The sequence below is a fragment of the Hyla sarda genome, chromosome 6, assembly GCF_029499605.1.
Source record: "Hyla sarda isolate aHylSar1 chromosome 6, aHylSar1.hap1, whole genome shotgun sequence".
NCBI classification, from domain to species: Eukaryota; Metazoa; Chordata; class Amphibia; order Anura; family Hylidae; genus Hyla; species Hyla sarda.
This window is the reverse complement of record NC_079194.1, coordinates 239,514,289-239,731,194: the sequence shown is the minus strand read 5'-3', so window position 1 is coordinate 239,731,194 and position 216,906 is coordinate 239,514,289. Positions and strand designations below refer to the sequence as shown.

Genomic DNA, 216,906 nt, shown 5'->3' with positions numbered 1-216,906 from the left:
ATTTACTACTATTTGGTGACTACGGTCTTTATTGTCCTAGCACCTCCGCTGCCAGGGTGGATTTCCAGACTAGCGGGACGCCGTCTCCATCTCGTGGTCTTAGGAGGCTTAAGGTATCGGTGCCACTGTTGTTTCTTTTTTACTTTTAGATTTGCAAATTACTTTTAGGGGCTTTTTAGGGGCTGTATACTACAGAGGAAATTATTTTCTTTTTGGATTTCTCTGATGTCACTACATTTTAGGAACTGTCCAGAGCAGGAGAAAATCCCAATAGCAAACATATGCTGCTCTGGACAGTTCCTAAAATGGACAGCAGAGGTCAGCAGAGAGCACTGTGGTCATGACATCAGAGAAATCCAAAAAGAAAATAATTTCCTCTGTAGTATACAGCCCCTAAAAAATACTGGAAGGATTAAGATTTTTTAATAGAAGTAATTTGCAAATCTGTTTAACTTTATGGCACCAGTTGATTTGAAAAAAAAAAATAAAATAAATTCTCACGAGAGTACCCCTTTATGGACTCAGCGTTTTTCAGTTTTTGCATTTTCGTTTTTTCCTCCTTACCTTTTTAAAAATCATAACCCTTTCAATTTGGCACCTAAAAATCCATATGTGGCTTATTTTTTGCGCCACCAATTCTACTTTGTAATGACATCAGTCATTTTACCCAAAAATCTACGGCGAAACGGGAAAAAAATAATTGTGCAACAAAATTGTAGAAAAAACATTTTGTAAATATTGGGGGCTTCCGTTTCTACACAGTACATTATTCGTTAAAAATGACACCTTCTCTTTATTCTGTAGGTCCATACGATTAAAATGATACCCTACTTATAAAGGTTTCATTTTGTTGGACTTCTGGAAAAAATCATAACTACATGCAGGAAAATGTATACATTTAAATCATCTTCTGACCCTTATAACTTTTTTTTTTTCCGCATATGGGGCGGTATGAGGGATAATTTTATGCGCCGTGATCTAAAGGTTTTTATCTGTACCATTTTTGTTTTAATCAGACTTTTGATCGCTTTTTATTTATTTTTTAATGTTATAAAAAGTTACCAAAAAATAAGCTATTTTGGACTTTGGAATTTTTTTGCACGTACGCCATTGACCGTGCGTACCAGTCAGCACACATGCATAACCACTATTTCTTTCATTCTCTATGGGACTTCCCAACATTGCTGAGCACTGGACAAGACAGTAAATGAAGTATCTGCAGGATTCCCAACTATACCCCTATCGATCACAGCAAGTAAAGGGATAAGTGGAAGGAAGGAAGATTACAGGATTCGCTTGAGGTCATAGGCACACACACAGGCCTAGGGCTTGTAGACAATAAGAATTCCTTCATGTAGATTGGGGCTTGTTCACACTGCCCTTGTGCTCCATCGGCATCAAATTGACTCTTTGCATGCTGGATACTGGCAGTTTCTATTAACTTCAATGGGGTCCATCGGGTGTCTGGAATTGAGGATTCGACATGTACTGTGTGTGTTTATTTTCTGCTTAAGGGTCGATTTACACAGCAGAATTTCCGCTTGCAGAATTCCGCCTCAAATTTAAAGCCCATAGATTTCTAGGGGATGCTGCACTACCATTAACACTTGTGAATGGTAGGGTGGAATCCTGTAGAAGTCTATGGGCTTTAATTTGAGGCAAAATTCTGCCGTGTGAATAGACCCGAACTCTTCTCCTTTTCAACGGATTATATATATACACACATATACAGTGGTCCCTCAAGTTACAATATTAATTGGTTCCAGGATGACCATTGTATGTTGAAACCATTGTATGTTGAGACCATAACTCTATGGAAACCTGGTAATTGGTTCTGAAGCCCCAAAATGTCATCCAAAAATAGGAAAAAGTGAGTAGTAAAGAAAAATAAATAGATAACTAATACAGATAAAGCAAATCCTTACATATAAAAGTAAAAAAGATCTGCTGGGAGCTGTAAATCACTGACTACGTAGAGGACAGGAGCTTCTTCAGGGTCCTGTACAGTACATGCAATGTCCTAAAAAAAAAAAAAGTTAAATGGAGCTGTCCCCACCTGGAGCAGCTATCCCTGGCACAGGTAAAGAGGAGTACAGAACATGTAATACCTGCATATACTGTAGGGGGCGCTACCAGACAGCAAGTCAGTGCATGCACTTCAGTAATACAGGGGTTTTACCAGTAAATGCCCATTCTGATTGGTCAGTTCTTCCTGCCTTTGACATGTTTTTCAGATCTGGACTGTCCGTAGCATTGTATGTTGAGTCTGGTTTCAAGTTACAATGATCCAGAAAAGACCATTGTATGTTGAGGCCATTGTAAGTTGAGGGATCACTGTATATATATATATATCTCAATGTGTTGTATGTATGTTCCACAATCACATCCAAACGGCTAAAGATATTAACATGAAACTTGGCACACATGTTACTTATATGTCAACAACAAGAAAGGTAATTAAACAAAAAAAAACAACCCTGGCAAATAAGGGTGTGTAATGGTTAAGAGTCCCATACAAGTCTATGGGAAATATATGTTACTGCATAACTTTCAAACAGCTGGAGATATTTTGATAATACTTGGTCACATGTTACTTATATGTCCACTTAAAATATAGCATAGGGGGGCGCATGCGCGCAGCTCACGCGAGAGGACGCATGTAGTGTGAGCTCCGTGCTGACCGCGACTATACAGCCTCTCTAAGCGCCCGTATCGGGCTCCTTTGAGTCAGAGCTTTCCCTGCCGGTTGGGGGAATATGCCGCGATCCCAGAAGGGCACAAAAAGGCAGACTTCACAGCGACTCTCGCATTCTATACCTGATATCTTCAGGACAAGCCGACGTTCCAAGATGGCAGAGTCTCGCTGCAGCTCTCCAGCAGAGCACTCGGGAGGAGCCGCAAGGCCCTGCAGACCTGTCGCCTACCTCGATGTTCCGGAACATAGAGCACCTCTTTCAAACTGAATTGTCTAAGGCGGTGGCAGACCTGTCCTCCCGGTTGAAAGACTTGGGGCAGAGAGTAGCTGACTCTGAAGCGCGGATTGACGACCTCGCAGACGCCATTGATACTGATCGCCGTGACCTGGAGGATCACACTGCGCAGCTACAGGCCCTCGAGCTGAAACTCAAGGACCTAGAGAACCGGTCCCGCCGCGCAAACCTACGGATCCGAGGTCTCCCGGAGGAGGTGACTGACTTCTCTAAGGCGATCTCACTCTTCTACGAATTGGCCCCGCAGCTGGAACCGGAACTATTGCGTTTCGACCGCATACATAGAGCCCTGACCAGACCCAAGAACCCCGACGATCCGAGGGACATAATACTTAAACTACATTATCCTGAGGTGAAAGATACGATCCTGCAGGCGGCCAGAAACATGCCAGCATTACCTTCACACCTTCTCTCACATGCCCGCATCACTTTGGTGTATAGTCCCCCACTGCCTCAAAGACCTGGACGGGTGCACCGAGAATGGTCTACTGTAGGGAGAGAGAAGCGTAGACCCCCTGCACCTCTGCGAGAAGACCAGCCGGCTTGATTGTCATGGGTGCCCCGTTTCTTATACAGTTGTTTGCTTAATGGACGCTATGCTGCTGCCTCTCTACGGGTTGTGAGCCGAGACTTTTGTTCTCCTTCTGCGTCCCCCATCCCTGCTGTTATTGACTTCTACTATTTTTTTATGGCGAGGCTGGATCGTGGTTCAGACTACTGCACCCAATCATCCCTCCGTGGGACATAGGAAGAATGCTGGGCGACTTGATAAGGCCGCCCGCCTTTCCTGTGATTTGGACGTTTTTTTTTGTTTTCCTTTTCTTTTTTTTCTTTTATGTTTGTTTTTTGTTTTATGTTCCTATAGGTACGATGCACTTCTGTTTTTTGGCTGCAAGCAGCCGCAATTGGTGCCGATGGCTGGTCTCCCTATCCTTCCCTGGGTATTGTTTATTGGGTTCGGTATGTATGATGGCATGTCTCCTCTGGTTTGATGTTATGGCTAAGGTTCTCTCACATAACGTGCGGGGCTTCAATGCCCCAGGTAAACGTAGTAAGGCCTTTACTGATTACGTTAAATTACATCCTGACATATTGTGTATCCAGGAAACCCATTTTACGCTCACCTCTAAACCATCACACCTACACAGATTGTATTCTAGACATCATTGTTCGTCTTTCACGACTAAATGCAGAGGAGTCATGACCTTGTTTCATAACTCTTTCCCCATCACGGTACAGCGGAAGTTGGTGGATGGTGAGGGGAGATACCTGATATTGCTGGGTACATTGTATGACAAATCCTTATGTATTGTTAACTCTTACGCTCCAACGGACTCCCCTCTAATGTTTTTTCCCCCTTTATGTTCACTTCTTGAGACACTGACATACGATATGCTGATTTGGGCCGGAGATTTTAACATGATAGTTAATGGCAAACTGGATAGATCTAATTCAGCCCCTTTTCGTAGGTCAGGGTCTCAACACCGCCTTCTACAACAATTGTTTATATTCCATGATTTAGCTGATAGTTGGAGAGAGCATAACTGGGTCTCTAGGGGTTACTCATATTACTCACCTGCGCATGGTCACTATACCAGGATAGACTGGATATTGGTTCTTACCCGTATGCTCCCCCAGATGTTGTATGCCCGTCATATGCCCTCGGTGTGGTCAGATCATGATATGGTGTTAGCTGCTTTTAACTTGATGCCCTCCTTTACATATCCGTTTAGATGGCGCTTGAATGAAGCATTGCTGACCATGCCGAGGGTATACCAACAACTAGATACTGACCTGAAGCATTTTTTTGATACCAACATGATCCCAGAGTCTTCCCCGGTATGGGTGTGGTTAGCTCATAAGTCATACATGAGAGGCCGTATCGTATCCCTAGCTAGTGAACTGAAACGAGACCGCACCGAGACTTGCAGCTGGATGCACTTTTATCCACCAGGGTTGAGAAAGCTGTCCGTTAGTCGAACAAACGGCCGCGTATTTCCAGGCAAATCATGCACTATAATAGGAAGTCGGGTGGCTTGTCGGTACCCGATTTTCTTAAGTACTATTATGCTGCACGATTGGCACAACTAGCGTTGGTGAATGCTCCGGATAGAGCACCTCGCTGGACGAGACTGGAGGATTCCTTAATGTCCCCTTATTCCTATGCATCCTTGATGTGGACCTCATGCCCTATAGCTACGCTGGTCCCTACGTCGGCACAGATTGCCCTCTACTCGTTGTCTCTCTGGCGTCTGGTTCGCTTCAAATTCTGCTTGCAATCCTCAGCTTCTCCTCTGACTTCTTTTCTTTGCAACCCTCTTTTTTTGCCTGGACTTACTCCTTCCCTTTTCCACTGGTGCATTGATAACAAACTATTACGACTCTATCACTTTTTTGACCACCGCTTGATGCATACATTAACGTCTCTTAAACGAAGATATCACATGCCTGACGGTGAATCCTTTAGAGCCTGCCATATATTTTCCTATTATCGTACTGTTCTAGGTAGCACGGCTACACTACACCCTACTATGTATGAAGCTTTCATTCTCTATAGACCCATGGATGTCGGGCTTCTCTCCTTAGTGTATGCTCATATTAATGGTCCCCCTACTGATCAGAAACTGCCCTTCATGTTAGCGTGGGAAGCGGACTTACATCAAACCTTGTCTCTGCCTCAATGGAGGGAGGGCTGTATGGTTTTGGGGAAGGGGAGTTGGCAAGTGACATTGATGGAGACAGCGTTGAAGGTTCTGCACCGTGTATACATGGTTCCCTCGCGACTTCACTCGATTTACCCCGAAGTTTCCCCTCTATGTTTCCGTGGGTGTGGTCAAAGGGGAACCATGTATCATATATGGTGGGGTTGTCCGGTGGTGGTGGGCCTTTGGACGACTGTATTAGATCTTTTAGGCTCCCTTTTGGGTACTTATGTGTCACGTACCCCGGCTTTTTGCTTGCTTGGTACTAAGCCACAGAGAATGACCTTTAGTCATTTTCCTCTTGCTCAATTTATCTTGATGGCTACTAGAATCTATATAGCATCGCAATGGAAGAAACCCTCCTTAGATTTTGAAAGGGTGGTGGACAGAGTTAACCTCATTATGCTCAATGAAAAGTTATCTGCTATTAGAGATGATGCTGTGTCCTCCTTTGATCGTTTGTGGGAACCGTGGTTATCTTCCGCCCATTGTCCTAACATCCGTTGCAGTTTATCGCTTTATTGATCTCCGTGTTGAGGGGAGGGAGGGACTCTATTGTGCACTGTCGGGGATGACCAGCCGTCAAACACTGTATACCTTTTTTCTGCCACTATGATTTTGTGCCAATTATTAATGTGTTGTTAATACCAATTAATGTGTTGTTAATTGTACCAATTGTTACTTTGGTTATGGCCTAGTTGGGCCGTTGGTTCCTTTTCATTATTTCAATGCTTTTTCTTGCATGTAATCTGTAAGCCTATCAATAAAGCATCTTTTTTTGACTCTTAAAATATAGGATAGTTAATTTAACCCTTAACTACCCCCATTTGTGATGGTCTGGGTTCTTGTTTAAAGTCCCATGAAAATCTATGGGAAATGTATGGAAATGACGGGATATGGCGTCGGGCTAGGAGGTGGAGATATGAGGACCGGATATCAGGTGGGGATATGGGGTCGGGGTATGATGTTGATTTTCCTCCCCAACAAGGATTAGGAAGGAAAAAACAGACAACGCCGGGTACTCAGCTAGTGTGTATGTGTATATATATATATATATATATATATATATATATATATATATATAAACATTTCTAGCTTCTGCAAACTGGTGAACATGCACAGAATTCACAAGACCTCCTGCTGTACGATTTTCTGTCTCTATGCTATACAGACTTAGGTCCAAGGTCTTCTCTCAGACTCTATGCGGCACACGATGTAGACTGCCAAGGATGATGTGACTAAGGCTTTTTTACCACTACTGTCATGTTCCTGCATTTTGACAGACGTTTTTCTGCTGTAAGAGGTCATGGAAAAAATCGACAAAATAACTCAATATAACTCCTGATAATGGCCAATGTCTATTATTTTAATGGGCATTCTGTCAAAATGGGGAAAAGAGTGATATCCAGCTCCCGTAGGAAAAAATAGGTAAAACTTAACATTTAATGGAACATCTTAAAAACTAGAAGCTACGTGAGTGGCAAGTGACATGTCACTAAAAACAAGTAGAACGCGTTCCACTTGTTTTAAGTGACATGTCACTTGCCACGCACGTGGTTTCTAGTTTTTAGGATGTTCCATTAAACGTTAAGTTTTACCTATTTTTTCCTACAGGAGCTGGATATCACTCTTTTCCCTGTTTTCTACTACTACAAGAAGAAGCGGCTCCTTCGTTCCGTGCTTCCGGACCTATGGAGTGGTGTCCTTCATAAGAACATTGTGGTGAGCTGATCCGCATTTTCCCTTGTACCTACATTCTGTCAAAATAACGAACATGTTCCATCCGTTATCACCCGTTATTTAATCTGTCATGCACCGTTATAGTCTGTTCTTTTATGTCCATTTTAACCCCTTCTGGTTGTGTACATGCTCAGTAGATATAATGGATCATAATGGAAGGTGAAAAGAACGGGCTCTGACGGATGTTCTTTGTGATAACATCCGTTTTTCCACCTTTATTTTTAACGGGACAAAAGTTAGTGCATGCACCATCAAAAATAATGGACTTTAGTCATAACTGATTAAAATACAGCAATTAGAGATGAGCGAATTTACAGTAAATTCGATTCGTCACGAACTTCTCGGCTCGGCAGTTGATGGCTTTTCCTGCATAAATTAGTTCAGCTTACAGGTGCTCCGGTGGGCTGGAAAAGGTGGATACAGTCCTAGGAGACTCTTTCCTAGGTCTGTATCCACCTTTTCCAGCCCACGGGAGCACCTGAAAGCTGAACTAATTTACGCAGGATAAGTCCTTAACTGCCGAGCCGAGAAGTTCGTGACGAATCGAATTTACTGTAAGTTCACTCATCTCTAGTCCCAATATGTGTGTTTATTTTGTTTTATGTAGAAAAGGGTAATGTAAATGGGGAATTTACATATCATTTAAACGTTTTTTTTTTTTTTCTTCTAACTTTTTACTCGTCAAACAAGGGGACTTTGATAGCGACCTCTAAATAGCTGGTATAATATACTACACTAGTGCAGTGTATTGTTCCTGTATGAAGCCAAAAACGGAACAAAGTCGGCACTGCTATAAATCAGGGTGTGATTGATGCCCTATGACGATAGACAAAAGCTATGTCTGAACTAAAGCAAACACAATGGAGGATATGAACGGGGGTGCGTTGCCATGAGCTACAGCAATATGTAAAGTTCCACACAAAGAGATGGGTAGGATCGCACTCACCCGGGTCAGATGCCTCTTCTAGGAGATCCTCATGGACGCGGGTCGCTGAGACCAGATCCTGGCCTGGGAGAGCAGCGAAATGTGGGAGAGTTATCAGACGCCGGACACAGACCGTTTCACACCTTCCGGTGCTTCGTCAGGCCGCTAGCGGCCTGACGAAGCACCGGAAGGTGTGAAACGGTCCATGGCCGGCGTCTGATAACTCTCCCACACGCCGCTGCTCTCCCAGGCCAGGATCCGGTGTCAGCCTGCGTCCATGAGGATCTCCTAGAAGAGGCATCTGACCCGGGTGAGTGCGATCCTACCCATCTCTTTGTGTGGAACTTTACATATTGTTCCTGTGTGCGTTACGTTATCAGGCAATGTACTGGGGTACAGACCATGTAATCTCACTGACAGGCTGTGATGTCACTGGAAAGCCAATGAGGTAAACAGCACACAGAGACCCCTTACATGGAATGGTAGAAATTTGAGTGCCACATGTCGAGGGTTAATATACCATAAGCGGGTTACGCCCTATTCACCTTATTCTAGCATCACTGTTTTTGAGAATAATTTCCCTTAATAGCTGCTGTAAAAAGGCCTATCAGCGGTCATTGAGAGGTTAAATATACACGTGTAAACGTGTGTGGCGTTTTTTACACATTCTTCAATAGAAATTCTTACCTCCTGATCAAAAACTCACCTTGCTTATGAGAAAAAGGCATAAATGTATTACACACACTAAAACACAGTTTTGGAAAAAAAAAATGCTATAAAAACTGCATTCTAAAAAGAGAAAAAAACACAAGGGGAGATTTATCAAAAACCTGTCCAGAGGAAACGTTGCTGAGTTGCCCATAGCAACCAATCAGATCGCTTCTTTCATTTCTGAAAAGGCCTCTGAAAAATGAAAGCAATCTGATTGGTTGTTATGGGCAACTCAGCAACGTTTCCTCTGGACAGGTTTTTGATAACTCTCCCCCAAGAAGCTTAAAGGGGTACTCCGGTGAAAACCTTTTTTCTTTTAAATCAACTGGTGGCAGAAAGTTAAACAGATTTGTAAATTACTTCTATTAAAAAATCTTAATCCTTCCTGCACTTATTAGCTGCTGATTACTACAGAGGAAATTCTTTTCTCTTTGGAATTCTCTCTGATAACATCACGACCACAGTTCTCTCTGCTGACGTTATTATAATAATAACAACGCTTTATTTATTGTTGTCCTTAATGGGATTTGAACCCAAGTCCCCAGCACTGCAAGACAGCAGTGCTAACCACTAAGCCACCATGCTGCCCTTAGCATACATCTGCTATGCATGGTTGCTAAAATGGACAGAGATGTCAGCAGAGAGCACTGTGCTCGTGATGTCATCAGTGCTCCAAAAAGAAAGGAATTTCCTCTGTAGCATTCAGCAGCTAATTAATACTGGAAGGATTAAGCTTTTTGAATAGAAGTAATTTACAAACATGTTTAACTTTCTGCCACCAGTTGATTTAAAAGAAAAAAGGTTTTCACCGGAGTACCCCTTTAATTGTATGGTATTTTGTCAAACTATAAGCAATGCTATTAAAAGGATAGTAAGGAGACCTAACTACACTGTTCAAAAAAATAAAGGCTAGGTTCACACAGCAGAATTTCTGCCAGAGACCCAGCCGGGGGTGCTAGGACCGAGCAGACTGCATTGCTGATCCCATAGACTGTGAAGAAATAGGTAGGATCTCCGATCCGAAAAAAGTAGGTGCTTTGGAGCGCTCCTTTCCAGCAGGATGAGTGGGGAATTAGTAGCCACACAATCGGAAGGTAGGTAGAAAGTAAAGATTTATTCCAGTATAGTACAAACATAGGATAACGCGTTTCGAGGGGTGGGACCCCCTCTTCGTCAGATCCTGATCCCATAGACTGCAATGCATTTCTGGGTGAATCTTTTTGGAGATCTACTCAGAAATGCATTGCCATCTATGGGGACGGCAATGTAGTCCGCGTGGTCCTAGTGCCGCCGACTCGATCTCCGGCAGAAATTCTGCCCAGAAATTCCACAGTGTGAACCCAGCCTTACACAACACAATGTAACTCCAAGTCAATCACACTTCTGTGAAATCACACTGTCCACTCAGGAAGTAACACTGATTGACAATCAATTTCACATGCTGTTGTGCAAATGGAACAGACAACAGGTGGAAATAATAGGCAATTAGCAAGACACCCCCAATAAAGGAGTGGTTCTGCAGGTGGTGACCACAGACCACTTCTCAATTCTTATGTCTTCTTTCTGTAGTGTGATTTTCCACTTTGATTTTGAGTGTGACCCCCATATCCAGACCTCCATGGGTTGATAAATGTGATTTCCATTGATAATTTTTGTGTGATTTTGTTGTCAGCACATTCAACTATGTAAAGACGAAAATATTTCATACGATTAGTTCATTTATTCAGATCTAGGATGTGTTATCTTAGTGTTACCTTTATTTTTTTGAGCAGTGTAATTTTGTAGTGAAGTGGAAATTATTATAAGGGGTATTCTCATGATCAAAATGTATCCAAAAGGGGATAACTGGCTAAGGGTGCATGCACACCACGTTTTTGTTATAAAGTTCCCGTATACGGTTTCAAGTTAAAAACCGCACGGAACTGTATAGAAAACTGTATGCTTTGACTTCACATTGTAAACCGTATGTCAGACGCATCATTCGGTTTAGGCTGCATTCACACCTCGTTTTGTACATACGGGTGCCAGATCCGGCTGGGGGACGGGAAAAACCGGGCGCTCCCGTACCCCAGCCGGATCAGCCTGTGACTCCATTTACTTTAATGAGCCGACCGGATTCAAACGGTGGCTCCGGTCGGCTCAGTTTTGATCGGTATGCGGTTTTGGACAGGACCTAAAACTGTAATATACTACGGTTTTAGGTCCGGTCAGGAAACCGCATACGGGTCAAAACTGAGCCGACCGGAGTCACCGTTTGACTCCGGTCGGCTCATTAAAGTAAATGGAGTCACGGGCTGATCCGGCTGGGGTATGGGAGCGCCCGGTTTTCCCCATCCCCTAGCTGGATCTGGCACCCGTATGTACAAAACGAGGTGTGAATGCAGCCTTAGTCCGTTTTGCATCTCATACGGTTTTGTCCAGTTTTTACCCGTACCCAAAACCGTAGTCTACCACATTTTTTGGTCCGGCTGAAAAACTGTATTAAACCGTATACGTTTTTTTTTTTAACATGGGAGTCAATGGGAACTGTACAGAACTGTATGTGCATACGATTCCATCAGGTTTGCACCATACGGCTTTTGACTTTGCACAGTTTTTTTTCTTGGAATTTCAAGCAAACAAGTGAAACTTTTTTCAAAATGGAGTGAAAAGTTAAAATGTTTACTTTTTTTTCCTTAAAAAACGGATGTAACCGGACATCATTTTTCAAACCGTATACGGTTTTCAACCGTATATGGGTTAAAATTTGTACACACTTTTTGATTCAGTTTTTAGTCAGGTTTTGAGGAATCCGTTTTTCATCAAAAACCTGATACAGGAACTGTATTGCAAAAAACGTGGTGTGCATGCAGCCTAATTGTGGTGGTCCAGCTGCTGGGACCCCTACCAATCACAAGAAATGCAGGTCAAATGACTGCTGAGTGAATGGAGTGGGGGTGTACATGCTCAGCGGCTGCTCCATTCATTCTCTATGTGGCTTGAGAACATTGCCTAGGACTGGGCTTAGCAATTTTTGAAAGACTCATAGACAGTAAACTGGTGACTGAGCATGTACGTTGCTGCTCCAGTCATTTGGAGGACATTTGTTCTTGTGATCCGTGGGAGTCCTAGTAGCGGAACTGCCACCGATCTTATAATAATCCCTTATTCTGTGGTCAGGGGATAACTTGATCATGAGAAATAGAATTCCCATTCAGGGTACATTCACACTTACAGGATATGCTGCATATTTTACTACATATTGACTTCAATAGGTAGCAAAATCAGCTGCAGAAAATATGCAGCAGATCCTGTACATCGGCTCTATATCCTGCTCAGAGATTGTGTACAGCTAAGTTTCCACTTGTTTTTTTTTTTCTGGCAGTTTTTGGGCCAAAGCCAGAAGTTTATTCAAAAGGAATAGGACATATAAAAAAAAGGACTTACACTTCTCCCTTTTGGATCCACTTCCGACTTTGGCTCCAAAACTGCAGTGGCAGATATCCAAAAACTGCCAGAAAAAAAACAAGTGGAAACTTAGCCTTAAAGGGGTACTCTGCCCCTAGACATCTTATCCCCTATCGAAAGGATAGGGGATAAGATGTCAGATCGCGGGGGTCCCGCCACTGGGGACCCCGGGATCTCTGCTGCAGCACCCATCTGTTGCGGCTTCCGGCAGCGCTGGAGGCTCTCATCCTAACGCCTCACGACCATGGTGATGTGAGATCGTGATGTCATGACTCCGCCCTCGTGTGATGTCACGCCCCACCCCCTCAATGCAAGTCTATGGGAGGGGGGTGTGACGGCTGTCACACCCCCTCCCATAGACTTGCATTGAGGGGCGGGGCGGGACGTCGTGATCTCACGTCACTGTGGTCGGGAGCCGAAGCCTCTAGTGTTTCCAGAAGCTGCAACAGGTGGGTGCTGCAGCCGAGATCCCGGGGTCCCTAGCGGCTGGACCCCCGCAATCTGACATCTTATCCCCTATCCTTTGGTTAGGGGATAAGATGTCTAGGGGTGGAGTACCCCTTTAAGGAGGTGATGCAAAGCTGCAGCATGCATAGCGCCTCTCTCCCCCCCACCCTGCATGATTGATGTTCAGGACTGTTTCCAGCACTGAGCCCTGTATGTCACTCAGTCAAGGCAGGGAGCGAGAAGTCATGCGACACCTTTTTAACACTTGAGTGTGATATAGAGGCACAGAATGAACAGTGTAATACAGTTGTAAGCTGATATAAATGCTCATAAGTATTGTATTTCCTCATTCTACAAAGATCCAGTCTCCCTCTGCCCATGCAATGTTACCATGTTCTGTTTAAACATGCTGTATCCAAATAATACACCCTTAAGGAACCTGCCATCATTTTCATGCTGACCGAACCACTAATCATTGGGGTGGGCCCCGGCGGCTTCACCCCATCCCACCCTCCAGCCGTGATTAAAGAGGTACTTAACTGGCCAGCGTTTGGAAGTAAATGTTACGAACGCTGTTTTTGCGCTGCAGGGGTCACGTAGACATGCATTGAGGGGGTGTGGCTGTGATGTAGCGCTGGTCAGTCACACCCCTCATGACATCACAGCCACACCCCCTCAATTCAAGTCATCACGCCCCTTCTCAGACTTGTGTGGAGGGGGCGTGGCCGACCCCCGCACGACAAAAACAGCGTTCAAAACATTTACTTCCAAATGCTGGCCAGTGGAGTACCTCTTTTTTGTTTGGGTATAAAGAGAGAACTATCGATCACAAACAGAGGGGCAGGGAGACGCTGCTAGGAACTGACCCGATATCTTGCCATTTAGGCTGCATTAAAGGGATGACAGGTCCCTGTATAACACATGAATATGTCCCTTGTATTAATACAGTTTCTTCCCACATAATATTGCCTAGTCTGCCAGGTCTTATCCAGGCCTTGAAGTTCTATAGTAGCTGGTCCATATTTATTCCCCATTTATCATCCCAAATATTAAACAATGAGGAAAACAGGCTTCATATACTTTAAGTAGATGACCTTATAGAAGGAGATTTATCAAGCTCTATAGTAGATGTACTTGCGCACATGCGACTTTTCTATACATGCTGCGACTTTTAGATTTTTGCTTATTCCAAAGCACATTTCTGAAATCTGCTCACGTAGTAATTTTTTTTATTTTTTACTTTGCAGTGGTCATGTATTTATCAAATGCGATAGTCGCTATTTATGAAGAAAAAAAGTTGCATCTCCATTTAAGTCGCATATGTATTCCAGGTCCAACCTGGCTTACAGAAAGTGCATATGTCCGCAGAAAAGGACATTAACACCCACTTTAACCACTGTTCTTGTTCTGCATCATGAAACAAAGCTACTACATTAATGTTAATTATAAAAAATAAACGTCCCCCCCCCTCCCCCCCCCCCCTTCACTCTCTAGCAACGCTACTGGTAATAAAGGATAGATAAGGAACTTTGGCTATTAACATAAGGGAAAACTTTTCTGCTTTAAAAAATGCTTTTGTAAGCGAGTTTCCCGGTTTTTGCTTATGTGTAATTTATTTATCAAGGTCGTGCGACTATTTGATAAATAGGTCACATGTAAGCAAAAGTAAGTTAAAAAGTCATATAAAAGCCATACGTTTGAAAAGAATGATAAATCTTCATAGTTTCTATTCAGTGGGGAATTTTTTTAACCAAAAACAGTACTTTTCCTAAATGTGCAGTCTACTTTATGGACAGCAGGTGGCAGCAGCAGCTGCTTATCTTTTGCTCTGTTACTTAGAAACAGATTTGTTGTCAGCAGGTAACAAGTGTGAACTGTGCCCAGTCAGCATGAAGCGTGCCACCAAAAAAGTCACAGCGCACAAGAAAGTAAAGGAAGAACCGAAATGCACCAAACAAGAAGAGAGTCCACCGGAGGACCCAGGTGAGAGCGAGAGATAAGCAATATCTCTGAATGTGAATGGTAGAAATAAGAAAAGCCTGGCACAGATGCCCGAAGTCAGCACAAGCAAGCGTTATTAAAGGGGGGCAAACTTTAACCCTTTAAATACACAGCCAATTTTGTCTCTTTGCCTTTAAATTTATTTTTATTTTTGCATAGCTATAACGTTTTAGATTTTTATGATGATGTAGTTGCATGTGATATTGTATGAGTTAAAGTTTTTTTACACTGTATGCGGGTTACAAATAAGTTAGGATTTCACTAATAGAAATAAACAGGGAAGCGCACAAGAGCAACACTTCGAATCTCAAAGTTGTTTTTTTTTTTTCACTTAGATTGTTTTTATTCTGTTATTAGGATTCCCTGGCAATATCACAGAGGGTGGAATTAATTCATTTTAATCATATTGTCACACGATTTATGAGGAGTTTGTCACATATTTCTTTGCATTTCTTTGCCTTGTACATTGTGTGCTGTGCGACCCATTGAGTGGAGTGAGATTGCGCAAAAAAGTTTGCAACATCTAAAAAAGTCGCAAATAATAAAATCTTAAAATTAACTACACTTAAAGAGAACCTCTCATGATCTCATTAAATGTTATAATCCTCTCAGTTCACTGCCCCCATCATGATAAACCACCTCCCACCTTTATTTGTACTATTTGTTAGATTTCTACCTTGATATTGTTCTGTATTTTCTGCTCAGTCTCAGTCAGATTCACAGACTGGGAAGGGGCGTTACCCAGCAGGTGTGACATTATCTGAAGTCATACAGGGGAGAACTTTCTCCATCACTCTGCTACACACAGCCCAGAGCAGTTCAATGTGAGATGAGCTATGATTGGCTAAGGATGCACACACTCCTTCACACTCCAGACTGCATTTCCTGTTTTTGGACTTCTGCCAGGTCAGCAGGAGTCCAAAGTCTGTGCAAAAGATAGGAGGAAATGTGATCTGGACAAGTAGGGAGACACCTAGTGGCAGCTTTTTAAACACAAATAAAATATAGAAAACTTCATTTTTTTTTTTTAAACAAAGTATATTAGAAAGATTCTTTATTTACCATAAGGAGTGAAATAACAAAAGTTAGTTTTAATGACAGTGTCCATTTAGACTGAAAGCAAGAAAATAAAGAGCAAAGCAAAAAGTCTGCAAATTTATCGGAAAAGCAAAGGCCAGAAAAAAAATGAAGAGAAATGCACCAAAAACTGATCTGAACCCAACAGCAATCATTACGCAGTTCTCATTGAAATCAATGATCCGTCTGTGTCGTGAACAGATGGCCCAGCTCCTTTGTCTATTAGATGAAGGTCCTCAGGGTGAAGCCACACGAATCGCCACATTTGCTGGTATACTTGTGCTACATACAGCTGACGGATCATGTAGTTTACATTAAACAGAGATCCCTTTTCTTAATGGGGTATTCCAAGAAAGAACATTTGTTTTTCATATCAACTTGTTCCAGAAAGCTAAACAGACATGTAAAATACTTCTATTAAAAAAATGTAATCCTTCCAGTACTCATCAGCTCCTGAAGTTGAGTTGTTCTTTTCTGTCTGACCACAGTACTCTCTGCTGACACCTCTGTCTGTCTCAGGAACTGTCCAAAGTAGCATCAAATTACCATAGCAAACCTCTCCTGTTCTGGACAGTTCCTGGGACAGACAGAGGTGTCAGTAGAGAGCACTGTTGTCAGAAAGAAAAGAACAACCCAACTTCAGCAGCTGATAAGTACTGGTAGGATTAAGATTTTTTTTATAGAAGTAATTTACAAATCTGTTTAACTTTCTGGAGCCAGTTGATATGAAACATTTTTTTTCATGGTATACCCCTTTAACTCAGAACTCTTAGTGTTTAAAGTGGGATTTCTGAAGCAGACAACTTTTTTCGGAAGGTAGGGCTTGGTTCACAGTTACCGCATTTTTTGTCACAGTTACTATGCAGCGTATCCCACTTATCAGATCGTCATCTCATCTGCAGTATATTGATACTTTTTCTTTTTTTTTAGTGGATGAGCCCCCTGGCGAAGTGAAAAGCATGGTAAAAAGATGACAAACTATGTACAAAGAATAGACCCAACCGGCAGATTCTGCCCATTCTGACCTCTCCCATTGTCTTCTAGGACCCGGCATTGTTTGAGGGTCTGTGTGATGGCGTGTTGTCAGCGTTGTGTCTTCTCCAGACCAGTGTATCTGAGGTGAGCATGCTCTGGGAAGATGGGCAGGAGATTCATTGTAGAGGTTATTAGTAATGGTAGACGCCTTGTATGCTTTCCATCCCTAGGTTATGGACGTGAAGGACGAGATGATTCAGGAGAATGTGCCAAGTTGTGTCCAAGCTCAGCTCTCCCTCTCTACATCCAGGCTCTTTAGAAGGTGAATGGACTGGAGGTAGAAGGTTCATGAGGAAAAACAAATGGGGGAGATTTATCAGAACCTGTGCAGAGGAAAAGTTACCCAGTTACCCATAGCAACCAATCAGCTCGCTTCTTTCATTTTTAACAAGGTCTTTGAAAAATGAAAGAAGCGATCTGATTGGTTGCTATGGGCAACTGGGCAACTTTTCCTCTGGACAGGTTTTGATAAACCTCCCTCCTTGTGTTTCTACTGAAACAGTAATTTGCCCATATTTTGGGTGTCTGAATGCAGTGTTAGGGTGCGTTCACACGCTAGTAGCTAGCAGCGAGTTTCCCACTGCAGGAAACCTGCTGCGACTTACGCTACCATTGATTTAAATGGGTCCGTGGACAGTCCGACAGTCTGCGGACTGTCAGTGGACTCATTCAAATCAATGGTAGCGTAACTCGCAGCGGGCAACCCGCTGCTAGTAATAGCGTGTGAACGCACCCTTAGGGTGCGTTCACACGCTATTACTAGCAGCGGGTTGCCCGCTGCGGGAATCCTGCTGCGAGTTACGCTACCATTTATTTAAATCGGTCCACAGACAGACCAAATGAATGGTAGCGTAACTCGCAGTGGGTTTCCCGCTGCTAGTTACAAGCGTGTGAATGCACCCTTAGGGTGGTATTACATGGGCAGACCTGTGTCTGATTCCAATACCAATCAGGTACTCGCTGCATCATTGTCAGCCATACATCCCCTATTACGCGGGGAGATATTTGGGCTGACGAACAATGGTTTTTATACCTCCTTAAAATATGTGATCAGCCAATGAACAAGTATTTGTTGGTTCATTGGCTGATCTCTGGGCCTAATACACAGGTAGGGTTGCCACCTGGACGGTATTTTACCGGTACAGCCGGTATTTTGGCCACCCTGCCCATATTATTATATTAAAAATACCGGTAATGCAATGGCCCGTATTTATCCAACCAATCCTTTCACTCCCGCAATGTTACACCATATCCTATACCAGTGTTTCCCAACCAGAGCACCTCCAGCTGTTGTAAAACTACAACTCCCAGCATGCCCGCACAACCGTTGACTTTCCGGGAATGTTGGGAGTTGTAGTTTTGCAATAGCTGGAGGCACCCTTGATTGGGAAACACTAACTTATACTTGATGGACTTTGGTCTTTTTTCAACCTTATGAACTATGTTACTATATACTACTAAATAGTCCAACATGCTGGGAGTTGTAGTTTTCATTTGGGGCAGCTGCTGAGCCACAGGCTATATCAGGACATGCTGGGAATTGTAGTTAGTAACTAACTGCAACTCAGGTATTTAATTAAAAAAAGCAATCAAAAAGTAATATCAAAACAAAAATGCAACCGTTAAAAACTACAGATCGGGGCGCAAAAAAACAAACGAGCCTCATACATTCCGGTATAAGGAGAAATCAAAAAGTTATAGGGGTCAGAATAGGACAAAATTTTCCCTGCATTTGTGTATCCTGTGATGTCACGCATATATAATTAATTATCCAAATTAGCATGGCCGGTATTTTTTTGCAAGAAAGGTGGCAACCCTATACACAGGGCAATATCCCAACCCCGTATAGTAGGGCTCAACTTGTTACATATAGTCAAATCAGATCTCTTAGTGTAAACAAATCTCCGCTCCCAGCCTGGGGTGGTGAAAAGCATGCTGGGGGTGGTAGTTACATTGTCCTACAATTATACTGTATAATCATTATCTTTGCATCTTTCAGCTTGACAGATTTATATGTTCCTGCCACAGAGCTTGTCCGCTTGGTTCGGGTATTTGGGCCACAGTGGGAACAAAAACGTGTTATTCTGGAACAGCTGCAAGGGGAGCATGAAAGGTAATGTAACTGGAGGCATGGAGGGGCGAAATGCTAGTATTATACATTGACATTACAATCCATAGTGAACTGCAGGCTGACCGTGCATCCCCAATGGGCAGATTATTCAGGACATGAATATTTTAGTTTCACATTGCTCATCTGGAACACAATGGATTGGACTGCAAGATGTTTAAACATATTTAAAGAATACCTATCATAAACAAATCTGTCCCTAAATCCCTTCTGCATCTATCCCTGACTGATCCTAACACTAATCCTGCCTTTTATTCGTTAAAAAAAAAAGAAAAAAAAAATTTTTACAAGCTCCTCAGCCTGCTCAGTCATTGATGTTCCAGTGAGGGAGAAAGTGGGCGTGGTCCGGCTGGCGCAACGCCATCTAATGCCTGCCAGGGCCAGCTTCCGCCCTTCTTCCTGACTGTGCAGATTATATGGTCCTCTCTCTCTTCTCACCACGCCCGCTTGTGCTGCACTGGGGTTGGGCACAGTGGGATGAATAATACAGGAGGAGAACGGGGAGATGCATGGGGCAGGCATATGTATATTAGGTGCGCGCCGTGCGTGCATGAGCACTGCACTTGCTCTCTGCCTGTTTCATATACAGGCAGAGAGCAAGCTGCATGGATGAGACTTCCTGCAGTGGGACCACTTCCCTGGCAAGCAGTGGTCCAAACGTGTATTGCGTAAAGGGGGGAAATGCCATCCTGGACCATGTAGGGTGACCCTTAGGCTAGGTTCAGACTACGGAATTTCCGCCTGCAATTTTGCTTTGAAATTGCAGGCGGAAATTCCACTTTCTAAAATGTATAGTGTAGTGAATGATTTTCCATTCACAAATTCACACTTCGGAATTTGTGAAGTGGAATTTGTGAACGGACAATCCGCTTGGAAATTTCCGCCTGCAAAGGCGGTGCTCTTTCTTCAGGCGGAAATCCGCGCGGAACACATTGCAGTCTATTGGAGACTGCAGTGTCCGCGCGGTCTCTGATTCAGCCGGCGCTGGCCGCACTCGGAAATTTTCTGCCTGGAGATTTCATAGTCTGAACTTAGCCTTAGTGGCCAAGATTTTAAAGGACAAAAAATATGGTAAAAGTAAAAAAAATTTTTAAAGAAATATATTAGAAAGATTTTTTTTTTTTTAAAGATCTATATTATATAAAAAGTTTACTTTAATGAGAGTGCCCATTTAAGTCTCAAGAAAGAAAAGGTGTTCAGCACAGACTCTCAGCTTTATTGTAAACCATTGGACATGATAGAATGGACAGGTACAGGTGATGTGTTTTGGTTGCAGTGCCCAACATTAGTCATACAACAATAGTACATACAAGGATCCTTTATATAGAGGAGAGAGGGAAGAATCTCCTAAACTGCTAGCACCCGCAGATCAGAGATTAACCCCCTCTCCTCCACGTTCACAACTAGCACAGGGTTAACAGACTATTCATAGTATAAAAAGTGAATGAAACATCTACAAACATATATTTGGCATAAGCAAATGGAAGCTAGTTAATGGAGTAGGTGCCCATAGCAACCACTGAAGCGTAGAGAAGAGTGGAGCAGTTGTCCATAGTAACCCATTAGATCGCTTTCTTTATTTCAAAAGGAAAACTCTCGCCAAGTTCACCCACACTAAAGCCAATACACTGGGTTATAGTTTGGTGAACAGGAGTCCATACACTGGTTACTTACTTTTTTATGTTTTCTTGCCGCTGAGTTGTCGTCCACTAAAGTTCCGTAATTTTGGCCTTCACTTGCACTCTGAAGGCGGGTCCCCTGCCAGCAGCCTTGCTTTGGGTCCTTGAAGAAGAGGTCTTAGCCCTCCCCCCTTGTTCGCATATTAATTTCCCCCCTGAGTGCAGCGCTCTGTCTGCTGTAGGAGAGCGCTCTGTGCAGTGTAACTGCGCATGTGCCGGTCCCTCGCTACACCCGGAAGTACCTTTTTCCGAAGTCTCACTCCTCCTGACTTCCGGGTGTAGCGAGGGACTGGCACATGCGCAGTTACACTGCACAGAGCGCTCTCCCGACGCGCTGCGCTCAGGGGGAAAATGAATATGCGAACAAGGGGGGCAGGCTAAGGCCCCATCCTTTGGGACCCAAAGCAAGGCTGCCAATGGGGGACCCACCATCAGAGTGCATGTGAAGGGCAAAATTACGGAACTTTAGCGACAGCAAGAAAACTTAAAAAAAAAGTAAGTGACCCATGTATGGACTCCTGTTCACCCACCCTATAATCCAGTGTATTGGGTTTAGTGTGGGTGAATTTGGTGACAGTTTTCCTTGGAAAAAAAAAAAAAAAAAAAGGCCTCTAAAAATGAAAGAAGCAATCTGATTGGTTGCTATGGGCAGCTGTACCACTCTTCATCTACACAGGTTTTGATAAATTTCCCCTCTGTGCCCAATGGATAATGCCATCATTACAGATTTCAGGCTAGATATAAAATTATTTCACTTTGCACCAGTTACTATATATTATTGTCTATGGGAGAGATTTATCAAAGTTGTCTATGTCCCGCATCAATATAGACCAAACTACAGAGGGTTAGGCTGGTCTATTGTGCGCCTAATTTATCAAAAGTCGCACGGCTCTTGATAAATTCTGTGCACAGACTTCGGGATCTATGGTTTAGACTGTATTTAAACATTCTCCAGCATGGTCTGACATTTCAGTGTACTTTCAGCCGATGCGACTTGTCGCTGAAAAGTCTCTTTTGATAAATTCAGCACCAATGTATTTTTCTGTCTACAATAGACTAGAATGCATCATGTTCTAAAAATCCTCTAAAGCAAAAGTCGCAGAAAAGTTGCACACATTTAGACTGTGACTTTCTGTGCGACAAATTTAGACAGGAAAAAACTGTCTAAATCCTTTGATAAATCTCCCCCTATATGTTGTATTCACATGTGATTCCTCCCCAGGCTCCAGCGGCTTTTGGCTTTGACTCTCCAGCGGGTGCAACATTTAGAGTCTCAGGTAAATATGTCTATAAATCTATGGACACATCCTCCTGTATGAAGATTGTCTCAGATAAAGTCACGGCAACCCACAGCAACCAGAGTCCAGTTTATAATACACTACCTATATTGTCAGCCATAGGGCGGAAGGGCGGAATCCCATAGACTTCTATGGGATTCCGCACTCCCATTCACACTGCTGAATTTCCGCTTGCAGAATTCTGCAACTGGAAATTCAGAAGTTTGCATGGGAGTGCGGAATCCCATAGAAGTCTATGGGCTTTAACTAGAATTCCACAAGCGGCAATTCAGAATTGTGAGTGGGAGTGCAGAATCCCATAGAAGTCTATGGGCTTTAAAGGGGTACTCCGGTGCTTACACATCTTATCCCCTATCCAAAGGATAGGGGATAAGATGCCTGATCGCGGGAGTCCCGCAGCTGGGGACCCCCGGGATCATGCACGCGGCACCCAGTTTGTAATCAGTCCCCGGAGCGTGTTCGCTCCAGGACTGATAACGGTCGACCGCAGGGCCGGCGGCTTGTGACGTCACGCCCCCGTGTGATGTCACGCTCCGCCCCTCAATGCAAGCCTACGGGAGGGGGCGTGATAGCTATCACGCCCCCTCCCGTAGGCTTGCATTGAGGGGCGGAGCATGACGTCACACGGGGGCGGGGCGTGACGTCACACGCCACTGGCCCTGCGGTCAACCGTAATCAGTCTCGGAGCGAACACGCTCCGGGACTGATTACAAACTGGGTGCCGCGTGCATGATCCCGGGGGTCCCCAGCTGCGGGACTCCCGCGATCAGGCATCTTATCCCCTATCCTTTGGATAGGGGATAAGATGTGTAAGCACCGGAGTACCCCTTTAATTTGAGGCAGAATTCCGCAAGAGGAAATTCTGCTGTGTGAATAGACCCTCACATTGCGAGGTGTGTGGTTACATCCACTCCTTTTACACACACCTGTATATATTGTGTTCTTAGCACTTAGAGCGCCTTTCCATTGTTCCTTTTTTTGTTTCCTATCCACTGAGCTAATGTCTAATGTTATGTTTCCCCAGACCTCTAGGGATGCATAGATTCATTCTCTTTCATGTAAAATAGTGCACCCGTCTCTTTTGTAGTCCACCAAATGTGCAGACATTAACCCAATTTTTATTAAGTGAGGCAGATGTTAACACAACCAGTTCACCTGCACTAAACCCAATACACAGCTTATTAGCATATTAGCAATGCTAACTAATAACATGAATTCTCCCTAGAACCGGACCACAGATCCAGGTAAATTATACCTCATTTTAATCCGGTTCACCTGCCCTATAACCCTATGTATTGGGTTTAATATGGGAGAACCTCATGTCAGTTTGGTTTTAATTCCACCATTGCCCTAGACCACCAGGGATGCAGATATACAATTTTTAAAGGCCCCAAATTAATTAAAATAACAAACTATTACTTACCTCCACCTCTTTTTCTGCACTGATCCCCTGGTCTGCTTTTGTCGGTGCGCCGGTCTTGATTTAGGAGTGGAGTTAACTTAGGCTGGAACTCCACTGAGGTTTTTTTTTTGCAAAAACGCCAATTTTCCCGCACAGCGTTTTTTCACTGAAAAAACGCTGCGTCCAGATGTTAGCTGCAAGTAACTGGTAAACTGCAAAATGCCAGATTCACTTGGCGTTTTTCAGTTTGGCGTTTTTTTTTAATCCTCTTGGCGTTTTTCAGCAATTTCGGGCTCAGAGGCTGGATTTTCAAAATGCCCTGCAAAAACCTAGTTTGGCGTTTTTTGCCCTGAAATCGTGGCGTTTTCATCCCATAGAAGTCTATGGGAGAGCAAAAACCCCAAGAAAAACGCCATGTTGGTTTAAAATTTTGCGTTTTTGCAGGCGGTTTTTATTCTTTTTTGGACTTTAGCGATCCAAAAAAATTATGGAGATACCTTTTTTATTAAAATTTCGTAGGGTACCATAAAAAAAATTATAGTAGTGATGGAAAAAATTGTACCTAACGAAATGTATATTTTTTATTACGAAATGTTTATTCATTTTTAAACAGGGATCAATTTATGTGAGTGGGTAAAGCACTAAAAATGTAGCCGACAATAATAAAAATGTAGTGTTTGCGTGTTTTTCACTTTTTTTTAAAAACATTTTTTAGGTAGTACTACTACTCCCAGCATGGAACACACTGTTCCATGATGGGAGTAGTAGTTACCTGTACTTATTGACAGATTGCCCGTTGCGATCCTCTTGTATAATGTATAGATGCGGCGGCAGCTCTTCTATGGTCCCCTGCACTCACGTATTTTTACACATATTCATATTTCCCGCAGAGCTGTGATTGGTCAGATGGTTCCAGCCAATCACAGCTCTCTGTGAGAAATCGGAATGTGTATATATACGGCAGTGCAGGGGACCATAGGAGAGCGGCCGCCGCATCCATACATTATACAGGAGGATCACAGCGGGTGTCAAGAGTGATACCCGCAGTGATCTTTCCTTAACTACAAGTACTACTACTCCCAACATGGAGTACACTCTGCCCCATGCTGGGAGCTGTAGTACCTGCATTAATAGACAGATCGCAGCAGGTGTCAGAAGTTACACTCGCTGCGATCTGTCTATTAATGCAGGTAATACAACTCCCAGCATGGAGCAGAGTGGGCTCCATGTTGGGAGTAGTAGTGCCTGCTAAAGGACACATCACAGCGGTTGTCACTACTGACACCGGCTGTGACCGTCCTGTCTATAGCAGAGATGCAGAGCGGCTGTATACATCGCTCACATCTCTGCTCTGCACTGTACTCCGGGCCGCTCATTCATTCATCTTTTCCTCAGAGCTGTGATTGGCTGCAACCATCTGGCCAATCACAGCTCTGGGCGGAAAATATGAATAGAACATCACTCAGAGTACAGAGCAGAGATGTGAGCGCTGTATAGAGCCGCTCCGCTTCTCTGCTCTATAATGGACGATCGCATTGGGTGTCAGACAGACACCCGGGGCGATTTGTCTGTAGTACAGGTACTACTACTCCCAGCCTGGAACAGTGTGTTCCATGCTGGGAGTAGTAGTACTACATAAAAAATTTGAAAAAAAAGAGAAAAAAAAGTTAAACACACACACAGTTTACAAAAAATTTATTAAAACTTTGTTATAAAAAAAATAAACATTTAGTTAAATACATTTTTATATCCCTACTGCATCCTTTTTTTTTTTTTTTTTTTTTGGTACCCAACTATTTTGTAAAAAAAAACTCAAAAGGGGCCAAAAAAGGCAAATTCCACACAAAGGTAAAAACGCCAAAACGCAGGGAAAAACTGTGGCAGTTTATATGGCGTTTTTATGCCACAAAAATCGCAGGGCAAAAATCTCAGTGGAGTCCTAGCCTTAAACAACACAATGTAACTCCAGGTCAATGACACTTCTGTGAAATCACACTGTCCACTCAGGAAGCAACACTGATTGACAATCAATTTCACATGCTGTTGTGCAAATGGAACAGACAACAGGTGGAAATTATAGGCAATTAGCAAGACATCCCCAATAAAGGAGTGGTTCTGCAGGTGGTGACCACAGACCACTTCTCAATTCCTATGCTTCCTGGCTGATGTTTTGGTCACTTTTGAATGCTGGCAGTGCTTTCACTTTAGTGGTAGCATGAGACAGAGTCTACAACCCTCACAAGTGGCTCAGGTAGTGCAGCTCATCCAGGATAACACATGAATGCGAGCTGTGGCAAGAAGGTTTGCTGTGTCTGTCAGCGTAGTGTCCAGAGCATGGAGGCGCTACCAAACAAGCCAGTACATCAGGAGACGTGGAGGAGGCCGTAGTAGGGCAACAACCCAGCAGCAGGACTCTGCGGGCATTACTCTGCGGCCATGGTCCGGATCTGGACCGCGGTCTGCCAGTTGATTACCCATGGCCTAGGGCTTACTTTCGGGGTATGGTTTATTTTCGGGGAAACACGGTACCTCCGCCTTTGTGCAAGGAGGAGCACTGCCAGAGCCATCCAGAATGACCTCCAGCAGGCCACAAATGTGCATGTCTCCACTCAAACAGTCAGAAACAGACACCATGAGGGTGGTATGAGGGCCCGATGTCCACACGTGGGGGTTGTGCTTACAGCCCAACACCATGCAGGATGTTTGGCATTTGCCAGAGAACACCAAGATTGGCAAATTCGCCACTGGCGCCCTGTGCACTTCACAGATGAAAGCAGGTTCACACTGATCACATGTGACAGAGTCTGGAGATGCCGTGGAGAACGTTCTGCTGCCTGCAATATCCTCCAGCATGACCGGTTTGGCAGTGGGTCAGTAATGGTGTGGGGTGGCATTTCTTTGGGAGGGGCCGCACAGCCCTCCATGTGCTTGCCAGATGTAGCCTGACTGCCATTAGGTACCGAGATGAGATCCTCAGACCCCTTGTGAGACCATATGCTGGTGCGGTTGGCCCTGGGTTCCTCCTAATGCAAGACAATGCTAGACCTCATGTGGCTGGAGTGTGTCAGCAGTTTCTGCAAGAGGAAGGCATTGATGCTATGGAATGGCCGCCCGTTCCCCAGTCCTGAATCCGATTGAGCACATCTGGGACATCATGTCTCGCTCCATCCACCAATGCCACGTTGCACCACAGACTATCCAGGAGTTGGTGGATGCTTTAGTCCAGGTCTGGGAGGACATCCCTCAGGAGACCATCCACCACCTCATCAGGAGCATGCCCAGGCGTTGTAGGGAGGTCATATGGGCACATGGAGGCCACACACACTACTGAGCCTCATTGTGACTTGTTTTAAGGACATTACATAAAGTTGGATCAGCCTTTAATGTGGTTTTCCACTTTGATTTTGAGTGTGACTCCATATCCAGACCTCTATGGGTTGATAAATTTAATTTCCATTGATAATTTTTGTGTGATTTTGTTGTCAGCACATTCATCTATGTAAAGACGAAAGTATTTCATACGATTAGTTCATTCATTCAGATTTAGGATGTGTTATCTTAGTGTTCCCTTTATTTTTTTTGAGCAGTGTATATGAAGAAGAAAAAGATGGGAGGAGAGTACAAACAGATGTAGACAACTATTCAGACACACACTGGGGGACATTCATCATTGTAGGTGTAAATGAAGCATTTTTCTACACCTTTTTTTGCGTGCTGGTAATGTGGAGGAGCACCACATTTATTAAATGGTCGGTACACATTTTGTGCAGGTCCACATTTACAGAAATTTCACTCTTCATATACATCATAAAGCTAAGCTTAGTTTGGGCTGGTGTAGTTTTGAGACTTTTCAGTTCTTAAAACCCATCCATGTCATGCGTATTGCAAAAAACTGTGGATTACAACTCAAAACAGCAGAAATGTGTAAACCAAAAGGCGCAAAAAAAGGACACGTGTCAAAATAGCGCCAAATATAGACAGAAAAAAAGGGTAAACACAATGATAAATGCCAGCCTCTGTAGTATTAGAACACTATGGGTGCTCCATTCAACAGACAATATAAAATGCCTGCATCAATCAATAAGCTGGGGATGGCGAGGACAGATGTAACCAGGGCCTCTGAGCGCCCTGGTTACATCTGTCCTCGCTAGAGAGGAGCGAAGTTACAGTGATTTGATTTGTCACGAACTTCTCAGCTTGGCGTTTGCTGACTTTAGGGTGCTTTCACACGCTAGTAACTAGCAGCGGATTTTTCGCTGCGGGAAACCCGCTGCGACTTACGCTACCATTCATTTGAATGGGTCCACGGACAGTCCCCAAATCCAACACTATTGTGGACTTTCTGTGGACCCATCTAAATCAATGGCGTAGCTCACAGTGGAAAATCCACTGCTAGTTACTAGTGTGTGAACGCACCCTTAGCCTGCATAAATGAGTTCAGCTTTCAGGTGCTCCGGAGGGCTGGAAAAGGTGGATACAGTCCTAGGAAGGAGTCTCCAGCCACCGGAGCACCTGAAAGCTGAACTAATTTATGAAGGCTAAAGTCAGCAACCGCCGAGCAGCGAGGTTTGTGACAAATCGAATCACTGTAACTTTGCTCATCTCTAGTCCTCGCCATCCCACAGCTCCGGATTTGGGAGTGAAGAAATAGACATTTACTATGGTTAGTGCCTTTCTTTCCATGTTTGTATTAGTTTTTTCTGTTATATTTTATGGCATAATATAGTCATATTATAGCTAAAAATACATCTATTTTGCCCATTGCATTACATTGGAATCAATAGCAAAACGCTGCAAAGTTCATGTACTTATATTTGACCAAATATACATTTATGGGGGTAAAAAAATGCTCATAAAAAGTGCATGAAATGGTCATACAACCATACTATGTCCAAAATAAGTAGGTCACTTTTTCATAGCCATAATTATTGACATAAAAAAATGACTTGTGAACTGTGCTTGTTTCCCAATAAATTAAATAGGAGAAATATTAGACAAATAGGTTTATTATTAGGTCTAACAGCCATTTTATGTCTCAAAATCTACCTAAAAAACTGTGTGTGAACATAGCATAACTCACTACACTGCGAACATACACTTCTTCACTACCCTAAACCACTAGTGATATTGACCCTCCTTAATACACAAGACCACCAGGGAAGTCAATGTTAAGGCCATAAATTATATAAATGAACTATACCTTGGTGCTATGTGGCAGTGTGTATCCACCTGCTGTACGGTAATTTCACTATATGGCAATATTTATTTGATGCTTCACCTAATGTGGGGGAATTGTACTGCACCTAATGTGGGGGAATTGTACTGCACCTAATGTGGGGGAATTGTACTGCATCTAATGTGGGGGAACTATACTGCACCTAATGTGAGGGAACTATACTGCCAACCTAATGTGGGGGAACTATACTGCACCTAATGTGAGGGAACTATACTGCCAACCTAATGTGGGGGAACTATACTGCACCTAATGTGAGGGAACTATACTGCACCTAATGTGAGGGAACTATACTGAACCTAATGTGGGGGAATTGTACTACACCTAATGTGGGGGAATTGTACTGCACCTAATGTTGGGGGAACTATACTGCACCTAATGTGAGGGAACTATACTGCCAACCTAATGTGGGGGAACTATACTGCACCTAATGTGAGGGAACTATACTGCACCTAATGTGAGGGAACTATACTGCACCTAATGTGGGGGAATTGTACTGCACCCAATGTGGGGGAACTGTACTGCCTACCCTAATGTGTGGGAACTACAACCTAATGTGGGGGGATCTATACTGCCAACCTAATGTGGGGGGGGGGGGGAACTGTGCTGCATACTTAAAGTGGTAGTCCACTAATAAGATATATAAGTGTGCATAGGAATTTGTTCATGTTTTGTTATCTATAGTCCGGCCCTCCAACGGTCTGAGGGACCGTGAACTGGCCCCCCCGTTTAAAAAGTTTGAGGACCCCTGCTTTTGTATAAGATCTGTCCATATCACTAACCAACCAGGATTACAGGAAACATTGGTTACAGAGATTTCACTTTCCCAGCGTTGTGTGAAGCAGCCAGAAAGGTTACAGAACACAAGGAAGTAACACTGAAGATTTATAATTTCGCAGGTACACAGGGATCCTCAGTCACAACACAACAAGAACTGGGAGAAGTTTTTCGTCAGACTAATGGTGAGTGAGATTTTGGTCTCTTGTAGATTCTGGATTCTGTATTGTGAATCATTAATAGGGATAACAGGAATTCTGGACCACTGGGGGCGGCAATTGTCTGGTCTTGTAACAGGATGTGTGACCATGGGCTATCGGTATTGCCTGATTATTAACAATGTGTTTTTATTTTACACAGGCCCATGGAAACATATGAATCGTCTAATAAAATACAGGTGAAACATTTACTTCTACAAAGTTTATCTTTTAAGGCTAAATGTCGGGAATTTAGTATGATCAGCATATTATATTATGTAAGATTTCCCGATCAGCAGCGCCAGACATCTGCCCCCATTATAGTGAAGCTCCACCCACATCTTAAAAAGTGGAAGTTTCAGCATAAAGGGGCAGAAAAGTCACAATTATTTGATGCCAAAAACTGGCATAAACTCCATAGTAAATCTTCCCCTATATCTATAAAGCCTCTGTGGCACTAGTTTCTGTGTTGGAGTTTGTGTGACTTTATTCCAGGGAGAAAACATTTTTTTATAAATCAACTGGCTCCAGAAACTTAAACAGATGTGCAAATTACTTCTATTAAAAAAAATCTTAATCCTTCCAATAATTATCAGCTGCTGAAGTTGTGTTGTTCTTTTCTGTCTGGCAACAGTGCTCTCTGCTGACATCTCTGTTTGTCTCGGGAACTGCACAGAGTAGGAGAGGTTTGCTATGGGGATTTGCTTCTACTCTGGACAGTTCCCGAGACAAGTGTCATCAGAGAGCACTTAGACAGAAAAGAACAACTCAACTTCAGCAGCTCCATAAGTACCGAAAGGATTAAGATTTTTTAATAGAAGTAATTTACAAATCTGTTTAACTTTCTGGAGCCAGTTGATTTATAAATAAAAAAAAGTTTTTTCCTTGTTAACCCCTTTAAGCTTTTCTGCCCTGATACTGTTTAAAGGAGTCGTCCAGGGACATAACATTTTTTCATACATGGCTTTACAACACTTTCTTCATAAGTCCTTATAAAACATTTTGTTTACATTTACTTCTACCGCCTCTATGTGCAGGATGAGCTCTAATTTCTTTCTATACTTGTAAACAGCCTATTGGATTCACCATCTCCAGCCTATATTAGCTCTCCTCCAAGGTATCTTTCCCTGTCTACTATTTGAGTTGGTGTGTAACCCTCTCCCCTTCTGGCTATCTCTTACAGAGAGAGAGCAGAAAGTCTGTCTGACGGACTTACCTTTTTCTAAGCAGTAGCTAAATGGTAAAAAATGTGTCTCCTGGTTTGCCCTTACCGGCAAGACCCTCCATGATTGATGTAAATCTGTTAATAAGGGTCTGGGTTAAGTGAATGGGAGCTAAGCTGCGGTAACGCAGTAAGGCAGTGTTTCCCAACCAGGGTGCCTCCAGCTGTTGCAAAATTACAACTCCCAGCATGCCCGGACAGCCTTTGGCTGTCCGAGCATGCTGGGAATTGTAATTTTGCAACAGCTGGAGGCACCCTGGTTGGCAATCACCACTGTATGGACACTACACAATGTACAGAGCTGTCTACTTATGTCTTATTTGACTGTGGAGGCAGATGATGTGGCTCTGATAAACAGAGGATCAATGAGGCTGCTGAACCAGATATTGATGCTTATCCTGAGGATAGGCCATTAAAGGGGTTCTCCGGTAATTACACATCTTTTCCCCTATCCAAAGGATAGGGGATAAGATGCCTGATCGCGGGAGTCCCGCCGCTGGGGACCCCCGGGATCATGCACGCGGCACCCAGTTTGTAACCAGTCCCCGGAGCGTGTTCGCCTGTAATCAGTCCCGCTCCAGGGACTGATTACAAACGGGGTGCCGTGTGCATGATCCCGGGGGTCCCCAGCGGCGGTACTTCCGCGATCAGGCATCTTATCCCCTATCCTTTGGATAGGGGAAAAGATGTGTAAGCATCGGAGAACCCTTTTAGAGGGTTACTCCACTGGAAAACATTTTATTTTTAATTTTTTTAAATCAACTGGTGCCAGATGTGTAAATGACTTCTATATAAAAATCTTAATCCTTTCAGTACTTATTAGCTGCTGTATGTTCCAGGGGAAGTTCTTTTCTTTTTGAATTTCCTTTTTGTCTGAATCCCCATAGCAAACCTATCCTGATATGGACAGAGGTGTCAGCAGAGAGCACTGTGGTCAGACAAAAAGGAAATTCAAAAAGATAAGAACTTCCTCTGGAACATACAGCAGCTGATAAGTACTGAACGGATTAAGATTTTTGAATAGAAGTAATTTACTAATCTGTTAAACTTTCTGGCACCAGTTGATTTTAAAAAAATCATTCTTTAATCACTCCCGGAAAACAGTGCAATGCTTGTTTATTCTATAAACCTCTTTTCCCTTTCACAGGTTGTTCTTTATTCTACAAGAATAAGAAGCTCATAAAACATGAAAGAAATATGAAAAAAGGAACAATAACCCCCTGCTGCACAACAAGACAACATAAAGGATGACTGATGTGGCCCAGGAAGCTAAGGATACTTTTATAGACTTGCATCAAGTTACACGCTGTGGGAAATCATCTGCAAGTTTTGTTACCATTCACTTTAAAGGGGTACTCTTGTGGAAAACTGGTGCCAGAAAGTTAAACAGATTTGTAAATCACTTCTATTAAAAAAATCTTAATCCTTCCAGTACTTTTTAGGGGCTGTATACTAAAGAGAAATCCAAAAAAGAAATGCATTTCCTCTGATGTCATGACCACAGTGCTCTCTGCTGACATCTCTGTCCATTTTAGGAACTGTCCAGAGCAGCATATGATTGCTATGGGGATTTTTTCCTGTCCTGGGCAGTTCCTAAAATAGACAGCAGAGGTTAATAGAGAGCACCGTGGTCATGACATCAGAGGAAATGCATTCCTTTTTTGGATTTCTCTTTAGTATACAGCCCCTAAAAAGTACTGGAAGAATTAAGATTTTTTAATAGAAGTGATTTACAAATCTGTTTAACTTTCTGGCACCAGTTGATTTAAAAAAAAAAAAAAAAAAAAAAAAGAAGTTTTCCATGGGAGTACCCCTTTAATGGATCTATGGAAAATCAGCTATGTATGCAGATTTGCAGATTGACAGCGCACTCATTGAAGTGAATGGTAGTTAAACTTGCAGCAGATCTCCTGTAGCAGGAAACCCGCTGCCAGTTATAAACATGTGAACATACCCTAAGGGTGCGTTCACAGGCTAGTAACTAGAAGCAGGTTTCCTGCTACAGGAATCCCGCTGTGAGTTACGCTACCATTCATTTGAACGGGTCCGCGGACAGTCCGCAAATCTGACACTATTGTGGGCCGTCTGTGGACCCATTTAAATCAATTGTAGCGTAACTCACAGCGGGATTCCCGCAGCGGACAACCTGCTGCTAGTAATAGCGTGTGAACGCACCCTAAGGCTGGAAACAATCATGCAGTTTTTTTTTTATTATCTAAAAGCAAAAGTGGATCAAGCTGGAATAAAATTTATCAGTCCTTTATGATACTTCTTATTCCTTTTGTCTCCACTCCTGGTCTTGACTTAAAGGGGTACTCCGGTGGAAAACTTTTTTTTTTTTTTTTAAAGGAACTGGTGCCAGAAAGTTAAAAAACAGATTTGTAAATTACTTCTAATTTAAAAATCTTAATCCTTCCAGTACTTATTGGCAGCTGTATGCTACAGAGAAAATTATTTTCTTTTTTTGTCTTGTCCACAGTGCTCTCTGCTGACACCTCTGTCCGTGTCAGGAACGGTCCAGAGCGGCATAGGTTTGCTATGGGGATTTTCTCCTGCTCTGGACACTTCCTGATAAGGGGCATCAGGTGTCAGCAGAGAGCACTGTGGACAAGACAAAAAAGAACTCCAAAAAGAAAAAATTTCCTCTGTAGCATACAGCTGCTAATAAGTACTGGAAGGACAAATATTTTTTAGTAGAAATAATTTACAAATCTGTTTAACTTTCTGGCACCAGTTGATTTAAAAAAAGGTTTTCCACCGGAGTACCCCTTTAAAAGATGCATCAAAAACTGCATATATGAGTCCAGCTTAAAGCAAATTTTTGCCCATAGTTCTCCATTTTAAGTAATGACCGTGTAACGCATCCGTTGTCTAACATATTTGCTGACAAAACCACCTGACTGTTGTTCTGATACTTATAGGAACCCAGATAAATTATGAATGCAGATGTAACCCAGCCATATATGTATTTTTATTTTCAGCACTCAGTATGACTTCCGTGTTATGAAGCCAAGTGTGTACTAAATGCCCATTAGAGATGAGCGAACTTACAGTAAATTCGATTCTTCACGAACTTCTCGGCTTGGCAGTTGATGAATTTTCCTGCATAAATTAGTTCAGCTTTCCGGTGCTCCGGTGGGCTGGAAAAGGTGGATACAGTCCTAGGAGACTCTTTCCTAGGAATGTATCCACCTTTTCAAGCCCACCGGAGCACCTGAAAGCTGAACTAATTTATGCAGGAAAAGTCAGCAACCGCCGAGCCGAGAAGTTCGTGACGAATCGAATTTACTGTAAGTTCGCTCATCTCTAATGCCCATACTAAGCCCCTAGGGTAGTGTTTCCCAACCAGGGTGCCTCCAGCTGTTGCAAAACTACAACTCCCAGCATGCCCAGACAGCCTTCGGCTGTCTGGGCATGCTGGGAGATGTAGTTTTGCAACAGCTGGAGGCACCCTGGTTGGGAAACACTACCCTAGGGACAGGCATAGGCAACCTTCCGCACTGCAGATGTTTTGGACTACATTTCCCATGATACTTTGGCAGTATTTTGGCTGTAAGAGCATCATGGGAGATGTAGTCCAAAACCCTCAGCAGTGCTAAAGGTTGCCTACGCCTGCCCTAGGATTTTCTTTATCACTCTGTATAATGTAAAATAAACACGATTAAAAAAAAAAAACTACTTTTTATTTTATTTTGTGGAGTCACAAAATTGAATAAAACACTAACACACACCCACACACAACAACCCCATCCCCCTAATACACATGAACCAAGGCTGCTATTCAGTGATGCTACCAAGTCTTTTCCAGCAGTCAGGAGTCACTTTACTGCACTGAATAGGAGCCTGGATAGAAGCTCACAGCTCCTGCGATTTGCACAGCAAACAGATGGGACATTCAGGAATCCAGAAGAGTCATCCTGGAATGGGGATAGGACCCTCAGTAACTTGGTTCTCTGTAAAAAGACAACATTGTAAGTGTATTATGTATGATGCTGTTTTAGATATGCTTTCTACTAGCCATAAGGTACGATTCCTTTGCACACATTTCTCAAGAAGAATCAAGACCTGGGCAGAGTTAGGCTGCATTCACACTAGGGACTGACCGATTATCGGTTTGGCCGATAATCACGATTTTGGACATTATGCCGATAATACCCCGCCCCCCCCCGGCCAGAGACGACAGTCGCCGCCGCTGCCCCATTGCCTCCCCCCATCCTCTGCCCACATACCGCCGCCCCATCGCCTCCCCCCCATCGCCGGTGTTATAATTACCTATTCCTGGGGTCCGCGATCCTTCTGGCTCCTGCGCTGTTGCTGTGCGCTGCGTAATGACAAGTGACGTCCCCAACACAACGTCACCATCAGTGCGCACAGTGACAGCGCAGGACGTCGACGGGGCCAGAAGGATCGCGGACCCCAGGAACAAGTAATTATAACACCGGGGATGGGGGGAGGCAATGGGGCGGCGGCGTTATGTGGGCAGAGGATGGGGGGGGCAGCGGCGGTATGTGTGCAGAGGATGGGGGGGGGGGTGGCGGCGGTATGTGGGCCAAGGATGGAGGGGGGGGGGGGGCAGCGGCAATATGTGGGTCAAGGATGGGGGGGGGGGGGGAGAGCGATGGGCAACTGTGGTGGTTAGACTCAGGACCCCAGGACAGGCAGGGGGAGAGAAGCGGGCGTAGGCGGTGGTCTCTGGCCCAGCAAAAGCCGCTGCAGTTTATTGATTCAAAGCGCCCGCTTTAAATCATTGGTCTACAACGGCTTCTGCCCCGCCGGGGGGGTTGAAATAGCCGATAACTTATGCCGGAATATTGGTATAAGTTATCGGCTATCGGCCTGAAAGGTGACAGATTATCAGTGAGAGGGAAAGGAAGTTCCGGCTCCCAAAGGGTGGGTAAGCTGATATACCTCCTTTTTCTATTGACAGATTATCAGTATCGGCCCTAAAAAAAAATAATCGATATTGGTCGATCCCTAATTCACACAACGTTTTTGCTATACAGTTCCCGTATACGGTTTCAAGTTAAAAACCGTATTGAACCGTATAGAAAACTGTATGCATTGACTTAACATTGTAAACCGTTTGTCAAACGCATCATCTGGTTTAGTCCGTTTTGTGTCTTTGTCCAGTTTTTTTTTTACCCGTACCCAAAACTGTAGTCTACCACGTTTTTTGGTCCGGGTGAAAAACCTTATACGTTTTTTTTTAACATGGGAGTCAATTGGAACCGTACAGAACCGAATGTGCGTACGGTTCCATTCGGTTTTCAACATACAGCCTTTGACTTTGCACAGTTTTTTTTTCTTGGAATTTCAATCAAACAAGTGAGAGTTTTTATTCAAATTGGAGTGAAAAGTTAAAAACTTATACTTTTTTTTATGTTAAAAAACAGATGCAACCGGACATATACAGGTTGAAATTTGTACATGCATTTTGATACAGTTTAGTCAGGTTTTGAGGAATCCGTTTTTCATCAAAAACCTGATACGGGAACTGTATTGCAAAAACGTGGTGTGAATGCAGCCTAACGCACTATGGCCCAGATTTATCAAACTGTGTGAGAGAAATAGTGGAGAGATTTTTCCACAGCGACCAATCACAGCTCAGCTAATGAACTCTGGTAAAGTGAAAGCTGAGCTGTGATTGGTTGTTGTGAAAAAATCCCTCTATTTTTCTCTCACAGTTTGATAAATCTGGGCCTATGAGTGTGTGAAGCCCAAATAACATAAAGCCATGTTTATATAGGAGGTTCTGTATCATGGATTGATTGGCCCAGATTTATCAAACTGTGTGGGAGAAAAAAATAGTAATTTTCCCCCAGCAACCAATCACAGCTCAGCTTTCACTTTACCAGAGCTTGTTAGCTGAGCTGTGATTGGTCACTGTGGAAAAATCCCTCCACTTTTCCTCTCACACAGTTTGATAAATCTGGGCCATTGTGTTCAGTAGATATATGATGTGTGTCTTTCCTAACTTTCAACTGCAAGGGTAAAGGCATGTGTGGAGTCTTATGGGCTCATTCACACTACGGAATCTTCGCCTAGAGATATTTCAAGAGGAAATTCTGTGTGGAGTGAGGGTCGGCAAAACAAGCTGGCGCTAAAACCGCTTGGAAATGCGCTCTCTCTATAGACAGCAATGAATTTCAGAGCGGACTGCACTGAATACATTAACATGTTCAGGGGTCAGGAATTTCTGTGGCAGAACGTCAGCCGTGAAAATTTCAGAAGAATGGCTGCTGCACTGTTTTTACTGAGCGGAATTTTGCTAAGAAAATCTGTGGTGTGAGTGGGCATGCAATGCATGCTCCACAGAAGAACATTACAATGCACAGAACACAGATTCTCTAATCGGCTTAATCCTACCCGGTATTTTGCTCAGCACTAGCACTCACAGTTAGCAGCAGCCCAAACTAGAGTGTACATAAAATCCCATGGAGTGACAGGTCTACAGAGGACTCAGAGCTGCAGTGTAGCAGGCTTTACACTGGGTAGATAGATGCAGGGCTACCATCCATAGCTTAAGGCCTGGGCCTCCCAGGTAGTAATCAGTAGCCCCCTTAGGTACTAATAGCCAGCACCCCCCTGAGGTAGTATTAGCAGTAGCCCCCTCGAGTAGTAATTATTAGCCCCTATAGGTAGTAATCAGTAGCCCCCTACGGTAGTAATCAGTAGCCCCCATAGGTAGTAATCAATCAGTAGCCCCCTACGGTAGCAATCAGTAGCCCACATAGATGGTAATCAGTAGCCCCCTTAGGTAGTAATAGCCAGCACCCCTCTGAGGTAGTATTAGCAGTAGCCCCCTCAGATAGTAATCAGTAGCCCCCTCAGGTAGAAATCATTAGCCCCCATAGGTAGTAATCAGTAGCCCCCTTAGGTAGCAATAGCCAGCACCTCTCTGAGGTAGTATTAGCAGTAGCCCCCTCAGGTAGTAATCTGTAGCCAAAATAAAATAGAAAAATAGCCAGCACAACTACCTAATACACGGGTGCACACTGCTGTGGCAAATACAGTGTATACAAAAAAGAAGGTTGCATCAGCACTCAGTCAAAAAATGGAGGCTCTTAGCACACTTTTTGATCAAAACATGTCCCCAATCCACCATGCGGAGGTGGCCTCCTTTCGGATGGGACCCTAACACTCATTTCACTCACCTCTGCTGGGCATATGGCCTCTAAATGGGTGACATGCAGAGCGCAGAGGACGCACGCCTGGGCCTCTTGTCGGCGCCTGCATATTGTGGATGGGCCACAAGAGTGATTAACAGGGCGAGGAGCCAATGGCTCTTCGCTCTGTCAATCAGCCGAGCCTGAGCGCTGCATTGAACTATAGGTGTGTCTGTAAGATGCGTCCTGGACCGACCGGCCATGGAAGCAGGAGACCGCTGTGTAAACAGCTGTGCTACTGACTCAGCTGACTGCTGTGCTACGGCGGCACGGGAGGGGGGCCCGGGCTCCTAACTGGAGTACTGGCTGTGCCCCCTGAACTGGCCCTGAATAGATGTGTAGTGCGTGCTCCGGCCTCACGGGAGGGGGTGGGTCACTGCTGGGAACCAGGGCTGTTACCTGCTGCTGTGTCAGTAATGAAGCAATGAATTGGTTTATTTCAGTGAACGACTTGAAATGAACTGATTCACCTTACATTTTACTGGGAAAAACCCAGCAAAGCAGCCCTTCTCCAGAAGAAAGGAAGCTCACTCTCTGCTGCCACCTACTGGAGGGTAGAATCTCAATGCTTGACTCTGTAAAACGCCTAGAAACATAGCTGGGGGAACACTGCCAAGCCAAAATCACTCCCAAAAGAAAAGAGTTACCATCTCTACATGCTTGGTAGGCTGGGCCAACTATCACATTTCTGGCATATCTTGTTGATGCACCATAAATGTCTAAGATTAGAATACCCCTTTAGGTGAAAGTACCCAAAATGCGTGGATTTAAGGTCCTATAATTGTAAAGGTTTTATAATAAAAATACATTGTTTTGGAGGAATCTTTTTTTTCAGCTGATCAGAGTTATGTTTCCAAGTTTGTGATTTAACATCTCTGTGCATTAAAGGGGTACTACCGTGCTGACAACTTATCCCCTATCTAAAGGATAGGGGATAAGTTGCCTGATCTCGCGGGGTCCCGTCCGCGATCTCGCACGCAGCACCCCGCTCTCATCAGGCCCCGGAGCGTTCGCTCCGGGGCCTGATGAGAGCGGGGTGCTGCGTGCGAGATCGCGGCGGGACCCTGCGAGATCAGGCAACTTATCCCCTATCCTTTAGATAGGGGATAAGTTGCCAGCACGATAGTACCCCTTTAATGGGAAATGTATTCACAAGAAAATATATCTGTTACATCTGATGCAACATTTCACATATGACCAGAATAACAAGGACAACTGATCCCAGAAGTGAATGCGATTACCTGCAGAATGTGATGAGAGCAGCACAACTCAGAATGGCCTCTAAACCATAGAAGAACAGTAAGATACAGCTCAGTACGGTCTCCAGCCTCAACGCATAAGTCTGAAGGAATAGGAAGTATAATGCAAGCAACCCAGTTGGAATGGTGAGACCAACACTGACCACTAGGGGCAGCTTTCGCTCACACTGGTTACCCTGACATCCTAAGGAAAAAATATATATATACAGTTGATTAAATACAAAAGTATGACAATGCATATAAAGCACCTACTCAACATAGACAATGCTATATTGTGGACTGAATCATGAAAACACACGCCCTGCAGTTACCCCGCATATACTCACATTTATACACCTGTGATAGGGCTGTAAATCCTGGTCAGATTTAATGATTTGAACTAACAGCATCTATTATACTGTTTGTTTACTGGGGACAGTGTAAACATAAGAAACATGCTTACTCATATCCCCTGGTCCCCCACAGCTGCTACATAAAAGGGGTACTCCGGTGGAAAAACAATTATTTTTTTTCTTTTTTAAAGCAACTGGTGGCAGAAAGTTAAACATATTTGTAAATGACTTCTATTAAAAAATCTTAATCCTTCCTGTATTTATTAGCTGCTGAATACTACAGAGGAAATTCTTTTCTTTTTGGAATGCTCTCTGATGACATCACGAACCCACTGCTCTCTGCTGACATTATAATAATAATAAGTCTTTATTTATTGTTGTCCTTAGTTGGATTTGAACCAGAGGCAGCAGTGCTAACCACTGAGCCACCATGCTGCCCTTAGCATACATCTGCTATGTGCGGTTGCTAAAATGGACAGAGATGTCAGCAGAGAGCACTATGGTTGTGATGTCATCAGTGTTCCAAAAAGAAAGGAATTTCCTCTAGCATTCAGCAGCTAATAAGTACTGGAAGGATTAAGATTTTTTAATAGAAGTAATTTACAAATATGTTTAACTTTCTGGCACCAGTTTATTTAAAAAAGAAAAAAAAATTGTTTTTCCACCGGAGTACCCCTTTAATGTCCTAGTCCTTCGGTTGGTATCCACTTCTTGAGTTCTTTGTCTCCCCGACCCCGCAGGACCTGCTCTCTTTGGCAGTCAATGACTAAGGCAGGGCAAAACTGCTGCCACTAGCTGAGCAAGCAGGTCCTGAGGAGTTGGGATGACAGAGAACTTTAAAGAAGGGAAGACCAGTGGGTAACCAGGAACATCAGCACAGCAACTGCAGGGGACAAAAAGTGGTAAGTATACCCGGTTTATTATTTTTACATCAGCCCCAGAGCACCCCTTTAATTATAAATGATTAAAGGGGTTATCCAGGAAAAAAACTTTTTTTTTTATATATCAACTGGCTCCAGAAAATTAAACAGATTTGTAAATTACTTCTATTAAAAAAATCTTAATCCTTTCAGTACTTATGAGCTTCTAAAGTTTAGGTTGTTCTTTTCTGTCTAAGTAATCTGATGACACGTGTCTCGGGAAACGCCCAGTTTAGAAGAGGTTTGCTATGGGAAGTTGCTTCTAAACTGGGCGGTTCCCGAGACACGTGTCATCAGAGAGCACTTAGACAGAAAAGAACAACCTTAACTTCAGAAGCTCATAAGTACTGAAAGGATTAATATTTTTTAATAGAAGTAATTTACAAATCTGTTTAACTTTCTGGAGCCAGTTGATATATATATATATAAAAGTTTTTTCCTGGAATACCCCTTTAACTATCTCTTAATAGGATCAGGCTACATAATCAATGCAAGATAGTGTATACAATAATGACCTCCGATATAAGTCAGTAATTTATGTATGCAACAGTGTCCTAGGATGTATATAAAACTAAATACATTCTGCCTCCCATGACATGTTTCTACATTACTGGTTACCTCAGGGGGTGAGTCTCATCATCCCACTGCTGTACTGCAGGAATCCTGGTGCACCAAATGTTGTTTCATGAAGACTTCCCACTGTCTTCGTCACCTCTTCACTGTTATTACCCTTTACTATTAACCCCATACTAACCACAGTATTTCAGTCCTAAATAATCAGGTACCTTTTTATATATTTTTTATTCATAAGGCAGGCGCAAACACAATTTTTGTTTTTGTTTTACTGGAGGTAAAGTTTAAAGTAGTAAAACTATTTTTTTTGGTATGGACAGTGCATTATTTTCCCTTTATTTAAATTTTCTTTATTAAATTTTTTTTTAACTTGTGTTTGTAGATTTTTGTTACATAATACGTTCTCCAATAGGTTAAAAAAAGACCTCTGGGGGGCTTGTAGAATTTCTAATTTTTTTCAGTTTTTCCAATGCAATTGGGGCAGCTAGAGATGCCTCAGTTACAGGGGAAGATAGTTTCCCATTTCTGACAGCCGGAAACCTGACCCATCCCGGTTAGATTACAGCAGCAAGTGAGAAGACGTCACGTCAGACTCGGGACCAACATTGCCTGCCTTCTAAAGGCAGTGAGTTGTTGTAAAGGGGTTAAAAGTGTTTCCCACCTATAGCATTTATCTTATAGCACATATCTAGCTTCGCTGCACTATATAGAAATCAATGTAAAGTGCCACATCTTGAGATCCGAATGCTTGGAACCAGAGAACCTTAGCTCCACTCAGCCTCCTTTCCATTGCACACTTCTAATATCCTTCTGAAATGGCTTGTAATGAATGCATATTGATTTACAGTCCCTCCATACATCCTCACTACTCACCAAGATACAGGCGGGTGACTTCAATGCCAAGATATAGGAAAAGCATCACCACCTCCAGTACCAGGTTGGACGTTGGGTAGGGTAAAATCAAACCTGCAGTCAATAAGAAAAGAAAAGTGTGTAGAAAAATACAGCATCTTAGAGGGCAATAAAGTATTATGGTGTCAGTATAGTCTATGGATATACTTCTACTCAGTCTGGAATTTACAAAAACACCTGTCCTCAGGTTATGTGCTATATTACAGCTCAGTCCCATTAAAGGGGTACTCCACTGCCCCAGTGTTCTGAACATTTTGTTCTGAGCGCTGGGTCGTGATGTCAGGCCCCCTCCCATAGACTTGCATTGAGGGGGCGTGGCGTGACGTCACAACCTCTGCAGCCCGCACAAAATGTTCTGAACGCTGGGGCAGTGAAAGCGAATGGAGCCAAGTTGTAAATCCACACACACACACACGCACGCACGCACGCACACGCACACACACACACACACACACAATCTGAGGACAGGGATGGTGCTTTTTTTGAGGAAATTAGCTCTGGTTTCCCATTTCTGGATTACACCTTTAAAGGGGTACTCCACTGGAAAACATTATTATTTTTTTAATCAACTGATGACAGAAAGTAAATTACTTCTATTTAAAAAAAAAAATGTAATCCTTCCAGTACTTTTCAGCTGCTGTGTGCTCCAGAGGAAGTTATTTTCTTCTTGAATTCTTTTCTATCTGACCACAGTGCTCTCTGCTGACACCTCTGTCCGTGTCAGCAACTATCCAAAGCAGCAGAGGTTTGCTATGGGGATTTGCTCCTATTCTGGACAGTTCCTGACATGGACAGAGGTGTCAGCAGAGAGCACTGTGGTCAGATAGAAAAGAATTCAAGAAGAAAATAACTTCCTCTGGAGCATACAGCACCTGATAAGTACTGGAAGGATTAAGATTTTTTAATAGAATTAATTTACAAATCTGTTTAACTTTCTGGCACCAGTTGGTTGAAAAACAAAAAAAAATAATTTCCAGCGGAGTACCCCTTTAAGGAGCTGAAACGTCACAAGTGTTCGTAGTATATTTGAGGGGGACCAACAGAGAGGATAGCTGTGATGAGATGTGGATAGAAAGATTTGCTACATTTTCTTACATTCAATTACTATAATTATGTATTATGGCATTTGCTCCTATCCTACAGGTTGGTGTCACATGACCAAGTATCCTGAGTCTGCGGCCCGCAAGTAACCGTGGGCCCTGCAACTACAATGCTTATTTACCATCACCCAGGGCATCAGTTCTCCCAAAACTCACCTTTATATATAAATATGAGAGCTTCAATGAGGAAGTAAGAGGCACAGTACCAGCCATTGAGGAACAAGAGAACTTCTAGAGGGGTGGAAGAAAGCTGCAGCAGTCAAGGAAAACCCTTAAAATGTACATAATCTAGAATCATATTAATGGGCACTACCACATTCAAAAACTTTATATATGTTGTACATCTTGGCAAAACATTAAACTTTTTAATATACTTAAAAAAAAAAAAAAAAAAATATATATATATATATATATTTATAATTTTTTTTTTTTTAGAAGTTTTGGCTTATAAAAAAGATCATAACATCCAGCTAAAGCACAAGCCTAGACAAAGTCCAGTAAGAGAGGGTGGGACTAGCCCTCTTCTGCCCTCACTCCTTTCCTGTCTGAAAACAGAGAGGAGGGGGTTACAGAGCAGCCTGCAGTGATTGGATGAAGAGACCGAGCACAGCAGACTCAGGGAGGAAGTGAATGCATGGTGAGTGAGGACGGGCTCAGTGCTTGCCTTGGACACCTTCTGTCCTGCTGCTCACTCATTGTGACTGTCCAAGAAGGGGTTTCTTGTGAGTGAGCAGCAGGACAGAAGGATTTTTGAGCCAAATACAGAAGCTAGACACATAAGACATGTAAAGACTCTGCATGATCTAGTGAGTAACATATAAGCATAGTTTTTCCTGTGATATGACAGGAACGTTTTAATAAAGATCACCCTGATATCTCTCAGGGCTCCCTATGGCATCACAACACGTGGAATGCAAAATGCCACCATTGAGCCCTGGCTTTTATATAGGAATATAAAAGCTGTACATAGTACATAGTAGCATACATTCAGTGTTTCCCACTCACACCCCTCCTCACCTTGCCTTCTATCTGTAAGAGTCACACAAGGCTCTGCCTGGGTTCTTTACTCTTTTCCATGTACAGTCATGACCGTAAATGTTGGCACCCCATAAATTTTTCAAGAAAATGAAGTATTTCTCACAGAAAAGGATTGCAGTAACACATGTTTTGCTATACATATGTTTATTCCCATTGTGTGTATTGGAACTAAGCCAAACAAGGGAAGAAAAAAAGCAAATTGGACATAATGTCACCAAACTCCAAAAACGGGCTGGACAAAATTATTGGCACCCTTAACTTAATATTTGGTTGAACACCCTTAGGAAAATACCTGAAATCAGTGGCTTCCTATAACCATCAATAAGCTTCTTACACCTCTCAGCCAGAATGTTGGACCACTCTTCCTTTGCAAACTGCTCCAGGTCTCTCTTATTGGAAGGGCGCCTTTTCCCAACAGCAATTTTAAGATCTCTCCACAGGTGTTCAATGAGATTTAGATCTGGACTCATTGCTGCCACTTCAGAACTGTCCAGCGCTTTGTTGCCATCCATTTCTGGGAGCTTTTTGACATATGTTTGGGGTCATTGTCCTGCTGGAAGACCCAAGATCTCGGTAGCAAACCCAGCTTTCTGACACTGGGCTGTACAGTGTGACCCAAAATCCATTGGTAATCCTCAGATTTCATGATATCTTGCACACATTCAAGGCACCCAGTGCCAGAGGCAGCAAAGCAACCCCAAAACATCATTGAACCTCCACCATATTTCACTGTAGGTACTGTGTTCTTTTCTTTGTAGGCCTCATTTTGTTTTCGGTAAACAGTAGAATGATGTGCTTTACCAAAAAGCTCTATCTTGGTCTTATCTGTCCACAAGACGTTTTCCCAGAAGGATTTTGGCTTAGTCAAGTTCATTTGGGCAAAATGTAGTCTTGCTTTTTTATGTCTCTGTGTCAGCAGTGGGGTCCTCCTTGGTCTCCTGCCATAGCGTTTCATTCCATTTAAATGTTGACGGATAGTTCGCACTGACACTGATGCTCCCTGAGCCTGCAGGACAGCTTGAATATCTTTGGAACTTGTTTGGGGCTGCTTATCCACCATCCGGACTATTGACACCTTTCATTGATTTTTCTCTTCCGTCCATGCCCAGGGAGATTAGCTACATTGCCATGGGTTGCAAACTTCTTGATAATGTTGCGCACTGTGGACAAAGGCAATTCTAGATCTCTAGACATGGACTTGAGAACCAACATTTCAGAAAAATATCAACAATCTCAAGGTTACAAGTCCTCAGTTCTTTTCTCCTCTTTCTGTTGTACATGCTTAGTGTGGCACACACAATGAAAAGACCAAGTGAACTTCTCTCCTTTTTACCTGTTTTCAGGTGTGATTTTTATATTGCCCACACCTGTTACTTTTCCCAGGTGAGTTTAAAGGAGCATCACATGCTTGAAACAATCTTATTTTTCCACAATTTTGAAAGGGTGCCAATAATTTTGTCCAGCCCATTTTTGGAGTTTGGTGTGAGATTATGTCCAATTAGCTTATTTTTCTCCCTTTTTTGGTTTAGTTCCAATACACACAAAGGGAATAAACATGTGTATAACAAAACATGTGTTACTGCAATCCTTTTCTGTGAGAAATACTAAATTTTCTTGAAAAATTTCTGGGGTGCCAACATTTACGGCCATGACTGTATACTTTTGGCCTAAGATGTAGAATCCCATGGATTTAAAGGGAATTTGTCAGCTGCAATTCACACTCTAAACTGCTGACACTGTTCACACTCTTGAAAAAGCCAGTTCCTACTGGCGAAACGTTGAGTCAGGATAATAGATTTTAGCTCAATCCCTGTTTCTGAATATGGATGGACCACGGAGATGCGTGATGCTAAGTCTGTAGACGGCATCAGAGCAGAGGACTGCAAACACATCTCCGCGGTCATCTACATCCATGCATAGGATGCCATAGAACTGAAATATAACAAATAAGGGATTGTAATTTTAATCACACACTGCCACCTGGTGGAAATTGAGCACCCTTAATTATTAGTTGAAAAAATAATAAAAGTTAAGTTTTAGACCGGAGATCCCATTAGTCTTTATTCAGGGTTTCCCTGAGGGGACTCACATCCCCAAGGTTGTTTATATTGCTCTAGTAGCCCATAGATCCCCCCCAGGGGGTATTTCCGTTAGTAAGGGTGGGTTCACACTACGTTTTCTCCCATACGGGAGCGCATACGGCAGGGGGGAGCTAAAACCTCGCGCTCCCGTATGCCTTCGTATGCGCTCCCGTATCTCATTCATTTCAATGAGCCGGCCGGAGTGAAACGTTCGGTCCGGTCGGCTCATTTTTGCGCCGTATGCGCTTTTACAACCGGACCTAAAACTGTGGTCAACCACGGTTTGAGGTCCGGTTGTAAAAGCGCATATGGCGCAAAAATGAGCCGACCGGACCGAACGTTTCACTCCGGCCGGCTTATTGAAATGAATGACATACGGGAGCGCATACGAAGGCATACGGGAGCGCAAGGTTTTAGCTCCCCCCTGCCATATGCACTACCGTATGGGAGAAAACGTAGTGTGAACCCACCCTTAATGAGGTTTTGTCCTTTTCCTCATTTATATAGTTATAATAATGAGATATATTCTTTTGTGCATGCTATGAATATACCGTGTCTGAATATATTTTACCATGTTTTATTACAGTAGTGATATCTTTTGGTAGGATGAGATCACACATTTCCTATCGAATATATCCACTCAGGGTAACTCTGCAGTGTCAAGAACTGGCCAATTATATTGACACAAAAATTGTGTCACTAAAATGTATTATGAGAATATTATGTCTCATCCTTACCCTATACATGTGCTGCTATTATTATATTATTTATTTAGCAATACATTAATGATGTCCCCTTTATTTGTTTATTTAGTGGATCTGCAGGAGCTTGGTCTATTCATATGTGGAAATATATGTTTACTTAATCTTATTGTGATGCTGACAGATATGCCTTTTTAGCCTATGTATAGAATTGTTATAAAACATCCACATATTCAGTGTTCACCTTATTATTGTTGGACGCTGGCTTGCCAGGGCTTTGCAGGGTCAATCCCATCCCTGCAGCTATACTTGACAGGGCTATGCGGGGTTAATCTTATCCCTGCAGTTAAACCTAAAAAGGCGGTACTCCCTCCTTTATTCACCTCGGCTATAGCGTGTTGGTATCTAAAACAACACACGCCAGGCCGATACGTCATCAGGTCATGTGATCCGAGTTCTCGGATCACGTGAACGGAGGTACGCCATGGAGACGCGTCCTCCACCATGGTAACGCTATACCAGCGGTGTCATGTGATTGATCGCGCCTCCGGATATTACATACCGGAAGTACGCATACTAGGGATCGACCGATTATCGGTATGGCCGATATTATCGGCCGATAATCACGATAAGCCGATAATGCCCCGCCCCCCGCACCGCGACCGCCACCCCCCCGACCCGCCGCACCGCATCCCCGACCCACCGCACCCCCACCGTGATGCTGGGCAGTATACCGGTATGGATTTTTGCCCATACCGCTATACCGGTCTGGCCCCTCCCCCACCCTCCGAGTCAATAAAAAAATGAAACTTACCCGTAATGGGGGTGGTCCGGGCCATTCATCCTTCCTGTAGTGTCCGGGGGCGTTCCGGGTGAAGAGTGAACCGGTCCGGGCTGTCCTTCTCCGGCGGTCATCTTCTCCACTCCGGGCAGGCTCCGGCCTAGTACGCTGCATAGACGCCGCTACGCCGTGACGTCAGGTGCGTCGCTGCGCCGCTGCGCACGGGCGTCACTGCGCAGTGGCATCTATGCAGTGTACTAGGCTGGAGCCTGCCCGGAGTGGAGAAGATGACCGCCGGAGAAGAAGGACAGCCCGGAAACGCGTTGGGACCGTGCACCAGAGTTATCCATCAATCAGAGTTTGATAAGTATATGGGTTTAGCATTCTGTACTATGTATCAGACCCATTGTTATTTATCAGTTGAGGTCTTTTGTAGCATAAGGTCTCAGCATCCTATATTATGTTTTTTACACATGTAGTCCTTTGTATATAAAAGACGGATTTGTGTTTGTTGATTCACATTTGACATGGGCATATTAATAGTCTAGATGTGATTATTGGGATACCTATTGATTTCACCTGATTATGGCAGGTAGAGATGAGCGAACTTACAGTAAATTTGATTCGTCACGAACTTCCCGGCTCGGCAGTTGATGACTTTTCCTGAATAAATTAGTTCAGCTTTCAGGTGCTCCGGTGGACTGGAAAAGGTGGATACAGTCCTAGGAAAGAGTCTCCTAGGACTGTATCCACCTTTTCCAGCCCACCGGAGCACCTGAAAGCTGAACTAATTTATGCAGGAAAAGTCATCAACTGCCGAGCCGAGAAGTTCGTGACGAATCAAATTTACTGTAAGTTCGCTCATCTCTAATGGCAGGTGGTTGGCCATATTGACAGGTTGATATCTATAATTGATTTTTGAATATCAACATTCATTTTTTCTTTTTCATTAATTTTGTGAACTTGTATTTACACACATTTATAATCAATCCTGTCTAAAATTCACTACCAAAATCTGTGTAATTTATCTATTTTCCATGCGGTGTATTAGGGTACAGGATGCACCCATATTGCAAGAGAAACTAAGTAGTAACCCTCCATATCCTTGATTTACTTATTGTTCACTTTCCCACTGGTACATGAATAGGTTTAGGGTATCCAATCCCTATCCCAAAGCCAGACAGGGTTCCCCAGTGAGTCCTTTTCCCACTTTGTCCTAGGTTAGGAAATTCTAAGGACAGAATAGACCTAGGTTCCGGAGCGGGACCGCCCTTATAAGGGCGTCAACTCCACCTAGCGGCAGGAGTAGATTTAGGGTGACAATAGGGTGAGTGTTAGGTAGTGGCATTATTCACATCCCCCTTAGCACCCTACCTTATTCTTTCCCTACCTGTACCCCACCTTTAGGTAGGTTTCTGTATACATACTCTGAGCATTACTCTGTGCGCATTTTTATTTTTACCGGGATTGTATGCAGCAAAATACCTTTTTTTCATTTTTTTTGTATTTGTTCACTTGTGTGTTGGCCATTGGATCTACAATGGATCCTTTTTAATTGGATATTTATTAAAGGTTAATTTTTAGTGTTTTTTTCTGTGATTTTGATTACACTAAAAATCTACGATATACGGTGATTTCCTGAGGTGTTAATGTGGCGAGCTTGTGAATCCAAAAGGATTCACGCTTTATTAATCTTTGATAATTGATTCCAATATGATTAGATTTAATTATTCCACATTCTTATAGTTAACAATATTAACCCCTTAACAATCAAGGACTCCCGACTCGAGTCTGCGCCATACTGGCTGATTCTTGTAGCTAAGGGCTGGCGTTAATAGCAGACATGCGGCGATCTCCGCGGGCGGCTATTAACCTTTAAGATTGGAGACAAACACTGTGATACAGCAGCTATCAACAAATGGTGTGAACAGCTAAATAACAGGGGAAAGAGGTACAGGGGAGACACACTAGCTAAAAACCACCGACCAACCCCATTGCACCATGCTATCCCCTGTGATGAAAGAAAAAAAAGAACAATAGCTTGTCACTCCAATGTGCAGATCTGCTGTTGTACTCACATGTATATGGTCACGCACTTCCCCATACGCCATTTTGCTACTCACTTCATCGGGGAGTCTCCCTGATGAAGCGAGTAGTGAAACGGCGTAGGCGTAGTGCGTGACCATATACATGTGAGTACAACAGCAGATCTACACATTGGAGTGACAAGCTATTGTTCTTTTTTTTCTTTCATCACAGGGGATAGCATGGTGCAATCAGGTTGCTCCGAGCAGACACACTGCGATGTGCGAGTTGCCACGCATGCGCAGCATACTCGCACACATCGCGGCCACTCCCCCTGCTCCATGAGCTAGACTGAGAGCTGCAGCGATGTGTGAGTATACCGTGCATGCGCGCTGCAACTCGAACATCACAGTGTGTCTGCTCGTAGTGGCGTATTGCTGCTGCGAGAAGGCACATGTAAAGCCCCCTTGCAGGGGTCGCTCAGTGGTGGATCAGCAGCGTAAAATACGCTATGGGTCTGCTCGTGTGAACGTACCCTAAGGGTATCAGGGATGTGGAAATCATATTGCCTGACGCCCGGGACATGTAGTTCCGGGTGCCGGGCAGGTGAATTTTTCGTACATTTAGCCCTGTATCGGGCAAGCAGGGACAGACCGACTTCCCCCTTATTTTTCTTTAATGCCGGTGAGAAGCGCAGGAGCGGATGCAAGTCTACACCTCACACCAGCGCTCAGGGTGTATCTACAGAGGACTTCAGCGAGGACATTGTATCTACAGAGGACTTCATAGCACAGCACTGCTATAGTGGGAGATTACCCAGGCTCCACAGCACTGCTATAGTGGGTGACTACCTGGGCTCCACAGCACTGCTATAGTGGGTGACTACCTGGGCTCCACAGCACTGCTATAGTGGGAGATTACCTGGGCTCCACAGCACTGCTATAGTGGGAGATTACCCGGGCTCCACAGCACTGCTATAGTGGGTGACTATCCGGGCTCCACAGCACTGCTATAGTGGGAGATTACCTGGGCTCCACAGCACTGCTATAGTGGGAGATTACCCGGGCTCCACAGCACTGCTATAGTGGGTGACTACCTGGGCTCCACAGCACTGCTATAGTGGGAGATTACCCAGGCTCCACAGCACTGCTATAGTGGGTGACTACCTGGGCTCCACAGCACTGCTATAGTGGGTGACTACCTGGGCTCCACAGCACTACTATAGTGGGAGATTACCTGGGCTCCACAGCACTGCTATAGTGGGAGATTACCTGGGCTCCACAGCACTGCTATAGTGGGAGATTACCTGGGCTCCACAGCACTACTATAGTGGGAGATTACCTGGGCTCCACAGCACTGCTATAGTGGGTGACTACCTGGGCTCCACAGCACTGCTATAGTGGGAGATTACCCGGGCTCCACAGCACTGCTATAGTGGGAGATTACCCAGGCTCCACAGCACTGCTATAGTGGGTGACTACCTGGGCTCCACAGCACTGCTATAGTGGGTGACTACCTGGGCTCCACAGCACTACTATAGTGGGAGATTACCTGGGCTCCACAGCACTGCTATAGTGGGAGATTACCCGGGCTCCACAGCACTGCTACAGTGGGTGACTACCTGGGCTCCACAGCACTACTATAGTGGGAGATTACCTGGGCTCCACAGCACTGCTATAGTGGGAGATTACCCAGGCTCCACAGCACTGCTATAGTGGGTGACTTCCTGGGCTCCACAGCACTGCTATAGTGGGTGACTACCTGGGCTCCACAGCACTGCTATAGTGGGAGATTACCCAGGCTCCACAGCACTGCTATAGTGGGTGACTACCTGGGCTCCACAGCACTGCTATAGTGGGAGATTACCCGGGCTCCACAGCACTGCTATAGTGGGAGATTACCCGGGCTCCACAGCACTGCTATAGTGGGTGACTACCTGGGCTCCACAGCACTGCTATAGTGGGTGACTACCTGGGCTCCACAGCACTGCTATAGTGGGGACTACCCAGGCTCCACAGCACTGCTATAGTGGGTGACTACCAGGGCTCCACAGCACTGCTATAGTGGGGACTACCCGGGCTCCACAGCACTGCTATAGTGGGAGATTACCTGGGCTCCACAGCACTGCTATAGTGGGAGATTACCCGGGCTCCACAGCACTGCTATAGTGGGTGACTACCTGGGCTCCACAGCACTACTATAGTGGGAGATTACCTGGGCTCCACAGCACTGCTATAGTGGGAGATTACCCAGGCTCCACAGCACTGCTATAGTGGGTGACTACCTGGGCTCCACAGCACTGCTATAGTGGGTGACTACCTGGGCTCCACAGCACTGCTATAGTGGGAGATTACCCGGGCTCCACAGCACTGCTATAGTGGGTGACTACCTGGGCTCCACAGCACTGCTATAGTGGGAGATTACCCGGGCTCCACAGCACTGCTATAGTGGGAGATTACCCGGGCTCCACAGCACTGCTATAGTGGGTGACTACCTGGGCTCCACAGCACTGCTATAGTGGGTGACTACCTGGGCTCCACAGCACTGCTATAGTGGGGACTACCCAGGCTCCACAGCACTGCTATAGTGGGTGACTACCAGGGCTCCACAGCACTGCTATAGTGGGGACTACCCGGGCTCCACAGCACTGCTATAGTGGGTGACTACCTGGGCTCCACAGCACTGCTATAGTGGGAGATTACCCGGGCTCCACAGCACTGCTATAGTGGGTGACTACCCGGGCTCCACAGCACTGCTATAGTGGGAGATTACCTGGGCTCCACAGCACTGCTATAGTGGGAGATTACCCGGGCTCCACAGCACTGCTATAGTGGGTGACTACCTGGGCTCCACAGCACTGCTATAGTGGGAGATTACCCAGGCTCCACAGCACTGCTATAGTGGGTGACTACCTGGGCTCCACAGCACTGCTATAGTGGGTGACTACCTGGGCTCCACAGCACTGCTATAGTGGGAGATTACCTGGGCTCCACAGCACTGCTATAGTGGGAGATTACCCGGGCTCCACAGCACTGCTATAGTGGGTGACTACCCGGGCTCCACAGCACTGCTATAGTGGGAGATTACCCAGGCTCCACAGCACTGCTATAGTGGGTGACTACCTGGGCTCCACAGCACTGCTATAGTGGGTGACTACCTGGGCTCCACAGCACTACTATAGTGGGAGATTACCTGGGCTCCACAGCACTGCTATAGTGGGAGATTACCTGGGCTCCACAGCACTACTATAGTGGGAGATTACCTGGGCTCCACAGCACTACTATAGTGGGAGATTACCTGGGCTCCACAGCACTGCTATAGTGGGTGACTACCTGGGCTCCACAGCACTGCTATAGTGGGAGATTACCCGGGCTCCACAGCACTGCTATAGTGGGAGATTACCCAGGCTCCACAGCACTGCTATAGTGGGTGACTACCTGGGCTCCACAGCACTGCTATAGTGGGTGACTACCTGGGCTCCACAGCACTACTATAGTGGGAGATTACCTGGGCTCCACAGCACTGCTATAGTGGGAGATTACCCGGGCTCCACAGCACTGCTACAGTGGGTGACTACCTGGGCTCCACAGCACTACTATAGTGGGAGATTACCTGGGCTCCACAGCACTGCTATAGTGGGAGATTACCCAGGCTCCACAGCACTGCTATAGTGGGTGACTACCTGGGCTCCACAGCACTGCTATAGTGGGTGACTACCTGGGCTCCACAGCACTGCTATAGTGGGAGATTACCCGGGCTCCACAGCACTGCTATAGTGGGTGACTACCTGGGCTCCACAGCACTGCTATAGTGGGAGATTACCCGGGCTCCACAGCACTGCTATAGTGGGAGATTACCCGGGCTCCACAGCACTGCTATAGTGGGTGACTACCTGGGCTCCACAGCACTGCTATAGTGGGTGACTACCTGGGCTCCACAGCACTGCTATAGTGGGGACTACCCAGGCTCCACAGCACTGCTATAGTGGGTGACTACCAGGGCTCCACAGCACTGCTATAGTGGGGACTACCCGGGCTCCACAGCACTGCTATAGTGGGTGACTACCTGGGCTCCACAGCACTGCTATAGTGGGAGATTACCCGGGCTCCACAGCACTGCTATAGTGGGAGATTACCTGGGCTCCACAGAACTGCTATAGTGCGTGACTACCTGGGCTCCACAGCACTGCTATAGTGGGAGATTACCCGGGCTCCACAGCACTGCTATAGTGGGAGATTACCTGGGCTCCACAGAACTGCTATAGTGCGTGACTACCTGGGCTCCACAGCACTACTATAGTGGGAGATTACCCGGGCTCCACAGCACTGCTATAGTGGGAGATTAACCGGGCTCCACAGCACTGCTATAGTGGGTGACTACCTGGGCTCCACAGCACTGCTATAGTGGGTGACTACCTGGGCTCCACAGCACTGCTATAGTGGGAAATTACCTGGGCTCCACAGCACTACTATAGTGGGAGATTACCTGGGCTCCACAGCACTGCTATAGTGGGAGATTACCCGGGCTCCACAGCACTGCTACAGTAGGTGACTACCCGGGCTCCACAGCACTGCTACAGTGGGTGACTACCCGGGCTCCACAGTACTGCTACAGTGGGGGACTACCTGGGCTCCACAGCACTGCTATAGTGGGGACTACCCGGGCTCCACAGCACTGCTACAGTGGGTGACTACCAGGGCTCCACAGTACTGCTATAAAGGACGACTACCCCGGCTCCACAGCACTGCTATAGTGGGGGACTACCTGGGCTCCACAGTACTGCTACAGTGGGGGACTACCTGGGCTCCACAGTACTGCTATAAAGGACGACTACCCCGGCTCCACAGCACTGCTATAAAGGACGACTACCCCAGCTCCACAGCACTGCTATAAAGGACGACTACCCCGGCTCCACAGCACTGCTATAAAGGACGACTACCCCAGCTCCACAGCACTGCTATAAAGGACGACTACCCCGGCTCCACAGCACTGCTATAGTGGGTGACTACCCAGGCTCCACAGCACTGCTATAAGGACGACTACCCCGGCTCCACAGCACTGCTATAGTGGGTGACTACCCGGGCTCCACAGCACTGCTATAAGGACGACTACCCCGGCTCCACAGCACTGCTATAAAGGACGACTACCCCGGCTCCACAGCACTGCTATAAGGACGACTACCCCGGCTCCACAGCACTGCTATAAAGGACGACTACCCCGGCTCCACAGCACTGCTATAAGGACGACTACCCCGGCTCCACAGCACTGCTATAAAGGACGACTACCCCGGCTCCACAGCACTGCTATAGTGGGTGACTACCCAGGCTCCACAGCACTGCTATAAGGACGACTACCCCGGCTCCACAGCACTGCTATAAAGGACGACTACCTGGGCTCCACAGCACTGCTATAAAGGACGACTACCCCGGCTCCACAGCACTGCTATAAAGGACGACTACCCCGGCTCCACAGCACTGCAGACATCTACACTGCTGACCACTGACTGCGCTGCTTGTTGCCTAGCAACAGCCTGAACTGAGGTAAAGGATACGACTCCACGTCTTCTCCCTGGTGAAGAGAAAAGCATTACTCACTATTAGAATCATCTACCATGAACACATATCTATATCAAGAGTATACAGCGGTTGTGGAACTACAGACCCCAGCATGCCCTGAAAGCCAGGTTGGGGGTAGTAGTTTCACAAGCTGGAGAGCCACAGGTTGCAGATCACAGATGTCGGACGGGACATCGATAGGGATCGCTATAGAGCAGATCCTGCGCCTCTCAGCGATGTGAGGGGAGGAGAAGATCCGGTCCCCCGGGATGGATCAGACGTTATTCATTAGCCTCTCAGTCTTATTTCTCACCTTTGGACGCCATCTTGTTGCTCCAGGGACGCGGGTGACGTCACTTCCTGGATACCGGCAATCTGTCCGGTGATCGGCCGCGGTGTGGACGTGCTGTACGCGGTAATGTGGCCGTCCATACATCATAAGGCAGAGCCGACATGTGGCACTGGGATGGCCGACAATGTCACAGCGTCTCAGCTGCGCGACATATTGAGCTGTCCACATCACCCATAGCCCCCACATACCGCTCCTCGGGGGTCCCTGTTGTATTGGTCCGCCTTCCTTACCGGCACGGCAGGTGGCATGCATTATCATGCTGGGGACATGTGGAGCTGTCCACATCACCCACAGCCCCCACATACCGCTCCTCGGGGGTCCCTGTTGTATTGGTCCGCCTTCCTTACCGGCACGGCAGGTAGCATGCATTATCATGCTGGGGACTTTGTTGTCAGCTAATGTTTAGTTTTCGTCAATGAAATCCAGTGCGTGACGAAAATATTTTGTGGAAAAAAAAAAATTAACCCCTTAGGCTGTTTTTCACTTGTTTTTTTTTTGTGTGTGAAAAAACCGCCAGTACAACGTCCTGCTTTTGGCGTTTTTCATTTGTGTGGAAATTGCATTTTTGGCACCTTGGCAGTTTTTCCAGACCCTTTTTTTCACAGGTAAAATAAAACCCCAAATGCAAACCTTACATGGCGTTTTTTCACTCCTATAGACTTCTGTGGGAGAAATACGCCCAGATTTTGACTAAAAACACCATAGGCTCAACATTGCGATTTTGCAAAACTGCCAAGAAGCTGAAGAATGCCAAAATAGAGTGAAAAAACGCCAAAAGGATTAAAAACACCAAACTGAAAAACACAGTGGAAAAAGAATATTGCGATTTCTCATTGATTTACAGCTATCATCTGGCCACAGCTTTTTTTGATCAAAAAAACGCCATGCGACGCATCCCCCCTCCCCCGCTTGATTGATGGGCCACATCATCTGTCAGCGTAGTGTCCAGAGCATGGAGGCGCTACCAGGAGACAGGCCAGTACATCAGGAGACGTGGAGGAGGCCGTAGGAGGGCAACAACCCAGGGCAACTATTTGCCAGAGAACATAAAGATTGGTAAATTCCCCACTGGCACCCTGTGCTCTTCACAGATGACAATAGGTTCACACTGATCATGTGACAGACGTGTCTAGATACTGCCCCCTGTACAGATGGGATCTGTTCTATGTTGAAACGACACCTACATCATGAGGATGGTATACCACAGTTTTAGGTCCGGTCAGAAATCGTATACGGGGCAAAAATGAGACAATCCGAGTCAGCGTTTGACTCCGGTCGGCTCATTGAAATGAATGGGGTTCGGATCGGATACGGGATCGGCCGGTTTTCACCCCTCCCAACCGGATCCAGCGCTTGTACACTACAAACGTAGTGTGAACCCACCCTAAGGGTTATTATTTACCATTTGTTGATTCCCAATACTCCGGAGTGCTGTCCCATATCGTGGGATTTCACAAACAGCATTTTGGGGAGGGAAAATGCCATAGCAGTATTGTCAGCCAAAGCAAGTAGATCCAGCAAAAGTATTCAACAGCTTTCCTTTATATTCCCCATTTGAATGTTCTCCTGGTATCGCCGTGAGTGCTAGTGCTTGCTGGTGTCAGCCTTTGTACCATTACCACAAACATTTTGTCCTTTGCTTTATTTTATCTAGTATCTTCCTGCACCAGCTCATTTGGAAGACTGTGATGTAAAGGAGCATGAGGCTTAGATGCTGCTCAGTCTAGAGATTGGTGGGGACCCCTGCTGATGCTATTTTCACACATTTCTGATAAAAAGACAGCAAAAAAGAGCACATGTACAGGTTTAATATTTGTATAAATGTGACTGTATTATGTTTATTTCGACTTATACAGTGAAGCAAAGGCTGTTACAAGAGAATAATGTAGAGCAGTGGTTCTTAACCTGGGTTCGGTGAGTCAGTAACGCGGGTTCGGCGGAGGTCAAGACACACACCCGACTCCAGGCCCGTCACAACAGGACAGGCAAACCAAGCAATTGCTTGGGGCCCAGAGCAGAGCCGGTGTCTGCTCATCCTGTAGCAATGGGGCAATTCCCCCCCATCATTATTAACCCCTTAAGGACGCAGGACGTAAATGTACGTCCTGGTGAGGTGCTACTTAACGCACCAGGACGTACATTTACGTCCTGTGCATAACCGCGGGCATCGGAGCGATGCCCGTGTCATGCGCGGCTGATCGCAGCCAGGGACCCGCCGGCAATGGCCGACGCCCGCAATCTCGCGGGCGTCCGCCATTAACCCCTCAGGTGCCGGGATCAATACAGATCCCGGCATCTGCAGCAGTTCGCGATTTAAATGAACGATCGGATCGCCCGCAGCGCTGCTGCGGGGATCCGATCATTCAGAACGCCGGACGGAGGTCCCCTCTCCTTCCTCCGTCCGGCTCCCGGCGTCTCCTGCTCTGGTCTGTGATCGAACAGACCAGAGCAGGAGATGACCGATAATACTGATCTGTTCTATGTCCTATACATAGAACAGATCAGTATTAGCAATCATGGTATTGCTATGAATAGTCCCCTATGGGGACTATTCAAGTGTAAAAAAAAATGTAAAAGTAAAAGTAAAAAAAAAGTGAAAAATCCCCTCTCCCAATAAAAAAGTAAAACGTCAGTTTTTTCCTATTTTACCCCCAAAAAGCGTAAAAAACATTTTTTATAGACATATTTGGTATCGCCGCGTGCGTAAATGTCCGAACTATTAAAATAAAATGTTAATGATCCCGTACGGTGAACGGCGTGAACGAAAAAAAAAAAAAAAATTCCTACTTTTTTAATACATTTTATTAAAAAAAAAATTATAAAAAATGTATTAAAAGTTTTTTATATGCAAATGTGGTATCAAAAAAAAAGTACAGATCATGGCGCAGAAAATGAGCCCCCATAACGCCACTTATACGGAAAAATAAAAAAGTTAGAGGTCATCAAAATAAAGGGATTATAAACGTACTAATTTGGTTAAAAAGTTTGTGATTTTTTTTTAAGCGCAACAATAATATAAAAATATATAATAATGGGTATCATTTTAATCGTATTGACCCTCAGAATAAAGAACACATGTAATTTTTACCATAAATTGTACGGCGTGAAAACAAAACCTTCCAAAATTAGCAAAATTGCGTTTTTCGTTTTAATTTCCCCACAAAAATAGTGTTTTTTGGTTGCGCCATACATTTTATGATATAATAAGTTATGTCATTACAAAGGACAACTGGTCGCGCAAAAAACAAGCCCTCATACTAGTCTGTGGATGAAAATTTTTAGAAGGCGAGGAGGAAAAAATGAAAACGTAAAAATTAAATTGTCTGAGTCCTTAAGGCCAAAATGGGCTGAGTCCTTAAGGGGTTAAAGGACATCTGCAACAAGATTAACACTTATCCCCTATCCACAGGAGATAGAGAACGCCGGGACGTCACTGTGCACCCATAGAAACAAAGGCGCCGAAGACCGGAGGATGGAGAAGGAGGAAGACGCGCGCTGGCCAGCATGGTAAGTGACCAGCGGCACGTCATCTTCGGTGCTCCGACTACCGGTCCCGGGACCTACTGCTATAGCCGGAGTGGTGGTCGGAGCACTGAAGTGGGGCAGTATACAGGCATACAGCCTCCAGCCATACATTGTATATGGCTGAAGGCTGTATGTCTGTGGGGGAACACTGCCTGCCTAATGTGGGGAGAACTACACTGCCAACCTAATGTGGGGGAACACTGCCTGCCTAATGTGGGGGAAACTATACTGCCAACCTAATGTGGGGGAACACTGCCTGCCAACCTAATGTGGGGGAACACTGCCTGCCTAATGTGGGGGGAACTATACTGCCTGCCTAATGTGGGGGAACACTGCCAGTCTAATGTGGGGGAACACTGCCTGCCTAATGTGGGGGGAACTACACTGCCAACCTAATGTGGGGGAACACTGCCTGCGCCTAATGTGGGGGGAACTACACTGCCAACCTAATGTGGGGAACACTGCCTGCCTAATGTGGGGGAAACTATACTGCCAACCTAATGTGGGGGAACACTGCCTGCCAACCTAATGTGGGGGAACACTGCCTGCCTAATGTGGGGGGAACTATACTGCCAACCTAATGTGGGGGAACACTGCCTGCGCCTAATGTGGGGGAACACTGCCTGCGCCTAATGTGGGGGAACACTGTCTGCCTAATGTGGGGGAACACTGCCTGCCTAATGTGGGGGAACACTGCCTGCGCCTAATGTGGGGGAACACTGCCTGCGCCTAATGTGTCTTAATGGTTTTGTTCATTTTGTGCACCTATGTATCAATATATACTTAAATATATACCTCCTATGTTTTGAATTAGAAAAAATCATATTTTATTTTTCCAATTAAGAGGGGTTCGGTGAATGTGCATATGAAACTGGTGGGTTCAGTACCTCCAACAAGGTTAAGAACCACTCATGTAGAGGTTCTTGTGCATGTCTTGTGCTTACCTGTTTTAGCGGATGTGGCAGACATGCCTTTGCAGCAATTAGTGATTCTTAATGAAATGATTTTCTACTGCTGCCTACATTTTCAATTAATCCTCTGGCTTTGCAGACAGGAAGTCTCATCACTGCACCTTGTGATCTAATTACCTGGCAAGTCACCACCAGCTGAGATTTATAAGTGGTTTGGGGTCAGTTTCACATTTTTTAACACACCTTAGGAGTTTTATTTGAAGCCTTCAGACTATGTTCACATGTCACTTTTTACATGTTTTCTACAGTTTTCGCTGTGATTTTCTAAAATTGCGGTAAGAATAAAGCATTTTTTACATTGATTTGTGCAGTCGCAGTGATTAATGCTAAATTCCTACAATTTCAGGAAAATCACAGCAAAAAGGAAACGTGTGAACACAATATAACTACTATTTATCTTAATCCCATAGAGATAGCAGCAGCAGTATACAGATAGAGCTGGGTGGGATGAGGTTTGTGAGCAGCCAGAAGAGATCTTACAGGTGATGTCATTCTGTAGTTTACAGCTGACCCAGGACCCCTTCCTCTGACACATTGACCACATTTTCTGTAGGTCAGCCTGGTGATCACATGACTCAGTTACAATAATAAAACACATGGATTCAGCTGTGCTGGAATAAAACAGATAGCACTGTAGAGATAGTGATTGGTGAGTGTACATGATGTGGGGGGAAACAAAACAGGAGAGCTTCTTTAACCCTTTGCCTTCTTAACACAGAGACATTTGTGTACAATATTTATTAAAGTAATAAAGCTACAAAACATCTATGATAACAAACGAATATCAAAAACTAGAAAAAGGATTTTTTTTACATATGTGCACACATTTCACTTATTGAAAATACAAGTGACTTTCTAATAATATCATCAAGAAAATGAATAATATTATGGATAATTTACAGAAGTGTCCTCTGGGCTGAAAGATGTTATGGTAAGGCAAGAACTGCTGCTGGACAATCCTCCCACAGTGCAACATGAAGACTGACTGTTCTGTTTCTATGGGGTACTAGAGGGTGTACAGACTCACCTCTATTCCCCACCAAAAAAAAACACTTAGTGCTTGTGCTTGGTCCCCCAAATGATCATTGATGCATTAACCCCGTACTTGAGCAAACTCATTGCGCAACCATAGAGAGTCATGGTAGTAGCGGGAGTCTCCCAGACTTAAAGCAGTCCTCTTGTAGAAGTAAAAATACAGCACGGCCACTGTGATTGGAAAAAACAAAAGAACATTGTTAGGTAGAATGACCAGGCGGCAGCATCAACATTGACTGGAAACTCTCAACTTTGTACTAGCCAGTAAAAAGGTCTTTAAAGTGGTACTCCCCCCCTGGACATCTTATCCCCTATCCAAAGGGGCGGCACCCTGGCATCCTGAACATTTTTGTTCAGAACGCTGGGTTTGAGTGGTTGTGACGTCATGTCACGCCGCCTTCATTCATGTCTATAGGAGGGGGTGTGGCAGCTGTAGTTGCTTGTCACACCCCCTCCCATAGACATGAATGGAGGGGTGTGGTGTGACATCACGATCACAGCTGCCAGAACCCAGGGTTCAGACATCTTATCCCCTATCCTTTTGATAGGGGATAAGATGTCCAGGGGCAGAGTACTGCTTAAAAAGGGTTTTACGGGGAAAAATATTTTTATATGCTTACCTGGGCACTCAAAATAAAAAATCCGGATACCACTTCTACCACTGTCAGGTCTTCTGGTCCCTGCTGTGCTCCACTTCTTCCTCCATCTGATGTTGTTTCGTGCCAGCAGAGTGGGCAGTTCATGCCAGCCCAAAACATTATCAGAAAAAGGGACAAGAGGATCACACCAGAAGACGTGACAGTGCCAGCAGCCAGGGAGCGGTGGAGGTGAGTATGCAGGCTAATTTAAGTGTACAGGGAGGCATATAGCATAAATGTATTTCTTCCCAGAAATTCTCTTTAATGGTCTATTCACACGTACAGCATTCTGTGCAGATTAGATGCGCTGGATTTTCTGCTGCAGATTTCAATGTAAACGATTTCAATGTAAACGGACGTCACGCCCCCTCCCATAGACTTGCTTTGAGGGGACGGGGCATGACGTCACACGGGGGTGGAGTCGTGATGTCACGGACTTCCGTTCTGGTGGTCGGGACCCAGACCCTCCAGCGCTTCCGGAGAAGAAACAGGTGGGTGCCGCATGCTATATTGCGGGGGTCCCCAGCGGCGGGACCCCCGCGATCAGACATCTTATCCCCTATCCTTTGGATAGGGGAGAAGATGTCTAGGGGTGGAGTACTCCTTTAAGGGAGGTAACAAAAAATCCCATTTCTTGTTACCTCACTTTCTACAAAAACACTCACTGGGGAAAGGCAGCCATATTTATCACTGGGCACTAAAGGCATTAGTGTGTCGCACATTTTTGTAAAAATTAAGTTTGTGCAAAAATGTGTTCCTTTACGGTTCACTCCCCAATTTCTAAAAAAGCTGGTGGGGCTTAGCTGGAAGGACATGGGCTCTGGTGGTCCAGTGAATTTACACTAGAAACTGGTGTAAATTACACCAGAAGCCTACTCCAGCGCAGTTCTCATAAGGACCGGTGAATAAAATAGTTTGGTGGCTTGAGCTCTATGTCATAGCTGCCACAAGCAAAAAGACTCACCAACTCTCTGCAGAACAAACAACGCCTGCAATCCATCCGACCACACAAAGATATTTTCAGTTTTCCACCGTAGATTCTGGAATGAAAAATGGAAAAGAATATGGGGGGACATGTATCATTATTTGTGTATGGTAGAAGCATTTTACCCCTTTTCCCGAACTCTAAATTATGTGCAGAAGCGCTAAATTTATCAATCAAGCGCAATGAGCTTCATAAATTGTGGATAAATATAGTGATCTTCTCAATCCACTCTTTGTAAAATAGAATCGATGATTTAGAGCATCTTGCTACGTTAAGTCCAAGATGGTTTATATTTGCGCAAAAAAAACAGCTCTTGCGGCAAAATTTTTGGTGTAAAAAAAAAAAAGAACGCAGGTAATAAATCCATGTGTACTATAGATGTCCCTCCAAGGTACCCCGATTCAGCCACATCTGGAGGACATGCTCTACCAAAACGTGCGCAAAAAAATGGGCTTGCACAAAATTTTGCGCAAAAAAATACACACAAAACAGGGGTAAAATCTTTGATACATGTCCCCCATGGAGTATAGATATAAGGGTTCATACCACACTTGTGTTATTGGGAAACACTTACATTTTTAACTGTTAAAGAGGATAAAAAAAATGATATGTTTATAGTTGCTAAAAACGGATGCTGCTGTATGCAATGTATGGTAAAAACTGATGCTGCTGACCCCTTTAACCCCTTAAGGACCAGGCTATTTTACACCTTAGGACTCGGCTATTTTTTGCACATCTGACCACTGTCACTTTAAACATTAATAACTCTGGAATGCTTTTAGTTATCATTCTGATTCCGAGATTGTTTTTTCGGGACATATTCTAATTTAACTTAGTGGTAAAATGTTGTGGTAACTTTCATCCTTTCTTGGTGAAGAATCCCAAAATTTGATGAAAAATTTGAAAATTTAGCATTTTTCTAACTTTGAAGCTCTCTGCTTGTAAGGAAAATGGATATTCAAAATTTTTTTTTTTTGGATTCACATATACAATATGTCTACTTTATGTTTGCATCATAAAATTAACGTGTTTTTACTTTTGGAAGACACCAGAGGGCTTCAAAGTTCAGCAGCAATTTTCCAATTTTTTACAAAATTTCCAAACTCACTATTTTTCAGGGACCAGTTCAGGTTTGAAGTGGATTTGAAGGGTCTTCATATTAGAAATACCCCATAAATGACCCCATTAACCCCTTAAGGACCAAGGGCGTACAGGTACGCCTTTGCTCCCTGGTACTTAAGGACCAAGGGCGTACCTGTACGCCCGTGGGAATTTCGGTCCCCGCCGCGCGTCGGGCGGGGATCGCGCCGGGGTGACTGCTGATATCTATCAGCAGGCACCCCGCGCAAATGCCCAGGGGGGTCATTAGACCCCCCCCATGTCGGCGATCGGCGCAAATCGCAAGTGAATTCACACTTGCGATTTGCGCCGATTCCGGGTCATACGGGTCTATGGTGACCCGATGACCCGGAATAGAAGGGGGATCGCGGGTGTCCTAGACACCCACGATCCCCCTGTAGCGATAGGAGTGAGGTGGCAGGGTTGCCACCCCTCCTATCTCTGCTATTGGTGGTCTAGACGTGGTTTACTTTCGGTTTCCCCGTCCTGCCCACCCACAATAGGCGGGGCAGGATGGGGAAACCGACAGGGACCGGCGCCGAAGATCCACTTACCCATCGGCGACGGCAGCGGGCGACGATCAGCGGCGGCAGCAGGCGGCGATCGGCGGAAGAAGAGGACGGCGACGCAGCTTCCTGGATCCGACGGAAGCCGGTGAGTTACTTAGCAACATCTGGAGGGCTACAGTCTGAGACCACTATAGTGGTCTCTAAACTGTAACCCTCCAGATGTTGCAAAACTACAACTCCCAGCATGCCCAGAGAGCTGTTTAGGCTTGCTGGGAGTTGCAGTTTTGCAACAGCTGGAGGTCTACAGTTTGAGACCACTGCAAAGTGATCTCTATACTGTACACTTCCAGATCTTGCAAAACTACAACTCCCAGCATGCCCAGACAGCAGTTTGCTGTCTGGGCATGCTGGGAGTTGTAGTTTTGCAACATCTGGAGGTCCACAGTTTGGAGACCACTGTGCAGTGGTCTCTAAACTATAGCTCTCCAGATGTTGCAGAACTGCAATTCTCAGCAAGCCTAAACAGCAAACAGCTGTCTCTGCATGATGGGAGTTGTAGTTGCGATCCCTCCAGCTGTTGCATAACTACATCTCCAAGCATGCCTCTCGGCGATCAGTACATGCTGGGAGTTGAAGTTTTGCAACAGCTGAAGGCACACTGGTTGGAAAATACTGAGTTAGGTAACCTAACTGAAGGTTTTCCAACCAGTGTGTCTCCAGCTGTTGCAAAAGTACAACTCCCAGTATGCACGGTCTGTCAGTACATGCTGGGAGTTGTAGTTTTGAAACAGCTGGAGGTTTGCCCCCCCCCCATGTGAACGTACAGGGTACATTCACACGGGCGGGTTTACAGTAAGTTTTCTGCTTCAAGTTTGGGCTGTGGCAAATTTTTCACCGCAGCGCAAACTCCTAGCGGTAAATTCACTGTAAACCCGCCAGTGTGAACGTACCCTAAAAACACTACACTACACTTACACATAATAAAGAGTAAAACACTACATATACACCCCCTTACACTGTCCCCCTAATAAAAAATAAAAAACGTATTGTACGGCAGTGTTTCCAAAACAGAGCCTCCAGCTGTTGCAAAACAACAACTCCCAGCATTTCCGAACAGCCACTAACTGTCCAGACATGCTGGGAGTTTAGCAACAGCTGGAGGCACCCTGTTTGGGAATCACTGGCATAGAATACCCCTATGTCCACCCCTGTGCAATCCCTAATTTAGTCCTCAAATGCGCATGGCGCTCTCTCACTTCAGAGCCCTGTCGTATTTCAAGGAAACAGTTTAGTGCCACATATGGGGTATCTCCGTACTCGGGAGAAATTACACTACAAATTTTGGGGGCTTTTTTTCCTTTTACCCCTTATGAAAAAGAAAAGTTGGGGTCTACACCAGCATGTTAGTGTAAAAAATTTTTTTTTTTACACTAACATGCTGGTGTTGTCCTTTACTTTTTATTTTCACGGGAGGTAAAAGAAAAAAAAAGACCCCCAAAATTTGTAACGCAATTTCTCCTGAGTACGGAGATACCCCAGATGTGGGCGTAAAATGCTCTGCGGACGCACAACAAGGCTCAGGAGTGAGAGCGCACCATGTACATTTGAGGCCTAAATTGGTGATTTGCACAGGGGTGGCTGATTTTACAGCGGTTCTGACATAAACACAAAACAATAAATACCCACATGTGACCCCATTTTGGAAACGACACCCCTCACGGAACGTAACAAGGGGTATAGTGAGCCTGAACACCCCACAGGTGTTTGACAAATTTTCATTAAAGTTGGATGGGAAAATGAAAAAAAAAAATTTTTTTCACTAAAATGCTGGTGTCACCCTAAATTTTTCATTTTCACAAGGGAAAATAAAAAAAAGCCTCCCAAAATTTGTAACCCAATTTCTTCTGAGTAAGAGCATACCCCATATGTGGATGTAAAGTGCTCTATGGGTGCACTACAATGCTCAGAAGAGAAGGAGCGCCATTGGGATTTTGAAGAGAAAATTTGTCCGGAATTGAAGGCCACTTGTGTTTACAAAGCCCCCATGGTACCAGAACAATGGACCCCCCCCATATGTGACCCCATTTTGGAAACTACACCCCTCATGTAATGTAATAAGGGGTACAGTGAGCATTTACACCCCACAGGTGTCTGACAGATTTTTGGAACAGTGATCCGTGAAAATGAAAAATTAAATTTTCCATTTGCACAGCCCACTGTTCCAAAGATCTGTCAAACGCCAGTGGGGTGTAAATGCTCACTGCACCACTTATTAAATTCTGTGAGGGGTGTAGTTTCCAAAATGGGGTCACATGTGGGGGGGTCCACTGTTCTGGCACCACGGGGGGCTTTGTAAATGCACATGGCCCCTGACTACCATTCCAAACGAATTCTCTTTCCAAAAGCTCAATGGTGCTCCTCCTCTTCTGAGCATTGTAGTTCGCCCGTAATGCACTTCAGGTCCACTTGTGGGGTACCTCCATACTCAGAAGAGATGGGGTTACAAATTTTGGGGGGTATTTTCTGCTATTAACCCTTGCAAAAATGTGAAATTTGGGGGGAAAACACACATTTTAGTGAAAAAAAAATATATATTTTTTTACATATGCAAAAGTCGTGAAACCCATGTGGGGTATTAAGGCTCACTTTATTCCTTGTTACATTCCTCAAGGGGTCTCGTTTCCAAAATGGTATGCCATGTGTTTTTTTTTTTTTTTTTTGCTGTTCTGGCACCATAGGGGCTTCCTAAATGCGACATGCCCCCCGAGCAAAATTTGCTCTCAAAAAGTCAAATATCACTCCTTCTCTTCGGAGCATTGTAGTTCGCCCGTAATGCACTTCATGCCAACTTATGGGGTGCCTCCATACTCAGAAGAGATGGGGTTACAAATTTTGGGGAGTATTTTCTGCTATTAACCCTTGCAAAAATGTGAAATTTGGGGGGAAACACACATTTTAGTGAAAAAAAGTCGTGAAACACCTGTGGGGTATTAAGGCTCACTTTATTCCTTGTTACGTTCCCCAAGGGGTCTAGTTTCCAAAATGGTATGCCATGTGGGTTATTTTTGCTGTTCTGGCACCATAGGGGCTTCCTAAATGCAACATGCCCCCCAAAAACCATTTCTGAAAAACGTACTCTCCAAAATCCCCTTGTCGCTCCTTCGCTTCTGAGCCCTCTACTGCGCCCGCCAAACACTTTACATAGACATATGAGGTATGTGCTTACTCGAGAGAAATCAGGCTACAAATATAAGTATACATTTTCTCCTTTTACCCCTTGTAAAAATTCAAAAATTGGGTTTACAAGAACATGCGAGTGTAAAAAATGAAGATTGTGAATTTTCTCCTTCACTTTGCTGCTATTCCTGTGAAACACCTAAAGGGTTAAAACGCTGACTGAATGTCATTTTGAATACTTTGGGGGTTGTAGTTTTTATAATGGGGTAATTTGTGGGGTATTTCTAATGGGAAGACCCTTCAAATCCACTTCAAACCTGAACTGGTCTCTGAAAAAAAGCGAGGTTAAAAATTTTGTGAAAAATTGGAAAATTGATGCTGAACTTTGAAGCCCTCTGATGTCTTCCAAAAGTAAAAACACGTCAATTTTATGATGCAGACATCATCAATTTTTCATAAAATTTTGGGATTTTTCACCAAGAAAGGATGCAAGTTACCACAAAATTTTACCACTAAGTTAAAGTAGAATATGTCACGAAAAAACAATCTCGGAATCAGATTGATAACTAAAAGCATTCCAGAGTTATTAATGTTTAAAGTGACAGTGGTCAGAATTGCAAAAAATGCTCTGGTCCTAAGGTGTAAAATGGCCTGGTCCTTAAGGGGTAAAAAAAAACTGCACCCCCCAAAGTATTCAAAATGACATTCAGTCAGCGTTTTAACCCTTTAGGTGTTTCACAGGAATAGCAGCAAAGTGAAGGAGAAAATTCACAATCTTCATTTTTTACACTTGCATGTTCTTGTAGACCCAATTTTTGAATTTTTGCAAGGGGTAAAAGGAGAAAATGTATACTTATGTTTGTAGCCCAATTTCTCTCGAGTAACCACATACCTCATATGTCTATGTAAAGTGTTCAGCGGGCGCAGTAGAGGGCTCAGAAGCGAAGGAGCGACAAGGGGATTTTGGAGAGTACGTTTTTCTGAAATGGTTTTTGGGGGGCATGTTGCATTTAGGAAGCCCCTATGGTGCCAGAACAGCAAAAAAAAAAAAATAAATGGCATACCATTTTGGAAACTAGACCCCTTGAGGAACGTAACAAGGAATAAAGTGAGCTTTAATACCCCACAGGTGTTTCACAACTTTTGCATATGTAAAAAAATAAAATAAAGATTCACTAAAATGTGTGTTTCCCCCCCAAATTTCACATTTTTGCAAGGGTTAATAGCAGAAAATACCCCCCAAAATTTGTAACCCCATCTCTTCTGAGTATGGAGGTACCCCATAAGTTGACCTGAAGTGCACTACGGGCGAACTACAATGCTCAGAAGAGAAGGAGTAATATTTGGCTTTTGAGAGCAAATTTTGCTCGGGGGCATGTCGCATTTAGGAATCCCCTATGGTGCCAGGACAGCAAAAAAAAAAAAAAAACACACGGCATACTATTTTGGAAACTAGACCCCTTGAGGAACGTAACAAGGGGTACAATGAGCATTTACCCCCCACTGGTGTCTGCCAGATTTTTGGAACAGTGGGCTGTACAAAATTTTTAATTTGCACAGCCCACTGTTCCAAAGATCTGTCAGACACCAGTGGGGTGTAAATTCTCACTGCACCCCTCATTACATTCCGTGAGGGGTGTAGTTTCCGAAATGGGGTCACATGTGGGGATTTGTTTTTTTTGCGTTTGTCAAAACCGCTGTAACAATCAGCCACCCCTGTGCAAATCACCTCAAATGTACATGGTGCACTCTCCCTTCTGGGCCTTGTTGTGCTCCCCCAGAGCACTTTGCGCCCACATATGGGGTATCTCCATACTCGGGAGAAATTGCATTACAAATTTTGGGGGGCCTTTTTTCCCTTTTACCTCTTGTCAAAATGAAAAGTATAGGGCAACACCAGCATGTTAGTGTAGAAAATTTAGTTTTTTTTTACACTAACATGCTGGTGTAGACCCCAACTTTACCTTTTCATATGGGCTGAAAGGAGAAAAAGCCCCCCAAAATTTGTAAGGCAATTTCTCCCGAGTACGGCGATACCCCATATGTGACCCTAAACTGTTGCCTTGAAATACGACAGGGCTCCGAAGTGAGAGCGCCATGCGCATTTGAGGCCTGAATTAGGGATTTGCATAGGGGTGGACATAGGGGTATTCTACGCCAGTGATTCCAAAACAGGTTGCCTCCAGCTGTTGCAAAACTCCCAGCATGCCTAGACAGTCAACGGCTGTCCAGCAATACTGGGAGTTGTTTTGCAACAGCTGGAGGCTCCATTTTGGAAACAGTGGCTTACCAGACGTTTTTCATTTTTATTGGGGAGAGGGGCTGTGTAGGGGTATGTGTATATGTAGTGTTTTTTACTTTTTATTTTATTTTGTGTTAGTGTAGTGTAGTGTTTTTAGGGTACAGTCACACGGGCAGGGGGGATTACAGCGAGTTACCTGCTGCGAGTTTGAGCTGCCGTGCAAATTTTGCTGCATCGCAAACTTGCAGCCTGATACTCACTGTAAGCCCCCTGCCCATGTGAATGTACCCTGTACATTCACAGGGGGGGGGGGACGGGACCTCCAGCTGTTGCAAAACTACAACTCCCAGCATGCACAGTCTATCAGTGCATGCTGGTAGTTATAGTTTTGCAAAAGCTGGAGGCACACGGGTTGGGAAACACTGAGTTAGAAAACAGACAATGTTTCCCAACCAGTGTGCCTCCAGCTGTTGCAAAACCACAACTCCCAAACATTCTCAGGCATGCTGGGAGTAGTAGTTTTGCAACATTTGGAGGACTACAGTTTGCAGACCACTAATACAGTGGTTCCCAATCTGTGCCCTTCCAGATGTTGCAAAACTACAACTCCCAGTATGCCAAAACTGTCCAGGCATGCTGCCGAGTTGTAGTTCTGCAACATCTGAAGGGCTAGATGTTACAGAACTACAACTTCCAGCATGCCTGGACAGTAAGGGCATGCTGAGGATGTGTAGTTTTGCAACATCTGGAAGGGCACAGTGGCGATTTCCCTCGCGATTTGCGACGATTGCCGACATGCAGGCATCCGCTTCCGATCTCTGCCCGGCGCGCGGCAGGGACCAGAAAACGCCAGGGCGTACTCATACGTCATGGGTCCTTAAAGCCCAGGGTGCCGAGACGTATGCATACGTCATGGGTCCTTAAGGGGTTAAAGGAGATGTCCGGTGCTCACTTTTCTTATTTTATCCGTTCCGGGCTGAAAAATAAAAGAAAACAAATTTTCTCTTACCTGCCTAGGCTCCCCCAGTGCTTCATTACAGGTGTTCGGTCCCCGGGCTGTATTCTTCTTACTTCCTGTTAGCCCGGCACGTCACGTCACAGGGAGCTTCAACCTATCACCGGCCGCAGCGATGTCCTGCCTCGACCAGTGATAGGCTGAAGCTCCGTGTGACGTGCCGGGCTAACAGGAAGTAAGAAGAATACAGCCCGGGGACCGAACACCTTTACCGGAGCACCGGGGGAGCCTAGGCAGGTAAGAGAAAGCTTATTTTCTTTTTTCTTGCAGCCCGGAACGGATACAATAAGAAAAGTGACCACCGGACATCTACTTTAAGGCTCACTGTACCCCTTGTTACGTGCCATGAGGGGTGTAGTTTCCAAAATGGTATGCCATGTTTTTTTTTTGCTGTTCTGGCCCCATAGGGGCTTCCTAAATGCAACATGCCCTCTAAAAACCATTTCAGCAATTCTCCAAAATCCCATTGTCGCTCCTTCCCTTCTGAGCCCTTTACTGCGCCCACAAAGCACTTTACATCCACATATGAGGTATGAGGGTTACACATTTTGGGGGGCTTTTTCTGCTTTTACCCCTTGTAAAAATTCAAAAACTGGGTCTACAAGAACATGCGAGTGTAAAAAATGATTTTTAATTTTCTCCTTCACTTTGCTGCTATTCCTGTGAAACACCTAAAGGGTTAACACACTTATGAATGTCATTTTGAATACTTTGGGGGGTGCAGTTTTTATAATGGGGTCATTTATGTGGTATTTCTAATATGAAGGCCCCTCAAATCCACCTATAACCTTTTCATTTTTCTGTGTGAGGGCTCATTTTTTTGTGTCATGATCTGTAGTTTTTTTTAGTACAACATTTGTGTATAAGTGACAATTTGAACACTTTTTATAATTTTTTTGTGAATGTGATGTGACCAAAAGGCAGCAATTTTGGATTTTAGATTAGATTAAATTGCCAATACTGTTCAGTGCTATGCATAGACATAACACTAATCAGTATTATCGGCGATCTTTTGCTCTGGTCTGGAGAAGACCCCGGGAGAGCGGCAGAGGCAGGTGATCTCCGGCCGCCATCTTAGCTGATCTGATCTCTACAGCCATGCCGCAGGCGATAAGATTAGTGATGAGCGGCAAGGGCCATATTTGAATTTGTGATATTTTGCAAATATATTGACAATTATTCGTCCTATGTTCACAAAATTCTCATATATTCGGTATGTTCGTTCATTTAAAAAAAAAATTTGCATGTGAAAAAAAAAAAATAAAAAAAGAATATTCGTCGTTACGACTAGAGATGAGCGAACTTACAGTAAATTCGATTCATCACGAACTTCTCGGCTCGGCAGTTGCTGACTTATCCTGCATACATTAGTTCAGCTTTCCTGTGCTCCGGTGGGCTGGAAAAGGTGGATACAGTCCTAGGAAAGAGTCTCCTAGGAATGTATCCACCTTTTCCAGCCCACGGGAGCACCGGAAAGCTGAACTAATTTATGCAGGAAAAGTCATCAACTGCCGAGCCGAGAAGTTCGTGACGAATCGAATTTACTGTAAGTTCGCTCATCTCTAATTACGAATTTATAGCACTATATTCTAAATATTCTCAAAATCGCGAAGTGCCGAAATTCGCAATAAAAATTTGCATTACGAATATTCGAATATTCAGCGATCGCTGATTTGCATTACGAATACTCGAATATTCAGCGATCGCTGATGTCCGCCATTACCGACGGGTCCCCGGCTGCTGGTAGCAGCCTGGGACCTGCCGTGCATAAATGTACGTCCTGGTGTGCTAAGTACCAGTGGACCAGGACGTACATTTACAGCCATTGTCGTTAAAGGGGTTATGCAGGAAAACCTTTTTTTTTATATATCAACTGGCTCCAGAAAGTTAAACAGATTTGTAAATGACTTCTATTAAAAAATCTTAATCCTTTCAATACTTATGAGCAGCTGAAGTTGAGTTGTTCTTTTCTGTCTAAGTGCTCTCTGATGACACCTGTATCGGGAACTGTCCAGAGTAGAAGCAAATCCCCATAGCAAACCTCTTCTACCATAGCAGTTCCCGAGACAAGCAGAGATGTCAGCAGAGAGCACTGTTTCCAGACAGAAAACAACAACTGAACTTCAGCAGCTGATAATTATTGGAAGGATTAACATTTTTTAATAGAAGTCATTTACAAATCTGTTTTACTTTCTGGAGCCAGTTGATATTTATAAAAAAAAATAAAAAAATTCCTGGAATACCCCTTGAGGGTCTATTCACACGTACAGTATTCTGCAGGATTTCAAGCTGTGTTCAGTTTACATTGAAATCTGTAGCAGAAAATCCTGCACATTAAATCTGCACGGAATACTGTACGTGTGAATAGACCATTAACCCCTTAAGGACCGATGGTTTTTCTGTTTTTAAAAAAATCATAACCCTTTCAATTTTGCACCTAAAAATACATATGAGGGCTTATTTTTTGCGCCACCAATTCTACTTTGTAATGACGTCAGCCATTTTGCCCAAAAATCTACGGCGAAACGGGAAAAAAAAATCATTGTGAGACAAATTTTTTTTTTTTAAACGCAGTTTTGTAACTTTTGGGGGCTTCCGTTTCTACGTACTGCATTTTTCAGTAAAAATGACACCTTATCATTATTCTGTAGGTCCATACGATTAAAATGATACCCTACTAATATAGGTTTGATATTGTCGTACTTCTGGAAAAATCATAACTACATGCAGGAGAATTAATACCTATAAAAATGGTCATCTTCTGACCCCTATAACTTTTTTATTTTTCCGCGTATGGGGTGGTATGAGGGCTCATTTTTTGCGCCGTGATCTGAAGTTTTTAGTGGTACCATTTTTCAATTGATCGGACTTATTGATCGCTTTTTATTCATTTTTTCATGATATAAAAAGTGACCAAAAATGCACTATTTTGGACTGTGGAATTTTTTTGCGCATACGCCATCGACCGTGCGGGTTAATTAACCCTTTCCCGACCTATGACATACCTGTACGTCATGAGTGGCAAGGTGTTCCCGACCCATGACATACAGGTACGTCATGAACATTTTTGCCGCTACTCGCGGCATCCTGCAGCGCCCGGTAAGATGGTGGCTATCACTGATAGCCAGCCATCTTACCATGCGACCACGGGGGGTTTCATTATCCCCCCCCCCCCCCCCCGCTCTACTAAGTGTCCCTGACCCGTCCCCGACATCACTTACCCGTCCATGCGGTGTCCCGAGCGGTCCCGGCGCGAGCGACATCTTCCAGGCCGTTCCGGCAGCGCTGCGTCCCAGCGGTGAGTTTCCGGCAGCAGTGCAGCATCTTCATTGGCAGCAGTGTGATTGCCGTAAAGCGATCTCACTGCTGCCTCTGGGAGTTTCAAAACTGCAACTCCCAGCATGCCCAGACAGCCTTTGGCTTTCTGTGCATGCTGGGAGTTGTAGTTTTGCAACATCTGGAGGTCCACAGTTTGGAGACCACTGTATAATGGTCTCCAATCTGTGCTCTTCCAGATGTTGCAAAACTACAAATCTCAGCATGCTCAGTCTGTCCAGGCATGCTGGGAGTTGTAGTTCTCTAACATCTGGAAGAGCACAGATTGGAGACCATTATACAGTGGTCTCCAAACTGTGGACCTCCAGATGTTGCAAAACTACAACTCCCAGCATGCCCAGACTGCCCAAGCATGCTGGAAGTTGTAGTTCGGCAACATCTGATCCTTCAGATATTGCCGAACTACAACTTCCAGCATGCCTGGGCAGTCTGGGCATGCTGGGAGTTGTAGTTTTGCAACAACTGGAGGCACACTAGTTGGGAAACATTGTCCGTTTCCTACCTCAGTGCCTCCAGCTGTTGCAATTGTTGCAAAACTATAACTCCCAGCATGCACTGACAGACCATGCATGCTGGGAGTTGTAGTTTTGCAACAGCTGGAGGCACACTGGTTTGGAAACACTAAGTTTGGTTGCAAAACACTTGAAAGTTTATTACTTAACTTAGTGTTTCCAAACCAGTGTGCCTCCAGCTGTTGCAAAACTACAACTCCCAGCATGCACGGACAGCCAAAGGCCATGCTCGGAGTTTGCAACAGCTGGATGTTTGCCCCCTCCCCCCAATGTGAATGTACAGGGTACACTCACATGGGCGGAGGTTTACAGTGAGTGCTGCAAGTTTGAGATGGCGCAAATTTTGCGCTGCAGCTCAAACTTCCAGCGGCAAACTTGCTGTGAACCTCTGCCCATGTGACTGTACCCTAAAAACACTACACTACACTAACCTAAAATAAAAAGTAAAAAACACTACATATACACATACCCCCCTCCCCCAAAAAAATGAAAAACGTCTGGTACGCTACTGTTTCCAAAACGGAGCCTCCAGCTGTTGCAAAATAACAACTCCCAGTATTGCCGGACAGCCATTGACTGTCCAGGCATGCTGGGAGTTTTGCAACAGCTGGAGGCACGCTGTTTGGGAATCACTGGCGTAGAATACCCCTATACCCACCCCTATGCAAATCCCTAATTCAGGCCTGAAATGCGCATGGCGCTCTCACACTTTGGAGCCCTGTCGTATTTCAGGGCAACAGTTTTGGGACACATATGTGGTATCGCCGTACTCAGGAGAAATTGCCTTACAAATTTTGGGGGCTTTTTCTTCTTTAACCCCTTATGAAAAGGTGAAGTTGGGGTCTACACCAGCATGTTAGTGTAAAAAAATAATTTTTTTACACTAACATGCTGGTGTTGCCCTATACTTTTCATTTTCACAAGAGGTAAAAGGGAAAAAATACCCTCTAAATTTGTAATGCAATTTCTCCCAACTACGGAGATACCCCATATGTGGGCACAAAGTGCTCTGGGGGCGCACAACAAGGCCCAGAAGGGAGAGTGCGCCATGTACATTTGAGGTGATTTGCACAGGGGTGGCTGATTGTTACAGCAGTTCTGACAAACGCAAAACAATAAATATCCACATGTGACCCCATTTTGGAAACTACACCCCTCACGGAATGTAATAAGGGGTGCAGTGAGTATTTACACCCCACTGGTGTATGACAGATTTTTGGAACAGTGGTCTGTGAAAATGAAAAATAAAATTTTTAATTTGCACAGTCCGCTGTTTCAAATATCTGTCAAACGCCAGTGGGGTGTAAATACTCACTGCACCCCTTATTACATTCCATGAGGGGTATAGTTTCCAAAATGGGGTCACATGTGGGGGGGGGGTCCACTGTTCTGGCACCATAGGGGCTTCCTAAATGGGACATGCCCCCCAAAAACCCTTTCAGAAAAACTCACTCTCCAAAATCCCATTGTCGCTCCTTCCCTTCTGAGCCCTCTACTGCGCCCGCCGAACACATGACATTCACATATGAGGTATTTCCTTACTCGAGAGAAATTGGGTTACAAATTTTAGGGTGATTTCTCTCCTTTTACCCCTTGTAAAAATTCAAAAATTGGGTCTACAAGAACATGCGAGTGTGAAAAACGAAGATTTAGAATTTTCTCCTTCACTTGCTGCTATTCCTGTGAAACACCTAAAGGGTAAAAACACTTACTGAATGTCATTTTGAATACTTTGAGGGGTGCAGTTTTTATAATGGGATCATTTATGGGGTATTTCTAATATGAAGACCCTTAAAATCCACTTCCAACCTGAACTGGTCCCTGAAAAAGTACGATTTTGAAAATCTTGAGAAAAATTGGAAAATTGCTGCGGAACTGTGAAGCCCTCTGGTGCCCTCCAAAAGTAAAAACACGTAAATTTTTTTATGCAAACATAAAGTAGACATAATATATATGTGAATCAATATGTAATTTATTTGGAATATCCATTTTCCTTTCAAGCAGAGACTTTCAAAGTTATATAAATGCAAAATTTTCATGACATTTTTAGATTTTTTACCAAGAAATGATGCAAATATCAGTGACATTTTACCAATAACATAAAGTAGAATATGTCACGAAAAAACAATCTCGGAATCAGAATGATAAGTAAAAGCATTCCAGAGTTATTAATGTTTAAAGTGACAGTGGTCAGATTTTCAAAAAATGCCCAGGTCCTGAAGGTGAAAATGGGCTCGGTCATGAAGGGGTTAACGATATATTTTTTATAATTTGGACATTTCCGCACGCGGCGATACCATATATGTTTATTTTTAATTTTATTTACACTGTGTTTTTTTTTTATGGGAAAAGGGGGGTGATTCAAACTTTTAATAGGGAAGGGGTTAAATGATCTTTATTCACTTTTTTTTTGCAGTGTTGTAGCTCCCATAGGGACCTATAACACTGCACACACTGATCTTCATCATTGATCACTGGTTTCTCATAAGAAACCAGTGATCGATGATTCTGCCGCTTGACTGCTCATGCCTGGATCTCAGGCACTGAGCAGTCATTCGGCGATCGGACAGCGAGGAGGCAGGTAGGGGCCCTCCTGCTGTCCTGTTCGGGATGCCGCGATTTCGCCACGGCGATCCCGAACAGCTCCCTGAGCTAACCGGCATGCTTTCACTTTAGACGCGGCGTTCAACTTTGAACGCCGTGTCTAAAGGGTTAATAGCGCGCGGCACCGTGATCACTGCCGCGCGCTATTAGCCACGGGTCCCGGCCATTGTTAGATGCCAGGCCCGACCCACTATGACGTGGCCCTGCGTTATAGATCGGGAGCGGACACATGACGTTCCGGTACATCATGTGTCCTTAAGGGGTTAAGGGTTAAAGCTTATACTGAACAATATATCTTTTTGTAGGATACCTCGGCAAACTGTGCTGTCCCATACAAAAAAAAAGGATATATATACAGTACAGACCAAAAGTTTGGACACACCTTCTCATTAAGAGTTTTCTTTATTTTCATGACTATGAAAATTGTAGATTCACATTGAAGGCATCAAAACTATGAATTAACACATGTGGAATTATAGACATAACAAAAAAGTGTGAAACAACTGAAAATATGTCATATTCTAGGTTCTTCAAAGTAGCCACCTTTTGCTTTGATTACTGCTTTGCACACTCTTGGCATTCTCTTGTTGAGATTCAAGAGGTAGTCACCTGAAATGGTTTTCACTTCACAGGTGTGCTGGTGTGGAGGAGGAGGTGTAATGGTGTGGGGGTGGGTGCTTTGCTGGTTGGGGATTTATTCAAAATTGAAGGCATACTGAACCAGCATGTCTACCACAGCATCTTGCAGCGGCTGCTATTCCATCTGGTTTGCGTTTAGTTGGACCATCATTTATTTTTCAACAGGACAATGACCCCAAACACCTCCAGACTGTGTAAGGGCTATTTGGCCAAGAAGGAGAGTGATGGGGTGCTGCGCCAGATGACCTGGCCTCCACAGTCACCGGACCTGAACCCAATCGAGATGGTTTGGGGTGAGCTGGACCACAGAGTGAAGGCAAAAAGGGCCAACAAGTGCTAAGCATCTCTGGGAACTCCTTCAAGACTGTTGGAAGACCATTTCAGGTGACTACCTCTTGAAGCTCATCAAGAGAATGCCAAGAGTGTGCAAAGCAAAAGGTGTCTAGAACCTAGAATATGACATATTTTCACACTTTTTTGTTATGTATATAATTCAACATGTGTTAATTCATAGTTTTGATGCCTTCAGTGTGAATCTACAAGTTTCATAGTCATGAAAATAAAGAAAACTCTGAATGAGAAGGTGTGTCCAAACTTTTGGTCTGTACTGTGTATATATATATATATATGTTCCATTTACCTCTGCTGCATAAATGGAACTCTATGTATATATCTGACTCATAGGACTGGTTCTTTTCCAGCATATCCATCCAATAGACACCAGCAACGTGAAAGCAGCCAAACACTTATAAGCAAAGTAATGTGTGTAGACTTACCATGAGCCATACGTGTAGTGACACACTTAGGGTTAAATGCAGAGCACATAGCAAAACTGTGACTTGAAAGCGCTGGCACAGTAATCCCAGGAGCCCAGCTTGGAACACGAACGTGTTAAACAGCATAAGGAACAAGACAATGGCTGCAAATAAAGTGCCGACATCCTGCAATCTGTAATAGAAGAGGGTCGGCAAAATGTCTCTGCCTTACTGTACGACAATACAGAACTGAAGAATAAAGGCTAATGCTTATAGCCCATCACAAAGAATGAGGGTCACTTACATGAAAAGCACCAGCTGGATAACCGGGGCCGATCGCAGGAGCTCCGAGAAGGAGTTAACAAACAAATCATAGACCAGGAGCAGGAACTGGAGGGTCAGGACTAGGCTGTAATTCCCGGGCTGCAGCATCCTCTCCGTACACTCACCTGAAGACAGGAAAAACAGTGGTTAGACAGAGACTAAAACAGTGTGCCTCCAGCTGTTGCAAAACTACAACTCCCAGCATGCCCGGACAGCCGTTGGCTGTCCGGGCATGCTGGGAGTTGTAGTTTTGCAATAGCTGGAGACACTCTGTTTGAAAACACTAGACTAAGGCTAAGTTCACAGTGGAGTCGGGCCCAGCTAAAGGGAGCTGCATGCGCTATTTTTTATCCCAGCTAAATTTTGGTAAACTACCAGAATTCCCAAGTCAAAGGGATCTGTTGGGACCCGTTTTGGGGGGCAAAAGATGAACCCAGAACAGGAACGGAGCACAATGGCAATGTAGACAGCCTTAAAGGGTACCTTGCATCAAAAAAAAAAAAACTTTTGATATATTATAGATTAACCCCTTAAGGACTCAGCCCATTTGGGCTTAAAGGGGCACTCCGCCCCTAGACATCTTATCCCCTATTCAAAGGATAGGGGATAAGATGTCAGATCGCCGGGGTCCCGCTGCTGGGGACCCCCCGGATCGCCGCTGCGGCACCCCGCTGTCATTACTGCACAGAGCGAGTTCGCTCTGTGCGTAATGACGGGCGATACAGGGGACAGAGCAGCGTGACGTCATGGCTCCGCCCCTCGGGACATCACGGTCCGCTCCTTAATGCAAGTCTATGGCAGGGGCGTGACGACCGCCACGCCCCTCCCATAGACTTGTATTGAGGGGGCGGGCCGTGACATCACGAGGGGCGGAGCCATGACGTAACGATGCTCCGGCCCCTGTATCGCCCGTCATTACGCAAAGAGCGAACTCGCTCTGTGCAGTAATGATAGCGCGGTGTGGCAGCGGCGATCCCCAGCAGTGGGACCCCGGCGATCTGACATCTTATCCCCTATCCTTTGGATAGGGGATAAGATGTCTAGGGGCGGAGTACCCCTTTAAGGACTCAGACAATTTTATTTTTACGTTTTAGTTTTTTCCTCCTCGCCTTCAAAAAAATCATAACTCTTATATATTTTCATCCACAGATTAGTATGAGGGCTTGTTTTTTTCGAGCGACCAGTTGTCCTTTGTAATGCCATCACTCACTTTACCATAAAATGTATGGTGCAACCAAAAAAATACTATTTGTGTGGGGAAATTAAAAACCACAATTTTGCTCATTTTGGAAGGTTTCGTTTTCACGCCGTACAATTTATGGTAAAAATGACGTGTGTTATTTATTCTGAGGGTCAATACGATTAAAATATTACCCATGATAATATACTTTTCTATTACTGTTGCGCTTAAAAAAAATCGCAAACTTTTTAACCAAATTACTACGTTTAAAATCCCCCTATTTTGAAGGCCTATAACTTTTTCATTTTTCTGTATAAGCGTCAGTGTGTGTGCTCATTTTTTGCGCCATGATCTGTACTTTTTATCGATACCATATTTGCTTATATAAAACTTTTAATACATTTTTTATAAAAAAAAATTTGGGGAATAAAAAAAAAAAGCAGCTATTTTGGACTTTTTTTTTCACGTTCACGCCGTTCACCGTACGATATCATTAACATTTTATTTTAATAGTTCGGATATTTACGCACGTGGCGATACCAAATATGTATATAAAATATTTATTGCACACTTTTTGGGGCTGAAATAGGGAAAATGGGACAATTTACGTTTTTATTGGGGGAGGGGGTTTTTCACATTTTTTTAAAAACTTTTTTTACTTTTATTTTTACACTAGTCCCATAGAGGACTATTTATAGCAATCATTCGATTGCTAATACTGTTCAGTGCTATGTATAGGACTCGATCGCAGATCAGAGCAGAAGACTCCCGGAAGGCAGCGGAGCCAGGTGAGGGGACCTCCTTCTGCCGTTCTGGATGATCGGATCGTTGCAGCAGTGCTGCGGGCGATCCGATCATCCATTTAAGTGACCGCGATGCTGCAGATGCAGTGATCTGTATTGATCACGGCATCTGAAAGGTTAATGGCGGATAGCGGCCATTACCGGCGGGTTCCTGGCTGCTATCAGCAGCCGGGACCTGCCGTGCATGACCTGAGCATCGCTCCGATGCTCGCGGTTATGCATAGGACGTAAATGTACCAGCTCACCAGGATGTACATTTACGTCGGCGTCGTTAAGGGGTTAATGTATGCAGAATAACTTTCCAACAGCATGTTATAAAAAAATATGCTTCCTTCTATTTAATTTTCCACTTTGAAAAAAATGACCACTAGAGGTCTCCCTACCAGTCCTGTCCGCAAGCCTTTTTTTTACATTTTTTATATAGATTTCAGACTCATGCTGGAGTCCTAAATCTCAGACTGCAGCCGGGACACAGACAAGCTCAGCACTGCTCCCTGCCTGTCAATCAGACAGGCAGGAGCCAGCACTGTGCTCATAGCAAAGCAGGGCATACTCCTGACTCTGCCTTACTGCATGCCCTCATTCATTTTACTATCTGAGCTCTGATCTTTCTTCTCTCTGCAAATGCAGTTGTAAACAGAGAGGAGAAGATTCAGAGCTGCCGGCTGAGCTTGTCTGTGTCCTGGCAGCAGCATGAGTCTGAAATTTATATAAAAAAAAAAAAAAAAAAAAAAAGGGCTTGTGGCCAGGACTGGTAGGGAGACCTCTAGTGGTCATTTTTTCAAAGTGGAAAAATAGAAAGAAGCATATTTTTTAATATCATGCTTTCGGAAAGTTATTCTGCATACATGAATCTATAATATATCAAACATTTTTGATGAAAGGTACCCATTAAGGTATGTTCACACTATGTAATTAGCGTGGGATTCGGTGCGCTGAATTGCTCGTCGGAATTCTGCGGTGTAAACTTCCGCAGACCCGTACACACTGCAGAAATTCAGTGGCGGATATCGATCCCCGCAGGGAGAGAACTTGTTCAGTCTTTGCACGAAGTATTGCGGCGGCCGCCGGATGGAATCTCCATTCGTGGAATTCAGCGAGCGGAGATTCAGTTCACATTGCGCAATGTCAACATACCCTTAGACACTATTAGCCTTTAAAACATCCGTTTATCTCTGTTAATGTCCGTTATATTTTTCACCAGTTCATTTTATTTCATTTTTTCCCTCTGAGCATGCTCAGTAGTTATAACAGATATAAAAATAAGGGAAATAAACTGCAACTGATATGTTACTCCATGAAGTCAATAAATCTCCCCAAAGTGCCCCGATACCATGGGGGAGATTTATCAAAACCTGTCCAGAGGAAAAGTTGCTGAGTTGCCCATAGCAACCAATCAGATCGCTTCTTTCATTTTTAACAAGGCCTCTGCAAAATGAAAGAAGTGATCTGATTGGTTGCTATGGGCAACTCAGCAACTTTTCCCCTGGACGGGTTTTGATAAATCTCCCCCATATAAAAGATAAAAAGCCAAAAGGTTAAGAAAAATAAAAAGAACCGAAGGAGGTGCTACATGTGGGCACAACACCGATATACCGTACAGATTGAAATATATATTAGGCCGGCGCCGCCTCCCCCCCCCCCTTACTGAACATATAAGTGTGTCAGAGGAAAAATCAGTCTAAGGGTGGGTTCACACTACGTTTTCTCCCATACGGCAGGGGGGAGCTAAAACCTCGCGCTCCCGTATGCCTTCGTATGCGCTCCCGTATGTCATTCATTTCAATGAGCCGGCCGGAGTGAAACGTTCGGTCCGGTCGGCTCATTTTTGCGCCGTATGCGCTTTTACAACCGGACCTAAAACTGTGGTCAACCAGCCCAGCCTAAGGCTGCATTCACACCACGTTTTTTCAATACAGTTCCCGTATACGTTTTCAAATGTGAAAACCGTACGGAACCGCATGGAAAACCATATGCCAAACGATTCATCTGGTTGCGTTCGGTTTTGTACGGTTTTGCCATTTTTTTCCCCGTACTCAAAACCGTAGTCTACCACGCTTTTTGGTCTTGGCGAAAAACCGTATTAAACCGTCTACGTTTTTTTTTTTTTTAACATTGGAGTCAATGGGAACCGTACAGAACCGTATGTGCGTACGGTTCCATCTGGTTTTCACCATATGGTTTTTGACTTTGCACAGTTTTTTTTATTGGAATTTCAATCAAACAAGTGAAACTTTACTCATAATTAAAGTTAAACGTATACGGTTTTTCAAACCATATACGGGTTAAAATTTGTACACACGTTTTGATCGGGTTTAGTCAGGTTTTGAGGAATCCGTTTTTCATCAAAAACCTGATACGGGACTGTATTGCAAAAATGCGGTGTGAACCCAGCCTTAGGCTGCATTCACATCTCGTTTTTGCAATACGGTTCCCGTTTTAGGTTTTTTGTAAAAAGACGTGTGTCTAAAAACCGGACCGAACCGTGTACAACCGTATATACCTCTGTACGGTTTTAAACCGTATTATGGTTTGAAAACGGATGTCCGGTTGCATATGGTTTGAAAAAAAAAAACGGATACGGTTTTATGTTTGTTCTTAATTAAATAAAGTTCTTCTTGTTCTATTTGTGGGAAGAACTTTCGGCTTGCACTGCGCATGTAAAAACTGCAAAACCGTATTGTGCAAACCGGATGGAACCTTACGCACATACGGTTCAGTACGGTTCCCATTGACCACCATTTAAAAAAAAGAAAAAAACATATACGGGTTGTATCTGTTTTTTTCACCCAGACATAAAACCGTAGTAGACTACGGTTTTGTGTACGGGAAAAAAAACAGATAAAACTGATGCAAAACATACACAATCGGATGCTACGGTTGGCATACGGTTTTCTATGAAATGTCTATACATACGGTTTGCAATACGGTTCCATACGTTTTTTTCACTGAAATCGGATACGGGAACCGTATTGCAAAAACGAGATGTGAATGCAGCCTAAGGTTGCGTTTACACGCTCTTTGTTTTTGCGGGTTTTCCGCTGCGTATTTGAAAGGGGCGGGCTCTTCTTTGCTGTCCATAGCAGATTGTCCGCGGCGGAATTTACGCTGCGGAAAATCCGCCGCAGTCCCTACTGACTTCAATGGGGCTTGCGGCGAATTTTCCGCAGTGTAAATTCCTCCATGGAAAATCTGCTGCGGACAGTCGAGTAGAGCCCGCACCCTTTCAAATACGCAGCGGAAAACCCGCAAAAAAAAAAAAGAGCGTGTGAACGCACCCTAAGGCCGGGTTCACGCTGCGTTTTTGTCTCCATTTCACTGTTTGCACTACAGTCTGTTTATTTTTTCTGTATTCTGCTATACACTATGGGGGAGATTTATCAAAACCTGTCCAGAGGAAAAGTTGCTGAGTTGCCCATAGCAACCAATCAGATTACTACTTTCATTTTGCAGAGGCCTTGGTAAAAATGAAAGAAGCGATCTGATTGGTTGCTATGGGCAACTGGTCAAATTTTCCTCTGCACAGGTTTTGATAAATAATAATAATAATAATAATTTGTATGCAAAAAAAAACAAAAACAAAAAAACTAATAAAAATTGATACATTACGGTCCATTTTTTTAAAATTTTATTATGTAAGTCAATGGGAAAGATGATGCTGTGCGGCATCTGATAACGTATGTTTTTTCCCCTATAGAACATATATGTCAATCGGACGACAATAAAGTGTAAACACACCCTGACCCCCTGATTTCTGCAGACTATTCGCAGCGGCCTCAATCCCCAATCCGCAGCTTTTCTGCGCAGGAGCTGAACTAGATGGAATGTGCTTATTCTCTTCGCCATGATTTTCTTTGGCGCAGATTTTTTTCTGCTGCATGTGAACAGGACACAGAACTCCCATTCACTGGATACAAAATATCTGCGGATTCCTCTAGGACTGTGGTCTCCAAACTGTAGACCTCTTGATGTTGCAAAACTACAACTCCCAGCATGCCCGGACAGCCGTTGGCTGTCCGGGCATGCTGGGAGTTGTAGTTTTGCAACATCTGGAGGTCCATTGTTTGTAGACCACTACACTAGTATATAGGAGCACAACCTTTGACACTACAAGTCTCAGCATGCTGCCACTGGCTGTCCGGGCATGCTGGGAGTTGTAGTTTTGCAATATCTGGAGGTCCATTGTTTGTAGACCACTACACTAATATATAGGAGCACAACCTGTGGCACTACAAGTCTCAGCATGCTGCCACTGGCTGTCCGGGCATGCTGGGAGTTGTAGTTTTGCAATATCTGGAGGTCCATTGTTTGTAGACCACTACACTAATATATAGGAGCACAACCTGTGGCACTACAAGTCTCAGCATGCTGCCACTGGCTGTCCGGGCATGCTGGGAATTGTAGTTTTGCAACATCTGGAGGTCCATTGTTTGTAGACCACTACACTAATATATAGGAGCACAACCTGTGGCACTACAAGTCTCAGCATGCTGTCTGGGGCTGCCGTCTATTATACAGGGATGTTAGAGGGTTAATACAAATAAGAGAAAGGTGAAGGAATGGGGACAGAAGATACAGAGGGGTGGGGAGCGGCACCATAATGGGGGGGACAGACAGGAAGTACCTTATGCACGTCCAATGGTCTCTATCTATAGCACCGCCGCCATGATCCTAGAGTGCCCGCTGCCATGACAACCATTATCCGAAAGCACGGGCTGTGCGCTCGACCCACGTGACCATTCATCCCCCAATAGGCAACGAGTACGTTGTGACGGCCATTTTTGGTAAGGGCGCTGCTGCCACTAAGGATATTTTTTTTAAAATTTACTTAAATATCATTTCTATTTATTTCAAGGCCTTAAACATGGATTGATTAAACCATTTCAGATGTATCTGTATCTAGAAGAGCTGGATAGCAACTAATATGGCCGCCATTACAGTTTTCCCAGGACTCTGAAAAACAAATATAGTAGTTTATGCAGATTGGTTTTTGAAGAGTCTGGGGCACTTGGGTGAACTCCTCCTATAAGGCTCCATTTACTTCATATTTATGGGCTCTAAGTTGGAATACCATAAAAAAAGCTATTGCAAAACTATAACTCCCAGCATGCCCAGACAGACAAAGGCTGTCCGGACATGCTGGGAGTTGTAGTTTTGCAACAGCTGAAGGCACCCTGGTGTATACTATACTCAGGCCATTGAAATTAATGGGGTCAGTGCCTGTCCCAGCACAGACACACCGGCATGTCATTTTGACAGATTCCCAACGTATCCATGCAAAAATCGTGGCGTGAACCAAGCCTAACCCTTACTTTTGGCAGGATACCCATGTCTACCCCTGATATCAGGCCAATGAAAATTTTACTTTATTCCTTTTCTCATCTTTTTTTCCAACCTGAAAAATCATCACCCTTCATCGACCACCCCCTTACCGGAGGGCGCGAGAATCATAAAAGCCTACAAAAAGATATGGAAGATGGTTTATAGGCCATCTATTTTTTGGTTCCCAAGTCCACCACTATGTAAGGGTAGGGTCACATGTGCTGTATTTTGCTGCGTATTTGCTGCTGCGTATTTACCTACCTATTAAAGACAATAGGTAGCAAAATCAGCTGCAAAAAATCCGCAGCAAAATATGGCAGGTGTGACCCTACCCTAAGGGTGCAGTTCACAGGTTGATTACCTGCAGAATTTCCGCAGCGTATTTTGCTACCATTGACTTAATGGGTCAGCAGAAAATCTGCAATAAAGATTTTACTACGGACCCATTGAAGTCAATGGTAGCAAAATCCGTTATGGATTTTCCACAGCAAATACACAGCGGAAATTTCAAAGGTAATCCGCCCTTGTGAACGTACCATTATTGTGTATAATTATTACTGATAATGAAGCAGCGCACTGGCACGAACAGTACAATATGTTGCACTTAAATCTTGTCAGCTTGGTGATCCTAGTGGTGCTTGTACAGGGAAATATAAGTCTATATATATATCTGCAGGAACGCGTATACTCATACTACACTCCCCCATCTCTGGATTGGTTTGATTTTTATTATTCTTCTGTATTTGACACTTATACCTTTACCCAGGCCCGTCGCTACAGGACAGGCAAACCAAGCAATTGCCAGAGGCCCTGAGCAGAGCCGGTGCTTGCCCATCCTGTAGCAATGGGACAATTCCCCCCATCACTATTAAGGACATCCCTGTGTCCCAAAAGATGTTTTCGGGACACAGGGATGCCCCCGTTAACTCTCTGCAGCCCCGCATTAAGTTTAAAAATGCAGGGGCCGCCGGGAGATCACTGACGTCCCGTGCGTGCGCCCATAGCACCGGAGGCGCAGAAGACCAGAGCATCGAGGAGGAGGAAGACGTGCTCTGGCCAGCTTGGTAAGTGACCAGCGGCACGTCATCTTCGGTGTTCCGACCACCGCTTCTCCGGTCCCGGAACTAATGCTATGGCCAAACCGATGGAGTGGTGGTCGGAACACTGAAATGGGCAGTACACAGACATACAGCCTCCAGCTATACACTGTATATGGCTGGAGGCTGTATGTCTGTGGGGAACACTGCCAGCCTAATGTGGGGGAACACTGCCAGTCTAATGTGGGGGAACACTGCCAGCCTAATGTGGGGGAACACTGCCAGCCTAATGTGGGGGAACACTGCCAGCCTAATGTGGGGGAACACTGCCAGTCTAATGTGGGGGAACACTTCTTGCCTAATGTGGGGAGAACTATGCTGCACCTAATGTGGGGGAAACACTGCTAGCCTAATGTGGGGGAAAAACTGCCAGCCTAATGTGGGGGAACACTGCCTGCCTAATGTGGGGAGAACTATGCAGCACCAAATGTGGGGGGAACACTGCCAACCTAATGTGGGGAGAACTATGCTGCACCTAATGTGGGGGGAACACTGCCAGCCTAATGTGGGGAGAACTATGCTGCACCTAATGTGGGGGAACACTGCCTGCCTAATGTGGGGGAACACTGCCAGTCTAATGTGGGGGAACACTTCCTGCCTAATGTGGGGAGAACTATGCTGCACCTAATGTGGGGAAAACACTGCCAGCCTAATGTGGGGGAACACTGCCTGCCTAATGTGGGGGAACACTGCCTGCCTAATGTGGGGAGAACTATGCAGCACCAAATGTGGGGGGAACACTGCCAACCTAATGTGGGGAGAACTATGCTGCACCTAATGTGGGGGGAACACTGCCAGCCTCCCATAGAAGAAAAACGCCATGTGGGTTTTAAATTTAGCTTTTTTTTTATAACAACATTTTTATAAATTTTTAAACAGGGATCAATTTATTTGTGCGGGCCGGGCACTAAAAATGTAGCCGACAACAATAAAAATGTAGTGTGTGTGTGTGTTTTTCACTTTTTTTCTTTATTTTTTAGGTAGTACTACTACTCCCAGCATGGAACACACTGTTCCATGATGGGAGTAGTAGTACCTATACTAATTGACAGATTGCCCCGGGTCCATTGCAATCCTTCTGTATAATTTATGCTGTGATTGGCTGGAACCATCTGGCCAATCACAGCTCTCTGCGGGAAATATGAATAGGTTTATATATACGTCAATGCAGGGGACCATAGAAGAGTGGCAGTCCGCATCTATACTTTATACAGGAGGATCACAGCGGGTGTCAGGAGTGACATCCGCTGTGATCTTTCTTTAACTGCAGGTACTACTACTCCCAATATGGAGCACACTCTGCTCCATGCTGGGAGCTGTAGTACCTGCATTAATAGACACAGCGCAACAGGTGTCAGAAGTAACACTCGCTGTGATCTGTCTATTAATGCAGGTACTACAGCTCCCAGCATGGAGCAGAGTGTGCTCCATGTTGGGAATAGCAGTACCTGCAGTTAAGGACAGATCACAGCAGGTGTAACTCCTGGCACCTGATGCGATTGTCCTATCTATGGCAGAGATGCGGAGCGGCTCTATACAGCGCTCGCATTACTGCACTATACTCCGGGCCGGCCAGTGATATGAATAGAACATCACTCATTCATATTTCCCTCTGAGCTGAGATTGGCTGCAACCATCCGGCCAATCCCCACTCTGGGCGGAAAATATGAATGAGTGATGTGAATTTCTATTCACATCACTGGCCGGAGTACAGTGTAGAGATGCGAGTGCTGTATAGAGCCGCTCCACATCTCTGCTATATTATGGACAATCGCATCGGTTGTCAAGACTGACACCCGGGCGATCTGTCTATTAGTACAGGAACTACTACTCCCATCATGGAACAGTCTGTAGAAGTAGTAGTACTACCTAAAAAAATTTTAAAAAAATAGACAAAAAAAAAGTGAAACACACACACTTTATTAAAAATTTCACTAAAAATCTATTAAAATGTATTTATAAAAAATAAAAATCCAAAACAATTAGAATGAATGTCCGCAGCACACGAATCTTGCTCCAAGGTAGTTTTATTCACAGGAGAATACAGCGCATGGGCTTTTGTTAAATTAATAATTTTTTTCATTCCTACTGCATCCTTTTTTTTTTGGGGTACCCAACATATTTTGAAAAAAACGCCAAAGGAGCCAAAAATTGCAATTTCCACTCAATTGCAAAAACGCTAGAAAAAAATGCCAGAAAAAACCTGTGTAGCCTCACTGTTATTTCATGCATACATCCTGAAGGTGACCAGTACTTGGTCCCCTAGTGCTGTAGTGTGGCTCTTTTGAGCCTTTTTATAGTTTTTTTTTATCTTCTGTGTCTTTTCACTGAGCTTTTGCCCTTTTGATTGTTTCATAATTGCTCACTATTTTGTGTGTGCATCATTTTAGTTTGTTGTCTTTGTTCTTGTTTTATATTGCTATGTATAGACACTTGATAGCCTCCATGTATCACGTCGCTTGGCCCCCCTCTTTTTCTTTGCATTTACAGAAAGAAAAGCCAGCTCACCGAAAGTCAAAAAGAATTGTAAAAAACCCAGAATTTGCCTCTAGTTGTTCTAAATCTTGTCTTTTTTCTTAAGTTAAGTAATTATCTTAACATATCGCTGGGCTATGCTGTCATTTCATGAAAGGTGGGGGGGGTTCAACCCCTGGGAACCCATCAACTGTGAGAATAAAAAAGAGACATATTGGTGGTGTTGTTTTGCGTCATGCTACTCCTGGTTACTGGGCTATGTGGAGAACTACAGCCAGTCCAGTTAAGGCTGGGTTCACATCACATTTTTAACAATATGGGAGCGCATACGGCTGGGTGGAGCTAAAACCTTGCGCTCCCGTATCCCTGCCATATGCTGCCCGTATGTAATTCATTTCAATGAGCCGGCCGGAGTGAAATGCTGACTCCTGTCGGCTCATTTTCGCCCCGGATGCAATTTTCCACCGGACCTCAAACTGTGGTCGACTACAGTTTTAGGTGCGGTGGGAAAACCGCATATGGGGCAAAAATCAGCCGACCGGAGTCAGCGTTTCACTCCGGTCGGCTCATTGAAATGAATAACATACGGGATACGGCAGGGATACGGGAGCGCAAGGTTTTAGATCCCCCTCAGCCGTATGCGGTCCCGTATTGGTAAAAACGTGATGTTATCCCAGCCTATCTCGAATGAGGCTACAGGTCCCTGCACACCTGAGTGGTAAGGAGCTGCTGACTGTGATCATTTGCATAATTTTTTGTTTCGAATAAACGTGATATATATCAAAATGTTGTGGTTTTTGTCATTTTGATGGTGCAAATGGAGCTGCATGGGGCACCGGTCTTGCTGTCAAAACTAAAAGAACTGCCGAGGATTCCATTTAAGCCACCAAAAAATGGAAGCGTAGCCTATCAGCTAACCTAACAGAGATGAAACCTAGAACAGGGCAGACCATCCCCTCCAATAACTCCGTGTACTAAAGCAAGCATCCTATGTAGCTCATATAGGATGACACGGAAGTTGGATGACATACAGAAGAAATTTTGCTTCAAGTCTTTGATTTATTTGTTTATTGTTTATTTCAGGAATGTAACAATGAAATGATTTAAAAGATATTTGCAGTAGATATGCAATAGTTATTTTGTGATAAAGGGGTACCCCACTGGAAAACATTATTTTTTAAATCAACTGGTGCCAGAAAGGTACAGATTTGTAATTTACTTCTATAAAAAAAATCGTAATCCTTCCAGTACTTATCAGCTGCTGTATGCTCCACAGGAAGTTCTTTTCTTTTTGAAATTTCCTTTCTGTCTGACCACAGTGCTCTCTGCTGACACCTCTGTCCATTTTAGGAACTGTCCAGAGCAGGAGCAAATCCCTATAGCAAACCTATCATGCTCTGGGCAGTTCCTAAAATAGACAGAGGTGTCAGCAGAGAGCACTGTGGTCAGACAGAAAGAAAATTCAAAAAGAAAAGAACTTCCTTAAAGGGGTACTCCGCTGCTCAGTTTTTTGGAACAAACTGTTCCGGACGCTGGAGCCGGGAGCTTGTGATGTCATAGTCTGCCCCCTCATGACGTCACGCCCCGCCCCCTCAATGCAAGTCTATAGGAGGGGGCGTGGTGGATGTCACGCCCCCTCCCATAGACTTGCATTGAGGGGGCAGGGCATGACATGAGGGGGTGGGTCTATGATGTCACAAGCTCCCGGCGCCGGCTCCAGCGTCCGGAACAGTTTGTTTCAAACGCTGAGCAGCGGAGTACCCCTTTAAGATTTTTAAATAGAAGTAATTTACAAATCTGTTTAACTTTCTGGCACCAGTTGATTAAAATATTTTTTTCCAGTGGAGTACCCCTTTAAATTGTAATGCAGGTTCTGTGAGGGTGGATCCGGATACTGGTAGCCACTTATCAGGTAACTAAATCAGTCAGAAGAGTATGATTGATAACTCACTAGGTATGCACTTCAGCTTCAGTACAGGTTTATACAAGCTCATCTGAATGGTGCAAAAGTAAGAAAAGACACTAGGGAGGTGAAGAAGCGAAGCATACCTACTAGTAGAATATCAAAAAACAAAGAGGTATAAATGAAGGTTAGATACATTGCATTACTGAGCTCTTAGGAGAAAGACAAAATGACATATTCTACTTCTGATCTAATGGGAAAGATATCAGTATAACAAGCAGCTTCTATGTCAGTAACCGTCCTTCAGACCATCCCATATTGCTTGTAAGATAGCAGCTGCAGCTTTGGCTCCTGGATCTGGGCGACTTAGAGTGGATGAACCTATGTAACTGGCCCGGCCCGCTCCAGCTGTCATGTGTTTTGTCTCTTCTGCAGCATCAGAAGCACTCTGCATAAGAGAGACACAGGATCAGATGACCAGGCAATGTACTCAGTCACCCTAAACGTATACATGTGATGAAATCTTACCTTTACTGCGCGGCCAAGAATCTCCATTGCATTAGAGTTTGGGGTGCGCAGAGACTGCAGGACAACATTGGCAGAAAACAGGGAGTCCAACTAGAAAAAGATGGCAGGCACGTTACATGATGACTCAAGGGAAGGAAAAGGTTAACCTGAATGGTACTTACCATTGTCCGGTCACCAGGCTCTGCTCCTCCATATCTTAAAGAGACAAACAGACATGTAAGTGAGAATTACACTGCGCCAAGCTTTATGGAAGTATTGAACTTCATTGTTCAGTGTTATGTGTTTACTGTTATTCAATTAACATCAAGACACTTCCGAAGGAAAAAAAATAGGAAAGTGTAAAAGAAATATGAGTGATGCCAAACGTTTATGAGACTTCGGTGGAAATTTTTTTTTTTTTAAATCAACTGGTGCCAGAAAGTTATACAGAATTGTAAATTACTTCTATTTCAAAATTGTAATCCTTCCATTACTTATCAGCTGCTGTATACTACAGAGAAAATTGAGCAGTTCTTTCCAGTCTGACAACAGTCCTCTCTGCTGACACCTCTGTCCATGTAAAGAACTGTCCAGAGGAAGAGAGGTTTTCTATGGGGGTTTGCTTCTACTCTGGACAGTTCCTGACATGGACAGAGGTGTCAGCAGACAGAACTGTTGTCAGACTGGAAAGAACTGCACAATTTTCTCTGGAGCATACAGCAGCTGAGAAGAACTGGAAGGGTAAAGATTTTGAAATAGAAGTAATTTACAAATCTGTTTTAACTTTCTGGCACCAGTTGATTTAAAAACATTTGTTTTCCACTTGTTTCCACTGGAGTTCCCCTTTAACCTATATAGCACAACATATTATACACTCTTATACATGCATTAGAGCGGATCTGTTGCCTAAATATACAGCTGCATGTAAGGGTAATAGTGTGGGGACAGGTCTTCTATTTTAATAACCAAAATGGAAGAAAAAATATTTTGCCATTAGGCAAATAGACATGATGAAATAAAAGAGACTCATAGCTATTAGTCCACTGTATGCATGAGGGGACCACCACCCCGCCTCTACCCTTTTCCCCTATACACAGTGATTGACGGTCTGCGGAGTCAGCAGTTCTTTTTCATTTCTCTTTACCTCTTCATAGCCTCTATCCCAGCCTCCATTGCTGCTGCCCATGCCTGGGGTCCAGATTGATCATGCAAAGGTTGTGCGGCGGCCATTAAGAAGAGACTATACAGCTAAAGTAAAGAATACAATAGAGTGACATAAGTACATTGCTGCCTGTAACAAACAACAAACACACAAAATTGCATCTGGGACGCTAAATTGCTTCTGCAAAAATTCTATTGCTTCCCACTTATGTGATCTGTCCAATGTATCTCTTGGCCATAGACTGAGGTTTATTAATGATCAATCCAAACCATCATCAAGGATCGGAACCAGTGTAAACTCATAGTAAGCACTATAAGACTTCATTCATAGTTGGAGGTACAGTACACAATTGCCTATTCCCTCACCGCTCCTGAAGTGCCCCCCATCTTCTCCAGTAGTATGTTTGACAATGCTGCAAGAAACCGCGATGGGTGAGAGGGAATCTGTCCGCTGCTTATCCAGTCATTGATGGCTGCAGAGATTCAAGACTTAGAAACCAATGTTCAGCAGGCTTTATAGATCACAATGTTATAACGCAGAACTCACCATTGGCTGCTCTTGCATGTGTGCTTCCACAATCCCCATCCCCAGCGGCCCGGTCCAGGTCATTTAACTCCTCCTCCAGCGAGAGAAGGGAGCTGGACACGTATCTTAGTACGCGGCTGTACACCTGCACGCTCTTAACTAACACAAGGATGGGCATGTTATAACACACTTAAAAATGTAACAGATCAGGTAGTGTAATATGCCATTTACAGTATACATGTAGTTCTTAGATATAATATTCATATTTTTTTTAGCCAATTTTAATTTTTAACTCTGTTGTTGGTAACAAGTGCAATGGTCACAATGGGGGAGATTTATCAAAACCTGTGCAGAGGAAGAGTGGTGCAGTTGCCCATAGCAACCAATCAGATTGCTTCTTTCATTTTCCACAGGCCTCTAAAGAGGCCTGTGGAAAATGAAAGAAGCAATCTGATTGGTTGCTATGGGCAACTGCACCACTCTTCCTCTGCACAGGTTTTGATAAATCTCCCCCGATATTCCTACCACACTTCTTTTTAATCCTAGGAAAATACATGGAGCACCCATGGCAGGTGAATTGTTGTCTTACATGGCAACCATTCAAAAAAATTGGTGTCCATAAAGCTGCAGTGGGGTCCTGAGCAGGGAACCCCTAGAAAACATGTATGTGCTAAAAGGGATATGGAGAGGTGTTGTTTAGGGGTGATGTCTTCTGAGACTTTTATACTGAAAGGTTACTAATATCAGATTAATGGGGTCTGGCTCCTGGCATCAGCTGCTGTATGTTCCAGAGGAAGTTCTTTTCTTTTTGAAATTCCTTTCTCTCTGACCACAGTGCTCTCTGCTGACACCTCTGTCCATTTCAGGAACTGTCCAGAGTAGGATCAAATCCCCATAGCAAACCTATCCTGCTCTGGACAGTTCCTGACATGAACAGAGGTGTCAGCAGAGAGCACTGTGGTCAGACCGAAAGGAAATTCAAAAAGAAAAGAACTTCCTGTGCAGGATATAACAGCTGATGAGTACTAGATGGATTAAAATGTTTAAATAGAAGTCATTTACAGATCTGTTTAACTTTCTGGCACCAGTTGATTTAAAAAGAAAAAAAAAAAAAAGTTTTCCAGGGGAGTACCCCTTTAAGTCCAAGCTGCAGACAGCTGCAATTCTAGACACAACCACTACAAAATGTATGGCGATATGCCTGATTAACAATGAAGTGGCTACTAAAAAGCCACAGTACATTCATCAAGCTTATAAGTGAAGATGTCAGGAGTTAGATCCCACTCATCTGATATTGATGGCCTATCCTAACAATTGGGGATTGTCTAGAATTTTCTGTGCATGGGTCTAAAAAAAAAAAAAAAAGTTGTACTTACTAGGGATCGACCGATATAGATTTTTTAGAGCCGATACCAATACCGATAACCTGTGAACTTTCAGGTCGATAGCCAATAACTTATACCGATATTCCGTGCATTTTAATTCCCCCCCAAATAACCTTTGTAAAATGATAAACTGTTTCTGGCCCCGCAGAAGCCGCTGCAGATCAATGATTTAAAGCAGGTGCACTTCACCGGCTTTTGCGGGGCCAGAGACCGCCGCCGCCCGCTTCTTTCCCCCTGCCTGTCCTGGGGTCCTGATTCCAACCGCTGCCCGATTGCCTCCCCCATCCCCGGTTTTATAACTACCTGTTCCCGGGGTCTGCGCTACTTCTGGCTCTGGCGGCATCCTGAGCTGTCACTGTGCACCGGGCCACTGACTGTGACATCGTGTTGAGGACGTCACTCGTCATTGCGCAGCGCACAGCAACAGCGCAGGACGCCGCAGGAGCCAGAAGTAGCGCGGACCCCGGGAACAGGTAATTATAAAACCGGGGATGGGGGAGGCAATTGGGCAGGGGCGGCGTTCTCTGGCCAGAGGATAGGCAGGGGGAGGCAATCAGGCAGCGGCGGTGGTTGGACTCAGGACAGGCAGGGGGAGAGAAGCGGGCGGCGATCTCTGGTCCCGCAAAAGCCGCTGCAGTTCATTGATTTAAAGCACCCACATTATCGGAATTATTGGCAAGCTAATTGCAGATACCAATAACTTAGAAAATCGTGAACATCGGCCAATAATATTGGCCAAACCGATAATCGGTCGATCCCTAGTACTTACCTGCCCTAATCCTCTGCTGTAACCGTCTCAATGGTGTCTTGTCCCTAGTTAGCAATACTTGCTGCTTTTATCTCCCAGGAAGTGCTGCTCAGCCAAATACTGACTTATATTCCAAATACTGAACATATATTTTCTGCAGGTTGAGAGAAAAGAAGGGAGCCCTGCTCAGCTGCAGCCAGGCACAGTTGAAACAGTCACAGTAGGAGATCAGGGCAGGTGAGTACAACTGTTTTTTTATGCAAACCAGAGCTAGTACGCAAAACTGTTGTGGTGTTGCAAACCTCTTTAGGGTATATTCACATGTACTTTATACGCTGCAGATTTCATGCTGCAATGTAAATCTATAACATAAAATCCAAAGCATATACAGTATGCGTAAACATGCCCTAACAAAGAACTATCTAGGTCAGTGTTTCCCAACCAGGGTACCTCCAGCTGTTGCAAAACTACAACTCCCAGCATGCCCGGACAGCCTTTGGCTGTCCGGGCATGCTGGGAGTTGTAGTTTTGCAACATCTGGAGGCTCACTGGTTGGGAAACACTGATCTAGGTACTACTGCTACTGTATGGGGACAGTAAGCTTTGTGTGTTTGACAAGAGCACAAGAATATATCTCGCATTCAGTCTATATACTGCCCATAGACAACTGTAAAATAACATCAGAAACCCAGCGCATACATTATGATTATTGATACAAGTTCACTGTACTCACCATCAGGATGAGACTCCTTTGGCGGTGGGCTTTCAGGAGCACATGGGAAGGTGCGTGTCCGACCTGTTACCGGAACATGTGGCACTCGAGGCCAAGAAGGGGCTGATGTGTCCTTGTCTGTGACAAACATGTAACATCTATTAGAAAAAGACAGATACATAAAGCCCAAATATGTGGCTTCATACAGTAAGATCAGAGTAAACATATCATTACCAAAGAGTTGCAGGATTTCGGATGATATCTTCATGAGGGTGAGGGAGACGCCACTCATCTCTAGAGCGGTCATGAAGGATCCAGTCATTGCTCTCTCTATGTGTAGACCCCGACCCTCTTTAACATGTTAAGACAAGTGTTAGTGTTAATTTAAAGGGGTTATCCATGAAAAAACTTTGTTTTTATATATCAACTGGCTCCAGAAAGTTAAACAGATTTGTAAATTACTTCTATTGAAAAATCTTAATCCTTTCAGTACTTATGAGCTGCTGAAGTTGAGTTGTTCATTTCTGTCTAAGTGCTCTCTGATGACACCTGTCTTGGGAACTGTCCAGAGTAGAAGCAAATCCCCATAGCAAACCTCTTCTACTCTGTGCAGTTCCTGAGACAAACAAACAGAGATGTCAGCAGAGAGCACTGTTGCCAGACAGAAAAGAACAACTCAACTTCAGCATCTGATAAATATGAACGATTAAGATTTTATAATAGAAGTTACAAATCTTTAAAAAATGGTGCAGCTCACAATTACGCACTGACCAAGGTAGATTGGGCAATACACCTATACCCTAGGTGTGTAGAATTTAGAAAATGGAGAAAAGGAGGAGCCCACACCTCAAGGACAATGGTATTTTATATAGTTGAAATAGATTTGGCTGAGACCGTGCTTCAATTATAAAGAATAATAACATTTATTAAAATGTCAAATACACGTAAATACGCATTTCAGGGTACTCAAGAGTTTGTTCGACCCCTTCCTCAGTAGCTTCACAGCTACTGAGGAGGGGGTCGAACAAAAACTGTCTTGAGTACCCTGAAACGCGTCTAGCCCAGTGCCAAAAGACGCAGTGTGACTCCACTACAGACTTTTATGCCACTTGAGCCCCAGTATCACTACACTGGGACCTGCTAACCAGTTTTGGCATTACCATCTACAAACAAAATTTACATACTGCATTCAAATCCACCTGCCGAGTCTCCCGCTGCTCCTGGACTCCGTGTTTGCTCCTACTGCAGAATCTGACATCATACGCCTCTTCCACGAGGGAATACCACCAGTCAGTCTGCATGGACCCTTGGAGCAACTGCACGGCGAACACTGGGTCCAGCGCTGTCTGGACCAGCCAATCGCAGCGCATGCCAGCACACACAGGTCAGAGAATCCACCCGTACACCAAGCGAGAGGAGACGACAAAACCCAACTGGTAATATAAATTTATTTTCCCACATCAGTGGCTTATACATCTGAATCTGGACATTTCCATTTAATATCTGCAATATAATTTATTGTTGGACTCAAAACCAGCACTTTTTCCGGACTATCAGAATATCAGCATTGCCGGAGTATCGGTCACTATTATTGAATAATTTCTTATGAATTGCCATTTGAATTTGATATTATTAATGTAATTATTCCTTCCACAAGGGCCCTGTGGGGGAATTTACGTGTATTTGACATTTTAATAAATTCTATTTTTCTCTATAATTGAAGCACGGTCTCAGACAAATCTATTTCAACTATAAAAAATACCATTGTCCTTGAGGTGTGGGCTTCTCCTTTTCTCCATTTTCTAATTTACAAATCTGTTTAACTTTCTGGAGCCAGTTGATATATATATAAAAAAAAAGTTTTTTCCTGGAATACCCCTTTAAGAATGTACCAAAAGAATGGTTCATGTATTCTTCTACTCACCTAGAAACCTCACAGCCGAGCTGGCTACTATCTGTAGCTCCAGACAGGATAGACCTCCCAGATTATTCACAATTAATATAATGGAGTCTCCTGAAGAAACAGTAATCCATAAAGATGACTAAAACTGGAACCACACAAAGGAGAAAGATGACAAAGGAGAATTTACCAGCATAGTATCCATTTATAGAGGGGTTACAAAACATACAGTTACAGTTTATCACTATGATTGTGTGGTTTACTGGGCTCCTATAATACATTGAGCATGCTGACTGCAACAATGGATCATTATACAGACAACCAGGCCAAGGAAAGCTCAGAATCGGTGCAAGATAATCCTGAATGCTCTTGATGTCTAGAGGTGGACATACAGTATGTCACATAAGTGAGTGCATCCCTCACATTTCTGTAAATATTTTATTATTTCTTTTCATGTGACAACACTAAAGAAATGACCCTCTGCCACAATGTAAAGACCTGATGAAGCAGATAATCTGTGAAACGCGTTGCATGATGGGTGATTAAAGTTGATTCTACCTTCCGAGTGTGTCCAGCGCCTCCTGATGTCCGCCACCTCCTTGGAGGCTCCCTGTTTATTTGTACAATGTAAAGGTGTCTTCAAACCATATTTTCTAAACTAACTCAGATTATATTCCCTAACTACTCCTAACACCCCTCCTGCCCTTAATTTTTTTTCGAGCTTTAGAAAGCTGTGTATCATATCTTTCCCCTTGTTCACACCATGTGAGCTCCCGGCAGGAGAAAGTGGGCATTTCCCAGCAGGCGTGAGAGCTGTGCCTCGCCATGCCCTGCACGCACTTCCTGAGTTTGGTTTCCTGCCAGGTCAGGAAGAAACCAAGCTAACTGTTTGACTTGTGAGGGAACAGAACAGAGCCACCTAGTGGCCATTTTTTCAATCACATTAAAAACATGTAAAGGTTGAGAATTTTAACAGCAAGTAAATGGCAAAGTGTCTTATGATTACATAAGGAACAATATATTAAAAGTTTAGTTTGGTGACAGGTACTCTTAAACCCCTTAAAGGGGTATTCCAGGATTTTTTTTTATTTGACTATGCTACAGGGGCTGTAAAGTTACATAGTTACATAGTTAGTACGATCGAAAAAAGACATACGTCCATCAAGTTCAACCAGGGAATTGAAGGGTAGGGGTGTGGTGGGATATTGGGGGAAGGGATGGGATTTTATATTTCTGCATAAGCATTAATGTTATTTTGTTAGTTAGTGTAGTTCATAATATAGTGTCTGTACCTGTGTGTGAAGGTTTTCTCCCAATTCTTTTGTGATTTTCACCCCAATATTTCTTTTTAACTGCATACAAAATGACTGTTGTCTCAGATTTTTCCCAGGTTGCAATGTGGCCGAGACCTGACTCACTAGTCAGCTGATGACAGGGAACCTGTCTGCTTCAATGGGTGGAGGGATCGCTTGGTGGGAGAGAGATCAATCTGCAACTAATGCAACAGCTGTAGGCACCCTGATTGAAAACCACAGGTCTTTTGAATGGATGCAGCTCATTTATGTTTCAATGGGTGGGGTGGCTGATGTGTGGGAGGGAGGAAAATGGAATTATGGGATTTGTAGGCAAAAGAAGAAAACAAACAGGAAATACCAGTTCACAAAAAGCTAGCCACAGTGTTATGGTAATCTCACAACATAGCCATTTACCCCAAGACAAGTGCAGATCCTTCCTAAGCATGTCCATTACTGTCTGCCAGGTACGTACTAAAATCACCTTATGCTGGATAACACCTTTAATGACGCAGACTATTTTGACCTTAAAGAGTACCTGGCTGTAAATCCTCCCAGTTCACTTCTCCCATAAAAAAAAAAAAAAAAAAAAAAAAAAACACCACCTGGCTTTATTTTTATTATTTGTTAGTTTTCTAACTTGATATTGTGCTGAAGATTCTGCTCAGTCTCAGTCAGCTCCATGGACTGGAAAGTGGTGTTTCCCAGCAGGCGTGACATCATTTGAAGCCCTGCAGGGAATAACTTCCTACCTTAATCTGAACACACAGCTTACAGCAGTTCAGTGTGTGATGAGCTGTGATTGGCTGAGAACGCTGAGAAATCAGTTCTGTCTCACTGTAAGTGCTAATAACTTTGGGATGCTTTAACCTGTCCAAGTGATTCTGAGACAGTTTTTTCGTGACACATTGCATTTATGTTAGTGATACATTTTTGTTAATACCTACAGCTATAATTTGTGAAAAACTCCCAAATTCTCTGCTTTTTATAAAGATAATCATTCCACATAAATTAGCTAATCCTTCATATTTACAATCTGTGTACTTAATGTTGGCATTATTTGGTGAATGTCCTTCTACTGTTAAGGATGTCAGAGGGCTCAGAAGCATTGCAGCAAAATTTTAATGTTAATTTCCAAAAGCAAATTTATAAAGGATCAGTTCATATTTAAAGTGGATTTAAGAGGCCTGGTTGCTAGAAACAACTCCTATCACCCCATCACAAAACTCACAACAGGATTTAGAAACGTTGTTAACCCTTTAGGTGGTTCACAGGAATTAAGGCAAAGTTGAGGTGAAATTGGAAAACTTCAACCATCTTGCAAATTTTTTATTTTAATATATATATTTGTTTTGCTACACAGCAAGTATTAATGGTAAACCGCAACTGAATATTTATTAGCCCCCAGTCTGCAGTTTCTAGAAATATCCCATGTGTGTCCCTAGTGCGCTGCCTGACTCACACACATGGATTTTGGGGCCTTTTTTCTATTAGGGTGTTTTTCAAGTACTGATACTATTATAGGGTACATATGACTTTGTGGTCACTGTTTTTGATGTATTTTTTATGGTTGTTCACTGAGTGATATAAATGATGTTATCTTTATTCTGCAAGTTGGTATGATTGTGGCAATAAATGATATAGTTTTTTTCTTTTCTTCTTCCTTTGCCCAACAAAATCATTTAAAAAAAAAAAAAAATACTTTTGTGTTGCCGATCAGAAAATTATTACTTGTGTAACTGTTTTTTATTTTAAACAGAATCGGGGGGAGGCAGTTACAGATGTGTATGTGAACGCCTCTTTGCAAGTCAGTTAGATGTGATGAGAATACAGAAGATGCCATTATCGGTGAGTGTCAAAAAAATGGACCTCATGTCCAGGATGAGCAAAAAGGATTGATGTATATATTAAAACATAACGTTTAATTCCATCTAATAAAATAATCAACATATCAAATTCTATGGTCAGTAGAAAATGAACTAGGCTGCTCTGGGTTTTGCAGGGCCCAGCCAGCCCAGGGCTGCCACCCACTTGGGGTTATATATAGTAAAAACCACAGCAAGTAGGACCATGATGCAAATGCCAACGCGTTTCTGCCAGTTTGTATTCACTGGCGTCCTCAGGGCATCAAAAAATTATCCAACACAATTGACCATTGGTTAAGAATATATAAAAGTCACTATAATTCAAAACGTCAACATTTATGCCAGCAGTTGTGGCTTAGTCATGTATACTGTGACAATCAATTCAATTAGACCAAAGACTCTGCAAGAAAATATATATAAAATATATGCTTTCCCTAGTTTGCTCCTGCAAGGGAGACAGCATGCCAAGTTCCTGCAAAGAAAATAGGGGGATGAGGGGAGAAGTCTATCCCTGATGCCTGTATCGGCATCTCTCACCTAGTGCGGTGAGTTGGCGTCACCACACTAGGTGAGAGATGCCGATACAGGCGTCCTGCTGACTAGCAGGACAGCGTCGTATGCTGCTGTGACACTTCAAAACCGGAGAAGACCGGAACAGAGACCATTAATAGGGATAGACTTCTCCCCTCATCCCCCTATTTTCTTTGCAGGAACTTGGCATGCTGTCTCCCTTGCAGGAGCAAACTAGGGAAAGCATATATTTTATATATATTTTCTTGCAGAGTCTTTGGTCTAATTGAATTGATTGTCACAGTATACATGACTAAGCCACAACTGCTGGCATAAATGTTGACGTTTTGAATTATAGTGACTTTTATATATTCTTAACCAATGGTCAATTGTGTTGGATAATTTTTTGATGCCCTGAGGACGCAAGTGAATACAAACTGGCAGAAACGCGTTGGCATTTGCATCATAGTCCTACTTGCTGTGGTTTTTACTATATATAACCCCAAGTGGGTGGCAGCCCTGGGCTGGCTGGGCCCTGCAGAACCCAGAGCTGCCTAGTTCGTTTTCTACTGATCATAGAATTTGATATGTTGATTATTTTATTAGATGGAATTAAACGTTATGTTTTAATATATACATCAATCCTTTTTGCTCATCCCGGACATGAGGTCCATATTTTTATATAATTTTTTAGGCTGGATGTTGAATACATCGGGATCTGCGTGAGCCCCTAATAACTTTTCACGTCTTGATTTTTCTAATTATCGGTGAGTGCCCTCCTATTCACTCTTCTACTTACACATTTTAAAGAGGTTTGCAGATATAGAAGTTATGCTCACCTGACTGTACGTCCACTCTTGACTTGTTGGCTGGATCATTCATGTGATCAATCATGATCTTTACAACTTCATCACAAGACATCATCTATTTTGGTAAAATGAATCAAAGAGATGAGTGACATCCTGCCTACAAACTACTAAAATCCAGAACCATATGGAGAGAGAAAATATCATGTTGGGCAGAGAAGACTGCAGCCCTGAGTTCATCCGCAGCCACTGTACCTGTCTACTTGACGGTCCACCTAAATGGATAGACCCCCCCAACTGGGCAACATTCCCTACACTGAGAGAGGGCTGGACCTAAGTAAGTAGTCAAACAAAAAAGAAGGGTCACATGTCGGGGACAAAGTCAGGATACATCCGGGAACAGGCCAGGGTAAAAACTCAGGAAGGCAACAAGGTATGTAAAATCAGATCCACATGCATGCTAAGGTCAAAAGCACAACTAAGTACAGGAAGACAAGCAAAAGAATAGTCGGGTATAGTAGAGGCCAGACTCACAGAAGCAAAGCAAGGAAATAAACACTGGTGGGTCTAAAAGCTACAATTACGAGCTGGCGTTAATGCAGGAATTTAAATATCTTGCCTATGGGAGGTGTGAATGCTGGGGCCAATACTGATTTTCTCAGCACAGCCACTAGCTAATAGGCCTTTTTTGGAAGCGTTGTCATCTGGCGAATTGCCCCGTGACTTACACAGTCATTGCCACAGCTACCTGCAATGCCACCTAGTGCTGGAGAAGGAAGCAAAAAAAGCACTGGATCCCAGAGGGGTGATTTTGTTACAGTAAGAATTGTGAATCAAGTAAAAGGGATCCTTTTTTACCCTAATGTCTGCTGTCAAGTGGAATTTGGGACACCCACATACATGTTAGATGGTCAGTGTCACCAAAAATGGACACATTTGGCTGACACTCACCTAATGTGTATGACCACCCATTGTAAAGTATCAGGACAAGGCCAAGAGCTTTGTGCTGATTTATTTAGCTGCACAAGACTGAATACAAGCGAAGGAAACTGTCAGCTGTAGGAAGAATAATCTGTGTACAGATTTTAGTTTTCTGATGTAAATAAGAATGTTTCTATACACTGACAGCAAACAGCGATCATGTATTAAAAGTAAAAGTTGTCATTGACACAACACTAAGGCTAAAAATGTATCAGCTTTATACCTTGTATCTTTGTACTCCGGCTTCTCCGTGTATACCTGAGGAAAAGGTGAACGGCACAGGGTCAAAAGTAAAAAGTTATTTCTATTTACATATAGGGGGAGATTTATCAAAACCTGTCCAGAGGAATAGTTGCTGAGTTACCCATAGCAACCAATCAGATCGCTTCTTTCATTTTTAACAAGGCCTCTGCAAAATGAAAGAAGCGCTCTGATTGGTTGCTATGGGCAACTGGGCAACTTTTCCTCTGGACAGGTTTTGATAAATTTCCCCCATAGTATGTAGGTGTGCAAGTATACCTATACACAGCACATACAGAACTGTGCAGTACCGCCATTGGTCTTATCAGTCTTCTTACCTAGTCCCAGTTCAATCTCATCAGAGCCAAGCTTAAAAGTTGGTCCAGAGCCGGGCACACTGCATGGTGAAAGACTGACTCCCAGTGTACCTAAAAAATATGAAAGATGAATCTACACCTCAGTTATATCATGCTATCAACATCACAAGGGAAAAAGTGGCCACGGTTCCCAAAAGCTGTTCCATATGAGCATATCAGTAACATAAGTCATATGATTTATTGGATGCCTTGTTATGAATTTTGCGTTGGGGCTCTAGAGCTTTATATTATACCTGTGGGACCTAACAGAGGTTCTTAGAGAATGGTAGAAACTACAGGGATTTGGAGACAGTAAGCCAAACTTTTACACCTTCATAAACAGCTTGTGTATAATCAATAACACATTTACTGTAGTAAAATGGTAATATCAGGCCTTACGTTTATAAATAGTTGCCTTAGAATAGAATACACTATGGGGGAGATTTATCAAAACTTGTCTAGAAAAAAAGTTGCCCAGTTGTCCATAGCAACCAATCAGCTCGCTTCTTTCATTTTTAGGGTACGTTCAGACGAGTGGATTTTTTCAGCGGATTTTGCTGCGGATCCGCCACTGAAGGACCCTCTGTATTCTGCCTTTACATGTGCCTATGCCGAGCGGCAATATGCTGCTACGAGCAGACACACTGAAGCGATGTTGTGAGTCGCTGTGCGCATGCTCAGTATACTCGCACATCGTAGCAGCTCATTGAGCAGGGGGAGCGTCCGCAATGTGTGCGAGTACACTGCGCATAGGCGGCGACTCGCACATCGTTTCAGTGTGTCTGCACGTATCGGCGTATTGCCGCTCCGAGCAGGCACATGTAAAGGCAGAATACAGAAGGTCCTTCAGCGGCGGATCTGACAGAAGGTCCTTCAGCGGCGGATCTGCAGCATAAAATACGCTTCAAATCCCCTCGTGTGAACATACCCTTAACACGGCCTCTGTAACATGAAAGAAGTGATCTGATTGGTTGCTATGAGCAACTTTTCCTTTGCACAGGTTTTGATAAATCTCCCCCTATATACGTATCTGATTAAAGTTTCTGAACATTTCCATGACAGAGAATGCAACAAGCTACGGATGTAATCAATTCGTTTATCTATTTATTTTGATGCCAGAATTAGAGTCAGTACATTTCTACCAACTATGACCCCATTCAGAACTAACACCAACATGGTCTTTTCTTTTTAATGGTATGGTAGAAAAAGAATACCAATTCCTGCTGCAGCGGTTTTGATGAATGAAGCAATTTCTTGCAAACTCTTTCCTTCTTCTGCTAGAGCTCCAGCAATCTACAAGGAGTGAAGTGAAGGATAAAGTCACATAAGTTCTACCTATTCATTTCATTGAAGGAATTGGAGGATCAAATAAATAATTCATATGATCTATCACTGCAGAGTTCCTGGTAGTTACGCCCCCTCCCATAGACTTACATTGATGGGGCAGGCGTTACGTCATGAGGGGGCGGGGCTGTGACATCATGAGCTCCCGGCGCCGGCTCCAGTGTTCCGAACAGGAGCTTGTGATGTCACAGCCCCGCCCCCTCATGACATCACACCCCGCCCCCTCAATGTAAGTCTATGGGGGGGGGGGGGCGTGACAGCCGTCACGCCCCCTCCCATAGACTTACATTGATGGGGCAGGCGTTACGTCATGAGGGGGCGGGGCTGTGACATCATGAGCTCCCGGCGCCGGCTCCAGTGTTCCGAACAAGAGCTTGTGATGTCACAGCCCCGCCCCCTCATGACGTCACACCCCGCCCCCTCAATGTAAGTCTATGGGGGGGGCGTGACAGCCGTCACGCCCCCTCCCATAGACTTACATTGAGGGGGCAGGCTTTACGTCATGAGGGGGTGGGGCTGTGACGTCACAAGCTCCCGGCACTGGCTCCAGCATTCGGAACAGTTTGTTACAGACGCTGAGCAGCGAAGTACCCCTTTAAGCCCTGGGGGATTTCATCAGAGTAGCTAAAGGTGATGGACAAATGCTTTATAATTTATGCAACAAAATAAAGCCCAGACTAAATATATTTCCAGTAGAAGGAATTCTCTCTTGTTGATGCTTCCAAGAATTATATCAGAATTCCCCATTGTCTGGGAAGAATGTTTATTCATGTGTAAGGAGATATATCATGCAGAAAAACTTCTCTCATATCCAAAGAATAGGGATAAGTTTTAGAACACAGGGATCCAACCACTGGAACCCCCCAAGATGCCACAGCCCCGTCTCACCCTGGGAATGGAGCGTGTTGACCCAAGCATGAACCGTGGCCGACATGCCCCCTCCATGTATCTATGGGAGAGCCGGAGATAGCTCGACACGACCCCTTCCCAGAGAGAGCCGGGGTCCCGTGTAGGAGATCCCGGAGGGTCCCAGTGGTCAGACCCCCCCCTGCATGTTATATCTCCTTTAAGCAAAGGGACAAGTTCCTTTCACAATGAAAGTGCATTTTGCAGAGGCCTTGTTAAAAATTAACCCCTTCAGGACCAAGCCCATTTTGGCCTTAAGGACCAGAGCGTTTTTTGCACATCTGACCACTGTCACTTTAAACATTAAAACCTCTGGAATGCTTTTAGTTATCATTCTGATTCCGAGTTTGTTTTTTCGTGACATATTCTACTTTAACGTAGTGGTAACATTTTTTGGTAACTTGCATCCTTTCCTTGTGAAAAATCCTAAAATTTGATGAAAAATTTGAAAATTTTGCATTTTTCTAACTTTGAAGCTCTCTGCTTGTAAGGAAAATGTATATTACAAATTAAAAAAAAATTTATTCACATATACAATATGTCTACTTTATGTTTGCATCATAAAAGTGACGAGTTTTTACTTTTGGAAGACACCAGAGGGCTTCAAAGTTCAGCAGCAATTTTCCAATTTTTCACAAAATTTTCAAACTCACTATTTTTCAGGGACCAGTTCAGGTTTGAAGTGGATTTGAAGGGTCTTCTTATTAGAAATACCCCACAAAAGACCCCATTATAAAAACTGCACCCCCGAAAGTATTCAAAATGACATTCAGTCATCATTTTAACCCTTTAGGTGTTTCACAGGAATAGAAGCAAAGTGAAGGAGAAAATTCACAATCTTCATTTTTTACACTCGCATGTTCTTGTAGACCCAATTTTTAAATTTTTACAAGGGGTAAAAGGAGAAAATGTATACTTGTATTTGTAGACCAATTTCTCTCGAGTAAGTACATACCTCATATGTCTATGTTAAGTGTTCGGAGGGCGCAGTAGAGGGCTCAGAAGGGAAAGAGCGACAAGGGGATTTTGGAGAGTACGTTTTTCTGAAATGGTTTTTGGGGGGCATGTTGCATTTAGGAAGCCCCTATGGTGCCAGAACAGCAAAAAACCCTCACATGGCATACCATTTTGGAAACTAGACCCCTTGAGGTACGTAACAAGGAATAAAGTGAGCCTTAATACCCCACAGGTGTTTCACGACTTTTGCATATGTAAAAAAAAATTATTTTTTTTCACTAAAATGTGTGTTTCCCCCCAAATTTCACATTTTTCCAAGGGTTAATAGCAGGAAATACCCCCCAATATTTGTAACCCCTTCTCTTCTGAGTATGGAGGTACCCCATAAGTTGACCTGAAGTGCACTATGGGCGAACTACAATGCTCAGAAGAGAAGGAGTCATATTTGGCTTTTTGAGAGCAAATTTTGCTCGGGGGGCATGTCGCATTTAGGAAGCCCCTATGGTGCCAGAACAGCAAAAAAATACCCACATGGCATACCATTTTGGAAACTAGACCCCTTGAGGAATGTAATAAGGAATAAAGTGAGCCTTATTACCCCACAGGTGTTTCACGACTTTTGCATATGTAAAAAAAAATTATTTTTTTTCACTAAAATGTGTGTTTCCCCCCTAATTTCACCTTTTTGCAAGGGTTAATAGCAGAAAATACCCCCCAAAATTTGTAACCCCATCTCTTCTGAGTATGGAGGTACCCCATAAGTTGACCTGAAGTGCACTATGGGCGAACTACAATGCTCAGAAGAGAAGGAGTCATATTTGGCTTTTTGAGAGCAAATTTTGCTCGGGGAGCATGTCGCATTTAGGAAGCCCCTAAGGTGTCAGAACAGCAAAAAAAAAACACACATGGCATACCATTTTGGAAACTAGACCCCTTGAGGAACGTAACAAGGGGTACAGTGAGCATTTGCCCCCCACTGGTGTCTGACAGATCTTTGGAACAGTGGGCTGTACAAGTTTTCATTTTCATGGACCACTGTTCCAAAGATCCGTCAGACACCTGTGGGGGGTAAATTCTCACTGCACCCCTCATTACATTCCGTGAGGGGTGTCGTTTCCGAAATGGGGTCACATGTGGGGTTTTTTTTTTTTTGCGTTTGTCAAAACCGCTGTAACAATCAGCCACCCCTGTGCAAATCACCTCAAATGTACATGGTGCACTCTCCCTTCTGGGCCTTGTTGTGCGCCCCCAGAGCACTTTGCGCTCACATATGGGGTATCTCTGTAGTCGGGAGAAATTGCGTTACAAATTTTGGGGGGCTTTTTTCCCTTTTACCTCTTGTGAAAATGTAAAGTATAGGGCAACATCAGCATGTTAGTGTAAAAAATAAAAAAAATTTACACTAACATTCTGGTGTAGACCCCAACATTTCCTTTTCATGAAGGGTTAAAGAAGAAAAAGCCCCCCAAACCTTGTAACGCAATTTCTCCCGAGTACAGCGATACCCCATATGTGACCCTAAACTGTTGCCCTGAAATACGACAGGGCTCCAAAGTGAGAGCGCCATGTGCATTTGAGGCCTAAATTAGGGATTTGCATAGGGGTGGACATAGGGGTATTCTACGCCAGTGATTCCCAAACAGGGTGCCTCCAGCTGTTGCAAAACTCCCAGCATGCCTGGACAGTCAACGGCTGTCCGACAATACTGGGAGTTGTTGTTTTTCAACAGCTGGAGGCTCTGCTTTGGAAACAGTGGCGTACCGGATGTTCTTATTGGGGGAGGGGGGCTGTGTAGGGGTATGTGTATATGTAGTGTTTTTAACTTTTTATTTTATTTTGTGCTAGTGTAGTGTAGTGTTTTTAGGGTACAGTCACATGGGCGGGGGTTACAGCGAGTTTCCCAGCGCAAAATTTGCTGCATCTCAAGATGCGAGAAACCCACTGTAAAAGCCTCGCCCATGTGAATGTACCCTGTACATTCACGGGGGTGGCGGGGCGGGGGGGGGCTTGCATCAGCTGTTGCAAAACCACAACTCCCAGCATGCATGGTCTGTTAGTGCATGCTGGGAGTCATAGTTTTGCAACAGCTGGAGGCACACAGGTTAGGAAACACTGAGTTAGAAACAGACAATGTTTCCCAACCAGTGTGTCTCCAGTTGTTGCAAAACTACAACTCCCAGCATGCCCAGACAGCTGAAGGGCATGCTGGGAGTTGTAGTTCGGCAACATCTGAAGGGCCAGATGTTGCTGAACTAAAACTCCCAGCATGCCTGGACAGTCAGTGCATACTGGGAGTTGTAGTTTTGCAACAGCTGGAAGAGCACAGATTGGAGACCATTATACAATGGTCTCCAAACTGGGGCCCTCCAGATGTTGCAAAACTACAACTCCCAGCATGCATGGTCTTTTAGTGCATGCTGGGAGTTATAGTTTTGCAACAGCTGGAGGCACACAGGTTAGGAAACACTGAGTTAGAAACAATGTTTCCCAACCAGTGTGTCTCCAGCTGTTGCAAAACTACAACTCCCAGCATGCCCAGACAGCTGAAGGGCATGCTGGGAGTTGTAGTTCGGCAACATCTGAAGGGCCAGATGTTGCTTAACTAAAACTCCCAGCATGCCTGGACAGTCAGTGCATGCTGGGAGTTGTAGTTTTGCAACAGCTGGAAGAGCACAGATTGGAGACCATTATACAATGGTCTCCAAACTGGGGCCCTCCAGATGTTGCAAAACTACAACTCCCAGCATGCCCGGACAGCCAAAGGCTGTCTAGGCATGCTGGGAGTTGTAGTTTTCAGACTCCTAGAAGCAGCAGTGAAGATCTTCACTGCTGCCTCTGAGGACCACATACTTACCCGTCGCTGCTCGTCCACGTGGCCGGTCCCGCCGCTGGATCAGGTAAGTCCGCCGGTCCCCACGTGTTCCCCCCGTGTGCCGCAGGTCCCCGCGAGCCCCTGCAGCGCTTCGTCCCCCGTTCTGCCCGACTTCCAGGGGCGGGCAGTGCGGGGGATCTGAACTTTCACCCCAGATCACTGTGATTGGTCCACAGGGACCAATCACAGTGATCGCTGACCAGGACCATCAATTGATGGTCCTGGGGGTGAAGCAGAAGTTGTCCCCTGCTGGAAACAGCGGGACTTCTGCCAGTTAACCCGTGCGATGCTGCGCATCGCCGGGTTAACTGCATGTCATTTATAAACGCCGGGATGCGCGAACGCACTGCACAACCCGGCGTTTATATATGACATTCTGCGGGAAGGGGTTAAAGCAGCGAGCTGATTGGTTGCTATGGGCAACTGGTCAACTTTTCCCCAGGACAGGTTTTGATAAATCTCCCCCAATATCTTTGGGAAAGATGGCTAAAGAAATTCCCTCCAAAGGGATGATATGTGATTTTCCTCATCTATTTAAGATAAACACTTTATATTTCTATATTATACCCTAATGTTTGACTAATTTTCCTCATGCTGCTATTTTGTTCTTTTTATTTTGTTTTCTTTTCTTCTGTTTTCCTATTTTATTTAGTTTTCTATTACTGTACTATTCATTTTTCAGATTATACTTGTAATAAATATTTAAGCGTATTTTCAGTCTTCCTTTTCTTATTTGTATTTTACAGCTATAATATAATAGCATTTATATTTGTTCATCTTATTTCTTTTATCAGTTTGGTAATTTTCTGTTTATTGTATCTAAATATATATATAATAATTTTTTATTGTGCAGATTGTAACTGAGAAAACTTTACATTTACATTTTTATGTTTATTAACATGTTAATGTTTATTTTAATTTTAATTAAAAGAATTTTGATAAAAAAGTCATCCATTAAAATAGATGTATTGCAGATACCAGGAATGAATTGCTCCCCCTGCAATACCATTGTTGCACGTCTATTTTGCATTTGTTTTCTGACCAAGAAAACTAACGGCAAGCATTACTAGATTGCTATAGTCAATGGAAAAGTGAGCAGATCCTACCACCAACTCTGGTTAGACTTGTTAACAGAAATCCAGAGTATATAGTCACATTAACAATTCACTAAGACTATCATGTCCAGAGCTATTAGCTCCTAGTTGTTGGCAGCAGCTGGTACTACTGTATTTGCACCAGTGAGAGCAATTCTGATCAGCCATTACTGAACCTATGTACATGCATTTGGCTTCTGTATCATAAAACATATACTGTACATGCATTTGGCTTCTGTATCATAAAACATATACTGTACATGCATTTGGCTTCTGTATCATAAGACATATACTGTACATGCATTTGGCTTCTGTATCATAAGACATATACTGTACATGCATTTGGCTTCTGTATCATAAAACATATACTGTACATGCATTTGGCTTCTGTATCATAAGACATATACTGTACATGCATTTGGCTTCTGTATCATAAGACATATACTGTACATGCATTTGGCTTCTGTATCATAAGACATATACTGTACATGCATTTGGCTTCTGTATCATAAGACATATACTGTACATGCATTTGGCTTCTGTATCATAAGACATATACTGTACATGCATTTGGCTTCTGTATCATAAAACATATACCGTACATGGCACTACATGTTGCAGAGTTTAACTGGCCATAAAAACATCAGCAACATTTTTATTTGATATTTTTAGAAAAGTATTTAAAATATAATTAAATGTTATGAAATAAAAATGTATGCACGTGTCTTGTTTTAAAGTACATCAATCCCACAAAAATTCCAGTTAATACATTCCACTTTAATACAGTTAAAGGGGTATTCCGAGTTTATACATCTTATCCCCTATCCAAAGGGGTGTGTGAACGTGGCGTCAGGTCCCAGTCTCGGAAGCAGCGCCCGGCACAGAATGCCGGGGGCTGCACGGAGATTGCGAGGGTCCTCAGTGATGGGACCCCTGCAGGCATACATCTTATCCCCTATCCTTTGTATAGGGGATATGATGTACTGTATAAACCTGAAATATCCCTTTAATAGTGAATAAGGGCTTAAAAATGAGTCTTTCACCTTATGAATCAGTATGATTCCACACAGACCGCGGCGTCCAGCCTTGCGGGGCGAGAAGAAAGCACAGTCATCTGCAATCACCACCATTTCTGCGTTCACCCCATCTGTCCTTGCACGCTCAAGAGCTAAACCAAAATTTAGGCGGTCACCTGTGTAATTTTTCACCAGTAACAGAACCCCAGCTGTGATGACAGAAAAAGAAGACGTTAAATACTCAGTTTTTGTTTAAAAGTTAATATTTAAAGGAAAACTGTCAGCAAAGGCACTAACCAGTGGTACTGGCTGGTAGTGCGGGTGACGCTGCCTACCATACTTGGATCTGTTGCGGTGTTCCTTCGTTAAGTTCATAATTGCGATTATGCAAATGACCAGTCAGTGGCATGGGTGGAGTTACAATAGCGGCCATGTGCTGATGATGGTCACTGCATATTACTATGCACAAGGAGACAGAGCTTCTGCCTTGGTCTCTATACCATCCATCTCTAGTGCAAGACCCAGCGTTATGTGATTTTATGGCGTTGAGTTTCGCACTGAAGACGAGTGCTGCAGAGATGAAGGCAGAAGCTCTGTCTCCAAGTGCATTGTGATATGCTGCGGGGAGAACGTCTCATAGTGCAGGAGAGGAGTAGGGAGAACGGGCTCTTGGAAGCTGACTATAAATTTATAAGTTACTTAAAAAAAATTACTGCACTGAAGTCATTTTGCAAAAATATTTAAAAAGCATTGATGGTAAGCTTTGAAGGGAATCTGTCAGCTCTATATAATGCTCAGAGCTGCAGACGTAGACAGATAGTTGATCATGATACCTGTTTCTAAGTTGATGGCTGTTTGCAAGCTACAGCTAAGTTACAGCATGCATGCCTCCTCCCTCCCCCACCCCTTCCTGTATGGCTTTCAGTACTGAGCCCTATATGTCAATCCAATAAAAAACAGAAAAGAACTATACCTGCTCCTGCCTGGACTACTGTCCTGATTGCTGCTACAATGCTTCCAACTGGAGGTGATGTGAAGACAGGACCAGCAATGACCCCAGTGAGCATACCCTGACCAACATACCCTGTGAATAGAAAAAGAGAGTGTTACCTACATATTAGAGCCTAACTCCACTGAAAACCTGACAATTCAGGTGTCACTACTACCCCCAAAACAGCACTGCTGCCCCCTATTATAGTACAGTATTAGATGAACTTTGGCTGGACTGGCTGACCATCTAAAGATTATGGTGGCCTCCTCTCCCAATGGCCTGTGTTGCATGAAAGAAAAACTTGGTAGTTCGATTTAAACCAACAGCTTATTAGTGTAAGGAACCCATTAAACAACTGGACCCTTGTAAATGCTGAAGCAGAAGGGAAAAGAGATATTGGGTCAACAGAGGTGAGACTATGGAACTCTTTGCCAGGATTGGTCATGGTAAAGTGAATAAAAGACTTCAAAAGGGCCTGGATACATTTCTGGAGAGTAATCATTTTACAGGTTATGTATACTAGATTTATAGGGACAGAACATTGATCCTGGGTTTTATTCTGATGCCATATTTGGAGTCTGGATTTTTTCCCCCTGGTATGGGGCAATTGGCATCAGCTTTATAGTACGGGTATAAGATGAACTTGATGGGTCTTTGTTCATCCATATGAACTATGTAACAGCCGCTAAACTTGAATTGTAAGATCTGCAGTGAACACAACGGCACAAGCTGTATTATGTTAGAGCAGTTACCTGCATGTGCTGGTTCATGTCCTGAGCCCCCTCCAGACAACAGCGCTACGCGTCCCTTAACCCGATCAAGATCTGCACGCAATATGACGCGATGTCCTTGAAGTAAACTGAGTCCCGGAGAGCAAGATGTCAGGCCATGAAGGACATCATCAACACAGCCAGGAACAGAGTTCAGAAGCTTCTTACTGACCTAGGGAAAAGCAAAAGAACATTGTAAATGACAATAATCCACATAGAAAAGAAGGGAATAAATGTGAGAAAATATACGTAACAAACCTCCATATTGTCGTCTTCTTGGGGTGGTAGTGATATATCCTGGGTAAGAGAGTATTAATAAGTAGGACACAGGATAAACATTTCCATAGGTGAGGATGTAACAGCAACTGGAGAATATTACTGCAGGATGTATAGTGAATGGAGAATATTACTGCAGGATGAATAGTGAGTGGAGAATATTACTGCAGGATGTATAGTGACTGGAGAATATTACTGCAGGATGAATAGTGAGTGGAGAATATTACTGCAGGATGTATAGTGAGTGGAGAATATTACTGCAGGATGTATAGTGAGTGGAGAATATTACTGCAGGATGTATAGTGAGTGGAGAATATTACTGCAGGATGTAACAGCAACTAGAGAATATTACTGCAGGATGTATAGTGACTGGAGAATATTACTGCAGGATGTAACAGCAACTAGAGAATATTACTGCAGGATGTATAGTGACTGGAGAATATTACTGCAGGATGTATAGTGACTGGAGAATATCACTGCAGGATGAATAGTGACTGGAGAATATTACTGCAGGATGTATAGTGAGTGGAGAATATTACTGCAGGATGTATAGTGACTGGAGAATATTACTGCAGGATGTATAGTGACTGGAGAATATTACTGCAGGATGAATAGTGAGTGGAGAATATTACTGCAGGATGAATAGTGACTGGAGAATATTACTGCAGGATGTATAGTGAGTGGAGAATATTACTGCAGGATGTATAGTGACTGGAGAATATTACTGCAGGATGTATAGTGAGTGGAGAATATTACTGCAGGATGTATAGTGAGTGGAGAATATTACTGCAGGATGAATAGTGACTGGAGAATATTACTGCAGGATGTATAGTGAGTGGAGAATATTACTGCAGGATGTATAGTGAGTGGAGAATATTACTGCAGGATGTATAGTGACTGGAGAATATTACTGCAGGATGTATAGTGAGTGGAGAATATTACTGCAGGATGAATAGTGACTGGAGAATATTACTGCAGGATGTATAGTGAGTGGAGAATATTACTGCAGGATGTATAGTGAGTGGAGAATATTACTGCAGGATGTAACAGCAACTAGAGAATATTACTGCAGGATGTATAGTGACTGGAGAATATTACTGCAGGATGTATAGTGACTGGAGAATATTACTGCAGGATGAATAGTGAGTGGAGAATATTACTGCAGGATGAATAGTGACTGGAGAATATTACTGCAGGATGTATAGTGAGTGGAGAATATTACTGCAGGATGTATAGTGAGTGGAGAATATTACTGCAGGATGTATAGTGACTGGAGAATATTACTGCAGGATGTATAGTGAGTGGAGAATATTACTGCAGGATGAATAGTGACTGGAGAATATTACTGCAGGATGTATAGTGAGTGGAGAATATTACTGCAGGATGTAACAGCAACTAGAGAATATTACTGCAGGATGTATAGTGACTGGAGAATATTACTGCAGGATGTATAGTGACTGGAGAATATTACTGCAGGATGTATAGTGACTGAAGAATATTACTGCAGGATGAATAGTGACTGGAGAATATTACTGCAGGATGTATAGTGACTGGAGAATATTACTGCAGGATGAATAGTGAGTGGAGAATATTACTGCAGGATGAATAGTGACTGGAGAATATTACTGCAGGATGAATAGTGAGTGGAGAATATTACTGCAGGATGTATAGTGACTGGAGAATATTACTGCAGGATGAATAGTGACCAGAGAATATTACTGCAGGATGTATAGTGACTGGAGAATATTACTGAAGGATGAATAGTGAGTGGAGAATATTACTGCAGGATGAATAGTGAGTGGAGAATATTACTGCAGGATGTATAGTGACTGGAGAATATTACTGAAGGATGAATAGTGAGTGGAGAATATTACTGCAGGATGAATAGTGACTGGAGAATATTACTGCAGGATGAATAGTGAGTGGAGAATATTACTGCAGGATGAATAGTGAGTGGAGAATATTACTGAAGGATGTATAGTGAGTGGAGAATATCACTGCAGGATGAATAGTGACTGGAGAATATTACTGCAGGATGAATAGTGAGTGGAGAATATTACTGAAGGATGAATAGTGAGTGGAGAATATTAATGCAGGATGTTTAGTGACTGGATAATATTACTGCAGGATGAATAGTGAGTGGAGAATATTACTGCAGGATGAATAGTGACTGGAGAATATTACTGCAGGATGTATAGTGAGTGGAGAATATTACTGCAGGATGTATAGTGAGTGGAGAATATTACTGCAGGATGTATAGTGACTGGAGAATATTACTGCAGGATGTATAGTGAGTGGAGAATATTACTGCAGGATGAATAGTGACTGGAGAATATTACTGCAGGATGTATAGTGAGTGGAGAATATTACTGCAGGATGTATAGTGAGTGGAGAATATTACTGCAGGATGTAACAGCAACTAGAGAATATTACTGCAGGATGTATAGTGACTGGAGAATATTACTGCAGGATGTATAGTGACTGGAGAATATTACTGCAGGATGAATAGTGAGTGGAGAATATTACTGCAGGATGAATAGTGACTGGAGAATATTACTGCAGGATGTATAGTGAGTGGAGAATATTACTGCAGGATGTATAGTGAGTGGAGAATATTACTGCAGGATGTATAGTGACTGGAGAATATTACTGCAGGATGTATAGTGAGTGGAGAATATTACTGCAGGATGAATAGTGACTGGAGAATATTACTGCAGGATGTATAGTGAGTGGAGAATATTACTGCAGGATGTATAGTGAGTGGAGAATATTACTGCAGGATGTAACAGCAACTAGAGAATATTACTGCAGGATGTATAGTGACTGGAGAATATTACTGCAGGATGTATAGTGACTGGAGAATATTACTGCAGGATGTATAGTGACTGGAGAATATTACTGCAGGATGAATAGTGACTGGAGAATATAACTGCAGGATGTATAGTGACTGGAGAATATTACTGCAGGATGAATAGTGAGTGGAGAATATTACTGCAGGATGAATAGTGACTGGAGAATATTACTGCAGGATGAATAGTGAGTGGAGAATATTACTGCAGGATGTATAGTGACTGGAGAATATTACTGCAGGATGTATAGTGACTGGAGAATATTACTGCAGGATGAATAGTGAGTGGAAATATTACTGCAGGATGTATAGTGACTGGAGAATATTACTACAGGATGAATAGTGACCAGAGAATATTACTGCAGGATGTATAGTGACTGGAGAATATTACTGAAGGATGAATAGTGAGTGGAGAATATTACTGCAGGATGAATAGTGAGTGGAGAATATTACTGCAGGATGTATAGTGACTGGAGAATATTACTGAAGGATGAATAGTGAGTGGAGAATATTACTGCAGGATGAATAGTGAGTGGAGAATATTACTGCAGGATGAATAGTGACTGGAGAATATTACTGCAGGATGAATAGTGAGTGGAGAATATTACTGCAGGATGAATAGTGAGTGGAGAATATCACTGCAGGATGAATAGTGACTGGAGAATATTACTGCAGGATGAATAGTGAGTGGAGAATATTACTGAAGGATGAATAGTGAGTGGAGAATATTAATGCAGGATGTTTAGTGACTGGATAATATTACTGCAGGATGAATAGTGAGTGGAGAATATTACTGCAGGATGAATAGTGAGTGGAGAATATTAATGCAGGATGTTTAGTGACTGGAGAATATTACTGCAGGATGAATAGTGAGTGGAGAATATTACTGCAGGATGTATAGTGACTGGAGAATATTACTGCAGGATGAATAGTGACTGGAGAATATTACTGCAGGATGAATAGTGACTGGAGAATATTACTGCAGGATGAATAGTGACTGGAGAATATTACTGCAGGATGTATAGTGAGTGGAGAATATCACTGCAGGATGAATAGTGAGTGGAGAATATTACTGCAGGATGTATAGTGAGTGGAGAATATTACTGCAGGATGTATAGTGAGTGGAGAATATCACTGCAGGATGAATAGTGACTGGAGAATATTACTGCAGGATGAATAGTGAGTGGAGAATATTACTGAAGGATGAATAGTGAGTGGAGAATATTAATGCAGGATGTTTAGTGACTGGATAATATTACTGCAGGATGAATAGTGACTGGAGAATATTACTGCAGGATGAATAGTGACTGGAGAATATTACTGCAGGATGAATAGTGACTGGAGAATATTACTGCAGGATGTATAGTGACTGGAGAATATTACTGCAGGATGAATAGTGACTGGAGAATATTACTGCAGGATGAATAGGATGAATAGTGACTGGAGAATATTACTGCAGGATGAATAGTGACTGGAGGATATTACTGCAGGATGTATAGTGAGTGGAGAATATTACTGCAGGATGTATAGTGACTGGAGAATATTACTGCAGGATGAATAGTGACTGGAGAATATTAATGCAGGATGTATAGTGACTGGATAAAATTACTGCAGGATGAATAGTGACTGGAGAATATTACTGCAGGATGAATAGTGACTGGAGAATATTACTGCAGGATGAATAGTGACTGGAGAATATTACTGCAGGAAGAATAGTGAGTGGAGAATATTACTGCAGGATGTATAGTGACTGGAGAATATTACTGCAGGATGAATAGTGACTGGAGAATATTACTGCAGGATGAATAGTGACTGGAGAATATTACTGCAGGATGAATAGTGAGTGGAGAATATTACTGCAGGAAGAATAGTGACTGGAGAATATTACTGCAGGATGAATAGTGACTGGAGAATATTACTGCAGGATGTATAGTGACTGGAGAATATTACTGAAGGATGAATAGTGAGTGGAGAATATTACTGCAGGATGAATAGTGACTGGAGAATATTACTGCAGGATGTATAGTGACTGGGAATATTACTGCAGGATGAATAGTGAGTGGAGAATATTACTGCAGGATGAATAGTGACTGGAGAATATTACTGCAGGATGAATAGTGACTGGAGAATATTACTGCAGGATGAATAGTGACTGGAGAATATTACTGCAGGATGAATAGTGAGTGGAGAATATTACTGCAGGATGAATAGTGAGTGGAGAATATTACTGAAGGATGAATAGTGAGTGGAGAATATTACTGCAGGATGAATAGTGAGTGGAGAATATCACTGCAGGATGAATAGTGACTGGAGAATATTACTGCAGGATGAATAGTGAGTGGAGAATATTACTGAAGGATGAATAGTGAGTGGAGAATATTAATGCAGGATGTTTAGTGACTGGATAATATTACTGCAGGATGAATAGTGAGTGGAGAATATTACTGCAGGATGAATAGTGAGTGGAGAATATTAATGCAGGATGTTTAGTGACTGGAGAATATTACTGCAGGATGAATAGTGAGTGGAGAATATTACTGCAGGATGTATAGTGACTGGAGAATATTACTGCAGGATGAATAGTGACTGGAGAATATTACTGCAGGATGAATAGTGACTGGAGAATATTACTGCAGGATGAATAGTGACTGGAGAATATTACTGCAGGATGTATAGTGAGTGGAGAATATCACTGCAGGATGAATAGTGAGTGGAGAATATTACTGCAGGATGTATAGTGAGTGGAGAATATTACTGCAGGATGTATAGTGAGTGGAGAATATCACTGCAGGATGAATAGTGACTGGAGAATATTACTGCAGGATGAATAGTGAGTGGAGAATATTACTGAAGGATGAATAGTGAGTGGAGAATATTAATGCAGGATGTTTAGTGACTGGATAATATTACTGCAGGATGAATAGTGACTGGAGAATATTACTGCAGGATGAATAGTGACTGGAGAATATTACTGCAGGATGAATAGTGACTGGAGAATATTACTGCAGGATGTATAGTGACTGGAGAATATTACTGCAGGATGAATAGTGACTGGAGAATATTACTGCAGGATGAATAGGATGAATAGTGACTGGAGAATATTACTGCAGGATGAATAGTGACTGGAGGATATTACTGCAGGATGTATAGTGAGTGGAGAATATTACTGCAGGATGTATAGTGACTGGAGAATATTACTGCAGGATGAATAGTGACTGGAGAATATTAATGCAGGATGTATAGTGACTGGATAAAATTACTGCAGGATGAATAGTGAGTGGAGAATATTACTGCAGGAAGAATAGTGAGTGGAGAATATTACTGCAGGATGTATAGTGACTGGAGAATATTACTGCAGGATGAATAGTGACTGGAGAATATTACTGCAGGATGAATAGTGACTGGAGAATATTACTGCAGGATGAATAGTGAGTGGAGAATATTACTGCAGGAAGAATAGTGACTGGAGAATATTACTGCAGGATGAATAGTGACTGGAGAATATTACTGCAGGATGAATAGTGACTGGAGAATATTACTGCAGGATGAATAGTGAGTGGAGAATATTACTGCAGGATGAATAGTGACTGGAGAATATTACTGCAGGATGAATAGTGACTGGAGAATATTACTGCAGGATGAATAGTGAGTGGAGAATATTACTGAAGGATGAATAGTGAGTGGAGAATATTACTGCAGGATGAATAGTGAGTGGAGAATATTACTGAAGGATGAATAGTGAGTGGAGAATATTACTGCAGGATGAATAGTGACTGGAGAATATTACTGCAGGATGTATAGTGACTGGGAATATTACTGCAGGATGAATAGTGAGTGGAGAATATTACTGCAGGATGAATAGTGACTGGAGAATATTACTGCAGGATGAATAGTGACTGGAGAATATTACTGCAGGATGTATAGTGACTGGAGAATATTACTGCAGGATGAATAGTGACCAGAGAATATTACTGCAGGATGAATAGTGACTGGAGAATATTACTGCAGGATGAATAGTGACTGGAGAATATTACTGCAGGATGAATAGTGACCAGAGAATATTACTGCAGGATGAATAGTGACTGGAGAATATTACTGCAGGATGAATAGTGACTGGAGGATATTACTGCAGGATGTATAGTGACTGGAGAATATTACTGCAGGATGAATAGTGAGTGGGAATATTACTGCAGAATGAAAATTGACTGGGAATATTACTGCAAGATGAATAGTGACTGGAGAATATTACTGCAGGATGAATAGTGACTGGAGAATATTACTGCAGGATGAATAGTGACTGGAGGATATTACTGCAGGATGTATAGTGACTGGAGAATATTACTGCAGGATGAATAGTGACTGGAGAATATTACTGCAGGATGAATAGTGACTGGAGAATATTACTGCAGGATGTATAGTGAGTGGAGAATATTACTGCAGGATGTATAGTGACTGGAGAATATTACTGCAGGATGAATAGTGACTGGAGAATATTAATGCAGGATGTATAGTGACTGGATAAAATTACTGCAGGATGAATAGTGAGTGGAGAATATTACTGCAGGAAGAATAGTGAGTGGAGAATATTACTGCAGGATGAATAGTGAGTGGAGAATATTACTGCAGGATGAATAGTGACTGGAGAATATTACTGCAGGATGAATAGTGACTGGAGAATATTACTGCAGGATGAATAGTGACTGGAGAATATTACTGCAGGATGTATAGTGACTGGAGAATATTAATGCAGGATGTATAGTGACTGGATAAAATTACTGCAGGATGAATAGTGAGTGGAGAATATTACTGCAGGAAGAATAGTGAGTGGAGAATATTACTGCAGGATGAATAGTGACTGGAGAATATTACTGCAGGATGAATAGTGACTGGAGAATATTACTGCAGGATGAATAGTGACTGGAGAATATTACTGCAGGATGTATAGTGACTGGAGAATATTACTGCAGGATGAATAGTGACTGGAGAATATTATTGCAGGATGAATAGTGACTGGAGAATATTACTGCAGGATGAATAGTGACTGGAGAATATTACTGCAGGATGAATAGTGACTGGAGAATATTACTGCAGGGAAGAGTATATATAGAATCTAAAAGCAAACTGAACAGTGGCTGGAGATGGTTAAGAAAGGATGTTTAGTATCTAAAGAGTCTGAACAGACACTATATAGTGACAGGACTACCTCAGCCAGGGACACACAATGACAGATACAAGACAGATGCAGAAAACAACAGCAATAAAAGAAAAAAAACTTACAGAACAGGGACATTAGCTCCTCACACCTAGCACGGGGAACAGCTATAAATCTAAGAGAAGAACTTTACACTTAGGTCAAGGTATAAAAGTATGATCACGTGACAATGTGGATGCCAAGAGTTGTGCAAACAGATGGTGTATTCTGGGTAGTTTATATACTTGAAAACAAACAGGGTATTTATTATAAGCAGGAAGCGTGCATTACATATTAAGTAGCATAGTTAATACGATGAGCATGACTACTACACTCCTATGCCACTGCAGCGTGTTAGGAAGAAAGATAAAGAAAAGGGATGAGGAGACTGCTGCTGTTTACAGTCTACTCTCCATACTCTTGGTACTTGAGATAATCATTAATCCGAGTCATGTAATATTTAATATGATCATTCACATGGATTGATAGCAAGAGATCAGAGCTAAGGGCAAAGTAGTTTTACAAAGATCAATTACAAAGTACATGCAGCCTTATCATATCTATATAATTTTTTTAGGCATCATGTTGTTACATGTACGAACCACAGCCAGAGGAAATCAGTGAGATGCATCGACAGTCATATATATGCACATACCGTAGAACATACGTGCAACATTGGCTGCTATTGAGTGTAGCGGCTAGGGTAGTGTTTTCCTAATCAGGGTGCCTCCAGCTGTTGCAAAACTACAACTCCCAGCATGCCCGGACAGCCAAAGGCTGTCCGGGCATGCTAGGAGTTGTAGTTTTGCAACAGCTGGAGAAACACTGCTTGACATACAGTGAGCTAGGGGGTTAATGGGGAACTCTGGTACTGAAGTTCTTATTCCTATATCTGCAGGATATGGGATAAGTGTCTGATCATGGGGGATCTTACAGCTGGGTCCCTCACCATCTCTGGCCGACGCTGCGGCTCCCCTCTTGGAAGGAGCGATCACCACATGAGCTGTATTTCCGGCTTTCCCATAGAGATGCATGGAGGTGGTTAGAGATGAGCGAACTTACAGTAAATTCGATTCATCACGAACTTCTCGGCTCGGCAGTTGATGACTTTTCCTGCATAAATTAGTTCCGCTTTCAGGTGCTCTGGAAAAGGTGGATACAGTCCTAGGAAAGACTCTCCTAGGATTGTATCCACCTTTTCCAGCCCACGGGAGCGTCTGAAAGCTGAACTAATTTATGCAGGAAAAGTCATCAACTGCCGAGCCGAGAAGTTTATGACGAATCGAATTTACTGTAAGTTCGCTCATCTCTAGAGGGGGTGTGTCGTCCACTGCTCCGCCACCGCTCAGTGGTTGCTCCGTGCATTAGGAGAGCCGGAGCATCAGCCAGGAGATTGCTGGGGGTCCCAGCAGTCGCAACAACCAGGTGCCCCCTGCTGTTGGAAAACTACAACTCCAAGCAAACACTGCTTTAACAAACATCCTCCATAAATGTACAGTAGATGTCACCAATGGGTTATAACTAGGGATCAGCCGATTATCGTCGATATTCACGATTTTGGGCTTAATCGGTATCGGCAATTACCTTGCCGATAATCCGATAATGTCCCGCCCCCCGCGCCGCACCCCCACCGTACTGCTTGAAATCAATGATCTGCAGCAGTGTCGCCGAGGGGGATAAATAGCCAAAACTTATACCGGAATATCGGTATAAGTTATCGGCTATCGGCCCTAACCTCCACAGAGTATCGGCCCTAAAAAATCGATATCGGTCGATCCCTAGTTATAACTTTAAACGCAAACATTAAAATTTTGATCAGAAACTGGGACCTGGTCTCTTGAGTACAGATTTCTCCTAATCTCCATGAATAGCGAATCAGCAGTGAAGAATTTCCATGGCGGTTTATAGAAACCAAATAACATCTCTGTACATAAAGTCATCTAACAACAGTGCCCTACAAAGCCTAAATTACAGAGCAGTACGACTCATATTAAAGGGAACCTGACACATTGAAAATTCAGTCCAGTTTGCAAAAGGATAGTACAGTATAGAGCAGGAGGAGCCGAGAAGATTGATACTGTATATAGCTTTGTGGAAAAAGTTCCAGGATAACTGGTCATTTATTCATGTAAATCTCTGCTCATTCTGGGAGTCATATGGGCGGTCCTAATCAGTGATGGACAACTATCTGTTTATGAGTGTGTATATACAGAGACCTGTCAATCATTGAGTAGGACCGCCCACATGACTGCTTAACCCAGGAGGAGCAGAGATTTACATGAATAAATGACAAGTTAACCTGAAACTTTTTTCACATAAATAAATATAAATTATATATATATATATATATATATATATATCTCTCAGTCAAGGGTTTAGAAAGGTCCGTGGTGCCCAGGAGAAGTTCCACTTCAGAAAATACAGGTGTAAACATCAAGGAGCCAAACTGCGTCTGAACCGCATGCCTGAGCTGAAGATACCTAAAGAAGGCATTTCCAGGGATGCTATAACTTTCCTTCATGTCGGAAAAGGACAAGAAAACTTGGTCCTCTCCAAACAAGTGGATCACGAACTTGACTCCATGAGAACCCCAGAATCTGGCCTCCTGTAACCCATGCAGATGAGGTAAATGTAAATTTCCCCAAAAGGCTGCTCTAGGAGATACCAGAGGCTGCAGAAATTTACTCGACACCACGGTCCACACTTGAGCAACAGACTGAAGGGGAAGAGGAAAGGAAGATCAAGAATGATACCTGTAGAGAGTGTTAGTAAGAGCCTCGTAGGAACCCATAATCGCTCCAGCCAAGGCAGTCACTGAGTTGGACAGATCCAGATCGATCCACCACACTGCATATACTAACGGGGAGGCAAGAAAGTAGTTATAAACATGAGTTTGGAGAAGAGCTCGACCGAGTCTGGGAGACTTTCCCTGCCAGTAGAAGGATCCCAGAGCACCACACAGTGAATTAAAATACTTCCTAGGGGGAATCATGGGAGCTAAATGAAACAGGTATAGCAATTTAGAGAGTTAAAGGGGTTATCCAGGAAAAAACTTTTTTTTATATATCAACTGGCTCCAGAAGGTTAAACAGATTTGTAAATTACTTCTATTAAAAAATCTTAAAGGGTAACTCTCATTAAAAATGTTTTTGCTATTACACTCCTTATGGTAAATAAAAAATATTTCTAATATACTTTGTTTAACAAATGTACTTTGTTTTCTATATTTGTGCTTAAAAAAAGCTCAAGAGCACATTTTCCCCCCATCTTATACACAGACTTTGGACCGAAGCCCAAACACAGAAAGTGCAGCCTGGAGTGCTGAGGGGGGGGGGGGTGTCCAGCCTCATCCAATCATAGCTCCTCTCCATATGCTGTTGGATGGACACACCCCTCAGCACTCCAGGATGCACTTCCTGTGTTTGGGCTTCGGTCCAAAGTCTGTGTATAAGATGGGGGAAAATGTGCTGTGTATAAGATGGGGGAAAACTTCATATTTGTTAAACAAAGTATATTACAAATATTTTTTATTTACCATAAGGAGTGCCATAGCAAAAATTAGTTTTAATGAGAGTGCCCATTTAATCCTTTCAGTACTTATGAGCTTCTGAAGTTAAGGTTGTCCTTTTCTGTCTAAGTGCTCTCTGATGACACGTGTCTCGGGAACTGCCCAGTTTAGAAGCAAATCCCCATAGCAAACCTCTTCTAAACTGGGCGGTTCCTGAGACACTTCAGAAGCTCATAAGTACTGAAAGGATTAAGATTTTTTAATAGAAGTAATTTACAAATCTGTTTAACTTTCTGGAGCCAGTTGATATATAAAAAAAAGTTTTTTCCTGGATAACCCCTTTAAATCATTTTAAAAATATTGATCCTGCTGGCAAGGGAGTGGGAGTGAGGACCAGGCCGTCAGCCGCTCCACAGTGGCGCGTAGAAGTGGATCCAAGTTTAGGGGCAAATAATCTATCAGGGAGTTAGTTACCTCCACCCCTAAGTATCTAAAGTGAGAAACCACCTGTACCACAGCCAGGAGGGAGGATGGGAGGGGGACCTCAGAGGAGAGTGTCATTAGAGATGATTTAGTCCAATTGACCCGCAAGCCCGAAATCGAACTAAACCGGTCAAGCAGATCGATAAGGAACACGAGCGAACCCTCGGCATCCACTAAATACACAAGGGTATCATCCGCATAAAGGGAAACCTTCTCTACAATGGAACCCCTGGCAATACTACAGATAGCAGGATCCCCACGTATTGCTGCTGCTAAAGGCTCCATCGCCAGCGCAAAAAGGAAGGGAGATAGCGGGCACCCCTGCCTCATCCCACGACCCAGGAGAAAGGGAGCAGAAACATCTAAGTTAGTGCGAATATGGGCCCTAGGACCATCATATAGCAAATGGACCCAAGTGCAAAATCGGGGACCAAACCCAAACGTACCTAGAACCTCCCACAGGTAAGGCCATAACACAGAGTCAAAGGCTTTGTAAATATCTAGACATAGAAACATAGAATGTGTCGGCAGATAAGAACCATTTGGCCCATCTAGTCTGCCCAATAATCTGAATACTATGAATAGTCCCTGGCCCTATCTTATGTGAAGGATAGCCTTATGCTTATCCCATGCATGTTTAAACTCCTTCACTGTATTTGCAGCAACCACTATCACTCCAGTAGGAAAGCCCTCCCCCACCGCAGCTATGTTAAGTTGCAGACGCTTCACATTAACATCAGTGGCCCTACCTGGCATAAACCTGATTTGGTCAGGATGGATGAGAGCGTTAATGACCCCATAAAGGCGAGTAGCCAACACTCTAGCCAAGATCTTAATATTAACAACAGGGCAATGGGTCTATAAGAATAAGGCAGCAACAAGTCCTTCCCAGGCTTAGGGAGCACTACAATCCACACCCCCCGCATAGAGTTCGGAAAAGTCTCAGCCTCAGCTATCGAGTGAAACAAGTGAAGGAGTATATTGGCCAATTGCTCCTCATTCATCCTATACCAATCCCCTATCATCCCATCTAAACCAGGGGTCTCCCCATGGGGAATGTAACGTATAGCCTGTTCCACCTCTTCAATTGTAAGGGGAGCATCTAACGCCGCCGCTTGTGCATGACTAAGTATGGGAAGGGATAAGTCACATAGGAAGAACAACATTTCCCCTTGAAAGGGGCAGGGGTTATGTCAGGGTATTCAGTGCCGAGCGGCGGGAGCTCCGGAGCGTGCGACCGCTTACCTCGGCATCCAAACCAAGCCCCTTCACTCCGACCCCTGTATTGTGAGTCATCAGGCATGGAGCAAACGTTGCTCCCAGCAGCTGATGAGAGGGGGTGCTGCAGGAGAAATTGCGGGGGTTCCCAGCGGCGAGACCCCCGCGATTAGACATCTTTCCCCAATCCTTTGGATAGGGGATAAGATGTCTAACGGAGGTGTACCCCTTTAAAGTGTTAAAACAATGTTTAACACAGGTATAGAGAAAGAATATAGCTGGCACTACCACATAATCACCGTATGATGCAAGGTTCAGCAGGTGCACGGATGATCGCTCCAACAGGGTCGGGACAGTGCTCAGAGCAGACAAGCAGCAGCAGAGGTGATTAACTCAGGTGTAAGAACACAGGCCTGTGTTGTGCCTAAGCTGCTAATAAAGTTTGGATCCATGATGTGTGCCGCGGACGTGTTGTTCTTACACCTGAGTTAAAACAATGTTTCCCAACCTTTTTTGGCTCGGGGCACCCCTCAGACAAACATTTTTTTTGGGGTACCCCTATCCAAAAAATCTACCAAAAAAGGGTAATTTTACGCCTTAAGGACCAGGCCAATGTTATTTTTGCATTTTCGTTTTTTCCTCCTCGACTTCTAAAAATCGTAACTCTTTTATATTTATTATTTATGTGGGGAAATTGAAAAGAAAAACGCAATTTAGCAAATTTTGGAAGGCTTTGTTTTCATGCTGTACGTTTTACGGTAAAAATGACATGTTTTCTTTATTCTGTGGGTCAATACAGTTAAAATGATAACCATGTTATATGCTTTTCTATAATTGTAGTTGATAGTTCAGACATTTACGCACGTGGCGATACCAAATATGTTTATAATTTATTTTTTACGCTTTTGGGGGGGGGGGTAAAATGGGAAAAAGGGTCAATTTACAGTTTTATTACAATCATCAGATTGCTAATACTGTTCAGTGCTATGCATAGGGCATAGCACTGATCAGTGTTATCGGCGATCTACTGCTCAGGTCTGCTCAATCTCAGACCAGAGCAGAAGACCCCTAAAGAAGGACGGAGGCAGGTGAGAGGACCTTCGGCCGCTATTTTGGACGATCGGATCCCCGCGGCAGCGCTGCGGGCGATCCGATCATCCATTTTAAGTGCCGCACTGCCGCAGATGCTTTGATCTGTATTGATCACGGCATCTGGGGGGTTGATGGCAGATATCAGCGTGATCGCTGATGTCCGCCATTACCGGTGGGTCCCTGGCGGATGATGCGGCTGTGACAGATGCGGCTGCGACAGCTGCCATACATGATGTGAGCACTGGTCCGATGCTCGCGGTCATGTACATGACGTAAATGTACGTAATGGTGCGGGAAGTCCCACTGCATCATGACGTACATTTACATCCGATGTCGTTAAGGGGTAAAGCAGTACATAGTACACCTATATCATTATTGGCATTGAGGGACTTAAAATGAGAAAAAAAGCTTACTGTTGTAGGGGCCGAATACTTCAGACATGAGAATGGTTGCTCCCAAAGACTTCCTGACAGATTAACTGTCACTGTCTTTTTAAAAGTCTGACGCTGCCTTTTTTGCAAAGCCAAAAGTCTCTCAAAATAAGCTACAGATTTCCCAGTCAAATGTCCATGATTTGTCTGAAGGTGCCGTTTCAGTTTGGACGGGACCATTCCTTCATTTGATAGTTTTTTGCCACAAACCAAACACATGGGAATGGGACAGTCTTTATCACCAGTAGCTACAAATCCCATAGCTAAATAACTCTCACTGTAAAATCGTCTTTTCTTTTTCTCACTCATATCTGTACTTCATCCTGATTCAATTCTTTCTGTACTTGGCCCTGCGTCCATTCTTTCTGTACTTGGCCCTGTGTCCATTCTTTCTGTACTTGGCCCTGCGTCCATTCTTTCTGTACTTGGCCCTGCGTCCATTCTTTCTGTACTTGGCCCTGCGTCCATTCTTTCTGTACTTGGCCCTGCGTCCATTCTTTCTGTACTTGGCCCTGCGTCCATTCTTTCTGTACTTGGCCCTGCGTCCATTCTTTCTGTACTTGGCCCTGTGTCCATTCTTTCTGTACTTGGCCCTGCTTCATCATCCCTTTTGTCTTCTGTACCCTGCTTTCTTTTCAGATACCTCAACATTGTAGCTACTAGAATTAACTCTATTGGCTAAAAAAGAGAGTCAAACCTCAATTTGTGGTCTTCCACAAGATGGCCCCAGATGCACCAATTCTTTCAATGATGGATCACAGACAGTTACATAGTGACCATCAATGTGTGTGGTCCATCTGTGACACGATTGATGCAGGTGGGGCCCTCCACTCTTTCTGGCCCTCTGTACCTCAAGTGTAAACATTGTGTAAATGTGGTGTTTCAATTTGCTGCGGTACTTACTAACACTCTTGATCTTTGTTGGCTCCTTCTGGTATCTTTTTCTGAGTTGTATCTGCGGGAAGAAGAAGAGATGAATGAACACAGGTGTGATGGAAAAGAAAGCCAGTGAGGTACCAGTAACCTGCAAACCAAGAAAAACTGATTAAGGCTGCATTCACACTATGTTTTTGCAATACAGTTCCGTGCAGAACCGTATTGAAAACCATATGCCAAAAGATGCATCCGGTTGCATCCGTTTTGCGTCTTGTATGGTTTTGGCCATTTTTTTCCCGTACCCAAAACTGTAGCCTAACACGGTTTTTTGGTCCGTGTGAAAAACCGTATTGAAACCGTATATGTTTTTTTTAAAACATAGGAGTCAATATTAACTGTACAGAACTGTATGTGCGTACGGTTCCATCTGGTTTTCATCATACGGTTTTTGACTTTGCAGTTTTTTTCTTGGAATTTCAATCAAACAAGTGAAATTTTATTCCCAATGGAGCGAAAAGTTAAAAACGCATATGTTTTTTTTCTTAAAAAACAGATGTAACCGGACATCATTTTTCAAACTGTATACAGGTTAAAATTTGTACACATGTTTTGATACAGTTTAGTCTGGCTTTGAGGAATCCGTTTTTCATCAAAAACCTGATACGGGAACTGTATTGCAAAAACGTGGTGTGAATGCAGCCTAAGTCATGTTATCTACTTCCAATGCAAGTGTTCACATCTCACCTTTGTTTTTGTTTTTTAAGTATTTATTATAATGTTTATGTTTTTTGCAACACAATACAGAAATAAAAGAACATACAGCCGAAGATAGACCCCCCACCACCCCCAAAATCATATGCAAATGTAAAGTAGCACGGCACCATTGAAGTAGACCGCCGAGGAGGTCCACCCCCAGTTAACACCAAGACACTAAACAGAGACACAGACAGCACACACACATTCCCGGAGTAACCCCCACTTCCTTGCCCAGGATAAAGACAAACCGCCAACCCAGGAGAACCGACTCATTCTGGGAGGACAACCGACTCTCCTATCATCAGCCAGGGCATCCAGACTTTGTCAAATTTCTTGGGGCATGTGTGACTAGTGTACAATGTCTTGTACAACAGTACATATTTGTTAACTAAGTTGAACCACCGTGCAATGAGGGGAAGTATCCTTCCAGGCCATAATCAGAACTTTCTGAGCACAGAACAATAGAAACCGAATAAGTAGGCGCCTATGAGAGCCTGATTCTAAGTCATTAATAACACCCAACAGACAAACAACAGGGGAAAACACATAGGGGAATTCCAAGTGGTCTGTCAAGAACTGCAGCACCTCCCTCCAGAAGGGTTCTACACAAGGGCAACTCCACATAGCATGTATAAGAGATCCCACATCCACGAATACAGTTAGACGCTCAGATGGCCACAGCCAGGGGCTCAACTGCCAGGGCAAACAAAAAAGGAGACAAGGGGCACCCCTGCCTCATCCCTCTACTAAACTGAAATGAGTCAGAAACCATCATCACCTCAATCACCATCCCCCCCATCATCATCATCATCACCGCACCTCAATCACCATCCCCCCATCATCATCACCTCACCTCAATCACCATCCCCCTATCATCACCACCTCACCTCAATCACCATCCCCCCATCATCATCACCACCTCACCTCAATCACCATCCCCCCATCATCATCATCACCTCACCTCAATCACCATCCCCCCATCATCATCACCTCACCTCAATCACTATCCCCCCATCATCATCACCTCACCTCAATCACCATCCCCCCATCATCATCATCACCTCACCTCAATCACCATCCCCCCATCATCATCACCACCTCACCTCAATCACCATCCCCCATCATCATCACCACCTCACCTCAATCACCATCCCCCCATCATCATCATCATCACCACCTCAATCACCATCGCCCCATCATCATCATCACCACCTCAATCACCATCCCCCATCATCACCTCACCTCAATCACCATCCCCCCATCATCATCACCACCTCACCTCAATCACCATCCCCCCATCATCATCACCACCTCACCTCAATCACCATCCCCCCATCATCATCACCTCACCTCAATCACTATCCCCCCATCATCATCACCTCACCTCAATCACCATCCCCCCATCATCATCACCTCACCTCAATCACCATCCCCCCATCATCATCACCTCACCTCAATCACCATCCCCCTATCATCATCACCTCACCTCAATCACCATCCCCCCATCATCATCATCATCACCACCTCAATCACCATCGCCCCATCATCATCATCACCACCTCAATCACCATCCCACATCATCACCTCACCTCAATCACCATCCCCCCCATCATCATCACCACCTCACCTCAATCACCATCTCCCCCATCATCATCATCACCACCTCAATCACCATCCCCCCATCATCATCACCTCACCTCAATCACTATCCCCCCATCATCATCACCTCACCTCAATCACCATCCCCCATCATCATCATCACCTCACCTCAATCACCATCCCCCTATCATCATCACCTCACCTCAATCACCATCCCCCCATCATCATCATCATCACCACCTCAATCACCATCGCCCCATCATCATCATCACCACCTCAATCACCATCCCCCATCATCACCTCACCTCAATCACCATCCCCCCATCATCATCACCACCTCACCTCAATCACCATCCCCCCATCATCATCACCACCTCACCTCAATCACCATCCCCCCATCATCATCACCTCACCTCAATCACTATCCCCCCATCATCATCACCTCACCTCAATCACCATCCCCCCATCATCATCACCTCACCTCAATCACCATCCCCCCATCATCATCACCTCACCTCAATCACCATCCCCCTATCATCATCACCTCACCTCAATCACCATCCCCCCATCATCATCATCATCACCACCTCAATCACCATCGCCCCATCATCATCATCACCACCTCAATCACCATCCCACATCATCACCTCACCTCAATCACCATCCCCCCCATCATCATCACCACCTCACCTCAATCACCATCTCCCCCATCATCATCATCACCACCTCAATCACCATCCCCCACATCATCATCACCCCCATCTCCCCCATCATCATCATCACCACCTCAATCACCATCCCCCCATCATCATCACCACCTCACCTCAATCACCATCTCCCCCATCATCATCATCATCACCACCTCAATCACCATCCCCCCATCATCATCATCACCACCTCAATCACCATCGCCCCATCATCATCATCACCACCTCAATCACAACCCCCCATCATCACCTCACCTCAATCACCATCCCCCCATCACCATCACCACCTCACCTCAATCACCATCTCCCCCATCATCATCATCATCATCATCACCTCAATCACCATCCCCCCATCATCATCATCACCATCCCCTCGCCTCAATCACCATCCCCCCCATCATCATCACCACCTCAATCACCATCCTCCCCATCATCACCACCACCTCAATCACCACCCCCCCATCATCATCACCTCAATCACCATCCCCCCCATCATCATCATCACCCCCTCACCTCAATCACCACCCCTCATCATCAACGCCACCTCAAGCATCATCCCCCCTATCATCACCACCTCACCTCAATCCCCATTCCCTCCAATCATCATCAACCCCCATCATCACCACCTCACCTCAATCACACCCCCATCATAATCACCACCTCACCTCAATTACTATCCTTCCCATCATCACCACCTCACCTCAATCACCATCCCCCCCATCATCATCACCACCTCAACTCAATCACCCCCCCATCATCATAACCCACCACCTCACCTCAATCACCATCCCCCCCATCATCACCACCTCACCTCAATCACACCCCCATCATCATCATCACCACCTCACCTCAATCACCATCTCCCCCATCATCATCATCATCATCACCACCTCAATCACCATCCCCCCATCATCATCATCACCATCCCCTCGCCTCAATCACCATCCCCCCCATCATCATCACCACCTCAATCACCATCCTCCCCATCATCACCACCACCTCAATCACCACCCCCATCATCATCACCTCAATCACCACCCCCCCATCATCATCACCTCAATCACCATCCTCCCATCATCATCATCACCCCCTCACCTCAATCACCACCCCCCATCATCAACGCCACCTCAAGCATCATCCCCCCTATCATCACCACCTCACCTCAATCCCCATTCCCCCCAATCATCATCAACCCCCATCATCACCACCTCACCTCAATCACACCCCCATCATAATCACCACCTCACCTCAATTACTATCCTTCCCATCATCACCACCTCACCTCAATCACCATCCCCCCATCATCATCACCACCTCACCTCAATCACCCCCCCATCATCATAACCACCACCTCACCTCAATCACCATCCCCCCCATCATCACCACCTCACCTCAATCACACCCCCATCATCATCATCACCACCTCACCTCAATTACTATCCTTCCCATCATCGTCATCACCACCTCACCTCAATTACTATCCTTCCCATCATCACCACCTCACCTCAATCACCATCCCCCCCATCATCATCACCACCTCACCTCAATCACCCCCCCATCATCATAACCACCACCTCACCTCAATCACCATCCCCCCCATCATCACCACCTCACCTCAATCACACCCCCATCATCATCATCACCACCTCACCTCAATTACTATCCTTCCCATCATCGTCATCACCACCTCACCTCAATTACTATCCTTCCCATCATCATCATCACCACCTCACCTCAATTACTATCCTTCCCATCATCATCATCACCACCTCACCTCAATCACCCCCCCATCATCATAACCACCACCTCACCTCAATCACCATCCCCCCCATCATCATCACCTCACCTCAATCACCATCCCCCCCATCATCATCATCATCACCACCACCTCACCTCAATCACGAGGAACAAAGAAAAAATAGGTAAGGCACAGTGGAGGACTTATAGTCCAAAGTGGGTGCACAGGCTCCAAGGGTCCGACTCAAGATCCCAAGTAACTGAAGAATGCAAGGAAGAAGCGGCACTCCAGGGATTGTAATCCAAGAAATAATTTATTCCCCCATCAGTGAGATGCAACGTTTTGATCCACAATCCGGATCTTTATCAAGCATAGTGATCAAGTGTAACAAAACAGTATTTATATGGTATCACATGATGACATCATATCCTTTAGGGGGTGTGGCCACCCATGTAAACACAAACCAATTAATAATATAGTGCATAATCAACATGACATATTACATAGTCCACCAGATCTAGTGTTAATATAATCATATACCTAATATATGTAGTGAAAATCCACCTATATAAGTGTGTATCATAAGAGTTCTGACCTCCGATATCCAACTGTCCGATCACCTTCACTTACCACCATATCCGGAACGTCATTACCGGAAGCATGCGGCCTGTGTTTGTACACAAACACTCTGCGCAGAAGCGGATGGCCACTCGCAATAGCGACGGGCCGCCGCTATGCGCCCGCATAAACAGCAGACAAGTCACATGATCACAGTCACATGACCGCATAGTCAGCAGGCAAGTCACATGATCGCAACCACATGACCGCTTGCTCTAGCGGTCACATGATATGTCAAATAGACATAAACTGAAAATATAGACCTGACTACAGGACCCAATGGATAAAAGAGGTAATTTCTTGTCCCAAAAAAGAAATACTAGAGAAAATAATAATAAAGAGACCTTCGCTCAACCCAAATAGGGAAATATAAACAGGTTAGTAATGGCCAGAAGGGGAACATAGACTCAATATAAATATATAAGGGGACCTCTATCAAAGGTGTTAACCATAGATACATGTCACCCAATTAAATGAAGAAGTTCATGTGTACATGGGGGATACACAATCCTCCATGTCCCACATCATCATCCCTAACAAAGGGGTGTGATGAATGTGTTCACGGAAGTGTCACCCTCACGTGACTCACATCCTCACAACCCCAATTGCTGAGATTATATGCACCCCCTGACTCATTCCATGCCATGTCAAAAAATTAAATAGTTACTCTATAATTAAAGCGAAAGGCTCTTTATTAATCATAAAAAACAACAGTGTAGGGTCCGAAGCAGGTAAATTTGCATTGATCATGTAGACTTCAAAACTTGAAAACAACATTTCTTATGACGTCGGATAGGGGCAGTTGGAAGGTACTTCCAGAGGATATCTAAGAGGAGAGAACAAAAGAGAAGAGGTGTCATAAAACAGATTAAAATCATATAACTAATACAAATAATACACAAAAGAAATACATCACTATACATGTGGAGTATAGCTACCAACATACACAATTTTACTTCGGGGGCTCAAAAAAATGGTTTTAATGAGAAGTCAATATTCATACCAATTGGTCTCAATGTGTTCAGTTTAGATATCCATCTTAACTCTTTCTGTTTCAATATTTTTGCCCTGTCACCCTGTGATTACACTCTAGGAAATGGCGTAGTACGGGGAGATCTATCTTCCATGTCCTAATGGTGGATTTATGGTTATTTAACCTGATCCTGCATTGGATTGTCGTTTCCCCTACATATAATTTTGCACAGGGACAGGTAAGTACATAAATTACATATTCACTCCTACAGGTGAGATGATATGTTATTTTAAACGTCTGTCCAGTAGTGGGATGAATAAAGACATTTCCTTTTACCATCATGGTGCAATTGTCACATTCCATACATGGAAAACATCCGGGTTTTAGCTCGGATGCTAAATCCTGTTTAAAGTTGCTGACATCAGTTTTTACCAACTTATCTTTAATATTTGGTGCCATCCTATAGGATAACAGAGGGGGACTGGCGAATTCAGGTACAGTCTCAAAAGAGTTTTTCAAAATATTCTAGTGTGAGGCTACGATCCTACCAATCTTGATACTGTAATCAGTGTATGTGGATACAAAGGGGATCCGATCTAACTTCTTTTTTTGTGAGGTAGTATCTGTTGACGAAAACAATAAAGCATCACGATCCATAGATTTAACTGTGTGGATGTGTCTATTCACCAATGTTTTGGGATAGCCCCTGTCAGTAAATTTTTGACCCATTTCTCCCAATCTACTTTCAAGGCTGGAAGGGTCATCAACAATCCTCCTAACCCTCATTAGTTGACTAAGGGGTAAGGATTTAATCATATTTTTTGGATGTGAGCTTTCATATCTTAATAAGTTGTTCCTGTCAGTCGGTTTAATAAACAAATCAGTTTTAAGTCTTGAATCCTCAATATAGGTCCAAGTTTCTAGGAATTGGATCCCCTTGTCAGATGACACCATCGTGAATTTAATGTCACGATCAATGTCATTAAGAAAATCAAAAAACATGTTGAGTTCCGTAGGTGTGCCTCCCCAAATAACAAAAATGTCATCTATGTATCTCCATCATTTGAGAACCTTCCCAAAATGGTGGGACACATAGATGACACTGACCTCCAAATCCGCCATTACCATGTTGGCGTAAGTTGGCGCCATGTTGGATCCCATGGCGGTCCCTCTCTTTTGAATGTAAAAAGTGTTGTCAAAAAGGAAATAATTGCAAGTCAAAATAATTTCAACCAACCCTAGCAGAAAATCCCTGGCCTTTGGACTGTAAGCAGAATCATTAAGTGCCATCCTCATGCATTCTTCATTCTTCACCTCAATCACCATCCCCCCATCATCACCACCTCACCTCAATCACCATCCCCCCCACCATCATCACCACCTCACCTCAATCACCATCCCCCCACCATCACCATCCCCCCATCATCATCATCACCACCTCACCTCAATCACCATCCCCCCATCATCATCACCTAACCTCAATCACCATCCCTCCCATCATCATCATCACCTCACCTCAATCACCACCCCTCCATCATCATCACCTCAATCACCATTCCCCCCAATCATCATCAACCCCCCATCATCATCACCCCCTCACCTCAATTACTATCCCTCCCATCATCATCATCACCACCTCACCTCAATCACCATCCCCCCATCATCATCATCATTACCTCAATCACCATCCCCCCATCATCATCACCACCTCAGTCACCATCCCCCGATCATCATCCCCCCCATCATCATCACCACCTCACCCCATCATCATCATCATCACCACCTCACCTTAATCACCATCCCCCCATCATCATCACCACCTCACCTCAATCACCATCCCCCCCATCATCATCACCACCTCACCTAAATCACCATCCCCCCCATCATCATCACCACCTCCCCTTAAGCACCACCACCCCCATCATCACCACCTCAAGCACCATGAACCCCCATCATCATCACCACCTCACCTCAATCCCCATTCCCCCCCAATCATCATCATCACCACTTCACCTCAATTACTATCCCCCCGTCATCATCACCACCTCAAACCAATCACCATCCCCCATCATCATCATCACCCCCTCACCTCAATCACCATCCCCCATCATCATCACCTCACCTCAATCAGCCCCCCCATCATCATCACCACCTCACCTCAATTACCACCCCCTATCATCATCACCTCAATCACCATCCCTCCATCATCATCATCACCTCAATCACCATCCCCTATCATCATCACCACCTCACCTCAATCCCCTCATCATCATCCCCACCTCACCTCACCTCAATCACCCCCCCATCATCATCACCACCTCACCTCAATTACTATCCCTCCCATCATCATCATCACCACCTCACCTCAATGACCATCCCCCCATCATCATCACCACCTCACCTCAATCACCATCCCCCCATCATCATCATCACCTCGCCTCAATCACCATCCCCCCATCATCATCATCACCTCACCTCAATCACCATCCCACATCATCATCACCACCTCACCTCAATCACCATCCCCCATCATCATCATCACCTCACCTCAATCACCATCCCCCCCATCATCATCATCATCACCCCCTCACCTCAATCACCATCCCCCCATCATCACCACCTCACCTCAATCACCAACCCCCCATCATCATCATCATCACCACCTCACCTCAATCACCATCCCCCCATCATCATCACCTAACCTCAATCACCATCCACCCATCATCATCACCTCACCTCAATCACCATCCCCCCATCATCATCACCTAACCTCAATCACCATCCCTCCATCATCATCACCTCAATCACCATCCCCCCCATCATCATTATCATCATCACCTCGCCTCAATCACCATCCCCCCATCATCATCATCACCTTACCTCAATCACCATCCCCCCATCATCATCACCACCTCACCTCAGTCACCATCTCCCGATCATCATCATCACCACCTCACCTCAATCCCCATCCCTCCATCATCATCACCACCTCACCTCAATCACCATCCCCCATCATCATCACCACCTCACCTCAATCACCACCCCCCATCATCATCATCATCACCACCTCAAGCACCATGAACCCACATCATCATCACCACCTCACCTCAATCCCCATTCCCCCCCATCATCACCACCTCACCTCAACTCAATCAACCCTGCATAATCATCACCACCTCACCTCAATTGCTATCCCCCATCATCATCACCACCTCAACCCAATCAACATCCCCCATCATCACCCCCTAACCTCAATCACCATCCCCCCATCATCACAACCTCACCTCAATCAGAACCCCCATCATCATCACCAGCTCACCTCAATTACCACCCCCCATCATCATCACCTCAATCACCATCCCCCCATCATCATCACCACCTCACCTTAATCACCATCCCCCCATCATCATCACCACCTCACCTCAATCAGCCCCCCCCATCATCATCACCAGCTCACCTCAATTACCCCCTCAATCATCATCACCTCAATCACCATCCCCCGATCATCACCTCAATCACCATCCCCCATCATCACCACCTCACCTCAATCACCATCCCCCCATCATCATCACCACCTCACCTCAATCACCATCCTTCCATCATCATCACCACCTCACCTTAATCACCATCCCCCCATCATCATCACCACCTCACCTCAATCAGCCCCCCCCATCATCATCACCAGCTCACCTCAATTACCCCCTCAATCATCATCACCTCAATCACCATCCCCCGATCATCACCTCAATCACCATACCCCATCATCACCACCTCACCTCAATCACCATCCCCCCATCATCATCACCACCTCACCTCAATCACCATCCTTCCATCATCATCACCACCTCACCTTAATCACCATCCCCCCCATCATCATCATCACCCCCTCACCTCAATCACCACCCCCCCATCATCATCACATAACCTCAATCACCATCCACCCATCATCATCACCACCTCACCTCAATCACCATCCCTCCATCATCATCACCTCAATCACCATCCCCCCATCATCATCATCACCACCACCACCTCACCTCAATCCCCATCCCCCCATCATCATCACCACCTCACCTCAATCACTATCCCCCCATCATCATCACCACCTCACCTCAATCACCATCATCACCACCTCACCTCAATCACCATCCCCCCATCATCATCACCACCTCATCTCAATCACCATCCCCCCCATCATCATCATCATCCCCCCCTCACCTCAATCACCATCCCCCCATCATCACCACCTCACCTCAATCACCATCCCCCATCATCATCATCATCACCTCATCTGAATCATGATCCCCCATCATCATCACCTAACCTCAATCACCATCCACCCATCATCATCACCACCTCACCTCAATCACCACCACCCCCATCATCATCATCATCACCACCTCAAGCACCATGAACCCCCATCATCATCACCACCACCTCACCTCAATCACCATCCCTCCATCATCATCATCATCATCACCACCTCACCTCAATCACCATCCCCCCATCATCATCACCACCTCACCTCAATCACCATCCCCCCATCATCATCACCACCTCATCTCAATCACCATCCCCCCCATCATCATCATCATTCCCCCTCACCTCAATCACCATCCCCCCATCATCACCACCTCACCTCAATCACCATCCCCCATCATCATCATCACCACCTCACCTCAATCACCACCCCCCATCATCATCACCTAACCTCAATCACCATCCACCCATCATCATCACCACCTCACCTCAATCACCATCCCATCATCATCATCATCACCTCGCCTCAATCACCATCCCCCATCATCATCACCTCACCTCAATCACCATCCCCCATTATCATCACCACCTCACCTCAATCACCATCCCCCCATCATCATCATCATCACCACCACCTCAAGCACCATGAACCCCCATCATCATCACCACCTCACCTCAATCACCATCCCTCCATCATCATCATCATCATCATCATCATAACCTCAATCACCATCCCCTCATCATCATCATCACCACCACCACCTCACCTCAATCACCATCCCCCCATCATCATCATCATCCCCCCCCCCATCATCACCCCCTCACCTCAATCACCTTCCCCCCATCATCATCACCACCTCAAGCACCATGAACCCCCCATCATCATCACCACCTCAAGCATCATCCCCCCCTATCATCACCACCTCACCTCAATTACTATCCCTCCCATCATCATCACCACCTCACCTCAATCACCATCCCCCCATCATCATCATCATCATCATCACCTCGCCTCAATCACCATCACCACCTCACCTCAGTCACCATCCCCCGATCATCAACACCACCTCACCTCAATCACCATCCCCCATTATCATCATCACCTCACCTCAATCCCCATCATCATCATCATCACCACCACCACCTCAATCACCATCCTCCATCATCATCATCATCACCACCACCTCAATCACCACCCACACCACCTCACCTCAATCACCATCCCCCATTATAATCATCACCTCACCTCAATCACCATCCCCCATCATCATCATCAACACCACCACAATCACCATCCCCATCATCATCATCATCATCACCACCACCTCAATCACCACCACCCCCATTATCATCACCACCACCTCACCTCAATCACCCTCCCATCATCATCATCACCACCTCACCTCAATCACCATCCCCCTATCATCATCACCACCTCACCTCAATCACCATCCCCCATCATCATCATCATCATCATCACCTCACCTCAATCACCATCCCTCCATCATCATCACCACCTCACCTCAATCACCATCCACCCATCAGCATCACCACCTCACCTCAATCACCATCCCCCCATCATCATCACCACCTCACCTCAATCACCATCCCACCATCACCACCTCACCTCAATCACCATCCCCCCATCATCATCACCACCTCATCTCAATCACCATCATCATCACCACCTCAATCATCATCCTCCTCATCATCATCATGACCACCTCACCTCAATCACCACCACCCCATCATAACCACCTCACCTCAATCACCATCCCCCCATCATCATCACCCCCTCAATTACCATCCCCCCATCATCACCACCACCTCACCTCAATCACCATCCCCCCCCATCATCATCATCCCCCCATCATCATCACCACCACCTCAATCACCATCCTCCCCCATCATCATCACCACCTCCATCACCATCCCCCCATCATCATCACCACCTCCATCACCATCCCCCATCATCATCATCATCACCACCTCCATCACCATCCCCCATCATCATCATCACCACCTCAAGCACAATGAACCCCCCATCATCCTCACCACCTCAAGCATCATCCCCCCCATCATTCTCACCTCAATCCCCATCCCCCCATCATCATCACCATTGTCATCACCATCACCACTTCAAGCACCATTCCCTCTCTCCCAGGCCCATCATCATCAGAATCAACAAATCAAGCACCGTTAACCCCCCCCCCCCCAATCATCACCATTTCAAATACCTTGGACATGGGGCAGAGGAGTGTGGAGAAGGGGACGGAGGGGTCTGGGGTGGTCTGGGGGGACTTAGCTGAAAAAAAATCATGGTGACTGGGCCAGATGAAGAAAAAAAAAGAAAAGGAAAAAGAGAAGACGTCACCTGTGAGTCACTGTCATTGTGTATTCTGCCAAATTGTGACCCATCAGGGCTGTAGTCGCTTGTAAGTTTTGCAGTGTTCTTAAACTACAACTCCCATCATGCCTGAAGCTTTCAAGGCATATTGGGAGTTGTCACTTTGCACAAGCTGAAGAGCCACTTGAATAATGTTGTTTTTAGACTATGGCACAATTTATTTTGGTGGGGGGCTGACTACTGGATCCAAAAAGAAAAAATGGGCTGCGTAGTTTAAAGAGGTACTCCGGTGGAAAAAAAATTTTTTCTAATCAACTGTTGCCAGAAAGTTAAACAGATTTGTAAATTACTTCTATAAAAAAAATCTTAACCCTTCCAGTACTTATCAGCTGATGTATGTTCTAGAGGAAGTTCTTTTTTATTTCTTTCTTTCTTTTCTGTCTGACCACAGTGTTTTCTGCTGACACCTCTGTCCATGTCAGGAACTGTCCAGAGCAGGAGAGGTTTGCTATGGGGATTTGCTCCTACTCTGGACAGTTCCTAAAATGCACAGTGGTGTCAGCAGAGAGCACTGTGGTTAGACAAAAAGGAAATTCAAAAAGAAAATAACTTCCTGTGGATCACACAGCAGCTGATAAGTACTGGAAGGGTTAAGATTTTTTAATAGTAGTAATTTGCAAATCTGTTTAACTTTCTGGAACCAATTAATTAAAACAAATATATATATATATTTTCAAGTGGAGTACCTCTTTAACCCCTTAAGGACCAGGCACGTATGAGTACCTGGAAATTTCGGTCCCCGCCGCACGCCGGGCAGGGACCGGACTGGGGTGACTGCTGATATCGATCAGCAGTCACCCCCCCCCCCCCCCATGTCGGCGATCGGCGCAAATCGCAAGTGAATTCACACTTGCGATTTGGGTCATTACGGGTCTATGGTGACCCGGAATATAAGGGGGATCGCGGGTGTCTAAGACACCCACAATCCCCCTGAAGAGATAGGAGTGAGGTGGCAGGGGTGCCACCCCTCCTATCCCTGCTGTTGGTGGTCTAGACGCGACCACCAATAGCAGATCGGGGGCGGGGGGGTTAACTTTCGTTTTCCCCTTCCTGCCCACCCACAATAGGCGGGGCAGAACAGGGAAACGACAGGGACCGGTGCCGGAGTCCACTTACCAATCTGCGGAGGCTGCGGGCGACGATCAGCGTCGGAGATCGGCGGGCGGCGATGTCGTGCAGCAGGCTCCCTGGATCCGACGGAAGCCGGTAAGTTGCCTAGCAACATCTGGAGGGCTGCAGTCCGAGACCACTATATAGTGGACTCTATACTGTAGCACTCCAGATGTTGCAAAACTACAACTCCCAGCATGCCCAGACAGCTATTTGGGCATGCTGGGAGTTGTAGTTTTGCAACAGCTGGAGGGCTACAGTTTGAGACCACTATATGGTAGTCTCTGAACTATAGCCCTCCAGATATTGCAAAACTACAACTCTTAGCATGCCCACACAACTGTTTGCTGTTTGGGCAAGCTGGGATTTGTAGTTTTTCAGCATCTGGAGGGCCACAGTTTGCAAATTTTTCGCCGCAGCGCAAACTCCTAGCAGGGAACTCACTGTAAACCTCCGCCAGTGTGAATGTACGCTAAAAACACTACACTGACACATAATAAAGGGTAAAACACTACATATACACCCCCTTACACTGTCCCCCCTCCAATAAAAATTTAAAACGTATTGTACGGCAGTGTTTCCGAAACGGAGCCTCCAGCTGTTGCAAGACAACAACTCCCAGCATTTCTGGACAGCCACTGACTGTCCAGGCATGCTGGGAGTTTAGCAACAGCTGGAGGCACCCTCTTTGGGAATCACTGGCGTAGAATACCCCTATGTCCACCCCTGTGCAATCCCTAATTTAGTCCTCAAATGCGCATGGTGCTCTCTCACTTCAGAGCCCTGTCGTATTTCAAGGAAACAGTTTAGGGCCACATATGGGGTATTTCCGTACTCGAAAGAAATTTGGGGGGCTTTTTCTCCTTTTACCCCTTGTGAAAAGGAAAAAAAATTTTTACACTAACATGCTGGTGTTGCCCTTTACTTTTTGTTTTCACAAGAGGTAAAAGGAAAAAAAGACCCCCAAAATTTGTAACGCAATTTCTCCTGAGTACGGAAATACCCCATATGTGAGCGTAAAATGCTCTGCGGACGCACAACAAGGCTCAGGAGTGAGAGCGCACTATGTACATTTGAAGCCTAAACTAGTGATTTGCACAGGGAAGGCTAATTTTACAGCGGTTCTGACATAAACACAAAAAAATTAATACCGACATGTGACCCCATTTTGGAAACTACACCCCTCACGGTAATGTAACAAGGGGTATAGTGAGCCTTAACACCCCACAGGTGTTTGACAAATTTTTGTTAAAGTTGGATGGGAGAATGAAAAAAAATATTTTTTTTCACTAAAATGCTGGTGTTACCCTAAATTTTTCATTTTCACAAGGGAAAATAGGAAAAAAGTCCCCCAAAATTTGTAACCCCATTTCTTCTGAGTAAGAAAACACCCCAAATGTGGATATAAAGTGCTCGGCGGGCGAACTACAATGCTCAGAAGAGAGGGAGCGCCATTGGGATTTTGAAGAGATAATGTATCCGGAATTGAAGGCCACGTGTGTTTACAAAGCCCCCATAGTGCCAGAACAATGGACCCCCCAACATGTGACCCCATTTTGGAAACTACACCCCACATGTAATGTAATAAGGGGTACGCCCTTACGCCCTACAGGTGTCTGACAGATTTTTGGAACAGTGGTCCGTGAAAATGAAAAATTAAATTTTTAATTTGCTCAGCCCACTGTTCCAAAGATCTGTCAAATGCCAGTAGGGTGTAAATACTCACTGCACCCCTTATTAAATTCTGTGAGGGGTGTAGTTTCCAAAATGGGGTCACATGTGGGGGGTCCACTGTTCTGGCACCATGGGGGGGCTTTGTAAACACACATGGCCCCTGACTACCATTCCAAACAAATTCAATCTTCAAAAGCTCAATGGCGCTCCTCCTCTTCTGAGTATTGTAGTTCGACCGCAGGGCACTTGACGTCCACACAAGGGGTATTTCCATACTCAGAAGAAATGGGGTTACAAATTTTGGGGGGTATTTTCTGCTATTAACCCTTGCAAAAATGTGAAATTTGGGGGGAAACACATTTTAGTGAAAATGTTTTATTTATTTTTTATACATATGCAAAAGTCGTGAAACCCCTGTGGGGTATTAAGGCTCACTTTATTCCTTGTTACATTCCTCAAGTTTCCAAAATGGTATGCCATGTGTTTTTTTTTTTGCTGTTCTGGCATCATAGGGGCTTCCTAAATGCGACATGCCCCCTGACCAAAATTTGTTCTCAAAAAGACAAATATGACTCCTTCTCTTCTGAGCATTGTAGTTCGCCCGTAGTGCACTTCAGGTCAACTTATGGTGTACCTCCATACTGAGAAGAGATGGGGTTACAAATTTTGGGGGGTATTTTTTGCTATTAACCCTTGCAAAAATGTGAAATTTGGGGGGAAACACATTTTAGTGAAAAAAAATGTTTTTTTACTTAAGCAAAAGTCGTGAAACACATGTGGGGTATTAAGGCTCACTTAATTCCTTGTTACGTTCCTCAAGGGGTCTAGTTTCCAAAATGGTATGCCATGTGTTTTTTTTTTGCTGTTCTGGCACCATAGGGGCTTCCTAAATGCAACATGCCCCCTAAAAACCATTTCAGAAAAACGTACTCTCCAAAATCCCCTTGTCGCTCCTTCGCTTCTGAGCCCTCTACTGCGCCCGCCGAACACTTTACATAGACATATGAGGTATGGGCTTATTCGAGAGAAATTGGGCTACAAATACAAGTATAAATTTTCTCCTTTTACCCCTTGTAAAAATTCAATAATTCTGTCTACAAGAACATGCAAGTGTAAAAAATGATGAATGTGAAATTTTCTCCTTCACTTTGCTGCTATTCCTGTGAAACACCTAAAGGGTTAATACACTTACTGAATGTCATTTTGAATACTTTGGGGGGGAGCAGTTTTTATAATGGGGTCATTTATGGGGTATTTCTAATATGAAGACTCTTCAAATGAACTTCAAACCTGAACTGGTCCCTGAAAAATAGTGAGTTTGAAAATTTTGTGAAAAATTGGAAAATTGCTGCGGAACTTTGAAGCCCTCTGGTGTCTTCCAAAAGTAAAAACATGTCAATTTTATGATGCAAATATAAAGTAGACATATTGTATTTGTGAATAAAAATTTTTTTATTTGGAATATCCATTTTCCTTACAAGCAGAGAGCTTCAAAGTTTGAAAAATGCAAAATTTTCAATTTTTGCATAAAATTTTGGGATTTTTCACCAAGAAAGGATGCAAGTTACCAAAAAAATTTACCACTATGTTAAAGTAGAATATGTCACGAAAAAACAATCTCGGAATCAGAATGATAACTAAAAGCATCCCAGAGTTATTAATGTTTAAAGTGACAGTGGTCAGATGTGCAAAAAACGCTCTGGTCCTAAGGTGTAAAATGGCTGGGTCCTTAAAGGGGTAGTCCAGTGGTGAAAAACTTATCCCCTATCCTAAGGATAGGGGATAAGTTTGAGATTGCGGGGGATCCGAACGCTGGGGCCCCCTGCGATCTCTCTGTACGGGGGCCAGGCTCTCCGGCCAGATAGCGCACGAAGCGGTGGCCGACACGCCCCCTCAATACATCTCTATGGCAGAGCCGGAGATTGCCGAAGGCAGCGCTTCGGCTCTGCCATAGAGTTGTATGGAGGGAGCGTGTCGGCCGCCGCTTTGTGCGGAGGTTGACACGCCCCCTTCCAGCGGGCTGTCGGGGCTCCGTACAGGAGATCGCAGGGGGCCCCAGCGGTCGGACCCCCCGCGATCTCAAATTTATCCCCTATCCTTAGGATAGGGGATAAGTTGTTCACCACTGGACTACTCCTTTAAGGGGTTAATATGTCCAGGCCCATTTTCAGTCCAGCCCACCCCAGGTCCTAAAGAAAGAGTGTACATGTTGAGTCCAGGCATGCTGGGAGTTGTAGTTTTGCAACAGCTGGATTGAAAAGCAGACTTCCTACAAAAGCCAGCCCCTGTGGGTATCCATAGTAGTGCGCCTCACTAGTGATGAGCGCCATTGCCCGTATTCAAATTCACAATATTTTGTGAATATATATATAGACGAATATTCGTCCTATATTCGCGAATTTTGCGCATTTGTTATATTCGCATATGTGAGGAAGAAAACAGTGAGGGGGTGGGCAACTTTACTATTGGTTGCTAGGGATGTTGTTGATAACCTCTGACAAGTGTATTCGCATCATTCTAATTGGCCCACAAGTGAAAAGAAGGAATATGCGAATATTCATATATGCGCAAATGTGGAAAAAAAGCGAATATGCGCAATTTCGAATATATAGCGAATATATTCGCAATAAAAATTCAAAATGCAAATATTCACACCCAACACTACACCTCACCACAGCTGACAAACCAGGTCACTGTATGACATATTCCAGTGTTTCCCAACCAGGGTGCCTCCAGCTGTTGCAAAACTACAATTCCGGGCATGCTGGGAGTTGTAGTTTTGCAACAGCTGGAGGCACCCTGGTTGGGAGACACTGACATATTCTGGGGGATGAGCTCTCCACAAATGACGTATTCTCCACTAGAGAAGTCTATACTACCTTGCCTGCGTATACAGCTCTCTCCAGGCCAGGAGATTACACCGCTCTATCCTTATATATCTCTAATATACCCGGGCGGCGCTCTATACTCCTCCTTCCCAGCTCTGTGGTAGAACCTGGTAAACAAAGGCATTTAGAACTACAACTCCCAGCAGGCATGTATACTGTCAAGCTTCAGCAAACCCGCTTGTCATTGGTTATACGCCGCCTTTACTCCTTGGCTTTTTTGTATGCACAATACGTTTGTGTTGTGGAGACGATCTAGCCGTCCAGCCTCCTCCTCTCTATGGTGGAGAAGCCGCTCTGGCCATACTTGGCCGCACTCTCTCGTCTCCTCTTTCCGGTTCCGGTAATAGACGGCCTGTTGCTGTCTGTTTTCGCGCCTGTCGCTTGGTGAATTGCAGCGACAGGAGCTCAGCCCGGTGACAACATGTCGTACAACTACGTGGTGACGGCGCAGAAACCCACTGCGGTCAATGCGTGTGTGACAGGTCAGTGCCCGGGGAGCCGTGCGGCCTCCAGCAGGTTAACCCCTTGTATACCCCTTACAGCACTGAGTCTCTATCTCCAATGTGTAACAGCCTGAGACCTCATTTCCCCCTTAAGGCTTTCATTCCTTTATATGTCTCCTATTGCCTTTTATATTCACTTTATATTATTTACATGATTAAGATTAACAAAATAAAATGTGACAGTCTTACGTCTTCACCGAATAGCACCCCCCCCTCCCTGTTGTTTAGGCTGTTTCTGCAGCAGCCAATCACCTCACTGACATCACTGTTGTAGCCTGTGATTGGTTGTTACCATGTAGAGGGGGGACACATAATTGCTGCTAATCAAAGAACCAGGGGTTAAACCAAAAACTCTCCAGAGAGGGGTGCAGGGTATAAGCTCATACAACTACTTTGGTGTTTCCCAACCAGTGTCCCTTCAGCTGTTGCAAAACTGCAACTCCCAGCATGCCCCGGACAGCCTTGATGTGCTGGGTATGAAACGTGCTGTAGCAGTGTCGTGCCAGGGCCCTATATGGGAGATCGCGGGGCTTCCTGCGCTTGGACCCCTGTGATCAGACATTTATAACCTATCCCGCAGATAGAGGATTAAAGGGTAACGCTCATTAAAAATAATGTTTGCTATTGCACTCCTTATGGTAAATAAAAAATATTCCTAATATACTTTGTTTAAAAAAAATGTTTCTATGTTTTATTTGTGCTTAAATGGGCACTGTCATGAAATTATTTTTGATATGTTGTAGTACTTAAGTACTTCAACATCTCTAATATACTTTTATATAAAAAAAAAAAAAAATGCTTTTAAAACATTTTAAAAGCAATTTGAAATTCGGCCACTAGGGGTCGCCCTCCTAGTGGCCGATTGCAGTGCGGAGTGACGTCACTGCAAAATTCCGACTGATTCCGGCAGGCCATCAGTCGAAATTTTGCGCAGGAACATCCAGGGCTGCGCATCGGCTCCCCGCACTCGCCGACGGCCCTGCTGCACTGTACGGGGGGCGGGAATTTGGGTGTTACTCACCAAGCGGCAGGAAGAGGCTCCCCCGCACCCGTCCCTCCCGCATCTGCTCCCGGCTCACTCCTTCCCCCATGAAGCTCCTGTTCTGGGTGCCTCCAGCTGTTTCACCACTACAACTCCCAGCATGCCCTGACAGCCAATAGATGTCAGGGCATGCTGGGAGTTGTAGTGGTGAAACAGCTGGAGGCACCCTGTTAGGAGAACTAAGTGTTGTTTACGACACTGTCACTTGCTATATTATAAAAAAAAAAATATACATATAATGTTATGAAGTCTATGGCCTCGTTTACATCTGCGCTTGCAGAATCCAATGTAATAGCAAGGCATGAGTGGAGGGAAAAATAAATATTGTAATGGTAAGTTCCCACAGGCGGATTACCTGCGGAATTTCTGCAGTGGATTTTGCTTCCATTGAATATAATAGGTCAGAAGGAAAATCTGCGAATCTTCCTCTACTGCGGATTTTCTGCTGACCCATTGAAGTCAATGGTAGCAAAATCCACTGTGGAAATTCCGCAGGTAATCCGCCTGTGTGAACGTACCCTTAGGAGTATTTTTGTCTCTGCTCAGATCTTGCTAATAAACAGACACCCCACCTAAACCCTATGGACCTGATTTGAGGTCAGCGGGATTCATCAGTGGCACCGGATGGAGCTCTGATGCAGATGTGCATGTAACTTAAAGGGGTACTCCAGTGAAAAACTTTTTATTTATTTATTTATTTATTTTTTTTAAATCAACTGGTGCCAGAAAGTTAAACAGATTTGTAAATTACTTATATTAAAAAAATCTTAATCCTTCCAGTACTTATTAGTTGTTGAAGGAAATGCTTTTCCGTATGAAACACAGAGCTGTCTGCTGAATCACGAGCACAGTGCTCTCTGCTGACATCTCTGTCCATTTTAGGAACTGTCCAGATTTTGAGAAAATCCCCATAGCAAACATATGCTGCCCTGGACAGTTCCTAAAATGGACAGAGATGTCAGCAGAGAGCACTGTGCTCGTGATGTCAGGAGAGAGCTCTGTGTTTCAAAAAGAAAATAATTCCCGCTGTAGTATTCAGCAGCTAATAAGTACTGGAAGGATTAATATTTTTTAATAGAAGTAATTTAAAATCTGACTTTCTGGCACCAGTTAATTAAAAAAAAAAAAAAAAGTTTTCCACTGGAGTACCCCTTTAATAGGGATATTTCCAAAATTATTGGCAAAATTTTTGCGCAAGCCTTGTTTTTCGAATAAATATTTGTGGAAGTTTTTGTGCAAAGACTGGTCTTGTGAGGAAAAAGAATTGTAAATTCTGTTAAGTTCACACCTTAGTTTATTGTGTATTTTAGACACCGATTTAAAAAAAATGATTTTTGGTTCCTGATTGCCTTCAGGGGAAAAACAAACAATTAAATATTGACATGATTTAAAATTTCCTATTGGAGTCAATGTCATGTGGATTTTGTGTGTGTTAGGATGCAGAATCCGCATCGAATCCACATTCAAGTCCTTGGAATTAGCAATGGTCTCTGAGGTCGGACCCAGACTGAGCATAAAGTGACTGGACACGTGTTGTAGCGATGCTCTCTGGAGGTACATGAGTAGTGCCGGCTGTGGGTTCTCTAAGCTTAAGGCAACTGTACGATGTCCAGCGAATATTGTCAACAGGTGATATAGGAATAAAACCTGTACACTGTATTCAATGAGCATTGCGTGTTTGTCCTGGCAACCAGAAGACCTAGCATACGGTTACATCTCTCCACAGACAGTATGCCTACACACCCCCTTTAAACATGTTAAAGCTCATCCACACTAAGGCCAGCATCGCCTTGTCTGTGCTTTTTCATGCTTTCATGTTTTTTTAAGCAGATTATATTAGTGGAATGCATGTATAATGTGCTAGCAGAACAGTTTCCTAGGAATGCTGCCTTAGAGCTTTAAAAAGAACCTCTCATGATCTTGTTAAATTTTATTATCCTCCCAGTTCACTGCCCCCATCATGATAAACCACCCACGGCCTTTATTTTTATTATTTGTTAGTTTTCTACCTTGATATTGCTCTGTATTTACTGCTCAGTCTGTCAGATTCCAGACTGGGAAGGGGCGTTCCCCAGCAGGCGTGACATCATCTGAAGCCATACAGGGGAGAACTTCCTCACTCTGCTACACACAGCCCAGAGCAGTTCAGTGTGAGATGAGCTATGATTGGATAAGGCTGCACCCAACCCTCCCCCCGTGCATGTAGTTATGATTTTTTTTTTTTTTTAAAGTACGACAAAATCAAACCTATATAAGTAGGGTATCATTTTAATTGTATGGACCTACAGAATAAAGATTAAGTGTCATATTTACCGAAAAATGTACTGCGTAGAAACGGAAGCCCCCAAAATGTACAAAATTGTGTTTTTTCTTACATTTTGTTGCAAAATGATTTTTTTCCCCCCGTTTCGCCGTAGATTTTTGGGTAAAATGACTAATGTCATTACAGAGTAGAATTGGTGGTGCAAAAAATAAGCCATCATATGGATTTTTAGGTGCAAAATTCAATTCAAAGGGTTATGATTTTTAAAAGGTAACGAGGAAAAAACGAAAGTAGAAAAACACTTGGTCCTTAAGGGGTTAATGAGAGTGCTCATTTAAAATCTGCAGCTCTGGAAAATGATAGTAAACCATTTGCCAACTCACACTTCCAGTCTCTACACAGCAAATCTAGTCAGAAGTGATGCATAAACTTACAGTGCAGAATATATTGGGAATTATTTTTAGCTTAATGGATCATTTCTTTCTCTAAGTAAATTTGACTTTATTGACTTGAATTGAATTCTCACTTTCTAACAGGACACTTCACATCTGAGGATGACTTGAATCTGCTGAAAGCCAAGAATACCCGCCTGGAGATTTATGTAGTGACGGCAGAGGGTCTCCGCCCTGTGAAGGAGGTTGGGATGTATGGCAAGATCGCTGTTATGGAGCTTTTTAGACCCAAGGTGACTACACTGTTCTCTGTTGTCTTATAGCTGTAGATCTGGTCAAGTTATTAAATTTGGGATCATGTGATGGAGCAATGCCCACTAGTTGCTCCCTTAGTTTTGATCAATGTAATTTAAGGAGGATCTCCTTCCTGACGGGAATCTGATCTTGACATCTCCTGTGGGTAGGGGGATAAGTGTTAATGGTCACATAACCTCTTTAAATGTGCAGAAGTTTTATTGTTTAATGCTTACTCTAAGGTATAAATATCACATTTGTTATTGTTGTTACAATTTAAGTTATAACAGTTTTGTGTATGATCATGTTGTTGTAGCACCGGTATGTTGATGGGGACCCCCTTCCAATCTCTCTTGCCTCTTAAATGCCGCACTTCCTATTGACAGCAGCAGATAATGAGTTAAATGGCCAGGATCAGAAATTATCTTTAAAGGGGTACTCTGCTGCTCAGCGTTTGGAACAACTGGAGCCGGCGCTGGGAGCACCTGACATCATAGACCCCCCCCCCCCTTCATGACGTCATGCACCGCCCCCTTAATGCAAGTCTATGGGAGGGGGCGTGAGGGATTTCATGCACCTTCCCATAAACTTGCATTGATGGGGCCAGTCGTGACATCATAAGGGGGCGGGGCTATGACAACGCTGAGCAGCGGAGTACCCCTTTCATCCAGGCCATTGCAGTAGAATATCAGCCTGTGCTCATCAGCATGCTATACTTGTACAATGGTAAGCCTTATTGGCCTCCTTTTAAAAAGGTTGTGTGATGTAATAGTCAATGCTTTAAAGACATTGATCACCGATAAAATCTAAGCCAACATGAATACAATTGTATTATTTTATTGTGTGTTGTTTTTTTTATTTATTTTGTCCAGGGTGAGAGCAAAGACCTTCTTTTTGTACTGACTGCCAAATACAATGCCTGCATCCTGGAATATAAGCAGACTGGGGACAGCATTGATATTATAACTCGTGCACATGGCAATGTTCAGGTAAACAGAAAATGTCCCCCCTTCCCCCTCCTTTTTTTAAATCTATTTATTTTCTTTGCTTATACCTATCTTGCATCAATCATTGCAAATTGTAGTGCAGAATGAAGGATAATGCCACATAGTATACCCTAGGACCAATAACATATTCAGGTACCTGCAAATTACATGTGGTACCTTTTAACACTTATATTGAAAAAACAGGAAACAACCCATTAAATTTTCCACACCTACTCCATATTTCTTTGAGATTTGGAAATAGCATCAATTTTCTATGCATTCTCCAAGCATCAATTTTCTATGCATTCTAAGCAAAGTCTCCAACTTTATAACTGCACTACTTCTATCAAGAAATTCTTTCAAAGTTTAAATGGGCACTGTCACCAACTTTATTTTTTGATATGTTGTAGTACTTATGTACTACAACATATCTCTAATATACTTTTATTATATATTTTTTTATTAAAAAGGTTAATTTGCATTTAAAAACCGGTCACTGAAAAAGGACTGATTTTGGAGTGGCAATCAGTCCTTTTTCAGTTAGGCTGCACTCGCTCCCTGCCTGTCAATCAGACAGGCGGGAGCGAGTGCATTGGCTCCCCGGCCACTGGCTGGGAGGCCACTCCTCCCACACATCACCGCCGCCGCCTCGTTGCCGCCGCTGTCCCTGCACGCCCGCTGCAGGACTCTGCAGTAACTGCAAGTGTAATGAGCGAGCGGGGGGGGGAACGGGCTAGCAAAAAAACAAAATAATAATTAGGATGGTGGGAGCTACCCTTTAAGCATCTTTACTTAAAGGTGTTACCAAGGAGAAGAAAAAACCCCAACTTTCCATAAGGGGTGCGTTCTGGTTAATTTAGATCCACACGTGTACCAAGTTTCATCAAAATATCTCCAGCCATTCGGAAGTGATGCTGGACCTTACATACAAACATACATACATATTTAATTTGAGTTTTATTTATTTATTTAATTTATATACATATACAGATATTTTCCTATTTTAATTCCTAAATGCTTATCTCTGTCTTGACCAGGATCGTATCGGCAGACCTTCTGAAACAGGCATCATTGGGATTATTGATCCAGACTGCCGCATGATCGGGTTGCGTCTGTATGATGGTCTATTCAAAGTAATTCCCCTGGATAGAGACAATAAAGAGTTAAAAGCTTTCAACATACGATTAGAAGAGCTGCATGTCATTGATGTCAAGTTCCTGTACAGCTGTCAAGCGCCCACTATTTGCTTTGTGTACCAAGATCCACAGGGCCGTCATGTCAAAACCTATGAGGTGTCACTCAGGGAAAAGGAGTTTAGTAAAGGTCCATGGAAGCAGGAAAATGTGGAGGCCGAAGCATCTATGGTGATTGCAGGTACCTAAAATGAATAAGGATGGATATATATATATATATATATGTGTGTAAAGATATATAAACTTTTGCACCATAATGGGCTATGAAGGGTAATGCAGAGGAATCGTGAAGGCTTTGATATTACCATGCGCTTAGGTCAGTGTATCCCAACCAGGGTGTCTCCAGCTGTTGCAGAACTACAACTCCCAGCATGCCCGGACAGCCTTCGGCTGTCCGGGCATGCTTGGAGTTATAGTTTTGCAACAGTTGGAGGCACCCTGGTTGGGAAACACTGACTTAGGTCAATGCTTTTTGTTTTTCTGTTGATCTCGCTACTCTCACCATTACACTTGTTTTTATAAATCTCAGCATTTTATAAATCCTCAGCATTTAACCCCTTAAGGACCAGGCCCATTTTGGCCTTAAATGGGTACACTGGACTGATCATCTTATCCCCTATCAAAAGGATAGGGGATAAGATGTTAGATCGCGGGGATCCCGCCGCTGGGGACCCCCACAATCTCTCCTTCAGAACCCCGTTTTTCAGCTGCACAGAACTAGGATCGCTCTGTGGTTGATGACAGGCAGTGCAGGGGACGGAGTATGGTGACGTCACGGCTCCATCACGGGGCGGGGCTGTGACGTCATGATACTCTATCCCCTGCACCGCCTGTCATCAGCCACAGAGCGATTCTTGTTCTGTGCAGCTGAAAAACAGGGGTGCCGCGATCTAACATCTAATCCCCTATCCTTTTGATAAACTATAAGATGTTTAACGCCGGAGTACCCCTTTAAGGACCAGGCTAAATTGATTTTTGCATTTTTGTTTTTTCCTCCTCACCTTCTAAAAATCATAACTCTCTTATATTTCCATCCACAGACCCATATGAGGTGTTTTAGTTTTTTGCGTCACCAATTGTACTTTGTAATAACATCACTTATTTTACCATAAAATGTACGGTGCAACCAAACTAATATTATTTATGTGGAAAAATTGAAAAGAAAACCGCAATTTAGCAAACTTCGGAAGGTTTTGTTTTCATGCTGTACACTTTATGGTAAAAATTACATGTTTTCTTTATTCTGTGGGTCAATACGATTAAAATGATACCCATTATATGTTATATGCTTTTCTATAATTTTACCGCTTAAAAAAAAATCTCAAACTATTTTAACAAAATTAGTATCTTTGAAATTGTCCTATTTTGACCACCTATAACTTTAAAATTTTCGAATGAGGTATGAGGGCAAATTATAATTTTAGTAGTTTGTATCGGTACCACTTTTGCTTCTATTTAACTTTTTATAAATTTTTTGGGGAATAAAATGTGACAAAAGAGCAGCAATTCTGGACTTCTTTTTTTTTTTTTTTTTTTTTTTTACGTTTACGCTGTTCACCGTACAGGAAAATTAACAATATATTTTGATCAGACTTTTACGCACGCGGCGATACAAAATGTGTATTCATAATTTTTTTTTTTTTACGCTTTTTGGGGGGGGGGGGGGTAAAATGGGAAAAACGGATGATTTACTAATCTAATACTGTTCAGTGCTATGCATAGGACATAGCATTAATCAGTGTTATCGGCCATCTTCTGCTCTGGTCTGCTCGATCTCGGACCAGAGCAGAAGACCTCAGGAGTCACCCGGGGGCAGGTGCGGGGCAGCGCTGCGGCCTATCCGATCATTCATTTAAAGTACCGCACTGCCGCAGATGCCGTGATCTGTATTGATCACGGCATCTGAGGGGTTAATGGCGGACATTCACGTGACAGGTGTATATTTGGCCACTTCTCTGCTGGGGACCAGGAACACCCCTTGGGATTGGCAGCACCCAATGGTCAGAGCCCACAGATTGCATTAGGATGGCATATCTATTTGGTATTCTGTAAAAGTCTTTGGAAGAAGCTCTTTAACCCCTAGGTGCAAAGTACCATACATGGTGCACAGTGCTAGTTGTATATTACTGCTGACATTCTATCTTTAACTGAAGTTGAATATGACTCTGATCCTAAATGTTTAACCTCTCAGATGCTGCAGTCCGTGACAATTCTTGCATCTATGTGTTTTGTCAGAGGGAGGGGACTCTCTCCATCAGCAACCCACAATGCACTTGCAGGCTGCTTATGGCTTTCCATGGAAATGGGAGCTCCTATAGATGGTCTTCAGGTCTGGGGCTGGTATAATATACTGTGGTATAGAGGTATGGCAATATATTGATGGGCAGTAGATGGCATGGTCTGACTAAAGAAAAAAAATTGTAATAACCCAAATAATAAAAACAAAAGAAATTGTGGAATTGTGTTTTTTCAATAATCCCCCCCCCCCCCGTCACAGATAGGAAACCTGTCACAACTTTCATACTGCCAGAACAATTCTCAATGTAGAGAAATATCAGTCCGGTCCAGCAATAAAAATTGCTTGTGACGAGGTCCCAAACACCACCACCGATGGGAGAAAATAATGGATCACTGTGATGAAAAAAATAGCTTTGTCTCAAAGACACTTAAAAAGCTGCCCAGACTTGCTGTATACGCTGCAGATTTTATGTTGCTTCGTTTGTGTATTCAATTGATTTACACAGTACAAAATCTGCAGCGTATACAGAACAGTATGTGTGAACCTACACTAAGGTGTTAAAGGGGTACTTCGCTGCTCAGTGTTTGGAACAAACTGTTCCGAATGCCGGTGTCGGGATCTTGTGATGTCATAGTCCCTCCCCCCTCCTCATGACGTCACGCCCTGTCCCCTCAATGCAAGTCTATTTTACTTTTTGAATATGGGGAACAGAAGACCAAATTGTACAGCAGGAAATGGCTTGTGTTTTGCTCATCTTGGAGGCTCCCAGCATTCGGACTAAGATACAGAATAGTGATAAGTCTTTGTTTTTTGTTAGATTTGTTTTTAATGAAGTGTCCAAAAGGTCATATAAAAATAACTTGCATCATTGCTCTGTTTTTCAGTTCCAGAGCCTTTTGGAGGAGCCATTATAATAGGTCAGGAATCTATAACTTACCACAATGGTGAAAAATACTTGGCAATAGCTCCTCCAATTATTAAGGTGAGTTGTTTCTAGGCTTCTGGCTTGTGAACAGATTTGGCATTTCCAACTAAATGGAATTAGAATAAAACTAGATATGTTTATTTTCTGCAGCAAAGTACTATTGTATGTCATAATCGTGTAGATGTAAATGGCTCCCGGTATCTTCTTGGAGACATGGAGGGTCGCTTATTTATGTTGCTGCTGGAGAAGGAAGAACAAATGGATGGAAGCGTCACTCTGAAGGACCTCCGGGTGGAGCTACTGGGGGAGGTAAGAAGGGCAACTGTTATTATCTGTATGTTTTAGCTGTTTCTGATGTAAAGGGTCTCTGGTGACCCGATCACCCGGAAAATAGGGATGATCAGAGCTGTCAGCGACAGCCCCGATCATCCTGATGGATAGGAGCGAGGAAAATAGGGATGATTGGAGCTGTCAGTGACAGCCCTGATCATCCTGATGGATAGGAGCGAGGTCACAGTGCTGCGATCTCCTCCTATCTCCTGCCATTAGTCAGAACTGAGTTCTGACCAATGGCAGCGCAGGACAGGGGGTTCCCATGGAAACCCCCCGTTCTGCCCACCCCTGGATGTCGGGCAGAACAGGGGGAGAAGATGGCGGCCTGTACCTGTGATGAAGATGCCGTGGGGACCGCAGATCATCGCTGGTGACTGCGGAGATCAGCGGCGCAGGTAGGGAAACGACGGTGGGGGGGGGGGGGGGGGAAAGGAAGGGGGCAGTAAGCGATATTTACTGCTGCCCTTCCTAGTGGTTGCCAAACTGCAACACCCAGACAGCCAAAGGCTGTCTGGGCATGCTGGGAGTTGTATTTTGCAACATCTGGAGGGTCACAGTTTGGAGACTACTATTACAGTGGTGCCCGAATGGTAGCCCTCCAGATGTTGCCAAACTACAACTCTCAGCATGCCTAGACTGCCCAGGCATGCTGGGAGTTGTAGTTCTGTAACATCTGTCCCTGCAGATTTTGCAATTTTCATGAAAATTTTGAAAATTGCTGCTCTACTTTGAAGCCCTCTAATTTTTTCTAAAAGTAAAAAATGTCCATTTTATGATGCCAACATAAAGTGGACATTGATTCACAAATACAATCTAAAATTTATTTGGAACATCAATTTTCCTTACAAGCAGAGAGCTTCAAAGTTAGAAAAATGCAAAATTTTCTAAATTTTCATGACCTTTTGGGATTTTTCACCAAGAAAGGATGCAAGTAATGACGAAAATTTACCACTAACATAAAGTAGAATATGTCACGAAAAAACAATCTAAGAATCGGAATATTCGGTAAAAGCATTTTAGACTTATTAATGCTTAAAGTGACGGTGGTCAGAATTGCGAAAAAGGGCTCAGTCCTTAAGGGGTTAAAATATATTGAAGCCATATGTTCATAGCAGAACACCAACTGTATTGCCAGGGTTTAACATAAAAGTGATGTCATGTCCTCTTTCCCATTTTTGCTTGACTATTTGGAGCTGCAACAAGTCCCATTCAACTGAAGTGTTGGAATGTCTTAAAAATAGTGTTAAAAATAGTGCTGTAGCATAGGAATTATGGCCCTTTCTGCGAGGCCTCCCCAATCAGGCATTGATGGTATCTCTTGGCAATAAACCATCACTGACAATGATTCATTTAGCAGCTCGTTAGACTGGAAAAATATCCACTGTGGAGGTAATCAAACACTGTCTATATTGCCCACAGCAAACAATCTGAGCCCGGTTTTCATTTTTTTAACAGTAGAATACCCACATGTGAATGCACCCTTAAAGGAGTAGTCCAGTGGTGATTCAGTGGTGAGCAACTTATCCCCTATCCTAAGGATAGGGGATAAGTTGCAGATCGCGGGGGGTCCGACCCCTGGGGCCCCCCGCGATCTCCTGTACGGAGCCCCGACAGCCCGCTGGAAGGGGGCGTGTCAACCTCCGCACGAGGCGGCGGCCGACACGCCCCCTCAATACAACTCTATGGCAGAGCCGAAGCGCTGCCTTCGGCAATCTCCGGCTCTGCCATAGAGATGTATTGAGGGGGCGTGTCGGCCGCCGCCTCGTGCGGGGGTCGACACCCGCTATCTCGGCGGAGAGCCGGGGCCCCGTACAGAGAGATCGCAGGGGGCCCCAGCGGTCGGACCCCCCGCGATCTCAAACTTATCCCCTATCCTTAGGATAGGGGATAAGTTTTTCACCACTGGACTACCCCTTTAAGGGGTACTCTGCTACTCAGTGTTTGGAACAAACTGTTCCGAACGCTGGCGCTGGGAGCTCGTGACCTCATAGTCCCACCCCCTCATGACGTCACACCCCGCCCCCTCAATGCAAGTCTATGAGAGGGGGCGTGACAGCTGTGGAAATTCTGCATTCTGCAAAACGAATGTCAATTTGTCTGGCAGAATTCCATGTCATTGGAGTCAATGGGACTCTGAATTCTGTTCGGAATCGGTGTTGAGCACAAGAATTTCTGCATATACTCGAGTATAAGCCGAGTTTTTCAGCACGAAAACAGCACGTGCTGAAAACACCCCCCTCGGCTTATACTCGAGTGAACTCTCCGCCCTCAGTGGTCTTCAACCTGCGGACCTCCAGATGTTTCAAAACTACAACTCCCAGCAAGCCCGGGCAGCCATCGGCTGTCCGGGCTTGCTGGGAGTTGTAGTTTTGAAACCTCTGGAGGTCTGCAGGTTGAAGACCACTGCGGCCTTCGACATCATCCAGACCCCCCACCCCCTTTAGTTTTGTACTCACCTCCGCTCGGCGAGACGTTGGGGTGTGCTGGTCCGGTGCTGCAGGACTGTCCGGTGGGGAGGTCGTCCGGTATTATAGTCTTTCCGGGCTGTCCATCTTCACCGGGGGGGGGGGGGGGGCATCTTCTGCGCGCTTTGGGCCCGGCCCCGGATTAGTCACGTTGCCTTGACGACGACGCACAGGGACGTTCATTAGCAAGGTCCCTCTGGTTCGTCGTCAAGGCAACGCTTCTATTCTGGGCCCGAAGCACGGAGAAGAGGCCCCCCGGTGAAGGTGGACAGCCTGGAACGACTATCCTACCGGACGACCTCCCCACCGGACAGTCCTGCAGCACAGGACCAGCACACCCCAACGTCTCGCCGAGCGGAGGTGAGTACAAAACTAAAGGGGGTGGGGGGTCTGGAGGATGTCGAAGGCCACAGTGGTCTTCAACCTGCGGATCTCCAGATGTTTCAAAACTGGCTGATGACGTGGTGATGATGACAAGGGCATGATGAAGGGAGGGGTGTGGGATGATGACAAGGGGATGATGAAGGGGGGGGTGTGGGATGATGACAAGGGGATGATGAAGGGGGTGTGTGGGATGATGACAAGGGGATGATGAAGGGGGGGTGTGGGATCATGAGGAGGGGACGATGAAGGGGGGGGTGTGGGATGATGACGAGGGGACGATGAAGGGGGTGTGTGGGATGATGACAAGGGGATGATGAAGGGGGGGTGTGGGATGATGACAAGGGGATGATGAAGGGGGGGGGGGGTGTGGGATGATGACAAGGAGATGATGAAGGGGGGGGGTGGGATGATAAGGGGATGATGAAGGGGGGGTGTGGGATGATAAGGGGATGATGAAGGGGGGGTGTGGGATGATGACAAGGGGATGATGAAGGGGGGGGTGTGGGATGATGACAAGGGGATGATGAAGGGGGGGGTGGGATGATGACAAGGGGATGACAAGGGGATGATGAAGGGGGGGGTGTGGGATGATGACAAGGGGATGATGAAGGGGGGGGGTGTGGGATGATGACAAGGGGATGATGAAGGGGTGGGATGATGACAAGGGGATGATGAAGGGGGGGGGGTGGGATGATGACAAGGGGATGATGACAAGGGGATGATGAAGGGGGGGGTGGGATGATGACAGGGGGATGATGAAGGGGGGGGGGGTGGGATGATGACAGGGGGATGATGAAGGGGGGGGTGTGGGATGATGACAGGGGGATGATGAAGGGGGGGGGTGTGGGATGATGACAGGGGGATGATGAAGGGGGGGGGTGTGGGATGATGACAGGGGGATGATGAAGGGGGGGGGGTGTGGGATGATGACAGGGGGATGATGAAGGGGGGGTGTGTGGGATGATGACAGGGGGATGATGAAGGGGGGGGTGGGATGATGAAGGGGGGGGTGGGATGATGACAGGGGGATGATGAAGGGGAGGGGGGTGTGGGATGATGACGGGGATGAAGAAGGGGGGTGTGTGGGATGATGATGGGGATGAAGAAGGGGGTTGTGTGGGATGATGACAGGGGGATGATGAAGGGGGGTGTGTGGGATGATGACAGGGGGATGATGAAGGGGGGGGTGTGGGATGATGACAGGGGGATGATGACAGGGGGATGATGACAGGGGGATGATGAAGGGGGGGTGTGGGAGATGATGACGGGGATGATGAAGGGGGGGGTGTGGGATGATGACAGGGGGATGATGAAGGGGGGGGGTGTGGGATGATGACAGGGGGATGATGAAGGGGGGGGGGTGTGGGATGATGACAGGGGGGGATGATGAAGGGGGGGGTGTGGGATGATGACAGGGGGGGATGATGAAGGGGGTGTTAATGACAGGGGTCTGGATGATGACGGGGGATGATGTATTTCTTACCCTAGGCTTATACTCGAGTCAATTACATTATTTTTTATTTTTTTTCCTGGGATTTTGGGGTGAAATTAGGGGCCTCTGCTTATATTAAATTAAAGATTTTGAAAGATTTTAAATTAAAAATTAAAGATTTTGAACCCAATAGTGGTCTTCAACCTGCGGGAGCATGCTGGGAGTTGTCGTTTTGCAACATCTGGCGGTCCGCAGATTGAAGACCACTGCATAGGAGGTAATACTCACGTGTCCCCGCCGCTCCAGACCCGTCACCGCTGCCCTAGATGTCGCTCCATCGCTGTCGCCGTGTCCCCGTCGCTCTGCTGCCGGCCTGCTGCTGAACGTCTCTGCTGCCTGCTGGGTATCCTCGCTCTCCGTCATCACGTCGTTACGCACGCCGACGCACGTACGCGATGACGAGGAAGGAGAGCGCCGGCCATACAGGGGATCCCTGAACGGAGAAGACACCGAGGAGGCAGGTAAGGTCCCCCCCTGTGTCCTGTAAGCACTAACCCGGCAATTCAGTCGGGCTGTTCGGGACCGCCGTGGTGAAATCGCGCCGTCCCGAACAGCCCGACTGAGCAGCCGGGTTAGTGTCACTTTCCCTTCAGACGCGGCGGTCAGCTTTGATCGCCGCATCTGAAGGGTTAATACAGGGCATCACCGCGATCGGTGATGTCCTGTATTAGCCGCGGGTCCCGGCCGTTGCTGGCCGCAGGGACCGCCGCGATAGGGGTGTATTCGCCGTATAAGACGCACCGACTTTTTCCCCCCAGTTTTGGGGAAGAAAAAGTGTGTCTTTATACGGCGAAAAATACGGTAGACAGTTTCACTCTTTTTGCCTACCCGTAGAACTTTTTCTCTTTGACCATGCAGTGGTCATGTATTTATCATTTGCGACTTTTGTCAAAAGTCGCTATTTTGTGCGCAAAAGTACTTTTTTAGGCTCAAAACTACACCACCTACCAGTAGGTGTGAGGATCACTTCTACCTTCCACAATTCAACCTTTATCCTCTTGTGGACGACAGCGTCCCACTCCCTTTCTATGACACGCGCTCAGGAGCTGAGCGCAGGTCATAGCTGGGTGATGCCCGGCTTTAACCCCTTAGAAACCGCAATCAAATTTGATTGTAGCATCTAAAATGAAAGTAATGTCCAGGCAGCTCTGTGAAAGTAAAAACACCTAACCTGCCAAATTCAGGACCCGGGAAAGTGTCTACTTCCCTCCCACACAAGTGTCTAGAAGAAATGTATGTGGTAGAGCTTTTCCCACCACAGCAGAACTGCGCAAAATTCATCATCCTGCGGCACCTTCTTGATAAATAAGATACATGCTAGTCAAACCCACCACCCAAATAAACGTGAGAAAATAGCTCTACCGTAGACATTCTTTGTTATATTTGGGCCACAGTGTTTATGCTTTATTACCTGAGTATCAGAAGTAGTGGAGTTTTAACAGCCAATGTCCATGATCCTAAATGCCCAACTGGCACACCCTCTTGTTTTAATTCCTCTGTTCTTCCCTCACTCTTGTTTCTGGGTTTTTAATCCTTTTTTACTCTATTTAATTGGGCACTCTCATTAAAAATTTATTTTTGCTATTGCACGCTTCTAAAGTCTTTCTAATGTGCTTTGTAATTAAAGTTTTCTATGTTTTATTTGTGTTTAAAAAAAAATATGCCACTATGTGTCTCCATACTTGTCCAGAGCACATCCCCCACAGGGGTGTGGAAATAAATTTTTTTTATTTTGTCCAAGGGACTAAAACGAAACACAATCTACTTGTCTCTTATGAAAATCCGCTGTTCCTGGTAGACAAAATAATTTCACACAAAATAGTCTGTAATAAGGTCTTCATTAGTTTCTGCACTTTTGTTTTTTCCTCCTCGTCCTATAAAAGCCATAACTCTTATTTTTCCTTCTACAGACTCATATGAGGCTTGTTTCTTGTGGGACCAATTATACTTTGTGGGACCAATTATACTTTGTAATAACTCCTTTAATTTTTCCATAACTTATGCTCTGAACCCAAAAAAATTTGGGGGTTTCCTTCTTTTCGCTATTCACCTTGTGATCAAACCTATATCATTTTGATACTTTAGGTCAGTCTGATTTCACCAATATCAAATTTTGGTTTCTGTCATGTTTTACTACTGAATTATTATAATTTTTTAAAAATTCCTGACACCTATAACATTTTTATTTTTCTGTATACTGGGCTTTATAATGGCTAATTTTTTGGGCCGTAATCTGCTGCTATCGGTACCATTTTGGTTTTGATCAGACTTTCTGAACACTTTTTTTTTTTTACTTCATTTTTACTGGAACATGACGACGTTATAAAATTAAACACAATTCTGTGACTTCAATTTTTTTTTTATGTTTACGCTATTGACCTTCGGGATATAAAATGTAATTTTTTTAAATAGTTCGGACTATTACAGATGCGCCAATGCCAAATATGTTTATTTTTATTATGTTTATATATTTTTTATATGGGAAAAGGGGGGTGATATGAATTTTTAAAATGGAAGTATTTTTTTATTAATTTTTTTTTAAGTTTTATTCAGGGGAATCATTAGATTCCTCATACAGATCACTGCAGTTCTATTGAACTCCATTGATCTGTGTTCATTTAGTTGAGCCTGATTAAGGGAGGCTCAATCAAATGCAGATCCATGGGGGCAGCCATGGAAGGAGAGGTAAGTCCTCCGGCTACCGCCACAGTGGATCGTTCCCCCTGCGATTGCACTGAGGGGGGGAATCCACCACATTAGACCACACGGGATGGTTAACGGGTCCCTTTAGACGCCGCTGTCAACTTTGACAGTGGCGAGCTAAAGGGTTAATAGCTGGCCGCGGCGATCGCCAGGCTATAAGCGGCAGCCCCCAGCTACGGTGCCCGCTCCATACACCCTGAGCTCCGGTGTGAGGTGCAGTCAGTCAGTCCGGTCCTGCTTGCATGAAGAGGGGGAGGGGATGTGGCCTCACAGTTCAGGTCTCCGCCCCCTCCCTCAGTATGCTTTCTGCTCACATCTCCCCTAGCATTAGCAAAACTACAACTCCCAGCTTGTCCTCACTGACAGTAGTGGGACACAAGCTGACAGTGGGAGAATTTTTCCTCCAGCTGTGAGCCCTGCACTCAAGGAATGTGTCAATCAAGGAAGTGTGTCCATGACATAGGTGATGATGCATGGACACAGCTTGACTAGTATGCGTCCAAGCAGGCAGCGGGGCAGTTGTTTGACTGGCTTTTTCAGAATGAAATACTGAAAATTTTCTAATGAAAGCAATTGCAAAACCTATTGTTTTTGCATGCTTTACAACATATCAAGTTTTTTTTTATCTGACAGTGCCCATTTAACCTGTTCAGGACCCAAGACGTATGCATACGTCTTGGGACCCTGGTACTTAAGGACCCAGGACGTATGCATACGTCCTGAGTCATTCCGATCTCCGCCGGGCGGAGATCGGAACGGCATGCCTGCTGAAATCGTTCAGCAGGCATGCCGTGCAAATGCCGAGGGGGTCCCGGGACCCCCACATGTCGGCGATCGGCGCAGATCGCAAGCGAATTCACGCGAGCGATCTGCGACGATTCCGGTCATTCGGGTCAATTGTGACCCAATGACCCGGTAATAAATGGTGATCGGCGATGTACGATACACCGCCAATCACCTGCCGTTTCTGGGGAGAGGTGACAATACTGTCACCTCCCCAGCAACGCTGCTATTGGCCGGCGATCGTCCAGCCAATAGCAGTGCAGCAGAGTAGGGGTTAACGGCTCCTTCTCTCCGCTCTGCACGCTTACTGAGTTCAGTCAGCGGGCTGTGCAGGAAGATAAGGACTGGGATCCCCCCTCGGAGCATCAGAGACCCTCAGGAAGAAGAGGACCCCATTAGATCAGGGTGAGCTTTTTCCAGGGACAGCTTTCCGCAGCTTTCTTTTTTTTTTTTTCCTGTAAGTTTACACCAAGCACCACACACTACACACTGTTTTCTCTGATTTTAAACCAGCATATTCCACTTTTATAATAACCAATGTTGCAATATGTCCCTGATAACTGCTGCTGCTGTACCTGGTTTTCTCATGTAACTTAATACTGCAGGGGGTATCCAGTGCCCAAAAGGCTACCCCAACCTCTGTGTTCATATGTTAAAGGCAGGTGGTAGTCTGTGGATAAGTCGTGATGTATTGGCTATGCTATAGAATTAGAATATACAATACACTAGAGGAGGCTCTGTCCCATTATCCCTGTGTGTGATGCAACACTTTAAAGGGGTACTCAAAGGGGTACATTTTGTTCCGAACGCTTGGAGCAAGCGCCGGGGGTCGTGACGTCACGGCAAAGCCCCCTCATGAAGTCATGCCACGCCCCTCAATTCAAGTCTATCGGAGGGGGCGTGCCCCCCTCCCATAGGCTTGCATTGAGGGGGCGTGGTGTGATGTCACGAGGGATGTGGCCGTGAGGGGACTCCGGGGGTCCCCAGCAGCGGGACCCCTGTGATCGGACATCTTATCCCCTATGCTTTGGATAGGGGATAAGATGTCTAGGGGCGCAGTACTCCTTTAACAGAACAGGCGAGCATGGCCTAGCACATGAACAACCCTGCAGTTCCTGACACAAACATTGGAGAGCCCCTTCTTAGCTTTTACTGCTGTAAAAATAACACATAAATATTACATTAAAAAAAATATGTAGATATAGTTATATAGCTTTATTAAAGCAATGAATGTCTTGAAAAACATTCATCTAAAATACCTCTTTAATGTAATGTTCCTTTAAATTAATTTTGTTTTTGTTTGTTTGTAGACGTCCATTGCTGAATGTCTGACTTACCTGGATAATGGAGTAGTGTTTGTAGGCTCTCGTCTTGGAGATTCCCAACTAGTAAAGGTAAGCTGATGGTTTGAGTACAGTTATGCATGCTGTATATTAAGTATTTTATTTGTCTGGGTTTCATACATTTTGGTGACCACCGTTTGCTCTGCTGAAGTGTGGTTCTTTCCACAATACCACTACATATAAAACCTGGAAAACAGTAAATAGTATAATCTGCTGTGTCCATTGTCTTCTTGGCAATAATCTTGGTCCTCTCCCGATATAGGGATTACATACAGTCATGGGCGTAAATGTTTGCACCCCTGACATTTTTCTAGAAAATGAAGTATTTCTCACAGAAAAGGTTTACAGTAACACATGTTTTGCTATACACATGTTTATTCCCTTTGTGTGTATTGGAACTAAACCAAAAAGGAGGAAAAAAGCAAATTGGACATAATGTCACACCAAACTCCAAAAATGGGCTGGACAAAATTATTGGCACCGTGTCAAAATTGTGGAAAAATAAGATTTTCAAACATGTGATGATCCTTTAAACTCACCTGGGACAAGTAGCAGGTGTGGGCAATATAAAAAGCACACCTGAAAGCAAAAGGAGAGAAGTTCACTTAGTCTTTGCATTGTGTGTCTGTGTGTGCCACACTAAGCATGGATAACAGAAAGAGGAGAAGAGAACTGTCTGAGGACTTGAGAACCAACATTGTGGAAAAATATCAACTATCTCAAGGTTACAAGTCCATCTCCAGAGATCTAGATTTGCCTTTGTCCACAGTGCGCAACATTATCAAGAAGTTTGCAACCCATGGCACTGTAGCTAATCTCCCTGGGCGTGGACGGAAGAGAAAAATTGATGAAAGGTGTCAATGCAGGATAGTGGAAAAGCAGCCCCAAACAAGTTCCAAAGATATTCAAGCTGTCCTCAGGGAGCATCAGTGTGAGCGCAAACTATCCGTCGACATTTAAATGAAATGCTATGGCAGGAGACCCAGGAGGACCCCTCTGCTGACACAAGAGACATAAAAAAAAGCAAGACTATATTTTGCCAAAATGAACTTGAGTTAGCCAAAATCCTTCTGGGAAAACATCTTGTGGACAGATGAGAGCAAAATAGAGCTTTTTGGTAAAGCACATCATTCTACTGTTTCCCGAAAACAGAATGAGGCCTACAAAGAAAAGAACACAGTACCTACAGTGAAATATGGTGGAGGTTCAATGATGTTTTGGGGTTGTTTTGCTGCCTCTGGCACTGGGTGCCTTGAATGTGTGCAAGGCATCATGAGATCTGAGGATTACCGTCGGATTTTGGGTCACACTCTACAGCACAGTGTCAGAAAGCTGGGTTTGATCTTGGGTTTTCCAGCAGGACAATGACCCCCAAACATACGTCAAAAAGCACCCAGAAATGGATGGCAACAAAGTGCTGGAGAGTTCTGAAGTGGCAGCAATGAGTCCAGATCTAAATCCCATTGAACACTGTGGAGAGATCTTAAAATTGCTGTTTGGTAAAGGCGCCTTCCAATAAGAGAGACCTGGAGCCGTTTACAAAGGAAGAGTGGACCAGCATTCCGGCTGAGAGGTGTAAGAAGCTTATTGATGGTTATAGGAAGCGACTGATTTCAGTTATTTTTTTCCAAAGGGGGTGCAACCAAATATTAAGTTAAGGGTGCCAATAATATTGTCCAGCCCATATTTGGAGTTTGGTGTGACATTATGTCCAGTTTGCTTTTCTTCCTCCCTTTTTGGTTTAGTTCCAATACATACAAAGGGAATAAACATGTGTATAGCAAAACATGTGTTACTGCAATCCTTTTCTGAGAGAAATACTTCATTTTCTAGAAAAATTTCAGGGATGTCAACATTTACGGCCATGACTGTAGGATAATCGCTGAAGGGTGTGTTCACATGCTGCAGATATGGCGCAGAATGCTCTGCTCCCTGAAGAGTTTCTCAGGCCCAAAGACGATGCTGCTTCTGGACTAGCACAAGATTTGAGTAGAGCGGTGATGTGGCCTGTATCCATGCTGCCAATAACGCCTGAGTAGGTGTGAATACAGCCCGGGGAGCAGGGACTTGTTTGGTTAGCCGCACATCTTGAACTGCATACAGAACAGGAGATTTCATAAATTTAGTTTCTCCACTTTTACAGAGTGGCAGAAGGACATCCAGACATAGTAGGAAACCCTATCTTCACATCTATAATGTGCTGCTGCAGTTATATTGGAGTCAAACCTGGTGAAAGGTTTCCTTTAAATTATTATTGTCCGACAGTATCTCAGTAATGCCACCAGGTGGCTTCCTTGCGCTCTAGTTTGGACAAAGCTGGCGTGAACCGTTAGTGATATATTGAAAGTGCTTGTAGACACAGGATACATATATGAAGGCTGGAAGGCCTACAGGACCAGGTTTGGCAGTCTGCAGTACTTGGACTCTCTGACCAGTTTAAGTTTAGAAAATCCCTTAATGGAAGCGATTGTTCAGACCAAGCTTTAGAGCACTAATCTGTCTGACAGCTGCCGGGCAGTCTTTTCTTCTCTGCAGAGGTTGGCTTAACTACATGAACCGCTCTGGTTTGTGAAAGTACTTAGGACATCTGTTCCATAATACAAACCGGGCTTATTGTGGATAAGGATACTGCTAAAAAAGAAAGGGGGCAGCTCCACCATCTCTCACTAAGGATGTCATGAGATACCCAGTGCACTAGCTTAAAGGGGTACTCCGCCCCTAGACATCTTATCTCCTAAATTACCAAAACGAGAACCACTATCATATGGTTGGCATACAATACCAACACCAAAAGCAAGACCATACAAATATATTGTAAATAAGAAATATGAACAAACTTTATTAGGATATCACAAAACCTAAAAACACATAATATGTATATTGAATAGGTGCAACCAATACTTCAGGCAGAAGAGAGGGAAATGAGGGTGCTAATATATAGCTGTCACGCCCCCTCACATAGGCTTGCATTGAGGGGGCAGAGCGTGTCATCACACGGGGGCGGGGCCGTGACGTCACAATGCTCCGGCCCCCATGATTACCAGTAATCAGACCCGGAGCGAATGTGCTCCGGGGACTGATTGTAACGGAGTGCTGCGTGCAAGATCACGGGGGTCCCCAGCAGCGGGACCCCCGCGATCAGGCATCTTATCCCCTAACCAAAAACAGTTAACCATTGCAAGTTAACCCCTGATGTACAATACCAGACACAACCCATGGAGAGAAGTAATGCTGATTCTGGCACAAAGCGGCCATGTTTTTTTACCCCTTAGGCAACGCCTTCATAAGTGGAAAAAAAAATGCAACTGTCAGACCTCTGTCTTGACACTTGCATGCCTTTAGGGGAGATTTATCAAAACCCGTCAAGAGGAAAATCTGATTGGTTGCTATGGGCAACTCAGCAACTTTTCCTCTGGGCAGGTTTTGAGCAATCTCCCCTTTAGTGTATATGTATTGTATGTGGGTTTATGTCTGCCTATATTTTTAATATATAGATTTCTTTATGTATTTCTCTGGTTCTATATCTACCACTCTCTGATATCAATTTGTTGTGTCTCCCTGTAGCTTACTGCGGACAGCAACGAGCAGGGCTCATATGTTGTGGCAATGGAAACGTTCACTAACTTGGGCCCTATTGTGGACATGTGTGTCGTAGACCTGGAGAGACAGGGTCAAGGACAGGTGAGATTAATGGATATTAATTTCATGTGCACTTTTCATTTCTGTGCACTTCTTATGGATTAATGTATTTTCTTTGTACAGCTTGTTACCTGCTCTGGAGCTTTCAAGGAAGGTTCACTACGAATTATCAGAAATGGCATTGGAATCCATGAACATGCCAGCATTGACCTACCAGGCATCAAGGGTAATCTTAGAAACCTGCAGACAAGCAGTTTCTTTCTGTTAGATGTTCAACCTTCTACTAGTTTCTGTTGAAAACAAAAAAGCTTGTGAGCAGACACATCATTTATAGAGGTTTTTCTGGGACTTAAAGGGTACGTTCACACGTACAGGATCCTGCACAGATTTGATGCACAGCATTTTCTGCTGCAGATTTCAGTGTAAACCAAATGACTAAGCACAGCTTCTAATATGCAGTTACAAATCCTGCGCATGAAATCTGTGCAGCATCCTGTATGTGTGAACGCACCCAAAAGGGGTACTCCCATCTTAGAACAGTCATGGGTGAGACGGAATACTCATCAGAGGGCAGCAATCTGAGGTGGTTGGAATTGGGAATGCAGCAAAGCTGACAGGAACACCATATAACAGCTCATTGTTTGTTTACTGCTGCATCCAGGTGGGGCAGCCAATGGGCAACTTTTTAGATATTGTTCCTAGAGGTGGGACCCACTGCTATCCTATATATAGTTTATCCTGTGGATACACCTTAAATGTCTCAGATAGAAATAACCCTTTAATATTTATAGCCTATTCATAGGTTACACCATATATTGCAGTGACTGTGCCTCTTCAATTTAATAGTACTTAGCTGCAGTAATAGGCACATCCTCTATGTAAAGGTACGAACCTGTGGTTGGTAAACGATAAGGAGACAGCAACGTTTTCTTTTGCCCAAGTGCTGTGGACCCTTCAGTCAGCTGATCGGCATGGGTGTCAGCTGTCAGCCAATACCTCTTCCTCCCCGATATTGTATTTTAAGGCCATCAATATTTAAGTCCCATGAAATCCCTTTAACTCTTAGCAGAGAGCTTAAAATGTAGAGAACCTTGTCTGATTATTCAAATTACTGCACATATGAACGGTATTGTTAACGTGATGCTAGAAATAAAAAACACTTTTTTTCCCCTCTCGGTATTCCTGGTGCTTGGTGATGTTATGGTGTGTTGTTGCATAATTGTCTTTTTGCTCTACATCAGGTTTGTGGCCGCTACGGGTTGCTGCCAATCGCGAGACAGATGACACTTTAGTTTTGTCTTTTGTGGGACAGACCAGGTGCGTAATGAACTGAATTGGTTATGGAGCTTGTATTATACCAGTTGCCATTATAACCTCTAGTTTTCTTGCAGAGTTTTGACGTTGTCTGGGGAAGAAGTAGAGGAAACTGACCTTGCAGGATTTGTTGATGACCAGCAAACCTTTTTCTGTGGGAATGTAGCACATAAGCAGCTCATTCAGGTAACAGGATGACAGATTGCCAGAAGTAAAGAAGAACTTGCTTTGCTCACTCCTTCAGTAGTTTTAATGTAGATACATAGACATCAACACAGTGGGGAAGGGGATTTATTAAGCTGTATTTGGTGCAGATCAGCCAAAAGTTGCTACATTTTTTGCAAATTTTAGCACATTTTATGCGATCTGTGTCAGGTGGGCGCAAGGTTTTATGTGAAGGGGAATGGTCCTCCTGCATGCCAAATTTCCAACAGTAAATTGTAGTGGTTATCTACACCATTTCTGAGCCTGCAGCAAGGGGCACCCTCACATGCACCTGGATTTATCACATGCACCTCTTGAATAAATCCAGTGCGATCCTACATTGGTGGGGGTTAAGACTAGTGTTTTAAATGTTGAGCTTAGTAAATTCCCCCCAGTGTACATGTTTATTACTTTTCTTAATGTTTTCTATAGCCAGTAGTGACTAACATAACCATTAGGGGTCTTGCCTGTTTATTCACCTGGTAGCTTTACTACATTTAGCCCTGAGGACAGATAAAGATCTAGGGACTCTCTTTCCAAACATGTTGTTCAGCTGTGAATGTAGATCTACCTTTATCATAATGATACAGTGTAGTTTATTAACTTACAGACATATGCTAGTACCCTGTAATGAAAAATTAACATACATGGAGAAGATTTTTTTCCTCGCTGGAAAAATCTTTTCTTTTTGACTTGGAAGACAAAAACCATGCGGTGTGTTCCCCAACGGTATGAGGAAGAAGTTTGGTATTCCAAAACCTATGCAGTTAAATGGGTTACCTGACAGGAGGTTTTTTATTTTTCAAGAATAATACTCATACAACATTAAATGAAAAAAACAAAAAACTGTACTTACCTCCAGCGCTCCAGTCCCCTGTTGTGATCCTCTTCCTAAGTGAAAGTGTGATATTGGGGCCCAATGTGTCATACTGCTGCACCAATGTCCGGACTAGCCAGTGATTGGCTGAGTATCAGTATAATACACTGGGCTTTGACGTCACGCTTCTCCCAGGAAGAGGATCGCAGTTGGGGACCAGAGGCACTGTGGGAGCGCTGGAGGCAGAAGTACAGGTTTATATATTTTTTAATATACTGTAGAATGGGTTGTTCTGAAAAATCCACGCTCCCGCCGGATAAACCAATCCCACCGTAAAACATCAACAATAACAAATTAAATATAACATTTTATACTAAAGTATATATTTTCCATACATGTAGCACAAAAAAGATATGGTCATAGGACAGTGATGGCGAACCTATGACACGCGTGCCACAGGTGGCACGCCGAGCCCCCTCTGTGGGCACGCGGCCATAGTTCTCCCCATTCGGGACATCCCTGTGTCCCGAAAGATCTTTTCGGGACACAAGGATGCCCCCGTTACCTTTCTGCGGCCCCACATTAACTTTAAAAAAGCTGGGGCCACCTGGAGGTAGCACACACAGGGATATCACGGACGCCCTGTGCGTGCGCCCATAGAAACAGCGGAGTGGAGCAGCGAGGAGGACGCGCGCATGGTAAGTTGCCTGTATGTACGTCGTCTTCAGTGCTCCGACCACCGCTCCTCCGGTCCCGGGACGTACTGCTATGGCCTGTAGACCATAGCAGTAGATTGTGACCCCTGACCGGAGGAGTGGTGGACGGAGCACTTAAGTGGGGCAGTAGACAGGCATACAGCCTCCAGCCATACACTGTATATGGCTGAAGGCTGTATGTCTGTGGGGAAGCTATACTGCACCTAATGTGGGGGAACTATACTGCTAACCTAATGTTGGGGGAGCTATACTGCTAACCTAATGTTGGGGGAGCTATACTGCCAACCTAATGTGGGGGACCTATACTGCCAACCTATTGTGGGGGAACTGTGGTGCCAATCTAATGTGGGGGAACTATAAACTATCAATAAAAAAAAAATACAAGTTAGTTTGGGGCATTGAACTCTGTTGTTGTTTTTCTTAAACAAAAGATGTTAATTAGTTATGGCAACTGTAGAAGTTGTTTTTTTTCCAAACTTAAACCTCAGTATTCTGATTTAATTGCTGTGCTGGCACTTTGAGAGGAAAAAAGTTGGCGTGCATTACGGTTTGGGCACTCGGGCTCAAAAAGGTTCGCCATCACTGTTATAGGAGAAAAGGATGTAGGAGCGCTGAACTTAATTTTAGTAAATTGTAGATGGTTTAACTAAGATATGTGTTACAATTTGTTGCACTACTGATCTAAATTGTTTTCATTGTCAATATTATAGTGAGCTTATGTTTTTTTTTCAGATAACATCCGCCTCAGTACGACTGGTTTCACAGGACCCACAAAGTCTGGTTAGTGAATGGAAAGAGCCACAAGGACGTAAAGTCAGTGTGTGCTCCTGCAACAGCCGCCAAGTACTGCTTGCAGTGGGCAGAGTCCTCTACTACCTGGAAATCCTCCCTGGGGAGCTCAAACAGCTCAGGTAAGGCAGGTTAATGTCTGCACAGTTCTCATAATGTCCTATCCTGTAATACAGTCTTTCCCAACCAGGGTGCCTCCAGCGGTTGCAAAACAACAACTTCCAGCATGTCCGAGACAGCCTTTGGCTGTCCTGGCATGCTGGGAGTTGTAGTTTTGCAACAGCTGGAGGTGCCCTGATTGGGGAACACTACTGTAAAATATGGGATGATTTTGTGCTTAGCTAATAGAGGTGAAACATTCCCTCCAATGTTCATATTTCCTAACAACATAGACAGGTTATAAGACAACCATTTTAATCTGCTGATCATGACTTCAGATACCTTCTTTTCCAACAGTTGCACTGAAATGGAACATGAAGTTGCCTGTCTGGATGTCACTCCATTGGGTGGCAGTGATGCCATGTCCACACTTTGCGCTATTGGCCTGTGGACAGATATTTCTGCACGAATCCTAAGCTTACCAGGATTTCGGTTATTACACAAAGAGATGCTAGGAGGAGGTAAGTCACATATTAAACTTTGTACAGGGGGAAGATTTGTTGCTTTTCATGAACAAGTCCTAAGAAGAAAATGTTTTATGTTTTAATCACTTTTTTAGAGATTATCCCAAGGTCCATCCTCATGACTTCATTTGAAAATAGCCACTACCTGCTGTGTGCCCTGGGGGATGGAGCTCTCTTCTATTTTAGCCTCAATACAGAAACAGGTAAGTTAAATGGCTGTATAAGGCCTTCTTTAGAGTGTTCTTTTCACTGACTGCTGATGAACATTTCATGGCAGTCATTAAAGGGCTTTAATATGATGGAGCAATAATAGCATGGTATTGCAGAAGCTCAAAGAGTACCTGTCACCAAATAAAACTTTTAATAGTGTTCCTTGTGTACTTAGCAGACCCTTTCCCATTCACTTACTTTTCAAATTATCAACATAAATACTGTATGTTTAAAATGTAATCGAAAAAAATGGCCACTAGGTGGCTCTGTTCTGTTCCCTGCTGCAATTAATACAGTGAGTTTGGTCTCCACCTGGCCTGGCAGGAGACCAAACTCAGGAAGTGCTTCTGGTTGCACAGAGCCTCACTGAAAGCTGCACAGAGCCTGAGGTCTTCTATTTATCACAGCGCTGCAAAGATGTGAGGGCGGAAGCTTTAGTCATGTCATGCCTGCTGGGAAACACCCACGTATTTATTTATTTTTTTTAAGGTTGGAAGGGGTGTTGGCAGTAGTTGGGGAACATAGCCTGAGGTAGTTTAGAGAAGGAGATTTTTTAATACTTACCAAGGATCCATTGGGGGACACAGACCATGGGTGTATGCTGCTGTCTCTAGGAGGTATAACACTATGGCAACAAAAAAGTCGGCTCCTCCCAGCAGGATATACCCGCCTCCCAGGCCCTGAGCTAATCAGTTTTAGTACCAGAGCAATAGGAGAGGACCGACAGGTCAAGGAAAAAACACGAACTGTCCGAAAACCAGAAGAAAAAATATAACTGAACACACCTTCGGACAGGGAACCAAAGAGAAACCCAAAAGGGCGGGAGCTGTGTCCCCCAATGGATCCTTCAAGAAAGAGATTTTACGGTAAGTATTAAAAAATCTACTTTTCAAGATCGGCTCCATTTAGGGACACAGACCATGGGACGTACCAAAGCCGTCCCTTGGGTGGGCAGATAAGCAGTCAGGCAGACGGCTGTTCCACTGCCGCCTGCAGCACTTTACGGCCCAGACTAGCATCAGCTGATGCGAAGGTATGAACCTGGTAGAACCTCGATAAGTGTGAAAAGATGACCAGGTAGCCACCTTGCAAATCTGTGAGGCCGAGGCTTTGTTCTGGAGAGCCCAGGATGCCCCAACAGAACGGGTAGAATGAGCCACAACCCTGAAGGGAGGAATCTTCCCCCTACAGCGATAGGCTTCCGAAATGACAGACCGAATCCACCGAGAAATGGTTGCTCTTTGAAGCAGGTTGTCCCTTACGACGACCTTTCGTAAGGACGAAAAAGGAATCACACTGACGAAACGAAGAAGTGATAGAGAGGTAGGACTGAACAGCCCGAACCACATCCAGCTTGTGGAGTAAACGCTCCTTAGGATGAGAAGGAGCAGGACAAAAAGACGGAAGGACAATGTCCTCGTTGAGATGAAAGGCCGAAACAACCTTAGGCAAAAAGGAAGGATCTGGCCGGAAGACAACCTTGTCCTGGTGGATCACCAGAAACGGAGAACGGCAGGAGAGAGTTGCCAATTCAGACACCCTCCGAAAGGAAGTGATAGCAAGAAACGCCACTTTCCAAGTAAGGAAGCGTAGGGACACCTCTCTAAGGGGTTCAAAGGGTTCACCTTGGAGGACAGCCAGAACCAGATTCAAGTCCCAAGGGGGAGAAGGTGACCGATAAGGAGGGGCAGCATGCGCCACTCCTTGAAGGAAGGTCCGGACATGAGAATTAGAAGCCAGAGGACGCTGGAAAAGAATAGAAAGGGCCGAAACCTGACCCTTAAGGGAACTGAGAGACAACCCCGGTTCCAATCCCGACTGCAAGAAAGAGAGAAGACGGGGAACAGAAAAAGTAAGCTTCACACCAACGAAAATAAGACCGCCAGGTACGGTGGTAAATTTTCGCCGAGGAGGGCTTAAGAGCCCTGAGCATGGTGCGAATGACTTGGGAAGAGAAACCGTGGGCTCTCAAAACCGCGGTCTCAACCGCCACGCCGTCAAATGCAGCGACTGTAAATTGGGGTGGCAAAGAGGACCCTGTGAGAGCAGGTCCAGACAGTGGAAGGCACAACGGAACGTTGTCCAGGAGCCTGACCACGTCTGCGTACCACGCCCTTCGGGGCCAATCTGGAGCTACCAGTCTGGAGCAAACGTTCTCCGCTTTGAGCTTCTTCAGGACCCTGGGAAGGAGAAGAAGGGGAGGGAACAGATAGGGCAGAGCAAACTCCGCCCAAGGAATCACTAGGGCGTCCACGGCTAGAGCCAGGGGGTCCCTGGACTTTGACACAAATGGAAGGATCTTCCGATTGTGCCGAGACGTGAAGAGGTCCACGTCTGGAATGCCCCGGGGTCGGCTGAGGAAGTCCGCTTCCCAGTTGAGCACACCCGGAATGTGAATCGCCGAAATGGCCGTAACCTTGTTTTCCGCCCAGATGAGAATCTTTGTCACCTCGGCCATGGCTGCCGAGCTGCGAGAGCGGACTTATGTACGCTACGGCCGTTGCGTTGTCCGACTGGACGCGGACACGGCGGGATTGAAGCAGGGACTCCCAAGGAAGAAGACAAAGAAGAATTGCTCTCAGTTCCAAGATGTTTATCGGAAGAAGGGCTTCCCGGGGAGACCAGAGGCCTTGAACCGTCCAGTCCCTGAACACACCGCCCCAGCCCGGCAGACTGGCATATGTTGTAACTACCTGCCAGTGGTGGGGAAGTAATGATCGCCCCTGAAGGGGGGAGCGGAGCCACCAGAGCAGAGACTGACTGATCCGACAAGGGGGAGAGCAATCTTGCGATCGAGAGACAGAGGAGATCTGTCCCTTCGAGAGAGAATCGCCAGTTGAAGGGGGCGGGAATGAAACTGGGCAAAGGGTACGGCCTCCATGGCCGCTACCAACTGACCCAGGACTTCCGTGCAAATGCGGATAGAAACTGGGGCCTGGGCCCGAAGGGAGCGGACTCCTGACAGGAGAGTCAGACGTTTGTCCGGCGGAAGGCAAATCCTGGCAGAGACTGGGTGGGAGAGGGGACAGACTTGTCCCGGTTGACCATCCACCTGAAGCGATCCAGGGTCTGGAGAGTGAGATCCACATTCTCCAGAGTCTGGACTCTGGTGGGAGCCTTAATGAGAAGGTCGTCCAGGTAAGGGATCACTGATGCTCCTCTCGACCGCAACAGGGCTATCACTGGCGCAAGGATCTTGGTAAAGACCCGAGGAGCAGTGGCCAGACCAAAGGGGAGGGCTACAAATTGAAAATGCCCCTCCGGAACCGCAAAGCGGAGGTACCGATGATGGCCGGGAAATATTGGAACATGGAGGTAGGCATCTTTGAAACTCCCCTTGTTCCATGGATGCTACTACCGAACGGAGAGATTCCATTCGGAAGTGGCGGAAGAGAAGATGACGGTTGAGACGCTTGCGGTCCAGGATTGGCCGCACAGAACCGCCCTTCTTGGGAACCACAAAAAGATTGGAATAGAAACCCTGAAAACGTTCCCCTGGAGGAACAGGGACAATAACTCCCTGGAGAAGCAGAGACTGGAGAGCCTCCCGAAATTGCTTCGCCAGAGAATGAGACCGGGGGGCCCGGGACTGAAAAAAACGATCCCTTGGGAGGGAGGCAAATTCGATTCGGTATCTGTTTGACACCACGTCCCTGACCCATGAGTCCTGAATGTGTGTGGTCCAGATGTCTCGAAAAAGTAAGAGACGACCTCCCACCCGAGAAAAATCTGCGGGTGGGGGCTTCACTTCATGCGGAAGTGGGTTTGCGGTTGCCCGACTTGGCCGCAAAACGGCCAGAACGGTTGGTGTCAGACTTCCAAGAAGGGTGTGCCTGGAACGAGGGAGCCTTCTTGTCCTGCGAAGGCGCCATCCCAGACCCCTTATTGGGGCCAAAAGTCCGAAAGGACCAGAAGGAAGAGGACTTCCTCTGGGAAGTAGAGCGAGCCTTATTTTGAGGCAACAAGGAACTCTTACCCCCCCCCCCCCCCCCATCGCCTCAGAGATAATCTCGTCAAGGCGCTTGCCAAAAAGACGGGCACCAGTAAAAGGAAGCTCAGTGAGAGACCTTTTGGAGGCGGCATCCGCATCCCAAGCCTTAAGCCACATGGAACGGTGGAGGGCCGCTAGGTGACCCACAGCAAAGGCAGCACAACGGGCTGACTGCATGGAAGCTGTACACAGAAAGTCCCCAGCTTTAGAGCATTGGAGAACCAAAGCAGACAGATCCTCTGGGGGGGATCCCGCCTGGATACCCTGACGGAGTTTTGAGCACCACACCGATAGGGCCTTGGACACCCATGCCGAGGCGAAGGTGGGAAGCAGAGAAGAGCCTGCTGCTTCAGAGGCAAACTTCGCTAAGGACTCCACCACCTTGTCCGTCGAATCCTTGAAAGCAGCCGCATCTGATAGCGGCAGTGTAGTATCCTTAGAGAGGCGGGAAATTGGTGGATCCACAGAGGAAGGGGAAACCACCTTAGAGGCAAGGTCCTTCTTCATTCCCGGGAACCTCTTGTCCGGATGTTTCCATGCAGATTCCAGAAGGGTGTCAAATTCAGCGTGAGAGCTGAACCTTTGAGGTGCTGGTTTAGCACGATGAAAGGATACTTCAGGAGTCACGTCCGAAGATCCTGGGTCCTCTAAGTGAAAGGTGTCTCTTATGGCCGCAACCAATGAGTTCACCGTTTCAACTGTATCCGAGCAGTCTTCTGAATCAGATGCCGATTCGGAAGCCTTATCCGCCAGTTCACCAGGAGAATGTGAACGAGTGGAGGCAGCCCTGGAGGTGGGCGACCCTGACCGGGTACGCGGCTCTGGCGAGGCAGAGCGGCGACTCCGGGAACGTCCTCTGGAGGAGCGCCGTTTGTGACCAGATGACACGGGGGGGGGGGGCGGGACCCAGGGGGGGACCCACGAGGGGAGCACCCACGTCTACCTGAAGACTCAATGGAAGAGTTAGAAAAGGCACCCCTAGTACGCTTGTGAGAGCGTGAAGTATTTGGTGAAGAGGAGCGGGGCCCTTTAGAGGGCCGGCGCAGGGCAGACCTCTTCAAGGCAGACACCACGTCCCGTGAGGCCCCAGCTACCGAACGGGAGACTTGAGTCAAGTCAGCCATATACTGGGATAATGAAGAAACCCATGCTGGAGGGGTGGCCGAATCCACCGGAACTGAAAGAGCATCCGGGGGTACCAGGGGGTCTGGGGGAGCAGTGGAGCAGGCAGAGCAAGTGGGTTCCGCCGAACCAGGCATTTTAGAATTACAGCTCTTACAGACAAAATGGTAAACTAATGCTCCAGTTGTCTGTTTAAAGGGAGGAACAGTTCTGGGTACGGACATAATGAAAAAAGAACTCTCTCACCCGAGTCTGTGTCCCCTGTGGCAGCTGCTGTGAGGAGAACTCCGCTCTGTGTAGATAGAGATGGAGAAACAGGCCAGCCAATAGCCAGAGAGGGGCGTGCCTGGAGCAGACGCACTGTCTGATTGGCCCCTGCCACCTCAAATTGCGTGCACGGCGCTGATTGGAGGACAATTTGCAGTAAGCTCCGGCGGCCCTGTGGGCGGAGCTATAGCGCCTCGGCCGCCGAAATGCCTATGAAGAAAAAATAGTAATGGCGCCCGCTCCTTGCCCCCGAGCGCACATGTCCTCTGCATATGCGCCCGCGGGGAAGTGAGCAGGCGAGACACATATTCGCCGGCAGCAGACTGCTGCCGAAAGCGAAAGTCGGCTTTTCATGCGCCCGAACAGTATAAGCTCCGCGGCTGTCAGCTGCCTAGTAAAAAACACACACACACATGGGTGCATAAGAATAAAATGAGCCATTCATTCCTAAATATGCCACTGCTCGCCCCAGAAATAAAGATAAAGCCCCTGGCACAGGCCAGCCCCATAGACCCTGAAAGGTGGGCCAAAAACTGAGGGTCTCCAGAGGTTGCAAGTCAGCACCTAAGGGAGAAAGGAATATATACTCGCCTCAGTCAGAAGAACTTACCTAATGGAGTCTTCTGTGAGGTCTTCAGTCAGCTTTCTGTCACCTGCATCACGCCGAGCTACCATGTGCGAGCAAGGCGAGCAGGGAAAAGGGGGACCCGGACCCATGAGGTTCAACCCCAGGCGCTGACCGTTGGCGAGAAGGGGTTAACAGTGCATATACGCAATGTCTGTGCCCCCTCACTCGCAATGGGGAAACTGAGCTGCAGTTCCTGAGTCCCCACCTGAAAACATGAAAGAAAAAGGAATAAAAAACTAACACATCCCTAACTAGGAAATTAATAAAACAGAAGACCTGGTCTGGAGAACTCCAGACCATGTCCACCTCCTTCAGACACTAAGCTAAAACTGATTAGCTCAGGGCCTGGAGGCGGGTATATCCTTCTGGGAGGAGCCAACTTTTTTGTTGCCATAGTGTCATACCTCCTAGAGACAGCAGCATACACCCATGGTCTGTGTCCCCCAATGGAGCCGATAGAGAGAGGTTTATTTGGTGACAGGTACTCTTTAACTGATGTGCATTTGAAAGGGGTTGCTCTCCAGATAGGCCATCAATATAAGATCTGTGGGGGTGCAACGCATGGCCCCTGACAATTATCTCTTTGAAGAGGCTGTGGTGCTGCAGCCCCTTGAGGGCTTACTAGCACTCATACTTTTATCACCATACGATTTGTATTGGTGATACAGGATACTGCAGCGTTATGTTCACTTGAATATGACATCTCTTGCACCATAGTAACTAATAGTACAGCAATGCAGGGACTATTACAAGTAAATGTTTGAGACTTTGGTGCTTGCATTAATGCTGCAGTTCCTATTAGTGAAGGTGGCAGTGGTTAGATTTGTTCTATTTATGACCATCTATTTTTGCAGGTTGGGTAATCCTTTTTAAAATCCTCACTAGTGCATGTGGATGAGATTTTATAAAGTAGGTGTGTATAAAATTGGGTGTGGGTTTAAAACCTGTGCAAATCCTTCCATTATACATATATTTTTTTCTGTGTTGGTTTCACTCCTGGTTTTGCTTAAAAAACTAATGGAAATGAGCTCCAAAATAAGGAACCTATACTGGCCAAAATACAGTGTGAGCGCCCAGCCGAATTCTGTATTCCGCTACAGTAAAATCATTTTCTGGGAATATTGCCACAAAAAAGTCAAATAAAATGCTGTAAAATCGTTCTGTGTGGTTCCAGCTTGTATATGGGTTTTTCTTGTGAACATATGTGGAATTATTCAGCTTATTGGATTTCTGTGTCTTTCACTTCTCAGGTCTCTTGAGTGACAGAAAGAAGGTGACCCTAGGGACACAGCCCACTGTTTTGAGGACTTTCCGATCTCTGTCTACCACTAATGTATTTGCTTGTTCTGACCGGCCTACAGTCATCTACAGCAGCAACCATAAGCTAGTCTTCTCCAACGTGAACTTGAAAGAGGTCAACTACATGTGCCCCCTGAACTCTGAAGGTTATCCTGATAGGCAAGTTGTACTTTTAGTTACATTGTAGGATAGGAAAAAATATTAGTTTTATTTATTTGTGTGAACGGTTTATTGTTCCTACTGTGTTAACCACTTTCTCATTTACAGTTTGGCCCTAGCTAATAACAGCACCCTGACAATTGGAACTATTGATGAAATACAAAAGCTTCACATCAGAACTGTACCGCTATATGAGTCTCCTAGGTGGGTTTTGCAGCAAGAAGAGCGTTGAACTGGATTTGTTCATTTCTCATATTGACTGATAAGAGATGATGTAAATGTTCAGGCTCTTAGGTTTTTATTGTCTTGTGTATTGCAGGAAGATTTGCTATCAGGAAGTGTCTCAATGTTTTGGGGTGCTCTCCAGCCGAACTGAGGTGCAAGATGCTAGTGGGGGCAGCTCTCCTCTCCGACCTAGTGCCAGTACCCAGGTTAGTAGAAAGGTTACCAGCAGTGGACTTTTTCTTAGATCATGTTAAAATATCTATACATTAGGGCTGCACGATATATCGGAAAAACAATCGCATCGCGATTTTTGCTAATTGCGATATGGCCACCTGGGAAAATTTTCGATCATCTGTTCTGGCTGCTTTCTCTAGGAGGCTTGACACTATGGCAACAGAAAAGTCAGCTCCTCCCAGCAGGATATACTCGCCTCCAGGTCACTGAGCTAATCGGTTTTAGCTTAGTGTCTAAGGAGGTAGACATGGTCTGGGGTTCTCCTCAGACCAGGTCTTTTATTTTTATTTTTCCTAGTTAGGGAATGTGTTCGTTCTCTTATTCCTTTTTCTTTCTGTTTTCAGTTGGGGACTCAGGAACTGAGGTTCACTGTTTCCCCTTTTGCGATAGAGGGGGCAGGCATCTGGTATTTACTGTTAACCCCCTCTCGCCAACGGTCAGCGCTTGGGGTTGACCTCATGGGTCCGGGTCCCCCCTACCTCCCTGTTCGCCTCGCTTTGAGCTTGGCTTGCTGCAGGTGACAATGCTGACTGAAGACTACATTCTGAAGATTTCTAGAGGTAAGTTCTTCAGGCTAAGGTAAGTATTTTTTCCCTTCTCCCTTAGGTCCGGACTGGCAATATCTGGAGTCCCCCAGTTTTGGCACCACTAGCTCATAATTGAGCAGTTTGTGGATGGGGATGGACATGGGGTTTTTCCCTCTTCCTCTCTGCATGGGGGGCACCTTTATTATCTTATGGATGGGGAGCAGTATTTCTGAGCAGTCAGTGTGTTTATGGGGCACAGTTATAACTTTCTCTACGAGTGCATTGCGCTCGTTTTACTTTCATTTTAGTTTCGTTTTGGCGGCTGCCGGTGGCGCACTCGCCTGCTCCGTTCCCTCTGGGCGCATATGTTTTCTCACAAGCGCTCGGGGCCGGGAGCGGGCGCCATTATTACTCACATTGTGTTCGGCGGTCGGGGTACATTAGCTCCGCCCACCCAGGCCGCCGGAGCTTCTACAGGGGCACGAACTGGCCACCAATCGGCGCTATGCGCGTGTATGGGAGCTGCAAGGGCCAATCAGCAGAGCACTTGCACCTAGCACGGCCCTCTTGCTATTGCCCGGCGTGTCTCTCTCTCTCTCCCCCTCTCTCTCTCTCTCTCTCTCTCGCTCTCTCTCTTTCTGACTGACTTTATGTGCAGTTCTCCTCACAGCAGCTGCCCTGGGGACACAGGCTTGGGTGAGATTGTTCAGTTTTTACTATGTCCGTTCCCAGAACTGTTCCTCCCTCTTAACAGTTAACTGGAGTATTTATTACTCATTACACCTGTAAAAGCTGTAATTCAAAAATGCCAGGTTCTGCTGACCCCATTTGTTCTGCCTGCTCCACTGCTCCTCCAGACCCCCCTGCCATTTCTGCCCTGGATGCTTTAGCAGACTCGGTGGTTTCGGCCGCCCCCTCCAACCTGAGTTTCTTCCCTCTCCCAGTCCATATCCGATTTGGCTCAGGTCTCTCGTTCTGTGGTGACTGCCTTGGAGAGGTCCACCTTGCACCGACCCTCTAGAGGGACCCGCTCCCCCTCTCCCTATGCTTCATGCTCTCAAGCGTTCTAGAGGTGTCTCCTCTGACTCTTCCCCTGGGTCTTCTGGTAGACACGGGCGATCCCCTCGTAGGTCTCGCCTCACAGCTCCTTCTGGCAACAAACGTCATTCTTCCAGAGGACGTTCCCGTGGTTGCCGCTCTGGCTCTCCAGAGCCGTGCACCCGGTCGGAGTCTCCCTCCTCCAGGGCTGCCTCCACTCGTTCACACTCTCCTGGAGAACTTGCGGACAAGATTTCCGATTCGGCATCCGATTCAGAGGACCGATCGGACACAGTGGACACGGTGAACTCATTGGTTTCGGCCATAAGAGACACCTTTCATCTAGAGGACCCAGAAACTTCGGACGTTGCTCCAGAAGTTTCCTTTCATCGTGCCCGACCGGCACCCAAGGAGTTCAGCTGGAATTTGACACCATTCTGGAATTGGCCTGGAGGCATCCTGACAGGAAGTTTCAGGGTTCTAAGAAAATTCAAGCGCGGTATCCATTAGCCAAGGACCTCGTCTCTAAGTGGACCCCCCCCCCCCATCGGTTGACCACCGGTTTTCGCCTCTCGAAGGCTACCACGCTGTCGCTGGCGGATGCGGCTGCCTTCAAGGATCCGGCAGACAAGAAGGTAGAGACCTTAGCGAAGTATGCCTTCGCAGCAGCGGCTTCCGCCCAGCTTCCTGCCTTCGCTTCTGCCTGGGTGTCGAAGGCCCTTTCGGTTTGGTATTCCCAACTCAGTCAGGGTATTCTTTCAGGATCCCCTACGGAGGAATTGTCGGCTCTAGATCTTCAATGTTCTAAAGCCGGAGATTTTTTGTGTTCTGCTTCCATGTAGTCGGCCCGCTGTGCTGCCTCTGGCACTGGGAACCTGGTAGCCCTCCGTCGCTCCATATGGCTTAAGGCATGGAACGCGGATGCCGCCTCCAAGAAATCTCTCACTGAAATCCCGTTTACCGGTTCCTCTGCTTTTTGGCAAGCGCCTTGATGAGATTATCTCAGAGGCAAGAGTTCCTTACTGCCCCAAAACAAGGCTAGCACTTCTTCCCGTAGTAAGTTCTCTTCTTTCCGGTCCTTTCGGACTTTTGGTTCCAATAAAGGGTCTGGGCAGGCGCCTGCGCGGGACAAAAAGGTTCCTGCCTTCCGGGCGCGCCCCTCTTGGAAGTCGGACAACCGTTCCGGCCTTTTGGCGGCCAAATCGGGAACCCGCAAACCAACCTTTACATGAAGGGATGCCCCCACCGGCAGATTTTTCTCGGGTGGGAGTTTGTCTCTTGTTCTTTCAAGACGTCTGGACCGCGCACATTCAGGACTCCTGGGTCAGGGACGTGGTGTCAAACGGATACCTGATAGAATTTGCCTCCCTTCCGAGGGATCGGGCCCCCCGGTCTCCTTCACTAGCGAGGGAATTTCGGGGAGGCTCTTCAGTCCCTTCTTATCCAGGGGGTCATTGTCCCTGTTCCTTCCGGGGAACGGTTTCGGGGTTTTTATTCCAATCTTTTCGTGGTACCCAAGAAAGGTCGGTTCTGTGCGGCCAATGTTGGATCTCAAGCGTCTCAACCAACATCTTCTAATCCGTCATTTCCGTATGGAAGCTCTCCGTTCGGTGGTGGCGTCCATGGATCAAGGGGAGTTTCATACATATTGCTGTTCTCCTATATTGTATGTATTTTTTCCATATATATTACATTGTGAAAAGTAGGGTCCCCCCCTATGGACTTTCTGCATAGCAAGAGCAAGGTTGAGCTGTGACATAACCTGTGCAGGAAATGGGGCATATGATGTCATCTGCAGCAACTGTGGGGTGTTTCATGTGCTAGTTTTTGCCTAATGGTGCAGTGTCCCTCCCTTCCAGTCTTCTCTTTAAAAAAATAAAAAAAGGGGTAAATGGGGAGGTTATTTTCCAAGATTTTAGGAAATAAATCAGACTGGAATTGAAATTCTGCTCTCTGCGTTTTTACTGAGATGGACTCAGAATATGTAAATTTGTTTTTCCTGTTGAATAATTTGCATGTTGGTCACTGCTTGTCCTTTGCTTTAGCAAGCTATAATTCGTTGAAGGGGTACTCTGGTGGAAAATCATTTTTTTTTTTTTTAATCAACTGGTGCCGGAAAGTTATACAGATTTGTAAATTACTTCTTAATCCTCCCGGTACTTATCAGCTGCTATATGCTCCACAGGAAGTTCTTTTCTTTTGAATTTATTTTCTGTCTGAGCACAATGCTCTCTGTTGACACCTCTGTCCATGCCAGGAACTGTCCAGAGCAGTAGCAAATCCCCATAGCAAACCTATCCTGCTCTGGAGAGTTCCTAACACTGACAGAGGTGTCAGCAGAGAGCACTGTGGTCAGACAGAAAATAAATTAAAAAAGAAAAGAGCTTCCACTGGAGCATACAGCAGCTGATAAGTACTGGAAGGATTAAGATTTTTAAATAGAAGTAATTTACACACAAAAAAAAAAGTTTTCCACTGGAGTACCCCTTTAAGGAGAGTCTGCGGGTTGTTTCTGTGGGGCGATTCATGAGCAAACTGACTGAATATGTATCTTTCTGCAATGCCAGTCATCATAGCTTGTATCATGAACTGGTAAGAGGTGCACAAAATGTACTAATATTGTACAGTACATTCCCAGCATGGAAGAAGATCTGTATGCATTGTTATGCAAGGCGTAATGAAGTGTATGACATGACACTATATTTAGTTGTGTGTTTATTTTTATTTTTTTTACTTTTGGCTTTAGTTGCTGTTTTAAAATTATAATTTAGGAAATTGGCCTATGAATAAAACTGCCAAGGTTTGAATAGACCTATCCCCTTTACAGCACCAGTTTATTATCCGTCTGACAGCAGTGGTCAGGCTCTGTTCACATGATATCTTATTCTGTTAAGCAGTGTTTCCCAACCAGGGTGCCTCCAGCTGTTGCAAAACTACAACTCCCAGCATGCCCGGACAGCTGTTGGCTGTCCGGGCATGCTGTGAGTTGTAGTTTTACAACAGCTGGAGGCACCCTGGTTGGGAAATACTGCCGTAAAGTATGCTACTGTATAGTCACAAACATGGCTACACAGTTAGAATCTAACTTTTTTACTACAACTCCCAGCATGCCTGACTGTTCTCTGCCCACCCAAGGGACGGCTTTGGTACGTCCCATGGTCTGTGTCCCCCAATGGAGCCGATAGAGAAAAGGAGATTTTGTGCTTACCGTTAAATCTCTTTCTCGAAGGATCCATTGGGGGACACAGCTCCCGCCCTTTTCGGTTATCTGTCCGAGGGAGTATTCAGTTATTTTTTCTTCTGGTTCTCGGACAGTTCTTGGTCTTTCTCTTGACCTGTCGGTCCTCTCCTATTGCTCTGGGACTAAAACTGATTAGCTCAGTGACCTGGAGGCGGGTATATCCTGCTGGGAGGAGTCGACTTTTCTGTTGCCATAGTTTCAAGCCTCCTAGAGACAGCAGCATACACCCATGGTCTGTGTCCCCCAATGGATCCTTCCAGAAAGAGATTTTACGGTAAGCACAAAAATCTCCTTTTTAATAAGTCAGTGTTTGCCGACCAGGGTGCCTCAAGCTGTTGCAAAACTAGAACTCCCAGCATGCCCGGACAGCCAAAGGCTGTCAGGGCATGCTGGGAGTTGTAGTTTCACAACAGCTTGAGGCACCCTGGTAGAGAAACACTGTGCTAAGTAAGAAGTGCAGGAAGAAACAAAAAAAAACCTTCTGCTCACCTACTCCTAGTCTCTGCAGATGCCGTTCCCCTCCGTGCGGTCCGGTGTCTCCTCTCTTCTCCATACAAGGACCTTTCCCTTTTCAGCCAATCACTGGCCGAAGTGGTGTCACGTGTCAAGCCAGTGATTGGCTGATGGGAAAAGGTCTTTTTCGGCTGCAAACACACTAGGTTTCCAAGATCCATCGGGAGATTTGAAAAGTGTCTGGAGAAACCAGTGTGTTTGCAGTACAAAAAGCTACCTATTGGGGGAGAGACATGTGACCATGGGGGGAGAATGTGGCGGGGGGATGTGAAATGGGGAGATTTCACCGTTTATTATATCGCATCGCATATCGAAATCGCAATATTTAGGCCCATATTTAGGCCCATAAACAGTCGCACGGTTTTCTCCATATCGTGCAGCCCTACTATATATCTAAAGCATATTAGTGGGATATTTATGGTTGTTAATTAAATCTCTAGCCGGGAGATAATGCTAAATGTTTAAACTCCTAGATGTATGTATACATACATATGTGTGTGTGTATATAAACAATAAATATATATATATATATATATATATATATAATATGTATGGTTGAATAAAGCCACACACTTTTTTTTCACAGATTCCTTGAGTGCTGCTGTTTTCACTATATATATATATATATATATATATATATATTAAATATATATATAAAATATATATATATTAAATATATATATATATATATATATATATATATATATATATTAAATATATATATAATATAAATTATGAAATTGTTTGTATAGAAAGCTATGCAATTTACCTTGTTTCACTTGTTCTGTTAGTTCCTTTGTGGTCACTAGAGATGAGCAAATTTACAGTAAATTCGATTCGTCACGAACTTCTCGGCTCGGCAGTTGATGATTTATCCTGCATAAATTAGTTCAGCTTTCAGGTGCTCCCGTGGGCTGGAATAGGTGGATACAGTCCTAGGAGACTCTTTCCTAGGAATGTATCCACCTTTTCCAGCCCACGGGAGCACCTGAAGGCTGAACTAATTTACGCAGGAAAAGTCATCAACTGCTGAGCCGAGAAGTTTGTGACGAATCGAATTTACTGTAAATTTGCTCATCTCTAGTGGTCACCTCTGGAGTTGGAGTATTGCTTGTCAGCTGTCTTAACTTAGTCATGTACTGTGTAGTAAATTAATTGTTTGCATAGATTATTCATTGCAGGGCCAACAGAATACCTAATAAATACACCAACAAACTCCGCTTGAGTATATAGGAATGTAGAATATAGTGGCTCCACATTATATTTTGCTTTCAACATATCTTATTTTCTTCTAGGCCCTTTCCTCCAGTGTGAGCAGTAGTAAGCTGTTTTCGGGGAGCACATCACCCCACGAAACCTCATTTGGAGAAGAAATAGAGGTCCATAACCTTCTCATCATAGATCAACACACATTTGAAGGTAGAGAATTGAGCCAGTTTAATAAGAACCCTTCCTAGTTGTGTATTTGTAGCAAGGCTTATTCTTGTTTTGCTTTATTTTCAAAGTGCTGCACACGCATCAGTTCCTGCAGAATGAGTACACACTCAGCTTAGTGTCCTGTAAGCTGGGAAAGGATCCAAGCACTTATTTCATTGTGGGCACTGCCATGGTGTACCCAGATGAGGCAGAACCAAAGCAAGGAAGGATTGTGGTTTTCCAATATTCTGATGGTGAGAAAAGACACATTTTTCTACTCTTGAATGGGTGACTGTATTTTAGCACCTTTTTGTTATCAGAACAATAACCTATTGTTACTCTGATGGGCTCATTTGCCCATTCCTTGCTGTGTCTCACTTTCCAAGCCGTCTTCTCATTGGACATATTCACTTTTTTTATTAGCACCATCAGAGAGATAACAACAAACAGGTTACTTTGGGGAATTTGGCTCGGCCACCTATTACATGGCTGGCTCCAATTTTTCATCAAGTTAACATCTGATCTCAGAACCGGCTTCCTGATGAAATGGTACTATATTGACAAGACCACCCAGAATATCCACAAGGCTCACAAAAGCGGCTTCCTTAACATCTAGAGGACACAGGATACACATCTGCCCTGCGCTGATCTTACTTTGAAGTCAGTGAGAAAAGGCTGTTATAAGCAGCCAGGGCTCAACGCTAATGGCGGGCATCAATTATCAATGCATGGCATTTACCCTTTAGATCCCACAATAAAAGTCGATTGGGGAATCTAAAATTTGTGTGTTGTTGGGTTAGGGTGGCTTATCAACTGAGACTACAGCTGAAGGTCCCTTACAGTGCTCTGTGTTTTTGGAGCGGCTCTCAAAATGTATGGGCAGCCTGTGTAAGTGGAGTGCCGAAAACACTGATCAGTGCTATGGAGCAGCATTCCACTATGGGGACTAAAAAATAAAATGTTAAAAGAATTGTAAATGTGAATACCCCCCCCCCCCCCCCCCACACACACACACACACACACACACACACACACAAATAAAAGTTCACCCCCCTTTTCACATATTTCAAATAATGTAAATAAACGTATTCTTGGTATTGTCACGTGCGGAAATGTCAGAACTACTAAATATAACTTTAATGAAACCGCACCTGGAATTTTTCTGTTCTTTTTGTTTGTTATTTCAACTTTTCACAAAATCCTTCCCCCCCCCCCCCCCCCCTTTTTTTGTTTGCCATGTTCTGACAAGCACAATTTTTTTTTATTTTTCGCCCAACGCCATTGTGTTAGGGATTATTTTTTGCAGGGCGAGCTGTACTTTTTATTGGTACCATTTTTGCAATACTTGCTACCTTTTCATCTTTTTCCTCCACGTTTTGGATTTGCATTATTTTTTTTTTGTCGTTCACCATGCGGGATAAAGAACATTATTGTTTTATTGTTCAAGTCATAATGAACGTGGCAAAACCGATCACCTTTTGGTGATGATATAGGATTTTATTACATTTTTTTTACACTTTATTGATTTACTGAAAAAAATATATATATTTTAGCATTTTTCACTTTTTGCAGGTTATACTAAGCTGCACATCTGTACTGCGGCATAGTATAACTGTCAATATACACTGACATGCAGCCTGTGCGATCCTGCCTATGGCTGGACCTCACAGGCTGCTGTACTAGGCAGACAGGAGGCAATGGCAACCAAAAGGATCCCGCTTAATGCTGCAGAGACCGGGGAGATCCCGATCTCGGCAGCTGTGGCAGGACCCCGTCCATGATTGATATGACTGTCCCGCCTGCAATCTCCTGCAGCACATCGCCAGGCATATGCATATGTCCAGTTGATTAAACATGTCAGCAACTGGGACGTATGCATACATCCTGGGGTGGAAAGGAGTTAAAGATGGTATAGCCACTTTATCAGCGCAAATAATTTTGAAGATGTGCAGCACTGAACTAATAAACTGCTGGTCTCTACAGGAAAGCTGCAGACTGTCGCAGAGAAGGAAGTTAAGGGAGCTGTGTACTCTATGGTTGAATTTAATGGAAAGCTATTGGCCAGCATCAACAGCACAGTAAGACTTAGATGACTAAAATGGGTATAATACATTTACTAAACTATGTTCTTGTTCTGGTACATAAAGCCAACTGCATTTGTCTTTTTTTTTCTAAGGTCCGTCTGTATGAATGGACAGCAGAAAAGGAGCTGCGCACAGAATGCAACCATTACAACAATATCATGGCCTTATACTTAAAAACCAAGGGGGATTTTATCCTGGTGGGAGACTTGATGCGTTCAGTGCTGCTTCTGGCTTACAAACCAATGGAAGGAAACTTTGAGGAGGTAAGAAATGTGTGAACTGTGAGTCACAAAGCCAGTGAATATTTAATCCAGTATGTAAAAGTCACAACCCCAACACTAGTAGCTTGTATGCTCAATGCTGAACTGCTCTAGTGCACCCTTTGTCACAGCAGCCACATCTGTGTACACACATAAAGAAAGAACACTATTCAAGAAAGTTATGACACTATTGAATCGGATGCTATTTTAGACCTACTTAGTGCCTCCAAGACCAGGTTGAAGAAGGCCAGAGCGTGCACAGGAAGTTTTTCAATGAGTATATACGAACAGAGATCCTCTAAGTTCAGGGAAATATTGTCCCAACAAAGTAATTGGGGGCTATTTATTATGGTGTTTTTTTTTTTTGTAAATTAGTCCCTTTAAAAAGTTGCAATTTTTCCCCTCATTTTTGCACACCACTGCATTTGTGTGTACCGTAGAAGTTTTTGCAGTGGTCATAGATTTATAATTTGCGACTTTTCTAAAACGTCGCAAAATTATATGCAATGGACCACATTTATGCACATTAACTCTGACAACATAATAAATAACTATACCTATTCTATACCACGCAATATTTCCAGTCATCACTATGACTTATGCTTATGCACACAACTCATTAAAGGCTGAGACTTTTTGTTACTTCAAATACAACGTAAGAAAATCAGGGTAAAAAAACATGTACATCACACAAATCATGATAAATCCCCCCCCCCCCCCCCCCCCAATTGTTTGGCAAAAAAAAAAATATTCTCACCTCCGATGTCCATCTCTATTACGCCTGGTCCAAGGTAGGAATAAAAGTATGGGCTGTATATACATGTTGTTCTGTTCTGTGGCTTAAAAGAATATGTATGACTGCTCTTGCTACTTTTATTTTTCTCTGTAGAGCCCCCTCCAGCCACACTGTACCCTGCAGTTTTCTCTTGGTCTAGAGATGTGAACTCAGTATTCCTTCTTAATCTAGACCATGTATACTTAGTCTTAGGGCTGGGCGGTATGACCAAATGTGTGTATCACGGTATTTTTGTAACTTTCGGCGGTTCCATGGTATATATCTGTATATAGCGGCTATAACCTGATCTCTCAGTGAGCTGATCTTTATCTCTGCCTTTCTAAAGACAGATTTTACCAGTGAACTGAGAATGACCATTGCAGGAGGCAGGAAAGGCGAGGAGTAGTCTGTGTGACTTATAGTATTACAAAAAGATGCCCCTTTGTCCATAGTTTCTCATGACCTCTGTTCATTTATGCAAAGTTTGTAAGTAGCCTGATGTTTGTAACAACTGGCCTTCTTTGAAGCGTAGAACTTTGCATGTAGCCATGTACTTTGCATAATCCTTTTTGAAGGTTGTGTTTATTTCTGTTGCATATTTTTTCCCTATCTGTACAGATTGCCCGGGATTTTAACCCCAACTGGATGAGTGCAGTGGAGATACTAGATGATGATAACTTCTTGGGAGCAGAGAATGCATTTAACTTATTTGTATGCCAAAAAGACAGGTAAGTAGTGCCAGAAGTGTAGTCTATAACTAGTAGCCTGGGGATTAAATTTTTTTCTATGATATGCCGCACATATTGATCAGATGTAGAGGAGGATACTCTACTCCAAAGACATACTTTCTGTGTTTTCATTCCCAGTGCTGCCACTACAGATGAGGAAAGACAACACTTACAGGAAGTTGGACTCTTTCACTTAGGAGAGTTTGTTAATGTTTTCTGTCATGGCTCTCTGGTCATGCAGAATCTTGGGGAGACCTCTCCTCCTACACAAGGCTCAGTGCTCTTTGGCACAGTTAATGGGATGATTGGTAGGTACCAAAGCTGTCAATACTTCTATAGTTGTTGCTTAAAGGGGTACTCCGCCCCCTAGACATCTTATCCCCTATGCAAAGGATAGGGGATAAGATGTCTGATCATGGGGCTTTTGCCACTGGCGACCCCCGTAATCTCGGCTGCGACACCCCAGAAATCCGGTACACAGAGCTAACTTCACTCAGTGCCGGATGACTGGCGATGCGGGGCAGAGACTCGTGACGTCACAATCCCACCCCACTCGTGATGTCACGGCCGTGCCCCCTCAATGCAAGTCTATGGGAGGGGGTGTGACTGCCATCACGCCCCCTCCCATAGACTTACATTGAGGGGGCGTGGCTGTGAAGTTACGTGCCTCCGGCGTGGAGCCCGATGCTCTAAATGAATGCCAGGTGCGGCATGGAGGTTGCGGAGGTCCCCTTTGGATAGGGGATAAGATGTCTAGGGGCAGAGTACCCCTTTATTTTTATCATCCACTCAAACTGATCTTCTTGCGTGTTAGGACTGGTGACATCAGTGTCGGAGAGCTGGTACAATCTTCTACTAGATGTTCAGAACAGACTCAACAAAGTGATCAAAAGCGTGGGAAAGATTGAACACTCTTTATATCCTTTTTATTGTGGTCATTACGAAGTGTCGTGAAGACACTAAACATTTCACTGCAGACTGGCGAGTTGAAGTTGAATGTTGAAGTTGGGACCGCTTGAGCACTTCTCGATGTGATTCTTGTATAGTTGATCACTGCAGTGCCAGTACTGTTTGCTATTGTAAGGAGTGCCATTTCTTTGCTGGTTTTTCCTGCTGCAAATTAGTCTACTATGCATTTACTCTGTTTCAATGTTTTTATTAAGATTTTCAGTAAAGAATAAAGTATACAATACATGTGACATAGTTAAGGCACTTTATGCCAACAGGAAAGGATTGTAAACTCCCATATGTAAGTTATCAATACAGTAAACATAAGTCCGATAAACTCGGATCGCCAAGTCACAAGCCAATTGTGGCTTCCGAATAGGGATACTTATAAAGGTTCCTCTGATTAAACAATAGTCACAAGATGAGCTATTTGGAGGAGACCCGACTATCTAAATCAATCAATATATGTCACGACCGATTAGCCCGGGAACACCGGGTTGTGACCAATACAAAGACAGACACACAGGGGAAGACAACACGTATAGTGAAACAAGGGAGAGAAGATAGGTCCGGAAGGAGAAAGAGAAGGGAGAGAGAGAGGAAAAGTGCAAAGGCAGAAACTTCACGAAGGGTTACCCAGATAGTCCACCCAAAAGACTGTTGGGAATCATTTAGGAGGCTCGTCAGTTTGTCATTAGCCATTATCCAGTTTAGCTTGGGGCGTATCAGCTGAAATTGCACAGAACCTGATTTCCAATTAGTCGCTATAGGTATCTTGGCGGCTAGAAAGATGTAGGAAATAAGTTTGCGAAGTCCCTTTGAGACGTTCGGGATTGGGGCATTTAATAGAGCTTACTCTGGAGATTTCACAAGGTTCACACCTGTGACCGACAGGATAAAATAGTAGACCCGTATCCAAAAGCGTTTTACTCGTGGGCAAGTCCACCAAATGTGGATATGCATTTACTCTGAAGGTTTTCATCTATGTAATAGGTTTTCCTTAACATAATTTGTTACCTGGAGGTCATTTCATACAGAAAGAAAGACTGAAGCTGCAACTGGGTTCATAGATGGAGATCTTATTGAAAGCTTCTTGGACATCAGTCGGTCAAAGATGCAGGAGGTAGTCGCAAATCTACAGGTAAGGACTAATCGATTGTACTGTAGTGTTTGCAGCACAGATTTCAGATATTGGCATCTCCTAAACACAAACTACTATTTTGCAGATTGACGACGGCAGTGGCATGAAGAGAGAGACCACAGTGGATGACCTGATCAAGATTGTGGAAGAGCTAACCAGGATTCACTGATCTGTGTCCTTTTTGATCTTGTTTACCCCTTAGGCTTCCCCAGTATTCTCTGAGCATTGTGGGAGCAGCCTCCCATGGGCCCGAAGGACAGCAACATATGCTTGTATGCATCGAATCAGTGTCTGCGGCGGGAATACCTCGCTTTGCTGCCCAAGTGGCACTTATGTCTTTGCTTCCAGAGGTGGTCAGTGCAATGAAGGCCTCCCTCCATCAGTAGGATAAAATAAGTGGTTGTTCGGGTTGCTCCCTGCCCAGCTCCTTTGCTCCATACATATTGCTGTTCTCCTATATTGTATGTATTTTTTCCATATATATTACATTGTGAAAAGTAGGGTCCCCCCCTATGGACTTTCTGCATAGCAAGAGCAAGGTTGAGCTGTGACATAACCTGTGCAGGAAATGGGGCATATGATGTCATCTGCAGCAACTGTGGGGTGTTTCATGTGCTAGTTTTTGCCTAATGGTGCAGTGTCCCTCCCTTCCAGTCTTCTCTTTAAAAAAAAAGGGTAAATGGGGAGGTTATTTTCCAAGATTTTAGGAAATAAATCAGACTGGAATTGAAGTTCTGCTCTCTGCGTTTTTACTGAGATGGACTCAAAATATGTAAATTTGTTTTTCCTGTTGAATAATTTGCATGTTGGTCACTGCTTGTCCTTTGCTTTAGCAAGCTATAATTCCTTGAAGGGGTACTCTGGTGGAAAATCATTTTATTTATTTTTTTTTGTTTTTTTTTTTATCAACTGGTGCCGAAAAGTTATACAGATTTGTAAATTACTTCTATTTAAAAATCTTAATCCTTCCAGTACTTATCAGCTGCTGTATGCTCCACAGGAAGTTCTTTTTGAATTTCTTTTCTCTCTGAGCACAATGCTCTCTGCTGACACCTCTGTCCATGCCAGGAACTGTCCAGAGCAGTAGCAAATCCCCATAGTAAACCTATCCTGCTCTGGACAGTTCCTAACACTGACAGAGGTTTCAGCGCAGAGCACTGTGGTCAGACAGAAAAGAAATTCATAAAGAAAAGAACTTCCACTGGAGCATACAGCAGTTGATAAGTACTGGAAGGATTAAGATTTTTAAATAGAAGTAATTTACACACAAAAAAAAAAGTTTTCCATTGGAGTACCCCTTTAAGGAGAGTCCGCGGGTTGTTTCTGTGGGGCGATTCATGAGCAAACGGACTGAATATGTATCTTTCTGCAATGCCAGTCATCATAGCTTGTATCATGAACTGGTAAGAGGTGCACAAAATGTACTAATATTGTACAGTACATTCCCAGCATGGAAGAAGATCTGTATGCATTGTTATGCAAGGCGTAATGAAGTGTATGACATGACACTATATTTAGTTGTGTGTTTTTTATTTTATTTTATTTTATTTTTTAACTTTTGGCTTTAGTTGCTGTTTTAAAATGATAATTTTGGACATTGGCCTATGAATAAAACTGCCAAGGTTTGAATAGACCTATCCCCTTTAAAGCACCAGTTTATTATCCGTCTGACAGCAGTGGTCAGGCTCTGTTCACATGATATCTTATTCTGTAAAGCAGTGTTTCCCAACCAGGGTGCCTCCAGCTGTTGCAAAACTACAACTCCCAGCATGCCCGGACAGCCGTTGGCTGTCCGGGCATGCTGCGAGTTGTAGTTTTGCAACAGCTGGAGGCACCCTGGTTGGGAAATACTGCCGTAAAGTATGCTACTGTATAGTCACAAACATGGCTACACAGTTAGAATCTAACTTTTTTATAGGAATAAAATTGTGATGGTTAGATGACTAGGTCAGCATCTCCAAAAAGACAGGGCATGTGGGGTTTGCCATTACAAAAGCGATGTCTCTGCTGATGAAAGCTTCTTGTTTTCTGTAGCTTGTCGTATAGCTGCAAACTGGTCATAGTGCAAGTCACCTGTCCACCACTTAACAATGGGCATTGAACTGTGAAATAATAAAAGGTGGTGGTGTTATCTGAAGAATCATGATTTGTTTTTTCTTTTACATCATGTACATAGTCAAGTATATGTGCATCACTTAAAAAAAGAAAAGATGACAAAAAGACAGTGGTTAAGCACTGGCATAATATAGATTCATTTTTTCATCTGTATAAAGGCCACAAGTCCTGGCCTGACAGCCAGTCTGATGATACTTACAGAAAAATGTGTCTGTATTTATGCTACTGTGAACTCAATAACTCCAACCATCTTCATGCCAGATACCTTGTGACATGTGGTGTATGTGTATATACAGTCATGGCCGTAAATGTTGGCCCCCCTGAAATTTTTCTAGAAAAGGAAGTATTTCTCACAGAAAAGGATTGCAGTAACACGTTTTGCTATACACATGTTTATTCCCTTTGTGAGTATTGGAACTAAACCAAAAAAGGAGGAAAAAAAAAGCAAATTGAACATAATGTCACACCAAACTCCAAAAATGAGCTGGACAATATTATTGGCACCCTTTTTTCAAAAACCTTAGCCCCATAGCCCTTGACAAAGCTGACTTGCTCAGCGAAACGTTGTGGGGGCTAGCTAATGATTTTAGACAGCGGACAGGCAGCTTATTAGTAGCACTATAATACAAGTCTGACACACACGTGTACAGAACCCAGTACACATAGCACCAATAAATAAGTGTCCATTGTAACAGAGTTAGGCTGGGTCCACACTACGTTTTGTCCCATACGGGAGCGCATACGGCAGGGGGGAGCTAAAAGCTTGCGCTCCCGTATGTTACCGTATGCGCTCCCGTATGTCATTCATTTCAATGAGCCGACCGGAGTGAAACGTTCGGTCCGGTCGGCTCATTTTTGCGCCGTATGCGCTTTTACAACCGGACCTAAAACTGTGGTCAACCACGGTTTTAGGTCCGGTTGTAAAAGCGCATACGGCGCAAAAATGAGCCGACCGAACGTTTCACTCCGGTCGGCTCATTGAAATGAATGACATACGGGAGCGCATACGGTAACATACGGGAGTGCGAGCTTTTAGCTCCCCTCTGCCGTATGCGCTCCCGTATGGGACAAAACGTAGTGTGGACCCAGCCTTAATAGGAGAGGCTACCCTCTCCCTCCCAGACCTTTAGATACCGCTGATAATTTTAAGTGTATGTCTTTAGGGTATACATATTTCTAGTACAGTAAGACCCCGACATACGATGGCCCCGACATATGATCAAATCGACATACGATGGCCTCTCAGAGGCCATCGCATGTCGATGTTAGCATTGACATACGATGCTTTTTTATGTCAGGGCCATCGCATTAAGTGCTATCCGGCAGCGCAAAATGCTTAAGCTGCTGCCGGATAGCAACTTAATGTTCCCCGTGTGGTGCGGTAAGTATTACTTACCCCTCCGGGGTGCCCGTCGGGTCCAGCGCTGGTCCTCCGGTGTCTTCTCGGCCCTCTCCGGTGACGTCAATAAGTTGCTGCGCACGCAGTCCCGTCATCCAATAGGAACTGCGTACGCAGCTACGTAATGACGTCGCTACGTAGGCCCAGTAAGGCCTTGCGGAGGACCGCAGAAGACCAGGAGAGCCCAGCAGAGGACCGGAGAAGACCAGGAAAGCCCAGCGGAGGCCCGGGGACACCATCGGGAGCGGCGGGATGTGGTCTGGAGCGGCGGGGACGGTTGAGTGTGACTTTACTTTTTTACATTGTACAAATCCCTCAACATACGATGGATTCAACAAACGATGGCTCGTTTGGAACGAATTACCATCGTATGTTGAGGGACCACTGTATTTTAGTATTGGCATTTAATAAAGTATTAGATTTTACCGGGGGGGTTTCTAGTAAGGGTTGTCCCCGCAAGGGATTTACCCCTTTAAAGGTTGTTTATGATTTATTGCCCTGGAACCGTAGGGATCCTTATTTTGCTTTCATAATGTCACACCAAACTCCAAAAATCACACCTGAAAACAGGTAAAAAGGAGAGAAGTTCACTTAGTCTTTGCATTGTGTGTCTGTGGGCTCCACACTAAGCATGGATAACAGAAAGAGAAGAAAACTGTTTGAGGACTTGAGAACCAAAAGTGTGGAAAAAAAATTTACAATCTCAAGAATACAAGTCCATCTCCAGAGATCTAGATTTGCCTTTGTCCACAGTGCACAACATTATCAAGAAGTTTGCAACCCATGGCACTGTAGCTAATCTCTCTCGGCGTGGACAGAATAGAAAAATTGATGAAAGGTGTCAATGCAGGATAGTCTGGATGGTGGATAAGCAGCCCCAAACAAATTCCAAAGATTTTCAAGCGGTCCTGCAGGCTCAGGGATCATCAGTGTCAGCGCGAACTATCGTTGACATTTAAAGGAAATTAAACGTTTTGGCAGGAGACCCAGGAGGACCCCACTGCTGACACAGAGACATAAAAAAGCAAGACTACATTTTGCCAAAATCCTTCTGGGAAAACTTCTTGTGGACAGATAAGACCAAGATAGAGCTATTTGGTAAACACATCATTCTGTTTACTGAAAATGGAATGAGGCCTACAAAGAAAAGAACACAGTACCTACAGTGAAATATGGTGGAGGTTCAATGATGATTTGGGGTTGTTTTGCTGCCTCTGGCACTGGGTGCCTTGAATGTGTGCAAGGCATCATGAAATCTGAGGATTACCAATGGATTTTGGGTCGCACTGTACAGCCCAGTGTCAGAAAGCTGGGTTTGCGTCCGAGATCTTCCAGCTGGATAATGACCCCAAACATACGTCAAAAAGCACCCAGAAATGGATGGCAACAAAGTGCTGGAGGGTTCTGAAGTGCCCAGCAATGAGTCCAGATGTAAATCCCATTGAACACCTGTGGAGAGATCTTAAAATTGCTGTCGGGAAAAGGTGTCCTTCCAATAAGAGACCTGGAGCAGTTTACAAAGGAAGAGTGGTCCAACATTCTGGCTGAGAGGTGTAAGAAGCTTATTGATGGTTATAGGAAGAGACAGATTTCAGTTATTCTTTGCAAAGGGTGTGCAACCAAATATTAAGGGTGCCAATAATTTTGTCCAGCCATTTTTGAAGTTTGGTGCGACATTATGTCCAATTTGCTTTTTTTTTCCTCCCTTTTTTGGTTGAGTTCCACTACACAAAGGGAATAAACATGTGTATTGCAAAATGTGTGTTACTGCAATCCTTTTCTGTGAGAAATACTTCATTTTCTAGAAAAATTTCAGGGGTGCCAACATTTACAGCCATGACTGTATATAGATATATGTGGGGGGAGATTTATCAAAACTCATGTAAAGGCAGAATGGTGCAGTTGCCTATAGCAACCAATCAGATTGCTGCTTAGATTTTTTGGGGGGATGGATGGGGGGGGGGGGGAAAGCAATCTTTTATGGGCAACTACACCACTCTTCCTCTACACAGGTTTTGATAAATCTCCATAGTGTGTGTCAATGGGTAATGGAAAAGACAATGTGCAGAAGGGCGCTTTTAAAGCGAGCACCTAAAGCGGCTTGCCAGGGTAAACTGGTGCTGTGGTATAACTAGCGCAGTTCCAGAGGGATGTATGACATATGACAAATACTAGAGAGAGGCGTTTTGCATCACCCCCTTTAGGACCTGCACAAGGCATTACACAGTGTTTAAAGGGGTACTCCCCTGTTTTTAAAATCAACTGGTGCCAGAAAGTTAAACAGATTTGTAAATTACTTCTATATAAAATCTTAATCCTTCCAGTACTTATCAGCTGTTATATGCTTCACAGGAAGTTATTTTCATTTTGAATTTCTTTTCTGTGTGACCATAGTGCTCTCTGCTGACACCTCTGTCCATTTTAGGAACTGTCCCGGAGCAGCATTGGTTTGCTATGGGGATTTGCTCCTACTCTGCACAGTTCCTAAAATGAACAGAAGTGTCAGCAGAGAGCACTGAGATCAGACTAAAAGGAAATTTAAAAAGAAAAGAACTTCCTCTAGAGCATACAACAGCTGATAAGTACTGGAAGAATTAAGATTTTTAAATAGAAGTAATTTACAAATCTGTTTAACTTTCTGGCTCCAGTTGATTTTAATAAAAAAGTTTTCCAGTCGAGTACCCCTTTTTAAGTTCTTATGGTGTTCCTTTAACTCCTTGGGGACGTACCTATACGCCCTCGGCCCGCTCCCTGTCTTTAACGTGGGGCCACGCGGGTCGGGCCCGGCCTCTAACAACTGGCGGGACCTGTGGCTAATAGCACGTGGCATTGATCGCGGTGCCGCGTGCTATTAACCCTTTAGACATGGCGTTCAAAGTTGAAAGCTGCGTCTAAAGTGAAAGTAAAGCAGTGACTGTTAGCTCAGGGTGCTGTTTGGGATCGCCGTTGTGAGATCGCGCCAGCCCGAACAGCTGTAAAGAAAGCAGGAGGGTCCCTACCTTCCTCCATGCTGTCCGATCGCCAAATGACTGCTCAGTGCCTGAGATCCAGGCATGAGCAGTCAAGTGGCAGAATCATTGATCAGTGGTTTCCTATGAGAAACCATTGATCAATGTAAAAGATCAGTGTGTGCAGTGTTATAGCCACATATGGGAGCTATAACATTGCTAAAAACTTCAGATCACAGCGCAAAAAATGAGCCCTCAAACCGCCCCGTACAACAGAAAAATAAAAAAAGTTATAGTGGTCAGAAGAGGAATATTTTAAACGTATAAATTCTCCTGCATGTAGTTATGATTTTTTCCAGAAGTACATCAAAATCAAACCTACATAAGTAGGGTATCATTTTAATCGTATGGACCTACATTTTTTCTTCAATTTTGTCGCACAATGATTTTTTTTTTCCGTTTCACCTTAGATTTTTGGGTAAAATGACTATCATTACAAAGTAGAATTGGTGGCGCAAAAAAGAAGCAATCATATGGATTTTTAGCTGCAAAATTGAAAGGGTTATGATTTTTAAAAGGTAAGGCGGAAAAAACGAAAGTGCAAGAAAACCCTGCGTCTCCAAGGGGATAAGGGCTCCGTGGTTCTCATTTCTGCCTTGCATGTCTCGGACATATGGAAGTATACCTTTCAAGACAAGAGGGGACAGGAGCTAGACACGATTACTGCATGCGGGTGAAAAAGCCGTACATAGGATGCTGCTACAATGTTGCTATCTAACAATCTAATATTGATGGTGTATGAAAGAGACCGTCGCCTTCTAAAGGGTCAGATAACCTCTTTAAGCCATATAATTTGGAAACTGTATAAGAAGCATTTTCAGCATGTATTCCCACAATGGAAAATATACAGTGCTATGTTTCCCTCTGAAGGTACGTGGAAGGAATTGCTTTGTCGGCTATAGAAAAATCTGATGCATTTTTATTGCAGACTTCATCTGGGTGAATAGCTCTTATAGTAACACATTAAACTGAAGAAAAACATTCCTCTGCTGCAGAATGAGTATAATTTATTATTTGTTAGTCCCTGCCATATAACACTGCCTCTTTTTCTTCCCTTTGTACTAATAAATGTAGGGAAAGGAAAATGCAGATGGAAGTAACCTACATGACACTGACAGAAAGGATAGAAGAAAGCAGAGTGTGTCTGTGTATATGTGTAGAACACTTTTATGAATGGGTGGTAAGACATGTCTCCATTGCTTCCAAAATGGCTGCCTTTGACTGCAACTTTATTTTCAGTTAAATGGGGTTGTCCAGTGAAAAACAACTTATCTGACCGCTGGGTTCTGCATCTGAATTCCAGAATACCCTTTTATAACCCTTAGTTGACACGTACAGCGGCAAAGATGCTAAGTGATGGCTGCTTTTTTTATTTTATTTTTATTAAATTTTTTTTTAGCAGCTGGCACTAAGTCAATGATAGATAGTAGTAATTCATATCTTACATATATCAGATATGTGACAGGAGTGACATGTCCGATTACCACCTCCACATCGTGACTGTGGAATGCTGATTGGTTTCAATGGCTCTATGATAGCCTCCATGTTGGTCACAGGCTAATCTGCTAATAGTCTGCCTTAGGCAGACTCCTCTAGCACGGCGCTGTTAAATGATCAATGCTGTCCAATAGCACAACATTATTTAGTATAAAATTTCCCACAGGGAATTAAAGTGTTTAGAAAAATTTAATAAAAATGTTTTACATTTTTTTTAAAAAAGATCCTTCCTTAATAAAAATTGAATTCATACCATTTTCTTATGTTTTGAATAAATAAAATTAAACATACCTGATATTGCTGTGTGCAGAAATGTACAAACTATTAAATGTAAAATGACTGATCCCGTATGGTGAACGGCATAAACAAAAATAAAACCCCAGAATTGCTAAATTTTTGACAACATTGATCAAAAAAAAAAGTGTTTTTTTAATTTAAAATACACAAATTATGGCATAAAAAATAGATGTCTATGTGAACCCAGCATCACAACTGTTTACTTAGCATTACTGTTACTCTATTGTGGACGATAAATTAAGACAAGTCAGACAGTGTGGCTCAACCAGCTCAAATTTCCCAAGTGCTTTCTTAATAATCTGCATTTTACAATAAATGACATCATGTTCCCCCAAGGCCATGATACTCGGCACTTAACAAAAAACTGCACCATGAGGACAGTGTGAATGTACCCTAGATACACTATATGAACCAAAGTACTGTCTCCATCTCTATAAGGCTATTTCTCGGTCAGCTCCATTGGCATGGGGTATATGCTGCTGCCACTAAACAACAAAAGAAAGTCTGCCCCTCCTGGCAGGATATACCCTGGCTACAGACTCTGAGCTAATCAGTTTTAGCTTTGTGTCTGTAGAAGTTCTCCAAACCTGGTCTTTTACTTTTTAATTTTTTTTATCAGGGAAGTGTGTTTGTTTATTTTTTCTAATTTTTGTTTCCCGTTTTTAGGTGGGGACTCAGGAGCATAGCACTCACTGTTCCCCCATATGCGATGAAGGGGCACAGGCATCGAGTTATGCACTGTCAACCACTTCTCTCCACCGGCCAGCACCTGGGGTTGTACCTTGGGTTCAGGTCTCCCTACCTTCCCTGCTCGTCTCTTGTTTCAACCCGACATGATGCAGGTGTTTAATGGCTGGCTGAAGACTTCGGTTGGTAAGTTTTTTCTCTGAGACAGGTTGAGTATTTCCCCCCACCCCCTTCTTCTCCTGGGGTATATCTTTATTCGGATTCTGAACTTCCGGAGTCCCCCTGTTTTGGGCCCACCCCTTCTCTGTGCAGGGACCTGTTTCTCCTGCTCGGCCATCCGTCAGGGGTGCTCTTTCAGTTTCCGGTGCCGTCAACTCTGCAGTTTTTTGTATATTCACAGGCACTTCTTCCCTGCGCTGTAAGCACTCGACCGACCGTTACTTTCACTTCGCGTACGGCGGGCAGTTAGTGAGCGATTTGCTTTGTCGGCTGCGCTACACGCACACGGCCAACAGATACTCTTCGGCCACCTCCACGGTGAGGCATCCGGTGTGTTGGGTGTCACTAATTGAGGCTGCGGCCTAATTATAGGTTTAGCTCCACCCACTCTCCACTGGCCAGGCTTTTTGGCAGGGGTTCGGCCCCTTCTCCCTACCATCCTATTACTGCACAGCGCACGCACTGGGGGTCACTAACCTATCAGTACTGTGCGCGCGCAGCAGGGGTCATTCTGGGGGTCTCTCTCCTCTTCCTTTAGAGACATGCTTGGTCGGGTTTGACCTCCTTATGCTGGACCTTCCCCCTCTCTCTGGACAGAATGCCTGCTTCACGCTGCAGCCTGCTTCTCCTCTCCATCTGTGGGACACAGAAACCGGGTGAGACTGCTCCATTTTCTTTGCTGTCGTTTTTTGGCTTGCACTTATGTCCGAACCCAGACCTGACCATCCCTCCAGACAGGTCATTGCGGCCCTGGTCCCTTATTACACGTGTGTGGACTGCAAAACTAAAATGCCTGGTGGTTCTGTTGAATCAGCCTGCACCTCTGCAAGCCCCTGCCCTCCTGGTACTTCCGCCCAGGATGTTCCACTGGAGCGTGGGGATCCGGCTCCCGCCCCAGAATGGGTTTCCTCCCTTTCTCAGTCAATTTCCGAACTTGGGCAGTTTCCTGATCTGTGATTTCTGCCTTGGAACAATCTTCCTTGCATCTGCCCTCAAGAGAGTCTTGCTCCCACTCCCCTGACCCTCCTTTTGGGCATCCTCACAAGTGCCCTAAGGTGTTATCCTCTGGCTCCTCTCCTCGAGCTCGGGATAGCTGCTCTCCTCACGGGTCCCGCTCCTCCTCCCCGGCATCCTGGTGACACCCTTGCTCTAGGGGTTGCTCTCCTGGTCTCCGTCCTAGGTCTCCACATCTATGTGCCAGGTCCGACTCGCCTTCTTCTAAGGTTTCTCCACCCGCACCCATTCTCCTGGGGAGTTGGAAGATAAGGTGTCATGTTGTGCCTCTGATCCAGAGGACCGAACCAGCGTGTCTGCATGGTGGACAGTTTGGTTTCAGCCATCAGAGACACCTTCCAACTAGAGCTAGGCGGTATGAGCAAAAACGTGTATCACAGTATTTTTGTAAATGATGGCGGTTCCACGGTATTTAACGGTACTCCCCCCCCCCCCCATATCCATGTGACCTGGGCGCCGCTTATCTACCAACCCCCCCCCCCCCAATGAATTATCAGCTGCGCTGTTCACACATCTATCCCCACATCATGCCACCTTCGAGCACTTTTCTGCTCATCCTCCTATCAGTTGCGAGAGACCGGCGCTAGAAATCTGTACTGTACTACAAATAACATTTCCCGGGCTGCACAAATAAACAAAATAAACTTTAACCAGCCTATGTTCCCCCGTTGCTATGGTACCGTCTTCACTGTCCTGCGCTGTGATCATCTTGCGGTTTCCTTGGGACGGGAAAGTCACAGAGCCACCAGCCTATCATCAGCCGGGGCGGGACATCGCTGCGGCCGGTGATAGGCTGAGCACACTGTCATTTAAGGAGGCAACCTATCACTGGCCGAGGTGGGACATCGCTGCTGACGGTGATAGGCTGGCAGCTTTGTGACGTTCCCATCCCCAGGAAGCAGGTGAGGCCGGTGATGGGTGGAATTTGGACCAACGGGGAAAAGTAGGAAGGTATGTTAAAGTTTATTTTGTTTATTTTTGCAGCCCGGCAACATTATTTATAGTACAGGACAGATTTCTAGCGCCGGCGGCCTGCAACTCATAGGATGATTGAGCAGAGGAGCGCTTGTGGGTGTTATGATGTGGGGACAGAGCAGCTGATAATTCATTGAGGGAAGGAAGAAAAGCAGAACAGCGCTCGCGGGTCACATATGATTAGTTCCCCGATGTGGGGACAGCGCGCTGCGGTGGATAATTCAATCGAGTTGGCGTTTCGTTGCTCCATTTGGCTGAAGGCTTGCGACACTGATGCCACTTCTTAGAAGTCTCCCATGGAACTGCCTTCTCTGGGACCCGGCTCTTCGAAAAAACGCCTGGACGAAATTACCTCAGAGGCTACTGGAGGTAAGAGCTCCTTATTGCCACAGAACCGCTGCAGAAGTCCCGCCGTACCGATTCCCGCAGTCAACTTCCTTTCAGTCTTTTAGCTCAGGTCGGGCAGACAGACCGGTGCCCTCACAAGATAGGAAGGTCCCTTCCTTCAAGGCGCAGCCTTCCTGGAAGTCGGATAACCGTTCAGGCCGCTTGGCAGCCAAGTCGGGCACCCGTAAGCCTCCCTCCGCCTGAAGGGACACCCCCACCCGAGAATTCTTTTCGGGTGGGAGGTCATTTGTCCTTGTTACGGGATGTTTGGCTGGCTCAGGTGCAGGACTCTTGGTTCCGAGATGTTTCCGACGACTATCTGATTGAGTTTACTTGCTTTCCAAGGGACCACTTTTTTCGTTCTCGACCTTCTCGTTCTCCTTCCTTGGCGGCGGATATTTGGGTCGCACTTCAGACCCTTCTCGCTCAGGGAGTGATCATCCCAGTTCCTCCCAGGGAGCGTTTTTCAGGCTTCTACTCGAATCTTTTTGTCGTCCCCAAAAAGGGGGCTCCGTCCACCCTTTTCTGGATCTGAAGCTCCTCAACCGCCACCTACTCCTGTGTCCATTTCTGTATGGAGTCTCTCCATTCTGTGGTGGCTTCCATGAATCAAAGAGAATTTCTTTCATCAATGGGACGCGTATCTTCACATCCCGATTTTTCCGGCTCATCGGCGGTATCTACGCTTTGCCCTTCCGGAGGGCCATTTTCGGTTATCGCCATCCTTCGAGGCCGGGGTGTGTTCGAGATCCCTTACCTGGACGACCTCCTGATCAAGGCTCCAACCAGGGACCAGAATAAGGAGTCTCCTCCTCACTCTTCAGACCGTGTCTCGTTTCAGCTGGGTAATCAACCACGGAAAGTCAAACCCCCTCCCACCCAGTCTCTGATCTTTTTGGGACTCCAGTTCCACATGGTGGCCGCCCCGGTCCGGCTTTCTCCGGACAAGCGCCGCTCTCTATCAGCAAGTATTCGTCTTCTCCAATGTCCCGTTCCAGTTTCCATTTGATTCTGCATGGAAGTCCTGGGTAGGATGGTGGCGACCATGGAAGCCGGCGCCTTCGTCCAGTTTCATTATCGCCCTCTTCAGCTGGCCGTTCTATCCCGGTAGGACAAGTCTCCGCTTTCCCTCGATCACAGGATTCTTCTCCCCCCCCCCCCCCAGGATTCGCCAGTCCCTCTGTTGGTTGCTCCAGTCTCTACTTCTTTGGCAGGGATGGTCCTTCCTGCCCCTTCACTGGCAGGTCATCAAAACGGATGCCAGTCTCGGCTGGTGGGGGTGGGGGGGTGCTGAGGTCTTCCAGGATCAGTCGGTCCAGGGCCATTGGTCCTCTCAGGAAGCTCTTCTCCCCATCAACATTCCTGAACTCTAAGCAATTTACCTTTGCCTCCTCCATTGGGAGTGACCTTCTCCAGAACCGTCCTGTTCATATTCAGTTGGACAATTCCTCGGCTATGGCGTATGTCAATAGCCAAGGCGGCACTCGCAGCCCTGCGGCGATGTCCGAGGTCTCCAGGATCCTGCTCTGGGCAGAACTCAGTTCCCTTCATCTTGGCGATTCACATTCCGGGAGCGGACAATTGGGAGGCGGACTTCCTCAGCCACTCCTCTGCTGACCCCGGCGAGTGGTCTCTTCATCCGGAGGTGTTCGCGGAAATCTGCAACCTCTGGGGGACTCCAGACCTAGACCTCTTCGCGTGTTGCCACAACCAGAAAGTTCCTCGCTTCGTTGCATAGTCCCACGACCCTCTGGCTCTAGATGTAGATGCCTGGTGATTCCCTGGTTGCACTTCTTCCTCCCCTATCTCTTCCTCTCCTTCCCAGGGTCCTGAGGAAGCTCAAAGCGGAGGGCGCCTCCGCCATTCTCGTGGCTCTGGACTGGCCAAGACGAGCAAGGTACGCCGGCATCGTTCGCCTAGTGGCCGATGTGCAACTGCGTCTCCCAGTGCAGCCCGACCTGTTCTCTCAGGGTTCACTTTGTTTACTGTCGCTGCATTTGACGGTGTGGCGGTTAAAACTGCGATTCTGAGGGCCAGAGGGTTCTCTCCCCAAGTGATCCGCACAATGATCAGGGCTCATAAACCCTCCTCTGCGAAGATTTATCACCGCACTTTGCGGTCTTACTTTTGCTGGTGTGAATCTCAATCATTCTCTCCAGTTGTCTTCTCTCTCCCATGCCGCCTTTATTTTTTACAATCAGGACTGGAGCAACGCTTAGCTCTGTTCCCTTAAGGGTCTCTGTCCCCCCCAAAGGAGCTGACTGAGAAAAGTAGATTTTTTACGCTTACTGTAAAATCTCTTTCTCAGAGGATCCATTGGGGGACACAGCACCCACCCATTTGTTCTGGTGTCTTTGGTTCAGTTGGCTGTCCAGGAGTTAGTCCGGTTATTTTTTGTATGTGGTTCCTTCGGACAGTTGTTTTCTTTCCCTGGGGCTCCTTTCCTACTGCTTTGGGAATAAACTGATTAGCTCAGAGTCTGTAGGCGGGTTATATCATGCCAGGAGGGGCCGACTTTCTTTTGTTATCTAGTGTCAGCAGCATATGCCCCACGGTTTCTGTGTCCCCCAATGGATACTCTGAGAGAGGTTTTATGGTAAGCATAAAAAAAAATCTAGAGAATGAATGGAGTGGCAGCACACATGCGTGATTCGACACTCTGTTCTAACTGGAGACTTGGGTCCCCTTTCTTGAGATTGGGGAACAACCTTGCAAGATTGGCAAATTCCTTTATAGGAAACCAATCATTAGATTTTACCCTATATAACGCTTGGCAAAGCATTATATAGGGTAAAATCTTTAACATCCCCATGAGACGTTCCTGCCTGCGGGGATGGTGACGATATGAACTTATAAACTAGTCCCCGCCGGCCCCATAAGTAGTCCCCTGGGTGGGAAGCTCCTCTCACCTAGTCCTATGTCTTCGGCCGAGAGCTAAGCCCCTCGCCTTGACAGGCTGCGTCATCGCTCTGCTCTGTTTGATCGGTGAGCAGAGCGATGGCGTGGCCCGTTAATCAAGTGGAGGGGGGGGGTTGCTGCTGGCCGAAGATCCGGACTAGGTGAGAGGAGCTCCCTGATGAAGTACTCCCTAGGGCACTGTTTCCCAACCAGGGTGCCTCCAGCTGTTGCAAAACTACAACTCCCAGCATGCCCGGACAGCTTTAGGCTGGTTGGGAAACAGTGCCTTAGGGGTAGCCATACACTTTGAATAGCTGTCGGCCAATAACTATTCCCCCTGACCCTCATGCCGCAGCAGCCTCTGTTCTTTTTGTTGTAGTAATGCAGAACCTTTCTCAGCTAGTAACAATCCATCCAGAAGTAACAGAGTCAATGAAATTTTTTCACATTACATTTCGAGGCCATTTCTGCCACCTGAGCAACTGCTGCTTAAAGATCTCAAGATCATATGCTGCACCTATAGGTATGTCATGTTCATCAAAGACTGGCCAGTGGTTAACCAACTATAGCAAAACTAAGCCGATTTCTTTAAAAAAAAAAAATGAAAGAAAAAAAAAAGAAACATTTGAAAAAAGAAACCACTTAATTTATTGTAAGGAATGGATGTGCAGTTGTAAAATTTTCTGTAACAAATCTGCTGTCTGCGAACATACCCTAATGGACCTGCTTCAAAATATCCACATGGAAGTGGACAGATATTATATGGCTCCTTACTAGGGATGTCCCGATACCATTTTTTTAAGACAGAGTATAAGTACCGATACTTTCTTTTTAAGTACTCGACGATATCAATTGCCGATACTTTTTTCTATGTCGTGATGGGGTTTAATAGGAAAGAATGTTTTTTTTTTTTGTTTTCTTTTTTTAGTTTTTATTAGAGGAAAGGCTTTTTTTTATTTTTATATATATATATATATATATATATATATATATTTATATAAAAATAAAAAGGTTTTATTTTATTTAACCACGTAAGGACCAAGGACGTCCGCATACGTCCTAGCTCCCTGGTACTTAAGGACCGAGGACGTACGCGTACGTCCGTGGGAATTTCGGTCCATGCCGCGCAGTGGGCCGGAGCGGGGTTGCTGCTGATATTGATCAGCAGGCAGCCCCCCCCCCCCCCTATCGGCGCAAATCGCAGGTGAATTCACACTTGCGATTAGCGCCGATTACGGGTCATACAGGTCTATAGTGACCCGGAATATAAGGGGGATCGTGGTTGTCTAAGATACCCACGATCCCCCTGAAGGGATAGGAGTGAGATAGCAGGGGTGCCACCCCTCCTATCCCTGCTATTGCTCGTCAAGACGCAACGACCAATAGCAGGTGGGGGGGTTAACTTTCGGTTTCCCCGTCCTGCCCACCCACAATAAGCGGGGAAGAACGGGGACAATGTCCACTTACCCATCGGCTATGGCAGCGGGCAGCGATTGGCTGTGGCAGCAGGCGGCAGAAGAGGACAGCTATGCGGCTCCCTGAATCCTACAGAAGCCGGTGAGTTGCCTATCAACATCTGGAGGGCTACAATCTGAGACCACTATACAATGGTCTCTAAACTGTAGCCCTCCAGATGTTGCAAAATTACAACTCCCAGCATGCCCAGACAGCTGTTTGGGCATGCTGAGATTTTTAATTTTGCAATAGCTGGAGGGCTACAGTTTGGAGATCACTTTGCAGTGATCTCTAAACTACAACTCCTAGCATGCCCACACAGCTGTTTTGCTGCCTGAGCATACTGGGATTGTTGGTTTTGCAACATCTGGAGGGCCACAGTTTGGAGATCACTGTGCAGTGGTCTCTAAACTGTAGCCCTCCAGATGTTGCAAAACTGCAAATCCCAGCATGCCCAAACAGCGACCAGCTGTCTCGGCATGCTGGGAGTTGTAGTTGCGTACCTCCAGCTGTTGCATAACTACATCTACCAGCATGCCCTTCAGCAATCAGTACATGCTGGGAGTTGCAGTTTTGCAACAGCTGGAGGCACACTGGTTGGAAAATACTGAGTTAGGTAACAGAACCTAACTGAAGGTTTTCCAACCAGTGTGCCTCCAGCTGTTGCAAAAGTACAACCCCCAGCATGCATGGTCTGTCAGTACATGCTGGGAGTTGTAATTTTGAAACAGCTAAAGGTTAGCCCCCCCCCCCCCCCCCCCCCCCCCCCCATGTGAATGTACAGGGTACATTCACACGGTTGGGTTTACAGTAAGTTTCCTGCTTCATGTTTGGGCTGCGGCAAATTTTTCGCTGCAGCGCAAACTCCTAGCGGGATACTCACCGTAACCCGCCAGTGTGAATGTACCCTAAAACACTACACTAACACAAAATAAAGGGTAAAACGTATTGTACGGCAGTGTTTCCAAAACGGAGCCTCCAGCTGTTGCAAAACAACAACTCCCAGCATTTCCAGACAGCCACTGACTGTCAAGCATGCTGGGAGTTTAGCAACAGCTGGAGGCACCCTGTTTGGGAATCACTGGTGTAGAATACCCCCTATGTCCACCCCTATGCAATCCCTAATTTAGTCCTCAAATGCGCATGGCGATCTCACTTCGGAGCCCTGTCGTATTTCAAGGAAACAGTTTAGGGCCACATATGGGGTGAAATTGCACTACAAATTTTTTGGGGCTTTTTCTCCTTTTACCCCTTATGAAAAGGAAAAGTTGGGGTCTACACCAGCCTGTTAGTGTAAAAATGTAATTTTTTTTACCACTAACATGCTGATGTTTCCCCATACTTTTTATTTTCACAAGCGATAAAAGCAAAAAAAATCCCCAAAATTTGTAACGCAATTTCTCCTGATTACGGAAATACCCCATATGTGGGGCGTAAAATGCTCTGCGGGCGCACTATGTACATTTCATGCCTAAATTGGTGATTTGCACAGGGGTGGCTGATTTTACAGCGGTTCTGACATAAACGCCCACATGTGACCCCATTTTGGAAGCTACACCCCTCACGGAACGTAACAAAGGGTATAGTGAGCCTTAACACCCCACAGGTGTTTGAAGAATTTTCATTAAAGTTGGATGGAAAAATGAAAAAATAAAAAAACATTTTTTCACTAAAATGCTGGTGTTACCTTAAATTTTTCATTTTCACAAGGGAAAATAGGAAAAAAGCCCCCCAAAATTTATAACCCTATTTCTTCTGAGTAAGAAAGTACCCCATATGTGGATGTAAAGTGCTCTGTGGGTGCACTACAATGTTCAGAAGAGAGGGAGCGCCATTGGGATTTTGGAGAGAGAATGTGTCCGAAATTGAAGGCCATGTGTGTTTACAAAGCCCCCATAGTGCCACATGTGACCCCATTTTGAAACCTACACCCCTCACGTAATGTAGTAAGGGGTACAGTGAGCATTTACGCCCCACAGGTGTCTGACAGATTTTTGGAACAGTCGTCCGTGAAAATGAAAAATGTAATTTTTCATTTGCACAGCCCACTATTCCAAAGATCTGTCAAACACCAGTGGGGTCTAAATACTCACTGCACCCCTTATTAAATTCCGTGAGGGGTGTAGTTTCCAAAATGGGGTCACATGTGGGGGTCCACTGTTCTGGCACCACGGGGGGCTTTGTAAATGCACATGGCCCCTGACTACCATTCCAAACAAATTCACTCTCCGAAAGCTCAATGGTGCACCTTCTCTTCTGAGCATTGTAGTGCACCAGCAGAGCACTTGATGTCCACACATGGGGTATTTCCATACTCAGAAGAAATGGGGTTACAAATTTTGGGGGCCATTTTCTACTGTTACCCCTTGTAAAAATGTAAAAGTTGGGGGAAAAGCAGCATTTTAGTGAAAAAAAATATATATAATTTTCCCATCCAACTTTAACGAAAAGTCGTCAAACACCTGTGGGGTGTTAAGGCTCACTGTACCCCTTCTTACGTTCCTTGAGCGGTGTAGTTTCACGAATAGTATGCCATGTGGATTATTTTTTTTTTGCTGTCCTGGCACCATAGGGGCTTCCTAAAGGTGACATGCCCCCCAAAAACCATTTCAGAAAAACTCACTCTCCAAAATCCCACTGTCGCTCCTTCCCTTCTGAGCCCTCTACTGCGCCCACCGAACACTTGACATACACATATGAGGTATTTCCTTACTCGAGAGGAATTGGGTTACAAATTTTAGGAAGATTTCTCTCCTTTTACCCCTTGTAAAAATTAAAAAACTGGGTCTACAAGAACATGCGAGTGTAAAAAAGGATTAAAAAGATTTTGAATTTTCTCCTTCAATTTGCTGCTATTTCTGTGAAACACTTAAAGGGTTAACACACTTACTAAATGTCATTTTGAATACTTTGAGGGGTGCAGTTTTTATAATGTGGTCATTTATTGGGTATTTCTAATATGAAGGCCCTTCAAATCCACTTCAAAACTGAACTGGTCCATGAAAAATTCTGATTTTGAAAATTTTGTGAAAAATTTGAAAATTGCTGCTATACTTTGAAGCCCTCTGATGTCTCCCAAAAGTAAAAACATGTCAACTTTATGATGCCAACATAAAGTAGACATATTGTATTTGTGAATCAAT

At 44.6% G+C, this 216,906-nt stretch overlaps 5 protein-coding genes and 1 long non-coding RNA gene across 14 annotated transcripts; 3 read left to right on the top strand and 3 right to left on the bottom strand.

Moving 5' to 3' along the window:
* Positions 1–10,052: 10,052 nt before the first annotated feature.
* On the top strand, positions 10,053–32,539 carry LOC130276840 (uncharacterized). The gene is made up of 10 exons (XM_056526764.1): positions 10,053–10,162; positions 14,823–14,945; positions 16,971–17,002; positions 17,085–17,159; positions 17,246–17,337; positions 19,075–19,188; positions 22,105–22,159; positions 29,715–29,777; positions 29,953–29,989; positions 32,159–32,539. Exons 1-9 carry the CDS (start codon positions 10,129–10,131, stop codon positions 29,968–29,970), a joined length of 606 nt encoding a protein of 201 aa, XP_056382739.1. The 5' UTR covers positions 10,053–10,128; the 3' UTR covers positions 29,971–29,989; positions 32,159–32,539.
* A 2,146-nt stretch (positions 32,540–34,685) lies between these two features.
* TMEM216 (transmembrane protein 216) lies at positions 34,686–56,164 on the bottom strand. The gene is made up of 6 exons (XM_056526763.1): positions 55,768–56,164; positions 55,451–55,467; positions 43,430–43,523; positions 42,135–42,227; positions 39,419–39,620; positions 34,686–34,964 (listed from the first exon to the last, which is right to left on the bottom strand). The coding sequence occupies exons 1-6, from the start codon at positions 55,778–55,780 to the stop codon at positions 34,949–34,951; spliced, it is 435 nt and encodes a 144-aa protein (XP_056382738.1). The 5' UTR covers positions 55,781–56,164; the 3' UTR covers positions 34,686–34,948.
* A 4,823-nt stretch (positions 56,165–60,987) lies between these two features.
* On the bottom strand, positions 60,988–85,936 carry TMEM138 (transmembrane protein 138). Its single transcript, XM_056526762.1, has 5 exons — positions 85,800–85,936; positions 79,173–79,317; positions 78,890–79,061; positions 62,940–63,015; positions 60,988–61,508 (listed from the first exon to the last, which is right to left on the bottom strand). Exons 2-5 carry the CDS (start codon positions 79,298–79,300, stop codon positions 61,396–61,398), a joined length of 489 nt encoding a protein of 162 aa, XP_056382737.1. The 5' UTR covers positions 79,301–79,317; positions 85,800–85,936; the 3' UTR covers positions 60,988–61,395.
* Positions 85,937–91,814: 5,878 nt separating this feature from the next.
* On the bottom strand, positions 91,815–149,885 carry TKFC (triokinase and FMN cyclase). Of its 9 annotated transcripts, XM_056526753.1 has the most exons (21): positions 149,556–149,693; positions 130,862–130,913; positions 125,980–126,082; positions 123,313–123,362; positions 115,170–115,208; positions 114,894–115,083; positions 114,124–114,234; positions 113,178–113,359; positions 106,176–106,254; positions 104,944–105,033; positions 104,589–104,623; positions 103,418–103,502; positions 98,936–99,025; positions 97,246–97,362; positions 97,033–97,149; positions 94,188–94,325; positions 94,007–94,113; positions 93,624–93,727; positions 92,662–92,695; positions 92,501–92,590; positions 91,815–92,420 (listed from the first exon to the last, which is right to left on the bottom strand). In XM_056526753.1, the coding sequence occupies exons 5-21, from the start codon at positions 115,173–115,175 to the stop codon at positions 92,262–92,264; spliced, it is 1,734 nt and encodes a 577-aa protein (XP_056382728.1). In that variant the 5' UTR covers positions 115,176–115,208; positions 123,313–123,362; positions 125,980–126,082; positions 130,862–130,913; positions 149,556–149,693; the 3' UTR covers positions 91,815–92,261. The 9 variants fall into 9 exon arrangements, with proteins under 9 accessions (XP_056382728.1, XP_056382730.1, XP_056382733.1 ...); XM_056526755.1 differs by lacking the exons at positions 125,980–126,082; positions 149,556–149,693 and adding an exon at positions 149,721–149,861; XM_056526758.1 differs by lacking the exon at positions 123,313–123,362.
* LOC130276839 (uncharacterized) lies at positions 92,594–100,744 on the top strand. The gene is made up of 3 exons (XR_008845260.1): positions 92,594–92,716; positions 96,399–96,536; positions 99,382–100,744. It is a non-coding gene; the product is annotated as an uncharacterized LOC130276839 (long non-coding RNA).
* DDB1 (damage specific DNA binding protein 1) lies at positions 149,841–199,952 on the top strand. The gene is made up of 26 exons (XM_056526751.1): positions 149,841–150,046; positions 153,909–154,057; positions 154,931–155,047; positions 156,082–156,418; positions 159,361–159,458; positions 159,552–159,710; positions 168,872–168,955; positions 172,469–172,585; positions 172,667–172,769; positions 173,785–173,860; positions 173,935–174,043; positions 176,327–176,505; positions 176,840–177,003; positions 177,102–177,209; positions 184,475–184,682; positions 184,791–184,886; positions 185,002–185,113; positions 191,756–191,879; positions 191,966–192,130; positions 193,860–193,954; positions 194,053–194,223; positions 195,614–195,723; positions 195,862–196,031; positions 196,538–196,640; positions 197,689–197,812; positions 197,898–199,952. The coding sequence occupies exons 1-26, from the start codon at positions 149,986–149,988 to the stop codon at positions 197,979–197,981; spliced, it is 3,423 nt and encodes a 1,140-aa protein (XP_056382726.1). The 5' UTR covers positions 149,841–149,985; the 3' UTR covers positions 197,982–199,952.
* Positions 199,953–216,906: the final 16,954 nt, after the last annotated feature.

What these genes read in the sequence shown, in the direction of transcription:
- LOC130276840 (XM_056526764.1), top strand. Translation starts at nt 10,129, where the DNA reads ATGAGTGGGGAATTAGTAGCCACACAATCGGAAG. An exon ending in ACATCCAGGCTCTTTAGAAG is followed by an intron (nt 17,338 to 19,074) that starts GTGAATGGACTG and finishes TGCATCTTTCAG; the next exon opens with CTTGACAGATTTATATGTTC. An exon ending in TGCAACATTTAGAGTCTCAG is followed by an intron (nt 22,160 to 29,714) that starts GTAAATATGTCT and finishes ATAATTTCGCAG; the next exon opens with GTACACAGGGATCCTCAGTC.
- TMEM216 (XM_056526763.1), bottom strand. An exon ending in TCTCATATTTATATATAAAG is followed by an intron (nt 42,228 to 43,429) that starts GTGAGTTTTGGG and finishes TATTGACTGCAG; the next exon opens with GTTTGATTTTACCCTACCCA. An exon ending in AGTCACCCGCCTGTATCTTG is followed by an intron (nt 39,621 to 42,134) that starts GTGAGTAGTGAG and finishes TTTTTTCCTTAG; the next exon opens with GATGTCAGGGTAACCAGTGT.
- TMEM138 (XM_056526762.1), bottom strand. Translation starts at nt 79,300, where the DNA reads ATGCTGCAGCCCGGGAATTACAGCCTAGTCCTGACCCTCCAGTTCCTG. An exon ending in ATCCAGCTGGTGCTTTTCAT is followed by an intron (nt 79,062 to 79,172) that starts GTAAGTGACCCT and finishes CTTCTATTACAG; the next exon opens with ATTGCAGGATGTCGGCACTT. An exon ending in CACTACACGTATGGCTCATG is followed by an intron (nt 63,016 to 78,889) that starts GTAAGTCTACAC and finishes TTTTCATTCCAG; the next exon opens with AATCTACGGTGGAAAACTGA.
- TKFC (XM_056526761.1), bottom strand. An exon ending in ACATGAACCAGCACATGCAG is followed by an intron (nt 114,235 to 114,893) that starts GTAACTGCTCTA and finishes TTCTATTCACAG; the next exon opens with GGTATGTTGGTCAGGGTATG. An exon ending in TGGGGGGCACTTCAGGAGCG is followed by an intron (nt 93,728 to 94,006) that starts GTGAGGGAATAG and finishes TCTTTACTTTAG; the next exon opens with CTGTATAGTCTCTTCTTAAT.
- DDB1 (XM_056526751.1), top strand. Translation starts at nt 149,986, where the DNA reads ATGTCGTACAACTACGTGGTGACGGCGCAGAAACCCACTGCGGTCAAT. An exon ending in GGGGAGCTCAAACAGCTCAG is followed by an intron (nt 176,506 to 176,839) that starts GTAAGGCAGGTT and finishes CTTTTCCAACAG; the next exon opens with TTGCACTGAAATGGAACATG. An exon ending in TAGCCTCAATACAGAAACAG is followed by an intron (nt 177,210 to 184,474) that starts GTAAGTTAAATG and finishes TTCACTTCTCAG; the next exon opens with GTCTCTTGAGTGACAGAAAG.